This window comes from Oryx dammah, unplaced genomic scaffold (assembly GCF_014754425.2).
Source record: "Oryx dammah isolate SB20612 unplaced genomic scaffold, SCBI_Odam_1.1 HiC_scaffold_27, whole genome shotgun sequence".
NCBI classification, from domain to species: domain Eukaryota; kingdom Metazoa; phylum Chordata; class Mammalia; order Artiodactyla; family Bovidae; genus Oryx; species Oryx dammah.
Genome location: NW_024070211.1, coordinates 20928378 through 21216735, shown reverse-complemented (window position 1 = coordinate 21216735; position 288358 = coordinate 20928378).

Here is a 288358-nt window from a genome sequence, read left to right as displayed (position 1 = left end):
AACAGAGATGGAAGAATCAATATAAAATCACTAATAAATAAATACTCAGTGTGCCTGTTTGATTCATGGTTTTATAACAACTGTAAGTGTAAGCACAAATGTGAATTTACATAACATCCTTATCCTCCAGTTGCCAGTAATAACATATAATTCCATTTATTTCAGCACAGTGAACTGAATACAAAAATTTCCACATTTTCCATATTATTTTGTTTCTTTCTAAAAGTGCTTTTTTTTTAACAATGGAAATAAATAATTGAATTCAAGTTCTTCTGGCAGAAAAAAGTATTAAGAACAAAACATTTATATTCATATGATTCGTAAACAACTGTTTTTACATATCAACATTGATATAAAGTGAAAAAATTCAAAGTACCTTTTTCATCATCTTTAAACAATAAAAGGTTAAGAGGTATACAAACTGTTTAAATTTTAAAATCTTATTTCATTTACAAATAAAAAAGATATCTGGTTCTAAGATGGCAATTTGAACTCCATTGCTCATATATTTAGCCCTCCAAAACACCACAACTATGCTCCAAAACATAAGCATATGTTCGTATTGCAATGTAAGTGTGAACTAAGATGGAATTTTTCTATTACCTTTTTAAATGTGATGCCAATGCAGACATCATAATGGAAGAGACTGGTTACCTTAAAAATAAAAGTTTTATAGTTAAAAAAATACCAGATAGAAAGTCAAAAATCAAATGACTCACTAGAAAAGCATTGGCAACATATGATAGGATGTCGATATTCTTAATATACAATTAATTCTTACATATCAGGAAGAAAGACACCTTAGAAATCACAATATAAAGATAGGATAATAAGATGAAAAGGCAATTCACCAAAGGAGAGCAAATGGTCGACACATTCTGGAAAAGATGTTTATACTCACTGATAGTAAAGAAGAAGAGCAAATTAAAGTCCAGATTAGCAAAAATGCAAAAGAATGATATTACACAATATTAGCGAACATGTGGGGAATTAGTTATTTTCACATATTCTTGGTACAAGTGTAAAGTTTCTATATTCATGAAGAGCACTTTAGAAACATGAAATAAAATCTTATCTATCCACACTGACACAAAAAATTTCACTTGAAGGAATCTATCCTAAATAATTAATATTAATTCTTGAATATTAATTCAAGAATGTTCAGTAAGGTATTGTTGAGTACATCATAAGAAACAATATAAATATCCATTGATAGTGATCTAGTTAATAATTATGACACTATATAATGATACACTGGGGTAATATGTAGCCATTTTAAATGTCATGAATATACAAGTATCAAAACAGGTCTTTCTGTCCAATCATAATGCTATTAAGACAAGTTTTGCATTGCTTTTAGATTTAGGAATTAAAACTTCTACTTACTAAAAATATCAAATATCATTTCTTTCTCCAGGGCATCTTCCTGGACTTTCATAAAGTCTCAAGGATTTTAAAGAACGTTGAGAGAAAATCGTCACAATTCAATTGATTTTTTTTTCTATTATAGTCTAACCTTGAATATATATGCATAGTTATTTGCATATGTCATTTGTATTCATTTCTAAAATATCTTATTTTAAATATATTTACTTGTCTTTGAGGCTAAGGGAAGATTTTTAAAGGATGTTTAACTTATTGCTTGTGTATAGTGAAATTTGGCTTTTATTTCTCAGGACTGCTAATGACAGTGCTGTGCTTTGCATTTGAAAGTAATACTGCTAATCTTCCCTATCAAATTTTACCCCTAGGAAAGGGGAATCACCATGGATGCTATTTCTACTTGTAGATTAATGTTGATTTACTCATATTTTCTTAAATATGTGCATACATACATAAGTAGGCAAATAGATAGAATATAATTAGGTGATGCATGTTATGTGAAATAAAAGTGAGCAAAGGGTGTAGGGACTCGATGTGTGAGAGCAATATTACAAAAGACTGGTTGGTATATTTCCTTATTTTGAAATAGAGAGCCTAAAAGCAAAAATATCCCATAGTAACAAACATGGCCAGAGCTCAGATCTTGGTTTCTTATCCAGTCTTTAATAAAAGGGACCAAGACTCCTTAGAGAAATGGCTGACTCCAAAGCTGGAGCCAGGAATAGAGGAGATAAGCCTGCAGCATACTATTGTGCCAGAAAGTAAGGAAATGTTCAACATTCTAACACACACACACACAAGTGATGGACTTGTTTCAAAGAGATATAGGAGCTAACTGAAAGCTCCCAATGGCCAAAGCTGGAACAGTTTGAGCAATAAATAAGTAATACAGTATTGGATTATAAGTCATAGTACAAAATACATAATAATGAGTCAACTCTGATGATCAAATAAATACAAACATAGACAATTTCCTGTGCAGGGTTCCAAATAATTTATGTAGATACTCTGTCCTTGGACTTCCCTGATAGCTCAGTGACAAAGAATTCACCTGCAATGCAGGAGACCCAAGAGACATGAGTTCAATCCCAGGCTTGGGAAGATCCCCTGGAGAAAGGAGTGGCAACCCACGCCAGTATTCTTGCCTGAAAAATCCCACGGACAGAGGAGCCTGGCAGGCTACCATCAATGCCATCACAAAGAGTTGGACAAATGAGCAGGCACGCACTCCTTCCTTAAGCAGATAGAGCATAACTCTTAACTTCTTCATTGTAAACTGAGCTTAGTGACATTCCTTTGAAGAACTCTCTGTGGAAAGCAAGAACAAAAGAGTAATTCTACACTGGAGAAACCTGACAAACATAACCTCAACCAAGTCATGTTGATAGTATGTATCGTGGCATAATGTGATGAAAATGAAACTTTAGCTTTGTGGTTTTCATCCCTGAAACATATTAATCCAGCCTAACTATGAGAACCACAATAGAAAATATCTTAACTGAGAGACCTTCTACAGAAAACCTAACCAGTATGCCTTGAAACTGTTAATGTCATCCGAAAGAAGGACAGTCTGAGAAACTGATAGTCCAGGAGAACCTAAAGAAACATGAAGACTAGATGTAATGTGGTGTCATGGAGAAGATTCTAGAACAGAAAAAGAACCTTGGTAAAAACTTAAAAATCTGAATAAAGTGTAGACTTCAGTGAATAATAATGTATCAATATTGGTTTGTTTGTTGTGACAAATGTACCATACTAAAGTGAAAAACAGATGAAATTGGGAATGAAGTAGGTGGGAACTTTGTACTATCTCTGCAACTTCTCCGTAAATCTGAAACTACACTAAAATAAAAGGGTTATTTTGTTTAAACAGAGTGGTCAGGATAGACCTCATTTAAGTTCAGTTCAGTTCATTTGCTCAATCGTGTCCAGCTCTTTGTGAACCCATGGACTACAGCACACCAGGCTTCCCTGTCCATCACCAATGCCCAGAGCTTACTCAAACTCATGTCCATTGAGTCAGTGATGCCATCCAACCTTCTCATCCTCTGTTGTCCCCTTCTCCTCCTGCCTTCAATCTGTCCCAGCATCAGGGTCTTTTCCAATGAGTCAATTCTTCATATCAAATGGCCAAAGTATTGGAGTTTCAGCTTCAGCATCAATCCTTCCAATGAATATTCAGGACTGATTTCCTTTAGGATTGACTGGTTGGATCTCCTTGCAGTCCAAGGGACTCTCAAGAATCTTCTCCAACACCACAGTTCAAAAGCATCGATTCTTCCATGCTCAGCTTTCTTTATGGTCCAACTCTTACATCCATATATGACTACTGGAAAAACCATAGCTTTGACTAGATCGACCTTTATTGGTAAGGTAATGTGTCTGGTATTTAATATGCTGCCTAGGTTGGTCATAGCTTTTCTTCCAAGAAGCAAGCTTCTTTTAATTTCACGGCTGCAATCACCATCTGCAGTGATTTTGGAGCCCAAGAAAATAAAGTCTGTCTCTGTTTCCATCGTTTCCCCATTTATTTGTCATGAAGTGATGAGACTGGATGCTATGATCTTAGTTTTTTGAATGTTGAGTTTTAAGCCAGCTCTTTCACTCTCCTCTTTCACTTTCATCAAGAGACTTTTTAGTTCTTCACTTTCTGACATAAGGGTGGTGTTTAGGCAATCATATTTAAGTAAAGAGAGCTTTCCAGGTCCTGCTAGTGGTAAAGAACACACCTGCCAATACAGAAGATGTAAGACAGGCAGGTTCATTCCCTAGGCTTCTCAGATAGCTCAATGATAAAGAATCCTCGTGCCAATGTGTTCACCCCCTGGGTTGGGAAGATCCCCTGAAGGAGGAAATGGCAACCCGCTCCAGTATTCTTGCCTGGGAAATCCCATGGAAAAAGGAGTCTCAGTTCAGTTCAGTTCAGTCCAGTTCAGTCCAGTTCAGTCGCTCAGTCGTGTCTGACTCTTTGCGACCCCATGAATCGCAGCACGCCAGGACTCCCTGTCCATCACCATCTCCCGGAGTTCACTCAGACTCACGTCCATCGAGTCAGTGATGCCATCCAGCCATCTCATCCTGTCGTCCCCTTCTCCTCCTGCCCCCAATCCCTCCCAGCATCAGAGTCTTTTCCAATGAGTCAACTCTTCGCATGAGGTGGCCAAAGTACTGGAGCTTCAGCTTAAGCATCATTTCTTCCAAAGAAATCCCAGGGCTGATCTCGTTCAGAATGGACTGGTTGGATCTCCTTGCAGTCCAAGGGACTCTCAAGAGTCTTCTCCAACACCACAGTTCAAAAGCATCAATTCCTTGGCGCTCAGACTTCTTCACAGTCCAACTCTCACATTCATACATGACTACTGGAAAACCATAGCCTTGACTAGATGGACTTTAGTTGGCAAATTAATGTCTCTGCTTTTTAATATGCTATCTAGGTTGGTCATAACTTTTCTTCCAAGGAGTAAGCGTCTTTTAATTTCATGGCTGCAATCACCATCTGCAGTGATTTTGGAGCCCCCCCAAAATAAATAGTCTGACACTGTTTCCACTGTTTCTCCATCTATTTCCCATGAAGTGATGGGACCGGATGCCATGATCTTCGTTTTCTGAATATTGAGCTTTAAGCCAACTTTTTCACTCTCTTCTTTTACTTTCATCAAGAGGCTTTTTAGCTCCTCTTCACTTTCTGCCATAAGGATGGTGTCATCTGCATATCTGAGGTTATTGAGATTTCTCTCGGCAATCTTGATTGCAGCTTGTGTTTCTTCCAGTCCAGTGTTTCTCATGATGTACTCTGCATATAAGTTAAATAAGCAGGGTGACAATATACAGCCTTGACGCACTCCTTTTCCTATTTGGAACCAGTCTGTTGTTCCATGTCCAGTTCTAACTGTTGCTTCCTGGCCTGCATACAGATTTCTCAAGAGGCAGGTCAGGTGGTCTGGTATTCCCATCTCTTTCATAATTTTCCACAGTTTATTATGATCCACACAGTCAAAGGCTTTAGTGTAGTCAATAAAGCAGAAATAGATGTTTTTCTGGAACTCTGTCTGGTGAGCTACAATCCACGAGGTCATTAAAGAGTCAGACATGAGGGAGCAACTGAACACACACATTGAGTAAAGACCAAAAAACGGTAAGGTGCCAGTCATGTAGGCCTCTAAGGAACAGGCTCCTAAGGGTAATACGCTTGGCAAGTTCAAGGAAGAACAAAGAGACCAATGCCTCTGTGGTGATCTGAAGTGAGAGAAGCAGGAGAAGGCGATGGAAGAAGAGGTCAGAGAAGACTGAAGGTAGGGGTGCGGCATAGCAGAAATACACAACCTACAGGATACATGGGACTGTGGGTCGTTTCAAAGTCTTTGCCTTTCTCTCTAAGATGAGTGGCCACTGGCAAGGTTTTGAGCAGAGGAACCTAACCCTTCTGAAAAACTCACTCTCCCTGATGTGACTATGGGGGCAAGTGTGGAATAATAGACTATTTCAGAAATTCAGGTGAGAGGAAATGGTGGCTTGGGCAGGTTTAACAGTGGACATGATAAGAAGCAGTTATATTCTGAGAAGTCTTTTTAAAAAAGTCAACCTGGTTTTCTATCAAATTCGACATGTGTTAACAGAAAGAGAGGGCTTCCCAGGTAGTGCTAGTAAAGAACCTGCCTACCAATGCAGGAGACTTGTGACATGCAGGTTCAATCCCTGGGTCAGGAGGATCCCCTGGCAAAGGGCATGGCAACCCACTTCAGTATTGTTGCCTGGAGAACCCCATAGACAGAGAAGTCCATGGGGTTACAATGAGTTAGACATGACTGAAGCAACTTAGCATGCACTCAGGCAACAGGAAGAGAGAAAGCAAGAATAATTCAAGGAACTGTTATGCGTTGGGTTGTGTATTTATGCTTTAACTTTTACCAAGAAGCTTTGGGGATTTGCCCCACTTCGTGACTCTGTATCATTGAAAACTGTTAATAACCTGCTGGCAAGTGCCTTCCCACCAGTATTGCACCTTGAGGTTTGAGATGGCCTGCCTTTGGTCTTAGAGCTTTCTCCCAGATGATCCTTCTGTCCAATGTTTTACCCCGAGGCTTCATTTCAGCTCACCTCTCCCCAGCATTGCCACAAGCAGGCAGAAAGTTATTTTTGCACAAATGACAAAGCTTTGGGATACAAGGAAATCTTACTATGGGAAACTGTTGAGTTCCTAGGAAGAGAAAACATCATGATGTAAAAAAAAAAAAAAAAACATGTTTTCTGCAAAACATTTCCAAATAAAACTCTAGTTAGATGTTATGCTTTAAAGTGCAGAAACTAATGGTGAGTAACAGTTTGTCCGTGAAGCACCCAATTGCGATTAATGGCATCTATCTTTGTCTCCATTACCATCATAGTAAATTCTTTCTTTTTATTATTATAAGTAGTGGAACTTTTATTTTTTCCAATTTACTGTTTTTATAAAATTAATAAAAAATAAGAAGACATTTTGAGTTATACAAATAAACACTACTATATGCAGAAAAATGAAGATGTTCCTGAAATTAAATCATAGACATATATTTGGTACCACTGTATTAGAGTTCAAAAAAATCATTGACCACTGAGAAATGAAAGTCTGAATTCAACATATGAAAAGTGCTCAGAGGCATCAGTGTAAAATGTGCAATGTAGGGATTAAAAAATGAACCAAAAATAATTTTGGCTCCTTTTTCTGGTCTATTTGCTTCATAGACACACACACACACACACACACACACACACACCCTTATTCAGCTTTGTAAGGACACAGATCAGCTCCCATCATCATAGAAACAGTAATATGAGAAAGTTGTTAAGACAGTATAAACATGGTCATTGAAAATCCCAATTCTAGGCATTCTTTTCACATTTTTCCATATAGAATACATTACTGTCTAACAGCATCTCCCAGATTGCCTCTGACACTAAATTTGCACAAAACATCTTTGAAAAATATATATATATATATATATAATATATTCAATAGAGTATAGCTCAGCCATTAAAAAGAGCGAAACAATGCCATTTGCAGCAACATGGATAGACCTGGAGATTATCATACCAAGTGAAGTAAGTCAGACAAAGACAAATATCATATGATATCACTTATACATGGAATCTTAAAAAAAAATTAAACAAATGAACTTATCTACAAAACAGAAACAGACTCACAGACTTAGAGAATGAATTTATGGTTACCAGAGGGAAAGGGTAGGGGAGAGGGATGGATTGGGAGTTTGTTGTTGACATATATGCACTGTTATATTTAAAATTAATAATCAACAAGGATCTACCATAAAAACAGATTTATTTTTTTAAAAAAGAAAGAAAATTCAAACAAAAATTTTTGACAGAACATGTGCTCCAGTTTCTAGTTGTTAAAGAATTGTTCTCCATAATATTTTATTTTGATGGTTGCACACCAAGTTGTCACTCAATATAAATGTATTTCATTTAATATCCCCTGGTCACTACAATGCAGATATGGACTCCAAGGAAGAAAGGAAATCAGCCCACATATACCAGCTTCTAGTCAAGGCAGTGAGTGCAATGCAAGCAGGAAAGAGAGCATGTTACTCACAGCCTATAGCAATCAATGCAAATATATGCTACGGTTAGAAGGTGTTTCAATGCCAATAATAGACATCCTGTGGTTGATGAATCATTCACAACTGTCTTCTCTGTAGCTGCTTAATTCAACCTCCTGGCAGAGGCGGCTGCATGATTTAGTAAGTCACCAACACCATCATATCATGCTCAACCTCTAATAGGTCAAAGTATGAGTTGGGTCATCTGAAGGTTGATGGGAAGTTGTTATACAATGTGATTGTTCAAATTTCATTAGCTTCCTAAAAAGTACCAATCAACTGGCAAACAGAGCAATACTGGTGGCTGCCTCTATGGGCATTTCTGTCCAGCCTTTGACATGATCACCTAGAAATGCTGCACCAGTGACTACAGATTAATCCCACAGGAAGTCCTTGTTAAAAACTTCAACTCACCTTGCCAAGGATAATATAACTTTGTCCCAGGGAAGTTCTGTTTTCTTCTAAATGACTACTGTTTGCATATAAATTTATTTGAAAACTGTCCTGCTCTTCAGACAGGAGAAAAAACTGATATAGCCATTTTGAAAAACAAATTTTAAAATGCGTATGTTTACCTCTTAGAAATTCTGAATCTTGTTAACTCCAAAGAAAATTACTGATGCTGTAAAACTGATGGTAACAAAACTCTGGAAACAATCTCAGTGAAGGAATAGACAGAAAAAAATGTGGTATAATTATACCATGGATAACTACACTGCAGTTAAAAGAATCAAAGTACATTTATCATATATAAACAGATGCAACAAAAACATAAAAATGAATCTGAAAAGTTCAAGTTGCTGTGTGTATAATACAATCAAATAATCCGTTTGTGTCAATTTTAAAATTATATCAGTTCAGCTCAGTTCAGTTTCTCAGTCGTCTCTGACTCTTTGCAACCCCATGGACCACAGGCTTCCCTGTACATCACCAACTCCTGGAGTTTACCCAAACTCATGTCCATTGAATTGGTGATGCTATCCAACCATCTCATCTTCTGTCATCCCCTTTTCCTCCTGCCTTCACTCTTTCCCAGCATCAAGGTCTTTTCAAATAAGTCAGCTCTTTGCATCACGTGGCCAAAGTATCGGAGCTTCAGCTTCAACATCAGTCCTTCCAGTGAATACCCAAGACTGATCTCCTTTAGGATGGACTGGTTGGATCTCCTTGCAGTCCAAGGGAGTCTCAAGAGTCTTCTCCAACACCACAGATCAAAAGCATCAATACATTGGTGCTCAGCTTTCTTTATAGTTCAACTCTCATATCCATACATGACAACTGGAAAAACCATAGCCTTGACTAGATGGATCTTTGTTAGCAAAGTAATTTCTCTGCTCTTTAATATGCTGTCTAGGCCAGTTATAACTTTCCTTCCAAGGAGCAAGGGTCTTTTAGTTTCAAGGCTGCAGTCACCATCTGCAATGATTTTTGAAGCCCCCAAAATAAAGTCAGTCACTGTTTCCCCATCTATTTGCCATGAAGTGATGGGACCATATGCCGTGATCTTCGTTTTCTGAATGTTGAGCTTTAAGCCAACTTTTTCACTCTGCTCTTTCACTTTCATCAAGAGGCTCTTTAGTTCTTCTTCACTTTCTACCATAAGGGTGGAGTCATCTGCATATCTGAGGTTATTGATATTTCTCCCAGCAATCTCGATTCCAGCTTGTGCTCCTTCCATCCCCACCTTTCTCATGATGTACTCTGCATATAAGTTAAATAAGCAGTGTGACAATATACAGCCTTGATGTACTCCTTTTCCTATTTGGAACCAGTCTGTTGTTCCATGTCCAGTTCTAACTGTTGTTTCCTGACCTGCATGTAGGTTTCTCAAGAGGTAGGTCAGGTGGTCTGGTATTCCCATCTCTTTCAGAATTTTCCACAGTTTATTGTGATCCACACAGTCAAAGGCTTGGGTATAGTTAATAAAGCAGATATAGATGTTTTCTTGGAACTCTCCTGCTTTTTCGATGATCCAACACGTTAGCAATTTGATCTCTGTTTCCTCTGCCTTTTCTAAATCCACCTTGAACATCTGGAATTTAACAGTTCACATATTGCTGAAGCCTGGCTTGGAGAATTTTGAAGATTACTTTACTAGCATGTGAGATGAGTGCAATTGTGCAGTAGTTTGAACATTCTTTGGCATTGCCTTTCTTTGGGATTAGAATGAGAATTGAAATTTTCCAGTCCTGCAGCCACTGCTGAATTTTCCAAATTTGCTCACATATTGAGTGCAACACTTTCACAGCATCATCTTTTAGGATTTGAAGTAGCTCAACTGGAATTCCATCACCTCCACTAGCTTTGTTTGTAGTGATGCTTTCTAAGGCCCACTTGACTTCACATTCCAGGATGTCTGGCTCTAGGTGAGTGATCACATTGTAGTGATTATCTGGGTTGTGGAGATCTTTTTTTGTACAGTTCTGTGTATTCTTGCCACTTCTTCTTAATATCTTCTATTTCTGTTAGGTCCATACGATTTCTGTCCTTTAATGAGCCCATCGTTCCATGAAATATTCCCTTGGTATCTCTCATTTTCTTCAAGAGATCTCTAGTCTTTCCCAGTCTATTGTTTTCCTCTATTTCTTTGCACTAATCATTGAAGAAGGCTTTCTTATCTCTTGCTATTCTTTGGAACTCTGCATTCAAATGGGTATATCTTTCTTTTTCTCCTTTGCTTTTTGCTTCTCTTCTTTTCACAGCTATTTATAAAGTCTCCTCAGACAGCCATTTTGCCTTTTTGCATTTCTTTTCCATGGGGATGGTCTTGATCCTTGTCTCCTGTACAATGTCACTAACCTCTGTCCATAGTTCACTGAGCACTCTATCTATCAGATCTAGTCCCTTAAATCTATTTCTCACTTCCACTGTATAATCACAAGGGATTTGATTTAGGTCATATCTGAATGGTCTAAAATTATATGTTGAACAGGATTTATATGTTGATGGGCATTTACGTGTTTTATGTCTCTGGTAGAAGATGAATGGAAAAGACAATGCACAAGAGAGGATGGAACGGAGAAAATGACCAAGAGAATAATATTAGTCATGGAGCTATGATCTGAATAATAATTTAATACTATTCCTGGAGAGGTTTGACAGAAAACAACAAAGTCTGTCAAGCAATTTTCCTTCAATTAAAAAATAAATTAATTAAAAAAAATATTCCTGGAGGAGGGTATGGCAACCCACTCCAGTATTCTTGCCTGGAGAATCCCATGGGCAGAGGAGCCTGGTGGGCTACAGTTTATAAGGTCACAAAGAGTTGGGCACAACTGAAGCAACTGTGTGTGTGCACACACACACATTAATAATATTGTGCTAATAATAGGGCACATAACTGATTGACTCAATTCAACTTGGCACCTAAAGTCCAGCATGGCCATAGAAAGTTAATGAGTGTCTTGTGAAGAGTGTGGCCTTAAGGACAAAAGCAGTGCAAGAAACTCAAGCTCTGTCTAGGTCATTCCAACCATCTTCTCTCCTGTGTCTCCTGCAGTCTGACCTCTGAAAAGGATGCTGGTAGCTTAGCCTTTATATTCTGCTCAAGCTTCATCCTCTCTGTAGACACTGCCAATGAGGACTCCATGTTCCAGGACAGCTGGGGACTGAGAACACATCAAAACAATCTACTTTACAACCTAGCCTATCAACACCAAAGACATCTCCATGACTATTACCCTAGACTTGGCACTCATACTAATCCATCACACCATCCTGTCCTCTATAATCCCCTCCCCTCTCTCTCCTTAAAAAAAAAAAAAAAAGAATGAATGAATGTGAGAAAACAAAGATGCTTCAATGTGCTTTGATATAGCTCTTTTAAAGATGACCCCCGTGGTCAGCAGCAGGTTTTATTCACCTTTTCAGTGATATAGGCTAAATGCAATTGATGTTCATGCTGAGATCACTGGAATGTGAATTATTTTCAAATACATCTTAAAATAGAGAAAGGTCTGTCCTTCATATTGGAAAATGACACCAATTATGGTTACCCTCAAGGCTGTGTGGTAAAATGATTTTATAACACTTGCCACAGTTTTGTTTAAATAGCCTTTAACAGTTATGTTCTTGTAGGAAGTAAAATGTGTTTAGTATAGGCCTTTTCATGGAAATTTGTTTGCCTCCAACCAAATTTGTAAAATGTACCAGTAAGAGTGCTGACTGAAAACACTCACTCAAGGAGTCCCCATAGAAAGGAAAGGAAGTTCAGAGAATTAACCACTGATCTGTAGCTTTTGTGTGTGTGTGTGTGTTTTATTTTGTGTTGTTTTGTTTTTGGTGACTCCCTTAGTTACTTCATGCATTAGGCAAGTCACACTTCAGATGTGATTGGTTAACACCACGTGGCCTTATGCAAAGACACTTCCTCATAGCTAGCTTCTGAAAGCTTGCCTACCCTCAGTCGAGCTTCTCTGGTACCTCAGATAGTAAACAATCTGTCTGCAATGTGGGAGACCCGGGTTTGATCCCTGGGTCGGGAAGATCCCTTGGAGGAGGGAATGGCTACTCCCTCAAGTATTCTTGTCTGGAGAATTCCATGGACAGAGGAGTCTTGCAGGCTATATAGTCCAGGGTCACAAAGAGTTGGACACAACTGGGCCACTAACAATGACCTTCAGTAACTGACTCTTAGCTCGCTTTTCTCTCTTGTAATCACTCTATGACTAGTAACTTATTGAACTATTTCTTAAAATGAACCAAGAAGATCTCCATGTTAACTAGCCTGGTAGGAATACTTATGCAATAGTGGCTACCCTTGCTTCATCCCCTCAGCCCCTTCTCATTCTGATAAAGTATATGTGACTTCATAGATCAACTTCTATTATACTCACACTGTCAGTCTTTTTCTTTACCAGAAAGGACTGAGCTCTTTTTCATTCTTCAAGATTAATACTAAGTATTAATAAACTCAAATCTTCACGGTCTCAAATGATCTCAAAAGAGGAGTAGAATCAGGCAGGCAGAGCAAGAAGGGAAAGGCATGACTGGCCATAAGACAGGCTCATCTGTGGCTTCTTATGGGAAGACAAATAGTCTGTTGGAAACCAGAGCAGAGCATCTGGAGCAAAGCACTTGAAAAATAGTGAAAGGAGCTCTACTCATTAAAAATAATGAAGACAGTGGTAATAATATCAATGTAATCACTAGTTGTGAATAATGTTTAAATCATTAGCTTTGAATGAATATTAAAATAACAAGGCATTGTAGGGACTTCCCTGGTGGTACAGTGGTTAAGACTCCACATTCCACTGCAGAGGGCAAAGGTTCAGTCCTTGGTTAGGGAAATAAGATACCACAGGATGCATTGCACAATAAAATAAATAAATGTATAAAATAATAAGGCATTACACAGATGAATACTAATTTAATTGTCTTTCAGAGTCATCAAATACATTTCAGCAAAAAGAATAGGAGTGGGATCATTTTATAATTAAACTGTGTTAAAAGGAAAGCTTGGGAGTACTGAAAACAACAATGATACCTCCTTCCATATTGTGTTCCATGAACACTTAGCTTCATGGAATTCACAATATTCTTTGTTTTCGTTAAGCAATGTCCGGGTAATTTATTCCCATTGGCCATGAGCAAGCATGTAATGGTGTACTGGATGATAGGACAGTTTTACACAGAATCAAGAACTCCTTGGTCATTTCCAATTAGACCCACAAAACTGAAAGATTACTAAATGGGTCATAACTTGCACTTTCGTAGGGCTCATTTCTTTTTATTTTCTCCAAACAAATGAATTCTTTGTATGTTATACAACTACGATTCTTTGTATATTATAGAACTTTTCCATCTGCCACATTGAGGACAGGTATATTATCAGATAATGCTAATTTTTGTTAATGCATTAATTATTAACAACATTTAATCATTTTACTAAAGTCCTTTTGAATTATTGAATGCATATAATCCCTCAATACCTTTTAAGGTAGTTGGACAATGCTAACCATAGGGCATTTTGCTGAGCACTATAATAAGTCAGGAGAGACAATTTCCACATGTAATAGAGGGACATGGACTTGGAGATATAGAGAAATACTTGAGAGCAAGAGATTGTATTTACGGGGACTCAGGTACTTTATGGATGGAAAGATGAAAAGGGACCAAGGAACCTGGGAGAAGAAGACAAGTAAAAGACAAGCCGTGAACTTTTCTAAGTTCCAAACAGTTGATGCTATACCTACTCCTTGTCTTTCCCTGGCACATCTGCAGTAGATTCTCACTGATAAATGCCTGATTTTCTCTTATTGGAGTGGGGGAGGCCATGAACAGAGAGTTTCAGGTAGAGGATGACGGGACAACTGACACCTGGGTCGCCTACGATATATCTCAGTAGTTTCAGCCATATCCCAAGTATGGTATTAAGCCTATTTATGTTAAAGCATCCGCCTGCAATGCGAGAGACCCAGGTTTGATCCCTGGGTTGGGAAGATCCCCTGGAGAAGGAAATGGCAACCCACTCCAGTACTCTTGCCTGGAGAATCCCATGGAGGGAGGAGCCTGGTAGGCTACAGTCCACTGGATAGCAAATAGTCGGACACGACTGAGCTACTTCACTTTCAAAAAAGTATTCAAAACCCATTAATAGACAGATATCTTTTTCTTATCCATTGCCTTTGTATTGGCCAGCTCAGAATGCTTACATATTCATTCAAAAATGTACATTGAAAACCAGCTCTTTAAAAAACAGTCAGATCTTTGAAGGATTGATTGGGTGTTGAATCCGATGTTCACGTTGCCTTTAAATGAACTCAGTTTAGGGACTTCCCTGGTGGTCCAGTGGTTAAGACTTTGTGCTTCCAATGCAGGGGGCATGGGTTTGATATCTAGTCAGGGAACTAAGATCCTACATGCAGAACAGTGCAGCAAAAAAGGAAAAAAAAAGGAACTCAGTTCAACAATGACAGTGAGAAGAGAGCACAGTTAGTGATAATCCAGGGTAAAGAGCAAGAAACACTATAAAAATGGAAGATTAAAAGATCTACTCCAGGAGAAAAAAATTAAAAAGGAATATATGCAGTGGTAAACACTTCAGTTGAATCTGAGAAGAAATTTAAAATCACCCACAATAAATTACTCAGATGTTTTTAAAAATGTAATTTACAACTCAATTTTGTGCTAATGGTTTCCATGGTAAGGGGTTTCACCTCTTTGTAAGGATCACAGTTCAAAGAATAAGATTTAGGTGATATAACAAATCCATTATGAAATCCACATTACATCCTATAGGAAACACAAGTGACATGAAGAATCACAAGAAGAAAACCCTTGTACCTGAGAGATGTTAAGTGTAATGTGTAATCCAGAATTCTGAGACATTTTATCCTTCCCAAGGATATTCCCAGAGGGACAATTGAATCGTTGCTGAACCACCCATGAGTTAGTTTAATCTCTACCTTTATAAAGAGAAATACTGCATGTAAGATCAGCTCATATCTTCTTAAAGACATAGAGTCTCTGTGATTCAACTCACTCTCATTGATATTATTCACTCTCTAAGGTCAGCTGAAATACGATGTCTCTTCCTGCCAAAATTATGACTTGCTTTTTTGAAGAAAATAAAAAAACTGAGTCAATAAAATTTAAGTCGCTTGTTCCTCTGAATGGGATTTAGGACTAAATAACTTAGTACAGGATAAGCCTGGACCATGGGAATAGCCTTACTTGAGGCCTCGTATGAGGTCACCACTTTCATTGAATTACATTTAAGTATCATTCCGTAAGGGGCTTCCCTGGTGACTCAGTGGTAAAGAATCTATCTGCAATGCAAGAGCCACAGAATATGTGGGTTCGATCCTTGGGTTGGGAAGATCCTATGGAGGAAGGCATGGCAACCCACTCCAGCATTCTTGCCTGGAGAATCCCATGGACAGAGGAGCCTGTGGGCCTACCGTCCATAGAGTCGCAAAAAGTCAGATACAACTGAAATGATTTAGCACTTCTGGAGTTAGTGGGAAACAGACGAAATTGGCATGCTGCAGTCCACGGGGTTATAAAACATCAGACATGACTTATGGACTGTACAACAACAACAAATCATGCCCTGGGCCTCTTCCTGTGGTACTCTGTTTTGGAGGACATTTTTCATAATATTACATCAAGATATTTCTGTTAGCAATCATTGGATTGTTTTTCTTATTTCAAGTTCCAATAATTGTTTCTCATAATTTACTAGCTTTGTGCCATTGATCATGTTTCCCTTTTTTTGTATTTACTGCTCTAAAACCCAGTCTAGATAAGTCCATGATCTATATCTTCTGAAAATACCCTCAGGATCAATGGCTAGGGTGAGGCCAGTGAGATGCCTAGAACACAAGAATCCAGGAATTGCCCAGGATGCCTCACATGACCCCTGACCTCAGTCTGGCAGTGTGCAGCATCGTGGTAAGTTTATAAGGTTAACTCTTAGTTTACCTTCTTTTCCTCCATTCATAATTTCCTCACATGGATTATTTCAGCCTTTATGTATTCCTTTACTGATTTGGCTGAGCTGGGTCCTAGTTGCTGCAGCATGTGGTTCTTTTAGTTGGGGCCTGAGATTCTAGTTCCCTGACCAGGGATCAAACCCAGAATCCTTGCATTGGGAGTGTGGAGTCTTAGCCACTGGAACACCCAGAAATTCCCTTCACATGTGTATTTTTAATCTATCTTTAATCTAAAGAGTGTAAGTAGATAAGTAGTCTAATGCTACAGAAGACCTGAAAGTGAAAGTGAAGTCGCTCAGTCGTGTCCGACTCTTTGTGACCCCATGGACTGTAGCCCACCAGGCTCCTCCGTCCATGGAATTCTCCAGGCAAGAATACTGGAGTGGATTGCCATTGCCTTCTACAGGGGATCTTCCCAACCCAGGGATGGAACCCAGGTATCCTGCATTGCAGGCAGACACTTTAACCTCTGAGCCACCAGATCTAGTGCTAATCAAATTTCCCAATAAAGTGTATCTGCTAGACTATCAGGACTTTTAGAGAGGTCATAAGTCTGACACTGCTATTTATACAATGATTGCAGGTTTGTGCACCTTTGTAAGTGTTTTGCTAATGGAGGAGAGATTGCACACAGCAGTTAAACACAGTTTAAACAAGCAGATTCTAGAGGCAGTCGAATGGGATTCAACTTCCAGCTCTGCCACCTATGAGTCTCAGCTGTGAGACTGGAAGCAAGTGACTTAACCTCTCTGAACTTCGGTTTCTTCATCTGTAAAATGAGAATCAAAGTAGAAAGAAGCAAGATGAATACAGAAAAAAAAAAAAAATCACGTGGACTTCCGTACTCCACCCCAACATCATAAAGACCTTGGAAGTTGTCACTACTATCCTTTTTTGTTGTTCAGTCACAGAGTCGAACACAACTCTGTAACTCCATGGACTGCAGAATTCAGTCCTTTGGCCTTTGGGCTTTGGCCTTCACTGTCTCCCAGAGTTTGCTCAAATTCATTTCCATTGAGTTGGTGATGCTATCTAACCATCTCATTTTCTGCTGCCCTCTTCTCTTTATGCCTTCCATCTTTCCCAGCATCAAGGTCCTTTCCAATGAGTGGGCTCTCCACATCAGGTGGCCAAAGTATTGGAGCTTCAGCTTCAGCATCAATCCTTCCAATGAATATTCAGGGTTGATTTCTTTTAGGATTGACTGGTTTGATTTTACAGTCCAAGGGACTCTCAAGAATCTTCTCCAGCACCACAATTCAAAAGTATCAGTTCTTTGGAGCTCAGCCTTCTTTACGGTCCAACTCTCATATCTGTACTTAACTACTGGAAAAGCCATAGCTTTGACTATATGGTCCTTTGTTGGCAAAGTTATGTCTCTGCTTTTTAACACACTGTCTAGGTTTGTCGTAGCTTTCCTTCCAAGGAGCATGAACAAATTAAAATCAGCACTTTTTTTCAGACCCATCAGAAAACTGAAGCTGCACACCAAATCATCACCCCAAAACTGGAGAGACAGATGAATCCGGAGTCAGAGTTGCTTCTCTGGAGCTGATAGCTGGGACCACTGATAATTGTGATAAGTTGCTGGAGGCTGAATGTGGACTAGAGTGAGGAAGAGAAACTCCTGGGTGATGCAGACTTAAGTGGATCCCCACACTATGGTGTGTTTTACCTCCAGGGACCATACAAAGTACTCATTTTGAAGATCCAGAAAGATTCTTTCCTGACTCTGGCAAAGGAAGGGAAAGAGTAATCATTGTGATGTTTACCCAGAGCATTCTCCACAATACAGGTCTACTACCCAGGGGAAACAAAAAATTACCAGAACCTTATTCCAGTTGGCAAGCACATTCGTCTCACTCTAATCCTCTATAACTTTCCTGTCTCACCTAATGGTGGCAACCACTCGAACAACATCTGGGAAGGTCTCAGCCCAGAGAAAAAGTCCACTAAAAGACTGAAATTTACCATAAGAGTACAGAAAGTTGTTGCCATCACCATACTAACCACCAAACTAATGTGTCTCTAGTGTAATAGCTATGCAAAGGGCATACTCTCCCTGAGGAGGAATGCCTAGGGAAGCTCAAAATACAAACACCAGTGCAGGGAAAGAGAACTAAGATGTCTGGCACCAAAGACACAAAACACAGCCCAATTCTTAACCATATCAACATAAGTTCTCAGGATAAAGGCCTATTTACCTCAGGGCCTATTAACAAAAGCAACAAATCCAACTCTCAGGAAAAGAGTATAAAGCATGCCAAATAAAAAGGAAGGAAGGAAGGAAAGAGGGAAAACAGCCGGAGGAGACATAGCAAGCCTCAGAACCAGATTCAAGTATGATAAAGATGTTGCAATTATCAGGTCTTTAAAATAATTACAATGAGTATATCAAGGGTTCATTGGAAAAAGTAGAAAAGATTCAAAAACAGATGAGTATTGTAAACAGAAAAGAAAACTTTAAAATATCAAAAAGTATTCTTTCTTAGGTTCATCAATACATCAACTGCTGCTGCTGCTGCTGCTAAGTGGCGTCAGTCGTGTCCAACTCTGTGCATCCCCATAGATGGCAGCCCACTAGGCTCCGTCGCCCCTGGGATTCTCCAAGCAAGAATACTGGAGTGGGTTGCCATTTTCTTCTCCAATGCATCAACTATCAGGAGACAAAAATGTTGTTCAGTCGCAAAGTTGTGTCTGATTCTTTGCAACCCCATGGACTGCAGCATGCCAGGCTTCCCTATCCTTCACTGTCTCCTGGAGTCTGCTCAAACTCATGCCCATTGAATTGGTGATGCCATACAACCATCTCAGATGCTGGGAAAGATTGAGGGCAGGAGGAGAAGGGGACAACAGAGGAGACAAAAATGCTGACATCATACTCAACAGGGACAAGCTGAAAGCTTTTCCTCTCATATCAAGAATAAGATAAGGGTGCCTACTCTCACCACTTTTATTCAGCATAGTATTGGAAGTCTTAGAAAGAGCACTTAGGCAAGAAAAAAGGCATACAAATTGTAAAAAAAGAAGTAAAATTGTCTCTATTTGCAGATAGTATCATATTATACATATAAAATCCTAACGACTCTATCCAAAACCTGTTAGAACTTATAAACAAATTCATTAAAGGTGGTCTTAGCAATGATTTTTTGGATTTGACACAAAAAGTGAAGGCAATGGAAAGCAAAAATAAACAAGTGGGACTACATCAGATAAAATCTTCTGCACATCAAAGAAACTATCAGCAAAATGAAAGGACAACCTATGGAATAGGAGAAAATACTTGCAAACCACATATCCAATAAGAGGTTAATGTCAAAAATATACAAGGCGCTCATAAAACTCAATTGCAAAAAAAAAAAGAATAAGAATAACCCGATTAAAAAATGGACAAAGGATCTAAATAGATTTTTTTTAAGGAAACATGATCAAGAGGTATATGAAAATGTGCTCAATATTACTAATTACCAGAGAAATGTGTAAGTCAAAAACATAATGAGATATCATCTCTCACAAATTCTAGGCTGTCTCTTATATAAAAAGATAAGAGATCACAAATGCTGGGACTTCCCTGGTGGCTCAGTGGTAAAAAATTCACCTGCTAATGTAGGAGACATGGGTTCAATCCCTGAGTTGGGAAGATCTCCTGGAGAAGGAAATGGCAACTCACTCCTATATTATTGCCTGGGAAATCCCATGGACACAGAAGCCTGGTGGGCTACATACAGTCCATGGGATTGCAGAGTCAGACAAACTGAGCAGCTAAACAACAAATGCTGGTGAGGATTTCAATTGGTATAGCTACTTTTGGAAACAGATGTAAGGTCCTCAAGAAATTAGATATTATCCAGCAATTACACTCTTGGGTATATATCCAAAGGAAACACAATCATTATCTTGAAGAGACATCTGCACTGCTATGATCACTGCAGCATTACTAGTGTAACCAAAGTATGGAAACAGCTTAAGTAACTGTCAGTGGATGAATGGATAAGGAAAATGCGATGTTGCATTGTCTCCATATATTATATCACATTTTCTTTATAATAATTTCCACATTTCCATATACATATGCATGTAATATTATTCAGTTTTAAAAAGAAAAGAAATTCTATAATTTGTGATAACCTGGATGAAACTGGAGGGCCTTATGTTAAATGAAATAAGCCAAGCAGAAAAAGACAAATACTTCACAGTATCACTTATGTGTGAAACTTAACAAAAAAGTCAAACTGGTAGAAACCAAAAGTAGAAAACTCATTGCCAGGGGCTGAAGTGTGGGGGTAATAGGGAGAGGTTGGCAAAAGTGTACAAACATTCAACTGTAAGGTGAATGAGATCTGAGACTTTAAGGCATAACTAATGATAATAGCAGATGACATTATTATTGTATAATTGAAATTTGGTAAGACAGTAGAACTTAAATGTCCTCACAATAACAGGAAATACGTGAGATAATGGATGTGTTAATCAACTTTAAGGAGGGAATTCTTTCATAATGAATATGTATGATGTATATCAAATTTTCATATTGTATATTTTAAATATGAAAAGGAGTATGTCAAGGCTGTATATTGTCACCCTGCTTATTTAACTTATATGCAGAGTACATCATGAGAAATGCTGGGCTGGAGGAAGCACAAAATGGAATCAAGATTGCCAGGAGAAATCTCAATAACCTCTGATATGCAGATGATACCACCCCTATGGCAGAAAGTGAAGAAGAACTAAAAAGCCTCTTGACGAAAGTGAAAGAGGAGAGTGAAAAAGTTGGCTTAAAGCTCAACATTCAGAAAACGAAGATCATGGCATCCAGACCCATCACTTCATGGCAAATAGATGGAGAAACAGTGGAAACAGTTGCTGACTTTGTTTTTCTGGGCTCCAAAATCACTGCAGATGGTGACTGCAGCCATGAAATTAAAAGACGCTTACTCCTTGGAAGGAAAGTTATGACCAACCTAGACAGCATATTAAAAGGCAGAGACATTACTTTGCCAACTAAGGTCTATCTAGTCAAGGCTATGATTTTTCCAGTGGTCATGTATGGATGTGAGAGTTGGACTGTGAAGAAAGCTGAGTGCCAAAGAATTGATGCTTTTGAACTGTGGTGTTGGAGACGACTCTTGAGAGTTCCTTGGACTGCAAGGAGATCCAATCAGTCCATCCTAACGGAGATCAGTCCTGGGTGTTCATTGGAAGGACTGATGCTGAAGCTGAAACTCCAATACTTTGCCTACCTGGTGCAAACAGCTGACTCACTGGAAAAGATCCTGATGCTGGGAGGGATTTGGGGCAGGAGGAGAAGGGGACAACAGAGGATGAGATGGCTGGATGGCCACACCGACTCGATGGACATGGGTTTGGGTGGACTCCGGGAGTTGGTGATGGACAGGGAGGCCTGGCGTGCTGCGGTTCATGGGTCGCAAAGAGTCGGACACGACTGAGCGACTGAACTGAACTGAACTGACAGTGTTATTTATCAATTATACTTTAATAAAGTTAAAAAAATAAAAATAAACTAAGCCTCTTTGGCAGAGTGCAAAGTGTCCCACCTTCAGCTTGCACTACCTCTCTATCATTCTTAATACATATCACTATGTGGTGAATACAATTGCTATAAATATAACAGTGTTCCTTTGAATAAAGAGATTTTAATTCAAAAGAAATGAGCCAATCCAAGATATCAACCAAATACTCCTCCACTTCAACAGTCAGTGCAATCAAAGGAGAAAGACTGGGGAAAGTTAAAAAGAATATTATATTTATGAATTTGTACTAGCCAAGCATTAAGTTAAGCCTTCTGAGATCTGGAAGAAATGCCTATTTCCAAATTTAAAATTGCAGCAATGTAGGCAGTAAAACCTTCATTAGAATCATCTGAAACCTTGGTCTGCTACAGCAGAAGATGTGCTTCAGAGATCATTCAACAACTGAAAGTTAGGAATAAAGGTATGAAAATGATGAGAGAAAAGATGAGAGATAGAAAGGGTACCTAGGAACCATGACACACATGTAACAACAGTTTCAGGAGAAAACAGGAGAGAAGGATGAGAGGCAATACCCAAAATAACATATAAAACTTTTCTTGAACTGAAGACAGGTTTGAGGTTTTGGTTCAAAGAGCCCCTTGATTGACAGACAAAACAAATGAAAAAGGCCATATATTTTATGACATGTTTCTATTTCAAAACTAAAGGAAACATATTCACGATGGCTGCTGCTGCTGCTAAGTCACTTCAGTCGTGTCCGACTCTTAGTGACCCCATGGACTGCAGCCCACCAGGCTCCTCCGTCCATGGGATTTTCCAGGCAAGAGTGCTGGAGTGGGTTGCCATTGCCTTCTCCATATTCATGACTAGAGGCACAATAAGAATAAAGAGGTTGCCTATCAAAAAATCATATATTAATACTATATTAAACTTCCTTACATAACATGAAATGACAGAAGGCAGTGAAGCAATGTCCACAGAGCTTTGATGAAAAATAGCTATGAATCAAGAAAGTTATAGTTCAGTTCAGTTCAGTTCAGTTCAGTCGCTCAGTCGTGTCTGACTCTTTGCGACCCCATGAATCGCAGCACGCCAGGCCTCCTTGTCCATCACCATCTCCCGGAGTTCACTCAGACGCACGTCCATCGAGTCCATGATGCCATCCAGCCATCTCATTCTTGGTCGTCCCCTTCTCCTCCTGCCCCCAATCCCTCCCAGCATCAGAGTCTTTTCCAATGAGTCAACTCTTCTTATGAGGTGGCCAAAGTACTGGAGTTTCAGCTTTAGCATCATTCCTTCCAAAGAAATCCCAGGGTTGATCTCCCTCAGAATGGACTGGTTGGAGCTCCTTGCAGTCCAAGGGACTCTCAACACCACAGTTCAAAAGCATCAATGCTTCGGCACTCAGCCTTCTCCACAGTCCAACTCTCACATCCATACATGACCACAGGAAAAACCATACCCTTGACTAGATGGACCTTAGTCGGCAAAGTAATGTCCCGGCTTTTGAATATACTATCTAGGTTGGTCATAATTTTTCTTCCAAGGAGTAAGCGTCTTTTAATTTCATGGCTGCAGTCACCATCTGCAGTGATTTTGGAGCCCAAAAAAATAAAGTCTGACACTGTTTCCACTGTTTCCCCATCTATTTCCCATGAAGTGATGGGACCAGATGCCATGATCTTCGTTTTCTGAATGTTGAGCTTTAAGCCAACTTTTTCACTCTCCTCTTTCACTTTCATCAAGAGGCTTTTTAGCTCCTCTTCACTTTCTGCCATAAGGGTGGTGTCATCTGCATATCTGAGGTTCTTGATATTTCTCCCAGCAATCTTGATTCCAGCTTGTGCTTCTTCCAGCCCAGCATTTCTCATGATGTACTCTGCATAGAAGTTAAATAAGCACGGTGACAATAGACAGCCTTGACATCCTCCTTTTCCTATTTGGAACCAGTCTGTTGTTCCATGTCCAGTTCTAACTGTTGCTTCCTGACCTGCATACAGATTTCTCAAGAGACAGGTTAGGTGGTCTGGTATTCCCATCTCTCTCAGAATTTTCCACAGTTTATTATGATCCACACAGTCAAAGGCTTTGGCATTGTCAATAAAGCAGAAATAGATGTTTTTCTGGAACTCTCTTGCTTTTTCCATGATCCAGCTGATGTTGGCAATTTGATCTCTGATTCCTCTGCTTTTTCTAAAATGAGCTTGAACATCAGGGAGTTCATGGTTCACGTATTGCTGAAGCCTGGCTTGGAGAATTTTGAGCATTACTTTCCTAGCATGTGAGATGAGTGCAATTGTGCAGTAGTTTGAGCATTCTTTGGCATTGCCTTTCTTTGGGATTGGAATGAAAACTGACCTTTTCCAGTCCTGTGACCACTGCTGAGTTTTCCATATTTGCTGGCATATTGAGTGCAGCACTTTCACAGCATCATCTTTCAGGATTTGAAACAGCTCAACTGGAATTCCATCACCTCCACTAGCTTTGTTCGTATTGATGCTTTCTAAAGCCCACTTGACTTCACTTTCCAAGATGTCTGGCTCTAGATGAGTGATCACATCATCATGATTATCTGGGTCATGAAGATCGTTTTTGTATAGTTCTTCTGTGTATTCTTGCCACCTCTTCTTAATATCTTCTGCTTCTGTTAGGTCATGCAAGGATGGGCTCGATAAAGGACAGAAATGGTATGGACCTAACAGAAGCAGAAGTTCTAGTTACATGAAAGAAGAGAAAGAGAGAAAGATATTATCAAACATGAGAAGTCTCAGAAAGATATTTCAACAAAACATATTTTCTGAAAAAAAAAAAAAAAAAACTATGAGTCTATGGAATCCAAAAAGAAATGATATAAATGAACTTACAAAAACAGAAAGAGACTCACAGACTTATATGATTACCATGGGGTAAGGTTGAAGGGAAGGGATTAAGGAGTCTGGGATCAACAGGTACACATTGCTATATTTAAAATGGGTAACCAACAAGGACCTATCGTATAACACAGGGGACTCTGCTTAATGTAATGTAGCAGGCTGGCTGGGAGATGAATTTGGGTGAGAATGGATACATGTACATATATGGCTGAGTCCCTTCTCTGTTAATCAGCTATCAGTTCAGTTCAGTTGCTCAGTCATATCCAACTCTTTGCGACCCCATGAACGGTAGCACGCCAGGCCTCCCTGTCCATCACCAACTCCTGGAGTCCACCCAAACCCATGTCCATCGAGTCAGTGATGCTATCCAACCATCTTATCCTCTGTCATCCCCTTCTCCTCCTGCCCTCAATCTTACCCAGCATCAGGGTCTTTTCAAATAAGTCAGCTCTTCGGATCAGATGGCCAAAGTATTGGAGTTTCAGCTTTAGCATCAGTCCTTCCAATGAACACCCGGGACTGATCTCCTTTAGGATGGACTGGTTGGATCTCCTTGCAGTCCAAGAGACTCTCAAGAGTCTTCTCCAACACCAAAGTTCAAAAGCATTGATTCTTCGGCTCTCAGTTTCCTTTATACTCCAACTCTCACATCCATACATGACCACTGGAAAAACCATAGCCTTGACTAGACAGACCTTTGTTGGCAAAGTAATGTCTCTGCCTTTTAATATGCTGTCTAGGTTGGTCATAACTTTCCTTCCAAGGAGTAAGCATCTTTTAATTTCATGGCTGCAATCACCATACCCCAATACAAAATAAAAAGGATAAAATAAAACAAGCAAACAAAAATCTATGAGTCTAATAACCATGAATAAGAAAATAAAATGCAACATAAAACCTTCAACCTGACATTAGTTAGGACTCCCATAACAAAGGACCACAGACTGGCTGGCTTAAACAACAGATATTTCTTTTCTCATAATTCTGGAGAATAGAAGCCCAAGACCAAGGTGTTGGTAGGCCTGGTTTCTCCTGAGGCACCTCTATTCTGTCTTAGGAATGGCTGTCTTCTCTGTATCCTGACATGGTCTTTTCTCTCTGCATGTTCATGTCTGTGACTTAATCACCTCTTAAAAGTGAACCAGTCACGCTGAATTAAGGCTCACCTTCATGACCTTACTTTCACTTAACTGTTTCTTTAAATCCGGTCACATTCTGGATTTAAGTCTCCAAAATCTAGACTCTGTCTCCAAATCCATTCACATTCTGAGGTATTGGGGATTAGGACTGCAACATCTGAGCTTTAAAGGAACACAGTTCAGCCCATAAGTGGCATAAGCAGCTACACCTAGAAGAACATTTTAAAACTGCCATTTCGGTAATGAACATAGTTTTAAAGAAAATGTAAATCTTAACATTTGACTCAAAAATAGAAAACCGTGAGATTAATAATGATTCAAAAATGCAGCAGGTGGACAAAAATATTTTAAAATGGAAAAGAAAGGACTTTATCAGTGCTTTTTGTTTTTTAGACTCTCAGATTGCAGATAATCTTTAAAGAACATAAACCATTCCAGAACACAGAATTAATAGGAAACATGCAAACTCTTTTCTATCAAACAAGTGTGAAACTTCCCTGGTGGTCCAGTGGTTAAGAATCCATTCTTCCAACACAGGAGGCCCAGGTTTGATTCCTGGTCAGGGAACTAGGATCCCACAAAACAGCCAAAAAACAAAACAAACAAAAAGTGTAAGTCTGGTCCCAATTTCTGACTAGAATACTCTCGTGAACCAAACACTGTCTTGCCCGTTCCTTCTCAGTGGCAGGTGATGTGAATAAAAGCACAGGCCTAGCCTGGCCAAAGTGCAGGGCTTTATGGCCAGAGTGATTTGTTAGAAATGGTTAGGTGATCCAGTCAAGGTCATTCAAGGCTCCATGGGAGACTTCTGCTGTAATTATAGGAGAAAAAGGCACTTTCTCCCGATCCAAGGTTCTAAGTGCTTAAAGGCCAAAATTAGCTTTCCAAAGCCAGGACTGGCTACATAATTTGTGGAGTCCAGCACAAAATAAAAATTATTAGAAGTTTCAAGGTAATGAATGTTATGGGTTGAATTGCATCCCCCCCACCCCCGCCACCTCTAAAATTCATATATTGAAGTCCTAACCCCTTCACCAGTGTCTCAGACTGTAGTTTTATTTGGAAGTAGGGTCATTACAGATATAATTAGTTAAGGTGAGATCATTAGGGTGGACCCTAATTCAATATGACCAGTGTCCTTATAAAGGGGAAACTTGGACACAGAGACATAGAACAGCATGTGAACATGAAGGCAGAGATCACAGCAATGTGCCTAGAAGCCAAGAAACATCATGGATTGCCAGCAAGTCAGCAAAACCTAGCCGGGAGGCACAGAACAGACTCCCCCTCACAGTCTCAGAAGAAACCAACTCTGCCAATATCTTGATCTTGGATGAGAGATGCGTTCTAGCCTCCAGGACTGTGGGAGAATGCACTTCTGTTATTTAAGCCACCCAGCTTGTGGTACTTTGTTAAGGCAGCCCTAGCAAACGAATCTAGTGACCCTAGAACACTAAGGGGCCTTCTAAGCAGCGATCCCTATGCCATGGCAGTTTGTCTGCCCATGCCACCAGACATGCCCACAGGTGGATGCTGTCCATGCCATCAGGTGGAGAGAGCCAATCAGTGGATGAGTCTTGCAGAAGGAAAGCAGACCTGGGGGGAGGGAGTAGGAGAGCTAGAGAAAGCCCTGAAGCCAGGGTTCGAGCCTTAAATTTAGTGTGTTAACCTAAGCATCTGCAGAGAGGATGTTCAATGTGATTGGATGTGAGCTGACATCTTAGGGAAATGTCTGTGCAGGTTCAGTATGGGAGAAAGCAGGAGAGGGCAGGAAGCGCCTTTAGCCTGCACTGCTGCTCTGACACTTGAAAGCAGGGAGGAAAGCAATGAGAAGTAGGTAGGAAGAGGCCCAAATTGCAGAGCAGCTCAGAGAAAGTCCTGGCCAGGCTGATGAAGCACCTCAGAGCAAAGACATCAAAGGAACCCCACACAGGGCAGGAAGGGTTCAGCTCCTGTACATCCCCTAGGTTCAGCCATTGGAAGGGAAGAGAGCACAGCCACAGCCTGAACACTGTGCAGGATCCCAAAGGGCAGCAGCTGGAGACTGTCTGCCAACTACATGAGATGCACTGGAGTATAATAGAGCTGAGGTCCCCAACCCCTGGGCCAGAGACTGTTATGGGTCCATGACCCATTAGGAACTTGGGCATACAGCAGGAGGTGAGCAACAAGCAAACAAGTGAGGATTCATCTGTGTTTACAGCCACTCCCCATCACGCTCTCATCACTCTCAAATGCGACCAACTCCTTGCAGGAAAACAAACTCATGGCTTCCACTGACTCTGCATTATGGTGAGTTGCATAATCAGTTCATTATGTATCACAATGTAATAATAGAAGTCAAGTGCAATAGATGTAATACACTTGAATCATCCTGGAACCATCCCTCATTCCCCAATCTGTGGAAAAAATTGTCTCCCATAAAACCAGTCTCTGGCTCCATCAAGACTGGGGAACACTGTCTTAGGGTGAGATTCAAGTGATACAACTTGATGGCCACTAGCACACACCCCTCACATCTCATACACGCACATCACACGTTTTAGGAACAGTATCCCCATGGTTTCTACTGCCTCTCTTTCTGAAGACAAACTTAGACCAAAGAAGTCAGTGGGATAAACTGCAGCTCCCATCTCTGCATTTGGACTTGGGGCCCCACCTGGTTCTTACTCTTTCCCTTTTCCACTATTAAGGTTCACTCACCTTCAGCTATTAACTCAGCAGGGCTTGATGGCTTTCATGATGGGGTGATCTAAAGCTTTATTTCTCTGCGGTCCAAACACTTGATTATGATGCTATTCTCAGTCAGGTGTTGCTGAACAAATCTGTAAATGGTTACAATGGAACAAAAGAGTGTGGAATGCCTACACGGCTTACCTGGATTTCATATATGTGTCTTTTTTGTGTAAAAGCAGCCTTCCCTTCTTATTCTCCACAGTTACTCCTGGAATGAAGGAATAACAGCACCTCCTTACTTATCAGTCCCTGGACATACAATATCAGATGCTCTGGGGGAAGGGAAACCTGATACCTAAATGGAAATTTAGTTGTGTCTCCTAGCAAAAGTGAATGCCCTTTGGAGATCAGAACCTCTAAACATGAAGAAGTCAGAGTTGTGAGGATGAGAGTAAAAAATTAGCCCACGTAATGTCAATATGTTATAAATACTCTTAATTTCAGTAAATACTATTAATTATTATTCTGTCATATTATATACCTTAATTTGACTTTTCTCTTGTTTTCAACTATTTGCTATACAAATTATTCTGCAGTTGAGTTATTGGGAACAATGGCAAAAGGTATGACTCCTGCTTCCACTCTTTGGTTTTTGGACTCATGTATTTTTGATGTCCATGGGGTTCTCAAGGCAAAAATACTAAAGTGTTCCCTCCTGTTGCTTGACCTGAGGCCAATCTATGGTGGTGGTAAAGAAGATAATGGCAACCTCCTTCAAAAGGTCCCATGTACTCACTGCTGCACTCAGTGCCTCGACCCTGGACAGGCCACCACCTCTTCTCTTGTATTTTCAGAAGAGGGTGTTTGCTATGACCAGCGTGTTCTCTTGGCAAAACTCTGTTAGCCTTTGACCTCCTTCATTCTGGACTCCAAGGCCAAATTTGCCTATTACTCCAGGTAGCTCTTGAATTCATACTTGCATTCCAGTCCCCATTAATGAAAAAGACATCTTTTTTGAGTGTTAATTCTACAAGGTCCTGTAGGTCTTCATGGAACAGTTCAGCTTCAGCTTCTTCAGCATTACTGATCAGGGCATAGACTTGGATTACTGTGAGATTGAATGGTTTGCCTTGGAAACAAACAGAGATCATTCTGTCATTTTTGAGACTGCATCCAAATACTGCATTTTGGACTCTTGTTGACTATGATGGCTACTCCATTTCTTCTGAATCTTGCCCATAATAGTAGATATAATGGTCATCTGAGTTAAATTCACCCAATCCAGTCCATTTTAGTTCACTGATTCCTAAAATGTCGATGTTCACTCTTGCCATCTCATATTTGACCACTTGCAATTTGCCTTGATTCACGGACCTTACATTCCAGGATCCTGTGCAATACTGCTGTTTACAGCATCAGTCTTTACTTCCATCACCAGTCACATCCACAACTGGGTGTTCTTTTTGCTTTGGCTCCATCTCTTCATTCTTTTTGGAGTTATTTCTCCACCGATCTCCAGTAGCATATTGGGCACCTATCGACCTGGGGAGTTCATCTTTCAGTGTCCTATCTTTTTTCCTTCTCATACTGTTCATGGGGTTCTCAAGGCAAGAATACTGAAGTGTTCCCTTACTGTTGCTTGACCTGAGGCCAAACTATGCTGGAGGTAATGAAGATAATGCTGACCTCCTTCAAAAGGCCCCATGCGTGTACTGCTGCACTCAGTGCTCTTGACCCTGGAGCAGGCCACCACCAACCCACATCTCCACTGGAGACCCCTGGACACTCATGGGCATGTCTGGGTCAGTCTCTTGTAGGGTCACTGCCCGTTTCTCCTAGGTCCTGGTGCACACAATATTTTGTTTGTGCCCTCCAAGAGTCTATTGCCCAAGTCCTGTATAAGTTCTGGTGCTTCTATGGTGGGGTTAATGGCGACCTCCTCTAAGAGGGCTTATGCCATACCCAGGGCTGCTGCACCCAGAGTCCCTGCCCCTGTGGCAGGCCACTTCTGACCCATACCTCCACAGGAGACACTCAGACACAGTTCTGGCTCAGTCTCTGTGGATTGGGCATGCATTTTGTGCCCTTGCCAGGTCTGAGCAGCTCAGGCGACCAGGTGCTTGGTGAGTACACTCACCCAGGTGGGCCATGTATCTTAATCACCTCCCTGGTCCTGGCCACTTTGTTTCCTGGGGACACTGCAAGAAAACCATCTCAGGTGTGCCATATGTCTCCTCTGGAGAGCTGATCTCAGGCTGCGACCCTCCTGGAAGATGTCAACCATCCAGAATCTCAGGAATACGTGGGTAGCAGCTGGGAGCCTGCTCACAGTTTGTTGGAAGATGCCATCTCTGAAGCTGAGATTGCAGCAGCCCCTTGCCTTCTGGCTCTGGCTGTCACAAGCCTGCCTTTCTGCCTCTGGGCAGGGAGGGGCTGGTACACAGCTAGCTCTCCTTTGGTATTCGCTCAATCCTTTATTCTGTGTGGATCACAACAAACTGTGGAAAATTCTTAAAGAGATGGGAATAGCAGACCATCTGACCTGCATCCTGAGAAATCTCTATGCAGGTCAAGAAGCAACAGTTAGAACTGGACATGGAACAACAGACTGGTTCCAAATCGGGAAAGGAGTACGTCAAGGCTGTATATTGTCACTCTGCTTATTTAACTTATATGCAGAGTACATCATTAGAAATGCCTGGTTGGTTGAAGCACAAGATGAAATCAAGATTGCCAGAAGAAATAAAGGAAATCAGTCCTGAATATTCATTGGAAGGACTGATTGCTGAAGCTGAAACTCCAATATCTTGGCCACCTGATGCGAAGAACCAACTCCTTGGAAAAGACCCTGATGCTGGGAAACACTGAAGGCTGGAGGAGAACAGGGCGATAGATGATGAGATGGTTGGATGGCATCACCGACGTGATGGACATGACTTTAAGCAGGCTCAGGAGTTGGTGACGAACAGGGAAGCCTGGTGTGCTGCAGTCCATTGGTGGCAAAGAGTGGATACGACTGAGTGACTGAACTGTACTAATTCTTCTTGATAAGGACACAGCTTTATATAGAAGGATCTTACTTAGTGCATATACTGTCTCCTGAAAAACAGCACTTTGTTTTGCAAAGGACTATAACCAGGCTAGCATTTCAGCCCTGCTTTCATGTGGGGCTTCCCTGGTGACTCAGATAGTAAAGAATCTGTCTGCAATACAAGAGATCCAGGCTTGATCCCTGGCTCAGGAAGATCTCCTAGAGAAGAGAATGACTACCCACTCCAGTACTCTTGCCTGGAGAATTCCATGGACTGAGAAGCCTGGCAGGCTACCATCCATGGGGCAGCAAAGACTCAGACACAACTGAGCAAGTAACACTTCATGATGTAGGCTGTTCTAATGTGCTATCAGACTGCCTCTTTCAGAATGGTATGCAATTCAAACAAAGGATCCACAGTCACAGACCCATTCCTACATCCTCTTAGCTGAAATGTGGGTGCACTGGCTTGGTTCTGTGCTATGTGGTATCCCATGTCTGTGGACTAGGCAGCATTCATAGGACCTCACCAGAGGTTCTGGCTAAGTCTCTGTGGGTGAGAAAGACAAACTTGTACCAGAATAGGTCTCTGTCGCTGTCACCAATAGTTCTTCAGAATGGAAGGCACTCAGTATAGTCAACTTGGAGCCAAATGTCATGCTGGGTATAAATATTAGTCTCTATTGTTAATAGGATGAACATTCAACATAAAGAGGTAGATTGACTATGGGAAGGAGTCAACATGTAGCCTTCATCTCAGCCACTCAGTTCATATTTCTTCCCTACTAGTTTCTCTGGCCAGTGTTGGAAGTCGGCTAACACAAACTGGCTAAATTATCTGTCTCCTTAGTTTCCCAGTGCCTTTCTAGAGGTGAGCGTTTTGTAGTGGGATATACAAGTCTTCACATACCTTGCCCCCTCCCAAATATCCACCCACCTCTTGTTTCCAATTTCCCAACTCTTTTCTTCCTCACAGACCCTTAATATTTCCAGCTACTCTTTCCCTATAGCTACTTTTTCTTTAACATGCAATCACGGCTCACAGCTCCATCTTTGAAAAATATTATTTTTCACTGACTCTCAAGATGACCCTGGACTGTAGCTGCTTCTTTTTATTTTTAGCTTATACCACCCTACCAAGCTCATCCATCTGTAAACCCAACTGGCACCCATTTGTAAGTCTTCCTTCAACTGGCCATATAGGAATGTCCCTCTGCAATATAGCCATGGGGACAAGCTTGAGGAGAGGTACTGGTGCAATTCTGGTGGGCAATATGGAGATCTGAGCCAACTGTTCATGCTGCTGACACATCCTATTTGGTCCAGCTACCTTTCCACCTTGAAATATGATCTCCATCTTACAGTGGATTACTGCTGTGCTCATCGGACTGAGTGATTTGGTGATCCTGTTGCTCATAACTGGTCATTCTAGATGCATGATCATTAGGCATCCCATAATGTAATATTTTGCCTCTACCAGAGCCCAATAAACATTGAATTGTTTTTCAAAGGCATATAATTCTCATTCAAATGGCATGCCCTTGCTCTAGAACTTCATGGACTTTCAGTGTAATTCTCTCAGTTAGATTTGCCTTTTTTTTTTTTTTTTCTATACTTTAACTTTTTCTATCACTGACATTTCCAGCATAGAGATGGCTGGACTCTATGGACCAAACAGCAGGTCTGCTTACACAATAACCTGACTTATGACAGAGTGCTTTCCTACTCTAAGTGAAAGTGAATCACTCAGTCGTTGCCAGCTCTTTGCAACCCCATGGGTATAGTCCACGGAATTCTCTAGGCCAGAATACTGGAGTGGGTAGCCTTTCCCTTTTCCAAGGGATCTTCCCAACCCAGGGATCAAATCCAGGTCTTCACCACTGCAGGCAAATTATTTACTAGCTGAGCCACAAGGGAAGCCTACTCTACTTCCTACTCTACTTCCTACTCTAAGCCTCATGCAAAGATGGAAAGCTTTGATGTCACCCAGCAAATGGAACAAAGCTATATACCTAGGACCTGGGCGTAGAATGTGATGCCTCCAGAACCTGCAGAAGTTTACAAGGAAGTGTACTCCCTGCCTTCTTAGTAGAAAGGAGCACAAGCTGTAGCCAACTAACTTACAATTTGGAGGATATATGCTGGAAATCTCGGAGAAGGCAATGGCACCCCACTCCAGTACTCTTGCCTGGAAAATCCCATGGATGGAGGAGCCTGGAAGGCTGCAGTCCATGGGGTCGCTGAGGATCAGACACGACTGAGCGACTTCACTTTCACTTTTCACTTTCATGCATTGGAGAAGGGAATGGCAACCCACTTCAGTGTTCTTGCCTGGAGAATCCCAGGGACAGTGGAGCCTGGTGGGCTGCCGTCTATGGGGTCGCACAGAGTTGGACACGACTGAAGCGACTTAGCAGCAGCATGCTGGAAATCTCCTGACAACTGGATTCCTAGATGTTTACCAAAGAGATGGGTCCCTGATATATCACTGAATTTACCTCCCTCCTTCCAGATTGCTTGTGTCTCACCAAGATCTCTAGCACACTAAGCACTTCTTGCTCAGCTTGACACACCAGTATGGCACCATTGATATATGATAGAAATGTAATGTTCTTTAGGAGATATAGATGGATTTGCATCTTTAGATTTTATCATGAAAGAAAAAGAAAGTTAACATAGTCATTGGGAAAAACTGAAATTATTGTTGCATAGTCCTCCTGAATGTGAACTGTTTCGGTCCTCTTCCAGCTGGAATAGAAAAGAATGCACTAATCAAATCAATGGCCACATGCAATGTACTTGAGGCCATAAATTTACTCTTAACAATGATACCACATTGCTATCCAGCACAGCAGCTGCGATCAGGGCTACTTGATTGTTTGTTGTAGTCTATAGTCATCCTCAGAAACCGTCCAGTTTCTGCAGGGACCAGGCTAATGAATTACATGAAGATGTGATGAAGAACACCCTCTTTAAGGTCTTCAGTGGTGGTATTAAGTTCTGCCATTCCCCTGGACTGTAACATTGTTTTGATTTATCTTCTTGGTGGAGGATGGGAAGGAGCAGGAATGTCCCAGCTCTAATTTCCCTGCTGTGCCCAGTCATTGGCTGAGAATAGACAAGGAAGAGGACGGCCAACGTGATGGTAAGGTAGATGCTAAGTGGCAGCAGCTGAGGCTGTCTGCCAATGACCCTTTGCAGCAGGTTCTCTCAAAGGGAGAATTGAACTACAATGCTACTGCAACTGCATCTCAGCTGGATCAGTCTACATTTATACATCTGCCCTGACATCTCTGTGTGTGCATGCTAAGTCGCTTCAGTGCCATCTGACTCTTTGAGACCCTGAGGACTGTAGCTGGCCAGGATCCTCTTTCCATGAGATTCTCCAGGCAAGAATACTGGAGTTTTGGGTTGCCATTCCCTCCTCCAGGGCATCTTACCAACAGAGGGATTGAACCTGTGACTCTTATGTCATCTGCATTGCCAGGTGGACTCTTTACCACTAGCCCATATCTCCATCTCCATCTAAATATGTCACACTTCACCATATACATAGGTGAAGGTGAATCCTTGGGACTAAATCCTTATCTAAAGGAATTATCTAAAGCATTTGTCCCCCAGAATTTGCCATATTTATTCACACTAGAAGGTATTTTAGTAGAATTCATCAAATTGCCAAGTTGCAGGTAAAGGATCATAGAAGCAAATCAAAAGATGGCAATAGTTTTAACATGCTTTGGTGTTTTTCTGCATATTCAAAAATTTCAACATGCAAACCTTTTGCAATTGCAGTCATTTTGAAAGAGAATTAAGACACTTCTCGGCCAGCTCTCAGCACCTAGAAATAACGCTTTCAGAACCTACTAATGATCATAATCTGGATCATGTTAAGAGCTTTGGCCATTCAGATGAATCAAGTCTCCTAGTTCTATATCCCTTCAGGGGCACCATAAAATGCCTGCCACTGGGCTACTTACATTTGTATCACCTTTGTAGTATACCACTAGTCAAAGATAATGTGGAAGATTTCCAAAGACCCCAGTATGATTTCTTTCTCTCTGAGCAAGAATGGAAAGAAACATCATAGCATCAAGGAGTAGTCACACACTTTGAATAGTCAGAAGTTTTAGAGTCTGGAACAATATTGCCTTCACAGGACAATGAAACTACATTACAGATTTAATTTAGTGTTCTGGAGTGCAGCAGACAATTTCCCTTTGGATAAGCTTTCTCCAAACGTGGCAACTTGGCAACTTTCACATATACAGATCAAGAGGACCTGGAGCATTCAAGAAGCTGGGTCTAAGCTCAGCCACAAAAGCAAGCTAAGCACATTTAAAAATAACAGTAAGGATAATAAAGCTAACAATGATAATCTCTCTGGTGAAATAAAAGGTCATTGTGACCTCCAGATTGCAATGACAAATATTCTGCCTGGAATATCGCTTTCTTCATCCTTGTGCATTTGGAAGTCCAGAGCCAGGCTGCAGGCAGGCACCAGCCCCAGCTTTCACTTGCTTACCCTCCAGTGGCTGCCAATGGCTCAGGTTGCAAATTTGTTTATATTTAGAAGAACAGGTGTGTGGCTGAGTTCTAAATCAAGTCAGTGCCCTGCTGGTGTCATCTTGATGCATTTCATATAGCTGGAATAACTTAATATGGAAAAGGGCAACATGCCTACCCTGCCTTCATAAGAGCTGCACCAAGCATATAGAATCTTTATGTCATGACTTCTATTCTCTTCAGATTCAGTTCACTGTCCCCTCTTTGAAAAAACCTGCAAGTGTGTGTGTGTGTGTGTTAGTGGTTTCCTGTGAGAAAAGGAATTATAAGCCCTTTATTCAAATGAAGTCTCATTAGAAGTCTGAGTTATCTCTTACCTATGTGACCTGGGGATGACATATAATCATTGTTCTTCTCTGGGTCCCTTTTTTTAATATACCAAGATTGCTGTGAAGCTCAAATTCCACCATGTAGGTGAATGTGCCTTCACAGTGCTAAAGTTCTTCACAGATGTAAAATAGCATGATGCATGTAAAAGATCTTTATGATGCTAAATATACACTATAAATGCAAACTAGTAGAATGGGTGGGAGTGCGCAGTGAGCAATGTTATAAATGTCAGATCGATGACAGTAATCCAAGGCCAGGTGTTCTTGAAGACAGCAGGTTGGCAGTCATCTCCTTTAATCGCTCTTTCTATTATGAGTTCTGATATAAACAAAATATATGAAGAAGCAGAGACACTCAGTTATAATGTAAAGTTGTCCTGCTAGGAACTTAAGCTCCGATACTTGTCTAGGCTTCCAACTTAATTCTGTTCAGTTTACCATGGGACACTGAGAGACCTTGCATCATTTTGTAGCATCCCTAAATGAAGTAGGTACCAAGTAGGAGGTTTTTCACTGGAAAAGGAAAAGGGAATTTTTGTTTCCATCTCATTTCATTTATATTAGGGTGGATTGTGTGTCATTAAAAGCTATATTGAAAAACTAATAAAATAGTGTATAGAAAATAACATACTTTTCATAAAGCAGCTTTATCATTTAGTACTTCTTAATGAAAAGCTTTCTGTCTACCACGTGCTTCTTTTCCCCCATATTATACTGGACCATGCCAAAACAAGTAAATACACATACATTCTTTCCCCAAATACAAGTGACAGTAGGAGCACCTAAAATGGACTTGAACTTCTCCTGAATCATCTTTAAGGTCTACTTAGTTGTTCTGAGATACAGGCAGGAAGAGAGAAAAGTGTCATTCCAAATACGTTGACCTAAAAGATGCAACAATCCCACCATCATAATATTCCAGAAGGAAAGTCATGGGAGGTTCTCTGGTTCTCTTCCTCCCAGGGCTGGGATTCCCCTTGCCACATGCCTAGCCCAGGCTTCGGTCCAACCTCCACTTTGCCAGCCCTACTCAGTGATTGGAGCTGCTTGGGGGGTATGGCCCCAGACTCTTGTGTGGCCCAGCTTCTTGATTGCGTGTTTCAGTGACGTTCAACCTGCAGGTGCTAATAACCTTGATTTATCTCTCTCTTTCAAATTCTCTCTCATTCTTTCTCTGCTGTATGGTTTCTGGGTTACAAATCAATTGATGTTTTACTATAGTGGAATGGAAGACAGATTTGCTTGTTACTGCTCCATGTAAAATTATCCCACCAAGGCAATGACATGTATAAAATAATTTGTTAGTTTCAAGCACTTCTTTTTCAAGATGGAAAAAACATTTTGTTGCTTTTTTTTTAAGTAGAGATATAAAAATGTAGGTTAATTAAAAGTAGTAAATAAAAACATATTTTTTAAAAAAAAGTGGAGGAAAGACACTAATGAAGTTGATGAGAATGGGAAGGTTTGGAAAAACAGAAATTGAAAAAAAAAATGAGGAGGGCAGAATAATAGAGAGAGAGGTGAAAGCAAACAAAAAAAGCAGAATCACACTCAAAGAGAGAAGAAGGAAGAGAGAGGGTGGGAGAAAAGGATGGAAGGGAGAGAGGAAGGAAGAAAAAAGAAGCAAGGGAGGAAAGAAAAAAGGGGGAAGGAAAGGAAGGCAGGATCGAAGAAGAAAAATATCAAGGAAGGAAGAAAGAGATTTAGGTGAGTGTATTGACTGCAAGAAGATCCAACCAATCCATTCCGAAGGAGATCAGCCCTGGGATTTCTTTGGAAGGAATGATGCTAAAGCTGAAACTCCAGTACTTTGGCCACCTCATGCGAAGAGTTGACTCATTGGAAAAGATTCTGATGCTGGGAGGGATTGGGGGCAGGAGGAGAAGGGGATGACAGAGGATGAGATGGTTGGATGGCATCACTGACTCGATGGACGTGAGTCTAACTCTGGGAGATGGTGATGGACAGGGAGGCCTGGCATGCTGCGATTCATGGGGTCACAAAGAGTCAGACACGACTGAGTGACTGAACTGAACTGAACTGAACTGATCAGGGGTGCATTACAGGTGCATGCACCCTGTGACCATACCAGCCATAATAATAATTAACAGTAACACTTACTGAATGTTTACTACCGCCCAGACACTATTCTAAGTACTTTATATATGATCCTCACCATAACCGTATGAGTTCATTTCTATTATTATAGTCATGGTCGTCACCCTCAGATTGGAGAAGTCTGCACTCAGCAACTCGCTGGGGTTGATGGCAGGGCCAGGATTCTGACTTGGGTAGGCTTCACATGGTGGACCACTGGCCTCTCAACTCCTGAGGCTTCTCTTATTCTCCAAATTGACTATTAGCCAGTTTCCTTTTTTTGCTGAGATTTCTATGAGCCTTACAGAAGCTAAAAGTAATATGTTCTGCATCTAGAAACACTGTTTAGTACTATTAGTAAAGCACAAAGACCATTTTGAAATTTGAAGTGTATTTTCTTCGATGACATAAGCTTTAAAAGTTTACAGATACTTGCTAAATTTCCAGCTGCTTCAAGCTCCTTTGACAATTCCAAAATTTATAATGCTTTATTGCTTTGCGTACAGTGATCAGAGTTGCTTTAATCCCTGTTAACAAAGGGTTTTAATTAAAACTAATATTTAGTTCTGCTTCCAATTAAATTCTTGTTTTGTAACTTGGTTAGAATCTGCTTGCTCTGCAGGAGACCCAGGTTCAATCTCTGAATCGTGATGATCCCCTGGAGAAGGGAATGGCTACCCACTCTAGTATTCTTGCCTGGGGAATTCCATGGACAGAAGAGCATAGCTGGCTACGGTCCATGGGATCACAAAGAGTTGGACAGGACTGAACAACTAACACTTTCACTAAGACTAAGTAAGAAATAATAATAAAAGCACATCGTGTAAAAGTTAGTGATAAATTTTACATGTATGTAATAAATGCACTGGAGGCATGTCAATAAATAATTAATGAACAAACAAAATGGATTAATTATTGCTTAATAACAGCTTTTAAATTGCTTTTAGCACACCTCTAGAAGCCCTTCTAAAAATACTTACCAGTGGAAGAATGGTTTCTCAAGTGATAGCATTGAAACTAAAGATGTATCCCTTTATTTTCTATGAGTTTGCTGAAATTAAGCTCAGTAACCATTCAGAAAAATGGAATTATTTTAAGTACTTTGCACAGAAGCATTAAGACCAGAAATTAATTGTTTAAAGAGGTGTTGAACAAATATGAGATGGAGAAGCAAAAAGGAAGCAGGGCTGATAGCCAGAGAAGAGAAGCACAGTGTTGCCCTCAGGCTAGATTTCACAGCTTCCACATAATGCTAACATGTTGGAGATCCTCCAGTTTCCAGAGAGCTAGTATAAAAGGAAGTGCATTTCTAAAATCCCTTTAAATCTAATCTGAATAGACAGCGCCTAAATAAGGGTATTACGACAGCAGAAGAATATACCAGTCTTGTGGCATTTATCTGAAATCTCTTGGTTTGACCTCATAAGCACTTATACAAACCAGCTGTTCTACCAAAAAAAATAAATAAATAAAGGAAACAGGAATTTGGTTAGAGGCATTCTGCTATTATTTAAGTATTTTAAAATAAAAATAGGAAGTATTGTCCATTGTCTGTAGGAGTTTTTAAACATCTCTTTGTTCTATTGTCTCTTCTATGTTTGATATTTAACTATCTTTATCATTATTATTTTGCCTTAACTCTTACCAACCGCTTTTCAAATTTAGTGATTTTTTTTTTTACTATAAAGTTAATAATACTTGTCTGCCCCTTAAATGGATTGCAAAGTGACTTACTGAGTGAGGAGTGATAAGTTGTGAGGAAAGAGTAGATTAAAGAACAATTCTGGCCTTCCCTGGTGGTCCAGTGGTAAGGAATTCACCTGCCAATTCAGGGGACACGGTTCAATCCCTGGACTAGGAAGATTCCACATGCCTCGGGGCAAATAAACCCATGTGCCACAACTACCAAGTCCATCCTCTAGAGGCCACGCTCAGCAATAAAAGAAGTCACCACAATGAGAAGCCCAACACTGCAATGAGCAGCCTCTGCTTACTGCAACTAGGAGAAAGCCTATGCAGCAACAAAGACTCAGCACAACCCAAAGTAAATAAATAAATAATAAAAAGGAGTTAAAAAAGGAACAGCTCCAACTGTAAAGTGCTGCCACAACTCTAAGAATATCCCACAAAGTCATTTACAGATGCTGGAGATGATGTTCACGAGTTTTATTATACTTCTTAGAGAGAGCAGTGATTTCAAGGAGATTGCTTTATCCTGATCCTCTCAGTCAATTTTGAGGTTGATGGCATTTAATTTTATGTATGCATTTAGAAAGAAATGAGATGGCTTGATAGTGACAAACATTTCAGGACTTTTCTTTCATTAGATTAAAAAGCAGGTATTTTGACACACAGTGCTTGTTTGCAGCAAAAGAAAAAAAATTGTGATCAGCCGATGCTTCATGTTAGGTAAAACAGACTCATTTTGAAAATTAGCGAATGTTATCTGGAACTGCAGCTGCAATACATTAATTTTGATCAAATGCTGACTGTCATGTACAGCCAAGTTAATTTCACTGAGGGCCAAGACGATGCTGTTACATTTAGGCGGAGCTAGTCAAGTGAATCTTGTTCACCAGTGCAGTGGGAAATCTGCTGGGTTCGTGGATTTAAAAGCCTCAAGCAACTTATCTCCTTAGAGATTTCCTGAGCCTTGTGAGGAACAGATTCATGCTGAAATTGTTCCTCCATGAGGACCAAGAGAGAGAGGACCTTCATTCTCTGGAGATTCTCAAACTGTGTGTTCAAATACATTCAAGTCCATAAGATGTGAAGGATTCCATTAACTCTGAAGGCATTAAGAAGACTCACCCTTGAAAGATTAAGTTCAGGACTCACTTTTCATTTGGGGTAAATATTGGCTATCAGTCAAGAAGTGGGCAACATTAGAAAGATTATATTTAAAGCAAGCAACAAAAAAGCTCAACATAAAATGGTGATTTCACAGAATTTTCAAAAATTCTTTCAAAGCAGCATAGCATCATATAAACATGAAATCTACAGACAGGTAGCTTGAGTTTATATTCTGACTCTACCATTTAGTAAATGCAAGATTTGGGGCAAATGACTTCATCACTGTTTCCTCACCCCATTAAATGAAAATAATAACAGTGCCAATTTCATAGGGTTAGCTCAAGGATTAAGTGAATTAAAATTTGTAGAGCTCAGAATGGTGCTTGGCACATATTAACCACTCCATATGTGTTTGTTAAAGAAATAAATTCCTTTCTTGAACTAGGAACGTCACTCCCAGCTGTCTACGCACAACACACGCAAGCCCCAATACTGAAGCAATAAATCCTTCTGAGAGAGAAAATCACAGGCTCCCAGAGCCTTATTTTCAGAATCTCTCATGTTGCTTCCAGACACTGGCTATTTAATCCTTCCAGAACAACCAAGAGAGAATTTACGCAAATAAACTTCTCCTTTTACAGAAGAGAATGTGGCTGTCCAGGAAGATCAAGTGTTTTCCTTGAGACAACCCAAAGAACTCTACCCATGCCCCATGTCTGTGGCTCTTATAAACCATCATGAGTGTGCTTAGTCACTCAGTCCAACTCTTTGCAACCCTATGGACTGTAGCCCACCAGGCTCCTCTGTCCATGGGATTCTCCAGGCAAGAATACTGGAGTGGACTGCCATTTCCTTCTCCAGGGGATCTTCCCCACCCAAGGGATAAAAACCATGTTTCCTGCATCCCCTGCATTGTGGGCAGATTCTTTACCTCCAGGGCCACCTGGGAAGGTTCCTTATAAAGCATAGGCAATACAAAATTGGTAGGAAATCAAAAACTTATAAGTGTGAAGTGCAAGGCAATTTAAAAATAAGTACCTGTAAAGAATGAAACCACTGTACGAAGTTTATGAAACTTTTTAGAAACTGGGTCTTTTTTGATGGCTTCAGAAAACAAATGAAGTACAAATTGCTGAATGTATATAAGGTTCCACTTAAATTTCCTAATTGAGAAGGGAACTAGAATATGCAGATAGGTTTAAAAAATAACCAGTTATGCATATAAGTTTTATTCAAATACATATGAATATAATTTGACTCTACCTTGCCAGGAAGGAAAGAACATTATCAAGGTGATATAAGAACCTTCACTGCAACAGGATGTTTCACCTGGTAAGGGTATAACAAGGGAAGAAATGAATAAGAGAAGAGGTTTGGGTAAAAATGATGAATATTTTCATTGCCCTCTCCCATAGTCACTTGATGAGCTTTGAAAAGCACTAGTTTTGTCCATAAACATTTCTTCATACCAAGTCTTGTTTGTATAAGAATCTTTGGCTTTTTCCCAGTTTAATAAAGTATCTCATAGAGGGGAGAGAAGGAGAAAGAGGCAGGAAGGGAAGGAGGGAAAAAGAGACATTTTCAGTTATTCCTGGTGTTAAGGCATACCTTGAAAAAATGGTAACATCCAATTTTTTTTTTTTTGATAGCAAAGTAATAGATGCTCATTGCACAAAATGAGTGTTTTTAAAATACACAGAAGAAAATCAAACTATCTGACTCCAGTGTGTCTGGGTATCACATACCCCCATCCCCTAAGACTATAAATTCTTATGAATAAAAAAAAAATCAAATTAGTATCTAAGTGTATAGTTTTTTGACTTGGTTTTACACTTTATTATGAGTCTTTTTCGATTTTGATTTCAACTGCTTGGCTCCAATGGCAACCCACTCCAGTATCCTCCCCTGGAAAATTCCACTGACAGAGGAACCTGGCGGGCTACAGTCCATGGGGTCGCAAAGAGTCAGCCACGACTGAGCACATCAGCACATCAGCACATGCACTTCTGTAATTATTTCCTCATGAGAATTTTCTGGAAGTGGAAATCTTGGATCAAAATGCAGGAGTGTTTTAAAGCATTTAATATAATACCCTGTTTTGTATTTTCTCTAGTTTTTGCTAATCTTAAAAAATTATCTTTTTCCAATATAAAAATGTCTTGAGTTTATCAGTTCAACTTCTTTTCTGTTCAATTTTTAGTTTTTTGCTTTTATCTCCCTTATACCATTTCCCATGCTTTCCTTATGGTTATTTTCCACTATTATTTCATTTTATTTGAGGATTAAGTGGTTCATTTTCATTCTTTTTCTAGCAAGAGTGATAAGCAATTTAAATGTAATTTCTCATTTAACCCTAGCAAGAACTCATGGAGACCTTTATTAGCTCCATCTTACAGGTGAGGAATAAGAATTCAAATGAAGTAAACAATGTCCAGAGATTGCAGAGCCAGTAGATGGTGAAATGGGTCTGATTTCTCTATATCTTATAAGGATTGAAAAACAATGAGCTTCCTTTTGTGTGAGCACAGCTCCATGGCCACATCTTCAGAGACGGACATAAAACCCTTCAGATGTTACACCTGAACAGTAACAATGTCCTCTTTACATAGGACAGTATTTTTTCTTTAAAGCCATTAAGTGACAGCAAACTTTTGTTGAAAATATACCAATTCTTATATTATTATAGGAGAAAATTTACCAAGGAGTTTTCTGTTGCATCTGGTGTTCCTATGAATAATTCTTATAAAGGTTAAGGAATGTTTGGAAAGACTGCATTTATTTTTGGTGTTCCTCTTGCCTATAATGCTCTCACTGTATTTTTTTTGGCGGGGGGGTGGGAGGGGGGAGGTGGGGAGAGCTTTTTAGTGTGTATTGCCTTTCCACAAATCATCCTCCTCTAGAAGCTTTCTCTGAAATATCCTCTGAACCTTCTAATGGATTCTCACAGTACCCTGCATGCTCTTCCTGGGAGTTCTATCAGAATACCTTTTCCAAATATAAGTTTATAAATTCTAAATAAGTGAATGTTGGGGAGACGTCTGCTTATAATTGCAGTATTTCCCCATAAAAGATTTAGCAACTCGCTAATAGAAACGTACAGCTCTCTTTTAAATAAATGAAGAACAGCTGCTGTCATTGGGTTTCCAAACAACATGGTTCTATCAATTCAGACAAAGGACTTGATCATAATAAAAACCATGAAGATGGCACGACAGTGATAAACACTCACTTCTGTGGATGTATGATGAACAGCATCCCACATACATGAGAATGGACTTGCAAGGCCACCTGTCCATTGAAACAATATATTGAAGTCCATAAAAGCAATGTTCAAAATTGCTCTCAAAGAGCTTCACTCCACTTCATCACCAATCATTCTAACAGTCATTCGGCCGTTGTGTCAGAGGTGGGCAGCAAGAAATTATATCCATTGCAATACCTTGGCTCTGGGATAAACGAGGAAGCCATGAGAAACCCTCTTGTAACTTTTCCTTTCTTAGCTTGGCCAGGCTCAGATCATGGCCTCAGCTTGGCAAATAACATTGCTCAAAGCGGAGGCTAAGAGTTAGTAGCAAAAGTGATGGATAATGCTGGGTCCTCGTGCAGGTAGTCCCTGTGATCCAGGCTGCTTCAGGCAGGTGCTGTCTGCACACACAGCAGGCACACATGCCTTAATGCACTTGACTCCTTTCCAGCAAAAGTAAAAGAGACCTTCACAAAGCCCCTCACCCCAAGGAAAACAATTTGTAGGGTCTCGCCAGCTTGGCAAGCCCATCTCACAATGCTGCTCTGCTGACAGATAACACCTCTCTTTGCACGATTCCCACTTCTCAGAGCAACAGTGAGAAACATTTGCAACTTTTGAGAGAGCGAGAGAAACTGTCAAAGCAGGCACAAGAAGAGAGGAAGACGGTTCAGGGGCCCAAAAGAGAGGACACCAGGGACTGAACACCATCAATCTGAGTCGGGGAGAGGGAGTAAGAATACAATACCAGATACACTATGTGGCCACGGAGATGGAGACAGGAAACAGAAGTCACTATGCACACCATAGCAGAATGCACACTTGCAGAGACCAGTCAGATTCTCTACTGCCCTCACTATCCAGGAGTGGAATTCTCTCTCTCTTCAACTTACTCAGAATTCTTTCGGTTGTAAGTGACAGAAACTAAAACTCACACTTGCTCGAGCCAAAAATAAAAAGGAAAATGACAAATGAGGAAGAGGCAAGAGAAGCGGAGAGGAAGGGGAAAGGTTGGGAGGAAAGGAGAAGGAAGGAGGCTCATGCAACTGAAAAGCTTAGCATTGGGGTCAGATCTGGGATGCGGGTGACATCATTAAGGCCCAGTCTCACTCTCCTCCCTCCTCAGTTCTGATCTCGTGTTGGCTCCACTCCTAGCCGAGCTCATTCTTCTATGTCAAAATTTGATTTTCAAGAGTTATATCCTACATTCTTAGCAACCTCAAAAAGACTTTTTTAAAAAGATATTTTTGCTCTAATACATCAAAAAAAAAAAAAAACAACTTGAAAATTCTTTGTGTTCAATTAATCTGGCTGAGTTCTCCTATGCACACCTAGAGCTCTACTCACACCAAATAGATGCAGAGAGGGTTAATTAGATGATGATTCAATTATTGAGCATCTACTCTAGGCCAGGCATTGGGAAAGGGACTGAGGGCACCATGCTGGGCAAAAATAGACACATTCTGAAACTCAAGGGGTGTGACAGAAAATCCAAAAATTAAAAATATCATAGACTTCATAATGGCTTCCTAATGTTACCAGAAATATCAATAACCTCAGATATGCAGATGACACTACCGTTATGGCAGAAAGTGAAGAGGAACTAAAAAGCCTCTTGATGAAAGTAAAAGAGGAGAGTCAAAAAGTTGGCTTACAGATCAACATTCAGAAAACGAAGATCATGGCAACTGGGCCCAACACTTCATGGCAAATGGATGGGGAAACAGTGGAAACAGTGTCAGACTTTATTTTTTGGGGCTCCAAAATCACTGCAGATGGTGATTGCAGCCATGAAATTAAAAGATGCTTACTCCTTTGAAGGAAAGTTATGACCAACCTAGATAGCGTATTGAAAAACAGAGACATTACTTTGCCGACTAAGGTCTGTCTAGTCAAGGCTATGGTTTTTCCAGTGGTCATGTATCGATGTGAGAGTTGGACTGTGAAGAAAGCTGAGCACCGAAGAATTGATGTTTTTGAACTGTGATGTTGGAGAAGACTCCTGGAGTCCCTTGGACTGCAAGGAGATCCAACCAGTCCATTCTAAAGGAGATCAGTCCTGGGTGTTCCTTGGAAGGAATGATGCTAAAGCTGAAACTCTAGTACTTTGGCCACCTCATGTGAAGTGTTGACTCATTGGAAAAAACTCTGATGCTGGGAGGGATTGGGGGCAGGAGGAGAAGGGGACGGCAGAGGATGAGATGGCTGGATGGCATCATCGACTCGATGGATGTGAGTTTGAGTGAACTCCGAGAATTGGTGATGCACAGGGAGGCCTGGCATGCTGCGACTCATGCGGTCGCAGAGTCGGGCACAACTGAGCGACTGAACTGAACTGAACTGATCTGAATGTTACCATAAGAAAGTATCACCAACTGAGTGACTTAAAACCACAGAAATGTATTCTTTCACAGTTCTGGAGGACAGAAGTCTGAAATCAAGATGTTGACAGGGCCAAGCTCCCTCTGAAGATTCTAGGAGACAACACTTCTTTGCTTTTTCCAACTTCTGGCATTCCTTGGCTTGTAAGACATTTCACCCAATCTCTGTTTCTATCTTCACATCTTTTTCTCTGTGTGTCTCCGTGCCCTCTTTTCTTTTAAGGACAGCAGATACTGTATTTAGAGCCCATCCCAAATGATGATTTCATCTCAAGATCCTTAATTAATTACATCTGTAAAGGCCCTATTTCCAAATAAGGTCACATTCTGAGGTTCTCAGTAGATATGAATTTTTGGGAGACACTATTCAACCTTCCACACAACCTAATATGTAATTAGAAATCAAATGTGGCCAGTGAAAGGGAGGAATATACTCTTATGGGTGGATAAGAAAGGATTGTGAACTAGATTTTGGATGTAGTAGTTTTCCTTTTGCTAGATAACAAACTTCACAAACACAACAGCTTAAAACAATAAGCACTTAATGTCTCAAACTTCTGTAGGTCAGAACTCAGGCACGGTGTGGCTGGATTCTCTGCCCAGGATCTCAGAAACTGAAATCAAGCTGTTGTCCAGACTGAGTTCTAGTGTAGAGATTGCGGAACAACCCACTAATAAGCTCCATTCAGATGGCTGGAAGAAATCAGTTCCTTGTAGTTGTAGGACTGAGGTCACATTTTCTTTGCTCCTGGGGACTGTGTTCAACCTCTGGAGATTAGCTACATTCCTTGTCACAGTCTCTTCTCCCTCTTCAAAGCCAGCAATAGAAAACCATCTTTGCATTGAATCTCTCACAATTCAAAGCCCTCTCTTCAAGAAGAACACAGTGCCTTTTTAGGGTTTACTGAGAGAAAGCAATGGCACCCCACTCCAGTACTCTTGCCTGGAAAATCCCATGGACAGAGGAGCCTGGTAGGCTGCAGTCCATGGGGTCACCAAAAGTCAGACATGACTGAGCAAATTCACTTTCACTTTTCACATTCATGCATTGGAGAAGGAAATGGCAACCCACTGCAGTGTTTTTGCCTGGAGAATCCCAGGGATGGGGGTGCCTGGTGGGTGGCCATCTATGGGGTCGATCAGAGTCAGACACAACTGAAGTGACTTAGCAGCAGCAGCAGAACTGGGTTAGGCTCACCAAGGTTAAGTTCCCCATCTTAAGCTCAACTTAATTGGGGACTTAAATTATATTTACAAACTGCCTTCTTAGTACCTAGATTAATATTTCATTGAATAACTGGGGAAAGTTGTATATATACCTTGGACAAGTGTCTCGGGGACCATCTTTGAATTCTGCTACCACAGTACATCAAGAAAAGCTTGCCTAGGAAAGTCTTCATGGACCTAAACGGCATCTCAGCTAGATAAGGAGAGAGGAAGAGTGTTGTGGTCAGAATAAAAGTGAGGAGGAAAGAGTAGCTCTCACAAAACTTAGAGGAGATCTACATGGCAAGAGGACAGAGAGTAAGGGTGAGGATTGAGAGCAGTGTGGAGGCTGGGCTCCATCATCCAGGGCCACACAGGCCACAAGAGGACTGGAGTCTTCCCCTCTGTGCTGGGCAGGTATAGTCAGTCACACACTGCACACTCAACCATCTGAATGTGAAACTGTTAACTGCTCAGTTGTGTCTGACTCTGTGCAACCCCATGGACTGTAGCCTGCAAGGCTCCTCTGTCCATGTGATTCTCCGGGCAAGAATACTGGAGTGGTTTGCCATCCCGGGTCTCCTGTATTGCAGGCAGATTCTTTACCATCTGAGCCACCAGGGAAGCCCCTCAACTATTTAATCGGTTTGAAAATCTGGAAAAGGCCAAACCTGCAAGGGTAAAAGTCAAAGTATATATTAAATGACTAAGCAAGTACACCAGCTTAAGTGCTGAGTCACGCTTCCTTCGGCAGACTCTGGTTGCATGGCCTTTAGCCCACAGTTGCTGGTTTATAGGGAGGTCCAAGGGGTTCTAGGGAGGGAACAGTGGAGGATCCTTGATAGGGTGACCATATAATTTATCACCCAAACTGGAACAGTTTTAGGAGTGACAGAGGGCACTGTATTAATTACACTATATAACAAGTGTAAATCAGAACTGTCCAGACAAAGCAGAAATTATGATCACCTGTCTTTTGGAACTCAAGGCAGTGACATTTTACCAACCAAAAAGTAACTTTTAAAATATATCTTTAAAAAATCTTCTTCATGAATATTGACTACACATCAGCCCTGCACACTTAAAGTTAATAGGCTGGAATTCAGTCACTAATCTGGCACTTATTGTCACTCTGGGAAATTGTTCTCACACCTCAATTTCCTACTTTGAAAGTAAGTTTATTGCTGTTTCTCCTTAATCCATTCCATGTGAATTCCATTTAAATGGATTGATGTGTAAGTATGTCTTTTTTTCTCAATGTGTAAATTGCAAAATATTTCCTGTGGCTTTCCATTGTGATAGCACCGGGGGAGAAATTTGATAAGACAAATAAAAATTCCTGAATAAACAATAGCGAGCATTGTGCTGATAGATGCCCTATCTCTAAGGTCTGAGGAAGTTTAATCCTAGAGCCTAAAGCCTGGACTGTGTCTTCCATTCCTGCATACAAAGACCTTTCTCTGCAGGAAGTCAGCCAGCTGTCACTCTGCTCTAGGCAAAGAGAAAACCTCCACTCATTCCACAGGGAAGCCTTCCTTGTCCTTCTCCATTTATCAGTGTTTTACCCGTTCCTCAGAGCCGACATCAAATTCCCACTGTCCTTGGGAATTCTTGACTTATGACGCCAGCGGGTGACTTTCTTTCTCAAGTTACACATTTTATGTCTTTTGTGTGCATCACGTGATGGGAATTTTATCACATAGCGCCCTGTTGAATAAGTGCCTATTGTTCACAAGGTCCCAATTTTGCAACTTCTCACAACCAAATCCTGGAGTATAACAAATTGAGCTAATCAGCTTGAGCCCCTCACTTTGGGGGGCCCTCACAGCTCCTGACACCAGGTGGCTAAAGCTTCACATGACAGGGATGAATGTAAGAGCTGCCAACTGGTTGGAAAACAGATCCAAGGCGGGTGTGCACTCAGTGGGAGAATCATAATGACCCTGAAGGCTACAGCCCCTTCCACTTGCACCATTAAGACACATGGGTTTTTCTTCTTTTTGCCTTCAAACCTCTCCTTGAAGTTCAGCTTCACTTTAACATTTACTAAAAACCATGAGAAGAGCTACTCATTACAGTCTACACTATGCCTGTAGGTCTCTAGGAATGCCTCTACATGTTGCTTTAGCCACTGTCTAAAGCAAGTGTTGGCAAACTTTTTCTATAAATGGACAGATAGTAAACATTTTAGACTTGCAGGCCATATGGTTTTGCAGCAATTACTCAACTCTGCCATTATAGTAGGAATGCTCCCCAGACAGACAATATGTAAACCAATGAACATGGCTTTCTCTGGTAAAATGTTATTAACAAAAACAGATGATAGACTGGATTTGGCCCATGGGCCAGAGTTTGTTGACCCCTGGTCTAAAGCCCAGTCTAAAATAGTATCCTAATGTGAGCATGGGAAGTACAAACTGCCTGCATCATAAAATCCGTTAATTTTATATTTTTTCAACCTCTCTTCTTTCCTCCTCTACACTCAGTCTTTAGTTTCTCAATAACAGTAGCTATAAATTTTACAGGGTATCCGGTAAGTCCAGCCTCACAGGAGAGAAATGTGTACTTTTCCATCCACAAGTCACACTTCCTTATTTCTATAAACGTTCATGTCTCTTATAAAGGAAGAAGAAAAGCAAATTACTTTTATCATTGGAGCCATTTGAAAATACAAACATATGTAGAGAAAATGAGCATTTGTTGCAGCACATTAGTGAAGGATATAACTTCATTACTGCTGACCTGATTAACGATGTGTTTTGTTGACTAACTGCATCAGAATTTGTATGAACGAAAGACTTATTTTGCTGTCTTTTTAACAGTAATTTTCCTCTGTGTTGGGCTTATAGGAAGACATGAATTTATTTTTTATCAAAGTGGTTTATCGATTGGATTAAGTTCTTTTTGCTAGATTATAGCAAAAAAAAAAAAATCAACAAATTGGAACTCTGCTGGATCTTCATATAGTCAGAGAACTTTCATGTTCTTCCTCCCCTAATAGAAGTCTGAGAAATGATATTAGTGAATTGCTGATTTTCCATCAAAGTCTTTGATAACTTGGTCTTTTTCTCCATCAGCCTGAATAACCCAAGTCTCAACTTTGGAGAGATTCATTGACATGGAAGTGAAAAATTCATGATAGCTTTCCTGTAAATATAACAAATATGTCCTCATCAAAAGATATCCCTTTATTTACTTTTTCCCACTCTTGCTGATCCATATATTTTGTTCTTTTCCTGCACATAGCATCTCTTTCAGTTCCCTGTTTCTAGACATTTTTTCTCCATATTTCCCAATGCCCATGAGGTGCCTTTTTCCCTCTCCAAAAGGAGTCTCCCTACACTTTAAGACCTTTCCTTAAAATCCTGGCTATGCTTCAACTTTTCCAAAGTTATGCATAGGATAAAATTCTCTATAATGATTAACAGTTAAGATTGGAATGGGATTCATGAGGAAAGACCATGACCACATGTGGATGTAACAGCTGCAGGACTACACAGAATCTGTTAGTCACTATATGACTCTAAAATGGTCCTCACTGTGGAGACTGCTTGGTTCCTGGGTCACAGTTAAGACATCCAAGTCACCCCTGCCTTTGGCAATCCATGCCTGAGTCTCCCAGCTAGTGAGCAGATCAAGTCCAGAGACTAAACTCAACACAGCAGCACCTTCAGACTTAAAGCATAAAGGTCAGAGCACTTTGAACTCCCTATGGGAAAAAGTGTCCCTGGGGTCAAACGGGTTTCCTTTTGAACCATAGCAACGTATGTTTTCTTGAAAGACACAGAAGAAGTTGTAATATGAAAAGAATTCCATAAATAAAGGTTATTAAAATGCCAGAAAATCGTCAAAGAATAGTCATACAAAACAGAGCCCTTGTTTAAATTTTAAAACAAGCCGACTTCACTATAATAGAAAAAACATGTGTTTGTTAAGCCCATGGGCCCAATTCTGCTTTCAATGAAAACTCGGAATTCCTGCTTAAGTCAATAAAGTGTGTGTCTGGGGAGGGGGAGCTGTTTTCAGAGTAATGGAAAAGACAGGGATGGACAGGGGAGCTCCAGGATTAGAACCTGAAATAAGGACCAGCCTGTAATCAGCAAGTACCCACCACACCAGTATGACCATATGGCCATTTTTGAAGGCCAGTATACATTCTGATTGGCCAGTGTCGTGCACTTTATTCATTACCTATTTTTAATGTCACACCTAAACAAGAGTCCCCTAAAATGTCCCAGCACCATAAACTCTAATTTGTCTACCAATTTAATTTTCTTGAGAGGGTCACAAAAGAGACTTGGTATTTAAAGAGGGTTCATAACACCATTTTTAGAAGCTATCCCCTTACTCTGTTTCTGAATCATATATTCATTATTCTTATTTTATGTTGTCACTTGTTATGGGTCAAGGGAAAAAAAAACATTGAGTGTTGAATGGCTAAACACAAAAAACATACTATATAATAACATACTATAAGCATAACATAAATATAAAAATATTTATTCATATGCCATCAAAGAAAGAAGACGAATCAATGGACATGAGATTGAGCAAGCTCTGGGGGACAGTGAAAGATAATAGGGAAGCCATGAGTTTGCAAAGAGTCAGACATGACTGAATGACTGAACAACAGTAAAGTAGTATTATGGGCTTCCCTGGTGGCTCAGATGGTAAAAAAATCTGCCTTCAGTGAGGAAGAGCTGGGTTCAATCCCTGAGTTGGGAAGATCCCCTGGAGGAGGGCATGGCAACCCACTCCAGTATTATTGCCTAGAGAACCCTATGGATAGAGGAGCCCGGTGGACTACAGTCCATGGGGTCACAAAGAGTCGGACACGACTGAGTGACTAAGAACAGACCAGCACAATAATATTATACCAATTTAAGCAATGAAAATCTACACTTTAAGAACTGAACTATTTTAAGAATGAGAAATGCATGCTTTCATATATTGAATTGGTGTTACAAAAAATTGAACTCCCTAAGTAGTTTAGTCAAAAAGGGAGGATTTCATGGTTTGACATAGTCAGACATCAGAAAAGTAAACAGTCCTCTAAACTAAAGCATGACAAAGAATCAGATCTGGAACACAGTCAGTGCCTTCTCTCTCCAGACCTCCAATCTCCATCTGTCTACAGGCTGGGTCCCTGCTCTCACACATCTCCACTTGGTTGGGACAAGGCCACTGACAGCTCTGAGGTCACATTCTTATAGCCTTTGGCCAGAAAACAAAGATGGCTCTTCCCCAGTTTCAGTTTTCTTTTCTTTTTTTTTTTTTTTGTAATGTTTTCTGTTGTGTCAAAAGTCACGGAACATAAAGCATTTTATTTTCATCATATTTAACTGTATAGGGGCACTAAGTGCATTCACGTCATCGTGCAACCCTCACCATCATCATCTCCCAAATCTTTCACTTTTCTACACTGAAACTCTGTCCTGGTTAAACACTAACTCCCCATTCCCTCTCCTCATCCCTGCCACCTCACCCCACCCCCAGTCCCCTGCATCTACCAATGTACTTTCTAAAAGAATGAATTTGACTATTCTAGGTAGCTCACATAAGTGGAATCAAACAGTACTTGTGTGCAGCTACTGTATACTGGAATGCATTTTTAAAGTTGTTGTTGGTGCTGGTTTAGTCGCTAAGTCATGTCTGACTCTTGAGACCCCATGGACTGTAGCCTGCCAGGCTTCTCTGTCCATGGGATTCTCCAGGCAAGAATACTGGAGTGGGTTGCCATTCCCTTCTCCAGGGAATCTTCCCAACCCAGGAATCGAACCCAGATCTCCTGCATTGCAAGCAGATTCTTTACCAACTGAGCTACAAGGGAAGTCATTTTTAAGGTTAGTTTAATATATGTCCTACAAACAGATTGTATCTTCTTTTTTTTGATGAGCACTGGCCTGAACATTCTCTCATTTAAGGTGTTACTTTTGAAGAGCACTCAAAAGACAGCTTTCTCTCTTAACACATGACTTTTAATCATCATATCTCTTAAGACTTTGAACTTTGAAAGATCTTAATTCTTTGGAAATTCAGTGATGTATCACTAAAAAGCACAGTCTACTATATTAGCTAAGGATGCAATGGAATAGAAGACCTGTCTGGAGAGGCAGAACATCAGAGGTTAGAGAGTAGCTCCTGGAACCAGATATCCTGGATTTGCACCTGATTTAACTTCAGATCAGTATGTGACACCTAGTAAGATATACTTCACCATGTCACATTGAATCTTCCTCCTTTATTACCCAGCATAGTGTTAAATCAATGGTCTAAAGTAGCTGCTGCTAAGTCGCTTCAGTTGTGTCCAACTCTGTGCGACCTCATAGACGGCAGCCCACCAGGCTCTGCCATCCCTGGGATTTACCAGGCAAGAGTACTGGAGTGGGTTGCCATTGCCTTCTCCGCTAAAGGAGCTAGTCAAAGGCAATAATGATAATCCCCTCCAGGATAAAATTTAGCAATCCTCAGCAAGTGTATAAAACCCATTGCGTTCTGACAGCACACCCACCTCACATGACCACACTGATTACTGGCCCTTATCTGAATTAGACCTATGTTGACTCCAAGCCTTTTGTACATAAAGTGTCTGCCTGAATTATCCTCCTGTGTGCATTTTCCCAAGAACATCTCAATGAAACTTTCTTTTTTATTGTATCAGAACATATTTTAATCAGAAATCCTAATACAAGTAGTTATTATCTCATCAGCTCAATAAAATCTTTTCTAGGTCCATTTACTCAAAATGGTCTTACCAGTAGTCATGTATGGATGTGAGAGTTGGACCATAAAGGACGCTAAAGAACCAGTGCTTTCAAATTGTGGTGCTGGAGAAGACTCTTGAGACTCCCCTGGACAGTAAGAAGATCAAACCAGTCACTTTTAAAGAAAATCAACCCTGAAGACTCATTGGAAGGACTGATGCTGAAGCTGAAGATCCAATGCTTTGGCCACCTGATATAAAGAGCTGACTCATTTGGAAAAGACCCGGACGCTGGAAAAGATTGAGGGCAGAAGGAGCAGGGTGTGACAGAGGATGAAATGATTGGATGGCATCACTGACTCAATAGACATGAGTTTGAGCAAACTCTAGGAGACAGTGCAGGACAGAGAAGCCTGATGTGCTGCAGTCCATGGGATTGCAAAGAATAGGACACAATTTAGCAATTGAACGACAGACAACAACAAAATCACCATTTAAACTCATTACCCTTGCCAACCTGTCAACTCACAATTTAACATATCTTTTAAACAATTTGTTTTACAATAAACAGGCCGAGTAAAATGACCTCTTAGAATATAATCTCTGGGGGAAATTACAAAGATCTTATCTAGGGGCAAAGTATTCCTTCCTTAAAGGGATTTTCCAAAAGTTGTTTTGTTGTTGTTGTTTTGTTTTTAATTGGAGTGTAGTTATTTTCCAACGTTGTGTTAGTTTCAGGTATACAGCAAAGTGATCTAGATATATTCACTCTTTTTCAGATTCTTTTCTCATAGGTTATCACTGACTATTGAATGGTGTTCTCTATGCTATACAGTTGGTCTTTGCTGATTATCTATCTTATACATAGTAGTGTGCATTTGTTAATCCTAGGCTCCTAATTTATCCCTGCCCTCCATATTTCCCCTTTGATAACCATAAGTTTGTTTTTGATGTCTATAAGTCTGTTTCCATTTTGTAAATAAGTTCATTTGTATCTTTTTTTAAAAAATTAGATTCCACATATGAGTGATATTATATGATATTTGTCTTGCTCTGACTTACTTCATTCAATATGACAATCTCTGGCTCCATCCATCAGAGAAGGCAATGGCACTCTGCTCCAGTACTCTTGCCTGGAAAATCCCATGGATGGAGGAGCCTGGTAGGCTACAGACCATGGGGTCGCAAAGAGTCGGAAACAACTGAGTGACTTCACTTTCCCTTTTCACTTTCATGCATTGGAGAAGGAAATGGCAACCCACTCCAGTGTTCTTGCCTGGAGAATCCCAGGGATGGGGGAGACTGGTGGGCTACCATCTATGGGGTCACACAGAGTCAGACACAACTGAAGTGACTTAGCAGCAGCAGCAGCAGCTCCATCCATGTTGCTGAAGATAGCATTATTTCATTTGGTTTTATGGCTGAATAGTATTCCATTGTATACCTGTACCACATCTTCTTTATACATTCCTCTGTCAATGGGCATTTAGGTTGCTTCCATAATTCGTTTTTGTACTTAGTAATGCAATGAACATTGAGGTGAATGCAACATTTCAAATTATGGTTTTCTCCAAATTTATGCCCAGGAGTGGGATTGCTAGATCAAACAGCAGCTCTATTTTTAAAGAACCTCCATACTGTTCTCCATAGTCTATGTAACTTTCAAATCCTAGTTCCTGTTATTTCCTCTGGCTTCCCAAAGGAAAAAAAGAAAGTGAAGTTGCTCAGTCGTGTCCAACTCTTTGTGACCCCATGGACTGTAGCCTAACAGGCTCCTCTGTCCATGGGATTTTCCAGGCAAGAATAATGGAGTGGGTTACCATTTCCTTTTCCAGGAGATCTTCCTGACCCAGGGTTTAAACCTGGGTCTCCCACTTTGTAGCCAGACGCTTTACTGTCTGAGCCATCAGAGAAGTCTCCCAAAGGAAGTGTGGATTTATTTCCCCTCTTTATCTGACTCAATTATAAAATCATCATCTTGTATTATAATCGTTAAGAAATTTGTTTCATTCTCCAAGAATGCAAAAGGAGGAAGTTTTTTATTTAATTTGTATTTTATTCCTAGAGCCAACAATGACCAGAATTCAGTTAAGTTCAATAAATGCTCTTGAATAAAGGGGAAGTTTCATTTTCTTTTATCTCGAAATTTGCTGCACTGAAGCATGAAGAGTGATGGCATTTTTCCCAGACACGAAAAATATCACAAGATTGCTGGACCCAACTCCATTTTTGTGCTCAAAAATTTGAGCATAATGGTGTTGTTGGGCAATAGACATCAACATGCAGTTACCCTCTCAAAGTCATGACTTTTTCTAGAAGTTCACATCTAAGGGTTTAGGACATAATCACCAGTCCCACCATGTTTTCATCTGAGAGGATTTCCCCTCTGTTTTAACAAGTGTGATGAGTCCCCTGGAAACATTTGCAAATCGCAATTAAAAAGGAAAAAATGGGAGCTTGTTATAGCACACAGCAAACTGCCTCACACATGATATCACAGAGAATACAAAGGAAATATTATCAGTCGGACTAACTCATATATCTCTGCCCTAATATCTCCAACAAATATGATGAGTCTTTCCTCTTTTCATAATGTGGTTTAGACAAATGTGTTATAATATTCCTTAGAATAGAAAGATGTTTTAAATTTTAAAGGTATATATATATATATATATATAAGCCCTTTGTATTATGGAAAATATAAATATATGTATATGCCTATCTTGCATACAATGATTTTTCAGTTCAGTTCAGTTCAGTCATTCAGTTGTGTCCGACTCTTTGCAACCCCATGGACTGCAGCACGCCAGGCCTCCCTGTCCATCACTAACTCCTGAAGTTTACTCAAGATCATGTCCATTGAGTCAGTGATGCCATCCCACCACCTCATCCTCTGTCAACCCCTTCTCCTCCCGCCATCCATCTTCCCAAACATCAGGGTCTTTTCCAAGAAGTCAGTTCTTCGCATCAGGTGGCCAAAGTATTGGAGTTTCAGCTTCAGTGTCAGTCTTTCCATTCAATATTCAGGACTGATTTCCTTTAGGATTGATTGGTTGGATCTCCTTGCAGTTCAAGGGACTCTCAAGAGTCTTCTCCAATACCACAGTTCAAAAGCATCGATTCTTTGGCATTCAGCTTTCTTTATAGTCCAACTCTCACATCCATACAAGGCTACTGGAAGAACTATGGCTTTGACTAGATATGCTTTTGTTGGCAAAGTGAGGTCTCTGCTTTTTAATATGCTGTACAGGTTGGTCATAAATTTCCTTCCAAGGAGTAAGCATCTTTTAATTTCATGGCTGCAGTCACCAGCTGCAGTGATTTTGGGGCCCCAAAAAATAAAGTCTGACACTGTTTCCACTGTTTCCCCATCTATTTGCCATGAAGTGACAGGACCAGATGCTGTGATCTTAGTTGTCTGAATGTTGATCTTTAAGCCAACATTTTCACTCTCCTCTTTCACTTTCATCAAGAGGCTTTTTAGTTCTTCTTCACTTTCTGCCATAAAGGTGGTGTCATCTGAGGTTATTCATATTTCTCCCAGCAATCTTGTTTCCAGCTTGTGCTTCATCCAGCCCAGCGTTTTTCATGATGTGCTCTGCATATAACTTAAATAAGCAGGGTGACAATACATAGCCTTGATGTACTCATTTACTGATTTGGAACCAGTCTGTTGTTCCAGGTCCAGGTCTAACTGTTGCTTCTTGACAACGCTTTTTACTAAACAGTAAGATGACCTGTTATTTTGACAATCTTAGAGCTCCTTGCTTTGTTATTTGTCTGTCTGTCCATACTCATAACCTAGGATTAAATGTGAGAACTTTTGAATAATTGCTGTGAGAATACTTTAAAATTTTCATTTTCTCTAGGCAATTTGAGAACATAATGTCAGTTAGAAAATAAAAAACAGAGAATAAAATTTCCTCTACCCAATAAGCCTTAGGAAAGATTGAGGCCAGGAGGAAAAGGGGACAACAGAGGATGAGATGGTTGGATGGCATCACTGACTCAATGGACATGAGTTTGGGTAGGCTCTGGGAGTTGGTGATGGACAGGGAGGCCTTCTATGCTGCAGTACGTGAGGTTGCAAAGAGTCGGACATGACTGAGCAAATGAACTGAACTGAACTGAACTGAATAAAAGTAATATAAGGCCATTTCTATGATTAATGAAGTAAAACATTAATGAAATCAAATAGCATTAGTGAAATAAAACATTACTGAATTAAAATAAATATATATATAACTTTATTCTTACATATGTACAAGAAAAATTTTAACCAAGTGCTTTGAGTTTCAACATTATTAACCACTGAACTTTGTTTAAGAGTTACATATAAGATCCCATGAAAGATAGTGCCATTATGGCTAAAATGTACAGTCTACAATATACAGTCATGAATATAAAAATTTACAGATAAAGATCAAATATAAGACATATCCAAGAATAAGGATAAGACATAGGATTTTGTAAGAATCAAAGAACAGGCACAGCAAAAAGTGCTACAGGTACTCAGAGGAAGATGACAGAGCAAGGAGGAGTCCATGGTGGCCTTTGCACAGAATGCTGAACTATCAGGAACATTTCTGATAGGAAGAGATAGCAACTGAGTATAAACAAGTGTGAATAAAGGTACATGGCTGTAGTAACATGGATCATATTCAGGAGTCCACATGAACTCTGAGAAAAAGAAGTCTCAAAATGGCAGCTCATAGAGCAGGGTCAGCCCACAGATGTGTTTTCCTTATTATCCAACATGTTATTTTTAAATCAGTTTGCAATACTTAACAACTGGTAAATTTAACATACAGTCCAAATTACTAGTTTTTGTTTAAAATGGAAAGATCCAGCAATAGTCAGCAGATATTTCTCTATGTACACGATTGGCTGAACCTCAATAGAAGTATTTAGACACTCACCTATTTACCATAATACCCACTTCTCCCTGTAGCCTCACAATAGCCAGAGTACTAATTTCTATTACCCAAATGGCTCTATAGATGAATAGATGACCTCATATATAAACCCATTTAACATAAGAGATGTTGAGGGAAGTTGTGATAGATAATATCTGGACATCAGAAAGAATACAAGTTATGGAAAATAATACCATGCTAAAGAGTTTGGATTTAATTAACAGAAATCAGAAAGACAACTTCAGAGTAAAATTATCAAAGTAGTGTCTTAAGGAATTGCATCTGGGATCAAGGGAGGATACCTTAAAACACACGGAGGAGAAGCCAGTAATAATAACCAAGATTGTCATTTATTGAGACCTACTAATGTTTTGGAAACTATTACAACAATATATTCAGATATAAATCCAAATTCTACATAGATCCTAAATAAAGCAGCTTTCTTAACATGTATGCAGTATTACAATGTTTTTTATAAAAAAGGCATACTTTTTGACCAATTTTAATGGAGCTCAAGTTTCTTATATACATGAAGCACGTTTTGACATACAAGCTAGCCAGCTGCCAAGTTTATCTTACCAAAATAGAACCTGGCTCTGAAGTCTAACATGGCAGCACTTAACTCAAGCTGCACATCTGATAACTTTGCCTGGTCCTAAATAAATCTTTGTCATTTGTTTTAAAAAGCGACAACTGATAGCTAATAAAACTGGATATGCACCTAGCTGTAAACACTAGTTGTTTATCATGCTAACATTAGCCATCTCATCTTCAGCTACATCATCCAGGACTCCTAGTCTCTTAATTGAACACATTTTCAGCTATCTTCAAAGGCCACAGACTCATTTTATATCCCCAAATTATCTTCATACCTCTGATTTATTTAAAATGAAGGATACAAGAGACATTTTTCTCATATCATTCTGACAATGGTGATCCACTCCTTAAAATGCATGGTCCCCTGCTACTTCCCTCTTAGGCTTCCCCTGCCTAGCTCAATGTATTCTCTGAGACTCATCATTCTTCCATCAAGCACATGCAGTAACATGGAATGGCCCACTGGACTGCAGTCTGTGAACTTTAAGAATTGCCATGCATTGAATATTCTTATGAGAGGATCCAAGAAGTTCTACAATCAAGTGGACTTACTTGGTTTGACACAATATTTTTCAGGAATATTTAATCATAGATTGCTCTCTTTCTTGATTATTTATTTGTAATTAACTAATTATAACCAAGGCTTCCCCGATAGCTCCTTTGATGAAGAATTCACCTGCAATGCAGGAGACCCTGGTTACATTTCTCCATTGGGAAGATTCCTTGGAGAAGGGAATGGCTACCCACTCCAGTATTCTGGCCTGGAGAATTCCATGGACTGTATAGTCCATGGGCTCACAAAGAGTTGGACACAACTGAGCAATTATAACCAATTATTTTTTCTCTTTCTTTTCCTTCCTGCTTTTCTTCATTCCTTCCTTCTTGCCTTTCTTCTTTCCTCCCTTCTTCTCTCCCTCTCTTCGTTCCCTACTTCCCTCCTTCCCTCTTTCTCTCTTTTCTTTCTTGATAGCATCTATTAATGTCCTGGCAAAATTTGTGTTTCTCAGGTCATATGCTAGGAAACACTTTCCTTCGTTGGACATCAGCTCTTCGGCATTGTATGTCAGCCTCCTCTCTGTCTTCTCTGATTCCTCCACTCTCCAAATAAAGTACAATCAATTACATTGTCCAAACAATTCCAGCAAGACTCCCATTCCCCCAGACTTTAGGAATTCAACAGACTTGACTTTCACTGTTTAACTTTCCTGTATTCAATTTTCTTTGATCCACCCTCCTAGAGTAATGAAAATAAAAATAAACAAATGGGACCTAATGAACTGTAAAAGCTTCTACACAGCAAAGGAAACCATAAACAAAACAAAAAGGCAATCCACAAAATGGAAAAAATATTTGCATACAAAGAGACTGACAAGGGATTAATCTTCAAAATATACAAGCATTTTATGCAGCTTTCTTTCAAGAAAAACAAACAATTCAATCAAAAAATGAGCAGATGATCTAAATAGACATTTCTCCAAAGAAGATATATAGCTGGCTAAAAACCACAGGAAAAAATGCTCAACATCGCTAATTATCAGAAAAAATGCAATTCAAAACTACAGTGAGACTGATAAGGAAGTTGTGGTATATATATGCAACTGGAATATTACTTAGACATAACAAGGAATGAATTTGAGTCCGTTCTACTGAGGTGGATGAACCTAGAACCTGTTATAAAGAATGAAGCAAGTCAGAAAAACAAATGTCATATGTTAATGCATATATATTCCCTTCTCTAGTGGATCAGACTTTGTCAGAACTCTCCAGCATGACCAATCTGTCTTGTGTGGCCCTACACAGCATGGCTCATAGTTTCATTGAATTAGACAAGCCTATGATCCATGTGATCAATTTGGTTAATTTCCTGCCATTGTGGTTTTCACTCTGTCTGCCCTCTGATGTATGAGAATAAGAGGCTGTGGAAGCTTCCTGATGGGAGCAACTGTTTGTGGGGAAAACTGGGCTTTGCTCTGGTGAGCAAGGCCATGCTCAGTAAATCTTTAATCCAATTTTCTGCTGATGGGTGGGGCTTTGCTCCATCCCTGTAGTTTGGCCTGAGGCCAAACTATGGTAGGTGTAAAGGAGGTAGTGGTGACCTTCAAAAGGACCTATGCCAGCACACCACAGCTCCCAGGACTGTTGTAGTAAGTGACCCTGCCTCCAAGGGGGGCAACTGTCAACCCATGCCACCACTGTAGACTCCTGGAGACTCACAGGCCAGTCTGGTTCAGTGTCTTGTGGAGTCACTGCTCCTTTTTCTTGAGTCCTGGTGTGCACAAGGTTTTGTCTGTGTCCTCCAAGTCTGTTTTCCCAGTCCTGTGGAAGTTCTGTAATCAGATCTCACTGGCCTCCATAGTCAAATTCCCAGAAGGATCTCAGTCCCTTTGCTGGATCCCGAGGTTGGGAAATCTGTTGTGGGCCTTAGAACTTTTACAACAGTACAAGAACTTCTTTTGTATAATTGTTCTCCAGTTTGTGGGTCGTCTGCTCAGTGACCCTATAGTGGAGTTAATGGCAACCTCCTCCAAGAGGACTTATACCACATGCTGAGCCTCCCAGGTCTGCTGCACCCAGACCCCCTATCTCTGCAGCAGGTAACTACTGCCTCCACAGGAGACACTCAAACACTCAAAGGCAGGTCTGGTCAGTCTCTTTAATTCAGGTAACCATTATATTTACTACTGGGGGCAAAAATCTCTTAGAAGAAATGGAGTAGCCCTCATAGTCAACAAAAGAGCCTGAAATGCAGTATTTGGGTGCAATCTCAAAAATGAAAGAATGATCTCTGTTCATTTCCAAGGAAAACCATTCAATATCACAGAGATCCAAGTCTATGCCCCAAACAAAATGCCAAAGAAGCTGAAGTTGAATGGTTCTATAAAAACCTACAAGACCTTCTAGAACTAACACCCAAAAAAGATGTCCTTTTCATCAAGGGGAAAGAAAATGAAAGTCACTCAGTCATGTCCAACTCCTTGTGAACACACAGACTATACAGTCCAGGGAATTCTCCAGGCCAGAATACTGGAGTGGGTAGCCTTTCCCTTCTCTAGGGGATCTTCCCAACCCAGGGATGGAACCCAGGTGTCCCACATTATAGGCGGATTCTTTACCAGCTGAGCCACAAAGGAAGCCTGAAAACACTGGAGTGGGTAGCCTGTCCCTTCTCCAGTGTATATTCCTGACCCAGGAATCAAACAGGGGTCTCCTTCACTGCAAGTGGATTCTTTACTAACTGAGCTATCTGGAAAGCCCCTCATCATAGGAGACGGGAATGCAAAAGTAGGAAGTTAAGAGTTACCTGGAGTAACAGGCAAATTTGGCCTTGGTGTACAAAATGAAGCAAGGCAAGGGCTAACAGAGTGTTGCCAAGAGAACACACTGGTCATAGCAAACACCCTCTTCCAACAATACAAGAGAAGACTCTACATATGGACATCATCATATGGTCAATACCGAAATCAGATTGACTATGTTCTTTGCAGTCAAAGATGGAGAAGCTCTATACAGTCACCAAAAACAAGACCAGGAGCTTACTGTGCCTCAGATCATGAATTCCTTATTGACAAATTCAGACTTAAGCTGAAAAAAGTAGGGGAAACTATTAGGTCATTCAGGTATGACCTAAATCAAATCTCTCATGGTTACACAGTAGAAGTGACAAATAGATTCAAGGGATTAGATCTGATAGACATGATAGACAGAGTGCCTGAAGAACTATGAATGGAGGTTCGTGACATTGTACAGGAGGTGGTGATCAAGACCATCCCCAAGAAAAAGAAATGCAAAAAAGCAAAATGGTTTTCTGAGGAGGCCTTACCAATAGCTGAGAAAAGAAGAGAAAAGGAAAGATATATCCATTTGAATGCAGAGTTCCAAAGAATAGCAAGAAGAGATAAGAAGCCTTCCTAAGAGAACAATGCAAAGAAATAGAGGGAAAAAATAGAATGGGAAAGACTAGAGATCACTTCAAGAAAATTAGAGATACCAAGAGAACATTCCATCCAAAGATGGGCACAATAAAGAACATAAACTGTATGGACTTAAGAGAAGCAGAAGATATTAAGAAGAGGTGGCAATAGTACACAGAAGAACTGTACAAAAAATACTTTAATGACATAGATAACCATGATGGTGTGATCACTCACCTAGAGCCACACATTCTGGAGTGCAAACTCAAGTGGACCTTAGGAAGCATCACTATGAACAAAGCTAGTGGAGGTTAATGAATTCCAGTTGAGCTATTTCAAATCCTAAAAGATGATGCTATGAAACTGCTGTACTCAATATGCCAGCAAACTTGGAAAATTCAGTAGTGGCCACAGGACTGGAAAAGGTCAGTTTTTTTTCCAATCCCAAAGACAGGCAATGCTGAAGAATGTTTGCACTACCACACAATTGCACTCATCTCACACACTAGCAAAGTAATGCTCAAAATTCTAGAAGCCACGGTTCAACAGTACATGAACCAAGAATTCCCAGAGGCCTAAGCTGGATTTAGAAAAGGCAGAAGAACCAAAGATCAACTTGCCAACACCCATTGGATCATAGGAAAAGCAAGAGAATTCCAGAGAAACATCTACTTCTGCCTCATTGACTAAGCTAAAGCCTTTGACTATGTGGATCACAACAAACTGTGGAAAATTCTTAAAGAGATGGGAATACCAGATCTTACGTGCCTCCTTGGAAATCTATATGCAAGTCAAGAAGCAACAGTTAGAACCAGACATGGAACAGAATGGCTCAAAATTAGTAAAGGAGTACATCAAGGCTGTATGTTATCAGCCTGTTTATTTAACTTATATGCAGAGTATATCATGTGAAATGTTGGGCTGGATGAAACACAAACTGGAATCAAGATTGTTGGGAGAAATATCTGTAGCCTCAGATATGCAAATGATACCACCCTTATGGCAGAAAGAGAAGAAGAACTAAAGAGCTTTTTGATGAAGGTGAAAGAGGAGATTGAAAAAGCTGGCTTAAAACTCAACATTTAATAAACAAAAATCATGGCATCCAGTCCCACCACTTTGTACAACACAGCATTGTGAATCAACTATACTTCAACAAAACTTTTAAAATATTTCTCACCAAGGTTTATTTTTCCCTTATAAAAATGATTCATATATGTATATATTAATTTTATATTTCTCCAGGCAAGAATACTGGAGTGGGTAGCCATTCCTTTCTCCAGGGCATCTCCCTGACCCAGGGATTGAACTGAGATCTCCTGCAATTGCAGGCAGATTCCTTACCATCTGTGCCACCAGGGAAGTCCTTTATATTGCATATTAATGACATTTTTTATGTTTATATTTTCCCTTTTAAAAGAGAATTCCTTGAACTCTCCTTTGTCTTCACCTTCCTATGAGCACTCATTCTCTCATCAAATTCTGATAGATAAAGTGACAATCTCATAGCAGCTATTTGCCCTATTCACCAGCAGTTTCATCTGGAGGCTCAATTACTCCATGTGTCTTCCTGATACTCCCACCAAGAGGAATCCCACCAAAAGGTAATTGAGGTAAACCTAAATTACTATACAGATGTTTGGTACCTCATAAGCTTGCCTCTCATCATTCTCTGAAATTTTGGAGGGCTGAATTTGACATCTCAGCAAGATTACAAATTCCTGGTGTCCCAGGTCTTCTATTTTCCATAAATTCAGATTGGATGCTGAAGATAGCTTCCCCTAAAGGCATCCAGACTAGGAAACTTCTGGGATCCAGTTTCTTTAGAGGTGATGAGCAGAACTTGAAGCAGGTAATAAGGATATATCTAGAGCCAGAAGCAGGAATTGTCAGGAATCACACTAGTGGGATACATCGTGATCCACAGAAAATTAATAGATTTCAGAAACATTTCTTGGAAGGTGGCACTAGAATTACCCTGACGGCCTGTCAAAGTGGTACTTGTTCTTCTTAGACAGCCCCAAGGTCCCTATTGTCCCCAGGTTCTCAGTGCCTGTGTCAGACATCAATACTTTTCTTTTAAGCTATAGTTGTATCAGCATAGATTAATCACATCAAATCTCCAAAAGCCTCTGTCTCATAATTTTTCTTTCAGACATCTTGGAATGGGAAGTCAAGTGGGCCTTAGAAAACATCACTATGAACAAAGCTAGTGGAGGTGATGGAATTCCAGTTGAGCTGTTTCAAATACTGAAAGATGATACTGTGAAAGTGCTGCACTCAATATGCCATCAAGTTTCGAAAACTCAGCAGTGGCCACAGGACTGGAAAAGGTCAGTTTTCATTCCATTTCCAAAGAAAGGCAATGCCAAAGAATGCTCAAACTACCGCACAATTGCACTCATCTCACATGCTAGTAAAGTAATGCTCAAAATTCTCCAAGCCAGACTTCACCAATACGTGAACCGTGAACTCCCTGATGTTCAAACAGGTTTTAGAAAAGGCAGAGGAACCAGAGATCAAATTGCCAACATCCGCTGGATCATGGAAAAAGCAAGAGTTCCAGAAAAACATCTATTTCTGCTTTCTTGACAATGCCAAAGCCTTTGACTGTGTGGATCATAATAAACTGTGGAAAATTCTGAAAGAGATGGGAATACCAGATGACCTAACCTGCCTCTTGAGAAATCTGTATGCAGGTCAGGAAGAAACAGTTAGAAGTGGACATGTTAGAAGTGGAACAACAGTTAGAAGTGGAACAACAGACTGGTTCCAAATAGGAAAAGGACTACGTCAAGGCTGTATATTGTCACCCTGCTTATTTAACTTCTATGCAGAGTACATCATGAGAAACGCTGGACTGGAAGAAATACAAGCTGGAATCAAGATTGCCAGGAGAAATCTCTATATCCTCAGATATGCAGATGACACCACCCTTATGGAAGAAAGTGAAGAGGAGCTAAAAAGCTTCTTGATGAAAGTGAAAGAGGAGAGTGAAAAAGTTGGCTTAAAGCTCAACATTCAGAAAACGAAGATCATGGCATCCGGTCCCATCACTTCATGGGAAATAGATGGGGAAACAGTAGAAACAGTGTCAGACTTTATTTTGGGGGGGCTCCAAAATCACCGCAGATGGTGACTGCAGCCATGAAATTAAAAGACGCTTACTCCTTGGAAGAAAAGTTATGACCAACTTAGATAGTATATTCAAAAGCAGAGACATTACTTTGCTGACTAAGGTCCGTCTAGTCAAGGCTATGGTTTTTCCAGTAGTCATGTATGGATGTGAGAGTTGGACTGTGAAGAAGGCTGAGTGCCAAAGAATTCATGCATTTGAACTGTGGTGTTGGAGAAGACTCTTGAGGGTCCCTTGGACTGCAAGGAGATCCAACCAGTCCATTCTGAAGGAGATCAACCCTGGGATTTCTTTGGAAGGAATGATGCTAAAGCTGAAACTCCAGTACTTTGACCACCTCATGCAAAGAGTGGACTCATTGGAAAAGACTCTGATGCTGGGAGGGATTGGGGGCAGGAGGAGAAGGGGATGACCAAGAATGAGATGGCTGGATGGCATCACGGACTCAATGGACGTGAGTCTGAGTGAACTCTGGGAGATGGTGATGGACAGGGAGGCCTGGCGTGCTGCGATTCATGGGGTCGCAAAGAGTTGGACATGACTGAGCGACTGAACTGAACTGAACTGAAGCTCTACTAACTGGTCCTATGAACCAAGTTCTGACAATAGCTGTATAAGAAAAAGTCAAGTCGATAGAGCCCATATTGAAATACTTTGGCTCTCTTTGATTCAGAGATTCTACTTTACTTAAAACCAACAAGAGTCTGTAAATACTTGGAGCAAGGACTTTATAATTAAAAGTGAACATTTCCAATTCAAGTTAACCATGTTCTCACAATTTGCTCTGTTTTGTTGTTCCTCCTATGAAGTTCATTCACCTATTTTATGCCAGGAATTATCCTCAAGGATAGAAGCACAAAATTGAATACAAAAAAGTTCCTTCCTTTAACTCAATCAAAGTGTCAAGAAATTTCAACAAAATATAAATTAAACCACAGAAAAGTACAATGTTCAACTATTACTGAAACAGCCATTTCTGTGGATTGGCCTCCTATGATTATTTGTTTTAAATCTCTAATAAAGATGTCTTACAAGTCTTGGGTTGGTTTAAGAAATGGAGTGATCACTTGCTTTTGTTCCCCAATTTGGCTAGAAAACAGGGAGTGAGCAGAAAGGCAATAAGAGTTGTTACCAAGGAAACAGGTAACAGAGAGACCTGAGTGCCATAAAAAGAAGTTTGCACTTTATTCCAACAGGAAGTAGGTCATAAAAAGAAGTTTTCACTTTATTCCAACAGGAAGTAGGAAGTCAGTGAAAGGTTGCAAACAAAGGAGAAGCATTAACAAGTACATTTCTAAGAGATCCTTCTGAAAAATGTTCAGGAGAAATTATAGGAAGATGAGACAGAAAACAGAGACAAGAGATCCCATAATAATCAAGGAAAAGCATGATGAGGACCTCCAGTACAGCAGAGAAAGTTGATATGAAGAAGATGGGAGAGGTTCAAGTAGGATTTTAAAAGAGAAAATAAAGGACTTCCCCGGTGGTACAGTGGTTAAGATGCCACACTTCCAATGTAGGGGGTGCAGGTTCAAACCCTGGTCATAGAACTAAGATCTCATACACTGGGAGGCCCAAAAGAATTTTTTTAAATAAAAGGAAGAATCAGCAAGATTTATTCACAAATAAGATGGAAGAAGGAGTGAGAGGAATGTATGAAAGGAAGGAGTTAAAGATGACCTCTTCCCAACCCAAGGCAAGACTGGCTATGTAATTTATGGAGCCCAATACAAAATGAAATTGCTCAAAAATAATTGGAAATGTCAAGACAGCAACAGCTGAGCATTAAGCAAAGCATGAGGCACTTTGGGAGAAGCACTCACTCCATGGCACATGTCACACATCTGAAAACTCGCCCTGGTCCTAGATTCTGACTAGGAACAGTCAGAACATCCATTTGAGTGGACAGTGGGGCCATGAAGTAGGATCAAGAACATGGGAGAATGAGGAGATATGAGAAGAATAAAGTGAGATGTGCTTAGCTCTGTTGATTTTGAAGTTCCAACGGCACATCTGAGTAGAATGTTAGTATAAGGTGGAGATTAAAGCAAGCATGTTGGGATCAGAAAGATTTGGGCTTAGGTGACAGCTGTTCCTCTTGTAAGCTATAAGAGCATGGACAAATACCTAGATTTCATGTGCTTTGGTTTCCTCACCTATAAACTTCATGGAGTTAAGAGATCAAATGGAATTCTATTTTAAATTCATAGTCTAGTTCCTGATATATGGTCATTTGTAAGTGACACCTCGTATTGCCATAAGTATCATCATTATTATTATTTAGTTTAATTCAGGTCAGTCCTCAGTTCTATCCAACTCTTTGTGACCTCATGGACTAAAACAACCAAGGCGTCCCTGGCCATCACCAACTCCCAGAGCTTGCTCAAACTCATGTCCATTGAGTCGGTGATGCCATCCAACCATCTCACCCTCTCTCGTCTCCTCCTCCTGCCTTCCATCTTTCCTAGCATCAGGGTCTTTTCAAATGAATCAGTTCTTCACATCAGATGGCCAAAGTATTGGAGTTTCACCTTCAGTGTCAGTCTTTCCATTCAATATTCAGGACTGATTTCCTTTAGGATTGACTGGTTGGATCTCCTTACAGTCCAAGGGACTCTCGAGAGTCTTCTCCAATACCACAGTTTAAATCAATTCTTTGGTGCTCAGTGTTCTTTATAGTCCATCTCACACACCCATACATGATTACTGGAAAAACCATAGCTTTGACTAGATGGACCTTTGTTGGCAAAGTAATGGCTCTGCTGTTTAATCTGCTGTCTAGGCTGGTCATAGCTTTTATTCCAAGGAGCAAACATCTTTTAATTTCACCTTCTGCAGTGATTTTGGAGCCCTCAGAATTAAACTCTCTCACTGTTTCCATTATTTCCCCATCTGTTTGCCATGAAGCAATGGGACTGGATGCCATAATCTTAGTTTTCTGAATGTTGAGCTTTAAGCCAACTTTTTCACTCCCCTCTTTCACTTTCATCAAGAGGCTCTTTAGTTCTTTGCTTTCTGCCATAAGGGTGGTGGCATCTGCATATCTGAGGTTATTGATATTTCTCCCAGCAATCTTGATTCCAGCTTGTGCTTCATCCACCCCAGAATTTCACATGATGTACTCTGCATATAAGTTAAATAAACAGGTGACAATATACAGCCTTGATGTACTCCTTTACTGATTTGGAACCAGTCTGTTATTCCATGTGTGGATCTAACTGCTGCTTCTTCAGTGAGTGAGTGAAGTCACTCAGTCATGTCCAACTCTTTGCGACCCCATGGACTGTAGTCTACCAGGGTCCTCTGTCCATGGGATTTTCCAGGCAATAGTACTGGAATGGATTGCCATTTTCTTCTCCAGGGGATCTTCCCGACCCAGGGATCGAACCCGGGTCTCCTGCATTGTAGACAGACGCTTTACTGTCTGAGCCACCAGGGAAGAAGGCAGATCAAGTGGTCTGGTATTCCAGTCTCTTTCAGAATTTTCCACAGTTTGCTGTGATCCACACAATCAAAGGCTTTGGTGTAGTCACTAAACCAGAAGTACATGCTTTTCTGGAACTTTCTTGCTTTTTGGATGATCCAATAGATGTTGGCAATTTGATCTCTGGTTCCTATGCCTTTTCTAAATCCAGCTTGAACATCTGGAAGTTCTCAGTTCACATACTGTTGAAGCCTGGCTTACAGAATTTTGAGCATTACTTTGCTAGCATGTGAGATGAGTGCAATTATGTGTTAGTTCAAACATTCTTTGGCATTGCCCTTCTTTGGGATTGGAATGAAAACTGATCTTTTCCAGTCCTGTGACCACTGCTGAGTTTTCCAAATTTGCTGGCATATTGAGTGCAGCAGTTTCATAGCATCATCTTTTAAGATTTGAAATAGCTCAATGGGACTTTCATCACCTCCACTAGCTTTGTTCTTAGTGATGCTTCCTAAGGCCCACTTGACGTGACATTCCAGGATATCTGGCTCTAAGTGGGTGATCACACCATTATGGTTATCTGGATCATGAAGATCTCTTTTGTATAGTTCTTCTGTGTGTACTTGCCACCTCTTCTTAATATCTTCTGCTTCTGTTAGGTCCATACAGTTTCTGTCCTTTATTTCGCCCATCTTTGCATGAAATGTTCCCTTGGTATCTCTAATTTTCTTGAAGAGAACTCTAGTTTTTCCCATTCTGTTGTTTTCCTCTATTTCTTTGCACTGATCACTGAGGAAAGCTTTCTTATCTCTCCTTGCTGTTCTTTGGACCTCTGCATTCAAATGGGTATATATTTCCTTTTCTCCTTTGCCTTTAGTTTCTCTTCTTTTTTTAACTATTTTTAAGGCCTCCTCAGAAAACCATTTTGCCTTTTTGCATTTCTTTTTCTTGGGGATGGTCTTGTTCATTACCTCCTGTACAATGTCACAAACCTCCGTCCATAGTTCTTCAGGCACTCTATCAGATCTAATCCCTTGAATCTATTTGTCACTTCCTTATAAGGTCTGGAAAATCACTGATGCACAGTTGGCTCAAAATGGCAGCAGTGAAAGCCGTGAAATACAAAGAGAAGATCACAGAGTTAATGCTGACGAAGACTGACATTTGATTGGGAAAGGAGGAGTGGGAGATAGAACCAATTCTGAACCCTACAGAAGCACAAAGTTTAAACAAAGAAATGAATTGCTAATAGTGGGATTTCCCAATAAAAACAGGCCTGTGGGGAAATACTTGGGGACAGAATCTCCCAAGCAGGCAGTCATTTATTTCACCAACAGATGTCTCGGGTCCTGCTCTCCAGACATGTGCTACAAAGGTTCCAGATGTTTCTTTTCCCCTCAAGTCATTTCTGTGAAAATATCCAGCATGTTTACTCAATTGTAAAAATCTGACTGATTCTAAGGGAAAATGGGATCTGATTAGTTTTACAGCACTCCACAATTCCAACTGTTTGGGGAAAGTGGTCAACCTTTCATTTCATCAAGAGTATCAAGTGATGAATGCTTCATATTATATTAAACAAGTATTATTATTTAAAGGTTGGCTCCTTTTATTGACAATTTGACTTCTAATTTTTAAACTAAAAAATACATTTTTAATTTGTTTTTCTGAATCAGTGGCTTATGAATATATTCATTTTTCCTAACTAAGGGAAAATGGAACAAAAATTTTGAAATGCTCTGCTAACTTCCCTAAATTTAGTTAAGAACATAGCTTGGGACTCTATTCTATAACTGAAATACCGTTTCTGCTTCAGTTCTTCAATTATGCAAGTTCCTAGTCTTCTGGGTTCTTTAGCAATTTAGCGTCTGGTTTTCAAGTTATGTGATTTTTTTTTCCATGAATAAAAACATTAAAATTAGGTATCAGTTCACAAAATCCATAAACTTAACTGTCAAACTTCGATAGGATTTTAGTAATATTTTCCATTTAATGGCTACAACAGACAGTGGCTGAGTGAAGTATGACCAAAAATAATATGCAAATGGAAAGAACATTGCTGGATCAGGATAGAAACATATTTTAATTGATTTTGTTGATAGCAATATTTCCATTCTCTACAGTGGGTTATCTCTCCTTTAATCCCATAATTCAACCCCACTGCCATACTCCTTATCCTTAGCACATGATTATCTCAAGGCAACAGATATAATATGCAGAATTAAGTCCTTACTTTCTCTCCCATCACCCCCACAGTTATCTGATAGCCATTCATCCCTACTACTATCCTCCTTCAATTTCATCTTCACCCTGTGCCACTGACAGTTCTGCCCTCCTCCCCTGCATTCTTACTCTCCCTGTTGTTGTCGTTGTTCAGTCACTCAATTGTGTCTGACTCTTTGCAACCCCATGGACTGCAGCACACCAGGCTTCCCCGTCCTTCATTGTCTCCTGGAGTTTGTTCAAACTCATGTCCGTTGAGATGCCTTCCAACTGTCTCATCCTCTGTCACCCTCTTCTCCTCCTGCCCTCAAACTTTTCCAGTATCAGCATCCTTTCCAGGAGTCAGCTCCTCAGATCAGGTGGCCAAAGCATTGTAGTTTCAACTTCAGCATCAGTTCTTCCAATGGATATTCAGGGTTTGATCTCCTTGCTGTCCAAGAGACTCTCAAGGGTCTTCTCCAGCAACACATTTTCTCCCTAGCATGTATCATTTTGTAAGATGCTATACAGTTTACTTATTGTCTGCTTCTACTACCAGAATGTGCTTAGTAACTCAGTCGTGTCCAACTCTTTGCAACCCCATTTACTATAGCCCGCCAGGCTCCTCTGTCCATGGGGATTCTCCAGGCAAGAAAACTGGAGTTGGTTGCGATGCTCTCCTCCAGGGTATCTTCCCAACCCAGGAATCAAACTGGGGTCTTCTGCATTGCAGGGATAGGTACTACCAGAATACAAAATATAAGCTTCTAAAGACCAATTATTCTATTTGTTCTATTCATCATTGAATTCTTAACACCCAAAACAGATCTGGGAACCAAGCAGGACCTCAGTAAATATGGGTTGAATAGATGAATGTCTGACCTCCACCTGCAAATTTTTTCCTTTGCATCATTCAACTGATGCTCACAGTGTAGCTTAAACTTAACTTTAATGAGGCCTCCCGATCTATTATAGGCCTCCCCTAAACCATCAGTCTCTATCTTATTAACTCGCTTATTTCTTTCCCAATTCTGTTTGCTAAAATTTCTTCTTTCCTCTGTTCACTTATTCAACAAATATTGATCAATGCCTACAGAATCCTGTAGCAAGTTCCTAGTCTTGCTAGGAAGACTATCATTCCAGGCCACATGACAAGCACATTCGATATAAGATAGAAACCAACCAAAATTTCCTGTCCACATGTAACATCAACACTAAGGGGAAACAGGTAATAAATAAGTAAATTATACAGTATTCTAAAAGTTTGCAGGCTTCTCTGGTGGCTCAAAGAGTAAAGAATCTGCCTGCAATGCAGGAGACCCAGATTCAATCCCTGGGTCAGGAAGACCCCCTGGAGAAGGGAATGGCTACCCATTCCAGTATTCTTGCCTGGAGATCCATGGACAGAGAAGCCTGGTGGGCTACAGTCCACAGAGTCACAGAGTCGGACATGACTGAATGAATAACACTAACACATTTCTCTAAAAGTTTATGGGCTTCCCTGGAGGCGCTCAGACAGTAAAGCGTCTGCCTGCAATGCAGGAGACCCGGGTTCAATCCCTGGGTCGGGAAGATCCCCTGGAGAAGGGAATGGCAATCCATTCCAGTATTCTTGCCTAGAGAATTCCATGAACAGAAGAGACTGGTGGGCTACAGTCCATGGGATAGCAAAGAGTTGGACATGACTGAGTGACTGAGGCTATGCTAAAAGTTTATAAGTGCAATGGACAAAACAAAAGCAGGTAAGATGAGGTCAGGAGTATCAAGGAAAAGAGATGAAAGAATTGCATTTAAGTAAGGTGGTTCAGGTTACCTTAGGAAGATGAAGTTTAAGTAAGACTTGAAAGATTAGCTAGAAAATCCAAGGAAGTGTACCCTGGGCAGGAGGAACAGCCAGCTTAAAAGCACTAAAGTTGAGCACAGCTTCTGTGTCCAAAGAAGCCAACGGTGGACTTCCTTGGCTGTCCAATAGGTAAGAATCTGCCTGCCAGTGCAGGGGACATGGGTCCGGTCTCTGGTCTGGAAAGATTCTGTATGCAGCCCATGTGCCACAACTACAGAGTCCACATGCCAGAATTACTGAAGCCTTTATACCCTAGAGCCCATGCTCTGCCACAGAAGAAGATACCACAATGGGAAGCCTGTGCCCTGCAACTGGAAAAGGCTGTGCACAGAAATGAAAACCCAGTACAGCCAAAAATAAATTTTAAAAATTAATTAATTAATTTCCCAAAAAGAAGAACCCAAGGATGCCACCATAGCCGGTACGAAAAGCAAGAATGGGAGACTAGTGAAAAAGGAGTTCTGAGAGTAAAGAGGTCTGTGTAAATATACTTCACAGAACTCTTTTATTTTTAGTGAAGAAAATTCCTGGTCAGAGGGAACCTCAGCAAGCTAGCAGAAGAAAGGAATAAACACACCACAAAGCAATCAAGTCTTTCATCTCACAGATCTGGTGCAGATGTTTAATAGAACTTCATTCCTTTTGTAACATTGTCTTGAAAAAATATGTTATTTCTATGGGGAAAACTTCTGGCATGAAATGATTGGAATGACTACAGGATTTTATGCCATCTTGAAAAAATAACTGAAACCAAGAGTATTTGGAAGTTAGCAATAATACCCAGTCGCCCTGAGGATATCTGTTTCCTTAATCTTCTACCTTCAAAAACGTGACCTTTGATGGTCTGCATTTTATATATGGGTGTGTGTTCCTTTGATATGAGTGTTTAATCAGATTCAGGGATGTATTTCAGTCAGAAATCTGGAATTTTGCTCTCTTGATGCTTTTAGGAATTTTACTAAAAACTTTTCCAGAAGGTTTAGGCCTAGCAAAATAGCATTACAATAATTTGGCAGTAAAATTTAAGTATTTCATAAGGGGAACTAATCTTTATTTTGTTAATGAGCAGAAATGTATGTACCGCTTTTTTCTTAATAAATGAATTTGGAGACTCCTGAAGATTTCACTGGCTATAAATTATCTTTTTTGTTCTCAAAATGTTAGCCCCAGGTCGAAGGTTAGTTGTTTTTTTTTTAAATTTCATTGGTTTTTGTTGTGTGTGTGTGTGTGTGCATGCATGTGTAGAAAAAGTAAAGAATGAGAAAAGAAAAAGAAAGTTAAAAAAGAAATGTTAGCTGCCAATAAGGCTTCCCTGGTAGCTCAGCTGGTAAAGAATCCTCCTGCAATACAGGAAACCCTGGTTCAATTCCTGGGTCAGGAAGATCCCCTGGATAAAGAATAGGCTATCAACTCCAGTATTCTTAGGCTTACTTGGTGGCTCGGATGGTAAAGAATCCACCTACAATGTGGGAGACTTAAGTTTGATTCCTGGGTTGGGAAGATCCCCCAAAGGAGGGCATGGCAACACACTCCAGTACTCTTGCCTGGAGAATTCCCACAGACAGGGGAACCTGGTGGGCTATTGTCCATGGGGTCACAAAGAGTCAGACACAAGTGAGTGACTAAACACGGCATAGCACAGCAGCAAGCTGCCAATCAGAGTAGAATAATCATTCTCCTAAAAGTGGTACAGCAGGTTCTGAGCAAGGTTTCTATTCCTCTTTCAGCTGGATCCTGATGTCCACAGACCTTCTTTGTTCCATCATTTTCCCTATTTCCTGCCTCTTCTTCCTCACAGGATCACTGACCTTGCCCTACCAGCTTCCTATTCTTTCTCTTTGCCATGACTTATGAATTAAATCAGTACCCAAACACTTGCATTTGGCCTAGAGACCCACATTCTCTTTAACAACTTTCCAAGAGGGACAGCTGTTTATTCATTCTTTGTTCAACAAAAAGTTTTTCAACCTCCAACTATGTGCCAGGCATTGCACTGAGTATTCTGTATCTGATGGTGAACAAAGCAGGCATGGTCCTCATTTTCATAGGATTTACAATGGAATAAAGAAGAAAACTTTTCAGTAAAACAATTGCTTATGTATCAGTAGTTTCTATGAAGGAAAATAACAGGGTAAAGGAACAGAGGAAGGAAAGGTGACATAACAAAGAAAGCTTAATTTATGTTGAAGATGAATGAGGGCCTATCAGTTCAGTTCAGTTCAGTAGCTCAGTCATGTCTGACTCTTTGCGACCCCATGAATCTCATCACGCCAGTCCTCCCTGTCCATCACCAACTCCCGGAGTTCACTCAGACTCATGTCCATCGACTTGGTGATACCATGCAGCCATCTCATCCTCTGTCGTCCCCTTCTCCTCCTGCCCCAAATCCCTCCCAGCATCAGAGTCTTTTCCAATGAGTCAACTTTTCGCATCAGGTGGTCAAAGTACTGGATCTTCAGCTTTAGCATCATTCCCTCCAAAGAAATCCCAAGGCTGATCTCCTTCAGAATGGACTGGTTGGATCTCCTTGCAGTCCAAGGGACTCTCAGGAGTCTTCTCCAATACCACAGTTCAAAAGCATCAATTCTTCGGCATTCAGCTTTCTTCACAGTCCAACTCTCACATCCATACATGACCACTGGAAAAACCATAGCCTTGACTAGATGGACCTTTGTTGGCAAAGTAATGTCTCTGCTTTTCAATATGCTATCTAGGTTGGTCATAACTTTCCTTCCAAGGAGTAAGCGTCTTTTAATTTCATGGCTGCAATCACCATTTGCAGTGATTTTGGAGCCCCAAAAATTAAAGTCTGACACTGTTTCCCCATCTATTTCCCATGAAGTGATGGGACCAGATGCCATGATCTTCGTTTTCTGAATGTTGAGCTTTAAGCCAACTTTTTTACTTTCCTCTTTCACTTTCATCAAGAGGCTTTTGAGTTCCTCTTCACTTTCTGCCATAAAGGTGGTGTCATCTGCATATCTGAGGTTATTGAGATTTCTCCTGGTAATCTTGATTCCAGCTGTGCTTCTTCCAGCCCAGCATTTCTCATGATATACTCTGTATATAAGTTAAATAAGCAGGGTGACAATATACAGCCTTGACGTACTTCTTTTCCTATTCAGAAACAGTCTGTTGTTCCATGTCCAGTTCTAACTGTTGCTTCCTGACCTGCATACAAATTTCTCAAGAGGCAGGTGAGGTGGTCTGATATTCCCATCTCTTGAAGAATTTTCCACAGTTTATTGTGATCCACACAGTCAAAGGCTTTGGCATAGTCAATGAAGCAGAAATAGATGTTTTTCTGGAACTCTCTTGCTTTTTCCATGATCCAGCAGATATTTGCAATTTTATCTCTGGTTCTTCTGCCTTTTCTAAAACCAGCTTGAACATCTGGAAGCTCACTGTTCACATACTGCTGAAGCCTGGCTTGGAGAATTTTGAGCATTACTTTCCTAGCATGTGAGATGAGTGCAATTGTGCGGTAATTTGAGCATTCTTTGACATTGCCTTTCTTTGGGATTGGAATGAAAACTGACTTTTTCCCTATCAGAGGAGGTCAAACCTAAACTAAAATCTAAAAGATGAGGAAGAGCCAGCCACGTTAAAAGTTAGCAGAGGTGAAGCCTGTACAAAGCCAAGAATTAGATGCTTGGGAATTAAAATAAAGTGAGTGGTTGGAGCAGCCAAAGAAAGAGTAGTCTAAGCTGAAGCTCTAGAACAAAGCTAGGAGTATAAAATAATCCAAAGAATAATAAGCTACAGAAGGATTTTGAGCTTGCAAGTGCTATTTTCTAATTAATGTTTAAAGACTACTTATAATGTGGAGACTATTGTAAGAAGAGCTGGTTTATCTATGAACTCAAAATTTAGTAAAGTGGGGAGGATTTCTCTCCCTTCACTGTCTGTTCCTCATAGCCCAGTTAGTAAAGAATCCGCTTGCAATGCAGGAGACCCCTGTTCGATTCCTGGGTCAGGAAGATCCACTAGAGAAGGGATAGACTACCCACTCCAGTATTCTTGGGCTTCCCTTGTGGTTCATCTGGTAAAGAATCTGCCCACAATGTGGAAGACCTTGTTCAATCCCTGGGTTGGAAAGATCCCCTGGAGAAAGGAAAAGTTACCCACTCCCATATTCTGGCCTGGAGAATTCCATTAACTGTACAGTCCATGGAGTCGCAAAGAGTCAGACATGACTGAGTGACTTTCACTTTCACAATCCCTCAGGGACTACCCATGCAACAGGTGCCAGTATATCTTGTACAGTCATCATTAGCTAGACTCTTTTTCTCTCTACTATCATTTGGTCATAAGACACTGCTCCTGAGATTGTAGCAATACTTTGAGAGAGAAATAGCAGTGTGAAATAAGCAGGTATTTTAAGGATGTTAGTCACCTGTACCATCAGGACATGCTTCCATTAGAAGAGGAAGTGCCCAAAGGGACACTTGACTCCATGACTCAGTCCATCAGATGACTGTGAATTGATGATGGACAGCACCACAACCCTGTTTTTCATCTCTATGAGGTCCCAGTAACAAGCTAGGATCTCCTTTTTTAAATTTAAAAAAAAAATTAAAATTAAAAAAAAAACATTACTTGCCAAGACATTTTGTCTTTGCTCCAAAACTCAATGGAGTTTGTCACAGGCTCAGTGCAACAAAGATACCCTGCACAGATATTGCATCACAGAGGCAAGGTCATTCTTATAAATAATCTCCAGTTCTCATTTTATGACTCAGCTGGTAAAGAATCTGCCTGCAATACAGGAGACCTGGGTTGGGAAGATCTCCTGGAGAAGAGAAAGTCTACCCACTCCAGAATTCTGACCTGGAGAGTTCCATGGATTATATAGTACATGGGGTCACAGAGTCAGACACGATAGAGTGACTTTCACTCACTGGGCTTCCCTGTTGGCTCAGATGGTAAAGAATCCACCTGCAATGCAGAAGACCTGAGTTCCATCCCTGGGTTGGGAAGATCCCCTCGAGGAGGACATGGCAACCCACTCCAGTATTCTTGCCTGGAGAATCCCCAGGGACAGAGGAGCCTGGCAGGCTACAGTCCATGGGGTCTCAAAGAGTCGGACACAACTGAGCAACTAAGCACACAAACACACTCTCACTTTTGTGTCTCATTTCAGTGCTGGTCATTTGGGAGCAGTGAGGGAAGCAGCGTTTACTCTAAGCTCCTCCCATCTTGTGATTCCCCAAGTCCTCAGAAATCTCCCCATTCATCAGACATTAGGGAAAGAAGCGTTTTAGAGGATTTTGTCAGATATGCCCATAAGTGATATATACCATTTCCATTGATGCCATTTGGTAGAACTCGGTTACATGAGTTTGCTGTGAATCAAGCCACAGGGAAGATTGAAAAATATGACCTAGATGTGAGACCAGGAGGAAGAGAACATGAACATGGATGAGTATTTAGTAGCTATTTGACAAATATGTGGGCCCTTTAGATCCCATGGATCATAGGGGTAAAGCTAAACTTCCAACCCTCCTTCTCTATAGGATATTATCTCAGGTGGCTCAAGTGGTAAAGAATCCACCTGCCAATGCAAGAGATGCAAGCAAGAGATTCAGGTCTGGTTTCTGGGTGGGAAAGATCTCCTGGAAGAGGAAATGGCAACCCACTCCAGTATTCTTGCCTGGGAAATCCCATGGATAGAGAGCCTGGTGGGTTACAGGCCATGGGGTTGCAAAGAGTCGGACATGACTTAGAGACTGGGCACAAATAATTTTATATATAGGCAAAGGTTTACAAGCAAACAGTTGCACAATCTTTAAGATGTGCCAGGGTCTATTCTGAGTGCTTTATGTATATCAGCTCCTTTATCCCTCACAAGAAGACTGTGAGAAAGTGTAACTACTCTCCTTATTCTACAGATGAAGAAACTAAGGCACAGGATCGCTAAATGATGAGTCCAAAATCACTCATCCAACAGAGTTAGCATTGGAAATTTCTTCTATGTTTAAAAAAAAAATTGACCCTTAATTCACATTTCCTTCTATTGCTTCTCTCTCTTCTTTCTTTTACAAAATAATAAATGTTTTCAAAATAAAAATCTATATTCATACTATCCACTACCATAGCTCTTATTTATTAACATACTACTATTCACTTTTACCCTCCCACTCCAATAAAACCAGCCCTGCTAAGGTCACTAATAACAGCCATAGCATCAGATAATTGAAAAGACTGTCCTCTTCCTTGCTTTTTCTTTGGTAATTGGCACTGCTGACTGTGCCTTCCTTCTGAATTCTTTCTTGTCTAATGGTCTCTGTGTCACTTCTCCCAATTACTCCTATCATTTTATTAATATTTACTCTTCTTGGTTGCCCTTGTGAATTCCTCTTTCTCCACTTGCATTTATGCTCGTTATCCCCAGGGACAAGCTATCATCTTTCATTCCCTTCATTCAATAGTCTATCTTTCAGAAACTTCGACAGTTGCCACCTTCAAGAATTTGTCTGACCATTTGCTTAAAATATTCTCAAAACTATATCTGTAGCTGTATCTTGCACCTCTGGCATTGGCAAGTGGATTCTTTACCACTGAAGCACCAGGGAAGCCCAGGTCAGTCTTATAGAATTACTAAATTGCTGTCTTGATTGTCAGCTTCCTTGATTTCATCCTCAAGGAATAATATAGCTGATATTAAACGCTCTAGAGAGATCAGAAATGTGATTCAAGGCAAATGTCTGCTGGAGGTTAACTGTTAAGAGACATATCTAGTGTTTCAGGGGACCTCTTCTTCTTGTCTAGCTGAAGGTTAATCAAACATGCCAGAAAATGCTCTCAAACTACTGTATCTAAATCCCAAAATACAACCTTGAATTCTAAACATAGACATCATCCAAATCTTCCTGAAGATGTCCACTTTTCACCTTGTGTGTCCCCTACCCTAATTAACGATCCCACCATCCATTTCCAGCTATCTAGACTAGAAACAAAGGAAAATGAACCAGTCCAGACTATACCCTTTCAAAATCCTCCCCATCTTTAATCAAGCAGTCACCAAATCTAAAGGATTTCCTCTTTCATCTCTTTCCATCTTCCTCTCAAACCCTTATCATAATTCATTTGGATTAGCATAGAAGAGTTCCCTCTATTCCTATCTCCAGAATGCCTGCTTTTCATTTATTGGACCATCAGGGTGATATTCCCAAATTGAAAATGTGGTGCCAAAACTGTTATAACTCCTTCTACTACCAATGAGAACAAAACCAACAAAGACAAGCACATTTTATGTGCAGCAGAAGCAGGATGAAAATGCCTCGTGTTTGTGGTCATTTTTGTTTTCACAAAAGTTTCTTTGCAGACTTAACCTTAAGTTAGTTTACTTAACCTTATAAGTTAGTTTACAGAATCTTAAAAATCACCTGGCTAAAAGTATATCATTATTCCTATTTTATAGATGAAGAAACAAAAGATATCAGACCCACACAAAGTGACATGACAGTCAAGTGTTTTATGTGTTACTCTTCATGCCTTTCGCCTTCATTTTTTTATTGATCATGATTCTATCATAATTTCCTGACATGCATTAACTGTTCCTCAAATAAGCAGCTAACTTTAGCACAAACTGCAGAGAGCTGAGGCTGGAAGTTCCTCTCTAGGTATGTATCCTGGACCTTAACCACTGTGTGACCCAGTTTTCTTAGCTACTGAACAGGGAGGAGCCTTAGTACCTTCCCCAAAGGACAGTTTGGATTACCAAATAAATAGATAAACATAAAACACTTAGAATGGCACCTACACAAAGTAACTGTTAACTATCATCATATGATATCAAAAATTAGTGATTCTGTGGAATAACAACCCTTGAGATCAAGTTGCACCCCACAAAAATTGTGTTTACAGGATAATTTAAAATTTTTCTGACTAAACAATACCTGTTAATGTCAATGTCACTGTGTATCCTAAACAGTCAGACTCTCACTTAATCATGTTTAAATACAGATACAAATAGGGATTACACAAATCCCTCACCTAAATTTTATTGATATCCATTAGTTTTAGAAGCATAAAGACTTTTTAAAAACCTTTGTTTATGTTTTGAGAAAGTTGTGTCATTCCTTTTTCATTTAAATGGGTAATTAATATGCTTGATGCACTCTGTGTCATATATTTTCATATATTTTAGGCATGTGTAAGAAAATATAAATGTCTCATTTATGGAAATTAATGCTTATGGATTAACTATATCTTATGGATTATATATTAATTAATACTTATGGATTAGTTATTATATGACAATAATTATCATAATTTATGTTTAGATGTGACAAATATCATCAACTGAAAAATAAAATATTCTCTGCAATAGTGTTTTTATTCTTCTCATCACCTATGGATATGGATACACTTATGAGATATATGTAAAAACTAATATTCTATTTTATTACATATTTTTCACATAGTATAGCAATTTATAAAGACTAATCAATTCAAATTTAATATTATCATAACATAATAGAACATATTTTATCATCAAATATTTTTCCACACAAAAAAATATTGGGTTGGCCAATCCAATACTTCTATTACAACCTTAAAACTCAAATAATTATACTTTTACTTAAAGTATAAGCAAGAATAGTCCAATTTGGAATTGTTATTTAATTTTATAGCATCTACAATATTGAGTAAATGATAAGGACTAAGAAAAATGAATAGGAAGAGAGCTTGGGCATGTCTTAACTCATTGTGAGGAGACCAAAAGAAGGTGATGGGAAAAAGGTGAAGGCAGCAAAGAAAGGAGGCAAGAGGTCAAAAGGAGTCAAGGGAGCAAACAAACATCTGTTTCAAAAGAAAGTATGGCTGTCCTAACTGTACGAATATTTCTACCAAGCAACCGTTGAATTCCCATGAAGTCATAGCCAAAACACCCAGGAGGTAGAATGAAGAAAAGTGAGAGATATTAATCAAGACATTCCATCACCAGCAATGGGGAAACAGCAGCCCTTTACCCACAAGAGGACCAATCATTATGAATAGCTATCCTGGAAATGCTTGCAGAACATTAGGCTATTTAACTGACCAGTCAGTGAACACATTTCTTCCCCACAGTGATTTAAACAAATGATTCCCATTAAAAATACATCTCCCTGACACTCTGGTTTTAGTCATCTAAATTTGGTCATTGGAGACTTTGTTGGGCTAGACATGAAAAGCAGGTATATAATTGTTAAAAATAAAGTAATATTAGCATTCAGGAAAATGACTTAACAAGCCTTCTTGTGAAACAGACTTAGACAATTTTTATTTGCTCTCTTTCATACTGACTGCTTTGAAAAAGCCATTTCCTTTTGTTCAATATGTTCCTTCCATGTTGTCTTGATGGAAAAATCCTCCTTATGCTTTAAAACGTGGTTTAAACGTCACTCTCTGACAAAAGCTTTGTCTAAATGCTGCAGGGAGAGTTAACTAAATCCTTCTCTGTGCATTGTTCACATTTTTATTAGGACATTTGTCATACCACTGTAATTATTTCCAGGTTGCTCTGTCTAGAAGACAATGGGCCTCTGGAATGAATGAATGAAGGAGAAATTGAACAGATAAGATGCATTTCAGAAGGGAAAATGATCTTTTCCCTTTTGGTTCATTTAACTCCAAAAAATATCTTTCTGTAATCTGGAATTTCTCACACTTTGAGTTTACATTTTGAAAACTAAAATAATTGGTAACAACAGGTGGTTTCAGTTTAACTAACCTAAAATTCACTCTTCCAAGTCCATGTATTCATTTTTCTTTCTTGTTCTTGTCAATAGCATGCTTTGGATCAGTGACCCTTTCCTCTAAGAAGGAAAGGTCATTCAGATTTTTATTAAGTCCTGGCAATTTGCTATTTAGTTCTCTTTGTTGTTCGGCTTGCTAGTCTTATGAATAGCGGATGCCTGCTCTTCTGGGAAAAAAACACTTCACAGAGCTCCCCCACCCTGTTTGAAATGTTGAACAGCCCTTAATTTGATTTACTGGAAGAAAAAAATATTCTGCTCAACAATTTTTCCCTCCTGAAATTAATCTAGTTAAGTATGAGAAAGGGAAGGGGTGCATGGCACTCAGAAAGGTCAAATTATCTTGAAAAACATGAAATTTATTGAAAATTTTACTCATGTAAAAAAAAAAATCTTTTCCTCCTACTTCATTGTCTAGCAACAAAGAATACAGAAAATCTCTCTCTTCCTCCTTAATAAAGGTTTAAAAAATAGGAAGCATTTTGTATGAGCTCACGAAACTATACACCCATGGAAGCTTAAAAAAAAAAAATACTGCTTTCTTCCTATTCATCAGAATCTCATAAGGTTGACTTTTTGCATGTAAATTAATTTGGATATCTTCTTACGGATTTTTTTCTCAATTCCCATTCCAAAGGAGAAATTGTAGTATTTAACACGTACAGTATGCACTGAACAATGATAAAATTAAATTCCAAAATAGTGACTGATTTTTTTAATGAAAAATCATAAGTAAATATTGGTCCTGCTTCTCTGGTAATGAATGAAGTAAAAGGAAAAAAAAAAACTGTCTAGAAATTATACATGTAAGTATTCGCCTAATCATTCAACAAATATTTATTGTATTTCTACTATGTGACACACTATAAACACACAGGGAGCAAAATAGGCAGAAACAGAAAAATTTTCTCATGGGGAGCTTTCAATCTACTGAATTAAACAAAATGAAGATAAATAAATAAAATGTATGTTTGTCTTGATGTTAGATGGTGATAAATTTATAAGTACCATGGAGAAAATTAACACGAAAAAGGATTAAAAAGGATCAGATTCTTATCCTATTTTAAATAGGGTTATTAAAACATATTGTAAGAATATATGGTTTGATCAAAATATAGGAGGTGAAAAAAGACCAGTTGTCATCTATTTGTCTTAGTTGCTTGAAATCTGGGCTTTGACTTATAGAAAAAAAATGAAGATAGATATTAACAAGTCCTTTCAAAAACCACTGACCACTCAGAGTGAAATGGTGATTCAATACCATCTCTCAAGTCAACTCCTGACGAAGTCCAGCCAGAGATATGTGTCCTTTTAAATAGTGGCTTTTTTTCTTCCATACCATGATGTCAAGTCAATATTAAAACAGAAAGAAAGTATCAGAAAACAGAAGTATTAAAACAGAAAGGCAGAATTTTTCCCTTCCTTTATAAATCATAAAAATAATATATAATTGACAAAAATATAAATTTAAAAATTTATATTTTAAATATAAATCATAAAATATAATTTTATAAATATAAAAATATATTTATAAATATATTTTAATGTTTATAAATTATAAATATAAATTGAGAAAATTTTAAATTTAAATTTTAATTGGGAAAATTAAAAATTTTCTCAATTAAAAAAATATAAATTGAGAAAATTTCCTCTCAAAATCCAAGGAAAACCACAACTTTACTAAAACATAATTACAAATATCTGCTAATAGAGTAACTCAGTACAATAGGCCTTCTTGACATTAAACAATACCAATTAAGTGGAATTTTCAAAGTTAAAGCTATTGTACTTTTCAACTTTAAAGCAACCATTCAAATTATTTTATAAAGAAAGAAATAAGATGAATGGGGTTAAATAATGTACTCAAGATTATACACATAGTAAGCTGTAGGGGGAAAAAGCTCTTGCTAACTCTACTTGATTTGTTGATTGAATTTATTCAATTGTTTATTGAGTATGGTGAGTCCCAAACTAAGGATACAGCCGAAAACAAAAAGGGCAAGATGTCGGTCCTCACAGAGTTTTCCTCCTGCTAAAAGGATACAGACAATAAAAAAGGAAACAGATAGGTAAGATGATTTCAGATATTGACATAAAATAAGGTAATGTGATAGAGAGTAATTGCAGGGGACCACTTAAGAAAGCATTAGAGCTTTAGAAATCATTTCCTACTTGAGGAAAGACATTTGATGTGAACTTTGAATGACAGGAAGGAACCTAGCAAGTAAAGATTTAAGGGCAAAGCATTCTGAGGGAAATTTATAAAAGAAGAGTGACAGTAACCTGTAACTTAAAGCAATACTTAGTATGCTAATTTTTTAACTACCCAGAATATGAGATAATGAACTACTTATTGTCAGGATTTCAAGAAATAGCAATTTTTGAGTAGGTGACTCCAATTCAAAATGACACCAAAAAGAGTTTGGAAAAAAAAAAAGAGATGTCAAATGCCATAAATTTGAAGCTCACCTGTCTTCCAGTAACCCTTATATTAAACAAGATTTCTGGGCTATATTACTTTTAAGAAAAATAATATGCGTTAGAGCATAACATTAAGATTTCCTAATAAGGAAACAGAAAGAATACAAAAAAATTCAAAAAACGTAAAGGTTAGCAGGTCTGTAGTCTTTGGTATTCACACATGATTTATGTTACAAACAAAAGCAGTAAGTCTGGGGCACAATACAGAAGTGAAACCCTGATGAACTCAGAGCATTGTAACTTGCCCCTATAAATCACAATTACCAAACACCAATGATAAATAGCTTGAATCTCAGAGTATTTACTAGCTCTCACCATTTGTTGGTTTGTTAACTGTTTGACTCTCCTCCAGAAATTGGTGTTCGGTAGCTCAACTTCAATGCATTAATATTTAATTGTGAACACTTGGAAACATTAGTTATGAAATGTCTAAAGAGCTTACTATTGCAAACAAGACAAGAGTACTGGAGAAAATTCTTCTCCATGAATCTACCTTACATTCAAGAAGAAATAAAAGGCTCAATAAAAGCTTTAGATTCAAAAGAGAAGTTTAAAAATGGAAAGAATGTTTATGTACATAAACAAAGAAATGGTTCAATTTTTCAGCAGAATATCTCCAAAAAGAGCTCCCAAGTAAACTACTAATGTATTAAAGGAACATAACCCAAAAGAAAAGGTAAAAATATGAGTTATCAATAAGCCCAATGAATAATATATTTTCATTAATACAAATAATTTTTCTAAAATTTTAATATTTCATTCTTGAAGAATGACTGCTATGACATTTCTTTTTTTCTTCATCTTATTGAGATATAATTGGCAGACAGGTCTGTATAACTTTAAAGTATACAGCATTATTATTTGACTTACATACGTCATGAAATGATTACTGCAATAAGTTTATTGAACACTTATCATCTCATATAGATACAAAATAAAAGAAGAAAATATATACTTTACTTATAAGAAGAACTCAGGATTATTCTTTGAACAACTTTAACACAACTGAGTTAATTATATTACTCAGGTTGTCCATTAAATCTGTATTCCTTATTTATCTTATCAATATAAGTTAGTTCCTTTTGAACACTTTCATCCAATTCCCCCTCTCCCCATCCCTGCCTCTGGCAATCACAAATCTGATCTCCTTTACTATTCTTTGTTTCTTTTGAAATATAATTGACCTACAACACTATGTTAGCAACACAAAGCAAGCCGATATTTCTATATATTTCAAAATAATCACCAGGATAAATCTAGTTACCCTTGATCACCATACAAAGATACTACATTATTATTGACTATATTCTCCACACTTTATATTTCATATCTGTTACTCATTTGTTTCTGAAAATGGTACTTCTTAATCTTTCACACCTATTTCTTAAGTTTTTTGTCTAGTATCCTCCTGAAGTAGCATCGATCTCCTCGTTTCTGAGGTGATAAGAACTGAGGCACTCAGATTGCAAAGGAGGAAAAGAAAATGAGGAAATTCCAGAAACAGGATTAAACCTAAGAATTTTTGTTTTTAACATTTCCTTTATAATTACTTAACTAAATTATCTCTTTGCACACTGTTAAAACATTTTGGTTGACCATAACTTAAAAGGATGTCCTTGACATGGTAACACCTGAATATAAATCTATTATCCCAGAAGATTTCTAGATTCTCCAGAAGTTGAATCTAGAGTCAATGTTGCGCCCATAACTTGAAAAAAACAAGTCTTCAGTCATCCTGAATGGGATTTCCCTCACAGTAAGAACCTTCACACCATCACTCTAACATTGCTTTCCATTTTTGTCCCCACTGACCCCAGTGGAAGTTCCAAGCAGGAGAAAGGCTTTTAATAAACCATGGATTGGTATTGTAAGCTTCTGTGTGACTTAACAGAAAAATGTTTCAGGCAAAAGTAGTCCTGAGCACAACTTTGAAATGCAAGTGTTTCACTTCATCACCATTATCTCTGTCTCTTTTCTGGTTTGTTTTACTGGGTTTGGTGCAGTTAGTGAGTTAATTGTTGGTGTTTTAAAAAACAAAGTGTTGCTGACATCAATTAGAAAAGACAAACAAACAAACAAATGCTTGCAAATAGGAAGAATTCTGTTGTTCAGTTGCTCAGTCATCTCCTACTCTTTGCGATCCTGTGGACTGCAGCAGGCCAGGCTTCCCTGTCCTTCACCATCTCCTGAAGCTTGCTCAAAGTTGTGTCCCTTAAATCACTGAAGCCATCCAACTATCTTGTCCTCTGTCACCTCCTTCTCCTCCTGCCTTCAATCTTTCCCAGCATCAGGGTCTTTTCCAATCAGTCAATTCTTTGCATCAGGTAGCCAAAGTATTGGAGTTTCAGCTTCAGCATCAGTCCTTCCAATGAATATTCAGGACTGGTTTCCTTTAGGATTGACTGGTTTGATCTCCTTGCAGTACAGGGGACTCTCAAGACACCACAGTTCAAAAGCATCAATTCTTTGGCACTCAACTTTCTTTATACTCCAAATCTCACATCCATACATAACTACTGGAAAAACCATGGCTTTAACTAGGTGGATCTTTGCTGGCAAAGTAATGTCTCTGCTTTTTAATATGCTGTCTAGGTTGGCTATAGCTTTTCTTCCAAGGAGCAAGCATCTTTTAATTTCATGGCTGCAGTCACCATCTGCAGTGTTTTTGGAGTCCAAGAAAATAAAGTCTGTTACTCTTTCCATTGTTTCCCCATCTATTTGCCATGAAGTGATGGGACCAGATGTCATGTTCTTAGTTCTTAGTTCTTAGTTGAGTCTTAAGCCAACTTTTTCACTCTCCTCTTTCACTTTCATCAAGAGGCTCTTTAGTTCTTCTTCACTTTCTGTCAGAAGTGTGGTGTCATCTGCATATCTGAGTTTATTGATATTTCTCCCAGAAATCTTGATTCCAGCTTGTGCTTCATCCAGTCCAGCATTTTGCATGATGTACTCTGCATATTACTGTCTTTCCCATACATGTTTTCCTAACATGTACGTGCTATCTCTGGAAGCCATTTTCCATAGCCTGTTGTAGGCACTTTACTTGTATTACACACATTCTGATTAGGTTGAGAGTAGCTGGACTAGTGATGTTTGTCATATAATCCACAGAAGCTATGGTGTTGTAAAAGATAAATAAGGGTCATGGATGAATTCATGGAAGATGGAGTTTCCAAGTTGGGAAAGCTGAGGAGAAAGGGAAATGAGAAGAATCTCGAATCTTCCGAGGCTGAGTCTCCAAGATGGCAGAGTAAAAGGATATGAGCTCATCTCCTCCTGTGAGAACTCCAAAATAACAACTCACTGCTGAACAAGCATTGACAGGAGAATGTTGGATGCCACCAAAAAAAGATACTCCACATCCAAGGGCAAAGGAAAACCCACAGCAAGATGATAGGAGGGGCGAAACCCCATACCCACCAGACACACTCAGAGGGCTCAAACAAACCCTGTGCACACCAGGACTCAGAGACCCCACAGAGGCTGAGCCAGAACTGTGTATGAGTGTCTCCTGTGGAAGTACGAATCAGCAGTGGCCTGCCAGAGGGGCAGGGGCTCTGGGTGCCGCAGACCTGGGTATCGCATAAGCCCTCTTGGAGGAAGTTGCCATTAGCCCCACCACAGAGACACCAGAACTCACACAGGACTGGGGAAACAGAATCTTGGAGGGCACAAACAAAACCTTGTGTGCACCAGGACACAGGAAAAAGGAGCAGTGACCCCACAAGAGACTGACCCAGCTTGCCCATGAGTGTCCAGGAGTCTCTGGCATGGGTCGGTGGTGACCAGCTACAGGGGGAACTGGTGCAGCAGTGAGTGCACTTTTGAAAGAGGTTGCCATTATCTTCATTATCTCCACCATAGTTTGGCCTCAGGTCAAACAACAGGGAGGGAACATAGCCCCTCCCTTGAACAGAAAGTTGGACCAAAGATTTACTGAGCATTCCCTGCCCATTCAGAAGAAGACCCAGTTTCCACCTCAGGTCTCCTATCAGAAAGCTTCCATAAGTCTCTTATCCTTATCCATCAGGGGGCAGACAGAATGAAAACCACAATCACAGAAAACTAAGCAAACTGATCACATGGACCACAGCCTTGTTTAACTCAATGAAACTATGAGCCATGCTGTATAGGCCCACCTAAGATGGATGGGTCATGGGGGAGAGTGCTGCCAAAACATGGTCCACTGGAGAAGGGAATAGCAAACCACTTCAGTATTCTTGCCTTGAGAACCCCATGAAGAATATGAAAAAGCAAAAAGATAGGATACTGAAAGATGAACTCCCCAGGTCGATAGGTGCCCAACATGCTACTGGAGAAAAATAGAGAAGTAACTCCAGAATGAAGAGACAAAGCCAAGCAAAAATAAAACACCCAGATGTGAATATGACTGGTGACGGAAGAAAAGTCCGAGTCTCTAAAGAGCAATATTACATAAGAACCTGGACTGTTAGATCCATGAATCAAAGCAAACTGGATGTGGCCAAACAGGAGATGGCAAGAGTGAACATCAACATTTTAGGAATCAGTGAACTAAAATGGACTGCAATGGGTGAATTTAACTCAGATGACCCTTATATCTACTATTGTGGGCAAGACTCAAGAAATGGAGTAATCATCATAGTCAACAAAAAAAGTCTGAAATGTAGTTTACTTCAGTTCAGTCACTCAGTCGTGTCTGATTCTTTGCGACCCCATGAATCGCAGCATGCCAGGCCTCCCTGTCCATCACCAACTCCTGGAGTTCACTCAGATTCACGTTCATCGAGTCAGTGATGCCATCCAGCCATCTCATCCTCTGTCGTCCCCTTCTCCTCCTGCCTCCAATTCCTCCCAGCATCAAAGTCTTTTCCAATGAGTCACCTCTTCCCATGAGGTGGCCAAAGTACTGCAGTTGCAGCTTTAGCATCATTGCTTCCAAAGTAATCCCAGGGCTGATCTCCTTCAGAGTGGACTGGTTGAATCTCCTTGCAGTCCAAGGGAATCTCAAGAGTCTTCTCCAACACCACAGTTCAAAAGCATCAATTCTTTGGCAATCAGCTTTCTTCACAGTCCAACTCTCACATCCATACATGACTACTGGAAAAACCATAGCCTTGACTAGACGGACCTAGGTCGGCAAAGTCCCTGCTTTTGAATATGCATTCTAGGTTGGACATAACTTTTCTTCCAAGGAGTAAGCATCTTTTAAATTCATGGCTGCAGTCAACATCTGCAGTGATTTTGGAGCCCCCCAAAATAAAGTCTGACACTGTTTCCACTGTTTCCCCATCTATTTCCCATGGAGTGATGGAACCAGATGCCATGATCTTCGTTTTCTGAATGTTGAGCTTTAAGCCAACTTTTTCACTCTCCTCTTTCACTTTCATCAAGAGGCTTTTTAGTTCCTCTTCACTTTCTGCCGTAAGAGTGGTGTCATCTGCATATATGAGGTTACTGATATTTCTCCCGGCAATCTTGATTCCACCTTGTGTTTCTTCCAGTCCAGCGTTTCTCATGATGTACTCTGTATAGAAGTTAAATAAGCAGGGTGGCAATATACAGCCTTGACGTAGTCCTTTTCCTATTCGGAACCATCTGTTGTTCCATGTCCAGTTCTAACTGCTGCTTCCTGACCTGCATACAGATTTCTCAAGAGGCAGGTTAGGTGGTCTGGTATTCCCATCTCTTTCAGAATTTTCCACAGTTTCTTGTGATCCACACAGTCAAAGGCTTTGGAATAGTCAATAAAGCAGAAATAGATGTTTTTCTAGAACTCTTGCTTTTTCCATGATCCAGCGGATGTTGGCAATTTGATCTCTGGTTCCTCTGCGTTTTCTAAAACCAGTTTGAACATCAGGGAGTTCACGGTTCACATATTGCTGAAGCCTGGCTTGGAGAATTTTGAGCATTACTTTACTAGCATGTGAGATGAGTGCAATTGTGCGGTAGTTTGAGCATTCTTTGGCATTGCCTTTCTTTGGGATTGGGATGAAAATTGACCTTTCCCAGTCCTGTGGCCACTGCTGAGTTTTCCAAATTTGCTGGTATATTGAGTGCAGCACTTTCACAGCATCATCTTTCAGGATTTCAAATAGCTCAACTGGAATTTCATCACCTCCACTAGCTTTGTTCATAGTGATGATTTCTAAGGCCCACTTGACTTCACATTTCAGGATGTCTGCTCTAGACGAGTGATCACACCATCGTGATTATCCAGGTCGTGAAGATCTTTTTTGTACAGTTCTTCTGTGCATTCTTGCCACCTCTTCTTAATATCTTCTGCTTCTGTCAGGTGCATACCATTTCTGTCCTTTATCGAGCCCATCTTTGTGTGAAATATTCCCTCGGTATCTCTAACTTTCTTGAAAAGATCTCTAGTCTTTCACATTCTGTTCTTTCCCTCTGTTTCTTTGCATTGATCGCTGAAGAAGGCTTTCTTGTCTCTTCTTGCTATTCTTTGGAACTCTGCATTCAGATGCTTGTATCCTTCCTTTTCTCCTTTGTTTTTCACTTCTCCTCTTTTCACAGCCCTTTGTAAGGCCTCCCCAGACAGCCATTTTGCTTTTTTGCATTTCTTTTCCATGGGGATGGTCTTGATCCCTGTCTCCTGTACAATGTCACGAACCTCATTCCATAGTTCGTCAGGCACTCTATCTATCAGATCTAGTCCCTTAAATCTATTTCTCACTTCCACTGTATAATCATAAGGGATTTGATTTAGGTCATACCTGAATGGTCTAATGGTTTTACCTACTTTCTTCAATTTAAGTCTGAATTTGGCAATAAGGAGTTCATGATCTGAGCCACAGTCAGCTCCTGGTCTTGTTTTTGCTGACTATAGCACTTCTCCATCTTTGGCTGCAAAGAATATAATCAATCTGATTTCGGTGTTGACCATCTGGTGATGTCCATGTGTAGAGTCTTCTCTTGTGTTGTTGGAAGAGGGTGTTTGCTATGACCAGTGCATTTTCTTGGCAAAATTTTATTAGCCTTTGCCCTGCTTCATTCCATATTCCAAGGCCAAATTTGCCTGTTACTCCAGGTGTTTCTTGACTTCCTACTTTTGCATTCCAGTTCCCTATAATGAAAAGGACATCGTTTTTGGGTGTTAGTTCTAAAAGGTCTTGGAGGTCTTCATAAAACCATTCAACTTCAGCTTCTTCAGTGTTACTGGTTGGGACATAGACTTGGATCACTGTGATATCAAATGGTTTGCCTTGGAGACCAACAGAGATCATTCTGTCATTTTTGAGATTGCATCCAAGTACTGCATTTCCGACTCTTTTGTTGATCATGATGGCTACTCCATTTCTTCTGAGGGATTCCTGCCCACAGTAGTAGATATAATGGTCATCTGAGTAAAATTAACCCATTCCAGTCCATTTTAGTTCGCTGATTCCTAGAATGTCGACATTCACCTTTTCCATCTCTTGTTTGACCACTTGCAATTTGCCTTGATTCATGGACCTGACATTCCAGGTTCCTATGCAATATTGCTCTTTATAGCATTGGACCTTGCTTCTATCACCAGTCACATCCACAGCTGGGTATTGTTTTTGCTTTGGCTCCATCCCTTCATTCTTTCTGGAGTTATTTCTCCACTGATATCCAGTAGCATATTGGGCACCTAATGACCTGGGGAGTTCCTCATTCAGTATCCTATTATTTTGCCTTTTCCTACTGTTCATGGGGTTCTCAAGGCAAGAATACTAAAGTGGTTTGTCATTCCCTTCTCCAGTGGACCACATTCTGTCAGACCTCTCCACCATGACCCACCCATCTTGGGTTGCCCCTTGGGCATGGCTTAGTTTCATTGAGTTAGACAAGGCTGTGGTCCTAGTGTGATTGGATTGACTTGGATGCAATCTCAAAAACAACAGAATGATCTCTGTTTGTTTCCAAGGTAAACCATTCAATATCACAGTAATCCAAGACTATGCCCTGACAAGAAATGTTGAAGAAGCTGAAGTTGAATGGTTTTAAGAAGACTTCCAAGACCTTCTAGAGCTCACATTCATAAAAGATGTCTTTTTCATTATAGGGGACTGGAATGCAAAAGTAGGAAGTCAAGAGATACCTGGTGTAACAGGAAATTTTGCCCTTGGAGTACAAAACGAAGCAGGGCAAAGGCTAACAGAGTTTTGTCAAGAGAATGCACTGGTTATAGCAAATACCCTCTTCCAATAGCACAAGAGAAGACTCTACACATGGATATCATCAGATAGCCAATACCAAAATCAAATTGATTATATTCTTTGCAGCCGAAGATGGTGAAGCTCTATACCGTCAGCAAAAACAAGACCAGGACCTGGCTATGGTTACAATCATGAACACCTTACTGCCAAATTCAAACTTAAATTGAAGAAAGTAGGGAAAACCATTAAACCATTCTGGTAGGACCTAAATCATATCCCTTATGATTATACAGTGAAAGCGACTAATAGAGTCAAGGGTTTAGATCTGATAGAGTGCCTGAAGAACTATGGGTGGAGGTTCATGACATAGTATAGGAGGCAGCAATCAAGACCATCTCCAAGAAAAAGAAATGCAAATATGCAAAATGGTTGTCTGAGGAGGCCTTACCAATAGCTGAGGAAAGAAGAGAGGCAAAAGGCAAAGGAGAAAAGGAAAGATATACCTATTTGAATGCAGAGTTTCAAAGGATAGCAAGGAGAAATAAGAAAGCCTTCCTCAGTGATTAGTGCAAAGAAATAAAGGAAAACAATAGAATGGTAAAGACTAGAGATCTCTTTAAGAAAATGAGAGATACCAAGGGAACATTTCATGCAAAGATGGGCAAAATAAAGGGCAGAAATGGTATGGACCTAACAGAAGCAGAAGATATTAAGAAGTGGCAAGTATACACAGAAGAATTATACAAAAAAGAACTTCATGACCCAGATAAACACGATGGTGTGATCATTCACCTAGAGCTAGACATCCTGGAATGCCTAGTCAAGTGTGCCTTAGAAAGCATCACTATGAATAAAGCTAGTGGAGGTAATGGAATTCCAATTGAGCTATTTCAAATCCTAAAAGATGGTGCCATTAAAGTGTTGCACTCAATATGCCAGCAAATATGGAAAACTCAGCAGTGACCATAGGACTGGAAAGATCAGTTTTCATTCGAATCCCAAAGAAAGGCAATGCCAAGGAATGTTCATACTCCCTCACAATTGTACTCATCTCACACAATAGCAAAATAATGCTCAAAATTCTCGAAGCTGTGAAATTCCAGATGTTCAAGCTGGATTTAGAAAAGGCAGCGGAACCAGAGATCAAATTGCCAACATCTGCTGGATCACCAAAGAAGCAAGAGCGTTCCAGAAAAATATCTACTTCTGCTTTATTGATTATGCCAAAGCCTTTGATTGTGTGGATCACTACAAACTGGAAAATTCTTAAAGAAATGGGAATACCCGACTACCTGACCTGCCTCCTGAGAAATCTGTATGCAAGTCAAGAAGCAAAAGAACTGAACGTGGAACAACAGACTAATTCCAAATTGAGAAAGAAGTATGTCAAGGCTATATACTGTCAGCCTGCTTATTTAACTTAAATGCAGCATACATCATAGTAAATGCAGGGCTGGATGAAGCACAAATGGAATCAAGATTACTGAGAAAGATATCAATAACCACAGATATGCAGATGTAATCACACTTATGGCAGAAATCAAAGAAGAAATAAAGAGTATCTTGATGAAAGTGAAAGAGGAGAATGAAAAAGTTGGCTTAAGACTCAACATTCAGAAAACTAAGATCATGGCATCTGGTCCCATCACTTCATGGCAAATAGATGGGGAAAACAATGGAAGGAGTAACAGACTTTATTTTCTTGGACTCCAAAAACACTGCAGATGGTGACTGCAGCCATGAAATTAGAAGATGCTTGCTCCTTGGAAGAAAAGTTATGATCAACCTAGTTCAGTTCAGTTCAGTCGCTCAGTCATGTCCAATTTTTGCGACCCCATGAATCGCCACACACCAGGCCTCCCTGTCCATCACCAACTCCTGGATGTCACTCAGACTCACGTCCATCGAGTCCATGATGCCATCCAGCCATCTCATCCTCTGTTGTCCCCTTCTCCTCCTGCCCCCAACCCCTCCCAGCATCAAAGTTTTTTCCAATGAGTCAACTCTTCGCATGAGGTGGCTAAAGTACCGGAGTTTCAACTTCAGCATCATTCCTTCCAAAGATATCCCAGGGCTGATCTCCTTCAGAATGGACTGGTTGGATCTCCTTGCAGTCCAAGGGACTCTCAAGAGTCTTCTCCAATACCACAGTTGAAAAGCATCAATTCTTCACTGCTCAGCTTTCTTCACAGTCCAACTCTCACATCCATACATGACCATTGTAAAAACTATAGAAAAACTATAACCTTGATGGATCAACCTAGACAGCATATTAAAAAAAAGATAGATTACTTTGCCAGCAAAGGTCCATCTAGTCAAGGCTATGGTTTTTCCAGTAGTCACATATGGATGTGAGAGTTGGATGATAAAGCAAGCTGAGCACCGAAGAATTGATGCTTTTGAACTGTGGTTTGGAGAAGACTCTTGAGAATCCCTTGGACTGCAAAGGGATCCAACCAATGTATCTTAAAGGAAATCAGTCCTGAATATTCATTGAAAGGACTGATGCTGAAGCTGAAACTCCTATACTTTGGCCACCTGATGCGAAGAGCTGACTCATTGAAAAGACCCTGGTGCTGGGAAAGATTGAAGAAGGGGTGAAAACTGGATGAGAGATAATGAGATGGTTGGATAGCATCACTGACTCTATGGACATGAGTTTGAGTAAGCTCTGGGAGTTGGTGATGGAAAGGGAAGCCTGGTGTCCTGCAGTCGGTGGGATCAGAAAGAGTCGGACACAACTGAGAGACTGAACTGAACTGAACTCTGCATATAAGGTAAATAAGCAGAGTTGACAATATATGGCTTGGCATACTCCCTTCCCAAGTTGGAACCAGTCTATTGTTCCATGTCCAGTTCTAAATGTTGCTTCTTGACCTGCATACAGATTTTGCAGGAGGGAGGTAAGGTGGTCTGGTAATCCTATATCGTGAAGAATTTTCCACATTTTGTTGTGATCCACACAGCTAAAGGCTTTAGAAGAGCTGACTGAAGCAGAAGTAGATGCTTTTCTGGAATTCTCTTGCTTTTTCAATGATCCACTGGATGTTGGCAATTTGATCTCTGGTTGCCCTGCCTTTTCTAAATCCAGCTTGAACATCTGGAAGTTCTCAGTTCATGTACTGTTGAAGCCTCATTTGGAGAATTTTAACATTACTTTGCTAACGTGTGAGATGAGTGCAATTGTGAGGTAGTTTGAACATTCTTTGACATTGCTTTTCTTTGGGATTGGAATGAAAAACTGACCTTTTCCAGCCCTTTGGCCACTGCTGAGTTACCCAAATTTGCTGGCATATTTAGTGCAGCATTTTAATAGCATGATCTTTTAGGATTTGAAGTAGCTCATCTGGAATTCCATCACCTCTACTAGCTTTGTTTGTAGTGATGCTTCTTAAGACTTCCTAAGTAGTGCTTCTTAAGTGATGTTTCTTGGCTTCACACTGCAAGATGTCTGGCTCTAGCTGAGTGTCACAGCATCGTGGTTATCTGGGTCACTAGAGGCTGATACAGAATTGCCTGTGAGCATCCAGGAGTCTCCTGCAGATGTGTGGGTCAACAGTCAAGAGCACTCAGTACAACAGTTCTGGGAGCCCTGATGTGCTGGCATAATTCCTTTCAAAGGTAGTCACTTATAGCCATTACCCCTACCACAGTTAAACCTCAGGCCAAATTATAGGGAGGGAACACAGCTCCACCCATCAACAGTAAATTGGATTAAAGATTACTGAACCTGGCTCAGCCCACCCAAGCAAGATCCAGTTTACCCCACTGACAGTCCTTCCCTTCAGGAAGCTTCCACAGGCCTCTTATCCTCATACATCAGAGGGCAGACAGAATTAAAACCACAATCACAGAAAACTAACCAAACTGATCGTCTGGACCACCGCCTTATCTAACTCAGTGAAACCATGAACCATGCCATGTAGGGCCACCCAAGATGGATGGGTCATGGTGGAGAGCTCTGACCAAACGTCTTCCACTGGAGAAGAGAATGCAAACCACTTCAGTATTCTTGTCTTGAGAACGCCATGAACAGTATAAAAAGACAAAAAGTTAGGACACTGACAGATGAATTCCCCAGGTCAATAGGTGACAACTATGCTCCTGGAGAAGAGTGGGGAAATCTTTCCAGAAGGAATGAAGAGGCTGAGCCAAACTGGAAACAATGCCCAAGTGTGGATATGCCTGGTGGTGAAATTAAAGCGCGATGCTAAAAAGAAGAATATTGCATAGGAATCTGGAATGTTAGGTCCATGAATCAAAGTAAATCAGAAGTTGTCAAACAGGAGATGGCAAGAGTGAACATCAGCATTTTAGGAATCAGTCAGTCAGTTCATCAGTTCAGTCGTTCAGTCGTGTCCAACTCTTTGCGACCCCATGAATCACAGCACGCCAGGCCTCCCTGTCCATCACCACCTCCCGGAGTTCACTCAGACTCATGTCCATCGAGTCAGTGATGCCATCCAGTCATCTCATCCTCTGTCGTCCCCTTCTCCTCCTGCCCCCAATCCCTCCCAGCATTAGAGTCTTTTCCAATGAGTTAACTCTTTGCATGAGGTGGCCAAAGTACTGGAGTTTCAACTTCAGCATCATTCCTTCCAAAGAAATCCCAGGGCTGATCTCCTTCAGAATGGACTGGTTGGATCTCCTTGCAGACCCAGGGGCTCTCAAGAGGCTTCTCCAAAACCACAGTTCAAAAGAATCAATTCTTCAGTGCTCAGCTTTCTTCACAGTCCAACTCTCACATCCATACATGACCACTGGAAAAACCATAGCCTTGACTAGACAGACCTTTGTTGACCAAGCAATGTCTCTGCTTTTCAATATGCTAAATGAACTAAAATATATCAAAGTGGTGAATTTAATTCAGATGACCATTATAACTACTGCTGTGGGCAAGAATCCCTTTGAAGAAATGGAGTAGCCTTTATAGTCAACAAAAGAGTCTAAAATTCAGTACTTGGGTCCAGGAAAAGTTCTATCAGCTATTGCCACATGGAATTTACTTCACAATTTCACATATGAATCATTTGTTCATCCCTTAGGTTTGCCCCTGATTTCTAACTATACTGCTGATAATATCAAGAAAGACTTAGAGATCCAAGAAGCCCTGAACATAAGTGATTTTGATTGACTTCTATTCTCCAAGGAAATTTGTCTTTAATCTGGACTCACATTTTTGTGAGTTAAAGTCTTTATCTCATACATTAAACACATAAAATTATGGATGATAAAGTTTTTTATGATTTTATTTATTTATTCATTTATTTTAGCTGTGCCGGGTCTTTGCTGCTTGGTGGTCTTTTCTCTAGTTGCAGCAAGCTGGGGCTACTCTCTAGTTGTAGTACTTGGGCTTCTCATTGAGGTGGCTTCTCTTGTTGTGGACCACAGGCTTCAGGAGTTTCAGCTCCCAGGCTCTAGGGCACAGGCTTAATAGTTATGGTGCATGGGCTTAGTTGCTCCTCAGCATGGAGGATCTTCCCAGGTCAGGAATCAAACCTGTATCTCCTGCATTGGCAGGCGGATTCTTTACCACTGAGCCAGGTAAAGCCCAATGATAAATATTTACAACAACTTATTAAAACAGAAAATTTCTCTCCATGATGTATGCCACCTCATCTTCTACCCTTCCCCACACATATAACCCCAAGCAGCACTTAGTATGAGTTAAAGTCTTCTTTCCATTCCCTTTTTTTCTTTTTCTCAGTTCTCCATTACCTCTTACCAAGAAATAATTATTACATTCTTGTGGATCCTTCCAGAAGTTCTGAGATAAATTAGCTATATATAGCCATGCACCTTCTATTTTACTCAACTGTGAGCATACTATACCAAACACTCTGTATTTCTTTTGTTTTATTCTGTGGGATCATGCCATACAGGTATGTGACGGGCGTACTCATTCTCTTATAAGGACTCAAGACAACCCATCTTGAGAAGTGACTCTTGTACTAGTAAGAACCCAAATGAAAACTCATTTATCAAAGCTTTTCTTCCTACTTCTACACTGGGTTCTTACAATTTTCTTCAGCCACCAACCAAAGTTTCAGCGCTACTATTACCCTTGCCTCTGTGGCTCAAATTGCCAGCTTGGACATTGTTCATTCTTGCCTCTGATGAATGCATGTCTGCAGCTCTTGGGCCTTCCAATCTGTGTCTAGCATTGGTCCTCATTAACTATGTGCCTTTTGTGCTCCATCACTCAGTTGTGTCCAAGTCTTTATGATCCCATTGACTGTAGTCTGCCAGGCTCCCCTGTCCATTAGATTCTCCAGGCAAGAGTACTGCTGTGGGTTGCCATTTTCTTCTTCACTGATTAATTATAGTATTCTCTTAAATTACATGACTTTTTAGCAAGTCACTGAATCTGAGTCCCTTTTCTGCCGTAAGTTTTTCTCTTGTCTTACCAAATATTAGCCTTGAGTATCAATTATATTTCAGCACATCTTGTCTCAGTTGTCTATCCTCACCCATCATCAGTTCCCTTTAGTAAATCTAAGGCAAGTGCTCAGATACATACACATATCTTTCTTTATGAGCCCAGAATCATCATCTTGCTCCGGCCCTTCTTTTTAAAATACCATTGTTGGCTTTAAAAAGGAGTTTCTTTTTTTCTTTCATATACCTAAACAATTCCAAAAGCAAAGACTCTGTTCAACTATGAAAACATTGCCTAAAGAATAACTTCTTTGACTGCCCTCTTTCATATATATATATTTTTTTTTTACATAATCCTTCCAAAAGCTTTCAGCACCTCTTAGATGTTTTCTGAGATCCTCTGAGACACAAAAAGCATGTCAAACAAGCAGCCATTTTTTCCAGGACCCTGAGCTTACTTGCCTCTTGAAGAAACCTACCTTCCTATTTCTTATTCTCTAGAAAAAGAGTAAAAGGTAGTTTCATCCTTCCCTTTCTCTTAATATTGTAATATTAACTGTTAATTAACTTGTAGCCCTTCTTAGACTTCAGGGTACAGCATTTATGTTTTAAGACTACAGTAAAATTGCAAAATAAGAGACATATCATGACCTCTTCATTGCTTATTTCATTTAATGTAGTAACACCATCCTCTCAGTCACAAGAGATGGGAAAATGATAATAATCTTCAATGTATCTCTCATCCCAACATATGATCAGGTTCTTCAATGTCTTTGAAATCAAACTCTTTTCTCATAGCATTGACCTCACTCAAACTTTCTCTCTCTAACAGCTCTCTATAAGCCATCTTTCAGGTAGGACTCTGAAAATATAAACATTTGCTTTCCCCTGAACCTTTTATTTTTTTTTTTTTTTCCCTCTAGGAGGAAGGACACTCATTTAATGAGTCAGACTCTAGGCATATGCCTAGGCTGCATTTACTAATGAGTAGCTCACTGTGGATTAATGATCACACCCATTGCCATGGCACGTTCTTACACTTTCTCCTTTTATGGACCAGGAGAGGCAAAATAACCCAGGACTTCTCCCACATAGAGGAGACTGAATCATCCAGTTGCCTTGATCATCAGTTCTCTTTCATATAAATTTCAGTCCACTAATCCAAAAAGTTTCTGTCCTTCCCTGAGACTGGCAAGAACACAGTTCCCAAGTTAGAGTCTAGGCTTAGGGAAAGCAAAGATGCTTCTTAGGATTCTGTTTTATATGCCATTTTCCAAGCCCATCTTACTGGACTTCTTGAGAGTTGAGGACAAAAAGTCCAACTAATAATTTTTGGCCAATAACATGGGCAAACTTATGAGAGGAGTGGCTGTGGTCTTGTTAATATTGGATATATAATCACTATCCTAACATTCCTAAAAATCATAAAAGACATGGTCTTATAGTTCATATCCAATTACCAGATCCTTCTTGGAACTATCTGAGGTTCTACTTGTCTCCATTGGTATCAAATAAAATTTTAAACTGTAGAATGTCATTCAAGATGATCTAATATCTCAGACTAAATCTGCCTTGATAATTGCTTTATCATTGACTGCCAAAACACGAATCCACTAGCATAGACTTCCTCAGTTCAGTTCAGTCACTAGGTCATGTCTGACTTTTTGTAACCCCATGGACTGCAGCAGGCCAGGCTTCCCTGTCCATTACCAACTCCCGGAGCTTACTCAAACTCATCTCCATAGAGCCGGTGATGCCATCCAAACATCTCATCCTCTGTTGTCCCCTTCTCCTCCTGCCTTCAATCTTTCCCAGCATCAGAGTCTTTTCCATTGAGTCAGTTCTTTGCATCATGTGGCCAAAGCATTGGAGTTTCAGCTTCAGCATCATTCCTTCCAATGATTATTTAGGACTGATTTCCTTTAAGATGGACTGGTTGGATCTCCTTGCAGTCCAAAGGATTCTCAAGAGTCTTCTCCAAAACCACAGTTCAAAAGCATCAATTATTCAATGCTCAGCTTGCTTTATAGCCCAACTCTGACATCCATATATGACTACTGGAAAAACCATAGCCTTGACCAGATGGACCTTGGCTGACAAAGTAATGTCTCTGCTTTTTAGTATGCTCTCTAGTGCTGGGAGCCAGTGTGAGGAATCCCACCCGTGACAAGGTCATGAGGGAGGAAGCTGACATACGCAAGGCCGTGATCAGACTTCAGGAGTTCCCCTTGGCATTTCCTGAGCATCCACCCCCGTCAAAATAAAAATCTGCCGGCTTTTGTACTCTGCTTTTCCACTTTTCTGATATTCTCTGGAAAAAAGTCAACTCAGGGCTTTAGCCTTCTGCATTTGAAAGGGATGTTTCAGTTAACCCCCTCTGATAGCTCTCTAGCTTGCCTAACAGGTTCCCTGGTCCTCTTACAGCTTGTGAATTGCTTGCAGCCCCCAACCACGAGAGGCACAAAGCTTAAAAGCCTCTTAAAGATACAGAGCCTTTTCTAAAGAGTTAAAAATTATATTGGTGATGGGATTTCACTGTTGACTCAATGATTGCCACCAGGCCTCCATATTCTTTATCTTTTAGGCACCTGGGAGGATGTTAATCAATGTAAACGGGATATGGAAAAAGATATATAGTAGTTCTGATGTTAGCAACACTAGATTATTGAGTTAATTACTTCTCTTTGCACTCCTCTTGTGTCCTTGCTATGTAAGAATGTAACTTTATTTAGTACTTTCTGAGAGTGGCACCAAACTTTGGGAAGATCACACAAATAAGTCTTCTGGTTGACAAACCCTTATCAGAAAAAAGGCTGTAAAATGTTAATTGGCCCCTTTTGGCCAGAAGATGATGTAAATCACCTAAGACTTGTGTATACAATTAGATATGCAGAGAGAAAAGCCTGGTTTTGATAAGAGTCTGGGCTGCTAACACTACTTAATTTTGTATTACCCATTGATCTCTATGTACAATCTAAAAGGTATATAAGGCCTTCTAAACAATAGGAGCCGGAGCCAGTATGCTGGACTGGTTTCCCCCCTCTCTTTACTTTAATTTCAGGCTGAATTTCCATCTGGGGCGCGGAGGCTTGCCAAGTCTACTTACTTGCCATGGCTGTTAAGACCCGCGCGAAAGGGAGCCTAAGGCGAGGCACCCTTAGATATTCAAGTGAGCGCAGGTGGCCCAACGTAGATGGTGCAAATTCCTTGTCTGGAATTTTATTGGTCTTCCGCGTAATCCAAGCTATTCAGCCCTCTTTCTCCACTTAATCTTCCTACTACACTGTTGTTTCTTAATCTAATCTTATATCAATCAATAAATAAGTCTTTCCTCACCGACTCCATCCACACTTCGAATTCCCTGGATCCACCGGGGCTGGACCCCGGCACTCTAGGTTGGTCATAGCTATTCTTCCAAGGAGAAATTTTTAATCTTTTAATTTCATGGCTGCAGTCACCATCTGCAATAATTTTGGAGCCCATAAAAATGAAGTCTGTTACTGTTTCCATTCTTTCCCCATCTATTTGCCGTGAAGTGATGGGACTGATGCCATGATCTTAGTTTTCTGAAAGTTGAGCTTTAAGCCAACTTTGCACTCTCCTCTTTCACTTTCACCAAGAGGCTCTTTAGTTCTTCTTCACTTTCTGCCATAAAGATGATGTCATCTGCATATCTGAGGTTATTGATATTTCTCCCAGCAATCTTGATTCCAGCTTGTGTTTCATCCAGTCCAGCATTTCACATGATGTACTCTGCATATAAGTTAAATAATCAGAGTGACAATATACGGCCTTGATAAGCTCCTTTCCCAATTTACAACCCATCTGTTGTTCCATGTCCAGTTCTAACAGTTGCTTCTTGACCTGCATACACATTTCTCAGGAGGCAGGTCAGGTGGTCTGGTATTCCCATCTCTTGAAGAATTTTCCACAGTCTGCTGAGATCCACAGAGTCAAAGCCTTTGGTGTGGTCAATAAAGCAGAAGTAGATGTTTTTATGGAACTCTCTTGCTTTTTCCATGATCCAGTGGATGTTGGCAATTTGATCTCTGGTTCCTCTGCCTTTTCTAAAACCAGCTTGAACATCTGGAAGTTCTCATTTCACGTACTGTTGAAGCCTGGCTTGGAGAATTTTGAGCATTACATTGCTAACATGTGAGATAAGTGCAATTGTGAGGTAGTTTGAACATTCTTTGGCATTGCCTTTCTTTGGGATTGGAATGAAAACTGACCTTTTCCAGTCCTGTGGCAACTACTGAGTGTTCCAAATTTGTTGCTATATTGAGTACAGCAGTTTCACAGCAACATCTTTTAAGATTTGAAATAGCTCAACTGGAATTCCATCACTTCCACTAGCTTTGTTCATAGTGATGCTTCCTAAGGCCCACTTGACTTCACATTCCAGGATGTCTGGCTCTAGGTGAGTGATCACATCATCATGGTTATCTGGATCATGAAGTTCCTTTTTGTATAGTTCTTCTGTGTATACTTGCCACCTCTTCTTAATATCTTCTGCTTCTATTAGGTACATACTGTTTCTGTCCTTTATGAAGCCCATCTTTGCATGAAATATCCCCTTGATATCTCTAAATTTTTTGAAAAGATCTCGTCTTTCCCAGTCTGTTGTTTTCCTCTATTTCTTTGTATTGATTGCTGAGGAAGGCTTTCTTATCTTTGCTTGCTATTCTTTGGAACTCTGCATTCAAATGGGTATATATTTCCCTTTCTCCTTTGCCTTTAACTTCTCTTCTTTTCTCAGCTCTTTGTAAGGCCTCCTCAGACAGCCATTTTGCATGTTTGCTTTTCCTTTGCTTGGGGATGGTCTTTATCACTGCCTCCTGTACAATGTCACAAACCTCCATCCATAGTTCTTCAGACATTCTGTCAGATCTAATCCCTTGAATCTATTTGTCACTTTCCCTGTATAATCATACGAGATTTGATTTAGGTCATACTGAATGGTCTGGTTTTTTTGTACTTCTTAAATTTAAGTTTGAATTTGGCAATAAGGAGTTCATAATCTGAGCCACAGTCATCTCCCAGTCTTGTTTTTGCCGACTGTATAGAGCTTCTCTATCCCTGGCAGCGAAGAATATAATCAATCTGATTTTGGCATTGACCATCTGGTGATGTCCATATGTGGAGTCTTCTCTTGTGTTGTTGGAAGAGGGTGCTTACTATGACCAGCATGTTCTCTTGGCAAAACTCTGTTAGCCTTTGACTGCCTTCATTTTGTACTCCAAGGCCAAATTTGCCTGTTACTCCAGGTATCTCTTGACTTGCTACTTTTGCATTCCAGTCACCTATAATGAAAAGGACATCTTTTTTGGCTGTTAGCTCTAGAACTTCCTAAATGGATCCTTTTTATATTCTGTGGTTGGTTGATACTCTTTCCCCTCTAAAGAAGCTTTCCCCAAATCCTTGACTTCCACCTCCCATACTTAGTCACTCAACATATAGCCACTGATCACCTTCTATGTTGCAGCCACTGAGCCAAATCCTGTGGAGATTCAAGGTAAATATAATATTCAAACCTTGCCACACTTAGAGATATTATCAGATCCTTCCAGTTGTTAAGAATGTCTATTCCCTTTTTGCTCTAGTCTTACATTACTTATTGTGCCTTGGACTATAGAAATGTGTATATATTCCACATCCCCACCACTGTATGACAAACCTCTTGCAGGTAAATACTACTTTTTATTCATTCTTTCATTTTCCAGAAACTTAAAAAGAGGCATATTTATAGAAAATTTTTATAAAATTATTTAATTATCTTGCCACATGTTTGGAAGCCAACTTTGGCATCACACATTGATAGCAAATTTGTGGTATTAACCAACATTTTCACTCCACATATTCCAAACACAGTTTTATCCAAACACCTTGCAGGTGTTAACTTCAGTTCAGTTCAGATGCTCAGTCATGTCCGACTCTTTGTGACCCCATGAACCGCAGACACCAGGGCTCCCTGTCCATCACCAACTCCCGGAGTTCATTCAGACACATCCATCGAGTCCGTGATGCTATCCAGCCATCTCATCCTCTGTGTCCCCTTCTCCTCCTGCCCCCAATCCCTCCCAGCATCAGAGTCTTTTTCGATGAGTAAACTCTCCCCATGAGGTGGCCAAAGTACTGGAGTTTCAGCTTTAGCATCATTCCTTCCAAAGAAATCCCAGGGCTGATCTTCAAACGGACTGGTTGGATCTCCTTGCAGACCAAGGAACTCTCAAGAGACTTCTCCAACACCACAGTTCAAAAGCGTCAATTCTTCAGTGCTCAGCCTTCTTCACAGTCCAACTCTCACATCCATACATGACTACTGGAAAAACCATAGCCTTGACTAGATGGACCTTAGTCAGCAAAGTAATGTCTCTGCTTTTGAATATGCTATCTAGGTTGGGCATAACTTGTCTTCCAAGGAGGAAGCATCTTTTAATCTCATGGCTGCAGTCACCATCTGCAGTGATTTTGGAGCACCAAAAAATAAAGTCTGACACTGTTTCCACTGTTTCCCCATCTATTTCCCATGGAGTGACGGAACCAGATGCCATGATCTTCGTTTTCTGAATGTTGAGCTTGAAGCCAACTTTTTCACTCTCCTCTTTCACTTTCATCAAGAGACTTTTTAGTTCCTCTTCACTTTCTGCCATAAGAGTGGTGTCATCTGCATATCTGAGGTTATTGATATTTCTCCCAGCAATCTTGATTCCAGCTTGTGCTTCTTCTAGTCCAGCATTTCTCATGATGTACTCTGCATATAAGTTAAACAAGCAGGGTGACAATATACAGCCTTGACATACTCCTTTTCCTATTTGCAACCAGTCTGTTGTTCCATGTCCAGTTCTAACTGTTGCTTCCTGACCTGTATACAGATTTCTCAAGAGACAGGTCAGGTGGTCTGATATTGCCATCTCTCTCAGAATTGTCCACAGTTTATTGTGATCCACACAGTCAAAGGCTTTGGCATAGTCAATAAAGCAGAAATAGATGTTTTTCTGGAACTCTCTTGCTTTTACTATGATTCAGCGGATGTTGGCAATTTGATCTCTGGTTCCTCTGCCTTTTCTAAAACCAGCTTGAACATCTGGAAGTTCACGGTTCACATATTGCTGAAGCCTTACGTTCACGTATTGCTGAAGACTTGGAGAATTTTGAGCATTACTTTACTAGCATGTGAGATAAGTGCAATTGTGAGGTAGTTTGAGCATTCTTTGACATTGCCTTTATTTGGGATTGGGATGAACACGGACCTTTCCCAGTCCTGTGGCCACTGCTGAGTTTTCCAAATTTGCTGGCATATTGAGTGCAGCACTTTCACAGCATCATCCTTCAGGATTTGAAACAGCTCCACTGGAATTCCATCACCTCCACTAGCTTTGTTCATAGTGATGCTTTCTAAGGCCCACTTGACTTCACATTCCAGGATGTCTGGCTCTAGATGAGTGATCACACCATCATGATTATCTGGGTCGTGAAGATCTTTTTTGTACAGTTCTTCTGTGTATTCTTGCCACCTCTTCTTAATATCTTCTGCTTCTGTTAGATCCATACTATTTCTGTCCTTTATCGAGCCCATCTTTGCATGAAATGTTCCCTTGGTATCTCCAATTTTCTTGAAAAGATTTCTAGTCTTTCCCATTCTGTTGTTTTCCTCTATTTCTTGCATTGATCGCTGAAGAAGGCTTTCTTATCTCTTATTGCTATTCTTTGGAACTCTGCATTCAGATGCTTATATCTTTCCTTTTCTCCTTTGCTTTTTGCCTTTCTTCTTTTCACAGCTATTTGTAAGGCCTCCTCAGACAGCCATTTTGTTTTTTTGCATTTCTTTTCCATGGGGATGGTCTTGATCCTTGTCTCCTGTACAATGTCATGAACCTCATTCCATAGTTCATCAGACACTCTATCTATCAGATCTAGGCCCTTAAATCTATTTCTCACTTCCACTGTATAATCATAAGGGATTTGATTTAGCTCATAGCTGAATGGTCTAGCGGTTTTCCCTACTTTCTTCAATTTGAGTCTGAATTTGGTAATAAGGAGTTCATGATCTGAGCTACAGTCAGCTCCTGGTCTTGTTTTTGTTAACTGTATAGAGCTTCTCCATCTTTGGCTGCAAAGAATATAATCAATCTGATTTCGGTGTTGACCATCTGGTGATGTCCATTTAGAGTCTTCTCTTGTGTTGTTGGAAGAGGGTGTTTGCTATGACCAGTGCATTTTCTTGGCAAAACTCTATTAGTCTTTGCCCTGCTTCATTCTGCATTCCAAGGCCAAATTTGCCTGTTACTCCAGGTGTTTTTTGACTTCCTACTTTTGCATTCCAGTTCCCTATAATGAAAAGGACATCTTTTTTGGGTGTTAGTTACTTAGTTTCCTTCAAAACAGACCTTTGAAGTAGATGCTATTATTGTTATTTCCATTTATACAAGTGAGAAAACTGAGACATATATATATATATATTAAATAACTTGCCACACAAGCAATGAGTGGAAAAATGAGGCTGTCAATGCTTATAGTAAAAGGATAAATAGGAATATTCTGCATCAGGGATGCTTTCTGGAAAGCTCCAATCTGAGAACTTTCCTTACAGTTTCTTATAAGGGTGAATATGCTGTGTGATTCCAAACAAATCAGCCACATTGTCACAAGGTGGAACACCCTTTGAGAAAATGATGAGTGCGTCAAAACTGATGAAATATAATACCACAGCCCTTAACTAGGATTGAAACTTAATTTTACCCTTGGCTTTGCTACTTACAAATAGATAATTTTGCATTGGTCATCCCATGATTCTCACTTTTCTTATCAGGGAATGGAGAAGATTATGCCTGCTTTGTAGGGTTGTTTGGAAAGATTAAATGAGACACTAAACAAGAAAGCATTCAATATCAGAAGGCTACTGTACGAATTGAAGGAACCACTGTTACTTCAGGCTTACTGCAGTCTTATTCACTCTGATGTCAAAGTAACAGACAGAGAGTTTATTGAGAAGTTCAGTGAGAAAGTTGCGATGGTAGAGGCTTGGTACAAAGCCTGAAGTGGGGATTCACTTTTTGCTACATTGAGACAGAGACAGAGAGGGTGAACAGGTTCTATTTTAACACCAGAAATTTTAAGTGGAAATTTTCCTCCTTACTTTCAGTATTGCTTGAGAACTTGTTTCAGTAAATACAACAATTTTCATCTAAGTTTAAAATCCAAGCTGATATTTTTGTTCTTTTTTTAACTTGCACAACTTGGAAATCAAGGCCAGCATTGACAACATTCCACATTCTGAATAAGAATCTTCATAGGGCATTCAAAAATCTCCCCAGAAACTTCTTTCACTTTCTTATATTGAACTTGAATCCCCTAGTTACAATGCCTGTTCCTCTGGCTTGTTTTAACAGGGAACATCTGGCCTGCAACCTCCATATAATATCCATTCATGGATTTATTAAATTGTAATGCATATTAGCTGGGTTACATACTCTGAAAGTAGCAGGCTCTTAGCTTTATCAGCAGTCATATTTCAGTTCTGTGCAAAATATACCCCTGGGAGCTCTTAGCAGATGTTTGCTAAAATTACTGAAAGAAACAAGAACTAAGAATTTCCCTAGTTTTGAATCCACAGTGAGTAAACCATTTTAAAACAGCCACAAGGCAATTCCAAGTCTGAAAAATTAGAATGGCACTCTTTTTATGAATATCCTTATCCAAGTGAAGATTATGCCATCTTACATAAGAAAACATGTTCCTATCACAGCTGTTATGGCTTATGCATGTTTAAATAATGTTTTTTAAAAGATTTCATATAGTCTTACTTCAAAAGTGACAAGCGGGATCAGATTTGACATATCAACCTAAATGAGGAAGCATAAAAAGAAAGAGCAAGAGGATAAGAGAGTGAGAACAGGAGTGAGAATGAGAGCAAGAGAGAAGGGAGGGATGGATGCACAAAGGGAAAGCTGAAAGGAAAAAATACTCTTTCCTCTATTCCTAGAAAACATATGGTGATTTTATAGCATTTTATTTGTTTCCTTTGTTTTCTATATAATACTTTGTAAAACCAGTGCTGGGAGAAATTTTGGCAGGAGTAAATCCAAATTAAAGGGTGATATACCTAAATATAAAAAGCAGATATTAACAGACATAAAGGGAGAAACTACAATAATATAATGATAGTAGGGAATTTTAACACACCCTTACATTAAAGGACAGATCCTCTAGACAGAAAATCAACAAGGCAACAGTGGTCTAAAATGACACCATAAACAGGTTTGACTCAGTAGATATCTCCAGAACATTCCATCCAAAAACAGGAGAATACACATTCTTTTCAGGTGTGTATGGAGTTTTCTCAAGGATAGATCACATGCTAAGAAACAAAACAAACCTCAACAAATTTAAGAGGATAGAAACTATATCAACCTGTTTTTCGGACCTCAAGGACATGAGTTATAACTCAATCAGAAACAAAAATGGGAAAAAGACAAACTCATGAGGGTTAAACATGCTGCTAGAAAACCAAAATACCAATTAAGAAATCAAAGAGAAAATCAGAAAATACCTCAAGACAAAATGGAAACATAACTTAGCAAAACCTATGGAATGCAGTAAAAGCAAAGGGAAGCTTATAGTAATATAGTTCTTCCTCAAGAGATTAGAAAAATCTCAAATAAAGGAACCATCTAAAGGAATTGGAGAAAGAAGAACAAAGAAACCCCCAAGTCAGCAGAAGAAAGGAAATAATATAGTTTAGAGAAAAAATAAATAAAGTAAGCCAAAACCAAAAAAAAAAAAAAAAAAGGAGAAAAGAAAAATAATAAAAACAAGATCTGGGTTTTTTTTAAAAGGTAAACCTTTAACCAGGCTTATCAAGAAGAAAAGAGAGAGGAACAAATAACAAAATAAAAGATTAAAAAGGAGAAAAAATTTTAAATACCACAGAGACATAAAATATAAGAGAATACTACAAATAATTACATGACAACAAATAGGTTAACCTAGAACAAATGGAAAATTTTCTAGAAACATAAAACCTGGCAAGTCCAAATTAGACAGAAGCAGATAATCTGATCCGATTGATCACCAGTACTGAAATTGAAATTGAAATTTTTATTGAAAAAACTTCCAACAAACAAAAATCCAGGACCAGACAGCATCACAGGGGAATTCTACTAAATATGTAAAGAATACCATTATGTAATCTTCTAAGTTCAGTTCAGTTCAGTTCAGTCACTTAGTCATGTCTGACTCTTTGTGACCCCGTGGGCTGCAGCATGCCAGGCCTCCCTGTCCATCACCAACTCCTAGACCTTACTCACTCATGTCCATTAAGTCAGTGATGCCATCCAACCATCTCATCCTCTGTCATCCCCTTCTTCTCCTGCCTTCAATCTTCAGCATCAGGGTCTTTGCAAATGAGTCAGCTCTTTGCATCAGGTGGCCAAAGTATTGGAGTTTCAGCTTCAACATCAGTCCTTCCAATGAACACTCAAGACTGATCTTCCTTAGGATGGACTGGTTGGATATCCTTGCAGTCCAAGGGACTCTCAAGAGTAGTCTTCTCCAACACCACAGTTCAAAAGCATCAATTCTTCGGTGCTCAGCTTGCTTTATAGTCCAACCCTCACATCCATACATGACCACTGGGAAAACCATAGCTTTGACTAGATGGACCTTTGTTGGCAAAATAATGTTTCTGCTTTTTAATATGCTGTCTAGGTTGGTCATAACTTTCCTTCCAAGGAGTAAGTGTCTTTTAATTTCATGGCTGCAGTCACCATCTACAGTGATTTTGGAGCCCAAAATGTAAAGTCTGCCACTGTTTCCACTGTTTCCCCATCTATTTGCCATGAAATGATGGGACCAGATGCCATGATCTTCATTTTCTGACTGTTGAGCTTTAAGCCAACTTTTTCACTCTCCACTTTCACTTTCATCAAGAGGCTTTTTAGTTCTTCACTTTCTGCCATAAAGGTGGTGTCATCTGCATATCTGAGCTTACTGATATTTATCCTGGCAATCCTGATTCCAACATGTACTTCTTCCAGCCCAGCATTTCTCATGATGTACTCTGCATATAAGTTAAATAAGCAGGGTGACAATATACAGCCTTGACATACACCTTTTCCTATTTGGAACCAGTCTGTTCCATGTCCAGTTCTAACTGTTGCTTCCTGACCTGCATACAGATTTCTCAAGAGGCAGGTTAGGTGGTCTGGTATTGCCATCTCTCTCAGAATCTTCCACAGTTTATTGTGATCCAAACAGTCAAAGGCTTTGGCATTTTCAATAAAGCAGAAATAGATGTTTTTCTAGAACTCTCTTGCCTTTTCAATGATCCAACGGATAGTGACAATTTGATCTCTACTCTGACTTTTTAAAAACCAGCTTGAACATCTGGAAGTTCATGGTGTACTGTTGAAGCCTGGCTTGGATAATTTTGAGCATTACTTTACTAGCATGTGAGATGAGTGCAATTGTGTGGTAGTTTGAGCATTCTTTGAGTAACCTTCTAAAACTATCCCCAAAAGTTAAAAGGAAAGAACACTCCTAAATTCATTCTTCAAGTCCAACATTACCCTGAAACCAAAACAAGACAAAGACACTACAATGAAAAAAAATTATAGGCCAATATCTTTGATGAATATAGGCAGAAAAATCCTCAACAAAATAGCAGCAAATCTAATCCAGTGATACATGAAAGAAATCATACACTATAATCAAGTGGAATATATTCCAGGGAAACAAGGATGGTTCAATATTCACAAATCAATCAATGTGATACATCACACTAACAAAAGGAAAATTAGAAATTACATGATCATCTCAATAGATGCAAAGAAAGCATTTGAAAAAATTCAACACCTATTCATAATAAAAATTCTCATCAAAGTTGGTATAGAAGGAAGATATCTCAACACAATAAAGCCCATTTATGACAATCCCACAATTAATAGTATACTAAATGGTGAAAAGTTGTAATCTTTTCCTCTAAATTCAGGAAGCAAAGGAGGAATGCCCATTCTTACCACTTCTATTCAATAAAGTATTGGGAGTCCTAATCACAGAATACAAAGAAAAGAAATAAAAGGCATCCAAATTCAAAGAGAAGAAAAACTGTGACTATTTGTAGATGACATGATATTATACATGGAAAAAAAATTTCTCCACCGAAAAGCTTTAGAACTAATAAATAAATTTAGTAAAGTTGCAAGATACAAAATTAAATTTGTTGCTTGTCTATGTACTAAAAATAAACCACCAGGGAGCAAAAACAATCCCATTTAAAACTATATCCAAAAAATGTATATCTAGGAATAAACTTAGCCAAGGGGGTAAAATACTTTGGCCACCTGATGTAAAGAGTCAACTCTTTGGAAAATATCCTGATTCTAGGAAAGCCTGAGGGCAAGAGGAGAGGAGGGTGACAAAGGATGAGGTGGTTGGATGGCATCACAGACTCAATGGACATGAGTTTGAGCAAACTCTGGGAGACAGTGAAGGACAGGGAAGCCTGACATGCTGCAGTTCATGGGATCGCAAAGAGTGGGATACAACTTAGCAACTGAATACAACAGCAAGGAGATAAAAGATCTATATTCTCTGAAAAACCATGAAAAACACTGATGAAAGAAGTTAAAGATGATATTAAAACAAAGAAAGTGAAAAATATCCCATGTTCTTTGATTGGAAGAATTAACATTGTTAAATTATCCATATTACCCAAAGTTATCCACAGATTTAATGCAATCCTTATCAAAAGACCTATGACATCTTTTACAGAACTAGAATAAATAATCCTAAATTTTTTATAGAACAACAAAAGACCCATAATTGTCAAAGCAATCTTGAGAAGAAAAAAATAATAAAGCTGGAGATATCATGCTCCCGGACTGTAGACTATGAAGCTACAGTAATCAAAAAATGGAACAGAAATAAATCCATGGTCAGTTAATCCACAACAACAAAGGTAAAAATACAAATGGAAAAAAGACCATCTCGTCAATAAGTATTGCTAGGAAAACTACTGGTAAAAGAATTAAGATTAAAACATTTCCTTACACCATATACAAAATAAACTCCAAATGGATTAAAGACCTAAATGTAAGACCTGAAGCCATAAAACTTCTAGAGTAGAATTCAGGCAAAACACCTTGACATATAGTCTACCAATATTTTTCTGCATTAGTCTCTAGAGGCCAAAGAAACAAAAATAAACAAATGAGACCTAACTGAACTTAAAAGCTTTTGCACAGCCAAGGAAACCATCAATGAAAATGAAAAGGCAACCTACTGAATGGGAGAAAATATTTGTAAATGATGTGACCTATAAGGGATTAAAATCCAAAATATACAAACAACTCATATAATTCAATATTAAACAAACATGATTACAACAAATGAAGGAATATAACAAAACAGAAACAGACTCACACATATGGAAACCAATATTTATTGGTTACCAGTGGGGAGAGAGAAAGTGGACCAGGTGAGTCAGGGGTAAAGGTTTAAAAGGTACAAAATAATATGTATAAAAGAAATAAGCACCAAGCACATATTGTACAGCACAGGGAAATATTTTTTGTAATAACTTTAAATGACATAATCCATAAAAATATTGAATCACTGTACTGTACATCTGAAGCTAATATAATATCATAAATCAACTATACTTCAAATAAAAAATTAAAAGGTATATAAACCAGATAAAGAAAATAATTTCCTTGGAGGAAATATTAAACATTGCAACCTTGCATTTCATTCATATCTGCATGAATTTCCATTTACAGTAAGTGATTCATGGGGTCGCAAAAAGTCGGACACAACTGAGCGACTGAACTGAACTGAACTGAACTGAATTATTTTTCTAATTCAGCAGACACAGAAGTCAAGAACTTTGTATTATTTTTTCTGTGGAAGTGGTCATTTTCTCTCTCTACTCCATGAGGTTCAAATTCCTTTTTCATAAATATCCCCAGGAGTGTAAGTCAAAATCCATGCCACAGCAGTTGAGAAAGGCCATAGTCCACAAAATTCTATGCTCTGCTTATAGATTAACATATTTGCTGTTTCTTAGAAGAGTAGGAAGTTTCCAAATCATGCATAGTTATGAATGAAGCATTTTAGCAAGTAATCATCAAGGAATAACAAAAGATCAACTCCCATTGTCACCTAACAAAGAGAGATTGAGTTTTAAAGGCTATATTCACAGTATGTACACATCAAATAAACCCAGGACTGAGACTTTGAAAGCAGGACAGAGACTTGTGGGGCACTTTGTGAAAATGATCCTCAGATATGTCCACCATCAAGTGTGCATTTGGAGTGCTTTCTTTCTTACCACATTAAGGCACCAACATCATCACCAGACAAATATCGCTTATATAAAAATATTTATATTGTTCCTTCATAACTGTAAGTAATAATTAGCCAATCCATAAATTTTTGCAAGTATAGAAATTACAAGGAAAAAATTAAAACTCCCCTTAATTCTACTATCTTATTATTCATAGTTTGGTTCATTTTCCTCTTGGAAATTTATTTCCTTGAACCACAGAAATTTATTGTCTCCTAGTTCTAAAAGCTAGAAATTCAAGAATAAAGTGTAGAGTTCATTTCTTCTGGAAATTTTTTTTTATACCAAGAAAGGTTATTCCTTGCTTACAAAATCTGGATTATTCTGTAAATTCAGTACTTTTCATTTAATATAATGTCATAAGCATCTTCTATGTCATTAAATATTGCTCAAAAATTAACTTGGTATATATTATACCATAGCATAATCATGACAGTATTTGTTTGACCCTCTCTCTATTGCTAGACATTGTGTTTGTTCTAATTTTTCAGTGTTGTAAATATTTAATGAGCATCAGTTCAGTTCAGTCGCTCAGTCGTGTCCGACTCTGCGACCCCATGAATCGCAGCCCGCCAGGCCTCCCTGTCCATCACCAATTCCCGGAGTTCACTCAGATTCACATCCATCGAGTTAGTGATGCCATCCAGCCATCTCATCCTCAGTCGTCCCCTTCTCCTCCTGCCCCCAATCCCTCCCAGCATCAAAGTCTTTTCCAGTGAGTCAACTCTTCTCATGAGGTGACCAAAGTATTCAATGAGCATACTTGTATATAAATTTTTGCTTTCTTAGGATAAGTTCCTGATTGTGAAATTGCTAAATCAAGGGAAAACAAGTATTTTGAAGCTCTTGTCCCAAATTATCAAAGTACTCTACTGAAGTGGAGTGTTAGTCACTCAGTCGTGTCCAGCTCTTTGTGACCCCATGGACTGTAGCTTGCCAGGCTTCTCTGTCTATGGAATCCTCCAGGCAAGAATACTGGAGTGGGTTGCCATTTCCTTCTCCAGGGGATCTTCTGGACCCAGGTATTGAATTGGGTCTCCTGCATTGCAGGCAGATTCTTTGCTGTCTAAGCCACCTGGGAAAGAGTAGACCAATTTACAGTCCCAGCAGCTGAGTAAAAAGAGTCTATTTCCTGAACACATAGAAATGACCATTGTATTTATCTTTGACAATTTAAAAGTCATGAGGTTGTGCATTGCTGTTAGTTTTATATGCATTTCCTTAACAATCACAGTTGAACACATTGCTGTCTATTAAGTGTTTCCTTCTAGTGATAAAGCCAAAAGGTTTTTACCTCAAATCCCCTGGACATTTTCCTTACTCATCTCAAGAACGTATGAAAGGAAAGAATAGAGTACTTGAATCCTGGAATTGGTTTACTTCCTCTCCTTGGTAACCCTTTCATTCATAATACCAGTTTCATTCATGATATCTCCTTAGCTAACCAGGAAGTGAGATATTTACTTACAAGTGCTGACTAGAGTGAATCATTGAAGTGTGTGAACATTATAAATAGATTCTTGTGGGTACTAAGAAAGATGTTTATAAATTTCAAAATATAAGAGAAACCTAAGTCAGGCAGCTGTGAAAAGAGGCCTGCATATTCCTATCAGTGTGACTGGTATGATCAACAATGCATTTCAGAATCTAATGTCAACTTTATAATTCAAATTATGCATTTTATTATTTTGTGTTTGGCTATTGGCAACAATTTAAATAAGGAGAAGAACAACAGCACATATTTAATACCACATGCACAGAACACTAATTTAGATTCTAGATTTTTAAAAAAGAAGACATTGATGTGCTTTAACAGATTTATGAAGGGCAAGTAGATTTCAACTACAATGAAGTGCTAGAAGTAGCGAGATTATATTTTTGAAAATTATATGAGTCATTGTGAGGCCTTGAGAAGTGAACTCTTCAACCAACTAAGTTGCAATCTTCTCCTTGGACAGGGAGAGAAGGGAGCAGAAGAGACCTGCTCAGAAGAGAGTAGTGGGTTGATCTTCATCATAGGAACTGACTGGCCTCCTGACTAAAATGAAAGCCTTTTTATTCTTTTTAGGTTATGGTCTTTCAACACAGAGGAAGGTGGGTGGTCTTCATCACTTTTGCTTCTGGTCTGACTGCAATGAATGAAGAAGATGTAGATGGTTGGAATAGAGAAAGGGTAAGTGGTGACTGCATCCATGAAATTAAAAGACGCTTACTTCTTGGAAGGAAAGTTATGACCAACCTAGATAGCATATTGAAAAGCAGAGACAGTACTTTGCCAACAAAGGTCCGTCTAGTCAAGGCTATGGTTTTTCCAGTGGTCATGTATGGATGTGAGAGTTGGACTATAAAGCAAGCTGAGCACCAAAGAATTGATGCTTTTGAACTCTGGTGTTGGCGAAGACTCTTGAGAGTCCCTTGGACTGCAAGGATATCCAACCAGTCCATTCTAAAGGAGATCAGTCCTGGGTGTTCTTTGGAAGGACTGATGCTAAAGCTGAAACTCCAATACTTTGGCTACCTCATGAGAAGAGTTGACTCATTGGAAAAGACTCTGATGCTGGGAGGGATTGGGGGCAGGAGGAGAAGGGGACGATAGAGGATGAGATGGCTGGATGGCATCACTGACTCGATGGACATGAGTTTGGGTGAACTCTGGGAGTTGGTGATGGACAGGGAGGCCTAGCATGCTGTGATTCATGGGGTTGCAAAGAGTCGGACATGACTGAGCGACTGAAATGAACTGAACTGAACTGAAAAGATGGGGGACTGATGTTGAAGCTGAAACTCCAATAGTTTGGCCACCTGATACGAAGAGCTGACTCATTTGAGAAGACTCTAATGCTGGGAAAGATAGAGTGGGAGGAGAAGGGGCCGACAGAGGATGAGATGGTTGGATGGCATCACCAACTCAATGGACATGACTTCAGGAAACTCTGGGAGTTGGTGATGGACAGAGAGGCCTGGCATGCTGTAGTTCATGGCATTGCAAAGAGTCAGACATGACTGAGCGACTGAACTGAACTGAAAAGATGGAGGACAGAAATAATACTCATGAATATCTATAAAATATCTGTTAATATGACTGAAAGGGTGTCCCCAAGATAAAAGCCACGGGCAAGTTCCACAGTGGAATCCAGCTGAGAGTTGTCAAGAGACAACACTCTCGGCAGCTGGGAGAATGGATGCTTCAGTCCTGAAAGGAGATCCTGAGCATTGACCCCAGTTCCGTGTTAGCTGGTTAGGGCCTTCATCTCAAGTATAACTGCAATGAATGAGAAAGGCACAGAAAAAAACTAAATTGAGATTGTTATCCTGCTACTGTGGCAGGATGAAGACTCTAGAGAGAAAAATATTGATAACCATTTTATTGATAATAAATATTGAATAATATTGATAACCACCTTAACACCCTTAAATGTGGCAAAATACAAAAACAAAAGTACAAAATTCATTGACATTTTACAATTTTCTTTTTTAAATTGGGATATAGTTGCTTTACCATGTTGTTAGTTTCTGCTGTACAGCAAAGTAAATCAGCTCTCTATATACATATATCCCCTCCCTCTTGGGTCTCCCTCCCACTCCCCACCTCACCCTTCTAGGTTATCACGGAGCACTGAGCTGAGCTTCCTGCACTATAAATCAGGTTTCCACTATCTACTTGTTTTACACATAGCAGTGTGTATATGTCAATCCCACTCTTCCAATCCACTCCAACTCTCTCCCCACCTCCCCTATGTCCACAAGACCACCATCACAAAAATATGCAAACAATAAATGCTGGAGAGGGCGTGGAGAAAACGGAACCCTCTTGCACTGTTTGTGGAAAAGTACACTGATATAGCCACTATGGAGAAGTATTGAGGTTCTTCACAAAATTAATAGAACTACCATATGACTACATATGATAATCCCACTACTGGGCATATACCCATAAAAACCATAACTCAAAATGATATGCACCCCAGTGTTCAGTGCAGCTATTTACAATAGTCAGAACACGGAAACAACCTAAAGGTCCAAAATTCATTTACATTTATCAAGACCCTACTCACTGATTCAACAAAGCTACTGAATACCTGCCTCCAAGATAACTATAGCCCAAAATACAGAGATGAGTAACATACAAAGCCTGACCTCATAGATATTATTCTTACAAGGGTGAATTGGCAATGAGGAAAGATTGGATTACCTGATTCTCTAGAATGGAATATCTGGTTGGGACCGTCTCATTGGACTATCCAGTCTGAATGATAGCAAGCCTGAGGTCGACCTATAAGACACCTATGTTGGATCACTTTTTTCACCATCAAAGAGTTGAAATGTAGTTTCTTTTATTAAAATTCAACATGCACAGTTTTCTACTGTATAAAGCATACAAAGTGAGGTGCATCTGACATACCCTTAGACTGAGGTGCAATCATGCAGAAATATGAGACAAGGTTAGTTTGGATATCATCAGGTCTGCCATTTGTGAAAAATTATTACTGTGATTTATAAATCAAATCCTAAATTAATAAGATAGAATATTTGCTCTGTTACCCACTGATCTAAATTTCATGCCATTGTTTCACTTTTCACTTTCATGCATTGGAGAAGGAAATGGCAACCCACTCCAGTGTTCTTGCCTGGAGAATCCCAGGAACAGAGGAGCCTGGTGGGCTGCCTTCTATGGGGTCGCACAGAGTCAGACACGACTGAAGTGACTTAGCAGCAGCAGCAGTAGTAGTTGGACAATCCAGAAGTCAATAATCATGGCTATGGGATGACTCCTTCAATATTTGTTTTTGCCTTTAGAATAAGGACTAACTGCTAACTCATTCCATTATATTGTATCTGCATGGGCTAGCAAGATTCTCCAACTAGAATGACTACTCTCAGTATGTTTTCCCAACTGTGCCAGAAATTCTAGTTATATTGAAAATGAAATCTTAATAAAGAAAAGGGTACTTGCCTTCATTCATCACATAAGAGAAAAACTCGCTGCTATATTCTCCAAGATCTCTTGGCCAGAGAGTAACAATGTACCACCTAGGCTGAGTTTCCTGCTTCTTTTGATATCACTGTGATAAGCTTATCAGGGGGAAAAAAAAAGCAAAGCAGAAGCAGAGCATCAGCATTTCACATTAGTGTGATATTCTTGCTACCTGCAAGACCAAGTGGGGATGTGAGAGTTATAGTCACCCTCCCAGTTCCCTGGAGGATGACAGAATGCCAATAGGATAACACACACATCTTGCAAAGGCACTAGCTCACTGCGGCAGATGCTTAGCACCTGGCTGCACCGAGCTGGCGGGAGGACTCACCATAGTCTGCGCTGCAAAATCACAGGAAGAGCTGTTTATAAACCTGTGAAAGGAGGAAGCTTCATTCAAAGGAAAAGGCTTTAGAGGAAATCCAGCTGCCTAGCACCTAATCTGTTTCCCCTGCCTTCATCCTCCTGGGTACTTTGCAGTAAGTAATGAAAAATTGACCATTACATAGGGTGAAAACAGTGGAGAGAGAGAAAGAAAGAGAGGAGAAAGAGAAGAAAAGAGAAGAGGGGAGGGAGAGGTCTAAGAAGGCAAGGTAAGACAGCCAGTTTACCAGCAGCTTCATTTGGGGGCTGGTAGGTACACTTTTTTCTAACCTGCTAAATATCTAGACATGATGTGAAAGTGATTGGATGAATATCTTTAACCCTATTTCCTTTACAGTTCTTAGGCACTCTGCAGGTAATTTCAGTGCTTAATAAAACATGCCAATAAGACAACAGAAAGATCTGTGTTAGATTTTCTAAGAAGCTTTAAGTCAAACATGTATTGCAAATTCAGACACATAATACAACCACTGTTCCAATCTACAGTCATCACATACCTTGTTCATTTCATGCAATTTACCAAGATGACTAAGATCTGACATATTACAGTGCAACTCTTCAGCACACAGAAAATCTAGTGAAACCACTGGGGAAATGATTCTTAATAGTAGTGCTTAACTATAAATCTTTCCATGGCTGGTCACAAATTTAACCTTCGGCTAAACTCCAGTCTCAGTCTTTCTGTTGCCTTGCATTACAAGGCTTAGGATGCTTCTGAATTATAACCAAAATAATCATGGTTTTAAATTAAACTATATTCACACATGCATATCCACACATACACATAATTCATTTGACACAAGCATCAGCAATTAGATTTTATTCCTAGAAACCTGATGCCTGATAGAGTGAAATATGAGATTAAAAGAAAAAAAGAGAGAGAGAGAGAGATGAGAGAGAAAGCACAAAGAAGCACTCCTAGCATTTGGTGTCTAAATGTTTTCTCCCCATCCCTCTTTTCTAAATTGTTAAGGATATTTTTTTAAATGCTTTGGCAGAACTCCAAAGATTATTGACACCATATTTCAATCATACATAGAATTATAATCTCCATTCCAAGCTGAGTGCCAGTCTGAACCTTAAGAAATACCTTATCCTTGCGCCATCGCCCTGTTACAGAAACTCCTAATGTGGATGTAGTTGCAGGTTTGAAAGAACCAAACGCAATGCTGCACTGCTTTTCTCCTTTTAAATTCCACCCTAAGAGTCACCTCTAAGCCCACTGGTTTTTACCCACCTCAGCCTCCTTCAAATAGGTTAATCTCAACCTACAATAATGAACATTCCTGACTCCTACATTCCACTCACACCCTAATCCTTTAAATCTCTTCCCCACAGTCCTTTGACACATTCCTAGGATTTATAGATCTCTTGTAATTCAGGATTAGTTTGCATATTTACCTTGGGTCACTCTGGGATACACAAAACTATCCTATTACTAAGCAAGTTTGCACACCCTGAAGAAGTCAGAGGTAAGTGACATATACACTCAGATACTGACACTATTATATACTCTAAATGCTGAATATAAGGAGCTAGACTTAGCAAATAAAAGTGGGGATATCCAATTAAATTTGCATTTCAGATAGCCAATATATTTTGTATAAGTATGTCCTTTGTAATATCTGGGACATACTTATATAATAATGTATTTATTATTTATATGACATTCAGATTTATCTGAACATCTTATCTTTTATCTGCCACCCTTTGCTGAATCTGGACACGGTGAGGAGGAAGTCAAAGTTTAACGAATAATATTCCAGAAGCAGACCTCAAAAAAAAGTCAGAGGACCCATGTCCAGCCTCAGAGTTTAGGATAGGAGAGCCTGTAGCCGGACAGACATGAGAAGGCATACAGCTGCTGTTCCACTATTTGATGTCATGTCCAACATCCTTAACCAATCAAGACACCCCTTCTGGCTTCAACACAACCCCTCAGACATCCATTACAAATCAGTCAAATTTCTCTCATGAGATGAAACCTTTTAGCAATCCCTGGCCTAGACAAGGCTAAGTGTGCAATATGTGGAATTACTCAGGTTTAGTTCCCAAGCACATCTCAATGGGTTTTCCTTACTCTATGAAAAACAGACAATAAAATAAAAAGAACAACAAAAATGACCTTAAAAAAACAGGAAATTCCTTGCTAATGAATGATTACCAAGTGGTAGTTCAGAAAATATGGATTACAATCCACATTTTACCTCATTGATAATGCACATTCTTTCTTTGGTTCTTACAAGTTAAAAGATACGTAATTCATATACTGTAACTACATACATTCAAAGATTACACATTGGCCACCTACTAAATGAATTAAAGTTATAAAAGTGATGTATTTACAAGATTAAAGTCTAGCTTTAGTAAGGTTTCTTCTACTAAACTCAAAATTAGATGACTCTAAGAGGTCCTATGCTGCCACGTAATGCAGACAAGGTTGTGTAACTAATTGAGCACAACTTGCAGAGTGCCTGCAGTTTTCAGGAAGCATGCTTGGTTATCAATGTGGTCTTAACTTGGTAATGGTTTCCAAGTGCCTTGTACTTATGAATTACTCTTGGCTTAGCTTTTTCATTTACATTGGACTTTGTTGTGGCTCGTTTGGTTAACCCCAGAGTGTATAGCGATATATGCTTCCATCAACAGTTTTTGAGAACCATAATTTTGCAATCACCAGACTTTAAGTCATGTATACATTGTGATTCAAAGACGAGTCATCTCCACCACTCTGCTAAGGCAAACCACAAGAATTTGCTTATACAGTGACACGTTCCCTCTTATTACTGTGTTCCTTTCCCTGTCTAGAGTGGGAATGGATAGAATAAGTGGGCTGTGGGGTCTTTTCCTCTGCCAATCCGCACTACCATCAAAAATAGTTTGAGAAATACTCTTCTAGAACAAGGACTCTCAACTGTAATCAGGTGGTATTAAATATCAGAACATGGAATGATATCATGTGGTCAGATCTTTTTCATATCAAGAAAAATATCCCAGCAAGAAACAATAACTTTAGGATACATAAAATCTCAACCAGAAACATATCACTAATGTTTTAGGTTATTAAACTAAACATGACTCTAACTTTTTTCCTACAAATATTTGTCTCCTCTTCCTTTATTCAGAGCACAAAACAAATGTATCACAAACTATTAGTGAATTATGAAATCAATGGAGTAGATGTTGAGTAGGTTTAGTGGGAGAGGATTTTTTTGTTTGTTTGTTTTCTTGTTTGTTTGTTTGTTTTTTGGATAGCACAGCAGAATATAGACCAGAATTTACCTCCTGAAAATTGTTTCTTTGGCTGCATGTGCGCACGGCTGCACATTTTCTAGGCCACAATGTAAAATGAATTTCTGGCTGTGTGAGACGGTCTTGGTTTAAAACTTTGAAAAACATTGCTCTAAACTAGTGTTTCTCAAATTTCATGGCATAAAAATTATCTGGAAATCTTGTTAAAATGCAATTTCTGATTTGGTAGTTTCTGGTCAGGGCATTACATTTTGCGTTTCCATAAATCCAAAATTATTTTCATACTGCAGGTCTACAGGATCAGTTTGGGTCATGGCAGCCTAGAGAGCAACAATACACGTGCAGAGGAAGACCAGTCCTCCGCAGGAATGGTGAGTGAAGTTTACATCCCTGTGCATCCTACTCAGCTTGCCCAAGTACCCTGAGGAGCCTGCAGCTGCAAACCCTGGCTAAATATAGTCTGTCCTCCATGTCTGAGGGTTCTACGACCCACATTCAGTGGAACCATCAGATTTGGTTGAATTCCCAGATGCAGAACACACAGATAGGAAGGGTCAGTTTACTGAGGCATTTTACATAAGGGGCTTGAGCATTCCTAGATTTTCATATCTATTGCAGGAAAGAACAGGGCTGGCAAGTCTTATAACCAAACCCCTGCCAGTACCAGGGATGACTGTAGTTCTTTCTACCAGAGGTTGAGCCTTCTCTGCTATCTGCTTTTCTTCCCTCTCCCTCCTCACATGTGTTATCAAAAAGTTGGGAAAGATTACTGGTCACAAGTCACTGCCATGAAACAGGTCAGATTAGGTATAGGATTCAGAGATGCACTATTGGTGAGAACTTGAGTAAAGTCACTCTAATAGCTATTTCAACCCTGCTATTCACAAAATTTGTTTATAACATAAATCTGTGTCTTGTTCCTCCTGGAGAGTCTTCAGTTCCTTCTCCAGTTTTGTAGACTTAGGACATGCTCTGCTCCCCTCCAGTCCTGTTCTCCTCTGCTGCAGTTCCAGAACCCAATTTGTCTGTTCAGTACATCTATTTGTTCACCCACTTTCCAGTGTGAAGTCTTTCTCCATCTGGTTAACTACTATTCATCTTCTAAGATGCCCATCTTAGAACTTCATTCTATTGATATAATTCCAAGGGAGCTATCACCACCTTCTGGGTGCCATCTTGGAAACTCTAAACCTAGGATTATATACCTTTCCTGGGTGCTCTTATAATATCTCTACCTCTTATTATGCCCTGTAAGTAATTGTCTATCTCCCTTCTCCAGATTGGGTACAGATGACAGGAAGGGCTTGCTTTAATGTCCCACAACCTTAGCACAGGTCCTGGTGTTCAAAAACAGGATGGAATATTGAGTAGGGAACTTAACAAAAGAGTCAGCACTCTAAAATCCTTCAGGGAATCAAAAACCTATTGACCACCATGGAACTCCCATAAAGCATAATGCGAAAATTCAGAACCCTAGCTTTCCTTTTTGCCTTGTTCTATTGGAGCTAACATTGCTAGAAATATCCTTTGGATAACCTTCTTCCCTAAATAAATGACTCTAGATAATGGAAACTTTCATTTTGTTGTTAGCCTTTCAAAAACACAGGGTGAGGTTTACAGGTTTCTTTCCTTTCCTGTGTATACCTTGATATTTTTAAGGTGGGGTGTTCTGATTCATGGAGAGGTGTGAATAGAAATGACCTCACCATGGGTGGGGTCAGTCTTAACTCTAAGACAGCCCATAGAGCCTGCTTTGAACCATTCCCTGATTCTCCTGCCAGGCAAAAAAAAAAAAAATGTCTTTCTCTCTTCCTCTCCTCTCTAAAAGTAAAGGAAGAGAAAAACACCAAAAAGCTCCCTTTTATCAAAAACTGCAATAACTGTGGGGCACTGGGCTGATTATGATGATGTTTATGAGACTTTCTCAATCTACACCTTCCACAGATGTAGAAGATTATTTCACATTCATCTGAAAACAATGAAAGGCATCCAGATAAGTTTCTTAGCAGGACAGACAAGTCACTCATAAAATGAATTTTTGTGTCTTGCTTTTAGGCAGAGATGATTTTTCTGGAAATTAATAGTTTAAATATTTGTATTGCTCTTTCCTCAAAGTGCTTAGAGATCACTAAATGCTAAGTAAATATTGTGAAGTGACACCTAACTCAAGTTAACTGATTTATTTTATGACATACCGCCTGAAATCTACCTTCCAATAAAAGATGGGAGATGAGTACACTTTCTCTTTGCCTACTAGCAAGCCTCCATTTTTTCCCTTGAATTCTTCTGAGTTTACCAACTCTAAAATATTTTGCCTTAGGATAAGATTAGTTGCCAAGTAGATGCTCATTGTTTTTAAGTCAAAGCTATATTTAGTTAAGTGATGAAAATCCTATCCATCAGTTACCCTTCTTATTCTATAAATACATATGAGAGAAAGTTTGACTTTGTCAAATTCTCAGTAATCATAGAATAGGATTTGTCCTAAATGCCAAAAATGGCTTCAGAAAGATTCGTCAAACACCCACTAAATCCCTGTTGAGTGCTACTGAGTTCTTAATTTCACAACAAAAAGAGTTAGGAGAAATAAAAAATTGAATAGAAAGAAAAAAGCTTACAAAAAAAATTAGAAACTTGTCAAGTTGTACAATTAAGACATAGAAGGAATAGTGCACATTGGAAGGACAGAGTTTTGTGTAGTTGGTTTTGCAGAATAAAACTCTAAGAACAGGTTTATTTATTATCAGGTTTGTGGCTTTTGCCATCCTTTCTAAAGTAATGTTTCCATGTATACGGAAACAAGTACCTTCCTGTATGAAAACTGCAGTTTTTCCCACAGCCCAGAAGTTTCATTGCTTATATATGAATGTGAATTAATATAGCCCAGAATTGTTATTAATGCTTGATTTACGTATCTACTCTGCCAAACTATGTAGCCCTATTCTTTCTAAACTCAGTTGCATGTTTGTCCTTATGTCACTTGGGAGAAATTCAAAAGGAACTTGGGACTTTTGCCAAATTCTCTAAATTCTTAAATTCAAACATTTTAAGCAAGATAAAGCAGGAAATCCAGAGAGCATCCTCTGAGCAGGAAAACATCTCATAGTCAAAGGCAGGTAATAAGGCAAGCCCTCGTTTCAGAGCACTTTGACTAGGCTGTGAGCAAGGTGGCATGCAGGATTGTTACAGAAAATTCCTTCACAAAGCAATCTGAGAGGACTTTGAATATCAGTTTCCATCACATGGCTCGGTAGGGACGTTAGCTGGTCCAGAGAGTAGAACTAAGATGACCTTCTACCAAGGGACCTAGGTCAGTGCTATTCAAAGTTTGTTCAGGCACTAATGCTGGCCTTTCAATTGCTATTACCTGTCTATAGTGACAGAAGTATAGAAATTGAAAGAAAGTATTTTAAAACTCTCTAGCTGTGTTTCCTCCATTTTATAAATCCCAACATTATCTTATTCGATCTGTCTCCCAGAGTAATGGAAATCAAAACAAAAATAAACAAATGGGATTTAATTAAACTCAAAAGCTTTTCTACAGCAAAGGAAGCCATAAACAAAATGACAGCTCACAGAATGGCAGAAAATATTTGCAGATGATGCAACCAACAAGGGATTAGTCTCTACAGTTTACAAACAGCTCATGCAGCTTAATATCATCAAAACAACTAACCCAATCAAAAAATGGGCAGAAGGCCTAAGTAGAGACCTCTGCAAAGAAGACATACAGATAGCCTAGAGGCACATGAAAAGATATTCAACATCTAATTATTAGAGAAATACAAGTCAAAACTACAATGAGATATCACCTCACACCAATCAGAATAGGTCTCATCAAAAAAAGTCCACAAACAATAAATGGTAGAGAGAGTGTAGAGAGAAGGGAACCCGTTTACATTGTTGATGGGAATGTAAACTGGGGAAGCCACTATGGAGAACAGTATGGAGGTTCCTTAAGAAACAAAAAGTGGAGCTACCATATGATCCCACAACCCCACTCCTGGACGTATATCCAGCGAAAAACATAATCGCAAAGGACACATGCTCCCCAATGTCCACTGCAGTGCTGTTTACAATAGCCAAGACATGGAGACAGTCTAAATACTCCTCACAGAAGAGTGGATAAAGAGGATGTGGTGTATCTATATATACACAATGGACTAGTACTCAACCATTAAGAAGAAAGGGATAATACCATTTGCAGCATCAAGGCTGGACCTAGAGATTGTCATCCTGAGTGAAGAAAGTCAGGCAGAGAAGGAGAAGTATCATATGATATCGCTTATATACGGAACCTAAAAAAAAAAGTGATGCAAATGAACTGATTTACAAAGCAGAGAATGAGCTTATGGTCACTACAGGAAGAGGTGGGCGGTGGGGGGAGGACAGTTAAGGAGGGCTTCCCTGGTGGCTCACACAGTAAAGAACCCTCCTACAATGGAAGAGACCAGGGTTTGATCCCTGGGTGGGGAAGGTCCCCTGGAAGAGGAAATGGCAACGCACTTCAGTATTCTTACCTGGAGAATCCCCAGGGACAGAGGAGCCTGGCAGGCTATAGACCATGGGGTCAGAAAGAGTCGGACATGACTAAGTGACTAACGCTTGCTTACTTTGGGATTGACATGTTACACACTGCTATATTTAAAATGGATAACCAAAAGGGACCTACTATATAGCACAGGCATCTCTGCTCAATATTCTGTAACAACCTAATCGAACAAAGTGTTTGAGAAATAATAGATACATGTGTATGTACAGCTGAATCACTTTGCCGTATACCTGAAGTTAACACAATACGGTTAATCAACTGTGCTGTGCTGTTCCGTGCACAGTTGCTTCAGTCATGCCTGAGTTTTTGTGACACTATGGACTGTAACCTGCCAGGCTCCTCAGTCCACAGGATTCTCCAGTCAAGAATAAAGGAGTGGCTTTATACTCCCTCCTGCAGGGGATCTTCCCGAGCCAGGATGGAACCGGCGTCTCCTGCCTTACAGGCAGATTCTCTACCACTGAGCTACCAGGAAAGCCCTAGTCAACTGTAGTCCAATATAAAATAAAAAGGTTAAAAAATAAAAAATTTTTGACTGAACATGAATAAATAAATAAAAACTTTTTAGTGAATCGCTTTTCCTGATCAGACTTGTGTTTGTGCATCTTTTCTTTCTTTGGAAATAAAGACTAAAACCTGGTCTTTCACATTAGATGCAGTTCGAGAAATGTCCCCTGAGGCACTTGTAGATTGCAGCCATCCAGGGTGTCACTGGGGATGGGCATGTCTCTGGAAAAAAGCTACTCAGACACAGAATAGATAGTTGTTGCATAGGGCGTCCTCACTGTTTGAAGTCTTCCTAAAGCAAGTCACCCATCAGGAAGGATGGTACCACCACTGCTGCCTGGTAAGCATCAAAATAATGTCAGAGACTTTTTACATTTCATCTTCATTTAAGACAGAGAGAGAGAAAATAATCATTCTTACTAGGAAGTGATATTAGACTGCCCCTCCCTGCCGACCACTGCAAATTAGACAGGGGCTCAAGATAATTTGAAGAACAAAAAGCTCTAAACTGGTATCTGGCCCTCAAAGTTTCTGCTGGAGAGAGTGGCTTGGTAAAAGATGCTTCATTTTGCAGAATTATAAATAAGATCAAGAACATAGTGGGTGGAAGTATGTGTTATTTCAGCAAAAATTTAGGTAAACTTAGACTATTTAAAGAATTTTCACAGATAATCATCTTAGGTAGTGGATCTGGAGACTACTATTAATACTGCTTAAAGATGTTTCTTCAAAGTCCTGTTCCCCTCTTAGAATAAGGAGAAAGTCACAAAATAGAATATGTATGAGCTGGAAGAATTTAAACCCTCGAAAACCATGTCAGCAGGGTCTAGACTGGCAACGTTGAGTCTGCTTGCTGAAAGCCAAGCCATTTTCAATGCTATAAGACATTGTCAAAGAAAGCTATGAAAGATTTCCATTTGGCCTCATAGAACATTTTTTTCCATTTAGAATGACTCTCCAGATGACTTTAAGTACATCTTAAATTTCATCTTATATCCATTAAAATACATCTTATACCAATTTATTTTGATTTTCAGAAATAATCAGTGCAGCTCAAAGAGGAGGATTAAGCTTGAGGTTCTCCATGATATCTTTGAGAATCTGAAAAGGAAAAGGATGCTGAATGTCATGTCTGCACAGATTTATTAGTTCTAATTGCCTGGAGATATCAAAACTAACCAAAAAAGGAAATATCTAGAAGTCTACTGGGCACTGACTCTCTAGTTCTCAAAGTGGAATATCCAGACAGGGACTGCAGTCTAATGATTTTATTAAATGGACACTTGAGACTTCTATGAGCATGTTGCTAGAGTCACTGAAGGAAGTATTGTGTATTCTGCAACTTCACACCCAGGTGGGACTCCGAAGATACCGTGAAACACCCTGGATTCACCATTCCCATTGGATCCTTAGTAAGTCATGATACGAAATTTGCCAGAAATGTGACTGAAAGCTTAGACTGTACAGTAATATATGTTCGAGCATTAGCTGTGAATTGGGGGTTGGTGGAGCTCCTCCATGAACCAGGAAGTGAAGGACATAAACTCCTACTTTGCTTTGTCTGTAAATCTAACCAATACTGAATAGAAACAGCCAAATAATGAAATGAGGGCACATTATCCAGAATGTTAAAAAAAAAGGCATTTGTTAGCTTCATAAACTGGCCTCATTCATAAAAACTAAAATAGCAAAGAAATGGAAATCTACTTCCCACTAAGTAATTGGAGAGAAACTCGAAGCCCATGATAAACAATGTGCAATAAATTTTATCAACTGAGAAACTGTTAAGACAAGTAAACAAGAGATGTCTAGCTTTAATGATGGGTCAATAATTTGAGAATTAGTAAAAAAAAAAAAAAAGAAGAAGAAGAAAAAAAAATTCACCAGCAATAGGACAATTCCTTTTGTGTCAAATTCAAAAGCTCAGTGAAACACTGTAGTTCAGGGACATTGATGAAAAAGACCCCTTTTGATTAGACTACACCACCAGTACTGGAGATATCCAGGTCAAAGCAAGCCACCCTCATTATCATGTTTATCTGTCATTCAAATGCATAGATTAAAGCTGTATTCAAATTGCTAATATGTTTTCTTATCCTAGGAAAAAAATGATGATGGAAAGAATAAACATTGTGATTTTCAGTTTTGACAGGAGATGTGTTTTTCTTCAACAAGTATTTAGGGGAAAATTATATTTTTTCTTCCTCTTCTTATCCCTCTCCTCCTCCTTCTTGTCTTCCTTTTCCATCTTAGAAAGATGTCAGCCCTAGAAGCTTCCTGGGTTTGGGAAGAGAGAGTCTGTTGAAAACATTACTTTATTTATTTATTTTTTTTTGAAAACATTACTTTAAAAAATAAAAATGAATATTCAACATCAGTTGTGAACTCATCCCCCTCCAAAACCAAGCATGCAAAGTCTCTCTCTTGGACCAGTGTTGACTAGTTACCAAAGAAATTTTTGCACCTCCCTTCATTTCCATAACTTTATAGACAAACCTGGACAAGATTTTTCCCTTCTTTGCCTCTTGGTGCACTCTGTCCAGTAAACAAAATCACCCATCAAAAAGAGGAAGAATATAGACAAATATTGTACTTAAATGATGTTTCCTTCTAGATATATCAGTAGATGATTTATAAATGTCAGAGAATGTCTTTGATTCCAGAGAAGGCCAAGAGAGAGGGGGATGACAGAAAAAGAGTGAAGAATTAAGTTCTAACTATGAATATCAGTTTCACAAAGTGCTCTGTTTCTGAACTTGAATAAGTTCATTTAAACTCCCTGCTTGCATTTTACTACCCAGACTGGAGGAACTAATTCAAAACAGAAATAATCTGAGAACCCTACTGAGGTTAGTGTTTCTAAAATGATTCACACTGTAAAAAAGGGGAGTCGAGGTGACAAATGCTATCACTGTCCACTCCTGCCATGTTTCAAATTGACCTCTAACCTTTGATACAACGGAGTGTGAAGCCAGCTTTAAGATGTAGCTAATGCCAAACTGGCTTCAGGGGAAAATAGAGAAAGTAAGGCTGAATGAGTTAAACTCTAGCATATCACAATTTCACAGTTGAACCAAAAGTAGTACAAACTCAAATTGTAGGGTATAGAGAGCCTCAGCTTTGAAGTCAGTCTCCTGGCTAGTGGAAAGAGGAGCTTGTTTACATCTGCAAGTTAACTCTTAGGTAAGGCTTCCCTGGTAGCTCAGGGGCAAAAGAATCCACCTGCAATGCAGGAGATGCTGGAGCCCCAGTTTCAACCCTTGAGTCAGGAAGTTCCCCTGGGTTGGATAGATCTCCTGGAGGAAGAAATGGCAACCCACTCCAGTATTCTTTCCTGGGAGATCTCATGGACAGAAGAGCCGGGAGGGCTATGGTCCATAGGGTTGCAAAGAGTCAGACACGGCTGAGCACACACACAGGACAAGATCAGGCAACAGTACTCCAGCTACTGATGTTGTTGTTTAGTTGCTCAGTCATGTCTGACTCTTTGGCAACCCCACAGACTGTAGCCTGCCAGGGCTCCTGTGTCCATGAAATTCTCCAGGCAAGAATACTGGAGTGGGTTGCCATTTCCTTTTCCAGGGAATATTCCCTACCCAGTTATCGAACTCTCGCCTCTTGCATTGCAGGTGGATTCTTTTCCACTGAGCCACCAGGGAAGAACTCCAGCTACTGCTAAAGGTGTGCCTCTTGAGTTAACGAGTTCAACTAACCATAAAAATAATAATATGATAGAATTGCAGCTCACAACGATCCCAACGACGTGTCCTGAGATGCGCTAAGTGTTTGGTATGCACCGCCTCACATTCCTCTCCACACTGCACAGTAAGAGAGGGTGTGTTTTTATTCCTATTTTACATAGAAGATATATAGATGCTAAGTACAGTGCTTGGGGTCACTTGGAAGGTAATTAGGGAATGCAGGGACCAAACTCATGCCACCCGACCCCATGGAACAAAAACCAAGACAAAATATCTATTCTGGGGCAAAAAAGGCTTGGTTGGCAACCAGCAGATGATCAGTTCAGATACAGTGCTTCTTTTAAAATTTGTCTGGCTCTCTGAAATCATTGACCTTTCAACATTCTATGACTCCCAAAGCTGTAGCTTAAAGAGCTGGTTTTTTGGTTTTGTTTTTATAGAAGCATACAGGTTGCAGATGAATATGTAGCGCTCATTGCATCTTCTCTGCAAAGTTCTCACTTAAGTCTACCATACTCTCAGCCATACTTTCATACTGTTAAGGATTTCTTTAAGAATGTTATTACCTCTGATGCCCCCCAGGCTGTATTTCCACTCTCCTCCTTCATTTTTATTCTTGTCTTTCAGATTAAAGAAGAAGGAGCATTTTTTTTTTTTTTTCCTGGAGAAGAAAGATTGGCTTCCAAACAACTTTGGCCAGTGAGACACAGCATCTCTCATTCTGCCCTGGTAGACACAGGGCTTAGTAGCCTCCCTCTGTGTTCCCAAACTGCCCCAAATACTGTTGACAGCTTTAAAAAGATTCCAAACAAACATGACATTCCCCCTCAGCTTCTTTTTTTCATTTTTGGCTGCTTTTTTCTGCCTCTCCATATCCTTCATTTCAGTTCCAAAAGATCCTGGAGAAAACTACTTCTAGGTAATTAGAAATTTGAGGAACATTTTCATCTAGAAGCCAAAAGATTTTTTTTATTAAAAAATAATAATAACCTGTCAGCTTAAAGGGGGGGCTTTTTCAAAACTAACTTAATTTTTATTTAATTTTTGGCTGTGCTCGGTCTTTGCTGCTGCACAGGTTTTTCTCTAGTTGTGGCGAGTGAGGGCTACTTTCTAGCTGCAGTGCAAGGCTTTCTCATTGTGGGGCTCCTCATATGGGCGAGCACAGGCTTTAGGAAAGTAGGTTTCAGCAGTTGCAGCTCCCAGGTCTAGAACACAGGCTTGATAGTTGTGGTGCTTGGGTTAAGTTACCCCTGGGTATGTGGGATCTTCCCGGACCAGGAAACAAACCCCTGTCTCCTGCACTGACAGAAGGATTCTTTACCACTAAGCCGCCAGGGAAGCCCAAGGGAGAGTTTTTTTAATACAATGACTCACATTTCTGTGGACAAAATCTTCTTTCCTGATCATGACAATCTCCATATTCAGGGAATGGTATTTGAGATTTTATTCTTTATCGCAACTCTGTTTTAGCTGCTGCAGACATAAAAACATGAGAAAGTGACTCCTTGTACTCCCAATTCCCTATGAAGTATTGATGAGAAATTACTCATCATGTGCTCTGTAAGAAGTTGTCTTGTTTCTCCTATTAAAGCACCCTCTTCTGCATTAACGACTCTTATTTACCACTGTCTGGTCAATGTTAAGGGAAATCAGCAAGGGAAAGACCAGAATAATGGCCCCCACCAATTAAGTGCATAACCTGAAGTGAAAGTGAAAGTCGCTCAGTTGTGTCTGAATCTTTGCAACCCCATGGACTATACAGTCCATGGAATTCTCCAAGCCAGAATACTGGAGTGGGTAGCCTTTCCCTTCTCCAGGGGATCTTCCCAACCCAGAAATCAAACCCAGGTCTACTGCATTGCAGGCAGATTCTTTACTAGCTGAGCCAACCAAATCCTCAGTATTTATGAATATGTCATGTTAGGTGACAAGGAAAAAAATGAAAGTTGCCGATGGAATTAGGTTTGCTAATCAGCTAACCTTGGGATTATCCTGGATTATCTGGAAGAACTAGAAGTAAAAGTGCTGTTTGCTTATCATGTCTGATTCTTTATGATCCCATGGACTGTAGCCGCCAGGATTCTCTGTCCATGTAATTCTCCAGGTGAGAATACTGGAGTGGATAACCATTCCCTTCTCCAGGGAATCCTCCTGACCCAAGGATCAAACTTGGGTTTCCTCCACTGGAGGCAGAATCTTTATACTCTGAGCCAGGTCCAGTGTAATCACGAGGGATTTTTAGAAGTGGAAGAAGGCAGAAGAAAAGTCAAAGTCAGAGAAAGAAATGCAATGATGGAAGCTGAGGTGGCGGTGATAAAATGTGAAAAGGAACCAACACTATTACTTTGAAAATGGAAGACAGCCATGAAGCAAAAAATGTCAACAGCCTGATAAAGCAAGGAAACAGATTTTGCCCTACAACCTCCAAAAAGAAACCCAGGCCTGCCTGCCAACACCTTCATTTTCATCTAGTAAGACCCACATCAGACTTCCGGTCTACAAAATTAAAACAAATTTATGTTGTCTTAAGCTACAAAACTGTGAGAATTCATTAAGCTTCCATAGAAAACTAATAATCAGGAACTTCTAAAAGATACCAAATGGTGAGTAATATTCCATTTTACAAAAGTATATGTACCACATCTTCCTTATACATTCATCTGTTAATGGTCACTGGAGATGTTTCCAAACCCTAGCTATTGTAAATAGTACTAGAATGAATACTGGGGTTCAAGCGTCTTTTTGAATTATGGTTTTCTCAGGGTATATGTCCAGTAGTGGGATTCCACCAACCAAGCATATGCAGGGCAGAAGGGGTCTTCCATGCAAAGGGAATATCCCATATTGAAAAGAGGGGCTGCAATGGTGTTTTCCCGCGTGTGTAGTGTGACTAGGCCATAAACTCCCCTTTGGGTATAAGGAATGCTTTGCCATATACATATATATACATATCTATTGCCATATTGTTGTTTTAGTTGCTAAATCATGTCTAAATCTTTTTGGACCCCATGGACTATGGCCTGTGGCTCATCAGGCTCCTCTGTCCATGGGATTTCACAGACCAGAATACTGGAGTGGGTTGCCATATATATATATATATATATATAATGGTGAAAAGCCTAGGTTTAGAAGTCAGACCAAACTAGTTAACAAACACTGCTAACATGTAATTATCCTCTTTATTCTAGGGTGTGGATTGCTTGAGAAATAAAATTTTTCTAATCCCTTCTTCTTGTTCTCCACCTCTCAGGCATAAGAAAGGGGAGATGGAGGATTTATGTTTCAATTCAGATTCTCACTCCTAAGCCTGGCAAGAAACAAAGAGTTCTAGATGGAAGATGTCATTGTTTACTGCTCCTGAAATTCACTCATTGCTTTGATCAAAGGGTCAGAAATCCAAACTCTTTAAACAGAGGAAAAAACTCCTAATTTCCAGTCCTTATAGAAAAACATACATTAAATGCCACTTTTAGTATTAGTGAGTACTATTTCTCAAGCCCTGTGTAAAGAAAACAGATTTTCAAATATGGCATCCTCTCATTTGCCAGTTTTGCTAATGGAAAAGAAAGAGGAGGTGGGAAAAGTCATTCAAATTAGCTATGATGGAGCCCACTACTCTCTATATGCTTTCTCCCTATGAGACAAAATCATTTAGAAGATATTTTTCTAAGGGAATATCAATCAGTTCCCCGAAACAAAAGTTCTCTTTACTTCATATTGTTAAAATCTTTTCTTCCTTAGATACACAGCAAAAGAGATAGGAATATATTTCGTAAGAAAGTTAAGAAAGTAGTCGAAGGATATTCATAGAAAAGGAGGATCCAGGTGCCACGCAAGCTGCATAAGGCCCTTTTGTATCCTAGCGGTGTCTGGGAAAGCTACACGTGTATGTTGCAATGTCATTGCGTCATTGCTTCTCTGAATCTGAGGAGAGGGATTTTGCTCTACATAAATTGTGGTCACAGAGACTAACTGAGCTCACTTCTGTTACATTTGTGGCCAGGAAAAGAATTACACATAATTATGCATCTTTGTTGGCCATGCACGGAAACAAATCCTGGAAATAAAACCAACTTCTCTATCAAGTTCTCCAAGACACATCCATCAAATTTACGAGACCTCAAAAGTGTGAATGTGGAAATTCAGGCACGGCGCTTCCTCTGAAACGATTCCCCAAGGTGTGTGGGTCAACAGAGAATGGAATCCTTCGCTGCGTGACTCAGAGCCAGGAGAAAGAATCTGGGTAGAACATCGGGAATGAAGGACTGCCTCAGTCACTCTGAGCATCTGCAACAACTGCTCTGGCACTCGGCTATATGGTCCACAAAGACCTAATTTAATGGTGTGAATACACAACATGGTGTGTGTATCTGTGTATGCTTTTAATGACCTCCACACAGGCTACTATTTTATCGTGGCTTCCAGCAGAGAGAGAGGGAAAAACAAGATTCAACTATAGAAGCTGACTATATTTAATATTTCTGTTAGTTTTCTGTCTGCCAGTCTGGCAGATTGGCCCAATTGGAAAAACAACATCTATGATTGCTGAAACAGTTCCTGGCTACATTTGGCCTCTTAATCACTGAATGACACAGAAATCCCTGTCTGCAAATCTAAGGCAAAAGAGGCCAGCCTTTGTATATCACCAAGACTTATCTGTTTGTCTTTATTTCAAAGTCCAGATTCTAAGGTCATTACTCAATTCAATAGCATAGCCGTTCACAGCATTTCACAAACACAATGCAAACTCTATGCAAATCCTTGGGTTAACTGGATGTCATCAGTACCATGCCACTATAAAAAATGAATCTGTCTCCTGTTCTCTGTTTTGTTTTGTTTTTCTAGGTCAAGAAAAAAAAAATCTCTTTCATTCAATCCACTCAAACTCTACTTTTAACATTAAAATAACTTTTCTATATGTTGATACACAGCAAATAAGAAAAATGGAATTAACATCATGTGCTTTTGATTACTATTTGGCCAACAAAATTTCTAAATGTGGTGAAGAAAAAAAAATGTTTCAAAGTTCTGAACTTGAAATTGGAAGTGCCAAGTATGAAACTTAGTAGCTGGGTGGGATTTGACAGCTCACTCAGCCTTCTGAGTCACTCGGTCTTACATTATTGGAAAATCAAGGTGGGATTCCATGTGAGGGAGCTGTTGGTAAATCACAGCTTGCTATTCAAATGTAACATATTATACTATAAACTGAAGAGTGGACACTTAATCTGTAGGAACTACTAAATCAAAGTTGAACATTTGAACAAATCTGTAATTCTTAACAACAACAACAAAAAAAAAAACCTTTATCAGTGTCTATATAAGCTCTTGTTGAGTGAAGAAACTGTAATATTTGGTCCCACATCAAATTATGTCCTGAAAAATTCAGCAGGATGTGAGTGAAAGTTTTGTTTCTATGCAAGAAATCCTGGCAATTAGGACCTTTTTTTCTCAGCACATCAACATTCCATACCACAAATTACTAACATGGACTGCCTGCAGAATCAGCTACCTCACCCTTAACACTTTGGCTCCCAGTAATGGAGAATGGACCTCCCCTGGTGGCTCAGTGGTAAAGACCCACCTGCCAAAGCAGAAGATGCCAGAGATATGGGTTCAATCCCTGGGTAGGGAACATCCCCTGGCCACTCTCTCCAGTACTCTTGCCTGGGAAATCCCACAGACAGTGGAGCCTGGTAGGCTACAGTTCATGGGGTCCCAAAGACTTAAGCAACAACAACTTTCCAATGGGGGATACACATTATCAGCAGAGATGGAGCACCCCAGGGGACAGCACTGGTAGAAACTGATACCATATTGAATGAGGCCTTGAATTGGTTTTAAGAAGAAAGCATGACCTTTGAAGTCAGACCATAGTCATTCCAGTTTTGGTTACACTGGTTTCTTTTTTCCATCTATATAGTGGCATAATAATTACATACAGGATAGTAGTATTATTGACAAGCATCATAAGATGAATTAAGAAGAGTGTGCCAATGTCCAGCACATAGAAGTGTATGTGTTAGTCCCTAAGTCCAGCCAGACTCTTTTCAACTCCATGGACTGTAACTCGACAGGCTCCTCTGTCCATGGGATTCTGCAAGAACACTGGAACGGGTTGCCAGTACCTTCTCCAGGGAATCTTCCCAACCCAAGGACTGAACCCAGGTCTCCCATATTGGAGGCAGATTCTTCACCATTTGAGCCACTGATAAGGCAAAAGGATTGACATCAATATTATCAACTGTGAGTTCATTTTTTGGAATGTCCTTATGTCTTTTCATCATAGGGAACTGGAAGGCAAAAGTAGGAAGTCAAAAGATACCTGTAGTAACAGGCAAGTTTGGCCTTGAAATAAAAACTGAAGCAGGGAAAAGGTTAACACAGTTTTGCCAAGAGAATGCACTGGTCATAACAAACACACTCTTCTAACACAAGGGATGGCTCTACACATGGACATCACCAGATGGTCAATACTGAAACCAGATTGATTATATTCTTTGCAGCTAAAGATGGAGAAGCCATATACAGTCAGCAAAAACAAGAGTGGGAGATGACTTTGGTTCAGATTATTAACTCCTTATTGTGAAATTTGTACAGGAGACAGGGAGTGAGACCATCCTCAAGAAAAAGAAATGCAAAAAAGCAATATGGTTGTCTGAGGGGGCCTTACAAATAGCTGAGGAAAGAAGAGAAGCTATAGGCAAAGGAGAAAAGGAAAGATATACCTATTTGAATGCAGAGTTCCAAAAAAGAGCAAGGAGAGATAAGAAAGCCTTCCTCAGTGATCAGTGCAAAGAAATAGAGGAAAACAATAGAATGGGAAAGACTAGATATCTCTTCAAGAAAATTAGAGATACCAAGGGAACATTTCATGCAAAGAGGGGCACAATAAAGGACAGAAATGGTATGGACCTAACAGAAGCAGAAGATATTAAGAAGAGGTGGCAAGAATACGCAGAAGAACTGTACAAAAATGATCTTCAGATAATCATGATGGATCACTCACCTAAAGCCAGACATCCTGGATTGTGAAGTCAAGTGGGACTTAGAAAGCATTACTATGAACAAAGCTAGTGGAGGTGATGGAATTCCAGTTGAGCTATTTCAAATCCTGAAAGATGATGCTGTGAAAGTGCTGCACTCAATATGCAAGCAAATTTGGAAAACTCAGTAGTGGCCACAGGACTGGAAAAGGTCAGTTTTCACTCCAATCCCAAAGAAAGGCAATGCCAAAGAATGCTCAAACTACTGCTCAATTTCACTCATCTCACACACTAGTAAAGTAATGCTCAAAATTCTCCAAGCCATGCTTCAGTGGTATGTGAACTGAGAACTTTCAGATGATCAAGCTGGATTTAGAAAAGGCAGAGGAACCAGAGATCATATTGCCAACATTCGTTGGGTCATCAAAAGAACAAGAGAGTTCCAGAAAAATGTCTACTTCTGCTTTATTGACTACAACAAAGCCTTTGACTGTGTGATCCAAACAAACTGTGGAAAATTCTTAAAGAGATGGGAATGCCAGACCACCTGACCTGCCTCCTGAGAAATCTGTATGCAGCTCAAGAAGCAACAATTAGAACTGGACATGGAACAATGGACTGGTTCCAAATCAGGAAAGAAGTAGGTCAAGGCTGTATATTGTCACCCTGTTTATTTAACTTATATGTAGAGTACATTATGAGAAACGCTGGGCTGGATGAAGCACAGGCTGGAATCAAGATTGCCAGGAGAAACATCAACAACCTCAGATACGCAGATGAGACCACCTTTATGGCAGAAAGCAAAGAAGTACTAAAGAGTCTTTTGATGAAAGTGAAAGAGGAGAGTGAAAGAACTGGCTTAAAATTTAACATTCAGAAAACTAAGATCACGGCATTTGGTTCCATCATTTCATGGCAAATAGATGAGGAAACAATGGAAACAGTAACAGGCTTTATTTTCTTGTACTCCAAAATCAATGCATATGGTGACTGCAGCTGTGAAATTAAAAGATGCTTGCTTCTTGGAAGAAAAGCTATGACCAACCTAAATAGCATATTACAAAACAGAGATATTACTTTGCCCACAAAGGTCCATCCAGTCAAAGCTATGGTTTTTCCAGTAGTCATGTATGTATGTGAGATTTGGAATATAAAAAAAAAGCTGAGTAGCAAAGAATTGATGCTTTGAACTTTGGTGTCTTGAGAGTCCCTTGAACTGCAAGGAGATCGAGCCAGTAAATCCTAAAGGAAATCAGTCCTAAATATTGATTGGAAGGACTGATGCTGAAGCTGAAACTCCAATACTTTGGCTACCTGATGTGAAAACTGACTCATTGGAAAAGTCCCTGATGCTGAGAAAGAGTGAGGGCAGGAAGAGAAGGGGATGGCAGAGGATGAGATTGTTGGATGTCATCATCAACTTGATAGACATGAGTTTGAGCAAGCTCTGGCAGTAGGGGATGGACAGGGAAGACTGGTGTGCTACAGTCCATGGGGTTGCAAAGAGTTGGACATGACTGAGTGACTGAACTGACTAACTGACTGACTTGTATCTAATCAGTCTTCTAAGGAGTCATCCCACGTTGAAGGTCAGGAAGGGCAGCGGTGAGGAGATACCCCTCATCCAAGGTAAGGAGCAGCAGCTGCGCTTTGCTGGAGCAGCCGTGAAGACATACCCAACGCCCAAGGTAAGAGAAACCCAAGTAAGATGGTAGGTGTTGCAAGAGGGCATCAGAGGGCAGACACACTGAAACCATACTCACAGAAAACTAGTCAATCTAATCACACTAGGACAACAGCCTTGTCTAACTCAATGAAACCAAGCCATGCCTGAGGGGCAACCCAAGACGGGCGGGTCATGGTGGAGAGGCCTGACAGAATGTGGTCCACTGGAGAAGAGAATGGCAAACCACTTCAATATTCCTGCCTGGAGAACCCCATGAATAGTATGAAAAGGCAAAATGATAGGACACTGAAAGAGGAACTCCCCAGGTCAGTAGGTGCCCAATATGCTACTGGAGATCAGTGGAGAAATAACTCCAGAAAGAATGAAGGGATGGAGCTAAAGCAAAAACAATACCCAGCTGTGGATGTGACTGGTGATAGAAGCAAGGTCTGATGCTGTAAAGAGCAATATTGCATAGGAACCTGGAATGTCAGGTCCATGAATCAAGGCAAATTGGAAGTGGTCAAACAAGAGATGGCAAGAGTGAAGGTCAACATTCTAGGAATCAGCGAACTAAAATGGACTGGAATGGGTGAATTTAACTCAGAAGACAATTATACCGACTATTGCAGGCAGGAATCCCTCAGAAGAAATGGAGGGTCATGGTCAACCAAAGAGTCCGAAATGCAGTACTTGGATGCAATCTCAAAAATGACAGAATGATCTCTGTTCGTCTCCAAGGCAAACCATTCAATATTATGGTAATCCAAGTCTATGCCCCAACCAGTAACGCTGGAGAAACTGAAGTTGAATGGTTTTATGAGGACCTCCAAGACCTTTTAGAACTAACACCCAAAAAAGATGTCCTTTTCATTATAGGGAACTGGAATGCAAAAGTAGGAAGTCAAGAAACACCTGGAGTAACAGGCAAATTTAGCCTTGGAATGTGGAATGAAGCAGGGCAAAGAGTAATAGAGTTTTGCCAAGAAAATGCACTGGTCATAGCAAACACCCTCTTCCAACAACACAAGAGAAGACTCTACACATGGACATCACCAGACGGTCAACACCAAAATCAGATTGATTATATTCTTTGCAGCCAAAGATGGAGAAGCTCTCTACTGTCAACAAAAACAAGACCAGGAGCTGATTGTGGCTCAGATCATGAGCTCCTTATTGCCAAATTCAGGCTTAAATTGAAGAAAGTAGGGAAAACCGCTGGACCATTCAGGTATGACCTAAATCAAATCCCTTATGATTATACAGTAGAAGAGAGAAATAGAATTAAGGGCCTAGATCTGATAGATGGAGTGCCTGATGAACTATGGAATGAGATTCGTGACATTGTACAAGAGACAAGGATCAAGACCATCCCCATGGAAGAGAAATGCAAAAAAGCAAAATGGGGAAATGCAAAAAAAGCTGTCTGGGGAGGCCTTACAAATAGCTGTGAAAAGAAGAGGAGCGAAAAAGTAGACAAAGGAGAAAAGGAAAGATATAAGCATCTGAATGCAGAGTTCCAAAGAATAGCAAGAAGAGATAAGAAAACCTTCTTCAGCGATCAATGCAAAGAAATAGAGGAAAACAACAGAATGGGAAAGACTAGAGCTCTCTTCAAGAAAATTAGAGATACCAAGGGAACATTTCATGCAAACATGGGCTTGATAAAGGACAGAAATGGTATGGACCTAACAGAAGCAGAAGATATTAAGAAGACGTGGCAAAAATACACAGAAGAACTGTACAAAAAGATCTTCACGACCCAGATACATGATGGTGTGATCACTCATCTAGAGCCAGACATCCTGGAATGTGAAGTCAAGTGGGCCTTAGAAAGCATCACTACGATCAAAGCTAGTGGAGGTGATGGAATTCCAGTAGAGCTATTTCAAATCATGAAAGATGATGTGCGAAAGTGCTGCACTCAATATGACAGCAAATTTGGAAAACTCAGCAGTGGCCACAGGACTAGAAAAGGTCAGTTTTCATTCCAATCCCAAAGAAAGGCAATGCCAATGAATGCTCAAACTACCGCACAATTGCATTCATCTCACATGCTAGTAAAGTAATGCTCAAAATTCTCCAAGCCAGGCTTCAGCAATACGTGAACCGTGAACTTCCAGATGTTCAAGCTGGTCTTAGAAAAGGCAGAGGAATCAGAGATCAAATTGCCAACATCCGCTGGATCATGGAAAAAGCAAGAGAGTTCCAGAAAAACATCTATTTCTGCTTTATTGACTATGCCAAAGACTTTGACTCTGTGGATCACAAGAAACTGTGGAAAATTCTGAAAGAGATGGGAATACCAGACCACCTAACCTGCCTCTTGAGAAATCTGTATGCAGGTCAGGAAGCAACAGTTAGAACTGGACATGGTACAACAGACTGGTTCCAACTAGGAAAAGGAGTACGTCAAGGCTGTATATTGTCACCCTGCTTATTTAACTTATATGCAGAGTACATCTTGAGAAACGCTGGACTGGAAAAAACACAAGCTGGAATCAAGATTGCTGGGAAAAATATCAATAACCTCAGATATGCATATGACACCACCCTTATGGCAGAAAGTGAAGAGGAGCTAAAAAGCCTCTTGATGAAAGTGAAAGAGGAGAGTGAAAAAGTTGGCTTAAAGCTCAACATTTTGAAAACGAAGATCATGGTCTCTGGTCCCATCACTTCATGGGAAATAGATGGTGAAACAGCGGAAACAGTGTCACACTTTATTTTGGGGGGGCTCCAAAATCACTGACTCGATGCTGGGATGGATTGGGGGCAGGAGGAGAAGGGGAGGACAGAGGACAAGATGGCTGGATGGCATCACTGACTCGATGGACGTGAGTCTGAGTGAACTCCAGGAGTTGGTGATGGACAGGGAGGCCTGGCGTGCTGCGATTCATGGGGTTGCAAAGAGTCGGACACGACTGAGCGACTGAACTGAACTGAACTAAAAATCACTGCAGATGGTGACTGCAGCCATGAAATTAAAAGACGCTTACTCCTTGGAAGAAAAGCTATGACCAACCCAGATAGCATATTCAAAAGCAGAGACATTACTTTGCCAACTAAGGTCCGTCTAGTCAAGGCTATGGTTTTTCCAGTAGTCATGTATGGATGTGAAGAAGGCTGAGCACTGAAGAATTTATGCTTTTGAACTGTGGTGTTGGAGAAGACTCTTGAGAGTCCCTTGGACTACAAGGAGATTCAACCAGTCCATTCTGAAGGAGATCAGCCCTGGTATTTCTTTGGAAGGAATGATGCTAAAGCTGAAACTCCAGTACTCTGGGCACCTCATGTGAAGAGTTGACTTATTGGAAAAGACTTTGATGCTGGGAGGGATTGGGGGCAGGAGGAGAAAGGGACGACTGAGGATGAGATGGCGGGATGGCATCACTGACTCGATGGACATGAATCTGAGTGAACTCTGGGAGTTGGTGATGGACAGGGAGGCCTGGCGTGCTGCTATTCATGGGCTCGCAAAGAGTAGGACATGACTGAGCGACTGAACTGAACTCATCTGAATCCTGTCAGTGTAATCTCCAAAGTCCTCCCTCAGAGTCTGGTTCCTTCTCTTGTCCTTCCTCTGCTCTGCTGGGACCTCATCATTGCTCTTCTCCACAGCTTCCTGATCTCTACTTCCATCCCCACATGTGCTATACTCTCACTCCTTACCCAAGTGAGAGCAGTGACCCAGTCCGTGGGTGCCATGACCAAAGTATCTCATTAACCTAAAAGTGCAAATATCTTACTGTTAAATACTGTTCACTTGGCAGACTGACTCAGGTAACCTTTCAGTCTCACAGTCAGTGTCTCCCTCTGAATGGCCATTTTGCACCTAAGACTTCACTTTCACTTTTCCTTTCATGCACTGGAGAAGGAAATGGCAACCCACTCCAGTGTTCTTGCCTGGAGAATCCCAGGGACAGGGGAGCCTGGTGGGCTGCTGTCTATGGGGTTGCATAGAGTCGGACACAACTGAAGTTACTTAGCAGCAGCAGCATACTCATTCATGCATGCTAAGTCACTTCAGTTGTGTCTGACTCTTTGCAACTCTATGGACCATAGCCTCCCAGGCTCCTCTGTCTATGGGACTCTGCAGGCAAGAATACTGGAGTGGGTTGCCATGCCCTCTTCCAGGGGATCTTTCAATCCAGGGATGAACCCACAGCTCTTATATCTCCTGCCTTGGCAGGCAGATTCTTTACCACTAGCGCCACCTGGAAAGCCCTAAGTATACACAGAAGTATACACAGAAGTTCAATGGAAACCTCATCCCTTCCACAGACACTAGATGACAGAGAGGGTGTGTGGCTAATCCAGGCAAGCAGACAGAAGCAAAGGAAATAGCCAACCATACATACACACACACACACAAAAAAAAACTGAGTCACTTTGCTGTACAACTGAAACAAACACAACATTGTAAATCAACTATATCACAAAATAAATTTTTAATTAAAAAAAAAAAACTACCCTGAGCTTCTTAAAACACTTCCCTCACACTGAGTAGATAAAAATGGGCCCAAGTGTGGAGAAAGGGGATTTTGTAGGATGTCTATACTGGAGAGGGTTGCTGTCATGTAGAGTCTTACCCCTACCTTTTGAGAGAGGGGTTTAAGGATCCTACCTTCTAAACTACCCCATCAGGGAAGGACTTGTCACAGGTTCAGGGGGAGGCTCATGGCACACTGCTCTCAGATTTCAACCCTGTAGGGAATCCCTCAGGTGCAGAGAATAACCTTTCTCAAGATCACTGCCCTGTCAAGATGGCCCACATCCAGTGAAGGATCCAATGACAGATAAGGCCAAGCTATTTCAGCCTATCCAGTCAACTCCAATGGATCTTTCAGTGCCAGAGCTTATTGTGCAATCAGCTGAGATTCTCCCTCTTAGCTCAACAACTCCTTCTGCTCAAGCCTACATAATCTCCTTCTCTTCAACAGGTGTTGATTCCAGGGACCTTTCCCAATAAACATTTTACATATTAAACTTCACTTCAAAACCAGCTTTGAAGGAATCAATAGTGTGTTCTAGTGGTTTATTTTCAGATATAACCGCCTTCCAGGCTGCAGGTCACTTGAGGGCAGAAGTGGATCTTTTTTGCTTTTTTGAAGTATAGTTGATTTACAATGTCATGTTAGTTTCAAGTGTACAGCATAGTGATTCTTTTCCTTATAGGTTATTGCAGAATATTGAGCAGAGTTCCCTGTGCTATGCAGCATGTCCTTGTTGATTATCTATTTTACATATACGACTTCACTTTCACTTTTCACTTTCATGCATTGGAGAAGGAAATGGCAACCCACTCCAGCGTTCTTGCCTGGAGAATCCCAGGGACGGGGGAGCCTGGTGGGCTGCCGTCTCTGGGGTCGCACAGAGTCAGACACGACTGAAGCGACTTAGCAGCAGCAGCAGCAGTGTTTATATGTTAATTCCATCCTCCTCATTTATCACTTCACCATCTCCCCCTTTGCTAACCATATGCTTGTTTTCTATGTTCATGAGTCTATTTCTGTCTTGCAAATATGTTCATTTATAAGTTTTTCCTCACATTCTACATATAAGTGATATCATATGATATCTTTCTTTTTCTGTCTTATTTCACTTAGTATGGTAATCTCTAGTTGGATCCATGTTGCAGCTAATGGAATCATTCATTCTTTTTGATGGCTGAGTTATACAGTGTGTGTGTGTGTGTATATGTAGTGAAGGTAAAAATGTTAATCTCTCAGTCATGTCCAACTCTTTATGACCCCATGGACTATAGCCTGCTAGGCTCCTCTGTCCATGAAATTCTCCAGGCAAGAATACTATAGTGGATAGCCATTCCCTTCTCCAGGGAATCTTCCAGACCCAGAGGTCAAATCTGGGTCTCCTGCATTGCAGGTGGATTCTTTACTGTCTGAGCTACCAGGGAAGCCCATATATATGCATATGTGTATGTGTATGTGTATATATATATATACACACACATATATATCACACATCTTAAGAGATAGATCATAAAGTATCTTTCCATTACTGAGACCTGACTCCTGGAGAAACAGTGGAAACAGTATCAGACTTTATTTTGGGGGGCTCCAAAATCACTGTAGATGGTGACTGCAGCCATGACATTAAAAGATGCTTACTCCTTGGAAGAAAAGTTATGACCAACCTAGATAGCATATTCAAAAGCAGAGACATTACTTTGCCAACTAAGGTCCGTCTAGTCAAGGCTATGGTTTTTCCAGTGGTCATGTATGGATGTGAGAGTTGGACTGTGAAGAAAGCTGAGCGCCAAAGAATTTATGCTTTTGAACTGTGGTGTTGGAGAAGACTCTTGAGAGTCCCTTGGACTGCAAGGAGATCCAACCAGTCCATCCTAAAGAAGATCAGTCCTGGTTGTCCTTTGGAAGGAATGATGTTAAAGCTGAAACTCCAGTATTTTGGCCACCTCATGCAAAGAATTGACTCATTGGAAAATACTCTGATGCTGGGAGGGATTGGGGGCAGGAGGAGAAGGGGATGACAGAGGATGAGATGGCTGGATGGCATCACCGACTCAATGGACATGAGACTGAGTGAACTCCGGGAGTTGGTGATGGACAGGGAGGCCTGTTGTGTTGTGATTCATGGAGTCGCAAAGAGTCGGACTCAAATGAGCGACCGAACTGAACTGAACTGAACTGAAGTTTGGTAAAAGGAGAGGTAATCCTCTCTCTTCCTCAGTTGATTTGGAATCTGCCTGCCTAACAAAACTATAGTGTCTTCTCTGTTTCTACAAGCTATAGAAGAAGAGGTATATAGTTACTCAGTCCCTCCAGAAAGTAAGTAGGTATATCTGCGTACTTTAGGGGCAGAGTATTAGCAAGGTCACTTGGCAAACAAAGGTGTATTAGTTATCTATTGCTTAGGGGAAAAATTACCCAAAACTTAGCAGTTTAAAACAATTTACTATCTCACAGTTTCTGTGTGTCAGGAATCTTGACATGGTTTACCTGGACCCTCTGCTGCAGTGTCTTCCTAAGGCTGTTGTCAAGGTGTCAGCTATAGCTGAGGCTTCATTTGATGTCTTAATTGGAGAAATATTTGCTTCCAAGCTCACATGATTTTTGACAAAATCAGTTTCTTGCAATATATTGGAGTGAGGGATTTATTGACTCCCGTCCAGAGGCTGCCCCCAATTTCTTGTCATTGAGTGTCTCCAATGTGCTATATCAATGCCAGTAAGGGCAATAAGGGAGAGGATCAATAAACAGCACCTGCTGTCCAGACAGTAACTATGATCATATGCCTATAATCATCACTATTGCCATATTCTATTCATTAGAGCCAGTTACTAGGTATTGCCCACTCAAAGGGAATGGATTACCCATGGACTTGAATACCAGGAGATGGGTATCATTGGCAGTCATATCAGAAGCTGCCTTCAACAACTCATAAGGCTCACTGTCCAGCAGCCTTATCAAAAATCCTAAATGTGATATTCTTATCACCATCAGTCTGACTCCAGTGCCCATTTCTCCATTGGTCCCAATCTCAGGAGGAGGAGAGGGATGCTCTTTATTGCCCCCACCCAAGTCACCAACATACATCCTTAGGATTGTTCAGCCGTGAGCTGAACAGCGGAGAAAGCACAGGTTGATTTCTAACTGCCCTCTCAACTGCACCTTTATCCCAGCATGGGGCAGAATCTCACTGAGGATCTTAACCTTACCCTGTAAGCAAAAGGCACTGCACTTATCCTTACAGGAACTTGAGAGAACTGACCCCATGTGCTCATGTGGGCCAGTGATCTCACATAACCATGCGCTGAGGCCAAATGTATACTTGTCATGCCAGCTCTCGGGAGACACAAATACTAAAGACTCATGTGACTCTGGAGGAACGGAACCAGAGATGGTGTGACGCAAAAATCCACACTGCATCTCCGTCAGAGAGAAGCGTTGAGAAGTGTGCCCCTTACTTATCACCACAAAGGTCCTGTCCATGTTGTAGCTAATCCAAAGAACAGGATTGGCTGAGTGACACAAGTCCTCCTGTGCTCAGGAGGCGTCCCCGAGTGCCACACATGAGACACTGGCATTTACTTGCTGCAAAAGGGCTCCAGAGCCAATGAGAAGCAGCTAAGCATCACCTGAGACATGTATATCCCTGCTCCTCTAAGACATTAAAATGAATAAGCTCTGACAACACAAGTGCCGACTCTGTGTAGACTCAAAGCCGCATAAGCCCACCTTGCCGACAGAGACTGGGTCATTTCCTTACCACTGAGATCTACGTATTGCCATATGCATCAGGTGTTTTACAGACATGTGTTCAGTTGTTTCATTGCTAGGTTTTTGTTTGCTGTTGTTGTTTGGTTACTAACAGCCTTTTTCAATTCTTAGTTTTACCTGTGCTACAATGTATATGATTGCTGCATAAGAATTCTAGATGCATAAGGAGCTACTCTGCAGTTTTTAAATTATTTAATCAGAATATATATCAAGAGTACCAAGATAAGATATTGGTATCTTATCTGAAAGATAAGCACTGCAACCTAGTGCTAAACTGGAGGCACCTGTTTGCTGGGATGTGGCGATGGATGCTGGGCATTTGCGAACGAGCAGGAAAAGATCTCGAGAGAAATCTCATAGCTTAGATTACACCAGATCTGAAGAAGTGCTATACCTTTGGTTCTGGACCTTCTGAAAGCATAGACCCCTTTTTCTGGGAAATGGTGCTACCTTGAAATTTCAAGAAACCACATCCTATTTAGAGCATTTCACTCAACCTAGAATTGGACTGTCCCTCTTCCAGTACAAAGTTGTCCAGTAGATATTCCTGAGATGATGGAAGTGTTCTATTTCTGCGCAGCCCGAAACTGCAGCCCAGCCAAGGGTGATTATTGACTATTTAAATTTGGCTAGTGAGACATAGGACTATATTATTTAATTTTATTTAACTTAAATAACCACATGTGGTTTCTGACTACTCTATCAGCACAGTTGCTCGAGAGTTGCTGTTCAAACCAGCAGCTTTGGTATCACCTCCTGCATTTCTATTAGAAATACAGAATCACGGATCGATCAACAAACAGAATCTGCATTTTAACAAGATTTTCAGGTGACTTGCATACACGTTTGCTGTTTTAAAATATTTCTTTATAAAACTGATTAGTTTCTGACTCTCTAAGGGAATAAAACTTCAAGGCTTACTTTTTTGCAACAAAAGCCTAGAGAACACAGTATTATTTTAGCACTCTTCCTAGAGAGATATCAGTGTAGAAGGATGACTCCAAAGTTAAATCTTCCAGAATCTTCTAAAATATAATCTGTATTCTTTCTCCAGGGGATTGTCCCCACCCAGGGATCAAAGCAGGGTCTCCTGCATTGCGGCAGATTCTTTACTATCTAAGCCACTAGGGAATATCCCCCAAAACTTTCATCCAACCACATTTAACCAAGACTCTTTTTCTTTCCCATTAGGGCAGCTTTCCATGTGAGCTTCATACATGTACTTGCTAAAAGATTTCCACTGACCCTAGAAAGAGGCCTCTTCATTCACTACTCTTCTTGCCATTGAAATCAGTTTGCCGATTCTTTCCCTAAAAAAGGTCAGGCTTCAGAAGCGTATATCCTGAAAACATTTAAAATTTGCACTGGACTAGTAAAAACCACAATATAAGTTATCTGAGGATGAAAGGTGATAAGGAAGGAACAAGAAAAGACGTGCCTTAAGGAGACGTGGAAGAGAAATAGCAGCGGTGAAGGAATAGGGAAGAGAGGGAGGCTGACTTTCCCTGTAGCACGTTATTCAGGCTATGATTCCAGACGGAGAAAACCACTGGGATCCAGAACCATATTTCTCAGAGTGACTGCAGTCACTCTGGTAAACTAAATTCTAGGAATATTAGTTGCATGCATTAGAAAGCTCTGAGTACCTCCAAAAGCACCTACACTAACTCATTCTTCCTAAATTGTCGCTGGCAGGAACTTCCAAGAACCCTTCTGTGGTGGTCATTTTTGCGTTTGTTATTTTCTGGTTCTGCATACACTACACTTTTTTCCAATATTAACTCCAGAATATTATTTGAGCGTTTACCTTCCGGTCACCCTTAGCCAAGTGTATTATTGTTGTTGTTGTTCAGTCTCTCAGTCGTGTGCGACCCTTTGCAACCCCATGGCCTATACAGTCCATGGAATTCTCCAGGCCAGGATACTGGAGTGAGTAGCTGTTCCCTTCTCCAGGGGATCTTCCCAACCGAGGGACTGAACCCAGGTCTCCTGCACTGCAAGCAGATTCTTTACCAGCTGAGCCACCAGGGAAGCCCAAAATTCTGTAAACAACATTAAAAAATTTACTTATGATCATAAAATTCTCAGTTGTGTCCATTCATTTATGACCAGCATAACATTATCCACCACTTGGGTGAAAAGTCACATTTTCAAATGTACAGTTTAAGTACTTGCTACAGATTCAGCCAAATTAAATTTTCTTATACAAAGAGAAATAGAAGTTAAGATGCACATTTCCAGGTATCTTGTCTTATTAAAATATGACTTCTAAGGGAAAGCTATGGGAACAGAAAAAATAAAGGAAAATTTTAAGCGGGATTCCCTAAAATGTCAGAAACAATTTAAGTATGTTGAATACAATTACTTTACATTAATATGTCTGAGTTGTTTCTTATTAGTGAAACAATGTTTGGAACTGTGAGTCTATTTCATGTAAGACATTAGATGGTGTAAAACATATCAGTAACAATAATAAATCAGTGTCAGTGTTTCTGACGGTGCATAATGTAATACCAGGCATAGAGTGGCATTCTATCTTGAGCCGCTTGAGCCACTTACACCCCTAAAGGAAACGGCAGTCACGTGTCCTAAATCACAAGTTTCCACAACACCAGAGACTTCCAGCATGCCATTGCTTTTTTGGAGGCTATATGCAAAAATGCATCTGTATATAGATTCATTTTAACAGAGATTTTTGTGAGAGGAAGCTAAGTGTTCTGTATCAAATTAGGAATGAGAGTTGCAGCCAATGAAGATGGGGGGAAAAAAAAGACAGCTTATCCCTTACTGCTGGCAAAGCCAATTAGGCGTATCTTTGTTTCATGACAGCTATATAAAGAATTGGGGAGTGGAGAGTGTGGGCATTTGATATGGATTGCAAACTAATTCATTCTGTTGGCTCACATAAACAACAGTTAGTAGAATATCCGGTAGATGGTTTTGGGCCTCACCTCCCTAAAACATGTAAGGCAATGCAATTTAATACACGCAGTGGTTTTCTGTTTTATATCCAAAAATATGAGTTTCTTCAAATAGAGCATTTAAGATATGTCGAGATCAATCCTGATTCATTAGATTATTCAATTCAAAACTAAAATCAAACTCACATTTGTGTAAAGGGAGATGACTTTGACTATCTGTTTATCCGCCACATACTAGCAATACAGTAAGCGTTCGATATGCATATTCAGCACCAAAATGAATTTTGTTATTGTAATTTATTTCATCGTTTAAACCTTTGCAATTTATGTATTCCTCCATCACTTCTACTGTATTGTGACTCTTGAGAATCCCTTAGACAAAAAAGAGATCAAACCAGCCAATTGTAAAGGAAATCAATCCTGAATATTCATGGGGAGGACTGATACTGAAGCTGAAACTCCAATACTTTGATACCAAGAGCTGACTCATTGGAAAAGACCCAGATGCTGGGAAAGATTAAGGGCAAGAGGAGAAGGGGGCAACAGGTGATGAGATGGTTGGATGGCATCATTGACAAAATAGACATGAGTCTGAACAAACTATGGAAGATAGTGAAAGACAGGGAAGCCTGGCATGCTGCAGTCCATGAACAGCAACAACAACAACAAAAACAAAAGGCTTTTACTTGCGTCTACTTTGTCCGCACTACACAAAGACACTGGGAACTCAACAGTTTGTGAAATAAATTCAGTATCGGTTTCTATACAAAAATATGTTGAGCATTTTGATTAATAGTTTATTAAGGAAGTCCTACAAGTATATAGTGGGATTCTCCTGACCAGCACTCATTCTTATTTCACAAACACATATTTAAAAGATAAAAAATTATTTTAAGCATAAGGCTGTAGCAATTAGATAGCAATTCTGACTGCTTACTGTCAGCCAGGTAAAATGCCATGCACTCTCAATCCGTTATTTCTTCTCTTTTTAGAAATGTTCTATATGGTAATGATATTTCTATCCAAATATCACAAGTAAAGAAACTAATGCTTCCTTATAGAGGACTTAATTGTATACCCAAGATCATACAATCTGACACTGAGTCTTCATTCATAGCCATGCTATGCCGCTACCCAATAGGTTCTTTATTTTGATGACCCTGAGAAGTCGTAGGTGAAGGCTAAGCCTGTGGGAACAGGTAGGTAGGTAATTGACTTTACCATAAACTCTAATCTCTCCTGTTTGTTTCCTAGCTTCAGAAATGAGATCAGCCACATAAATTCCTTCAATCCACAGGGTAAACATGGAAAGAGATTATATGAGATTTTAAATAAGGAAATTGTTTGGTTTGAGGAGGTTGGCACAGACCAATTAGCACTGAAAAGCACAGTTGGCTGTGTGCTCAGAGAAAACAGGTCTACAGAGAGGGAAATGAATTGTGAACCTGCCTGGGATCACTGGTCCAGGAAAGGTAGTTGGCTTGGAATATCATCATCCCCTGTTGTATCAGCAACTCCTCCAGTAAAAGATGTAAAAATGACCAAGGGGAAAAATATGAGCATTTTGTAAGACAATTGGAGATGTTTGGTTGGACAGCTATCATCCAAACTGACAAATAATTAATAATAACTAATATTCCCTAAAGGCTCAGCAGGTAGAGAATTCTCCTGCCAAGCAGGAGATGCAGGTTGGATCCCTGGGTCAGAAAGTTCCCCTGGAGTAGGAAATGGCAACCCACTCCAGTATTCTTGCCTGGGAAATCCCATGGGCAGAGAAGCCTGGTGGGCTACTGTCCATAGAATCACAAAGAGTCAGACATGACTTAGCAACTAAACCACAACAATATGTATATTTAAGCATTCATTCCCTTATTTCCTGGTTTTACTTTTTACTTTCTTGCCTGTGAAATCTATACAGAAAAAAAAAAAATGACTTACTTGATTCAGAAAAGATTCCTGTCATTTTATATAAACTTTACATTCAGCTATAGTGATCCCAACCGTAATCAATCCACAAGTTCTATTAGAATTTAAAATGACAATTTAAATTCTATCATAAAAAGAGGTTTAAGGATTAAGAAAATATTTCCAAAACAGCCTAAGGAATGTTTTTTCTCCTCTTTTATTTTTAGAATGTGAAATTAATACAGTTTTCACTCTGAATTTTCCCATTATAGAAAAGGAAAACAACTAAGATTCTATACCCAGTAAAAATAGTCTTTTAAAATTGCTGTTATTTAATCTTTCATATTTAATATATCAAGGATTTTAATTTTCTATTAGATGATTAATATCTAGAGAAGCTACACATCAATTGGAATAGCTAAAATTTAAAAGATTTAAGAGATTAATCACGTCAAGTGTTGGCAGGGATGAGAAGGAGCTGAAATTCTGGAACACTGCTGGTAAGAATGTAAAATGGTTTGGCCACTTTGGAAAGCAGTCTGGCAGTTTCTTAAAAGATTAAATATACAACTAAAATTTCATCAGACTCTCTGAAATTCTAAATCTAAGTAAAGACCTGTGTCTATGCAAAGATTCGCTCATGAAAATTAATAGCCGTTTTGTTCGTAATAGCCCAAATATGAAAGCAACCAAAATGCCCAAACTGTGATCTATCCATACTGTAGAATTACTTAGTAATAAAAAGAAATGAATTATTAATACAGGCCACAGCATGAATGAACCTCAAGATAATTATGCATGGATAAAACCTAAATAGTATGTTGAGAGAAAAAAGCCACACATACTCAAACACACAAAAAAAAGACATATCTATGACCCCCCCCCATTTGACTTCCAAGAATAAGCAAAATAAGCAATACTATGTAAAACTCAGGATATTCATCGTGCTGTAGACAAGGAGGGTGGGTATTGACTAGAAAGGGGCATAACTGGCCTTTCTGTGGTGATGGAAACCTTATTTTCAGTTTAGGTTATTCAGCTGCATACAGTTGTCAAAATTCCTCAGCATGAACACTTAATATCCATGCATTATATTGTATATAATTATATATCAATCATATTTTAAAAGAAGGGCCATGAAAAGTAAATTACTCTTTATACTATCCCTCACATATAATTTCCTCAATATTTTACACATTGCTATTGCAGATGGAGTTTATTTTCCATACTCATAAAAACAAGCTCAAAACATAATTAAGAAAATATTAAATGTATATTTTCCATAAAGGACCTCAAATGCAAGAGCAGAAAAAAGCAAATGGCCAAACAAACAAGAAAACAGACAAACAAATACAAAGGGATATTCTAAAACAAGAGCCTTCTCCAAACTTAGCTTAAACCCAGTGTTTTCTTCATGATCAGATCCTTTTGTTAACTTCAGCTCATCTACGGATGGAGATTCATGACATTGTACAGGAAACAGGTATCAAGACCATCCCCATGGAAAAGAAATGCAAAAAAGCAAAATGGCTGTCTGGGGAGGGCTTACAAATAGCTGTGAAAAGAAGAGAAGCAAAAAGCAAAGGAGAAAAGGAAAAATATAAGCATCTGAATGGAGAGTTCCAAAGAATAGCAAGGAGAGATAAGAAAGCCTTCCTCAGTGATCAATGCAAAGAAATACAGGAAAACAACAGAATGGGAAAGACTAGCGATCTCTTCAAGAAAATTAGAGATATCAAGGGAACATTTCATGCAAAGATGGGCTTGATAAAGGACAGAAATGGTATGGACCTAACAGAAGCAGAAGATATTAAGAAGAGGAGGCAAGAATACACAGAAGAACTGACAAAAAAAGATCTTCATAACCCAGATAATCATGATGGTGTGATCACTCACCTAGAGCCAGACATCCTGGATTGTGAAGTCAAGTGGGCCTTAGAAAGCATCACTACGAACAAAGCTAGTGGAAGTGGTGGAATTCCAGTTGAGCTATTTCAGATCCTGAAAGATGATGCTGTGAAAGTGCTGCACTCAATATGCCAGCAAATTTGGAAAACTCAGCAGTGGCCACATGACTGGAAAAGGTCAGTTTCATTCCAATCCCAAAGAAAGGCAATGCCAAAGAATGCTAAAACTACCGCACAATTGCACTCATCTCACACACTAGTAAAGTAATGCTCAAAATTCTCCAAGCCAGGCTTCAGCAATACATGAACCGTGAACTTCCAGATGTTCAAGCTGGTTTTAGAAAAGGCAGAAGAACCAGAGATCGAATTGCCAATATCCGCTGGATCATGGAAAAACCAAGAGAGTTCCAGAAAAACATCTATTTCTGCTTTATTGACTATGCCAAAGACTTTGACTGTGTGGATCACAATAAACTGTGGACAATTCTGAAAGAGATGGGAATACCAGACCACCTAACCTGCCTCTTGAGAAATCTGTATGTAGGTCAGGAAGCAACAGTTAGAACTGGACATGGAACAACAGACTGGTTCCAACTAGGAAAAGGAGTACATCAAGGCTATATATTGTCACCCTGCTTATTTAACTTATATGCAGAGTACATCATGAGAAATGCTGGGCTGGAAGAAGCACAAGCTGGAATCAAGATTGCTGGGAGAAATATCAATAACCTCAAATATGCAGATGACACTGCCTTTATGGCAGAAAGTGAAGAAGAACTAAAAAGCCTCTTGATGAAAGTGAAAGTGGAGAGTCAAAAAGTTGGCTTAAAGCTCAACATTCAGAACAAAGATCATGGCATCTGGTCCCATCACTCCATGGGAAATAGATGGGGAACAGTAGAAACAGTGTCAGACTTTATTTTGGGGGGTTCCAAAATCACTGCAGATGGTGATTACAGCCATGAAATTAAAAGACACTTATTCTTTGGAAGGAAAGTTATGACCAACCTAGATAGCATATTCAAAAGCAGAGACAGTACTTTGCCAACAAAAGTCTGTCTAGTCAAGGCTATGGTTTTTCCTGTGGTCATGTATGGATGTGAGATTTGGACTGTGAAGAAACCTGAGTGCTGACAAATTGATGCTTTTGAACTGTGGTGTTGGAGAAGACTCTTGAGAGTCCCTTGGACCGCAAGGAGATCCAATCAGTCCATTCTAAAGGAGATCAGTCCTAGGTGTTCATTGGAAGGACTGATGCTAAAGCTGAAACTCCAATACTTTGGCCACCTCATGTGACGAGTTGACTCATTGGAAAAGACCCTGTTGCTGGGAGGGATTGGAGGCAGGAGGAGAAAGGGACGACAGAGGATGAGATGGCTGGATGGCATCACCGACTCAATGGACATGGGTTTGGGTGAACTCTGGGAGTTGGTGATGGACAGGGAGGCCTGGCGTGCTGCAGTTCACGAGGTTGCAAAGAGTCAGACACAACTGAGAGACTGAACTGAACTGAATTGAAGATAATTAAACATTAATATGGGTTTTCATGGCCATTTGAAAATAAATGTCCTGCACTACTATTCTGGGAATGCTTTGGTCCCATTCAGCCAATTTAAACTCATGTTGTGAAGTGTCTTTGTTTTGTTGCCAAAAGATATATATATATACACAATAAAAAAGGAGAGAAAAAAGAAGATTATCAGTAAAAAGAAAAAAGGCAATGAAGAAGTAGATTTAAATGAGATGACCCTGCTGCCTCAGTCATTACGCAGACTTTTAAAATTACATAGCAATTATCCAAAAGTGTCCTGTAGGAGGGCATGGCAACCCACTCCAATATTCTTGTCTGGAGAATCCCATGGACAGAGGAACCTGGCGGGCTGCAATCCATAGGGTCACACAGAGTTGACACAACTGAAGCGACTTAGCACAGCACAGCACACCCAACTTTAGACATCAGAAGAACTAATACCAATTTGGGTACAGGAGCATCTGTGTGGGGGTCTGGTTGTAATTATTTATGGATTTTTCTCCTTCATTACTTACCTCAGAGGAGAGCTAAATACCCCATGATTTTAATGCTTTTAAGCCAAAGCATTTTCCTTTTAGGGCAGAGATAATTAGAGTCCCTTGAACTGCAAAGAGATCAAACCAGTCAATCCTAAAGGAAATCAACCCTGACTATTCATTGAAAGAACTGATGCTGAAGATTAAGCTCCAATACTTTGTTCACTTGATGTAAAGAGTCAACTCATTAGGAAAGACTGTTGCTGAGAAAGACTGAAGGCAGGAGGAGAAAGAGATGGTTGGATGGCATCACCAACTCAATGGACTTGAGTTTGAGCAAACTCCTGGAGACAGTGAAGAGCAGGTGAGCTTGGCATACTGCAGTCCACTGGTCTGCAAAGAATTTTACATGACTTAGTGAGTAAACAACAACAATTTAGAATGTGTGTACACTTGTGTATCTAGAAGTTAGAATTAAGGAAGTAACTGTATTGCTAAGTCTCAATGAAATTTTGCTGACTATTCTCTTTCCCAGGAACCATGATGTGAACGGCACCCCCTCAAGATGTGCAGGGTACATAACCATCTATGGAGTCCTGCAGTCCCCCTTCCTCCATTTAAACATCCAAATTTGAATCTCACATTGTCAAATTTCCACTCAGCCCCTCTTCCCATGATAGCCACCCCTCGCATTTCTCAAAGACATTAGCTCCTGGACCTACTGTTCCTCTCTCTTTGACATTTCCTGTCTCCAAATAGATGATTCTTCCAACATTCTGGTTTCTTACAGTTTTGAACCCTGTTTATTCTGATGGTCATATTCTTCCACCTGTCTCAGTCATTAACTTACCATTCTCACACACCAGTGGCTCTCAAAGTTCAGTCTCAATATCACCTGGGTATTTGCTAAAAATGAGCATTCTCAGACCTCACTTCAGATCTACATTGAAACAGTAAATGTGGGATAGGGCCCAGAAATTTCTGTTTAACAAACCCAGCATGTGATTCTGGTGCTTGTTCAATTTTAACATCATTATTATCAAAAACTATAGCACCTCTATAACCAAGTTCCAAGAATCCCACACTCTGACCTCAGTTTAACTATACTGCCCTGGCTCTTACCAGAATCTCATCTCTCCCTAGAGTATAACTTGGACACTGTATTTCATATCAATCATATTCATATTATTTTACTCACTTGGCAAAAAAGCTCAACTCTAATTAAGACCAAACTTCAACCCTTTTCTGTCTGACCTCAGAAGAGCTAAACATGGCTAAAGAAAATCTAGTATCAACTTAAATTTGCAGTCACTATCCTCGTGGTGCAGGACAATCATTCTAGATAGATCATCTCTATTCTTCCTCCCTCCCCACTGAGGGACTATTAGGAAATTCCACACTTCTGTTCCAGTCTTCACTCCCATCTGATAACTCTGCTTCCTGTGTAAACAAAAGGTAGTAACAATCAGAATAGAACTTCTCCCATCACTTCTATCCACCTACCAGCATCTGACTCTAACACTCTGCCTGCCCACCACTTTCTCCAACTTGAGTGAACTTCTAAGATCAACCTTTTCTACTTTTGCACCAGTTTTCATCCTCTCTTGCCTACTCAAGGATGTTATTCTAGTACCTGTCCACTCTTTTCTGCTTCATAAGCTTTTCCCTCTTACTGGATCATTTCATCTACGTAAAGCATCTTTTTTTACATTTAAAAAAAAATAACAAAACCCTCTTGATATTAATATAACTTTCCCCTCCAACTACTGCCCCATCCTTCCTATTAATAGCAGAACTTCCTCCACAGAGTCATCTATACTTGTTTTATACAATTCCTCAGGCCTCATTTTCTCCTAAACCCATTCATTAGGTTTCACTCCCATCACTCCACCCAAGTGTTTCTATTAAGGTCTCCTCTGATGTACTTCACTGGCTCAACCTGCCAACCATATTTGACTCATTCTATCTTCCCTACCAGCTCTTCCTCCCTTTAGCTTTCACCATGTTTCTACTGCATGAACAACCCCTCCATCTGTGTCTCCATTCTCACTTCTCAGCTACTGTACACTGGAATTCCCCAGTTCTTGACCTTCTTCTTATTTTCTTCTTATCCTTCACTGACACCCTTAATGATGTCATTAGTCTCAAGATTTTAAATACCTTCTACCCTGATCATTTCTAATTTTATATCACAGGCCAAGGCTGCTTGGCAAACTTTATACTTGTATATTTAACTGCCTTAATTCAGCATTTCCACTGGCTTCCCAGGGGACAGTGGTAAAGAATCTGCCTGCCAATGCAGGAGATGTAAGAGACATGGGTTTGATCCCTGAGTCAGGAATATTCCCTGGAATAGAAAAGTTAATCCACTGTAGTATTCTTGCCTGGATAATTCCATGGACAGAAGAGCCTGGGCTACAGCCCATGGGGTCACTAAGAGTCAGACGCACTGATCACACACACAGGCAACAGACATTGAAAACTCAATATGATCAAAATTAAACTTCTCTTCTTCCTCTGCAAACCAGTTCTAACTAGTCTTCCCATCTCTGGAAAGCATAACCACAAGCTTCTAACTGCTAAGGGTCAAAACTTTCAAATCTCCCTTGACTTCTTTTTTTCTCTTACATCCAATTCACCAGTAGTCCTATTGACTTTTTCATCAAAATATACCTCAAATCTCACTTTTCAGATACCACATAGCCACATTACCTCTCACTTGGATTATTGAAATAGCTTCTCAACATCTTCACTTCACCTTTCAGTCAGGCAGTCAGAGTAATCCTTTAAAAACATGCATCAGAATATTGCATTCCTCTGCTCAGAATGGTGCAGCATCTTCCCAGGTCTTCTAGTTGGAAATTCAGAATCCTTACAGTCCTACATAATCTGACCCACTCCCCTTTATTTCAACAATTCACTGACAACTGGTTTTCCCTCCGATAGTTCTGCCAGTCAGTCCAATGCAATTGTTTCAAAAAACAACTTTTTTGTTGATGGTGAAATAAGAAGAAAAGAGAAAACAGGCTGAGTAATTGAGGGATGATGACAATAATAGATAACACTTATTCAGCACTTACTATGCCCAGGCAATATCCTAAGTGTGTTACATATCTATTAATTCACTTAGTTCTTCAACAACTCTATGAGGCGAGTATTACCATTATGGCCCAGATTTCCAGATGAAAACAATTGAAGAGCAGATGTGGGAAGTAATCTGCCCAATGTATCCAGCTGCTAAGTAGACGAGCTGGAATTTGGACCTACACAATATAATTCTACAGCTCATGCTTTTATCCACTTGACTAAGCATGTGTGCCAAGTCACTTCAGTCGTGTCTAACTCTTTGTGACACTATGGACCCACCAGGCTCCTCTCTCCATGGGGATTCTCCAGGTAAGAATACTGGAGTGGGTTGCCATGCCCTCCTCCAGGGATCTTCCCTGACCCAGGGATCAAAATGGCATCTCTGGTGTCTCCTGCATTGGCAGCCAGTTCTTTACCACTAGCCCCACCTGGAAAGCTCCCACTTGACTATATTGCCTCTAAACAGTAACAGATTATAAGGATTTTATTTATTTTTAAAAATGTGAACCCACTAATAACCAAAACAGAAAAGCTAGTAGAGAAAGTTGAGAGAAGAAAGTAGATAAAGCAAAATCTAAAGGTGAGAAAGAAACTCAGGTGTAATTTTAATTTCAGAAGAAAAAAAGACATATTTTATTTTCTTTACTTTCTTCCAGTTTTCCCAGTATGTCAATATTAACTGACGTACAGCCCTCTATAAGTTTAATGAAAAGAGAAGAATGATTTGCCTTACATACGTTATGAAATGATTACCACAATAAGTTTAGTGAACACCCATCATCTGATATAAACACAAAATTAAAGAATAGAGAAAAATGTTTTACTTGTGATGAAAACTCTTAGGATTTACTTAACAACTTTCATATATAATGTACAGAGTTACACTGTACTGTTATGCTATTCAGTTATACTGTATACCAATTAGAGGTAGAGCTCAGGACCCAGCTGGGCCAGGTGGCCCAGATTTATAATGGGCCCAAAGAATGGTCCTATTCTTACTCCTGTAATATATGCCAATCATGTCAATGATCTGTTTATTAAGGCAACTAGTCTAGTGACCGATTAATCTATTTCAGTCATCATCATTTGAAAGTCACAAGCTAAATCCCTTCTTAAAAGTTTCTACACGTATGTTCAGTTCAGTTCAGTTCAGTCGCTCAGTCGTGTCTGACTCTTTTTGACCCCATGAACTGGAGCACGCCAGGCCTCCCTGTCTGTCACCAAGCCCCAGAGTCCACCCAAATCCACCTCCATTGAGTCAATGATGCCATCCAACCATCTCATCCTCTGTCATCCCCTTCTCGTCCTGCCCTCAATCTTTCCCAGCATCAGGGTCTTTTCCAATGAGTCAGCTCTTCGCGTCAGGTGGCCAAAGTATTGGAGTTTCAGCTTCAGCATCAGTCCTTCCAATGAACACCCAGGACGGATCTCCTTTAGGATGGACTGGTTGGATCTCCTTGCAGTCCAAGGGACTCCCAGGAGTCTTCTCCAACTCCACAGTTCAAAAGCATCAATTCTTCCACACTCAGCTTTCTTTATAGTCCAACTCACATCCATACATGACCACTGGAAAAACCATAGCCTTGACTAGATGGACCTTTGTTGGCAAAGTAATGTCTCTGCTTTTGAATATTCTATCTAGGTTGGTCATAACTTTCCTTCCAAGCAGTAAGTGTCTTTTAATTTCATGGCTGCAGTCACCATCTGCAGTGATTTTGGAGCCCCCCAAAATAAAGTCTGACACTGTTTCCACTTTTTCCCCATCTATGTGCCATGAAGTGATGGGACCAGATGCCATGATCTTAGTTTTCTGAATGTTGAGCTTTAAGCCAACTTTTTCACTCTCTTGTTTCACTTTCATCAAGAAGCTCTTTAGTTTTTCTTCACTCTCTGCCATAAGGATGGTGTCATCTGCATGTCTGAGGTTATTGATATTTCTCCCGGCATTCTTGATTCCAGCTTTTGCTTCCTCCAGCACAGCATTTCTCATGATGTACTCTGCATATAAGTTAAATAAGCAGGGTGACAACATGCAGCCTTGACGTACTCCTTTTCCTATTTGGAACCAGTCTGTTGTTCCATGTCCAATTCTAACTACCGTTCAACAGGTATGAGTTATCACTAATTCAGACTGACCCTCTTCCTAATTGGTCCAGATATTTCTTATTTTCTGTACTTCTTTCATCCATTCTAAGACACAATCATTTCATATTTTATTATCTCAGAAATCAAGTTATGTCTTACACTTGATTTCTGAAATTGGGAGCATTTCCCGCTGAAAGTGAAAGTTTGTTGCTAAGTTGTTTCCAACTCTTTGTGACTCCATGGACTGCAGCCTGCCAGGATCCTCTGTCCATGGGATTTCTCAGCCCAAAATACAGGCATGGGTTGCCATTTCCTCCTCCAGGGCATCTTCCCCACCCAAGGACTGAATCCACGTCTCCTATTTGGCAGGCAGATTCTTTACCACTGAATCATACGGGAAGCCTAAGTATTCTACAATCTATGGCATCTTAAATGAGATGAACCACAATATTTACTTTGTTTTCAGTTGACTTGAATGCTTCCAAGCCAAAGAAAGGTTAGAAACTTAACCTCATTGCTCAAGATTTCTATAGTTTGTTTTCCTACAACACAAACCCTCATGTTACTTATATACATGTTATTTTATACTCCTGTCAGTTCTATGAGGCAAATGTCTGTTATCACTTCCTTTCACAGCTGAAGAGCAAGGGATTGGAGAAGGTAATCCCCCTACAAGAGGTCTCTAGGCCATGGAGCCAGGAGCTGAATGCGTGTCCTGAGGCACCGATTCTGGTCCTTTGTCTGCTCCACCATAATTACTCCTAGACTTCTGGCCTGAATAAAATTCCTTTTACCTTACACTTTAAGGTGTAAAGACTACCTGCACAACCTTGGTTATAATTGACAACTTCTCCTCACCTATATAAAGTATATAAGAATTGTACACAACATCTCTCTGTACTCATGAAAAAATAACATATAGGAGCCGGCTTCTTATCCTTTTCTGAGTTCTTTTCACTTCATAAATCACAGTCAATGAAATTTTAGGGTCTTCGTACTAAAATACAGAAGGCTTTTTGGAGGAAAGAAAAAGAAATTTCTAAAAAATTCAAACATTGCTCTGTAGAATTGGGACAATACTTTGAGCTGATAAAGGGAATAAAGATAGCCAATGTTGTTAAGCAGTCAGTGAATAAATAATCCTCAACTCCACATTTATTTGAAGGCTACCAGAAAGACAATAAAACTGCATGAAATTAACATAGACATCTGTTCCTTACAGACAACAAAATATGCCAATTTGCCAATGAAATTATTACAGTCAACCTTTCTTTTCAGGTATCACAAGATATTTACCTTAAATTACCCACAAAATGGGTTGCTCACAGATGATGGCAAGCCACCCTCAGATTCCTGGGCAACCAAGCCAATTTGGATGTTTATGCAACCAAAGCAGTCAAATTTCCAAATTACTAATCTTGCTGAAGAACCAGATTTATTTTGGAAGTTTGGTGAAATAAATAAATAGATTGAAGCCTGGGGTTGAGCAAGATCTACTTGTAATGAAGGCTGGACTGCTGTCAAAGAGAAGGAAAAGACAAAAGCAGGGGTCCCTAGAAAAAGGGTGGTGGTGGTGGTGATGAAGTCGCTCAGTCGTGTCCAACTCTTTGTGACCCCATGGACTGTAGCCTACCAGGCTCCTCCGTCCATGGGATTCTCCAGGCAAGAATACTGGAGTGGGTTGCCATTTCCTTCTCCAGGGGATATTCCTGACCCAGGGATCGAACCCAGGTCTCTTGCATTGGAGGCAGATGCTTTAACCTCTGAGCCACCAGGGAAGCCCAAGGGAAAAAAAAAAAAGGGTAGTAAATGAATTTCTGAATCAACTCTGCCACATGAAGACTAAGCTAAATGCTAGTATAGTCTCAGATACTAAAATGTATTTCTAACAAGTAGTAAATAAGACAGCATGGCACTAAGGCAGGAATAGACCAGCAAAGGAGACAGTATGGTAATTTAACCAAATCAATAGGGAAAAGATGGATTAGTGAATAACTGATACTGGAACAACTGACCAGTAACTTGGAAAGCCAGGTAAAACTGGACCACTACACCTTTCTTTAAAACAAAGCAAATTCAAAATGAATTAAAAATTAGAATGTAAAAAATAAAACCTTAAAAATAGTAGGAAAATATCTTTATAATCTCAGCAGGGAAAGCCTTCCAATAATCTCAAAAAACAAAGTAAGCACCCATAAAAGAAAAGATCTGTACCTTTATTCCATAAAATCACATAGTTCCTACATACCAAAGTATCTCTATGAGCTAGATTGAAAGATAAATGACAACCTGAAGAAACAATATTTTCAAGCCCATGTCCAGAAAATTTTAATACCTTTTTTTAAAGTTCTCAAAAATAAATATTTTTTTTAAAGAAAGCAATAGACAAAAGAAAAGCAAAAAAACAAATGACTCTGCATGAGTGATCTTCAGTTCATTTCAGTTCAGTCACTCAGTCATGTCTGACTCTTTGTGATCCCATGAACAGGCATGCCAGGCCTCCCTATCCATCACCAACCCCCGCAGTCCACCCAAACCCATGTCCATCGAGTCGATGATGTCATCCAACCATCATATCCTCTGTTGTCCCCTTCTCCTCCTGCCCTCAATCCTTCCCAAAGATCTTTCAGGATCTTTTCCAATGAGTCAGCCCTTCGCATCAGGTGGCCAAAGTATTGGAGTTTCAGCTTCAGCATCAGTCCTTCCAATGAACACTCAGGACTGATCACCTTTAGGATGGACTGGTTGGATCCCCTTGTGGTTCAAGGGACTCTCAAGAGTCTTCTCCAACACCACAGTTCAAAAGCATCAGTTCTTCAGCGCTCAGCTTTCTTTATAGTCCAACTCTCATATCCATACATGATCACTGGAAAAACCATAGCCTTGACTAGATGGACATTTGTTGGCAAAGTAATGTCTCTGCTTTTTAATATGCTATCTAGTTTGGTCATAAATTTCCTTCCAAGCAGTAAGCATCTTTTAATTTCATTGCTGCCATCACCATCTGCAGTGATTTTGGAGCCCAGAAAAATAAAGTCAGCCACTGTTTCCACTGTTTCCCCATCTATTTCCCATGAAGTGGTGGGACTGGATGACATGATCTTAGTTTTCTGAATGTTGAGCTTTAAGCCAACTTTTTCACTCTCCTCTTTCACTTTCATCAAGAGGCTCTTTAGTTCTTCACTTTCTGCCATAAGGATGGTGTCATCTGCATATCTGAGGTTATTGATATTTCTCCTGGCAATCTGATTCCAGCTTGTGTTTCTTCCAGCCCAGCATTTCTCATGATGTACTCTGCATAGAAGTTAAATAAGCAGGGTGACAATATATAGCCTTGACGTACTCCTTTTCCTATTAGGAACCAGTCTGTTGTTCCATGTCCAGTTCTAACTGTTGCTTCCTGGCCTGCATACAAGTTTCTCAAGAGTCAGATCAGGTGATCTGGTAATCCCATCTCTTTCAGAATTTTCCACAGTTTATTGTGATCCACACAGTCAAAGGCTTTGGCATAGTCAATAAAGCAGAAATAGATGTTTTTCTGGAACTCTCTTGCTTTTTCCATGATCCAGCAGATGTTGGCAATTTGATCTCTGGTTCCTCTGCCTTCTCTAAAACCAGCTTGAACATCTGGAAGTTCACAGTTCATGTATTGCTGAAGCCTGGCTTGGAGAATTTTAAGCATTACTTTACTAGAATGTGAGATGAGTGCAATTGTGTGGTAGTTTGAGCATTCTTTGGCATTGCCTTTCTTTGGGACTGGAATGAAAACTGACCTTTTCCAGTCCTGTGGCCACTGCTGAGTATTCCAAATTTGCTGGCATATTGAGTGTAGCACTTTCACAGCATCATCTTTCAGGATTTGAAACAGCTCAACTGGAAATCCATCACCTCCACTAGCTTTGTTTGTAGTGATGCTTTCTAAGGCCCACTTGACTTCACATTCCAGGATGTCTGGCTCTAGGTGAGTGATCACACCATCGTGATTATCTGGGTTATGAAGATCTTTTTTTGTACAGTTCTTCTGTGTATTCTTGCCACCTCTTCTTAATATCTTCTGCTTCTGTTAGGTCCATACCATTTCTGTCCTTTAGCCTATCTTTGCATGAAATGTTCCCTTGGTATCTCTAATTTTCTTGAAGAGATCTCCAGTCTTTCCCATTCTATTGTTTTCCTCTATTTCTTCGCACTGATATCTGAGGAAGGCTTTCTTTTCTCTCCTTGCTATACTTTGGAACTCTGCATTCAGATGCTTATATCTTTCCTTTTCTCCTTTGCTTTTCTCTTCTCTTCTTTTCACAGCTATTTGTAAGGCCTCCTCAGACAGCCATTTTGCTTTTTTGCATTTCTTTTTCTTGGGGATGGTCTTGATTCCTTCTCCTGTACAATATCATGAACCTCCATCGATGGTTCATCAGGCACTCTGTCTATCAGATCTAGTCCCTTAAATCTATTTCTCATTTCCACTGTATAGTCATAAAGGATTTGATTTAGGGCATACCTGAATGGTCTACCAGTTTTCTCCACTTTCTTCAGTTTCAGTCTGAATTTGCCAATAAGGAGTTCATGATCCAAGCCACAGTCAGCTCCCAGTCTTGTTTTTACTGACTATATAGAGCTTCTCCATCTTTGGCTGCAAAGACTATAATCAATCTGATTTCGGTGTTGACCATCTGGTGATGTTCATGTGTAGAGTCTTCTCTTGGAAGAGAATGTTTCCTATGACCAGTGCGTTCTCTTGGCAGAACTCTGTTAGCTTTTGCCCTGCTTCATTCTGTACTCCAAGGCCAAATTTGCCTGTTACTTCAGGTGTTTCTTGACTTCCTACTTTTGCATTCCAATCCATATAATGAGTGATCTTATTTGGGCAATAAAATGTTCTCAAACAGATTTATGGTGATGGTCATACAACTTGGTAAATTTACTAAAAATAATAAAATAAACATAATAATCAAATTGTACACTTGAAAAATTATGTGATATGTTGAATGTCTCAACAAAAGTGTTAATAAATGAACAGTAAACATTATACTAGATGTTCTTCCTCATTAATATCAAAAGAAATGCAAATAGTGCCCACCTTCCTAAGCTTCCACAACAGCACATTGCCTGGTTTTCTTCCTTCCTCTCACATGGTACCTCAGCCTCATTTGTTCATTCCTCCACATCTAGAGTTGGCTATTACCCAGGGTTCTCTACTGAACCTCCCTCCCATTTTGCCACATTCCTTTGCTAGGAATTAGCACTGCAACTGGCTATCGGTACTGGCTTTTGTTACAATAACAACAAAGGCAGCAGTATAAAGCAACATTGCAGACCTCCTTTCCAAGCTCCAGAATCATACATACAACTTTCTGCTTGATGTTTCCACTTAGTTGAATCATCAGCATATCAAATTTGTGCAGAGGAAAACTCTAATTCCATCGCTGCCCACCCAATCCTATTATTCTCTTCCTTGAACACTCCCCTCCTTTGAACATGGTATTTCTCTTCCCACTTGTTTGTGCCAGAACTCTGAGATTCATCCTTGTTGTCTTTTTCTCCCTTACCTCCTCATCCAATCCATCCTGTTCCTATAGGATCTATGCCAAAAGTGTTTTTTGATTCCATTCTCTTCCTTGCAACTCAATGGCCCACTAATAGTTCCAACTATCATCATCTTCCATTGAACAATTCAAACAGCACCTAAGTGGTTTCCCAATCCACTCTTTTCAGTGGACATTGAGACAGAGTACACAAATTCTGCTTCAGTGAAGGACTTTTTATCCAGAAGTTGGGTTTGATATCAGCCTCTTTAGGGTTACCTTGGCTTTAGAGAACTGCCTTACCCCAGATCACACTCCATCCTGGACAAGCCCATATCCAATGACATTAGAGTGTGGAGGTATGAGTGTCCAAATATCTCAGTATCAGTGGACTACTCTGGAGGATCACTTCTCCCTGTGAGGTCAGCCAAACCCCAAATCACCTTTTTTCTCTACCCCATCCTTCTTCCTTCCCAAATGTTTCCATGTGTTAAGCCCTGGGTCACTTTTTTAGAAGCATCTTTCCTACTCAACTCTCTCAGACTACTTTCTTGGGAACTTAATTCAAACTAGTCTTTTTTGCTTCTCTGCTTGAAACCCTGCAATGGCATTTTTGGGGTCTTCCTGATCCAGATGGATCCCTCCCTTGCCACTCTCACACTCCAGCCATGCCCAGTCTCTGTCTCCAAAATACTGATCTCCAGGCCTCATAATTCTTGTATATGGTGGATACAAAATAATGCTTCACCACATTAATGGGATGCAAACTCCTATAGATATAGACTATGAGATAGAGATTGCTCATAGATAATATACTTTATCATTTTATAAGCTTCTTCCAGTAATGGCTCTGTCTTAGAAAACTTGACATTCTCTTTAGTGGATGGCACAGAACTTTGTTCACAGAAAATGCCCAATAAATAAAACATGTATGAACCTGAACTATGACTGGGCAACAAATATTAAATTGTAGTACCAAATTACTATCAACAAGGGCACCCTCAAAAAAACTCTTCTACAAGAACCAAAGCCAAATCCTAGTGGAGAAAGGGGGCAGAAAGACAGGCAACATTTGATATATTGAACATATAGCTGAGATCAGAAATTCTTTCAAGGCAAAGTACATGCAATCTCAGGGATGACTCACAGCTAAGGTATTTAAGGCAGTAGCAAGAAGTACATGGGGCAATCTTTTTTCAACTCTTGTTTATCACAACTCAGAAACTCCCTTTCTGGAAAGATTTCCTCTTGAATAATTTCATACTAAGTCCTTCCTCTTCTCCCATTTATTCTTTGTGTGAGGAGATGCAAAGCAAAGAACCACTTTATTCCAACTGTTCACAGTATATCCCTTCTGTCTAATTCAAAAGTCCTTTTCAATGACATTTTTCTTTCAGTTCAGAATTCCTATCAACAAACTCCTGTCATTTTGGTTTATTTCTAAGTTCATCTCATTAAGATGAGCTATACGTTTCTGAGGGGCTTCCACGGTGGCTCAGTGGTAGAAGAATCCACCTGCCAATGCAGGATACATGGGTTTGATCCCAGGGAGAGGAAGGTCCCCTGGAGAAGGAAATAGCAACTCACTCCAGTATTCTTGGCTGGGAAATCCCACAGACAGAGGAGCTGGTGGGCTATAGTCCATGGGGTCACAAAAGAGTAGGGTGTGAGTTAGTGACTAAACAACAACATACATTTCTGAAACCAACAAGTGTGGTCTCTTTGAAAAGAACCTTCTTCTTAGAAGGCATCAAAAAATAAGTATGGTGATTTAAATAACTAAAAAGCTTCATAAGAATAAATAATCCATTTGCATTAAAAAGATTTTCGATACAGGACAACGATGACTATGCTGGCAGGATAATTTCTTCTTAGTCATGATAATATGGTTTTGGATTTTTGAACTGATAGATAAACAGATAGCTTACATTTTTAAAAATCATTATGAAACAGCTTTTTAAAGACATGAGTAACTTGGACAAAAAAACAGGTAGTAGAAGTTAGTGGAAGGAAAGGAATAACAGATTGCTCCTAAAGAAGCCAGAAACTTAATTATCACCTTAACTGAAATCCAAACACCCGGGTTCTTGTTTCAAGGAGACCTACTCACAGAATATTTTCATGACTAACCCTATGTTTGCAGCTGAAGATTAAAAACTAAATATTATTTGACAAGTTTTTATATGACGACATAAAGAGTGGCTGGAGCCTGGCTGTTGACTCAAACATTTCTGCCAGCCTCTTTTGCCTGCCAAAATATAGCTTCAATAAGCACACATAAATTTTATTTTTAATAAATAACCACAAAACGGTTTCATAAACAGACTAAACTGTGGATAATTGTAGCTTACAATGAATATGTGTTACAGTTTCAGTAAATAGAAGTTACACAGTCTGAAACTGGCACGCCCTATCTCCATCTTATGGATTGATGGCAAACCAGCCAGTGTTGGAACAGCCCACTGATTTTCTTGGTAAGAGGCCTACATCCTAACTACTTAGGCTTCTGCCTTCTTGCAGTAGCCCTCCTGTTTGTCTCTGCAGACATTAAGTTTTAGAGTCCTGAGAGTTTAAAAGGAGAGCTGAGGTCTCCACGTGGTGTCCCAAAAGGGTCTTTGTGGTAAGAAAAGTTCTTTATGTCCTGACCAACATGTAGACACCTATGATGGTTTAAAAATGAATAAATAAAGGGTATCTGGGGGGAATAAATACTGATGTGATGAGAAGGCACAAGGGAGAATAAACTGTTCTTTCTAACTAACTTTTCTTGGAATTTACGTGTTCCTTTTACTCAAAAGATCCTTTTGGAAAAGTGCATTGCGTTTTCCTCTGTTGGCAGCTTTTTTTTTTTTTTTTTTTGGGTAAGTGAATCAACTGATTTCTTAAGAAAAAGAAAAGCAGCTTATTGAAAGCTTAATGAATTTTTTTTTCACCTTTAGAAATCAGCTTTATTTTTAAGCTTCCTTGACCACACGTGTGCTTTGATGAACCTCCCTCCCACTCAAGGGAAGAGTTCCACGTTCCTCACACACCCAGTCCTGAGCCTTCACATTCACTTCACACTGATCCCAGGAAACACAGAGAGAGAAAAGTCAAAAAGGGGAAAATTTTTTTAAAAAAACATCTTGAGCTTCTTTTTGAAGATGAGGAAAGGGAGTTTTATCTCTAGTAAAAACAGGCCCTTTTGTGAAAAAAAAAAAAAAGAAGAAGTGATGATTGATCAAACAGCATTCAGAATTCCAGGCATGCCAAGATATGGCTGTGTTAAACGGGAAAGATGACCCAAAGACCCCAGGCTGTTTGAAAATAAATAAAAGAACTCTGGCATCATGTTCTGCATTCCTATTTGTAGTCATGTTTTACACTCTACCTGTGGTGACCTTTCTCACTCATTTCATAGCTCACAGTTGGATTTATTCAGCCACAATTTGCTGAGAACCTCCTTGTGGAATGTATGAAACAAGGACCTAGGATGAATGGAGCAGAGCATGCACTGAGGAGGGGAATCAGAGTAAGATGGCAGCACTGATGCCAAGAAGTGCCCAATCTGAGGACACAGAATAGAGCAGAGCTATGGATTAAGTGCCACATGAGCTCAGGGAGAGAGTGACTCATGCTGCCTGAGCTTGATCTCCATCATGAGGAATGCCTTGTGGTGTTGTGTGAAACATTGGCAGCCTGCAGTGCCGCCTCACAATTCTGTTATGCTCTTGAGCATGGCCAAGGTTAGATTTCTCGTGGTGAGTTCAGCCCTCCTCCCGTCTGCGTCCTTCACAGCTTTACCCAACCCTCAGCAATATTTCTTTAAACAAACTCTCACCCGACTTCAGTTAACCAGTTGTTTTATTCCTCACTCCAAATTTAACTCTCTCTGCACATACCTTGTTAAGCAGTTATGTGCAGAAAGCTGTGGGCAATACGGGTATGCCGAGTCTCTTTTTCTTCAAAAAGCTTATAATCCAGTGGGAGAGTTAGGCATGTAAAACTTTAATTGGGGGGGGGGAATGTTGTAATAGAGGTGCAAGTAAAATGCTGTGAGTGCTTAAAAACCTAAGTTTGAATTTGATTCAGTTTTGATTTGATTCAGGGATCACAGTTTTCACAAAGGTTCTGGCACATGAATTGAACTAAGGACTTCCCTGGTGGTGCAGTGGAGAAGAATCTGCCTGCCAATGTAGGGGACAAGGGTTCGATTCCTGGTTTGGGAAGATTCCACATGATGCGGAGCAACTAAGTTGTGTACCACAACTACTGAGCCCAGGTGCTGCAACTACAGAAGCCCCTGAGCCTAGAGCCTGTGCTCTCCAACAAGAGAAGCCACTGCAAGGAGAAGCCTGTGCACCACAGTGAAGAGTAACCCCTGCTCACCAACTAGAGAAAGCTCGTGCAAAGCAATGAAGAGCCAGTGCAACCAAAAACAAAATATTTTTTTTAAGAAATAAACAACTAAGAGGCATGGACAGTTTGCATGGAGCTCCATGGAACAGTGTGAGTCAAGGACTAGAGATTCATGGGTAGGTGGCTAAGAGTATCACCAGAACATAAACCACACAGAAGAACAGATTAAGAGCTACTGATTTCTGCCCGGATAAATCCAAAGCAAGAATAGAAGTTACTCTGAACATTTTGAAGTTTTCTTGAAAAAAAGAATTACACTGATCTGTGATTTAGAACGGTAACTCTGGAAGCAGTGAGGAAGGTTGATTAGAGAGAGAGAGACTCAAAATCAGGAGCTTGAATGGACCCATGTTAACGATCCATTTATAGTGGGTATAGAGCACTGTAAGACAAGAGGCCCTTAGAGCCAAAATAAATGTTTTTCTGTGTAGACAAGTCTCCACTGTCACATCTCAATGCTCCTGCCACCTTTCCTTTTCAACAATCAGACAAGCAACCGAAGAAACCAGAATTTAATCAAATAAAATATCCTCTCTTGAGAACTGTGCCTGTGCACTCAGTCATGTCCTCCTCTTTTGTGACCCCACGGACTGTAGCCCACCAGGCTCCTCTGTCCATGGATTTTTTCAGGCAAGAATACTGGAGTGAGTTGTCATTGCCTACTCCAGGGGAGCTTCCTCACCCTGGGATTGAACTCATATCTTTTGACTCTCCTGCATTGACAGGTGGGTTCTTTACCACTGGGACATCTGGGAAGCCACTGAGAACTGTTGTTCCTAATAGAACTTCCTGCAATAATAGATATTGAGCACTTTAAATGTGGCCACTGTGACTCAGTAATTTTATTTTAATTGAGTTTCCATAGTCCCATGTGGCCTATGCCATCATAGTAGACAGTGCAGCTCTAGAGAATAACACTTTACTGAACTAGGAGAAACAAAGCATTTTTTAAAAAATTCTACTACCAATCATCCAACCCCAGTGGCTTTGCTGGCTTTTAAAGAGGATATTTACCTACCTCTCTGATCTTCTCAACACAGGGCTCGAACTTGGGTCTCCTGCACTGGTGGGCAGATTCACTGCCACTGTACCACCTGGGAAGCCCCCACAAGAACCCCACATTAAAAATAATGAGATGCAGTGCTTATATTTAGCTCGGGCATGAGAAAACATCAAAAACACTGTTACTTTCAAAAAGGATCCCTTTGAGTTATTCGGAAAGACCATCTTTTCTTGATGGATAAGAGAAAGAGATAATCAGGAGCTGGAATGGACCCATGTTATGCTGGGTCCATCTATCTATGGTGGATAAAATCATAGAAATCAGCAAGAGGTTGACTAGTTCTCTCTGTTTCATAAAGAGAAGCATTTACCTCCTAACTATGCATTTTCCAATGAAGACTTCCCAGCGAGTCATCATCTCATTGTAACTGAAGAACAGCTAGATGATTGTGGTGTGTAGTTAAATGTTTCTGTAAGTTGGTTTGTGGTGCCAGCTTCCTGGATCATAGAAATTATTTTGTTCGATATTTTTTTTTCTCTGTGGTTTTGGAGTCAAGAATTGCAATACATTTCTAAGTCTCTGACTTTGAGTGCTCTTGTGTAGTTATTTCAAGAAAGCTCTTTTGCAATTTTCTTGGTAACTGATTCCTTGTTACATGAATTCAGATACGCATGTGTCATGGCTGCCAGTCAACTATTAGGACACATGACCTTTTTAATTCTGCATTCCTTAGCACCTCTTAAGGGACGCTGTAATACACCATGTAAAACCAGAAATAGATCATTTTTGCTAATCATGCTAACAAAATATACTAGAGAAGCATTGGGGAAAATTTACTAATAGGAAGATTTTGAAATAACATTTTATTCATATTGGTTATTTCCAGTGGAATGAGTGTTTAGAAAATTGCTATAATAATCTGAATCTCTGATAACCTTTAATAACAGGACAGATTACCTTGAAATCATAATTTTAAAAATAGATGTGCCAAAAGTCACAAATATGAAATAATGTTTTTCAAATTGTGGGTTACCTAGTAGTTCAGGAAATCAATGTAATGGATTAGAGTCAAATTTCAAATTCAAAATAGTATAGAATAGGATTGGATGAAATGGAATGGAATAGACTACAACAGAAAAAAATGGTGTGTGACACACCTATTGAGGGAGAGAAAATGCTGTATCACAAAACTCTTTGCCAGTTGTGCCCCTGTGAGTGTGTTCTGAGTTGTGATGAAAAGAAATACTTTAACAGCATTACTATACAGAAAGTTTGAAAGCCACTGACTACCAGATAATAAGAGTTGAAATTTCCTGCTGAATGTATTGTTCCATGTAAGAAATATTTACCATATAGCTATTCTATGCCTGATATTGGATTCAGTTTCAAGACCATATAGCTGAATGCATGCTTGCATGCATGTGTGCATGCTAAGTTGCTTCAGTCATCCTGTCCAACTCTTGCAACCCTATGGACCATAGCCTGCCAGGCATCATGATCCATAGGATTCTTCAGGCAAGAATACTGGATTGGCTTGTCATGCCCTTCTCCAAGGGATCATCCTGACCCAGGGATGAAACCTGGGTCTCTTACATCTCTTGCATTGGCAGGCATGTTCTTTACCACTGGCACCACCTGGAAAGCCCTGAATACATGCTTACTTCTCTCAAATAACTTACCATCTGATAGTATACACATGTGAATAATTATGATAAGATGATATATGAACAGTTATGTTGAGAACACGGCAGAGAGGGCCCTACTTCTGCATGTGAGGGAAATCAGACAGGAAGTGAGAGGAAAACTTCCCAGAGGAGCATCTGATGTGTCCTGAATAGTAGGTGACTGGGAAGGACAGAGAGAGGGATATTATATTGCTGTATCTTAAGGCTGACTTGTGAAATCTATTTTACCTGCAGTCTGGAATGGTCCTCAGATTTCATTGCACACCTTGGTCATCTAATACAGACTGCCAGCAAACCTAGAGGCATACATAAATTTGAAATATTTTTATTACTCTTGAATTGTTAGTAATATGAGAGTGTTTGCTTTACATCATAAAGACTATCACTTTTTTTGGCCGGGGACAGCGGGCAAGGGTGGTGGTGCTGCACTCAGTTGCAGCAGGCAGAACCTTCAGTTATGGGATTCCGGGCATGTGCCATATGAACTCTTAGTTGCAGCATATAGGATCTAGTTCCCCCACCAGGGATTGAACCCAGGCCCCCTATACTAGAAGCATGGAGTCCCAGCCACTGGACCGTCTGGGAAGTCCCCAAACTATCACTTTTAAGAGCAAAATTTTTCAAATGGAAAGGTTAGTCTCAAATGGGTCAAAAGTTATACTTCCTAGGAAAGAAAGCAAATTATTTGCATAACAGGGTGTAGAAAAATCATATGTTGTGCAAACTCCTATCTTTCAGCGGTTTGAGCAAAACAAATGTTTATTAGAAAATAAAATAATGCATGATAAGAAAATCAAGAAAATTGAGTCATGCTTTGCATACTTATAAGGGTTATAGGACATCCATCATTTAACCTAATTTCACACTTAAAATTTACATTATACTGGGAGTTGGGTAGAAATTGAGGTCTAGAACCGGTAAGATGTGTCATGAACAATCACAGAAGGCTTTTGGAGCCAATTTAGGCAGCATATGTGTGTTTTATAAGCATGAAATTACAGAGACCCAAAGGCCTCACTTCAAAATAAGACTTTTTATCAATTTCTTTTTTCTTGGCACCATTTACATTTGAGTGTGAATATTTTGGTATTTATTTTAAAAATATCTCCTCTCTCTTTTTTTATATGATATCCAACAGTATTTCAAATAGTGATTCAACTCTCCGGTCCCTAAATGATGTAGCAGAATCTAATAGAACTTTATTAATCAGGGCAATAGCAAAAGGAGATCACTGATAAATTTTACTAGGTAAATCACGTTTAGTCCTCCTAAACGTAGTATATGTGCATGTGTACATTTGTGTGTGTATTCTTTCTTTAAGATGAAAAAAGAATCAATCACTTTTGAAATACTCTCAAAGAATGAAAATAACCCTTGTATTTTTTATTTAATCCATTCCATGGCACGTGCCATTGTAAAAATTTTGATACAGCCTTGAGGTATATGATCTAACTCTCCAAAAAATGACCTTTTTTTTTTTTTTAATAATGACTTTGATTTGAAATGAGAAAATAAAGAATAACATTTCCAGGTTTTACCACAGCACTGTTTTTAAACAAAACTAAACTTTTCTCCTCAGGTACCCATTAAATTTTTCAGATCTTGAAAGGGAGAAGCACAGTAATTACAATTGCAACCTTTACCTAAGACTTAAAGAAAACTGAAAGAACTGTAACTTTTTAAAGCAGTTCTTCAGAGTTTTCCAGAATACAAAAAGTGATTATGAGTTAGCTTGTGTTTGGGTTTGATTTTCATCCTGCAGGAGTGAACATTATACCAAAAATATAGGGATCTTGTAGTAAAAGCTGCAGCTCCTTTCCCCAGCTGCCTGAATGTTGTAATGTCAGATTTTTCAAATTCTTCTCTACTTTAGAGGAATCAGATCATTTCCAAGAGTGTGCAGATGGGTGCTTTTCTTTCCAGCAGAACTTCAATTGTCTACCTGTTTACACAGCAGATGCTCTGTAATTTAATCCCCACCACAAAAGACCATCATTATGATTAAATCAGGCACTAGTTTAACAAGGTACACCTAATAAGCACTTCTGGTCCTCAGATCTTGCACAAACAACATTCTTTCATTGGGCAACTTGTAAAATAACTTTTGCATCCTGTGGTAGACTCCTCAGACACAAAGCACAAAGTTCTGTCTCTTGACTGACTTTTCACCTATAAAGCAGAATCTGTGACCACTCCATCTCAGAATCTGTGACTTTGGTTCATGTAACCTATACGAAAGCAGGAAAGGGAAACCTTTTTTTCCACTGTTGTACTCACTGCGGGTTTTTGGTATACCACACTACTGAGCAGGATATGTGTCTCAAAGTACATGGCAAAAAAACGTGCCTCAGAAAACATAACTTTCTCCAAACTCAGTTGGTTTCTCTAAGTTTAAAATTTCCTCCCCTTTAGACACATACACACGTGTGCACACACACACACACCCCACATGAACACATACACATGCATTCATACGGTTTACAGAAAGCAAGGGAAAACCAGAAGGGTCTTGTGGAAGGCAAACAAAAGGAAGACACAGCTTCAAAAAGAGAAGGAGAAATACATGTTAAAAGGGAATCCCACCAAGGATTAAAAAAATAAATCTAGAGCATGGAAAACAAAGTCGTTTGCACCTCTGTAAAAACGGAAATATCCCAAAGGAGAAAAACATCCCACAGGATTGCAGTTCATGAGTATCATTTCCTTTCAATCCCAAAGGTGCAATTTGCAGATTAGCTTCTCCTATCTCTGTCCAGTGTTTTGGCTATTTCTGTGTTTTTGTCACCATTTCTCACCTTTTCCTTCTTTTTTTGTTAATCGCCCTCCTTCTCAGGAGGTAAATAGAAGATGGTCCCTCTATTTATAAAAGACTGTAATGCCTTTTGGGTTGAAGAATGTGGAAGACCAAGTCAGGAATTCCAAACAGTCAAGCAGCATTATGCTTCGGCAGAACTGTAGTCAGAAGGAGGGAAAGTGAGTGACCCTGGACACTGGACAATGGAGCTGATGTCCTCAGAAATCGCTGCAGTTTATACTTTGCATTTAAAGGCAACTCATGGCTCAAATACAAACCGATGGAGTAAAAAAGGCACAATAAGGGTTTCTAGTTTGTTGTTTATTTAGAGAACTTGTCTTGATGTGTTCCTTCCATCCATCATCCAAGGAGGAGCAGCCCTCTCTGAGTTGTTTCAAATCCATTTCCTGCAGTGGACCTCACAGCTGCACCTGCTGCAGGAAGAGGGACCCCTTCCAGGGCCCAAAACTGGGCTCATTCAGAAATGAATTGTCCAAGGAGACACATGTGCTAACAAAGCAAGAGATTTTATTGGGAAAGGGCACCCGGGTGGAGAGCAGCAGGGTAAGGGAACCCAGGAGAACTGCTCTGCTGCGTGGCTCACAGTCTCGGGTTTTATGGTGATGGGGTTAGTTTCCAGGTGGTCTTTGGCCAATCATTCTAATTCAGAGTCTTTCCTGGTGGCGCACGCATCGCTCAGCCAAGATGGATGCTAGCGAGTGGGATTCTGGGAAGTGGGCGGACACGCGGTGTCTCCTTTAGACCTTTCCCAAACTCTTCCGGTTGGTGGTGGCTTATTAGTTCCGTATTCCTTATCAGGATCTCCTGTCATAAACAACTCATGCAAATGGTTACTATGGTGCCTGGCCAGGGTGGGCGGGTTCAGTCAGTGTGCTTCCCCTAACACACCCACCACATATGGTATGATACACTTATGCAGTAGCTCACATAGAAACACATTTCTGGAGTAGAAAGAAATTAATGATTTGGTGGTATGACAGAGATTCCCAAAATTTATATGAGAAAAGAGAAACCAGAAGCCAGGAAAAGCTGCTTTTATATGTAAAGATCAGGGCTAGGTAGGTAGATAAATTAGATGTATGGATGGATGGCTGAATAGATTGACAGACAGATAGATGACAGAGGGAGATCTTGCTTCTCCATCTAGGTTTATTTAAAGGCTTGTGACTGAACGAATAAGAAAGCTGGGGTCCATATACACAATGGAGTATTACTCAGCCATTAAAAGGAATACATTTGAATCAGTTCTAATGAGATGGATGAAGCTGGAGCCGATTATACAGAGTGAAGTAAGCCAGAAAGAAAAACACCAATACAGTATACTAACACATATATATGGAATTTAGAAAGATGGTAATGATGACCCTGTATGCGAGACAGCAAAAGAGACACAGATGTGTAGAGCGGACTTTTGGACTCAGGGAGAGGGAGAGGGTGGGATGATTTGGGAGAATGGCACTGAAACATGTATACTATCATGTAAGAAATGAATTGCCAGTCTATGTTCGATGCAGGATACAGGATGCTTGGGGCTGGTGCACAGGGATTAATCCAGAGAGATGATATGGGGTGGGAGGTGGGAGGGGGGTTCATGTTTGGGAACTCATGTACACCCGTGGCAGATTCATGTCAATGTATGGCAAAACAAATACAGTATTGTAAAGTAAAATAAAGTAAAAATAAAAATTTAAAATTATAAAATAAATAAATAAAGGCTTGTGACTATTATTTTTTTCTTTTTTTTCAATTGGAATATAATTACTTTACAATGTTGTGTTAGTTTCTGCTGTACAGTGAAGTGAATCAGATGTATGTATACATATAGGTCCTTCTTCTTGGACCTCCCTCCCTCCCACGCCACTCCCATCCCACCCCTCGAGGTCATCACAGAGCCTTGAAATGAACTTCCTGTGCTTTATAGCAGAGTCCCGCTAGCCATCTACTTTATTATTTTGTGTGTGTGTGTGTCTTTTCACACAAAAGTAATATTTACAACTCGCCAACAAAAAATTACTCACAATGAATGACCTAAGGATTATTATGAATTTTCAGTGAACAAATCATGACCAGCTTTGGTTCACTGGGTAGCAGCTGATCAAGGAGAAGCAGCAAACGCATCCGCAAGAGCTTAGACCTAATCCTAGCCTGATTTGCACATGGTCCCCAACTTCTAGAGATCATCTGCCCTGACATGAAATCTCATATCCCCTCCCTCAAATTTCAACAGTCCTTCCTCTGGTCTAGTTATCAAGAATATCTGTCCTTATGGATGATGCTAATGAAGATGATGCTGGTGATGGTGATGACAATAAGGATCAGAGTCAACAACTCCCAAGAGTTACTCTTTGGCAGGCCTTAAGCTAAGCAATTTTCATGGATTCTCTTATTCAATTTTTACAACACCATAAGACCTATCCCCATTTTACAGGTGAGGAAGCTGAAGCCCAGACAAAATTAAGCAAATATACTCGAGTCTACATGCTAGTAAGTGACAGAGTCTGAGCTTGACCTCAGACAGTGCAACTCCAGAACTTGTGCCATTAACCCTTACTCTCTCTTGCCTCCCATGATGTCCACACAGGTCCTGAGCCACTGGATTTGTCTACAAGATGCTCAGGCCAAACACAGTGGGGGTGGCCTTGCAAGTTCCTAAGTGTACATATGTATTCAACTGACTCCATTTGGGCATATTTAGAGCCAATTGCTACACAATTGATTGGGTTATGGAATGATCCAAAAATGTAAGGGGCCAAAACAAGCAAACTGTTTCACAGTCTGGCTATTCCTTTCACACAGACAAAGCCAGAATCTCTGTGAAGGAGGCCAGCTCTGTGGCAACGTGGAGAATACAGACACCTCCTGTATTCTTCACCACCCACCCAACCAGTGCACCCCAAACAGACACTATTGAAGCCATCCATCTGTGCTCTGATACCCAAGCTGAGATCTGAAATAAGATGTAAATGCAACATACACACAGGGAACTGAGGAAAGAGGCAGAAATGTTTTTATATTAAAGAGTTAGAGAAAGATCCAAAGTTCACAGTACCCCAAATGCCCCCGACTGCTGCCATACACACTCAAAAATGTGAAAACACACACAGACCCCACAGTGAGCCACTCAAATGGCAGGAAGAAACAGAGAGCAGTAGGAAAAAATAAAAGGAAATGCTTCAAATGACCAATGAAAATAGCAGGGAGAACTCTTTCATTTATTCTATATTGTATTCATTCACTCAATAAATTGAGTAGCAACCCTTCTGGATATAAGTTAAGAAGCTGACAATCCAGTGCAAGAGATATACACAGAAACAAATGACAAAGCAGAGAAAATTCACCCTCGTTTTACAACAACATTTCTTGTAAATGACTATGTGTAACTACATGTGTTTGAATGGTTTTGAAACAAAGCCTATATTATACAAGGATTAGCTGTTATTCGGGAGTTCTGCGTGTGTCTCTTCCCCTTCGTTAGTGGGTGGTCAGCTATTAAATATGCCTAATTTCAAGTATCAATAAATCTTGGCTCCACATTTAATTTCTTTACCTAATTTTTTTGGCTCAATTCCTGAGTTTAAAACATCCATTACCTGACTTCACACACTCTTTCAAGTAACTTCAACCAATGTACAGAGTTTTAGTATGAGAGGAATGTGTCATAATATGTACAAGACTTGTTCTTTCTTGAAAGGATCTTAAAATTGTTCATGGTAATGAGACAGGTATACAAATAACTTTACTGCAAAAGCGGTGCAAATTTCTGTGAAAGAAAGATAAAACAGGCTACATGTAGTGGAAGGAATTAAAAATAATAGTTTTTCTTATTGAAATCTTTAATGAGTGATTTAAAAATAGGAGGTAATAAAAATTAAATTCATTACAGGTCACAAATCTTTTAAAAAGACAAGGCTCAATATCTTTTATGTCTGAAGACTTCAGCATTTGCTTATGTTTACATTGAAACAGTCGATAGACTTAACCAGAACCTTTTTGGTGGTTATTAGTTTGTCACTGGTAATGCCCACACTTGAGCTCTAGAAAGACAGTAGAGCCCAAATTTCTCCATCTCTTGACTCTCCCTCCTCCTGTGTATATTTTCAGACTCCACGTGGTGACTCCTAACAACTCCAGGGTTATACTCTTCCAAGTTCAATCCAACAGAGAAGGGAATCTTCCCAAGAATGTATGCACATCCCCTGGATTCACTCATTTCCGCCCCTGTGATAATCTCTGTGGTTCAGGGGCTGTGAGGCACTGAATGGCCAAGCTTGAGTCATAAATTCCACCCCAGGCATCAGATATGACAGCCCAACTGAATCAAACAGAGAGAGTAGAAGATGGTCAGCATAAGAGCAGGAAAGGGCACATGAGGCTGATAGCTCAAGCAAACATCCTCTACACACATTACATCCTTCCCAATGTAGATAAATCTTCCATCTCAACCATACGTGAAGCAACACTGATGAGGAAGACAGGAAAATAAAGATGTAATTGTGGATTTTGAGCTAAAGCCTCTCTCTAAATAATTCGTTCCTTTTTTAAAGTTTTGTCTATTTATTTTTGGCTGTGCTGTTTCTTCATTGTTTTGTGAGGGTCTTTCTCTAGTTGCAGCAAGCAGGGGTTACTCTTCACTGTGGTGCTCGGGCTTCTTGCTGTGGTGGCTTTTCTTGTTGCAGAGCGCAGGCTGTGGGTGTGCAGGCTTCAGTGCTCGTGGCACCCAATCCCTAGAGTGGGTGGGCTCAGTAGTTGTGGCACACAAGCTGAGTTGCTCTACCACATGTGGGATCGTCCCAGACCAGGCCTCGAACTTGTGCCTCCTGTATTGGCAGGCATGTTCCTATCCAGTGTGCCACAAGGGGAGTCCCTATATAATTGGTTCTTAAATCGATGTATGTCTTTCAGCCAGTGGTTCTACAGTCCCTTGAATCTGTGTTCTTCTCGGATGTACACTATGAATCCTTAATCCCTCCTCCTGAACGCGTTTGTGCATTTTCCTCATTCATAGGAGTTCCCTTGGTGTGGGAGGGCTTCCCTTGGTGTGGGAGGGCTTCTGAAGAGAAACTAGGTGTTGACTCTCCAACCAAATGCATGTTAAAAAAGAGTAGAGAAAAACAGCATCCTTTAAACCTATCAACATGTTGAAGCTAAACAGGAAAAACATGGGCAAAGGCAGGAAAAAAACAGACCATACACTGGGTGCTGTTCCATCTCAATACTTTCTACTCAGCTATGGAAAGTATGTCATGACTCTGAGAGCACTGTTTAGCACCAAGGGTGGGGAGAAGGAGGAAGGACCATAAATGCATATTAACGAATTTATCCCATGCAGATCATGCTTTTAGCTAATGAAGTAGCAAACTACCACCAACACTCTGTAGTCACATCTATTAAATGCACTCAAACACTCTGTGAAGAGAAACACATTTATCATCTGTCTTTTCAGATAATTATTGTTACACTTTTAGAACAAGTTTGTTTATATAGGCTTTCTACTTTAGGTTGATTCAGATTCTCTTTGGAATTAAATAGAATTTTATGTGAACCAGAGCTTATTATCAGGAAAATATCAGATTCATAATAAATGTTTTATTTGTCAAATTAACAGTAATGATTAATGAGGTATCTGTTGCCCCACTTGAGTGGGTTGTTCAGTTGCTAACTTGTGTCTGATTCTTTGTGATCCCGTGGACTGCAGCACGACAGACTCTTCTGTCCTCACTATCTCCCAGAGTTTGCTCAAATTCCTTCCACTGAGTCGGTGGTGTTATCTAACCATCTCATCCTATGCCATCCCCTTCTCCTTTTCTCAATCTTTCCCAGCATCAGGGTCTTCTCTGATGAGTCGGGTCTTCTCTGATGAGTCGGCTCTTCACATCAGGTGGCCAAAATATTGGAGTTTCAACTAGAGCATCATTCCTTCCAATGAACATTCAGGGTTGATTTCCTTTAGGATTGACTGGTTTGATCTCCTTTCTGTCCAAGGAGTTGGGCACATCATTTTAACAAGGCCCTATAGGAGTCCTTCTCAAGACAACAGCATGACTCAAAGGAATGAGTAATATTAGGAATTCCAGACATCACAGTAGATGCCAAGACCAGAATTGTGTCTTAGCTTGTGTTCTATTTGGGAACTTCCTGGTTTCACTATTTATCTTGCCAACAAGTAGAATGGGTTTTACCTACATTAATCTACTTAAAACAAATTAACAGCCTCTGAAATAAGTCTTGTCAAATCCAGCAGCCCCATCCAAATTAGACTGATTTTCTAAATATAGTTTTCCAGCAAAATGATTTCACTTATTTAAAAAAAGACAGCAAAGATTAATACATGATTAAGAAGTTTCAAAAGAACCTTGAAACACACCCAATGAAATTACAGCATCACCAACGCAAAGGCCATGAGTTTGAGTAGGCTCTGGGAGTTGGTGATGGACAGGGACGCCTGGTATGCTGCAGTCCATGGGGTCACAGAGTCAGACACAACTGAGCAACTGAACTGACTGAATGAAATTACACATTTATGTGACAACAACTCTAAAATATTTAAACATAACGTCCAGCACTTCAGATTGTACAGTTTTGGGGGTGGAGTGGGGGTTCCTATTTTCATTGTACTTCATATGAATGGCGGCTTCTGGGGATGTTCAGTGCAATGGAACAATGCCATGTACCATGCTAAGTCACTTCAGTCACGTCTGACTCTTTGCGACCTCATGGACTGTGGCCTGTCAGGCTCCTCTGTCCATGGGATTCTACAGGCAAGAATACTAGAGTGGGTTGCCGTATCTTCCTCCAGGGGACCTTCCCAACCCAGGGATTGAACCCACGTCACTTAAGTCTCCTGCACTGGCAGGCAGTTTCTTTACCACTAGCACCACCTGGGAGGTGGAACGGCATATGTGTCACATGTCATTCCTTTAAAATGCAATGTATGTATGTGTATGTCTGTTCATGTACATACATATACTTATCTGTAGGTATATCTACATCTTTCTATGGCTATATAGATAGCTATACTATCTATCTCAAACTAGATTCAATCTTTCTGAAATTTCGCCTCTACTCAACAGATAGTAATTGGTTTGGAATTTCCCAATGCATTTGTGATATGGAAGCCACCTCAAGCCATTCATATCCCCCTACTAGCACTGACTTTTGATTAGTTGTATTTTTGAGTTGAATTTTCCAGACCTATGCCTTGTCTATAATTACAAGTAATCCATTAGGTTTCTTTCTGCCTGTAAAATACAAACTAAAAGTTGACTGTGTGTGGGAGAAACAGAGAAAAAGTGACAGAAAGATTCAAGTATGAATTTATCTCAAAGTCATGGCAACCATGAAAATTCTCCTCCATAAATCAAGAGATTTGTCCTGCCTATCTCAGGAAACAACTATGTGAGCCTATGCAAGTGATTCTCACTTCTGAATCTTTCTATAATTTTAAGCTGCACATTTCACTTAAAGAGGATAAATTTGTTTGGAGATGATTTACTTAGTAAATTCAGAAATACACAAAATCTATCCTCAGAGGATTCAACAGCAAGAACAAGCCGTATACTTCTGTCAAGACTTAGAAAAGTCACTAGCCTAAGAGAAAATTGGGAATTCTGACAGGTGGTGCAATTTTTCTCTTAGCCAAAGTTAATGTGAATTAATTGTAATAAAACTACCCAATTTCAAAAACAAAAACCAAGGTGGATTATAACTGGAATAACACTTAGCTAATCTATCCAAACTGGATGTCAACCAAGTTTCCAGAGTAGAAAAGACTTATGACTGGTCAGTGGTTACCAGTACAAGTTTCAGTTTTCAAAATATTTCCTTAGGGGAAAAAAAAAAAAAGGGCAGAATACCAATTTTGAACTTTAAAGTAGAAACCTTTGCCACATATATTCCTGGAATCCTGCTTGCTGCTGTCTCACTTTTTCCCCTTACCTGAACATTTCTGTAAAAGGGGACTTTGTCCAATTAATATGATCCTTTCTTTGTTATAAGGCTGCACTCATCTCCCATCATACAGCAATGAGTAGTGAGCCTCTATGACAATGTAAGCTTTCATAAACTTAATCCCTCCCCCTAAAGAAATTCATTTATTCTTTTCTTATTTCCTCCTATATAGATTTTCTGATAAAATGTATATTCACATTCTCTGCTTATTTATATCTATGAGAAATCAATGTCTTCCTTGATGCTCCAGAGACTTAAACAACCCGTTCTCAGTAGCAACCAATTATGTTCATAGAGACAATTTACCTATGAAATATTACCCAGCAGTCTTTCAAACTTGTTACCTACACCATTTCTCTGTGGCACACTGTGTATCTTCTAATTAGATGGTGTTTGTAAATAAAATATTTCCACTCCTAAACCAGATAAGGAAGCCAGTGGGCCTCTTGCTAACACAGTGACAACTAGCGATATTCCAGGCATGTGTGTCAAATTTGACTCCTCTCTACTGTTTCAAGAAATCATTGTGGAGAGGGGCAATGTGATGTTTAATACCTCGTCAACCAAGAGCCTTCTTCCTCTTCTGAATATCTCAGAGCTCATTACACAGGGGACATTGAGTCTGGAAGAATCCAGCTGATATAACCGCCTTGTTACAAAAATAACAGCACTGCCATCCAAAGTACCTAAGAGACATATCCAGACTTAGTCAGCACCCCACGGATAGTTAGTACCAGCATCAGAATGATCGTCTGTCTCCGGAGTCCCAGGCCAGCCTTCTGGCTTTCGTGTAATCTAGCAACATGTGCGGGATTGTGTGCTAAGTTGCTTCAGTCGTGTCAGACTCTGTGCGACCCTATGGACTGCAGCCTTCTGGGTTCCTCTGTCCATGGAGATTCTCCAGGCAAGAACACTGGAGAGGGTTGCCGTGCCCTCCTCCAGGGGATCTTCCCAACCCAGCAACTGAACCCACGACTCTTACATCTCCTGCATTAGCAAGTGGATTCTTGACCACTAGTGCCGTCAGTGAAGCCCCTAATCCGGTAACATAATGCCACGTAAATAATTTCATAATGAATGTGCTGTTCACACAGGACAAAATTTCTCTCAGGGGATTGTCAGGCAAAATCATCAATAGCTTACCAAAAAAGTGAAAAGAAAGAGAGAGTTTTCCCCTCTGCCCTGTGAACATCATCTCCAGCGAATACACCCACGGAGTGGGAGAATCGCTGACGCAGAGCAGCGAGAAGGTTCACTCAATGTCCATAAACGACATTTTACTTCAAAAGTCTTTCTCAGTAGAGGGGTAGTGCAGAGTGGCAGTCACTCTACGAGGCTCCTTCACGCACAGGGCAGGGAAGCTTCAGAGATGCTCTGAGAAGGGCTCATCTAAGACCATCTTGGGCTTCTCTGGTGGCTCAGACGGTAAAGCATCTCTCTGCAGTGCAGGAGACCAGGGTTCAATCCTTGGGTTGGGACGATCCCCTGGAGAAGGAAATGGCAGCCCACTCCAGTATTCTTGCCTGGAAAATCCCATGGACGGAGCAGCCTGGTGGGCTACAGTCCATGGGGTTGCAAAAATTGGGGCACGACTGAGCAACTTCACTTTTCACTTTCAAGGCCATCCTGAGACCCTTTCCATCCCTAGAAACCAAGTCATCTATAGTCCTTCTGTGGTCCATAAAACTGGCTCTTCTACCACCCCTCCACCCTCCCAAGGAAGGACCCAGGAAGAAGCCTCTGCTTCTCTCTCCCTCAACCATCCTGCCATCCCAAATGAGGAAGATGGCATGGACTTGTGGATACAGTCGGGGAGGGAGGGTGGGATGAATTGGGAGATTAGGACTGACATATATACACTATCTAGTGGGAAGCTACTGTATAACACAGGGAGCCCAGCCCTGCACTCTGTGCCCACCTAGAGGGTGGGATGTGGGGGCAGAGGTGGGAGGGATGCTCAAGAGAGTGGCGAGATTCATGTTGGCTGATTCATGATGTCATACGGCAGAAACCAACAGAACATAGTCAAGATATTGTCCTACAGTTAAAAGTTCCAGGGGTCAGGTACTGATGCGACAAAGCAGGTTACTCAGGGATCTCTTTCTGCAAACAACCGCCTTCAGAAAACGACTTTCTTCCTCCCCTAGGTCCACCAGGCTCGTCGGAGTCTTCGTCCCCTAGCTCCGCAGCCCGGGAGGGGCAAGTAGATAATCAGAATGGCATTTTGGTTTTGGATGCCTGCCACATCCTATTTATATCCATAAATAAAAATTCCTCTCTCCTGTTCCCCAGAGATGATTTCTGAATCGATTCAGCCTGATGGGAGGAAACATGGAGATGGGATCAATTGGCCCCTTTAGAGGCTTCCTTCTCCAGACAGGGAAGCCTGGCGTGCTGCAGTCCATGGGGTCGCAAAGAGTTGGACCTGACTGAGAGACTGAACTGAACTGAACTGAGAGGCTTCCTTGAGGAAGGGAGGGGAGAAGTGTCAGATCCCATGGAAACAGCATTCAATGGGAATGTTAACAAAAGGAATGAAGCCCGGGCCCTTGCGTTGGGCCAAAGCTAAGTGGATATTTCATCAAATTTCAGCATAGAAGAAACTGAGTCCTACTGCCTATCTGATGAAACAGGGAATAGATTCATGGAAGAGTTAAAAATAGGTACAGTTACCTGGAACTTAGCCAGGAGAGATGGTTATGGAGTCAGCTAGGGGATGCTGGGCCTAAGGCAATGTTGCTCAGAGGACAGAGATGGAACCAGGGGTCTGATCGTTTTTTTTTTTTTTTTTAATTGGAAGATAATTGCTTTATAATATTGTGTTAGTTTCTGCCATATATCAACATGAATCAGCCATAAGTATGCATATGTCCCCTCTCTCTTGAACCTACCTCCCATCCCCCGCTCCATCCCACCCTCTAGGTCATCACCTAGCACCAGCTTTGGGTTTCTTGTGTCATTCAGCAAATTTCCACTGGCTATCTATTTTGCATATGGTAATGTGTATGTTTCCTTGCTACTCTCTCAATTTGTTCCACCCTCTCCTTCCCTCACTATGTCCACAAGTCTGTTCTGTCTGTGTCTCCACTGCTGCTCCGTAAATAGGTTCATCAGTACCATATTTCTAGATATCATGTAGCCTTGGTAAAATTTTTTTTTAATTGAAATCATTTCAAGAATCTTTTCTGACCACAGTGCTGTAAGATTAGATATCAACTACAGGAAAAAAAAAAAAACATAAAAAACACAAATACATGGAGGCTAAACAATACACTTCTGGATAACCAAGAGGTCACTGAAGAAATCAAAGAGGAAATAAAAAATACCCAGAAGCAGATGACAATGAAAACTCGACAGCTAGGGCTTCCTTGATGGCTCAGATGGGAAAGAATTCCCCTGCAATGCAAGAGACCCAGGTTCAATCCCCGGGGGAAGGTCTCCTGGAGAATGGAATGGCTACCCTCTAGAGTATTCTTGCCTGGAGAATTCCATGGACAGAGGAGTCTGGTGGGCTACAGTTCTTGGGGTTGCAAAGAGTCAGAGATGACTGAGTGACTAACACTTTCAAAATCTAAGTCATGCACAACTCTTGCAACCCCAAGGACTATAGCCTGCCAGGCTCCTCTGTCCCTGTGATCCTCTAGGGAAGGATACTGGAGTGGGTTGACATTTCCTTCTCCAGGGGATCTTCCCAAACCAGGAAGAGAACTCAAGTCTCCTGAATTACAGGCAGATTCTTTACTGACTGAGCTCTGAGGGAAGTCCTTCAGAATCTATGAAATGAGTTTATAGCAATCTGCTTCTAATCCAGGCTTTGCTTCCAGTGCTGGGGCCTTGAGAAATTCTCCCTGAGGTATTTCTCTGTGAAGTGAAGTAAGAATTTCTGCATAGGTTGTTTTTCAGACAATCAAAGTTCTTTGAAACAGTGAAGAACAATCAAAAATGAAAAAGATTATTAGATGCAAAAAAACTGAGAAACAATGAAAAGACCTAGATAACGGAACACTGCAGTATTTTCAGGCTGTTGAGTCAGAAATGAAGGGAGAACCCTGAATAGGATAAGAGAGAGAAAGGATGAGAACTGTCTTGGACAAGACTGAATCAGAGAGGGAGGCCAAGAGACACAGGGCCAGCTCAGGTACACCCCTGGCCTTTAACTCTTTCCTCTGCAAACTAGGAAAGGATGCCCCTACTTCCAGGTAGAAAAGCTTGTACCAAGCTGCACAGTGTGGTGAAGAGAACAGGGTTTGTGTCTCAGCCCCCATTCACCCTCTTAATCAGAAGTCTTGTACACTGCACAACCTGCCCAGCTGCACGTGGCAGCCCTGGATCTGTGTGAACTTGGCTAGCCAGGTTTCTCTGTTTTCCTGCTGTGGCCCAAGAAGGCTGGCGTTGTAATGATGTTCACTACTCTCACCTTGTTTTGAGGATTATGTGACATACACGAAAGCGTTTAGGAAGCATAAACAGTGACAAGGATTATTACAAGGCAGCCTAACCCAGGTCTCTTCAACCAGACAGAAGAGAGACCAAAAAGCTCAGTTCCTCACAATTAAGCTTGAGGATACACAGGCTACCTCGGATTCAAAAAGAAATTGTGAGGAAACATATGCTTGTAGCTCCTTTGGGGGAAAGCAATGGTTTTCCTCTTGTTACTCTTCTAGCAGTGGGAGGTCACCATTTGTATTCACGTTTTCTGCAATTACCCAGAGGCTATGTGGCATTTTTGCATATTTAATCAATCTAATGACCAAACCCTGAGACTGAGCACACCACCTGTATTAACTCTCTTTTCTCACCGTCTATTCACTTCTCCTCCCCTTCACAAGTGTCTCCTGACTTCATTTCTTTTTTTCACACATTCTTGTAATTTATTCATCTCAAGATGCACTTCTGTCTCATTTAATCATTTAAACAGACCCTTGGTGCCTATTTAATTGATTCTTCCCAGGTTTTAATTTGCATCTTTGACTCTACCATCCTGATTTCTTTGACTATCCCTCTCTCTGCATGACATATGTTTATGCTTTAACAGGTTTCCAATATTCTGGAAGACTTCAGAGGCCAAGGTTGGGTGGAAAAAATGCTATTTTTAATAGAATCCTATTTGGCCAGGCAGCTGAGCAAAAACAAGAATAAACCCTCCAGCTTTGGGAACCAGACAACCAGGGTCATCTTTTAATGCCCAGCTTCCCAGAGCCAACCAGGCTGGCCAAGGACTGTGGGAAAGGACAGGGAGGCCCATTGATCAGAAAAGGTTAGGGTTTCCTGGGAGAGGTCTCAATTTGATTTTGTCCCTATTTGATTTACAGTCCTATAGCTAATTTTTGGTTTTGCTTTTTGTTGAGGGTGGGGGTGTTGAAATGGAAAAAACATACTAAGGAACTGATAAATTAGAATGTTTGGAAAGCAGGGGACAGACAAGTGGTTCATCAATAGTGACCTCTACATTGCCTTTGGGGACAGGATTTGTGTTTTTAATTCTGTGTGGGTTAAGTGTAATAGGAATTGCATAAAGATTCTTATAAATTAACATTACCCACTGCTGCTGCTGCTGCTAAGTCGATTCAGTCGTGTTTGACTCTGTGTGACCTCATAGACCGCAGCCCGCCAGGCTCTCCCGTCCCTGGGATTCTCCAGGCAAGAATACTGGAGTGGGTTGCCATTTCCTTCTCCAATGCATGAAAGTGAAAAGTGAAAGTGAAGTCGCTCAGTCGTGTCCGACTCTTAGCGACCCCATGGACTGCAGCCCACCAGGCTCCTCCATCCATGGGATTTTCCAGGCAAGAGTACTGGAGTGGGGTGCCATTGCCTTCTCTGAATATTACCCACAGAATGCCCATATGACAGGAAGCAGGGGATAGGTGAGGTGTTATGATTCTGACTTCATGAGCCAGTATGGCAGTTAATCCAATAAGGTCTTCCAATTCCCCACAGGAGGCCCTAACCCTAGGCTTGGGTTATGTGTGCGATTGAATTTGTATTGGGATCCTGCCACCAACCTGACATAATCCTTTTATTTTTATTTTCTCATTGATATAATGAGAGCCATAAGATAAAAATTATCCCTGAGTGTTATTATGCAAAGGAGTTAATATTTTTCAGCACCCAGAAATTCTACCATATGACAGAGAAGTGCTGAATATTATGGATGCCACATGCATTTATTATTTTCTTCAAAGGAAAAAAATTATTACTCAAGTTTTAATCACAAACATAGAGTCATTAAATTTGCAATGTGGATGTGTAATTTCTGCCAAAAAAAAAAAAAGAAAACATTCCAAGTCTTTCATTTGCTTTAATGAGCTTCAGAACCAGCTATTGGCACCCAATTTTTTTAATATGCATCCATTTGCTTATTGTTATATTGAAACACTCCTTCATGAGAAGTGGTTGATTTACTTCAAATGGACAATGGATTTTTAACAAACCAAGACCTTGTTTTAATGGATAGGATAGGCTGCCTTAATCTTTGCCCTTGAATCAATGAAAAGACCTAGATTCTGAATGTACTTATGTAATGTTATGAGTAATTTCAATTATGGTTTATGAAATCTCAGTCACTTGTGTATATTGAAATAAGAAATACCAACTAGGCCAAATCTTTCAATAGATACATTTATCTTTGCTTTTTTGGCCTTAGGCATCAAATTTCCCACCTGTGAGCCTGGGCACTCTGATTGGCCCCCCAACATCACTAAGTGGCTATTTCTGATGCTCTATGTTTATTCCATTGTAATTAAGTTAGTAGCAGAGTAGGCCAGAGCTAAGAGGCTTGGATGTGGATATTTAGGAGATAAGCAACTTAGCACACAACACAGCACAGGGGGAAAAAAGCAATTAAAGGAAGCCAAGATTCATACAGGAGGAAAAGAGAAGAGATCAATGCACACGCCTATCCCATTCTGAAGTTTGTTCATTGCATAAAGATACCAGAGAGAGCAGCTGAGTCTGGGGGATCCCTCTCCACTTTCCATGGAGTCTGTCCAGAAGCATGGTTACAAGCACCTGGAAGAGGTGGCTTTCTCAATCATATGAATGCTTCTAAATCCACACTTAAAAGTAGATAGGTCTCAGCCTTGAACCCTGAGTCTCACACAGAGGACTTTAGTCTAGAATTATTAACTCCAGGTGAGGGAAGAGTCCAAAGGCACAGTAAAATCAGTGCTTCAAAGAGTGTTAATCACTGCTGTGCCCAGAGTTTCAGTGATGAAATCAGAGGGAAAAGAGAAAATGGAGAACAGAGAGAGAAGTATACCTTGGTTGGACAGAACTAAAGAGAACAATAGAGTGCACAGATGTTAAAAACTTTTTTGCACAACATAAGAGTTGCAACTTGTTTTATGGGGAGCAATATGAGGACGGCAAGGAGATTCAACCAGTTGATCCTGAAGGAAATCAGTCCTGAATATTCATTGGAAGGACGGATGCTGAAGCTGAAACTTCAATACTTTGGCCACCTGATGTGAAGAACTCACTCATTGGAAAAGACCCTGATGCTGGGAAAGATTGAAGGTGGGAGGAGAAGAGGATGACAGAGGATGAGATAGTTGCATGTCATCACCGTCTCGATGGACATGGGTTTGAGTAAGTTCCAGGAGCTGGTGATGGACAGGGAGGCCTGGTGTGCTGCAGTCCATGGGGTAGCACAGAGTTGGACACGACTGAGTGACTGAACTGACTGAAGTGAGGACTACAGCGTGGTAGCAAGCATTTCAGATAGCTCAGAGAAACTGCTCCAAGGAGGTAAGGGGAGGAGCTATAACATATAGGAGTTTTGCAGCAAAAGGCAGGTCGTCAGGAACAATGAAAGATTACTGTTAATTAAAGAAACCAGATATCTCAAGTTAAGGAATTTAGCACTCTTCTATGTATGGAAAGATGTAAGAGTTTGATGGTGGTGTTGTTGAGTCACTTAGTCGTGTACAACTCTTTGCGACCCCAAGGACCGCAGCACACCAGGATTCCCTCTCCTTCACCATCTCGCAGAGTTTGTGGATGACACCATCTACACTGTCCTCTGTTACCCCCTCTCCTCCTGCCCCTCAATCTTTCCTAGCATTAGGGTCTTTTCCAATGAGTCAGCTCTTTGCATTAGGTGGCCAAAGTATTGCTGCTTCAGTTTCAGCATCAGCCCTTCCAATGAAAATTCAGGGTTGATTTCCTGTAGGATTGACTGGCTTGATCTCCTTGCTGTCCAAGCAACTCTCAAGAATCTTCTCTCGCACCACAATTCTAAAGCATCAATTCTTCGGCTCTCAGCCTTTTTTATGGTCCAACTGCCACATCCACACATGGCTACTGGAAAAACCATGACTTTGGCTGTACGGATGTTTGTCCACAAAGCCTTGTTGTTTTTTAGTCACTCAGTCATGTCTTACTCTTTGCAACCCCAAGGACTGCGGCACAAAATCTAGGCTCACTGAAATCACACTTTGATATTCACCTGAGCTATCTGGGGCTAGTATCTTGTTTTTTCACATTCTGAGTTCCTCAGGGCTCACTATAGGGAGTGCCTGCATTCTGATGGCTACTAGATGGCAGATATTCTTTCCTTCCTGAGTTCCTTTCAGGGCTCACAAGCTCACCGTCCATGATAGCTGCAATTGCTGATGACTCTGACATCCTTGTTTACTGATATGAGGAAATATTCCATTTCTCACAGGCATACTCTGAGAACAAGGCCAGGGTAGCTGAATGAGGCTTTCTTACAAAGGAGATGTCAAAAGAGATTTGACAGAAGAGTACATGTGCAAGAACATCTTAGTAGTCTACCCCTAGAAGGCAAATATCTGTTATTTCTAAGCCTTGCCATCTGGTTGAGTTGCCTAGAGAGCTCTAGATTAAATGAAAGATCTAGGCTCTGGACATGTGAAAGGAAGGTATGTTTTCACAAAGGCATGTAAGAGCCACAGAACAAGATCATAATGGAACCTGCCACCACAAGCTGCTGGCCTAAGGCCCTTTCAAATTTTCCTTCCTCTGGGCAAGATTAATTCTATAATCTAGTGGCTGGATAGAAACTACAGAAGTATGGAAGGGGCAGGAGCTTCTGGTGGGGAGAATGTTCTCAGTGGTTCAAGCACACAGGGTTAGGAAGTCAACTGCGCGTTGTTGGGAAGAAGCGGATCGTGACATGGAAGTGAAGATGGATGCAGCTATTAACCAGCTGCAGATGAGAAAACCCTCTGTGAAAAATAATAGTGAGGTTCTCAGTGCCATGCTTACTTAACAGGAGGTCATTCTCTGTGTTAAAGTGATTCTTCCGATATTTTAAAATGTTTTCCTTTGAGTTTGACTCGAAAATCTGGAATTGTGTGTTATGGATTCAATTTAATTTCTCTCTTAAATTGCTAGTCAGTTTTCCCAACACTATTTATTGAACAGTTATTCATTTTCCACTAATTTGAAATACTGCTTTAAAAATATACACTAGGGACTTCCCTGGTGGTCTAGTGGTTAAGACTTTTCTTTCCAATGAAGGGAGTACAGATTTGATTTTTGATTGGGGAGCTAAGATCCCACATGTCTCACACCCAAAAATCCAAAACATGAAAACAATAGATTGCAACAAATTCAATAAAGACTTTTAAAAAATGATCTGGATTAAAAAAAAAAAAACTTTACAAAGTATATATGTAAAATACACAAAATTAATTCACAGAAATTTTTTTGGAAGAAAATAGTAATAGTGAAATTCAAAACATCTTTGAACAGAATCTAGCATACAAATAATTGTCAGCAATTCTAGAAGGTATAAAGAAAGGAATCAAGATAGAAATTATCACTCAGTAGAAAATAGACATTCACTAGATATTTTTACACCTAATGTTCAACTTTTGTATGTACATAGAGGCACACATAACAGTGAAATAGACAAGATATGATATGATAAAATATCATATAAAAATAGTAAAATATCTGATTCCCCACATATTCCCACTTGAAATACTAAACCCTCTGGATGACAATGCGCTCTGATAGAACCCCACACTCTGTGTTGAATTGTGTCTCCCAAAAAGATGATAACTAGGAGAGAGACATGGAATGCATTGTCCTCACAGACCTCAGAAGGAAATAACCCTGTTAGCTCCTTGAGTGATATCTTACATATGACACACACACAAAAATAAAATCCTGACTATATGAGACTGATGTTCTACTATATTAAAATTAAGAATTAAATTCTTGATTTATTAAAACTGAATCAACCTCAATTCATCAATTAATTAAGAGATTACAAAAGCAGCACATTTTTTTATAATGTGTTATAAGGTTCTTATAACATTTTGTGTCCAAAATATTTTTTAATGTCTACATATTAATAAGAAAATTTAACAATCCAATAGGAAAGTGGGCAAATATTGAAGGAGCACTTCACACGTGGATATCCAAATGATCAATAAACAAAAAGGAAAGGATGGTAAAGACCATTACTATGCTGGAAGTGCAAATTGAATGAGATATCATGACACACTAACTACAAAGGGCAAAATTAAGAAGAATGACTACGACACATTATTAAAATGTGTGGCAACTTGAACATTTAAATACTAGTGGTGAGATACTATAAATACTATAATTGGTACAATACTATAAATTGGTACAACTGGTTTGGAAAATAGTATCTACTAAACCTGAACATATGTCCTAAAACCTTCCAGTTCAATCTCTAGGAAAACTTGTAACAAATGTGTGCTTTGGAGCAACAAAAGACTGACACAAGAATGCTTATAGCATCTCTATCCTAAATAGTCCAAATCAGAAACAACACCAATGTCCACCAACAGTAGAATATATAAATAAAAATTAACAACAGAATGGGAAAGACTAGAGATCTCTTCAAGAAAATTAGAGACACCAAGGGAACATTTCATGCAAAGATGGGCTTGATAAAGGACAGAAATGGTATGGACCTAACAGAAGCAGAATATTAAGAAGAGGTGGCAAGAATACACAGAAGAACTGTACAAAAAAGATCTTCATGACCCAGATAATCATGATGATGTAATCACTCATCTAGAGCCAGACATCTTGGAATGTGAAGTCAAGTGGGCCTTAGAAATCATCACTATGAACAAAGCTAGTGGAGATGATGGAATTCCAGTTGAGCTGTTTCAAATCCTGAAAAATGATGCTGTGAAAGTGCTGCACTCAATATGACAGCAAATTTGGAAAACTCAGCAGTGGCCACAGGACTGGGAAAGGTCAGTTTTCATTCCAATCCCAAAGAAAGGCAATGCCAAAGAATGCTCAAACTACCGCACGATTGCACCCATCTCACATGCTAGTAAAGTAATGCTCAAAATTCTCCAAGCCAGGCTTCAGCAATACGTGAACCGTGAACTCCCTGATGTTCAAGCTGGTTTTAGAAAAGGCAGGGGAACCAGAGATCAAACTGCCAACATCTGCTGGATCATGGAAAAAGCAAGAGAGTTCCAGAAAAACATCTATTTCTGCTTTATTGACTATGCCAAAGCCTTTGACTGTGTGGATCACAATAAACTGTGGAAAATTCTTCAAGAGATGGGAATACCAGACCACCTGACCTGCCTCTTGAGAAATATGTATGCAGGTCTGGAAGCAACAGTTAGAACTGGACATGGAACAACAGACTGGTTCCAAATAGGAAAAGGAGTCCGTCAAGGCTGTATATTGTCACCCTGCTTATTTAACTTCTATGCAGAGTACATCATGAGAAACACTGGGCTAGAGGAAGCACAAGCTGGAATCAAGATTGCTGGGAGAAATATCAATAACCTCAGATATGCAGATGACACCACCCTTATGGCAGAAAGTGAAGAAGAACTAAAAAGCCTCTTGATGAAAGTAAAAGAGGAGAGTGAAAAAGTTGGCTTAAAGGTCAACATTCAGAAAACGAAAATCATGGCATCCAGTCCCATCACTTCATGGGAAATAGATGGGGAAACAGGGGAAACAGTGTCAGACTTTATTTTTTGGGACTCCAAAATCACTGCAGATGGTGACTGCAGCCATGAAATTAAAAGATGCTTACTCCTTGGAAGAAAAGTTATGACCAACTTAGATAGTATATTCAAAAGCAGAGACATTACTTTGCCTACTAAGGTCCGTCTAGTCAAGGCTATGGTTTTTCCAGTAGTCATGTATGGATGTGAGAGTTGGACTGTGAAGAAGGCTGAGCGCTGAAGAATTGATGCTTTTGAACTGTGGTGTTGGAGAAGACTCTTGAGAGTCCCTTGGACTGCAAGGAGATCCAACCAGTCCATTCTGAAGGAGATCAGCCCTGGGATTTCTTTGGAAGGAATAATGCTAAAGTTGAAGCTCCAGTACTTTGGACACCTCATGCGAAGAGTTGACTCATTGGAAAAGACTCTGATTTGGGGAGGGATTGGGGGCAGGAGGAGAAGGGGACGACAGAGGATGAGATGGCTGGATGGCATCACTGACTCGATGGACGTGAGTCTGAGTGAACTCCAGGAGATGGTGATGGACAGGGAGGCCTGGTGTGCTGCAATTCATGGGGTCGCAAAGAGTCGGACACAACTGAGCGACTGAACTGAACTGATGTTCATACTATGCAATGCTGAATAACAATGGAAATAAGCTATTGCTACTTAAACAGTATGCATGAATCTCACAAGTATAATGTTGAGCAAAAGAAACCAAATATAAAGAAATTTGTCACTGCATGATTCCACTTAGATGAAGTTCAGAAAGTAAAAGGAATCCATGGTGGTAGAACTCAAGGTATTTTTCATTTTTAAGAAAGATAGCTACTGAATAAGCAGAGTCCAAGGGGATATTTCTTGGACCCTGCTCTTGTTCAGTCACTAAGTCATGTCTGACTCTTTGCGACCCCATGGACTGCAGCATGCCAGACTTCCCTGTCCTTCACCATCTCCAGGTGTTTACTCAAACTCATGTTTATTGAGTCAGTGATGCCATCCAACCATCTCATCCTCTGTGATCCCCTTCTCCTCCTGCCTTCAATCTTTCCCAACATCAGGGTCCTTTCCAATGAGTAGGCTCTTCACATCAAGTGGCTGAAGTATTGGAGCTTCAGCTTCAGCATCAGTCCTTTCAATGAAAATTCAGAGTTGATATCCTTTAGGATTGACTGGTTTGGTCTCCTTGCTGTATAGCAAAGTTCTATTTCTTCACCCAAGTAGTACTTACATGGTTGTATTCACTTTGGAAATTCATTGAGCCATCTACTTATGATCTGTGGGTTTTTCTAAATGTATAATATAGTAAATTTTTTTAAGTTTTCTTAAAAAGAAATTTATAACTGCTATAAACTTCAGTGATTGCACTTTGCTTAGAAGTTCTTATTCAGCACTTGGAAACATTGCCACATATGTTTCATAATTGATGTGTTTATTAACTATGTTTAACTTATGTTTATTTAGCATTTTACAGTTTTTCAAAACACTGTATATCATTGTATCTCAGCACTGTGACTGAGAAGTATTGAGAAGCATTCATTGAAAATGACACCCTCAGAAACAGACATGCATAGATAGACATGAGAAAGCCATTAACATAGCCTTGCACAGAAAAACATATTTGTAGATATTCATGACACATTCTAAACCATGTGTCCTTCTAAATAACACATTCTAAACCAGTCCTTCCTCTGAAGATTAAGAGAAAGAAAAGACTACTATGTTCCATTCACTGGAAAATTTAACATAATTACATCAGTGTAGATGATTGGATGGCATCACCGACTCAATGGACATGAAATTGAGCAAACTCAGGGAGATAGTGGAGGACAGGGAAGCCTGGCCTGCTGCAGTCCATGGGATTGCAAAGAGTTGGACAGGACTTAGTGACTGAACAACAACCTCTCAATAACACTGAATTAGGCACTGTCATTGCAGATGAGGAAACTGACAAATGATTCTCACTATCTTGCCCCAAATAATGGGGCAGTAATAAGAGTGTCAGTAACCACCAACACACAGATTCAGAATAGTGCTGTGTATTGACTGGAAGGGGGCCAAAGAGTCCATTTCTGCTTTTCTACTTTCTTTACCTATACACTTTAAAGAGTCTGTCAAGAAAACTACCCTGCCCATCTGGTCTCCTCCACGGGACTCAAAGTAGGCAGATGGGAATCTATCTGCCTGAAAGTTGATCCTAAAGAAAAGGGCACATGAACTGGTTTCACCCCAGGAGTGACATTCTTGCTTTTTCTACTTCATAGATTCCCAAAGGGAACCATGGGTCCTTCAGCATTCTTCTAGATTCTGTGAACAACCGCAAATCTTTCCAGTAAATCGCTTTTCTTAAGTAGGCAAAAATGGATTCCTATGGCTCCAGACCAAGTACTCATAGAGGAATAATCAAGAAACATCTTAGAGTGATAAGAAGGAGACCCAGGGCAGACCAGTGACTTCCACATGTGAGTTCCACCGGTGACTTCTTTATGCAGAGTGGACACATGTATCAATATCAGATCACCACTAATGTTCAAGCCTTCAGTCTGTGCTCCTCTCCAAGTGACAACTTTTGTCAATGAGTTGCTGAAACATTAACTGTGGTTGTATAAAGGGTTCCTTTACAACTCTTCCATTTTTTCAGGCTTCTCTTCAGCTGTAGCAGACTTTGTCACGTACCATGATCCATTGGCCAGCACGCTCCAAGTGCAATTTCCACATTTGGGTAGTTAATCACTGATGGCTTTGCATTTTTGGTTCACGTATCATCTCTTCCATTTATTTGTTTGTTTCTTATTCTTTATACTCCTCATTCTGTTCAGCTTAATTTTAGCACTTTGAGGTTGATCTGAAACCACAAGTATAGGATGATTACCTCCTATATTCAGTATTTAAATTTCAGTAGTCACTGAGCTAAAGAGGAAGGACCCTTTGTTGATAATTAATATGGTCCTAAAGTGTTCATCAAACTTTTCTGCATCTGCTTCATGAATAGCCCCATTTAGTCAGGACGTAGAGCAAAGGCATTCTGTCTGACTTTCAGAAATGTATATCTCTATTAGCTCCATTTGACATTCCAAAGCCACCCTAAAAGGTCCCTCTTCAAAACACTATTAGACACAATCAACTCTATCAGATCTTTATTCCCAATGTTATCTCTTAGGTTGAATATTCTGGAAGATGAAATTAGGCTAAAGTCTGATTACAATTGGGAAAAAAATCCATTTATATTTGCAGTTTTGAAATTTATACCAGAACTTAGATCACTGGATAGAACCCAAGTAGCATTCTAACACTCTGTGTTATGTGCTTGGAATCTCTCAAATTCTATCAGACACTCAAGAACTAGCATACAGCCACTAAAGGGTTTGAATAACAAAGTTGGAAAAGGACAGCCAAAAACAATAAATTGGCCTCCATGGTCCGAGCCAGACTCAGTCATGTATAACTACTGAGCTGGAATAAATAAGACCTCTGTTGAAAATGGTAATAAGGATATCAAAAAAACTAAAAGAATAAAGTCAAGAAAAATCACAAAAGTTTGTTCTACAATTTCTAAAACATCAAAGCATCAACTTAATAAATGATATCATGGCCTACAAGGAACAAAATTAAACCCTGATGTAAATAAGGAAAAGTCACTGTGATTCAGCCTGAGAGTTCCTGATATTGAGAGAGAATATCTCAAACAAAACTATTTTCAAAAATTTCCCCCAAAGTACCATAAAAACAAAGAGATTTGGAACACAAGCTGGGTAGGCTGGGTAACACATCAAAAAGTAGCCCATCTCAAGTATTATCTTTTAAGTTTTGTGTTTATCCTAAAATATCATGGTAGTTTTTGCACTATTCTTTCATAGACATCTATATAAATGTTGAAATGAGTTAGTTTAATTATCCTTGGGACAGTTTTAAAATTTGTTTTATTAAACTTTGAGTAAAGTCAGTACTTGGAGAAGATATGTCATACTGATCTTAAGGGTCACTGAACTCTGGCATGCCACCACCTACCCCATGGAGGCACAAAAAGTCCAGGTGAATAAGCATAGTTTCAGAAGAATTCACATATTTTCCAACCGATTGGCCAGCAAACATTAATTGATTACATGAAAATAACATCAGGAAGTATCCTAAGAAGTGTGTATTCCTAGAATATTAGAGAATTGATTTGGATGCTGTAATGGAAAGACCCAAAATAATAATGGCTTAAATAAGATACGTGGGGTTTTTTTGTTTTTTGTTTCCTTTCTCATGTAAAAGTCTTGACTGATGCAGTAACCTCTTTTGAAAGCCAGGATTCATTGCCTTGTTGTTCTGCCATCCTCAATACAGTCCAGGGTAACTCCTCTAGTTCCTGCCACTGTGTTCACAACCATCAGCAGGCAGCTCTCCTGCTTTGTAAGCTGTGTATGAAGAACAGATTCAATAATTTTATCCATATGAAACTGAAGACACTTACTACCTTGTCTTTTTCAAAGCATATTTGGCAATACATAAATTAAATGTAGGACTGGCATATGCGACTTTATTGTATAAATAGTTCAATTTCTCTCACTCCTGAATTTCCATTCTTGCCAGCAAATTCTTGCCCTTACTTTCTTGCAAAAAAACAAGGTCACCAGCCTTTAACTCCCTTATCCATCCTGTTCCCATTTTTTTTTTTTAAGGGTATCCCTTTCTAAGGTAAAGAGCTCTTCACCCATCTCCTGAATTCCCATTTCTGTCCAGCTCAGGATACTCATTCTATTATTCCCAGTCATCTTCTAAAGCTCTATTTCCTCTGAGGAATCTCTACACATTGTATATCTCATACGCTGACTCATTTTGAAAATGTCTTTCTTAACTCTTCTGTTTTCCTTAATTACAGTTATGCTTCGATCCATTCAATCATGTATTCGTTTTTGCACCCCTAGTTCACTCTCCAATGCCCTGAAATCCACTCTCTGTTTATGCTCTTACACTCATACGTGGCAGTCCCTCCCCCACAAAAATAAAAATAAAAAATAAAAACTGATTACTCTCTTTTTGGCAAATAAAAGATTTTTTTCACAATGTTTAGACTTGACTTTTAAGCACAATGGGACAGTGAACACCCATCTTTTTCAAGGACTCTATTTGACTAGCACTTCTTTTTCCTGCGTCCTACTGCTCATCTCTGGAGTTTCTCTGGTGGCCTGCCAATGCAGAAGACACAGGTTCGATCCCTGGGCTGGGAGGACTCCATGGAGGAAGAAATGGCAACCCACTCCAGTATTCTTGCCTGGAAAATCCCATGGACAGAGGAGCCTGGCGGTCACAGTCCATAAGATTGCCAAGAGTCGGACACAACTGAGCAACTGAGCATGCACACACTGCTGGTTTCTACTTTTTGTCCTTCCTCCAGCCACTACTGAGAAATTTTCCAAAGCTGTTTTTGGCCCTTTATCTAAAGCATCAGGTGTTATCATTATAGTTTCTCATTATTTTAAGCATTTCTTCTATGCTAATGGCTCAGATCTCTGCCTCCATTCTGCTTTCTTGGGTAATTCTGGCCTGAATCTCCAGCTACCTAAGGACATGCCTATTTGCACAATATCAAAATCAACCTGAACAAAACCAAATTCATCTTCATAAAAAAAGAAGCCTTCCACCCATCCTTCCTAGCAGTTTCATTTTCTTAGGTGCTCCAAGCAAAGAGTTTAAAGGCATATAAGTTACGAAGAAAAAGAAAATAAAAAAGGGCAACCTCCATCCACTGCCGTAACATCTCCCACGCATTTATTTTATTTAAATCTACTTTTCTGGATGCATATTAGGCTTAAAATATAAAGCATTCTCAATCTCTTCTAACCCACTGGGATGAGTTTGTATGTGCTTAGTAGCTCAGTCCTGTCTGATTCTTTGTGACCCTTTGGACTGTAGCCTGCCAGGCTCCTCTGTCCAGGGGATTTTTCAGGCAAGAACACTGGAGTGAGTTGCCATTTCCTCTTCCAGGAGATCTTCCTGGCCAAGGGATCAAGTCCCTATCTCCTGCCTCTTCTGTATCAGAGGTGCATTCTTTACCTGCTGATCCGTTGGGGAAGCCCCACCCCTTGGGATAATCCTTACATTTTGGTAGCAACAGTCCATTCTAGTCCACTCTAGTCCTTCATCACAGGCTGTTTTTATGTGGGACATATGATTGTTGCAAGCAGATAGGTCTTGTCTTTTGTCATTTATGTGGTAAGGTCTTTAGAATGTTTCAGCAACATATAAACACAAGAAAATTTCAACACATATTTTCTGAAATAAGATTATTTTTCAGCCCAGGTACCGATATATTAGTATTGTAAGAATCATGTTATGGAAATGGAAAATTTCTAGTCCAAAATTTCAAAAAAGACCAAAGTGGAAACAAATCCAAGCTATGTATTATGAAATGGTGAGAGCAAAAGTGATAAGGCATTATAAATTAAAGTACTCACAAAAATTAAAATTATTTCCCTTTAATTGAGAGATTTTTCACTTCCTCTAAGGAAATGAGGTGAATGTAATTAAATAGCTAAGAGAGAGGATGATAAAAATAAATGTTTTCTTACTTTTTCTCACTTAGAACTCACCCATCTTTCATGGAGTATACTTAATACCAAGTAAACTGCTTATATAGATATATATTTTTCCTTTGAACAACTCCTACTTAGTTTTTTAACATAATTTTTATTAAACAAGACCACACAAATGGGTAGGAAAGAAAACATTTTGTCAGCTTTATGCTCGGACACTTACGCTAAAATATTTTTGCCAAGAAGAAATAGACTAAACATACATCAAGCCAAATGGAGACGTTGACTTTAGAGACTAGAGGTACTTATGATTTAAGACATTAGACCATGATTTGAGAATGTTTGGAAAGATCATGCAATCACTTTATATTTCTGACAATCACTGTCCAAAAATCTGTGTGTAGAAAAGATGTGTAAACATATATGGGAGGTTAATACTATTGTTTTTTAGCTATATTTAATTTTTTAAACCAACTTTACAAACATTTTTGAGGGTAGATTCATTTTTTACTCCTGTTTGTGGAGGAGTTGGGTTTTTACTTTTTTTAAAGAAACATAAAATTTATTGTGAGTATTCCCCTTGGTCACCTCTGTCTTAAGCTTAGCACTTTTCATCCCAGGGTTCAAGCTCCAAAATGCATTTCTTTGCAGTATTACAGAATTGTCAGCCATGACTCATTCACCTGGTTTAGAATTTGTCAAAAGGATTAGTTTCTACTAAACATTATTGCTTCTTCTGAGGCAGGAATGCCTTTCGGGTGGGGCACAGGAGTGAATAGGGATAGTGGTAACCCTATTCGTTCATCTGGTATTTGTTTTTGAGCATTTACCGTGTGCCAAGCCCTATGCTTGGTTCTGATGATGCAGCAGTGAAAGTGACAATTCTCATCAAATTTGCATTAAAAGGAGCAGGAGGATATTCAACAATTAATTACACAATAATTTAAACACAATAGTGATAAGCATTATAAAGGAGAAAAATAGCTTGGTAACTGGGAGACCTTTGTGAACTAGCTCCTTATTCTGTAACCATGATTGCTTTATCCTCTGTACCCACCTTTTATTCCAATGAGAAATTTTATTTAAACTATTTGTAATTAACTAACTCCCAGAATGTCCCTTGTAAATGACTCAGCATGACTCTGCAAACTTTTCATAGAGATCAGAGTGCAAGATTTTGAAATACAACCAACTTGTTTTGACCAAACTTAACTTATGAAATTCGACCAGTGTAAGTTAAATATAAACAAGTATCTTTAGGAGTAATCATACATCAGACAAGTTCAAAATGATGAATGGCAAGAAGTTCCCAGCATAGCCACCCCCAGCTTCTCATTAAGGACACACTGACAACTCACTGAAAAACTCTGATTGATAGCCTAAAACCAGAATGTAGAAGGAATTGGCATTAATTATAGAGGAGACGGATCTGGATTGTGAAGCATCTATGGAGGCTTAAACCCGGCACTTAGGAAATGAAGAAAGACTGCTTGACAAAGAGGTTTTGCACCTTTCACACCATTGCTGGCCAGATTCAGAGTTGTAGAGCCCCTACTTAGCAGAGTGATAATAAGCAGATGGCAGTAGGACCCCTGGGAATTGCTCTAAGAGGCCAAGTTGTGCTGACACTGGGCAAGATTTGCTGTAGATGAGGCAGGAATACAAAAGACTTTGGACCAGTACTGAGTGAGTATAGTAATTTTTTGTTTTATATTTAATATTATAATCAAAAATAGCAGGATAGAGAAGATACTACCACAGTAGAGTAATTAATAATAATTTTGTGTGTTCAGTCATGTCCAACTCTTTGCAACCCCACGGACTATAAATTTCCAGGTTCCTCTGTCCATGGGATTGTCCAGGCAAGAATACTGGAGTGGGGTGCCATTTCCTCCTCCAGGGGATCTTCCTGCCCCAGGGAATGAACCTGCGTCTCCAAGTCCCTTGCATTGCAGTCAGATTCTTTACCACTGGGCCACCTGGGAAAGGGACACAAAAGCTGTCAATGAAAACCTTCGAGAAATGAGGTCCTGCTTAAAAGAGCCTGCCCTACATCTGAAAATCTGAGAAAGCTACTAGGTCATCACATAGCAAGGTACAAAGCAAGTACAAGGACAAATAGCCCACTCTTTCTACAGCAAATGATCCTGCATTGTAAAAGTATCAGATAAAAGAAAAATATAAAACCACTATAACAGAATAACATCTGAAACTCAAAGAGGGAGTGTTTTAAGAGTTGGGTATAAGGGAGTATCTAACACTGAAACATTGGATGTATCTGTTCTATTATTAAACTGTTTATGGAAGAGCAAGCTGATACAATTAGCCTTGTAATGAAATAAGGTGTATAATATGAAAGGGAGAAACAAAATTATGACTTTTGCAATAGGATGAATACAAAACAAGTAAAACAAAATTAATATTTCCTAATAATAGATATTCTTTTAATTATAAATGTTTTTAATATTTTAAAATAAAATCATACATAAATCATAAAGACTCATACCTAAAACAAATTTTTTTAGAACTTTACTCACAGACTCAAAATACTTTGTGTGATGAATGGGTCTTCCTGTTTAGGAAGTTCCAATATTCTAAGGATGTTAACTCTTTTCTGATTAAACTATATAACTTTTATTAGGAATTTTTGATTCTTGGAATGGGGATGAAGGATGGGAACTTAACAACATTATTTGAAATTCACCTGGAAGCATAAGCACAGATATACACACAATTTTTTTTCACTTTTTTGCTATGTTTTAATACAATTTGGAGGTAAACATGGCATTACCTGAAAAAAAAACTTGACACTGATAAGAAGATGAATGGATAAATGAATGAATATATGAATACATTGGAGCCTTCAGCATATTAATTGTACTTATTCTTTTAATTTAACTTTAAAGTTAATGTTTATTGGAGTATAGTTGATTTACAATGTTGTGTTAGTTCCTGATGTACAGCAAACTGAGTCAGTTATACATATAAATTCATCTACACTTTTTTAGATTATTTTCCCATATAGATAATTACAGAGTATTGAGTAGAGTCCCTTCTGGTATACAGTTCAGTTCAGTTCAGTTGCTCAGTCGTGTCTGACTCTTTGCGACACCATGAATTGCAGCACACCAGGCTTCCCTGTCCATCACCAACTCCCGGAGTTCACTCAGACTCACATCTATCAAGTCGGTGATGCCATCCAGCCATCTCATCCTCTGTTGTCCCCTTCTCCTCCTGCCCCCAATCCCTCCCAGCATCAGAGTCTTTTCCAATGAGTCAACTCTTCGCATGAGATGGCCAAAGTACTGGAGTTTCAGCTTTAGCATCATTCCTTCCAAAGAACACCCAGGACTAATCTCCTTTAGAATGGACTGGTTGGATATCCTTGCAGTCCCCAAAAAAGATGTCGTTTTCATTATAGGGGACTGGATTGCAAAAGTAAGAAGTCAAGAAACACCTGGAGTAACAGGCAAATTTGGCCTTGGAATGCAGAATGAAGCAGGGCAAAGACTAATAGAGTTTTGCCAAGAAAATGCACTGGTCATAGCAAACACCCTCTTCCAACAACACAAGAGAAGACTCTACACATGGACATCACCAGATGGTCAACAGTGAAATCAGACTGATTATATTCTTTGCAGCCAAAGATGGAGAAGCTCTATACAGTCAACAAAAACAAGACCAGGAGCTGACTATGGCTCAGATCATGAACTCCTTATTGCCAAATTCAGACTTAAATTGAAGAAAGTGGGGGAAACCATCAGACTGTTCAGGTATGACCTAAATCAAATCCCTTATGATTATACAGTGGAAGTGAGAAATAGATTTAAGGGACTAGATCTGATAAATAGAGTGCCTGTTGAACTATGGACGGAGGTTCATGACATTGTATAGGAGACAGGGATCAAGACCATCCTCATGGAAAAGAAATGCAAAAAAAAAGTAGCATACAGTAGGTCCTTTTATTTATCTGTTTTATATATAGTAGCATGTGTATGTCAGTCTCAATCTCCAAATTTATCCCTCCCCGTCTTTCTCCCTTGGTAACCGTAAGCTTGTTTTCCACATCTGTGACTCAGTTTCTGTTTTGTAAATAGGTTCATCTGTGCAATTTTTCTAGATTGCACACCTAAGCAATATCATGTGTTATTTGTCTTTCTCCATCTGACTTCCTTCATTCAGCATGATGTCTGTAGTCCCGTCCGTGTCGCAGCAAGTGACATGATTTCTTTCCTTTTTATGGCTGAGTCATATTCCATTGCATTTATACACTATGTCTTCTTTATGTATTCATGTGTTGATGGGAACTTAGGTAGCTTCCATATCTTGGCTCTGGGAAATAATGCTGCTATGAACGTTGGGTGCATGTATCTTTTTGATTTAGTGTTTTTGCTTTCTTCAGATATACATACTTAAGAGTGGAATTGCTGGATGACATAGTAGGGCTTCCCAGGTGACTTAGTGGTAAAGAATCTGCCTATAAATTCAGGAGAGGCAGGAGACTCAGTTCAGTCCTTGGCTCAGAAAGATTCCCTGGAGAAGGAAATGGCAACCCACTCCAGTATGCTTGACTGGAGAATCCCATGGACTGAGGAGCTTAATGGGCTATAGTCTATAGGGTCACAAAGAGCTGAACACGACTGAGTGAGCACACACACATCATAGTTCTGCTTTTAGTTTTTTGAGGAGCCTCTTTACTGTTTTCCATAGTGGCTGTCCTAATTTACATTCCAACACTCTATGGAGGTGAGATGATATCTCCTTGAGGTTTGGATTTGTATTTCTCTGATAATTAGAAATGGTGAACATCTTTTCTTGTGCCTGTTGGCCATTTGTGTATCTTTGGAAAAATATGTATTCAGATCCTCTTCCAATTTTTCAGTTAAGTTGCTTATTTTTTGGCATTGAATTATATGAGCTGTTTACATATTTTGGATATTACCTCTTTATCAGTCATATCATTTGCAAATATTTTCTCCCATTCAGTTGGTTGTCTTTTCATTCTGTCAATGACTTCTTTTGCTGTGCAAACCTTTTAAGCTTAATTAGGCCCAATTTGCTTATTTTTGCTTTTGTTATTTTACCAGAGAAGATTGATTTTTAAAATTGCTATAATTTATGTCAAGGAGTGTTCTGACTATATTTTTTTTCCCCAGGAGTTTTATAGTCTCAGGTCTTACATTCCATTCAGTCCGTTTTGTGTATGGCATGAGAAAATGTTGATTTTACTCTTTTATATGTAGTTGTCCAGAAAAACAGTACATTTTTGAGAGTCAAATAGATCATTACTATTAAACACACTGGACCAGACATACATGAAGATTTTCACAGACACAGAGGAATACTGTCAATGAAGAGCTAAATAAACAATGACATTTGTAATTATTAGGCCTTAGTTAGTCTTGCCATTGTGTGTGTGCTCTGTCACTAAGTTGTGTCCAACTCTTTTGCAACCCCATGGATTATAGCCCACCAGGCTCCACTTTCCGTGGGATTTGCCAGGCAAGAATACTGGAGTGGGTTGTTGTTTCCTTCCCCAGGGGATCTTCTCAACCTAGAGATCAAATCCATGTCTCCTGTATTGACAGGTAGGTTCTTTACCACTGAGCCATAGCAAGTACATTAATAGGTTTTTTTTTTTAATTAAGGGAGTAATATATTTGAATGAAACAATTATTAGTCAGATACAAAATATTTACCTCTGTAAACAATGTGTGACTGCTCTTGCACTCAAAATATGAATACCTTGATGAAGAGGGCACCACTAGACTTTAGCACAAATTGAGATGCCAATTTTTGTCCTTGCTCTGTAGACTATATTGGAAAACTGCATTCAGATGACCAGAAATCAAAGCTCCCTCATTTCTTCTAGAGAACATAATCTGTGCCATTACCACATTTCTTCATAGTATGTAGCTTCATAATTAATTTTATTTTTTTATTTATAATGAAAGCCCAGTAGTCCCAGTAGCAGAGTTTTTTACAAGCATATTGTTACAAATTCCACTGCATATTACAGAGAAATGCCTGGAATCTCATTAGCTGTGCTTCAACACATTTAACACAAATTTTCATGTTTACGCCTAACTGCAGTTTCATCCTTCCCTTGCTGACACCAAGATCCCCTGGGTGGGCCTCCAAAGTCACAGAGACTGGGTGGCCAAGTATGGAAAATAGCAAATGACTGGAAAATAAGACAAAGGCAAGTTTGGGTTCCACATGCTGTGCTCATTTCCTGCATGAATATTGAATATACTCGAGCTTCATTTCCCTGATGTGTAGGAACGTGATTTTTCCTTAGTTTTGAAAGAGAACATCACCAACCAGTAACAGAAAAATCCTTATTTTTCAAATGCAACAAAAGTTTCTGTGATTCCATGCCACTCTTTCCTCAATTTACTCTTATTGATATAAAGTAGCTCTTTAAGAAACTCTCCCATTAAGTCAGCTGTTTGCTATCTGGTTGCTCAGCGGTGTCCGACTTGTTGTGACCCCATGGACTATATAGCCTGCCAGGCTTCCCTCCATGGGATTCCCCAGGCAGGAATACTGCAGTGGGTTGACATTTCCTTCTCTAGGGGATCTTCCCGAGCCAGGGACTGAACCTGTGTTTCCTGCCTGGCAAGTGGATTCTTTACCACTGAACCACCAGGGAAGATACAGAGATAACTGGTTAAGGTCATGGTTGTTGGTGTTCTTTCTCTGATCCTTATGATATCTGCTCACTAAACATGTTCAGAACACGCCAGTCTCCTGTAGCATCAACTCAGATGCATCATTTTGCTTTCCTTATTTTGCCAAGCTCTATTCTCCCAGGTTCAACTTCTATAGCAGATTTGGTGTGGAAAAGTATCAGTTTGGTTCACCACCCTTCTCCACCTTTCTTGCTGCTTGTTACCTCCTAGACTATAAGCTCCAGGAGGGCAAAATGTGTTACAATGTCTCTTTGCCAATTGTAATGTCAGTGCTTAGCCTGGCCAGGACATATTTACTGAAAGAAGGAATAAATGGACAAGGAATCAACAGCCTCAGTCTGATTTCCGGCTGGTCATGAGTTAGGTCCGTGAACCTACAGCAGAGGTCCCCAACATTTTTGACACCAAGAACTGGTTTCATGGAAGACAGATTTTTCACAGACGGTGGGAGGGGTGGTTTTAGGATGATTCAAACACATTGAGTTTTTTATGTAGCAGCTGATTTGAAAGGAGGAGGAGCTCGGGTGGTAATGTGAGCAATGAGGAGTGGCTATAAATACAGGTGAAGCTTCACTTGTTTGCCTGTAACTCACCTCTTGCTGTGCGGTCCATGTACTGGTCCGTGGCCCGGGTGTTGGGAACCCCTGGTCTACAGCACATTACTGAGTCCGTCTCATCCCTGGGCCTCATTAAAAAGCTTTCCAAGGCTGGACAAAAGGATGACTTGGTGGAGATGATAGCCTAACAGTATGTCCCTGGCACCTTGTCTTTCCTGTTTTTTTCTGGAATGTACCAATAAGCAAGGAGCATTCTGGAAGACCCCAGGTGTGAAAGGTGGCCATGAAGAGGTTCTGGTGTTAGGATACAGCATAGGACCCATCAGGCAAGCAGAAGGCTCACTTCTTACTGCTGCTGCTGCTGCTGCTAAGTCGCTTCAGTCATGTCCGACTCTGTGCAACCCCATAGACGGCAGCCCACCAGGCTCCTCCGTCCATGAGATTTTCCAGGCAAGAGTACTGGAGTGGGGTGCCATCACCTTCTCCACACTTCTTACTAGAGACTGTTAAAAATAGCATACACCTGAGAGCCAGTTTTTGCATAATAAAATTTCTGTACACTACGGAGGGCTTCCCAGGTGGTCCTCATAGTAAAGAACCCTCCTGCCAATGCAGGAGACATAAGAGATGCAGGTTCAATCCCTGGGTTGGGAAGATCCCCTGGAGGAGGACATAGCAATCCACTCCAGTATTCTTGCCTGGAGAAGTCCATGGACAGAGGAGCCTGGTGGGCCACAGTCCATAGTGTCTACTGAAGTGACTTAGCTTTCATGTACAGTAGGGGACTCAATTATCTTACACAGTGCCCAAATGTTCAAGAAGAGAATGTGCTCTATTTTTCTCTGAGAAATATAATCTGATTTATAATCCAATCATTTATAACATTCTATTCGATGGGTTGTTGCTGTTCAATCACTAAGTTATGTTCGATTCTTTGCGACCCCATGGACTGCAGCACACCAGGCTTCCCTATCCTCTACTATCTCCCAGAGTTTGCTCAAGTTCATATTCATTGAGTCAGTGATGCTATCCAACTATCTCATCCTCTGTCGTTCCCTTCTCCTTCCCTCAATCTTTCCCAACATCAGGGACTTCTCCAATGAGTTGGCTCTTCACATCAAGTGGCCAAAGTATTGGGGCTTCTATTTCAGTATCAGTCCTTCCAGTGAATATTCAGGGTTGATTTCCTTTAGGAAATCTGATGGGTAGCAAGGGAAAGAAACTGTATATCAGTCCAGTTGATTTACCTAGTTTGTGTGTGCTTAGTCGCTCAGTTGTATCCAACTCTTGTGACCCCATAGACTAGCCCGTGAGGCTTCTCTGTCCATGGGATTCTCCAGGCAAGAATACTGGAGTGGGTTGTCATTTCCTTCTCCTAACCTAGTTTAAAGTAATATAAATGAGATAAATGCTTGGTTTCCCAGACCCAGTCCCTCTTCTGGATACACGTGATGGAGGCACAGAACCTTGTGTCAGAACGGAAGGGGTGGAGTCCTTGAATCCACACGGTGGCCTCTGTGAGCCTCTGGGCCTTGCAGCAGAGTGGCTGGTCCCAACAGCCTCCACGCCGAGCCTGTTGCTCATTCTTGCCCTCAACCTTGGGCATCTGTCTGTTGCTGGAGCCTGTGACAGTAGAAGTCAGGGCCTGCCCTCTTCCATCTTAGAATACAGATGCAGCTTCATTCACTTTGCTGTCACTCACCTCGTGCAGTGCGGCCCGGTTCCTAACAGGCCATGGACCAGCACTTGGTGTGCTGGTCTGACCTCACCTCTCTGTCATGCTGAAGGCCCCTCTGTGTCTCTTCCGTGTCCTCCTCACCACCTTCAACCTCATCACTGAGTCCTCTGGTCCCACCTTTATAAACAGTTAGGTCCGCACTTACCTCCTTTTTACTGATCATTAAGATTCTAATGTTTCTAATAACAAAATCTCTCACCTGCCCTCTGAAATCCGTATGCCCTCCTTAACTTCTTCTCTCCTTCTGCTCACGTTTTGACAGTAAGATGAAAGCATGTTTGAGACTTCCCTGGTCCAGAGGTTAAGACTCTGTGCTTCCAATGCAGGGGGTGTGGATTTGATCCCTGGCTGGGGAACTAAGATTTCACACGCCATGTAGTGCAGCTAAAAGAAAATAAATCAAAATTAAGATGAACTCATGTTACATACATCAGTCTCATTCACCCAACTTTCCTGGTTCAGTTTTTCTAAAATTTGTATTCCAGGGAAAAGCCTTTCAAATTGCCTTCCAACCTTCAAGTTTCTAACAATAAACACTGAGGTGTTTTTTTTTTTTTTTTTTCCCCCTCTGCCCAAGAAAATGATGTATCTGGTGTGTAATAAGGACTTTCGTTCTTCTTGATGCTCTCGTGAATGCACGAGATTCACCCTTCCACATCTTCCTCATTCCTCAAAGTAATTCAAAGTAGGACAGGAAGGAATAGATTTGGGGCAGCCCACTAAGTGCTACCATCTCATGATAATACTAAAAAGGAGGTTCAACCCTCGTGTATTCATTCTCTGAGGCCCATGGGAAACTTACCTGCCTTTGCCATTTAAAATCTTAGCTGGAAAAATATAAGATAAAGGGAAACAAATCATTCTCTCCACCAGTGCCCCCAAAAGCTTGTACAAAATGTTAACTAGAAGACTTAACTAGAATAGATTTTTAATGACCCCTTTCAATGGTCAAATACCTGTGATATCAGATATGACCACAACACGCCTTCTTGGATCAACAGCAGTGAGAGAGCCCTGAAGTCAAGCCTGCTGAAACCTAAGCTATATTGTACCTGCCTATTCGGACACTGGCCACCACAGCCAAAGCAAGGTGTTGGGCATATTCAGGTTATATGTTGGTCACCAAAACACCAGTTACCACTTATCTTTCTTTAGACTTCCGGGTGTATGTACTACCTGTGCAGATTGCCAGAGGAACAGGTATAGGAGATCAAAATATCAGCTTTAATGATGGCATAGCTAGACTGGAATCCCTGGTAGCTCAGACAATAAAGAATCCACCTGCAATGCAGGAGACCTGGGTTCAATCCCTGGGTTGGGAAGATCCCCTGGAGAAAGGAATGGCAACCCACTCCAATATTCTTGCCTGGAGAATTCCATGGACAGAGGAGCCTGGAGGGCTATAGTCCATGGGCTCTCAAAGAGTTGGACATGATTGAGCAACTAACACCTGGCTAGATTGGAGATAAAGGTCTGCACCCAAGGGTGTTTTTCCTTGAAATAAACAACCAATCAGTCACAGGCAGATCAACCATCAAGGAAAAAGAGTTTGCTCCACTTGAAGGAGAAAAGAGTGGGCAGAACCCCTGAACAGTCTTGCTCCAAAAGAACTGGCCACTATTCATGCCTGTATCCATTTTCTAACACTACCATAACAAAGCAGTACAAACGTGGTGGCTTAACACAAAGATAAGGTGTTCTCTCACAGCTCTGGAGGCAAGAAGTCTGAAATCAAGTTGTTGTCAGGGCTGTGCTCCCTCCTAAGCTTATTAGGGAGGATTCTTCCTTGTCTCTTCCACCTTCTAGTAGCTCTGGTGTTCCTTAGCTTGTGGCTGTGTAACTCAATCTCTGCCACCATCTTCACGTGGCCATTTTCCCTCTGTCTCGATAGAGACAGCTTCTTATAAGAACACTCATCATATTGGATTAGAGTCCAAACTAATAACCTCATCTTAACTTCATTATATCTGCAAAGACCTTATTTCCAAATAAGGTCAAATTTACAGGTGCTGGGGGTTAGGACTTAGACATCCTTTTTTTTGTGGGAGACCTTGAGCACATTTATTACACCACAGAATAAAGCCAGGGTAAAAGAACTGGACATGGAACAACAGACTGTTTCCAAATAGGAAAAGGAGTACATCAAGGCTGTATATTGTCACCCTGCTTATTTAACTTATATGCAGAGTACATCATGAGAGACGCTGGGCTGGAAGCACAAGCTGGAATCAAGATTGTGGGGAGAAATATCAATAACCTCAGATATGCAGATGACACCACCCGTATGGCAGAAAGTGAAGAGGAACTAAAAAGCCTCTTGATGAAAGTGAAAGAGGCGAGTGAAAACATTGGCTTAAAGCTCAACATTCAGAAAACGAAGATCATGGTCTCTGGTCCCATCAGTTCATGGGAAATAGATGGGGAAACAGGGGAAACAGTGTCAGACTTTATATTTTTGGGGCTCCAAAATCACTGCAGATGGTGACTGCAGCCATAAAATTAAAAGACACTTACTCCTTGGAAGGAAAGTTATGAGCAACCTAGATAGCATATTGAAAAGCAGAGACATTACTTTGCAAACAAAGGTCCGTCTAGTCAGGGCTATGGTTTTTCCTGTGGTCATGTATGGATGTGAGAGTTGGACTGTGAAGAAGGCTGAGCGCCGAAGTATTGATGCTTTTGAACTGTGGTGTTGGAGAAGACTCTTGAGAGTCCCTTGGACTGCAAGGAGATCCAACCAGTCCATTCTAAAGGATATTGGTCCTGGGTGTTCTTTGGAAGGAATGATGCTAAAGCTGAAGCTCCAGTACTTTGGCCATCTCATGCGAAGAGTTGACTCATTGGAAAAGACGCTAATGCTGGGAGGGATTGGGGGCAGGAGGAGAAGGGGATGACAGAGGATGAGATGGCTGGATGGCATCACCGACTCAATGGACGTGAGTTTGAGTGAACTCCGGGAGTTGGTGATGGACAGGGAGGCCTGGCATGCTGCGATTCATGGGGTCACAAAGAATCGGACACAACTGAGTGACTGAACTGAAATGAACTGAACTGAACTGAAAAGGATGCCAGAACTGTGCCTTCCACTAAGTCAGATAAAGTGTGCTTTCCATCGGGAGAGCCCAGGGAGAGGGAAAAAAGAAGGCAGAAAAATATAATTGTATTTATGGCAAAAGTCAAAGGAAGCAAGATTAGAAAAGAAACACAGTTGATTTTATAATTACAGTAGAGAAACAAGGACTTATAGGGACTGTTTCAATAGTGCTTATGTATTAATCCAACACTTGATATGTTAATCTTAACTATGGATATGTCATTGAATATGCTAAAATGAAATTTGCATGTTTCCATCATTTATAAAATTAAGTTGACCTGAAGAAAATAGATTTATGACTAATCATTAAGCATGGAAGAAAAAGAAAATATAATTAACAATGTTTGATCATAAAGAAAATTCAAAAATGTGGATATCATTTTTTCTTACAAAATTGGCAAAAGTTTTTTTTTAAACCATAGTATGCTTTGTCACAAGCCTATATGAATAAAGAGACCCTCCTTTATAGCACTGGGAAGAATGGAAATTATAACCTCATAGACAATAGTTTAGTGCAACCCAAATGCAATACATATCAAGCACTTTATAGAAAGATTTTCCAAGGCACTAAGAAATTTTTCCAGTGAAGTATCTGAGGAAAACCTAGAATGTCCATACCAAGTTTTAATTATAATGATTTTCATCACAATATTATGATTATTTTGTGGCAGCTACAAAATAAATAAATACTTAAAAGTAAATAGTAATACAACTGTGTGATAGATAAACTACTATCGGTATCATTATAAAAAATTGATTCTGTAGAATGAGAATCAGCAAACTATGATCTACAAGCCAAATCTGATGCACTGCTTGTTTCTGTAGGTAAAGTTTTATTGGAACACGTTGTACTTATGCATTTGTACATTGTGTGTGACTGGTTTCTCAGAGTTAAGTGCTTGGGACAAAGACATTATTGCCTGTAAATCACAAAATACTTACCATCTAGCCCTTTACAGAAAGAGTATATTGATCTCTGCTATAGAAAAATTTACATGATATGGGATAAGTTGCCAGTTATGCTTATAAACAGAAAAATTACAAAATGGTGTGCTTAGTAGGAATCTATGGTTTTCAATGTGGAGGCATTTGTTTAAATATTTTTGTATACATAGGTACTTATAAGCCCATGAAAAAATTAATAGTCATTATCCAAGAGAAATGGCATTTTGAGTAATATTTTTTTCTTTTTTATTAAACTTCTTATCTTTTCCAAAATGTCTGCAATGAATATGTGTATGTGTGCATATAACCATATTTTTGTAATAAATGTTTTTAATCTAAAAATTGAATTGTTCAATTCTAAGCCAGTTGCTTTTAATCCCTCTGAGCTTCAGTTTTGGCCTCAGTTAATAATAGAACCTGAGCCACCAGAGAAGCTCATCATTAGCTAAGAGACATATGTGTAAAGTGCACATGAATGCTGGCACCTTATAATACCAACACAGCATCAGTGCGGATCCTCATAAAGCTGCTTAAAACACTAACATTAACTCCAGAAGTAGTAGAAAGAAATATCCATATCTGACAGAGTAGCATTCAGTTCAGTTTAGTTCATTTGCTCCGTCATGTCTGACTCTTTGCGACCCCGTGAACTGAAGCAGACCAGGCTTCCCTGTCCATCACCAACTCCTGGAGCTTACTCAAATTCCTGTCCATCGAGTTGTTCATCCCATCCAACCATCTCATCCTCTGTCGCCCACTTCTCCTCTCTCCTTCAATCTTGCCCAGCATCAGGGTCTTCTCCAATGAGTCAGTTCTATACATCAGGTGGCCAAAGTATTGGGGCTTCAGCTTCAGCATCAGTCCTTCCAATGACTATTCAGGATTCATTTCCTTTACAATTGACTGGTTTGAGCTCCTTGCAGTCCAAGGGACTCTCAAGAGTCTCTTCAATACCACAGTTCAAAAGCATCAATTCTTTGGCACTCAGCTCTCCTTATAGTCCAGCTCTCACATCCGTACTTGACTACTGCAAAAACAATAGCTTTGACTAGATCGACCTTTGTTGGGAAAGTAATGTCTCTACTTTTTAGTATGCTGGCTAGGTTGGGCATAGCTTTTCTTCCAGGAGCAAGCATCCTGTAATGTCATGGCTACACTCAACATCTGCAGTGATTTTGGAGCCTAAAAAAAATAAAGTCTCTCACTGTTTCCATTGTATTCCCTATCTATTTCCCATGAAGTGATGGGACCAGATGCCATGATCTTACTTTTCTGAATGTTGAGTTTTAAGCCAATGTTTTCACTCTCCTCTTTCACTTTCATCAAGAGGCTCTTGAGTTCTTCTTCACTTTCTGCCATAAGGGTGGTGTCATCTGCATATCTGAGGATATTGATATTTCTCCCGGCAATCTTGCTTCCAGATTGTGCTTCATCCAGCCTAGCATTTTGCATGATGTACTCTGCATATAAGTTAAATAAGCATGGTGACAATATACAGCCTTGATGTACTCCTTTCCTGAGTTGGAACCAGTCAATTCTTCCATATCCAGTTCTAACTGCTGCTTCTTGACCTGCTTACAGATTTCTCAGGAGGCAGGTCAGGTGATTGGGTATTCCCATTTCTTTCAGAATTTTCCACAGTTTATTGTTATCCACACAGTCAAAGGCTTTGGCATAGTCAATAAAGCAATAGATATTTTTCTGGAACTCTCTTGCTTCTTTGGTGATCTAACAGATGTTGGTAATTTGATATCTGGTTCCTCTGCCTTTTCTAAATCCAGCTTGAACATCTGGAAGTTCATGGCTCATATACTCTTGAAGCCTGGTTTGGAGAATTTTGAACATTACTTTTCTAGTGTGTGAGATGAGTCCAGTTGTGTGGTAGTTTGAGCGTTCTTTGGCATTGCCTTTCTTTGGGATTGGAATGAAAACTGACCTTTTCCAGTCCTGTGGCCACTGCTGAGTTTTCCAAATTTGCTGGCATGTTGAGTGCAGCACTTTCACAGCATCATCTTTCAGGATTTCAAAGAGCTCAACTGGAATTCCATCACCTTCACTAGCTTTGTTCATAGTAATGCTGCCTAGACCAATTTGACTTCACATTCCAGGATGTCTGGCTCTAGGTGAGTGATCATACCATCATGGTTATCTGGGTCGTGAAGTTCTTTTTTGTAAAGTTCTTTGTATTCTTGCCACCTCTTCTTAATATCTTCTGCTTCTGTTAGGTCCATACCATTCCTGTCCTTTATTATGCCCATCTTTACATGAAATGTTCCCTTGGTGTCTCTAATTTTCTTGAAGAGATCTCTTGTCTTTCCCATTCTGTTATTTTCCTCTATCTCTTTGTATTGATCACTGAGGAAGGCTTTCTTATCTCTCCTTGCTATTCTTTGGAACTCTGCATTCAAATGGGTATATTTCCTTTTCTCCTTTGCCTTTAGATTCTCTTCTTTCCTCAACAATTTGTAAGGCCTCCTCAGACAACCATTATGCCTTTTTGCATTTCTTTTTCTTGGGGATTGTCTTGATCACTGCCTCCTATATAATATCACAAACCTCTACCCATAGTTCTTCAGGAACTCTATCAGATCTAACGTTTGAATCTATCATCACTTTCACTGTATAATCATTAAGAGTTTGATTTAGGTCATACCCAAATGGTCTAATGGTTTTCCCTACTTTCTTCAATTTAAGCCTGAATTTGGCAATAAGAAGTTCATGATCTGAACCACAGTCAGCTCCAGGTCTTGTTTTTGCTGACTAGAGCTTCTCCATCTTTGGCTGCAAAGAACATAATCAATCTGATTTCAGTATTGACCATCTGATGATGTCCATGTGTAGTCTTCTCTTGTGTTGTTGGAAGAGCGTGTTTGCTATGACCAGTGTGTTCTCTTGGCAAAACCCTGTTAGCTTTTGACCTGTTTCATTTTGTACTCCAAGGCCAAATTTGCCTGTTACTCCCGGTGTTTCTTGACTTCCTACTTTTGCATCCCAGTCCCCTATAATGAAAAGGACATCTTTTTGGGGTGTTAGTTCTAGAAGATCTTGTAGGTCTTCATAGAACCATTGAACTTCAGCTTGTTCAGCATTACTGGTTGGGGCATAGACTTGGATTACTGTGAGATTGAATGGTTTGCCTTAGAAAATGAACAGAAATCATTCTGTCATTTTTGAGATTGCATCCAAGTACTGCACTCCTGAATCATTTGTTGACCATGATGGCTACTCCATTTCTTCTAAGGATTCTTGCCCACAGTAGTAGATGGTCTTCTGAGTTTAATTCACCCATTGCAGTTCATTTTAGTTCACTGATTCCTAAAATGTCGATGTTCACTCTTGCTATCTCCTGTTTGACCACTTCCAATTTGCCTTGATTCGTGGACCTAACATTCCAGGTTCCTATGCAATATTACTCTTTACAGCATCAGCCTTTACTTCCATCACTTCCAGTCACACCCACAACTGGGTATTGTTTCTGCTTTGGCTCCATCTTTTCATTCTTTCTGGAGTTATTTCTCCACTGATCTCCAGTAGCATATTGGGCACCTAATGACTTGGGGAGCTCATCTTTCAGTGTCTTATCTTTTTGCCTTTTCATAATGTTCGTGGGGTTCTCAAGGCAAGAATACTGAAGTGGTTCACGATTCCCTTCTCCAGTGGACCACGTTTTGTCAGAACTCTCCCCCATGACCCATCCATCTTGGGTGGCCCTACACGGTATGGCTCATGGTTTCATTGAGTTAGACAAGGCTGTGGTCCATGTGATCAGTTTGGACTGATTAAAGTGGACTTTAATTTTTAACAAATAACCTCACTAAGGTAGATTGGAAGACTTTCTATAGGACTGGAGCCGTGCCTAATTCTGGTGAAAACTTTCAGGGGTTGTATTTAGATGTGTCACAATATACTTATAAAATAGCTTATTTGGCTCAATGATTACAAAAAGAATCCTAAAATCATAATCCATCTGTCTCAAAATTAACTACAGTTGCATCAGGAAGGCACTTTTTCCTCTGCTGATCTTTTATTTCATTAAAAACAAAGAATAGAATCCCTTTTTGACTTTGTGTGCTAGGCAAACTCCATGAAAAACACCATAAAAGAGTGAGGTATGAAATGTTATTCCAGAATTCTTTGGTTGTTTTCTGTCATATATTTAGAGTGATAAATTTTGTTTTGTCTATTTTGAGGTTTGATTTCTCTCCTAGAATATATAATATTTCATTAAACCAGTATGTGTTCATGGTTTCTTTTCATCTGTTTTTAAAATCTCCTCCTGTCATCAGCTTGCCCAGAAGCTTTTCTAGATAAGAATGCAAAGGGTATCTGAAAATAATATAAAGCCAGACCACATTCCTATGAACTGAAAAAGCTTAGGAATGTGTAAATTATATAAATCGTGTGTTCCTGTTACACACAGTCAAAATGATTGTCAATGTCAGCTGTCTTTACATCAAAGTGGCCATTTTGATCTCTGCTAAGAACAAGCCCTATAATTATTTAGCACTGTTCAACTTTTTCAACGTCCACTCATTGAAGGTAGCATCTATAGTTCCTTTTAGAAAAAAATAAAGCAGTCAAGTCAGTTCTGTTTCTCTGACATGTTTATTAATATTTATATTAATGTGCAAATGCATAGTGCAATATTCAAAACTATTTTAAATCAATCACCAAATTACTAGGAGTTAAAGCAAAAACAACAGGATCACAAGTGTGTCAAAGTGCAAATGAGATGATGACGTGTATTATTTAAACTAAAGCTGATTTTGTAGGAAGCCAAAACCCCCTATTGATTTAATTAAAGAAAAGAAAAATACAGTCAATCCAGATGTCTGGCAACAAAAAACCAAATACGGGGATGATTGATTGAATCTTTGACGTGACTCACCAGATGTTTTTGCCTCTTGGAGACAGATTAGAAAGAAAGGATTCGGGTGGGTTTCAAGTTTCGTCATTTCTCCCTGGGTACTCGGTGTGAATCTTCTTTGCTTCAACTTTAGCTAACTTTTCTTTCTAATCTCTGCAGCCTCTGGTAACATTATCTCATATTTTCTTTCAGATTGAATCTTGGGAAATCTTGATCAAACAACAAATTGAGAACCAAGTGGTAATGTATAAACAATGTCATTTCCTTTCCCCTTAGATACATGGCTTCACGTGGTTTTATCTTCTGAAAAGATCACAGGGAATGCAGGACCCCAAGAGCAGAGTCGTGAGAAGCACTGAAGATAGTCAAAGACGTTTGAAATCTAACAAGATCTTTGACATCTTTGAAATCTAACAAGATCAGCTGAAATGATAGAAATTCTGAAAAGGTTTTATTAGCTTGATTCCTCTGCAGTGCAAACCTTCATTGTTCGGAGTGCCCTGTGTTAAGACACTCATCTTTCCTGGTGGCTCAGATGGTGAAGAATCCTCCTGCAATGCAGGAGACACTTTTTTGATCCCAGGAAGATTCCCTGGATAAGGGATTAGCTACCCATTTCAGTGTTTTTTGCCTGGAGAATTCCACAGATAGAGGAGCCAAGCGGGCTACAGTCCATGGGGTAGCAAAGAGTCTGCCATGACTGAAGAACTAACACTTTCACTTTGAAGCCACTAATGAGTTGTTGGTGAGATAAGCTCTTTCTCAAAGGAAATAAATTAGAGACTGATGATTGTGGTCAAGTGGTTAAGACCTTACCCTCCAATGCAGAGGAGGCAGGTTCAATCCCCATTCAGGGAACTAAAATCCTACATGCCTTGTGGCCAAAAAAACAAAAACATAAAACCAAAACAGTATTGTCGCAAATTCAATAAAGGCTTTAAAAAAATGAATGGGTTCCTTCATCATGAGAATCTGCAGGTTTGCTTCAGTTATGAATTATGAAAACCCAGCTGTTGTTTTAAAGCAAACTGAACTGCAGAAGTCATTCTGGGTGTAGACAAAAAAGATTCCATCTTACATGCTATGATTTAAAAGGAACAAAATAAGATGATTCCATTGTATCTTTACCTTTGGTCTGAATTTTCCACCCCTGAGACTTAAGTGATAATAAGGCTCATCTTTTACATCTGGAGTATTGACTCAATTGATTGGCTTAACAATTTTTTAAGAAATGCATTATCCTACCCATTTTTCATCAAGAAGCTGAAGAGCTTTTCTAAGGACATAGTGAACAGTGACCCAGAACCCAGGTATTCTGAGTCTTATGTAGTTCTATGGTTGCCTCTGCAAATGAGTTAGAAAAGAAATAATGTGACCATTAGGTCTAAAAACATACTTTGCAAAATGCACACCACAGAGCTATATTCATCAGATTTGTCTGCTCATACACTAAACTTCAAAGAAGGTAAGAAACAAGACAAGCCCACTTGGGGCCCAAAAACTGTTATGTAATCTCACTTGAAGACAAAATTCCTAGATCCAAACTTACTCATTACATCAAATATTCTAAAAGATGAATTTTTAAATATTTTCTTTTCCCCCCAAAAAGCTAAATTTAAGGTATCTCTTCTGTATCTGAATTTTCTAAAAGTGTTACTATCTAATTCTGCTTCCATGTTTCAGTATGACTTTGATTCTTAAGGGCCATGTCATCTGAAGATATCTTTTAGTGTCCAAAATGATATTACAAAGAGTAATAACAATGTAAAAGGCATTGATATGCAGCCTGCAAGTTCTTCCGCCTGTTGTTGCTGAGTCACTAAGTCATGTCCAACTCTGTGACCCCATGAACGGCAGCACGCCAAGCTTCTCTGTCCATCACTATCTCCCTGAGTTTGCTCAAACTCATGTCCATTGAATCACTGATATAATCCAACCATCTCATCTGTTGTCCCCCTTCCCCTCAATTTTTCCAAGCATCAGGGTTTTTCCAATAAGTCGACTCTTCACCTCAGGTGGCCAAAGTATTGGAGCTTCAGCTTCAGCATCAGTCCTTCCAATGAATATCAGGATTAACTGGTTTCATCTCCTTGCTGTTCAAGGGACTCTCAAGAGTCTTCTCTAGCACCACAGTTCGAAAGCATCAGTTCTTAGGCTCTCTGCCTTCTTCTGCCTGGTAGTGTTGGTGGTTTGGTCCCTGAGTTGTGTCTGACTCTTGCAACCCCGTGGATTGTAGTTTGTCAGGCTGCTCTGTCCATGGGATTCTCCAGGCAAGAATACTGGAGTGAGTTGCCATTTCCTTCTCCAGGGGATCTTCCCAACCCAGGAATCAAACCCAGGTCTCCTGCATTGCAGGCAGATTCTTTACCAACTGAGCTATTAGAGAAGCCCCTTCTGGCCTGAGAAGGTCCCAAATCCCATTGCTTACTGTTAATTTTAATCTGCTTTCTCCATTAACCTTTCTCTTAACCCCTATAATTTCCACTGGTGCCACACTTTTCAGATTTTTCACCCACAATCAATTTGCCTCAATAGTCATCACCAGCTCCAAAACTTTGAGAAGAAAAAATGTTGAGCCGGTGAACATCTTTAGTTACTCAGCATCTTCCTGTTTAGCAGCTAGTGCTCTTCCACTAGGCTGGGCTGTTAATGATTTTATTCAAGTCATTTCGACTCACGTCTCCTGGCATAAGGTTGAGCAGCTGGCCCAGGTCAACCAATCAGAGAGCACTGTCTCTCAAGTAAAGCAATTGCTTGTGACAAGAAATTTGATCCAACCTGGGCCAATGAGTGTCAACCCAAGGGCTTTTGCTGGCACTATCAGAGAAAGAGTGTCTCTCTCCTTTGATATTAATATCTGCAAAACCAATAAAACTCCCCATGGAAATCCTGCCCAAGGAAAAGCCAACACTGATGGAAGCAGAGCTCAAGACAGACAAGAGCGATCATCTGATCTTCCAGCCCAGCTGTCCCTGGAAGACGTCACCAGCACTTTTGACTCTTCAGTTACACAAAGCCATGAACTCTTTTTAGTTTTGTCTGTTGTGCCTGTTACTATATGAGTTGTGTTTCAGATGCTCATTACCAAGAGTTCTGTCCAACACAATCTTCAGCCTAACCTGTAAACATTCCTTGCCTTTAAAGGTTTAAATTGTAGTGTGTCTGACCTTGCTTTCTAAAATAAAGAAGTTTGGGAACCACAAGACTGTTCATTGATGTGGTAGCTATGAGTCTATGTCCCTCAGATCTACTATAAAAGGAAGATACTTAACTGATGTCCCCAGCTGCTATTTTCTGGATCCACTAGCTCTTCTCATTCACAACCATGCTTCCCATAAGCTGTTTCCAGAAGAAGACTGAGTAGTGCAGAGATGCCTAAGCAGGCCTTTCATTCGTATGAGATGTGAAATATCTCTGAAGAGTGAGATTGTCTGGAGAACTCCCCATCTGTCTTGTCAAGACTTCCTTACAACTGCATACTGTCCAAGATTCTTCCACCTAACCTTCTTTCCTTCCCTCTCTTTGAGGGTCCAGAACTATACAATGGTTTGACTGCTGTACCAGGCTATCTTGCTTTCTCCTCATTTTCCTTTACAGGCATTCTGTGAAGAATTTTGAAAGTTCTGGGATTTTTATCCCTGCTTACAAGCTAGTAAATTTGCCTGCCAACCTTTCATGGATGCTGGCAGAAGACAAGATATTCTTGGGTCAAAGACAAAGGAGAGTGTCTTGCTCATAGCTATGGCACTAGTGAGAATATCAGCATTTACCCAACTTATCCAAACCCCAAACCTGACAAAATGATATTAAGAGGGTCAAGTGACAACCCTAAATACAATAAGGAAAGAAGGGAGTTTTCATTTTTGTTTTCTGTTTTTGAATATTTTTTTATGGAAAGATTCTGCAAGCTTAGAAAACTTGAATCTTTTATAATAAGCAGAGGATGAGATGGTGGGATGGCATCATCGACTTAATGGACATGAGTTTGAGCAAACTCCAGGAGACAGTGAAGGACAGGGAACCCTGGCATGCTGCAGTCCATGGGGTCACAAAGAGTTGGACACAACTGAGCAACTGAACAACAATTGTCTGCCTGAGTTTCACCTTGAAGAGAGACATTTTCTTTACAACATTGGACAGTAAGCAACTGTCCTATGTTCTAGAAGGAAAAGCTATCTCTCATCCCCATGGTTGTCCACTATACTAACACCCTTGGAAAGATGGCCTAGAACAAGGGCAGTCAGTGTGTGTCCTCACAAGACCTGCAAAAATGCAAGAGACTCATGTGTCTCCCAAGACCTGTCATTCAGTAAATTTCTTGCACATCTAACCTCATCTTGGCCTCTACTTCTAGGAAACCCAGACTAAAACAAATGATGTTGCTTTTAGTCAGACTGCGTGCCTTTTAAGAGTAAAAATGATGCTTTGTTTCTGTTTTTAGCCTCCATAGCACATAGCAGGGTGTTTGGCAAATATATGTTGATAGACTGAGCCACGGAATTGAGATCAAGTGTCCAGCCAACGAACAGAAAACTTGGACTTTGAAAAAGGGTAAGACATTCCTAAAATAGATCTTCTGATATAAACTCTCTCCAAATTCTCTTTGTCCATATTGGCTGAACTGAGACTATTGCTGAACAATGATATGATTTAGCCATTTCTTCATCTCTGCCTGTCCCAAACGGCCATAACATCCCAAGGTGAGGGCATAGAAGTTTGGTTCGTTCAGTGGAGAGCCTCTGAAATCCTAAACACCAGAAAATATAGTCTAAGAGAAGAGCCCTTGCTCCCTACCCACTCACAACACTAATAAGGTTGTGTGTCCCAAAGTTTTCCCACAGGATTCTCATTTATGGAAGTGACTGAGTGAGAACACGGAGAGGCCAATATCACTAGAAGAATTGTATTATTTACATTTACTTAGAAGGGGGGACAGAGAAGGCAATGGCACCCCACTCCAGTACTCTTGCCTGGAAAATCCCATGGGCAGAGGAGCCTGGTAGGCTGCAGTCCATGGGGTTGCTAAGAGTCGGACACGACTGAGCGACTTCACTTTCACTTTTCACTTTCATGCATTGGAGAAGGAAATGGCAACCCACTCCAGTGTTCTTGCCTGGAGGACCCCAGGGATGGAGGAGCCTGGTGGGCTGCCGTCTATAGGATCGCACAGAGTTGGACACGACTGAAATGACTTAGCAGCAGCAGTAGCAGCAGAAGGAGGGACATGCCACCCCATGCAGGGCCGTATGGAGAGGCACCAGATTCGGTCAGGAGTTAGAAGGAGAGAGAGGAAAGTCTAGATCAGAGACTCTCTTGAACTTCCATGGGAAAGACAAGGCAAGACAAGGCAAAAAACTTAGGACTGGCTAGTTTGAATAATTCCAGCAAGCTATGGGGCTTAGGAGCTGTCCCTCATTTTGTGGCATCCAGCCCTAGCTTGATTTAGCACAGGGGAATGTTGGCTTGGTGTGTGTTTGAGAAAAGAGATGGTTGGGGTGTGGGCTCTGGATTGGTTGATTTTCGTGTGAAAGGCATCTTCTCAGGTGAGCCCTTTACTGTTTCTAAAAGCTGGGCAGCCTTGGGAGAGGTATTCTTCTCTGGTCTGCAAGGGCACAAATGCCACAGTATCGGGGACACAGAAAAGAGGAAAATATCATTAATACAATTAACTAGTCCTGTGATGAATGTATGTCAAATTATCAAATACAGAGTTTAAGAAAACACAGTTGGAACAGACTGCTTCCCTATCTGTCTAAAATACAGGTAGCTCCTGTTGTTCACTGCAGCCTCCCACTAAATAAGAAGTCCATCCTTGACCTCCAGGCAGTTGAATAAGGAAAGAGGAGTGGGGTTTTGTTTTGTTTTGTTTTTAGTTAAGTCATTCCAATTTGTCTTTCCCAAAGATGAACTTCATTTCTGTTCTTTCCTTCACCTTGACTTGGCTTTCTCGTCCCTGAGCATCAGCTCAAACAAGTACCAACACCCTTTGATAAAGCCACTAATGGTTTAAATTTTGTTGGACTTCTGGGCTCAATTCGTGGAGAATGAATCATCTCTTTGGTCATAGCCAGGCTTCTCCAACTCTGCTCCATATCTGCCTTACCTTGATTTTACTCCCTACTCATCAGCAGGCAAAAATCAGTAAGTTATATCACCCTAAGTTAAGACAGTCAGACATGGCCAACCCAATAATTGTGCTCATGAATGAAATCTAGGTTGTCCTTTGAAATCATAAAGAACAGCCAGCAAGACTGGTCTTTCATGTTGTTTTTCATTTTTATAAATATATTTACTAAACATAAACTCAAAGCATTTCTTGTCATGGATAAGACATCTATTATGAATTAGTACTGAATTTTCATTGCTGTTAAGTTGCTTCAGTCATGTCGGACTTTGTGCGACCCCATAGACAGCGGCCCACCAGGTTCCTCATTCTCTGGGATTCTCCAGGCAAGAATACTGGAGTGGGTGCCATTTCCTTCTCCAATGCTTGCAACAGGAGTCTCAGTTCAGTTCAGTTCAGTCGCTCAGTCGTGTCCGACTCTTTGTGACCCCATGAATCACAGCACGCCAGGCCTCCCTGTCCATCACAAACTCCCGCAGTTCACTCAGACTCACATCCATCGAGTCAGTGATGCCATCCAGCCATCTCATCCTCAGTTGTCCCCTTCTCCTCCTGCCCCCAATCCCTCCCAGCATCAGAGTCTTTTCCAATGAGTCAACTCTTCGCATGAGGTGGCCAAAGTACTGGAGTTTTAGCTTCAGCATCATTCCCTCCAAAGAAATCCCAAGGCTGATCTCCTTCAGAATGGACTGGTTGGATCTCCTTGCTGTCCAAGGGACTCTCAAGAGTCTTCTCCAACATCACAGTTCAAAAGCATCAACTCTTCGGCGCTCAGCCTTCTTCACAGTCCAACTTTCACATCCATACATGACCACTGGAAAAACCATAGCCTTGACATAATAAAATTTGTGGAACATGAACAAGGCAATACCTTGAAGGGATGTATAACTCCAAATACATTAAAACAAATGAGAAGCCTGTTTCTGAGCTGCGGGGCCTCTGGGGCAGCACAACTTAAATCCTCGGGTGACTGCTCCCGGGGCTTCCGGCCGCCATCGCACCCCTCCCGGCTGCTGCAGCCTCGTTGCTCACGTGGTCCACGAAGCCTGGAATTCCTTCTTCAGCGGAGCATTCTCTGACTTCCGGTGCTGGATACTGCACAGTTTAGATCTTATCTCCACACAAAGTTAAAATTCAACTACTTGGTAAGTTGTTTGTTGTTTAGTTTTATTTTGGGTTTTTTTGTTTTGTTTTGTTTTATTTTGAGGCTGTTGGGAGAAGGATGGTGGTGGGGAGGGCTCCGCACAGATTATTTACTTGTCTGTAATCTGTTTGAAAATTGAAAAAAATTGAAGTATATCAATGCCTTAAAAGCTTTAATAAGGTTTCAACCATGGACTAATAAAAAACAATAAAACCTAATTAAGAATTCAGGAATTCAAAAGGGCATCTAATTTGGTGTAAATAAAAAAAGCATCTGACAGAACCAAAGTCAGTGCTTAAGTTATGTGGGCTCTGGTTGGCTGTATGTCATTGAAAGTGCTTGTCTTTAAACACACCCCAAAAATGCACCTACATCATAAGGTACTATTAGGAATGTAGTAAAATTCACTGATAAAGTAATAGATTTTTAAAAGAGCAAAGAAGACAGGTAGCAACTATTGCATTCCTCAATAGTTTGTGAGTTCCATTGCCCTATGGATGAAACTGCTTTCGTTAATCCAAAGTCAATGAGTTCCTATTTTCATTTATGAGAGTCAATGAGTCTCAGAATGCTCTGAGAAATCTTTCATCAATTAGGTATAAAGGCTCACATTTTGATTTGTATCAGCCTTGAATGGAAACCACTTCTGCCAAGCACTATAGTTTATCAAGACATACGATTTATTTTTCTTCCAACCACACTCAATTCTAACTCCATTTCCTAAGACAAAGCACTGCTATAAGTGGAATTCAGGAAGACAAGGTGGTTCTAACTCACAGTAGATTCTACCAGGGAAAATAAATCCTGTGATCTGTGGCTGTGATAAGAATAAAGGCCATCAAGACTAGTGGAAAATAGACACTGTGTCTAATTGGAATCCATACCTGCCACTCAGGATAAGATATGACTCAAAGTAAATGTTTTTTATTTGTCTTTTGTGTATGGAATATTGGCTTTGCTGCACAGAGCCTTTTAACTTTTAGCCAATTGTCAATAAAAATACATAGAAGCACAGTAAAATCAGCGTAGTGTACAATTTCACAAAAATGAAACTATTGCCAAGCACACCAGGGTATGACATTTATGCAACATTTTGATGTAACTCCTGTTTTCTAAGCTTAATTTTCAAAAGAACAAACTGTTTCCAAAACCAGTCATTCTTTTCCCCGCTAATTATTGTTGTTATTTAGTTGATAAGTCATGTCTAACTCTTTGCAGCTCTATAGACTAGAGCCCACCAGGCTCTTCTGTCGATGGAATTCCCCAGGCAAGAATACTGGAATGAGTTGCCATTTCGCTCTCTAGGGATCTTCCAGACCTAGGATCAAACCTGCGTCTCCTGCATTGCCAGGAGAATTCTTTACCACTGAGCCACCTAGAAAACCCCCTTCCCACTAATAGGTGCCTACATTAATACACACCCCTTCCTTAGTGGAGATAATGCTACAAATTTGCCATTTTCCAGGTCTGAGTAGAGAGAGAAGGATTCCCCTGTCACTAGCAGAAATACATTCGCACAGATCTCTGCCTCATTTCCCTTCCTCCTCAAACATATAAACGTCAGTCACAACTGTAAAGAGTCAGCTGAGAACAGGGTAAACAGGCCATGGCTCTGTGCTCAGGGTCAAATTACAATCTTGACCTTGTGAAAGCCAAGTGAAGACAACATCACAGGTTATCAGATACTGAAGAAGAGAGAAAACAGCCACTTTCAGGGACACTGTCCTCTCACATAGGCAATTCAACGCACAACATTATTATTAATAGTATGTCTTACTTTCCATCAGGTTCTTTAAAAAATATAAAGGTTAGGCACCAAGAGGACAAAAGTCATTCTGATATCTTCTCAGACTTCGAAGAACTTCAATTAATCATTCAGACACTTTGCCCTTTGTTCAAGAATATTGAGGCAGCTATGACAAATCAGCGGGAAAAGAAAACACCAGGTCACTGTTATAATCAGTTTCTGTGTGCTTGCCAAGCATGTATTATCAAGATAGATAGATAGACATTGATTGATAGATAGATACATAGATATCTGATTCTAGGAAATAAATATGACAGTAGCTACTTTTGAATCATTCCTGAAACATAAAGGGAATAGGGCAAAAGGTTTCTGTAACTATTAATAACGTTATGGCAAGGCAATAAATCCATTATTAATATTAATAAAATAGGTGGTTTTATGGTAAAGAATCCACCTGCCAATGCAGGAGACTCGGGAGACATTGCTCCAATCCCTGGGTCAGGAAGATCCCCTGGAGGAGGAAATGGCAACCCACTCCAATATTCTTGCCTGGAGAATCACATGGACAGAGGAGTCTGGTGAACTACAGAGCAATGGGGTTGAACAAGAGTTGGACATAACTGAGCACAGGTGAAAAGCCAACCAATAAAACATGTCCTCAAAACAAGTACCCCTTCAATGAGAAGTTCCCAAAATATTCTTTTATATTCAGGATTTTGTATGCAATGATTTTGGGAAATGCTTTTAATTATAGAATGTATATCATACAGGGGAGAAACTCTCTAATGCTACATTAGCAGCTATTTTTACTTCTATGTATACTCTTCAAATCTTATGCATCGCATCATTGTTTAAATGTCATTTTATGATCCAGCTGTGAAGATGGACACCTTAGTTTTATTCTTTGGGGTTGGGAACTATTTCCATTTGAAAAATAAGCTAATAGACTAAATATAAAAGGTGAACTCAATCACTGAGAAGATACAAGTACTGTAAAATATGAGTTTATAGCAATAGAAATGTAAGGAAAATACTTTGAACCATTGGACAAGGCTAAATGAAGCTTCCCCAGGAAAGCATCACCTAATGAAGCATTTTTTAAATATCCTAGAAAAATCTATTTCCAATAAAATTATAAAATTTACCCCAGGGCATATCTGTTTTTTTGTGGAGCTTTTAAAAAAGAATGTAAAATATAAAATTAAGTATAAAATTGAATATTTATAATGAGAAAATAAATCACAGGAAATCACAAAATTTCAAAGCTGACAACACAAAATCTGGAAAAATGGCATTGTTTTCATTAATTAAATATATTTTTAAATTAAACATCTTTATAAGACTTTTCCCTGGCAGTTCAGATAGTAAAGAATACACCAGCAATGTGGGAGATTTGGGTTCGATTCCTGGGTTGGGAAGATGCCCTGCAGGAGGGCCTGGCAACCCACTCCAGCATTCTTGCCTGGAGAATTTCCATGGACAGAGGAGCCTGGTAGGTTACAGTCCATGGTGTGGCAAAGATCTGATACAACTGAGCAACTAAGCACTTAAGACCTTTCCCCTACATTTTTTTGCTATATTCTTTTTGATGGCCTCTTCATATGAAAACTATGTTGTAATATCATTTTCTATAGAAGCAAGAGAAAAATGCACTTTCCTCTAGTATGGCTGGATGAAACCTATTTGTTACTATTGACAGTTTATAAACTTCATTTCATCTTCATGAGTTGATATTTTTTAATATTGTGTAAATTTCTGAGTTGTCATGTTTGAGAAAGCCTCTCTCAAGCTTCTCTCCTATGTGAACTCTTAGAGACAGGCTCACTGCTCATCACACTGAAAACTGCATTGTCTCATTGTCAAGTATATGGTCATCCCTCAATATCCACGGGTATCCATGGAGTGTTGGTTCTAGGACCAACCCTACCCCAAGATACTACAATCTGTGAATGCTCAAGTCACTTGTAAAAAATGATGTCATATTTGCAAATAACCTAGGCACATCCTTTCATATACTTTAAATCTCCCACACTGCAGGTGAATTCTTTACCAGCTGAGCCACAAGGGAAGCCCAAATCATCTCTAGATCACTTATAATACTTAATACAATCTAAAAGCTATGTAAATAGTTGCCAGTGTTAATTGCTCAGTCATGTCTGACTCTTTGTGACCCTATGGACTGTAGCCCACCAGGCTCCTCTGTCCATGGAATTCTCCAGCCAAGAATACTAGAGTGGGTAGCTATTCCCTTTTCCAGGGGAACTTCCTGACCTTGGGATTGAACCTGGGTCTCCTGCTTTGCAGGCAGATTCTTTGCCATCTGAGCCACCAGGGAAGGCAAATAGTTGTCTAATGCATAGCAAATTCAAATTTTCCTTTTTGGAAATTTCTGCAATTTTTTCCCATATATTGTCAATCTGTGGTTGCTTGACCTGGAGGGCCAATGGTATTGCTGTTAGGAGGTAGGGATCCATAAAATATAACAATGACTCTTCATTCCACTTTGCCCCACACCAAAACATTTCTGTTTACCTTAATAAACACCATGACATTTTCAAGAGAAAAATCACATTTAGTAAATGTCAATATTCTTTCAAGTATTCTGAGACACTTTGCAGCTGATCATACTTATTGCATATGAATGTATTTCTAAAGAAACTGGCTCTCACTTTCCTTTCTTTGATAATTCTCCTGAATGACCTAGTGAGTACATTGTCTCATGTCTAATTTTAAACCAATAAAATGATATATTTCTGTAATAAAATCAAGTTAGCTACTTTAGAAGCTGAAACTTTTTAACCCTGTAAAATAAAAATCATAATGTATTTTAATGGAAACGCATGATAAAACTTCAAGAAAAAAAAGCATGCAGTACAACAAGTTTGAACCGGGAACAATTGAAAACTATGGAGAAAGTTAAATTTCTAACATTAAAGTTAACCTGGTTAGTTTCTCATATATTTTAAGACTATGTCCCATTTTGTGTTCTTCTGGGGCAAAGACAATCTGAAAACAAATATAATTTATTAAATATGATTATAGAAGTTATTACAGTACTTATGCTGGTTTGTAAATGACTGGACCAACTCCCATTACCTTGTAAGATACTGCAAAGGATGTCATTATTTTGTTACACTACGTAGTAAATGTCTTTTTGCCTGTGAATTCAGGTCAAATCAGACAACTATGCTTTCTCATCCAAATCTCAGAGTTCTTTAACCTGTGGGTAAAAGTCACGGGTGATAAATATTTATAAAACTCTGCAGTACAGCTTCCGTTTGTTAGAAAAATCTCCAAGAATGACATGACCTCAGAATTTCCTGGAATCATGTTCCTGTTGTGATCTACAGAGTTCACAGGTCCTTGCCTCATTTAAATATAAAGCCCTAGGGAGGACCTTTGAAAATCAAATCCATTTTTAATGTTTCACATTGGAGCCACAGTTTTTCGTTCTTTATTTTAAATCTGATAAGCTAAAATTTTAAGTGTGAGATAATATATTATGGGATATAAATATTAAACTGATAGAGATTGGCAATTTTGATGACATTGAAAATTCACTTATCTTTGAATTGCTGTCTTAGTAATCTTCCCCAAGGTGCTTACCAATCTCCTTTTCCTCACCTACAGGCATCCAGATGCACTTGTTACCAATTCCCTCTAAGTTTTGAAGGAAAATCACCTTGTACTCTTTTACAGCTAGCTTGAGACCTGCCAATCAGTGGACCCCGTGCCCTCCTGCAAGCTTGTCAAGACCTTGTTCCACATGGTAGCTCTTCTCGACTGAATTTTCAGCTTCTCTTCTCTGCAAGTTTCCTTTCCTTCATCACTAGATGCACTCAAATGCCTTCCATTTTCAAGGACCTGCCTTTTACCCAGTGTCCATTTACTTCTCACTCTCATTTCCTCCAGGACCAAGCACCTAAAAGATGTCATCCTCAGTCGTCTTCTAATTTCTCCTTCACCCTCACACGCTCCAGTGAGCCTCCAGCCCCTACCAACTCACTCTGGCAGCCCACAAGAGTATCATGAACGCCTACCACATCACAAGACTCAAAGACATCTCTGAGGCTTTATTTCTTTTTAGCTTTCCATAGCATGCCTTAATCACATCATTCTTTTTGGAATTCCTCCTTTGATTCCAAACATTACTGTTTCCTGGTTCTCCCTCTGTGACCATCCTAAATAGGCTTCTTTGCTGTCCCTTTAAGATCTGGACTCCCAATTTTCTTTCTGCAGCCCTCTCCTCGTTTCATTTGTCATCTTCTCTCCCTTGATGATCTCATTTGTCTTTGTGATGTCAACTCTAGCCTATGTACTGATGGCTTTCAAAACTGTCTCCCATCTAAGAATAGATATGTGTATTTGTATAGCGGAATCACTTTGCAGTACACTTGAAACTAACACAACATCGTAAATCAACTATACTACAATATAAAAGAAAAAATTTTTTAAACAGCACAAAACTAAAACAAACCAAAAAACTATCTCCATCCTCTATAGAGAACAAACTAGTGGTTACCAGTGGGGATAGGGAAGAGGAGAGGGACAATATAAGGGTAGGTTTAAAAAAGGGATTCTGAGCAACTTCCCTTTCACATTTCACTTTCATGCATTGAAGAAGGAAATGGCAACCCACTCCAGTGTTCTTGCCTGGAGAATCCAAGGGACAGCGGAGCCTGGTGGGCTGCCGTCTCTGGGGTCACACAGAGTCAAACATGACTGAAGTGACTTAGCAGCAGCAGTATGTGGAAATCTCTAAAAATTGTAAAACATTATAGAATTTTAAAAAACAAGAGAATCACAAAAAACTTCCTCCATCCTAGCCTTCCTCTGCCTATCCAGCTATTTCTCCTCTTTCATAACAGAAACTGTATCTGCAGCTATTGTTTGAAGGCTTCTTTTCCCACTGCAAGGATAGCGACCAAAGTTGTCTTGTTCACTGCTGAATTCTGGTACCTAGCCCAGGGCAGGCATCTAAGGGGGCTTGGTTGAATGAACTGATGTCCCAGAAATACCTCAAACTCAATGTCTAAACATTAGATCTCTAAACTTGAGACAGTAGCCACCCCTGAAATTGGCCACCTGATGGGAAGAGCCAACTCATTAAAAAAAGGCCCTAATGTTGGGAAAGATTGAAGGCATAAGGAGAAGGGGATGACAGAGGATGAGACGGCTGGATGGCATCACGGACTCGATGGACATGAGTCTGAGCAAGCTCTGGGAGATGGTGATGGACAGGGGAGCCTGGCGTGCTGCAGTCCATGGGGTCACAACGAGTTGGACACGACAGAGTGACTGAACAACAACAGCAACAATGACTATATTTCTTATTTTGATTGAATTTGCCATCATCCCTTCATTTTCTTAAGCCCGAAACAAGAACAGATTTCCAACTCCTCTGGCTCTCTGTCTTATCCCCCACTATGAGGCACTCAAGGAGTTAATGGATCCAACTTCTTAAACATCTCTTGAATCTGGGTCTGCTCTTTCTTTTACTACCATATGATCTTAATTTCATCCAGTTAACTAGATATTTCCATCTAGACTCTGTTCCTTTCCACCTTGTCCCCTAGGGCTCTTTATAAAATATAAATTACACCACATCACTTCCCTGTTAAAAGCTTTTCAGTGGTTCTCCACCAGTTTAAAGGCCTTAGTTGCTTTCGTCTTATTAATGTGTACCTACCTATTTGCCTATGCACATGTGTATTTATGCATATATGTGTACCTGCATATATACATACATGTGCGTGTGCAGGTGTATAGGCATGTCAGCCTTCTGATCCGACCCTTACCTACTTGAGCAAGTTCATTCCTTCTGCTCTTCCCATTGCTTCCAATTTTGTTCCAATAATACCAGATGGTTTACAGTTCCCCAAACAATGTCAATACACTGAAATAGATAGTCTTAATCTTTGCAATTCAGTTCAGACATCTTGCTCTTCAAAGGCCCTCCTGATTCTTCCTTCTCTATACTTAATTGTCCGCTACTTGATGGTGTTCCACTGCTTAGTATTTACTTCTTTTGCCTTGATGACTATGAACTTTACTGGGTGGGCATCAGTCCCAACCATTAGTTCCTCAGTGTCTTCCAGGGAGTATCAGTAACTTTTTTCAATAGATCTTATTTATTAGAATAGTGTTAGGTTCTCAGCAAAACTGAGTAGAAAGTACAGAATTCCCATATACCCCTCTACACACATAGCTCCCTCCACTATCAACATTTCAAACCACAATGATATATTGTTACAATCAATGAGCTTACATTGAAACATCGTTATCTTCCAAGGCCAGTAGTTTACATTAAGATTGACTCTAGGTGCTGTACATTCTGGGGGTTTCGACAAATATATAATGACATGTGTCTACATTATGGGCTTCCCAGGTGGTGCTAGTGGTAAAGATGCTGCCTGCCAATGCAGGTAGACATTAAGAGACACAAGGTCAATCCTGGGTTGGGAAGATCTCCTGTAGGAAGCCAAAGCAACCCACTCCAGTGTTCTTGCCTGGAGAATCCCATGGACAGAAGAGCCTGGCTATCTATGGTCCAAAGGGCCACAAAGAGTTGGACACAACTGAAGCAACTTCACACACACGCGAGTCTACATTATCACAGTGCCGTACAGAATAGCTCATTAAAAATTCTCTGTGCTCTGCCTGTTTATCCCATTAACATATCACAGTCATTGATATATCTGCTGTCTTGTTATCTGTTTTATAGAATGTCACATAGTGGAAATAATATAGCTCATAGTTTTCTCATATGGGCTTCTTTCACTTAGCAATATGTATGCACTTACAGTTCTTCTGCGGAGTCAGTGAATTTTTATCTTGGATTTCTTGGGATCTAAGATAGCTCCAATCACAGAACAGATACTAAATAAGTTTTAGCTGTGTTAAATCTATAACCTGTTTTAGTTGTATAATTATTTGCATTTTTCCCTCCCTGGAAACAAACATTATTCTGAAATTCTCTGACTTCTTTTATTTTAAAAGAAAAAAGAGTATCGAGCAAAAAGGACTTAAAAGTCCATTTTGTCTGTTTTAAGCGTTTTTGCATAATTTTGGAAGATGAAAAGTAGTATTTTCCATATGCATTTCTGAGATTTACAAATACACATTTACACTTTCTTTTGAATTAAAAAAGAGTATGTGTCCTTTTTAATGGTAACAAACCAAATTGACCATGCCCCTCTACTTATGTCAAAAACTAAGAGTAGTCTGACCTTCTATACACAGAAATGGTTGGTTAAGCTTACTTATTAACAATGATGATTGGTTTGTATCACTGCTGTTCATTGTCAAGTACATCCCTGCTGATTGCCTATAAGCCCCAATCCATTATTTGCTGATTTAATCATCAACATCACTAAGAGTGTTCATTGAGGTTGACATTTCCTGGCCATACTCAGTAGACCTCCATGAGAACCAGTGACATGCATCTTTAATGAGCATCTCAGGTGATTCTGGGGCAGATGGTGTTGGGTCTACTTTCAAGAACAAAAGTTTGGAACTCTATTTAAAAATGCTTGCCAGCAGGTGGCTGGCTACTATAAGAAACTTCATAGTGAAAGCAATGAGATTGATCATCTGCTAAATTTAACGCTGTATTCCAAATGAGAATTACAGAAGCAAACCTAATTGATTTCTATGTGTTAATTAACAGGAGGAAATAACCAAAATGTCTCTGGTACCACAATCTGCAGGATGGTTAGTACTTAAAGAGAAAATGACTGTTTTATTCGGATGGTTACATCCTTTGGGGGAAGAAAATTTTCAAGAGTCTGAAACTAGAGAAAATTGCTTTCTGTAAAAGTAGGTTAAAAATCTTGACAATTTGTTCAAATCTGCAGGGTTCTGATATGTCATTTTTTCTCATCAGACGAGAAATATACTTACTTTGCCAGAAAACCAGCAATTGCATTTAAATCTCCCTGTAGGTGCCTGAAAAGTTCATATAGCTGGGACTGATTAACTGGAAGCTGAATAACAGAGCTATTTTTTTTATCATCTCCTTTGTCAACCCCAGTTCCTTTTTCATCACAAACTCAGGCAAATACATGTAAGTGACTTCATTCTTACTATCTGATGTTCTTTTAATAATTATTTGAGCTGATGATGCAATTTTGACATGCTTAATCTCTACTCTTATTTAAACTGATATATAACAAAATCATGTTCTGGATTAGGAGGAAATAATTGATAATATATTAGCTCAAAATGGGAACAGTTAAAGCATAAATATTGTGACTTTTTAATGTCAGCCCATCAATATTGAGGTTCTTTATAATAAGAATCAGAGACAAGCAATTGGTCCCAGAGCTTTCCAAAAGTATGGTGAATAAAAAGTGCTGTAGAATCTTTGAAAACATGGAATCAATGAGAAGTCAAGAACTGTTTAAAAGTTCCATAATACAGTAGTTAGCCAGAGACTAACTAGGACCAACTTTGGATAAAAATACAAGAAAGTGAAGCCACTGTATTGTACATTGATCTAGAAGGCAGAAACATTTTAATTTTAATAAAAATTAAAAGTTTTAAAATAAAAATGTTTTAAATGTTTAAAATAGACTTCTGACTAAGAGGAAAGTCAGGAATACTTTTAACAACGGACTTCAGACACTTGTATGGTGGTTAGAAACACCACTATCTTTAAACACGTGTCAAGCAAGGACATCACAAGTCAGTATCAAAATTTTCCTACGTGAAGAACCTTTTTCCCATTACTAGAACTCTCTCTAAATTTCTGAATGTGAACTTCCTCAAAACAGAGGGAAATATACAAACAGAGATGAGAATGCAATGCATTCTTAATTTTACAAATGCATAGCTAGCACGGAAAATATTTTGGAAGGAGACATGGGAGAAGAAAAAATAGTCTAGAAGTCGTATTTACAAGGATATTTTACATTTTAGTAATTCATCGCCACTTCTCTTCCACCACTGGGACTAGAGTTGAATAAAAGGCTTATCCCACAGCACAGCCACAATTCTTATCAGGCTGTTGTTGTGTTGTGTCCTCAGTTGTGTCCGACTCTTTGCAAACACATGGACTGTAGCCCACCAGGTTCTTCTGTCCCATGGAATTCTCTAGGCAAGAATTCTAGAGTAGGTTGTCATTTCCTTCTCTATGGGATCTTCCTGACCCAAGGATCAAACTCGCATCTGCCGCATCTCCTGCATTTGCAGGCAGACTCTTCACCACTGCGCCACCTGAGTGTTGTTCAGTCGCTAAGTCGTGTCTGACCCTTTGCAACCCCATGGACTGCAGCATGCCAGGCCTTTGTGTCACTCACCACCTCCCAGAGTTTGCCCAAGTTCATGTCCATCAAGTCAGTGATGCCATCCAAACATCTCATTTGGTTGGTTTCCACAAAAAAACATCTTGCCACCTCTGGTCTTCACATAGTTGGGCAGCAAATAGTTAATGAACACCTAACCCGTGTAAGGAATTGTGTCAGCCCTGTTCAGATTTCAGAAATATTTAAGAATAATCCCTTCCCATAGAGAACTGAGATATTCTAGTGGAGAGGGAAGACAAAATGAGCCAGGTCCCATTACATTAATAATAAAGAGAAAGTCCTGGGGTGGCCACCAGAAGATATACCTCATATTTGTTTAGAAGAAGATAAGAGAATTGTTCTCTGAGGAGATGGCACTAAAATGAGGTTCACAGAACAGAAAGATGAGGAGGAAGATGAGGGAGAAGAAACCACCTCCTTGACGAAAGCAGATAACAGGGAAGTGTGCTAAGGGTGGTGAGCAGAGTTCCTGGAGGGCAGGGTATTCAAAAAGAGAGAAAAAAAAATGAGTATGGTAGAGGATAGTTAAACACATTGAGCATTCATCTTCAAAACCAGGCCAAGGAGTTTGAGCCTTAGGATGCATGCAGAAATAGGAAAGGATAAAACAGTACCTGAGCCCTTTTGATGTGCCAGCCCTAGAGGCTGTGCAAAAAATTACATTTCTAGACATCATCACAGGCGGGCTTCCCTGGTAGCTCATCTGGCAAAGAATCTGCCTGCAATGCAGGAGATCCGGTTCGATTCTTGGGTTGAGAAGGTCCCCTGGAGAAGGGAATGGCAACCCACTCCAGAGTTCTTGCCTGGAGAATCCCTATGAACAGAGGAGTCTGGTGGGCTAGTCCATGGGATCGCAAAGGGTCGGACTCAACTAAGCACACACAGAGACATCATCACAGAATGCGAATTAACCTTTGAAAATGTTTGCATAGCACTAGCTTTGTCATGGTGGGGGAGTTGGAGAGCTATGGAATCCATGGCAGGGACACTGAACAAAAACCCGTTTCTGAAATCAAGGAAGGTCTTGAGAATTCCCTGGAGATCCAGGGTTTCCCTTGTAGCTCAGCTGGTAACGGGAAGATATCCTAGAGAAGGAAATGGCAACCCACTCCAGTATACTTGCCTCGGAAATCCCATGGACAGAGGAGCCTGGTAGGTTACAGTCCATAGGGTGACAGAGTCAGGCACAACTTGGGAACTAAAGAATGACTTATATATATATAGTAGTTTATATATATAATAATACATATATATATATAACAGTGAAATAAAGGAAGGTCTTAATCTAAGTGATATCGGTGAGCAGAGGGAAATGGAGGAATGTTCTTTCATGCTGTTTTGACCATGCCAATTTGATACAGTAGATATTGTTACATTAATATGTTCACCTTGAGGACATACTGAATATGAGTATTATCAGAATATCTAAAACCTGAAAGATTTTAAAAGGGAAAGAAGTCTCCAGAGCATAACTCCTTAAACTGCCTGAACTCCTTGATCAATTTCATACACAGAGAAGATAAACTGCTCCTAATTTTTCCACTTTTATTCTTATTTCACTGAAATTGTCATAATTAAGACAAATTCCTTTTCCCCAGAGAGAATTCCAAACCAATTATTGATTTATCAACCACTATTTTAGGGTACTTGTTTGGTTTTAGTTTGTTTCATTTCAATAACAAATTTTGCCCTCTCGGATTTCATTAATGTGAGTTTTCTTTTGTTTTTATTTATATCTCAGTTTGTATTCCATTCATGCCAATTTCAATATTTTCTCAAGAGCAAAATGATGGACTTGGACTTTCCTTGTTGTTGTTCGGTTGCTAAGTCATGTCCAACTTTTTGCGACTTCATGTACTGCAGCATGCCAGGCTTCCCTGCCCTTCACTATCTCCCAGAGTTTGCTCAAATTCATGTCCACTGGCTCAGTGATGCCATCCTTTTCTAGCAGATATCATATCAGAAATATTTGCACACTTCAAGGTACATCTATTTGGTTACTTAAGAAGTTTCAATTGCTTTCTCTGTAATCAACCACTGGTTATTAGTGTTGTGACTAATACCTTCAGAGTGTAATACTAAGGCTATCTTGTTCAAGAATTTCTTAATATTAACTTTCCATCCTGTTAACTTTTCCATTACTTTCCATATCTTGCAGAAATACATCACAAAGCAGTTTTGAAATCTTTTCTATGTTATGTAATTTTCCTTAGGCCAAAAGAAGTTTTCACTCCTAGAATCTACAATTGCTCATTCTCTAAATCCAATGAGTTTTCTTTTGTGGCTGGTAGTTCTACCAAGTTCAACTTACCCAGGTCATATTTTTAAGGATCAAAAAATTGTATCGAGAACATTGATTTTTCCATCGATTTGTTAGGCATATCAAAACTTACCATTTGCACCTTTAGCAATGGCTTATTTTATTTTGTAGGGCTCCCATAGTGGCTGCCACCGATGCAGGAAACTCTGGTTCTATCCCTGGGTCCAGATGGTTCCCCCTGGAGAAGGAAATGGCAACCCACTCCTATATTCTTGCCTGGAAAATCCCATGGAGAGAGGAGCCCTAGGGGTTATACTCCTTGGAATCACAAGAGTCAGACACAACTTAGGGACAAAATAACACAACAATTTTATTTTCCACTGATTATGCTAATGAGAATGCTTGTAACAATTTATAAAAATAGATTGATGGTTTGTATTACTACTATAGTAATAAATTAGAAATTTGTGAGAAAAAAATCTCAGCAACCTTGCCAAACTATCAAAATCTTTTCAAGGCTCAGAAATCTATTTCAAAACTGTCCATGGGTACTCATCTCGCCAAAAGTAATGCTGTTGATCCCAATGCTCTTGATCTCTTACAGTTTAAGCAAAAACAGTGGGATCTAAATGATAGGTTTAAAATGGAAGGATCAAAATGTTCCATTTCAATGTGAGAAACACTGAAGCTGCACATTTGAGAGGACTTCTAGCTAGCTGTCTGGATAAAGTTAGGAAGGAGCAAAATGAATAAAAAGTGAACTCAGTTTTGAGTGTGAGTGACATATAGAACACTAATGGTACTTAAGAAATCAGGAATTCTTTATGATAAAATCTTGAATGGCTTGACTGCATTTTTGTATTTACCTTCTAATTGTAGCATTATCTTTGCATCTTGCTTGCCTCAATACAATCAAAGAAAATGCCTTAACTTTGCCTTTCCTTTTGTGTGTGGTCCAGGGCTTTGCATACAGTAAGTACTCCACTGATATCTAAAGATTTCATTTTAAGTCACTAACATATCTAATGGAAGTCTCTGTGTTCTCTGATTCTCAGCCTATTTCAATTATTATAACTCGATCTCAACAAACCTTCTGGTTTCCTTTTACTTGTAATCCTTAAAAATATTAATGAAATAAACACACAACTTCTAGGTACAGTGAAGACACTATGGAATTTATTCTTTCTGTCAATTATTCAGTCAGGATCACAAGCTAATTTTAATTTAATAAAAGGGCTGAAGTTTGTATCAAACAGAAGAATGGAACAAGCTACGTCATAAGCAATTATATTTCCTTTTCAGTAAATAACATAGTGACTGACATAGTAAATTAAAATTGCCCTCTCTACTTTCTTCTTGAAAAAAGCAGTTCACGCACAAAATCTCAGGGAAGGAAAGAAAAATGTATTAGTTTCCTACCGCTACTATAGTGTGTGTGTGTGTGTGTGTGCGTGTGTTAGTAGCTCAGTCATGTCCGACTTTGCGACAACATGGATGGTAGCCTGCCTGGCTCTTCTGTCCATAGGATTCTTCAGGCAAGAATACTAGAGGGGATTGCCAGTTCTTTCTCCAGGGAATCTTCCCAATCCAAGGATCAAACTCGTGTGTCACACATTGCACGCAGGCAGATTCTTTATGGTCTGAGCCACCAGGGAAACTGGCGTTACGATAAATATCACAGACTCAAAACTGCACAAAATTATTCTGATAGTTTTGAAATTCAGAAGTCTGAAATGCTTCTCACTTAAAATCAAGGCATTGACAGGGCTGTGTTCCTTTTTAAAGCTCTCAAGGAGAATCCAGTTTATTGCCCTTTTCCAGCTTCAAGAGACTGAGACTGCCCACTTTCCTTGTGTTCTGGCCCCCACCCACCTTCTCAGCCAGCAGTGGAAAACTGTGTCCTTCTCATATAAAATCACTCTGACCTCTGCTTCTCTCATCACTCCCTTCTCCTTCATATATCTCATTATCTCCCTCTCTGAATTTGATTCCTCTTCTGTCTCTCTCTTCTACTCTTCGAGGACATTGCTGTTGTCGTTGTTGTTCAATCTCCCAGTCACGTCCAACTCTTTGCGGCCCCGTGGGCTGCAGCATGCCAGGCCTCCCTGTGCTGCACCATCTCCCAAAGTTTGCCCATGTTCATGTCCATTACATCAGTGATGCCATCTAGCCATCTCATCTTCTGATGCCCTCTTCTCCTTCTGCCCTCAAGCCTTCCCGGCGTCAGGGACTTTTCCAATGAGTAGCTGTTCGCATCAGATCACCAAACTACTGGAGCTTCAGCATCAGTCCTTCCAAAGAGTATTGGTCTCCTTAAGATTGACGGTTTTGATCTCCTTGCTGTCCAAGGTACTTTCAGGAGTCTTCTCCAGCACCACAGTTCAAAGGCATCAACTCTTTGGCATTCTGCCTTCTTTACAGTCCAGCTCTCAAAACCATACATGACCACTAGGTAAGACCATAGCCTTGACTATACGGATCTTTGTCAGCAGAGTAATGTCTCTGCTTTCAACACACTGTCTAGGTTTGCTGCCACTTTCCTGCTAATAAGTAACTGTCTTCTGATTTCATGGCTGAAGTCAACATCCACAAAGATTTTAGACCCCAAGAAGAGGAATTCTGTCACTTCTTCCACCTTTTCCCCTTCTATTTGCCATGAAGTAATGGGGCCAGATGCCATGATCTTAGTTTTTTTTTAATATTTAGTTTTAAATATTAAAATTTAATTAACATTAGACCCACCTGGATAATCCAGGATAACCTTTCCTATTGTAAGGACAGCCAAATAGCAACCTTAATTTTATCTGCACCTTAATTCCCTCTTGTCTTGCTTGTAGCAAAACACATCCAAAGGTTCTGGGGATTAAGACATGGACATTGTTGCAGTCTACCAGAACAATAGAAATAAAAACAAAAATAAGCGAATATGACCTAATCAAACTTATAAGCTTTGGCACAGCAAAAGAAATCATAAAAAATGGAAAGACAACTTACAGAATGGGAGAAAATATTTGCAAATGATGAGACAGATAAACACTTAATATCCAAAATACACAGACAGCTCATACAACTCAACAACAATAAATTTTAAAAAATAGAAAAATGGGCTGCTGCTGCTGCTGCTAAGTCGCTTCAGTTGTGTCCGACTCTGTGCGAACCCGTAGACGGCAGCCCACCAGGCTCTGCCGTCCCTGGGATTCTCCGGGCAGAAAAACTTAACAGACTCTTCTTCAAAGAAGACATACAGATGGCCAGTAGGCGCATGGAAGATGCTCAGCATCGCTAATTATTAGAGAAATGCAAATCAAAGCTGCAATGAAGTACCACCTTACACTGATTAGAATGGCCATCATTTAAAAGGCTACATGTAACAAATGCTTGAGAGGATGTGGAGAAAATGGAACCCTCCAACACTGTTGGTAGGAATGTAAGTTGGTGCAGCAACTATGGAAAACAGTACGGAAGTTCCTCAGAACTCAAATGCTAGCTGCTACTGCTAAGTCACTTCAGTCGTGTCCAGCTCTGTGTGACCCCATAGACGGCAGCCCACCAGGCTCCCCTGTCGCTGGGATTCTCCAGGCAAGAACACTGGAGTGGGTTGCCATTTCCTTCTCCAATTGCTAAGGGCTTGAATATTTCAGAGGACAACGAGTTTACCTGCAGCCATTTTGCTCATGGATGATTTGATTTGGATCTGGAAATACAGGAAGAATGTCTCTAGCTGAGGTGGAAAGTCAAATGAAGTGAGGTAAGGCAAGGTAAGCACAATGATATGCTTAAAGGCATTGAATAGACCAACCACTGTCCAACAAATGGTGAAATAGTGATTGGACACATAGTAAAGCACCAACCACTGACCAGAAAGGAAGGAGGAAAAGGCAAAATGGCAAACAGGACTATAAAGGCTAGATTTCTAGGTAAATAGGGTGGAAACCTATCAAAAATAAAGTTTCAACAAGTGTTTTGGAATCTGAAAAAAAAAAAAAAAAGACCAAAATAATAGACGGACAAGACACTGTGGACAAGTGAGTGAGGCAGAGTAAGAAAGACACGCAGAGGGAGGTTTGTGAAGAGCCCAACTCCTGAGCCTAAGAAAGTACAGAGAAGATTCTATTGATCTTAAAGGCAGGCACTTGAACTGACCTGAACTGCACTAAACTTATGTGGTAACGTAAAAGAACGTGCTTGATTTAAACTCAAAATGGCATCAAATGGAAAGGTTCTGGCTACAAACAGAGATGTGGGATTAGACCAGGTCAAAGCTATTTAATCCTTCTGTGCACTGAGGTCGAATATATATCAGAACTGCAAAACCTCAGCACCACTGACAGTTGAGGTCAGAGAGTTGTTTGTTGTGAGGGGTTGTCCCCTACCACTGGCTGCCTCTGCAAACCCCATCCAGTCATGACAATCAAAAATGGGCTTGGAGACACATTTGAGAATTGGGTCTCAAACCATTGGAGAATGTATACAGAGCTTGAAAGAAAAGGAAGGAGAAACACTGAAAGACAAGGGAAGCATAGGGAGCAGTGTTTGTGGCGGGAGGCAGTTGGTAGACCAACAATTTAGAAGTCAAAAATCCAAATGACTACAGGAGCCAGGCTGTCAGTGACAGGAGAGAAGGAGGCTGAATGGATGGACTGGAGGGTGTAGGAGGCCTGTTGGAAGGGGACGCCACTGCAGGGTCTCAGCCTGAGTGTTGTCATGGGGAAATGCAAGCCCAGTACCCACAGGACCTCTAGCTCTGGAAGAGAGGTTGGAAATTGAAATATTTATGTGAAATATCAAGATCTGCTAGAGTGAATCAAGCAAATCTGGCTATAGGCCAGATCTGGCTTGGTGCTGCTAAGTTGCTCAGTCGCGTTGACTCTGTGTGACCCTGTGGACTGTAGTCCGCAAGGCTCCTCAGTCCATGGGACTCTCCAGGCAAGAATACTGGAGTGGGTTGCCATTTCCTCCTCCAGGGGCTCTTCCTGACCCAGGGATCAAACTCAGGTCTCTTGTATCTCCTGCATTGGCAGGCAGGTTCTTTACAACTGGCACCACCTAGAAAGGCCTGGCATAAGAGAGACTGTCTCCACACTGGTGGAGGGGCTTGAAAGCTATCAGAGGAGCATCAGAATGTGGCATGGGTGGACAGGACTCACACATGGCATCTCATCCACCACATGGCTGCCAGTTTGTCTGGACTTCATGGTTTTGAAGACTGGGGACAGGGTGGGCTAAAATATTCCCCTTCAAAAGCCCCCACCCCAGTGCCTCAGAATATGACTGTATTTGGAGACAGAACCTTTAAAGAAATGATGAAGTTGTATGAGGTCATAAGGATTGGCCATGACCTGATCTGACCAGTGTCCTTACAAGAAGAGAAAATCTAGACCCAGATAAGTTCAGAGGAAAGATCATGTGAGGACAGAGCAAGAAGGCAGACATCCACAAGCCAGGAAGAGAGGCTAGAGAGGAAGTCTGCCCTGCTAGCACCTTGCTCTTGAACTTCCAGGCCCCAGAACTGTGAGAAAATAAAGGTCTGTTGTTTGAGCCACCCAGTCCATGGTATCTTGTGACATCTGTAGCGCATGAATAATGTGGAATAACAACCAACTTCCCTGCTGGCTTTTAAAAAGCTGAGAGGGGATTTCCTTCACATAGGCCAGTAAGGAGGGGAGTGGGCATTAGGAAGAGTTATAAAAGCCATGGTCAATTCACTCATGAAACCGATGGCCAAAGGAACCATAGAAACAGTGTGCTCACCCGTGCGGTCACTGACCTACTCACACATGCCTCATTTCTCTCATTCATAAAGCAAACCTAAGACCTGTCTGCAGCAGCAGTCCCCTCTCCTCTTTGAATATGGCTTTGCTTCAGCTACCTGGTTCTCTTTTTTTGCCTCTGGTCCCTCCTGGATTTGATGCTTCTGTGAACTCTTTTCCTGGACTTTAGGCTTAAGCTCTGCTGCACAAATCTCCCAATACTGACCACTCCCTTCATCTTGGGTGAGTGCTTCTGTGTTAAGACTCTGGTTCTTGGTTAAGCCACTCCAGATCTCCCTCTCCCAGACAAGGCTGGAAGGTTCAGAAACCTGGACAAGGGCCATTCAAAGGAAGAATGTACATGTTGTGTCTTAGGGACCCCACGTATGTGTTGCAACTTGTCTTTGGAGGACAAGCTGAATCTGAGGGAGAAAACTGAAAGGAGATGGGCTGGGTGAGATCAAGGCACAGGGAAGAACATGGATCTTAATGAGCTGTTGTGTAGAAAGAAGATGAACAGGAGAGGCGAGAGAAAACAAGATGGGATTCTTCGCGCTTAAGTTCAGATGGATTTATTGTGAGTAAACCGAGTCATGGGATAAGGACATAACTAGAGGCTTAAGGAGTGGTTAAGAATCCACCATGCAATGCAGGGGGGTGCAGGTTTTATCCCTGGTCAGGGAACTAAGATCCCGCATGCTGTGGAACAACTAAGCATACAAGCCACAACTGCTGAGCCTGCACGCCACGCTAGAGAGCCCATGGAATGCAACTGAGACCCACACAGCTACAGAAATAAGTAAACAAAAAAATTTTTTAAGCGGGAGGCGGGGGGCACTAGAAAGATGTTACATTGATGTCTAGACGGGGCAAGGAATTAAGCTCAGCCAGAGGGAGGCTCTGACAAGCCTAGACAACATATTAAAAACCAGAGACATCACTTTGCTGGCAAAGGTCTGGCAAAAAGTCAAAAAGTCTGGCAAAAAGTCAAAAAGGTCCAGCAAAAGTCAAAGCTGTGGTTTTTCCAGGAGTCATGTACAGATGTGAGAGTTGAACCATAAAGAAAGCTGAGTGCCAAAGAATCAATGTTTTCGAAATATGATGTTGGATAAGACCCTTCAGAGTCCAGGAGATCCAACCAGTCAATCCTAAAGGAAATCAACCCTGGATATTCATTGGAAGGACTGATGTGAAAGCCGAACCTCCAATAAGTCAACTGACTGGTAAAGACCCTGATGCTGGGAAAGAGTGAAGGCCAAAGGAGAAGGGAGCAGCAGTGGATGAGATGGTTAGATAGCATCTCGAGTTGGGTGGACAGGAGTTTGAGAAAACTCTGGGAAACAGTGAAAGACAGAGGAGCCTGGAGTGCTACAGTTCATGGGGTCACAAAGAGACAGACATGACTTAGCAACTGAACAACAACAGAAGGAGGCAGCGGAAGACATCTCCTAAGTAGTGTCAAAGGTCAGCTAGTCCAAAGGTCTATGACAACTGGCAATTAACAGCTGTGCTTTAGCTTCTGTGATGAAAGGCCAAAAAACATATCCACTCCTGCCTCAGCCCCCTCTGCCTAGAACCATGGGGTCATGTTTTATCACAGCATCAAATACTAGAGCCTTTATTATGTTAGTAAAGAACCACAAGGACATTTATTAAGCAACTACAAGTGAGCCCACAATCAAGAGATATTGCAAAAGAGGGCCTTTATTAGGATCCTAACACTTCTCTTTTAAACTTAAAAGTTATCCTAAACATACCTTCCTTACTGCCTGCATCCTGAATTCCAGACTGTATGTCTTTGATCCACTTAAAAAGGGCAGTATTCTACTCTGATTCTACTTGAATCAGAATAAGTAAATTGCAGAACAAAGCATCTTAGAGGCTCCTGAATACAACCCCAGAAGAAATTTTAGAGTGTTCCTGTTTAACACCTGGAATTGGTGATGTCAAAAGTCAATTTCTGCTTCATTATTCAGCAAGCTGCAGTTTTGTAGATAAGCCAGTAACTGCCTGATCATTTGGTAATTATCACCATTTCTGTCTTGTTTATTTTAGCCTTGTGTCATACAAGGCCACCAAGTACTAATACACCTGATGCAGAGACATATTAATTGTTAAATCATTTAATTAGAAGATGCCATTTACTTTTCTTAAAGAATTCCTTTTTAAATACTTCAGATGTGATACACTTAGCAAAAATATTAAAATTGCAAAAAATCTAATAGCATGCTTCTTTCAAGGAACCACATCTTCTATAGAAAATAAGGTAATGCTGTTAAAAGATTAAAGGAGAGAGATCTCCATGACAGCTTACACTTGTCCCTGCTCTCAACTTTCCTTCCTTAAATCCGATCATCTGCTTTTGTAAAAGAAACCATAAAATAACATCCATGTCTGAGTATCAGGGAGAAGATTTATCCTTTCCTTGGGCATAATCCACTCTCCTCCAATTGAGTTAGCATCTGGCCAACTGGCTGCAAGGATATGGTGCCACGACACATCCCCAGGCAAGGTTTTTTAATTCCCCACTGCAGCGACCCCCAAATGACGCAGGGTCACCGCTCCCCTCCCCAGAGTGAGGCACGAGGTCTCACGTGATCTCATCACCAAAGCAAATGCATGTATTTTTTTTAATCCCTGCATTTCATTTATCCCCACAAAATAACTAACAAATCTCTGTTTCCTAAAGGCTCTTTGTTCTGTTCAGAGTTACGGCAACCTTTTCTAAAATGCATACAAAGATTTTTTTTTCCCCACAAATTGGACTTTTCAGAGAAGGATGCCCATTTGTTTGTTTGTGTTTCTGTCTGTCTGCTTTAATCTCAATTTTGTTTAATCAGTACAACATGTTAGGACTTCTGTTAGACCAAGTTCTAATCTAAACACAGCTATTTAGAAAAACTGCTTTCTTTTACATGGGCAGCAAAGCAAGAACAGGTTTGTCAAAGTACAGGGTGTGGAAAGGATATCTGCTCCCTGGTGGAGTTCTGAATCCAACTCCATCAGCATTTCTCTCCCACCAAACATCCCTCCTCCCACTGTTTGCAGCAAATAAGGATTTGGGTGAGTTAGGTCTGTTCCTGCAGGTAGTCAACCTGTCTGGAACCTCAAAAGCAAAATCATCTGTAATGTAAACATTTTTCAGACAAAGTAAGGCTGTCTTTTTTTTTTTAACTCAAAAGACAAACTAAGGCATCTCATTGTGTTTGATGCTTTATGACACATACCATAAAGAGCAAAGCACGTTTCTGTTTGTTTTTTTTTTTAAAAAAAAAAAAACAGCCATTGATATGCAGAAGAGGCGTGATTTCTGAACAGGAGTCAGTGACAGTTGAAATGTTTTCCTTTTTCTTTTCCATTACAATACATCTAATGCCCCCCAAAAACAAAAGGTAAGACTCATAAATCTTTGCTGGAAAAGTTCAGAGGTGTCCCAGTCCCATGAAACTCCCAATTTTTTAAATATTTCTGTATAGTTAAAAATTCTTTTAATTCTCTTTCTACCTAATTTTTAACAGACTACTAATGCAGGTCAGAAACCAGCTTCCTGGAACCTCCTGATATTTGATGATTCTAGGAAACATTTTTTTCCCTCATTTTATCACTCTTCTTGGAAACTGTAAGAAAAAACATCCTTGTGGAGTCCAAGACAAAGTCCCGTTGGTCTCTTAGATGCAGCATTTGTTTCCACTGAACCAAGCAGAAATTTATGGGAGTTGCTAATTTAGAAGCAATTTAAGGTACAAGTCAAGAGAATGGGGCTTTGGAAACAATGGGAAGGTGCTGCAACTGTTTAACTGTTTGCCAGTTGTTCTAGTTGTAAAATGGTGATTTAAAATAGTGCTTGATCCTTATTGTTATTAGGAGGCTTTGTTAAGACAATCTACATAAATAAAGCACTCAGCTCAGTGTGTGGCAACAGTAAGAGTCTCGATAATTTTAGCTCATCATTGGAAACCAGAGCTCCAAACTGTTACCATGTGGGATTGCTTCTACAGTTATCCCATATCTAAGAGGTTGACTTTTATAAAATTGATTTAAAAATGATGCTAATAACAATGACACATCTAGTAAGACACTAAATTAAAATCCTGAAACCTGAAGCAGGAGACTTAAGGAATCCACATGAATAAGAAAAAAAAAAATTAGAAAAATTTAAAACAGCTGGAGAGATTGATTTCAAAGTAAGCAGGACACATGGTATCATCAAACAAAAAATAATATTCAGGAGAAATGAGATAATATGCAAAAAAGCTTGGGTTGAAAAAAAACACATCTCAAAACATGCTTTATGAGACACTTACAAACCATGGTTACATGCCTGGTTTTCTCCAAAAGTGAAATGTTCAATTATTGACATGGCATACACGGTCTAGCAGTTGGCCACTAAAACCATAGAGGTTTTGTTAGAATGAGATGTGGCATTATAGCACAGACGTTAAGAACGGTTTTTTTGAAAGAGCTGGACCACATTCTATACCATGGAATAAAGCACAAAAGAGCAAGGGACAGGCTGAAGAGTAAAAATGAAAAATTAGAAAATCTAAACTGGGTCGGCACCATTCCCCCTTCACTTCAAAACCTTAGCCGCAGGAGCTGACTGTTTGATTTCAGAGTCATGTTCTATGTGAACACATGAGACTCTGGAGAATGGCTTCACCACAAAAGCAGTTGGAATAAAGGTATTTCTTCACTGCCAGAGATGGGGACAGATCGGCCCAGGAAAGGAGAATGACTGAAATGGGACAGAGGATTATAACTATTGGATTGGCCAAAAAGTCCATTCGTTTTCCCGTAGACTCCCATGGAAAAGCCAGAACGAACTTTTTTTCCAATCAGTATTTTGCCCGTCACCTCCTAGGCTCTTGTCTCTTCCCACTCACTTTTTTTTAGGATAAAAATCTTCTATGAAGGAAAACTCAACAGAGCACTGGAATCACCAGTGTAACCAGGATGGAGGGCTAAACAATGTCTCCTTCCACAAATTCCTAAAACAAAATATTGTTATCACTGCCCCAGATACTGAGAATCATTCAAGTCTAGGTGGTAGAAATGTAGAAGGGTTAGAATGAATGCCTTCAATAGTACAGCCCACTTTTGCTATAATAAATGTGGAATTATAAGTAGCTATAATTTACCTTTTATGTTTAATTGGAGGATAATTGTTTCATAATGTTGTGTTGGTTTCTGCCATACATTTTTTTTTTGTATTTTCTTAAAGTTTTTTAATATAATTAACATAAATTAGGTAATTTAAATTTATTTATTTTTAAATTGAAGGATAATTGCTTTACAGGATTTTGTTGTTCTTTGTCAAACATCAACTAGAATCAGCCATAAGTACACCTATGTCCCCTCCCTCCCGAACCTTCCTCCCAAATCCTTCCCCATCCCACCCCTCTAGGTTGTTACAGAGCCCCTGTTTGAGTTCCCCAGGTCATACAGCAATTTCCCATTGTCTGCCATATATTTTTAAGTGACCATTTTTATTTACACTTATACTTTGAGCAACTAGTCAGGCAAGCTCATTAAGTAAAATCTTACAAACTAGTGTGTGTGTTAGTTGCTTAGTCATGTCTGACTCTTTGCAACCCCCTAGACTGTAGCTCACCAGGCCCCTCCATCCATGGGATTCTCCAGGCAAACACTGGAGTGGGTTGCCATTTCCTCCTCCAAAAGGAACTATACAAAGAAAGAAAGTGTAGTCGCTCAGTCGTGTCCGACTCTTTGCGACCCCATGGACTGTAGCCAACCAGGTTCCTCCATCCATGGAATTTTCCAGGGAAGAGTACTGGAATGAGTTGCCATTTCCTTCTCCCTTATAAACTAGAGATACATAGAAACAAAGAAATCACCACAATGTAAAGAAAACACAAAAGTATTGGTTTGTATTTCCTGTATTGGTTTATCATTTCCTGAAATGATATATATAAATAGATATACACATATATAGTAGATAATATGTTTCCTATTGTTATCTGATAATATCTACTATATAATAGATAATATGGGTAACATGAGGTCACAAAGAGTTGGACACAACTGAGTGACTCAACAACAACAGCAATGTGTTACCCACGGTGTACATACATTCTGTCTCTTTTTAGCAGCAGATATGCCAGACACTAAGTATCTTAAATGTGTTGATTTAAGCCTTACAAATATTTCATGCAGGAAAGTCTACAATATTTCCATCTTACAGGTGGAACCAAGGCCCCTAGAGATTAAATGATTTGACCAAGAGGATGTGAGTAGTAAGTCATGGAAAACAGTGTTAGTTGCTCAGTCCTGTTCAACTCTTTGTAACCCCATGGACTATAGCCCACCAGGTTGCTCTGTCCCTGGGATTCTCCAGGCAAGAATACTGGAGTGGGTAGCCATTCCCTTCGCCAAAGAGTCTTCCTGACCCAGAGATCAAACCCGGGTAAGTGATGGAGAAAGGGGTAAAATGCAGACATCTTCCCATAGACGTCACACTCTTAATTACTCTGCCCTGCTGATTCCTTTTGTTAATACATGAGTTGTTTAACAGTGCTCATCATCGTTAATATAGAGACTTCTGAGATTGGTGGTAGATTTCATTTAAAATATTGGACAAACTTTGTCAGATGAACTTGTGGCTAGTTAAAACGCTGTTCCCTTAACAACGAGCAACAATTTAGAACGAAAGTATTTTAGGCTTTTAGGCTTCATCCAGATGACAGTGTAGAAAGAAGCAGCAATTTCTTCAAATTCTTGTGGCTTTATTAACATGGCCAGTTTAAACACATTTGCTGGAATGACAGTTTGCCTCAGGACTTGGGAAGTAAACAGGGTTTCTGCCCATCTCTTGTACCACTGGACATGGAGCAGTCACACTGTACGTTGGATTACTCTTCTTGAATTTCATGTATTCAAGTATGTCTCTGCAGGGTAAATTGTTTTCAGAAAAAATGAGATGGTTGGCATATTTTTAGCCTACCAATAAATGTCTTCTTTTACATTAGATATATTTAAAGCTTGGCAAAATACAAAATGCTCATGTAACAATTTTTTTTTTCCTTCAAAATTCTGTAGACATGGCTCCACTGTGTCCAGGGAAAAAGTGAGTTTAAGGCCAGCTTAGCTTTGTTCTTTTGTTTTTCACCTATTTTTTCTGCATGAATGCTTAGACTCTTTTTTCCATCCCTGTAATTCAAATGCTACAAAGTTCTCTTTTCATTTAATCCACTTTGAACACAGTGAGCCCTTTTGATCTGCTCGTTCATTCTTTTTTTCAACTCGGGAAACTTTTATTTAATTATATCTCTGAATAATTGCTTCTGTTCCACTTGTTATTTATTTTTCTCCTGGAACACCTATAATTCTGAGGCTAGCTCTCCATCCTCCATACATACCATGTGTTCTCATTGTTTTCAACCTTTGTTTTTTCCTCAATGTCTTGATAGAACGTTTTGTTATTGTTGTTGTAACAATTACTGCTATTGTTTATAACATGTATTTGGTTGCTTATGACATCATTTCTACTCTTTATTGCTTAATTTTTTTAGTATGCATCTTTATTTTTTATAACATATTTCTAATGTACCCAACTACAGTTGCATCTAATATGAATTCCTGTTCCTATTTTATGGTTTTTTTTTAAATCCCACAGTGATGCCAGTTTTCTGTATTTTTTTCTCATTCCTATAATAAATCTTTCTCAGAAGTCTACTCTTTCTTTGTGTCTTCTGGATGATATTCTACCTTTATTCTCTTGTTTTTATGTACGATTTTTTTTTCCTGTTTAAATAAGGGATCTGTCCAGATCCAGAGTCCAAAAGACAGGATATAGGTATTAACTTTGGCTCTCTTCTTTGTCCAGTTGGGTCCTGGTCAAATTTCTTTTTTTCAGATCTGCATGTGGATGGCAGATGGATATGCCTGCAGCTCCCAGCCTAATTCCCCTTCAGTAACATGCATAACCCTCTTAAATGAGATGAGATTTTCTCAATCCCATTGTTTGGCTCTCTGGCTTTGAACAAATGAATCATGTAAGAAAATAAATACAACCAGGATTCCTATTTCTTCCTTCATCTACCATCATCCTTTTCTCCCTACTCCCCTTTCTTTTCCCTCAGTTGCTTCCTAGAAGTTTCAGTCTGAGAGTCTAAGAAGAATTGGAATACCCTTGTGACATGAGGGAAGCATTGTGTTTCTGATTGATACTTTCGTTCTATGTTGGTAGCAGATGGTGGAAAATGGTTAAAGGGATCTCATGCCAACTTTCAGAACCACTGATGGTATTGTTCAGACTCATTCCACCAGCCAGCAAGACTTTGGGATTGCTCCAGCTTTTGGCAATAGGTACATGGTTTTGTTTTAGGTTTGGATCACAGTGTTAACTTTTTACCTATTTCTGTAGAAGAATTTGTTTTGGAGACAACTATCCAGATGTTCTTTTTAAGCTGGAAGTTCTGAAGTGGAGAGTGAGCAAGGAGTTTTTCCTCTGCCCTTATTTCATTATTATTGGGACAAAGTGGGCATGGCAATACATTGCCCAGAGCCACGAGATACTGACATTCCTTTCCTGACCGTGTCATGGGGAATGATTAGAAGCTTAAACACCTGACCTATTCTAGTAGCACATGGACTGACAATGAATGAGATGTAGCTTCTAAAACAGGAAGAGCTGGGTATAACTGTGATCAAAATGTCAGAGGGAGCCTGGGAACAGCTTTCCACTCTTCCCCAGGGTGATACAATGACTTTTCAGCAAAAAATTCAAGAGAAAAGCAGGTTTTTTCATCTCCAAGAAAGGTTTAAAAAAAGAAAACAGAAATTGATAAAAATTGTCAATCCAATGTCATAAAAAATTGATTCAGAAAGCAATACCAAGTACTTAGAAATTTGAAATGGTAAGTATCAACAGAGGATTAGATGGTTAGATGGCATCACTGACTCAATGGACATGAGTTTGGGTAAACTCCAGGAGTTGATGATGGACAGGGAGGCCTGGTGTGCTGCAGTTCATGGGGTCACAAACAGTTGGACACGACTGAGCAACTGAACTGAACTGAACTGATCAACTGATCTTGAATGCTTATTTATGTGACTGGCTATGAAAGTCTACTATTCCCTTTAGAGAAAACTCAAGAGTCTTCAGTTTTATATGTATATTAAAGTAGTTCAGTCACAAAAGATAATGGTTCCTATAATTTATAGCTTATATTTGAGTAATTTTATACAACTTCAAAGTAAAAATAATAGTATAATTCTGGATATTTCCATAAGATATTTCTAGGTAGAAAAGTTTCAACCATTTCAAATAGAAACTGATACATTGGGTGGAAAGAGCTAATTTTTGTGGAAATTGAAACTTGAGGTAAACACACATGCATACCCACACACACACAAACACACAAAGGAGCTTCCATCTCTATTTTCAAGTAACAGTTTGGTCATATGGAACCCAGCTACCCAAGCTGATTTGGACTTAACTTTCTTTCTGATTTCTAGTATCAGCAAAGCTAGGCATAAGCTGTAATTAAGAGACGAAAGCAGGAACCAGGGAGACAAAGTAGAAAAGGAAAATTAATTAAGCTTAAGTGAAATTAGTTTCACTTAATAGACACACACACTAGCCAGCAACAGTAAGCTTATTGGTGTTATTGATGTGAATTCATAAGCCCTTAAAAAGTCTCTATTACGATTCTGCCTTTGAAAATGTTTCTTATCGTCAGTCGCCACAGCTTGATGAAACATCATGAAGCAAAGTCATCCTCTTGTTGACTTACAACATCCTCTTGTTGATCTTACAACATCATGATCATCTCCTAACATGAAAGACGGAGTGAAAGTGAAAGTGAAGTCGCTCAGTCGTGTCCGACTCTTTGTGACCCCATGGACTGTAGCCCACCAGGCTCCTCCATCCATGGGATTTTCCAGGCAAGAGTACTGGAATGGGGTGCCATTGCCTTCTCCAGGAGATCTTCCCGGCCCAGGGATTGAACCCAGGTCTGCCCGGGTAGGCAGACACTTTACCCTGTGAGCCAGCCATCAAAAGGTAAACTGCATCTGCCCAAAATGCCACAGTAACCACTGTATCATTTCCCATCCCCAAGGACATCCCAGCCCATAACAGTTTTAAGTGGTTAAAGTAGAAGGCCCTTGTGAAATTTTTAAACTTTAATGACTCAAGTTTTAGATATGTTAGGAACAAGCTGTAATTTTTCTTGTAATGAATGGTCAATTTTCTTCTCAAAACTGAAATTCTGTAGGGCATTTGAATACAGTGTACATTCTCATCTAAAATAAGCATTTTTGTTCTTCACAAGATCTGGAATTAAAAAAAAATCCATTTGTGCATCTGAGTAATGTAATCTATAGTGCATCTGAGTCATCTACAGTCTATTAAACTGATGTTTGTTTAAATGTTTGCTATTTATGTTTAAAATGTGTGAAAATTCTATAAAGACTTCACATTCATTGACATGCAGAAAAGCAAGATTATTTCTTAGAAATAAACAAAAACAAACAAACAAAAATAAGCAGCATTTTTTCTCTCTTGGTTCCTTTAAAAAGAGAATCAGGTTTGTCCTTTTATATCTTAACAATGGGTAATTTTTTACATTTATATTTTAACTATAAATCACTTTTATTTATGTCTAATTGGTAACATATATCTAAAAAGTAACCCGATGAGAGTCCTTGTGTTCTGAGCACCCACCTGATTTTGAAACATATTTGGAATTAATGTTGAACAACAGATTTCAACAACATCATATTTGCATTTTGTGCTGAATAATTCTCAAGTGTGGGAAGCTGACCTTGAATTTTTAAGGATGTTCGGCAACATCCTTGGTCCCTGCTCATTACATACAGTGGAATCCCCCCACCCAGCTGTGACCACCAAAAATGTCTTCAGACATTGCCAGATGCCCCTTGTGGTGGTAGGCGGGAAGGGGTGGGAGGCTCACCCCCTGGTTAATCACCACCACCCCATGGCCCTTCTAAATTGTACTTGCTCTGGAAATGATCCAAGCTCCTTCTTCTTGCTTGAATAAAATTAAAATGTTTGAAGATGTGGTTCTCCCTTGCCCAAAGCTGTTATAGAGGCTCACAGCATACTTGTCAATATCAGCTAGTACGTGCTGCTTTATGGTAGAAAATTCCATCTTCTCAGTGATGGAGTAGAAAGCATGCCTGTTTTTCAACTGATGAGCTCTGTTCATCTACAGACAAGCATCACTTTGGGAAGAAAAACAGGTTTGATGTCAATAGAACCTTAAGTATACCTTCTGATTTGCATTCTTCCCTTGCTTTGTCAGCAATACTTATTGGGCAATGCATATGTTTCCACTGGCAATTCTTGGAAGGAACTTTCAGGTTGATTAGTCCTACCTTCAGGCCTCTTCCCAGTTGCTGTTTAGTCGCTTAATCATGTCCGACTCTGCGACCCCATGGACTGCAGCACACCAGGCCTCCCTGTCCATCACCAACTCCCATAATTTACTCAAACTCATGTCCATGGAGTCGGTGATGTCATTCAACCATCTCATCCTCTGTCGTCCCCTTCTCCTCCTGCCTTCAATCTTTCCCAGCATCAGGGTCTTTTCAAATGAGTCAGGTCCTCACATCAGGTGGCCAAAGTATTGGAGTTTCAGCTTCAGAATCAGTCCTTCCAATGAATATTCAGGACTGATTTCCTTTAGGATGGACTGGTTGGATCTCCTTGCAGTCCAAGTGACTCTCAAGAGTCTTCAACACCACAGTTCAAAAGCATCAGTTCTTTGGCACTCAGCTTTCTTTATAGTCCAATTCTCCCATCCGCACATGACTCCTGGAAAACCATAGCTTTGACTAGAGGGACCTTTATTGGCAAAGTGATGCCTCTGCCTTTTCATATGCTGTTTAGGTTTGTCATAACTTTCCTTCCAAGAGCAAGTGTCTTTTAATGTCATGACTGTGGTCACCAACCGCAGTGATGTCAACATCCAATCCCTCTCCAGCTACTAAATGCTTTCTGTTCAGGTCATTAATTCCATCATATTTCTCTTTGACATAGCACACTCCAACCTTGCTTTCCCATACAAACTCATTCATACAGGCAGCACATGGCAAATTGTAGGGTCTATTCTCTACCTACCAACCTACAACAACTCTGTAACAGAAGGCAGTAAAGAAGTAGGTCATTTAAAGAGGATCCATGGGTGGCCAAGGCAAAAAAAAAAAAACTTGATTATTATACCCTGGGTGGATAGTGCCCTTGTAAAGTGCCCAAAGAATAAATTGAAGTTTCCATCCCTAGGAGGAAATATTTGTAGATCTTTGGAGATTTGCCAAGCAAAAAAGAGATATTTGCAAAGCATAGGATGGGGAGGGTAGTTTTTATAAGAAGACACATAAAGAATAGAAAAAGATTAATTCCATCTCAAGTCATTAAGCATGTGACCTGAAACAGAATCTGGAGTGGAATCATTTAGGTGTGTGATGTTTGTTTAGGAACACTTAAGGAATGTCCTCGAGGGAACAAATAGTCCCCTGAAGACAAGTTTGGTTCCACCTGAAACTGAGATGAGCACACAGTGGGGAATGGCAGCCCTGGGGATTCCTGATGCTGGCACCCTCTGTCCTACGCATTTGTCCCTGATCCGCTTTTTCCTGGATCCAGACTCTTCTACAAAGGCCAGCATGGCTCCAAAGTCTGTCTGCAATTACATTTACCCCAGTTGCTGGCGTTTCTTGAAACCACTCTCTAAACCTTCATACAATCTATACACATCATCAGATTGAGGATTAGGCTAAATCAAATCCCTTACAACTATACAGTGGAAATGAGAAATAGATTTAAGGGCCTAGATCTGATAGATAGAGTGCCCAGTGAACTATGGAATGAGGTTCGTGACATTGTACAGGAGACAGGGATCAAGACCATCCCCATGGAAAAGAAATGCAAAAAAGCAAAATGGCTCTCTGGGGAGGCCTTACAAATAGCTGTGAAAAGAAGAGAAGTGAAAAAGTAGGCAAAGGAGAAAAGGAAAGATAGAAGCATCTGAATGCAGAGTTCCAAAGAATAGCAAGGAGAGATAAGAAAGCCTTCTTCAGCGATCAATACAAAGAAATAGAGGAAAACAACAGAGTGAGAAAGACTAGAGATCTCTTCAAGAAAATTAGAGATAGCCAGGGAAATTTTCATGCAAAGATGGGCTCGATAAAGGACAGAAATGGTATGGACCTAACAGAAGCAGAAGATATTAAGAAGAGGTGGCAAGAATACACAGAAGAACTGTACAAAAAAGATCTTCACTACCCAGATAATCACGATGGTATGATCACTCACCTAGAGCCAGACATCCTGGAATGTGAAGTCAAGTGGGCCTTATGAAGCATCACTGTGAACAAAGCTAGTGGATGTAATGGAATTCCAGTTGAGCTATTTCAAATGCTGAAAGATGATACTGTGAAAGTGCTGCATTCAATATGACAGCAAATTTGGAAAACTCAGCAAGTAGCCACAGGAGTGGAAAAGGTCAGTTTTCGTTCCAATCCCAAAGAAAGGCAATGCCAAAGAATGCTCAAACTACCGCACAATTGCACTCATCTCACATGTTAGTAAAGTAATGCTCAAAATTCTCCAAGCCAGGCTTTAGCAATACGTGAACCGTGAACTTCCAGATGTTCAAGCTGGTTTTAGAAAAGACAGAGGAAACAGAGATCAAATTGCCAACATCCGCTGGATCATGGAAAAAGCAAGAGAGTTCCAGAAAAACATCTATTTCTGCTTTATTGACTATGCCAAAGCCTTTGACTATGTGGATCACAAGAAACTGTGGAAAATTCTGAAAGAGATGAGAATACCAGACCACCTGACCTGCCTCTTGAGAAACCTGTATGCAGGTCAGGAAGCAACAGTTAGAACTGGACATGGAACAACAGACTGGTTTCAAATAGGAAAACGAGTACGTCAAGGCTGTATATTGTCACCCTGCTTATTTAACTTATATGCAGACTATATCATGAGAAACGCTGGGCTGGAAGAAGCACAAGCTGGAATCAATAAATAAATGATAAATGGGTAAAAAAAATAAATAAATAAAGTCTACTAGAAGAATAAAAATAAAAAATAATGTTTCCTCTAAGATTGCTGGGAGAAATATCAATAACCTTAGATATGCAGATGACACCACCCTTATGGCAGAAAGTGAAGAGGAACTAAAAAGCCTCTTGATGAAAGTGAAAGAGGAGAGTGAAAAAGTTGAAAAAGCTCAACATTCAGAAAACTAAGATCATGGCATCTGGTTCCATCACTTCATAGGAAATAATACATGGGGAAACAGTGTCAGACTTTATTTTTTTGGGCTCCAAAATCACTGCAGATGGTGATTGCAGCCATGAAATTACAAGACGCTTACTCCTTGGAAGAAAAATTATGACCAACCTAGATAGCATATTCAAAAGCAAAGACATTACTTTGCAGACTAAGGTCCGTCTAGTCAAGGCTATGGATTTTCCAGTGTGAGAGTTGGACTGTGAAGAAAGCTGAGCGCTGAAGAATTTATGCTTTTGAACTGTGCTGTTGGAGAAGACACTTGAGAGTCCCCTGGACTGCAAAGAGATCCAACCAGTTCATCCTACAGGAGATCAGTCCTGGGTGTTCATTGGAAGGACTGATGCTGAAGCTGAAACTCCAGTACTTTGACCACCTCATGTGAAGAGTTGACTCATTAGTAAAGACCTTGATTCTGGGAGGGATTGGGGGCAGGAGGAGAAGGGGAGGACAGAGGATGAGATGACTGGATGGCATCAATGAGTCGATGGACATGAGTTTGAGTGAATTCTGGGAGTTGGTGATGGACAGGGAGGCTTGCCATGCTGTGATTCAGGGGGTCAAAAAGAGTTGGACACGAATGAGTGACTGAACTGAACTGAACTGAAGTCTCTTTAGGTGGTAAAGAACCCACCTGTCAGTGCAGGAGAAGTGGGTTCAATCCAGGGGGTTAGGAAGATCTCCTGGAGGAAGAAAATGGCAACCAACTCCAGTATGCTTGCCTGGAGAATCCCATGGATCCCAGAGGAGCCTGGTGGGTTATAGTCCATGGAGTCACAAAGAGTCAAACACAGCTGAAGGACTCAGTACAGCACAGCACAGTCTCTTTAGGAGATTCGAAATAAGATTAAAAACAAAAAACTAGAAGCACAAGTTACCCACAAAGCCTTGATAGATGAATCCATCTTTAGAGCAAAATCCCAATATTTTACAGTTAACCAGTTACGGAGGTGAGTATTCAAGACCTGAGGGTTTAAAAAAATAAAAATAAAAGACCTGAGGGTTACCTGCGGGCCCAGCTCTCTAGTCTCAACATCTGCCTGCCAAATACATAATGCACCCACTCTACCAGGTGGGAGCTGGTTGTCCCCAGCAACCAGTTAAGCCGATGCACTGTTGTAACAGCCGTGACCCTCAGGCCCAAATCTAAATGTACAAAGAACAAATATTTTTCCATTTTCCCAGTAAACTCAGTTGGTTTTTTTTTTTTTTTGGTGGTTTTTTTTTTTTGGAGTTCTCATTTCACTGGGTAAGGAAGAGAGAAACATAATCTCACAAAATTCAGGGTCATCCCTGGAGATGAGTCTCTTCCCTTGTACCAGTATAGAAGCTGACTCAGTGCCTGGCCAGATGAAAGGCTGATCCTTAATGCCACCTTGGGGAAAAAATGGGATACAGAAGAGTCAGCTAAGGATGTGGGTGTGTCTGAAGATGATTCACAAGGCAAGCGATCTGATATGTATCCAAATCACTACCACATCCTCTTCCCACTTACCAATAACAGTTCTTTCCTCTGACAAGGAGAAGTTCCTGTTCAATTTCCCTGAACACCATTCATTTATGCATTAAAAGCTCACATTTCTCCTACACTCTTATTTGTCATGCGTCTTGTTTACCACTTTGCTCAACCTTATTTGGCCATCAGGAGCACCCTCAATTGTAGTTTACCCACTTTAAACAGCAGAGACAAACAGATGTAAAAAACTCTCTGGAAAAAAAAATCTTCTTGGGAAAAAATATTGTTGAATTCAAAATGATAGGATTCCTTGTCTGGCAGAACTGAGCACAGAGTAGAAAATCGTCTAGAAATCTAGAAAAATCGTCAGCTCTCAAAGGACTTTAAATAAATTTAAACTGAAAAAGTTATTTCTTCCTGTAATTTCACTACTTCGTTTTTTATCTGAAAGTCTTGGAATACTGCAGCTACAATGCAGTATTTTACAAAACAACGATGTAAAATAAATGCCTCCATGATGCAACTATTGCTTTAATGTTAACAAAACTACCTAAAAAGCAATATTTATCGAGGAAAGTCATCAACACAATGTGTACAATCCTCTACACTTATTCCTTTTAAGCAGTTTGTGAACTTTTGTCCCTTTTTATGGTTTCATTAACACCTAAGACGCCACACATATATATACATATACCCACAAATATAGTATGGAGATGACATTAAAGGCAAAATTGTGTAAATCTATGTTTATATAAAGAGCACATTAATTTACCACTTAATGTTCTAGCAAATTTAATATCTATCATGGGTTTTAACCCTAAGGTTAGCCAATCTCACCTTTCAAAATGAGATACTTGGAATTTATTTCCTCTGTGGATAAAGAAAAACAACAAAAAATACAGTTAAAAGGATTTGATTGTTGTTATTCAGTTGTATGTATTTCTAATGATATCTGTGGTATTATTGTTATGATTTTTAGCCTTGCAGTTTAATCAATTGAAAGGAATTACTTCTTGGCTGTAAAAAGTAATGAAATGCAGAAGAAAATGTTCTAGGTTATAAAAAAAGGAAAATACATATGCAAAAAAAAGACACTTGGAATGAATATGGGGATCATTCTGTGATATTGTTTTTAAAATACAGAGAGAAAAATAACTGACATGTAGACATTAGTCTAGAATTATTGTGCCTAAGTACAAAAGAAAAATTCTCTCACATGCCCACAAATAAAGTGACAATTTGATCACTGAAAACTCGATGTATAAATTTATTTCATTTTGTTTTGTTTTGTTTGTTTATTTATTTGGTTGCTCTGGGTCTTAGTTGTGGCATCCTACGTTAGGAGTGAAAAAGGTTTCCCAGGTGGTACTAGGAGATACAAGAAACATGGGTTCGATCCCTGGATCAGGAAGATCCCCTGGAGTAGGAAATGGAAACCCACTCTAGTATTCTTGCCTAGAAGATTCCATGGACAGAGGAACCTGGTGGTCTATAGTCCATGGGGTTGCAAAGAGTGAAAAAACGCTTTCACACACAGGAGTGAAAAAACTCTCTTCTGCATACCAATAACTTGAGATCCTCAGTCAAATTAAACATATTAATTTGTGTAAAGATAAAGAAAAATGTGACTTATTCTGAAAAAATTATACCTATGGGGAAAAGGATTTTAAATTCAAAAGTGGAAAGCAAACAAATTGTCCTAGAATTTAGTGAAAGGTTACTGTATCACAAGCTCTTGTGAAGCACCTTCCATACATTACCTTGTTTATTACCCTCTAGTACACACTGTCTGGCAGATAGGATCTTATTAGTTTTTCTATATTCAGCAGGGCAACTGAAGCTGAGAGGCTGAGAATCTGGCATGAGTGGGAAACAAAATCAGACTCACAACTTTGCCACTTCATCCATCACCATCACCAACTCCAAGACTAGTGATGGTCATTTTTTTTTTCTGAAATATCTTATTTTGATCTCTTGTTTTCTTGAGGTTAGAAATATATAAACTAAAATCCCTTTTAGAAAATAAAAAACCCTGAGTTCGAGGCCAGATCATCAATTTCTTGAAGTCAATGGCTATAGTTGAAACTCCTCTGCATCCCAAACCACATCTGAGTAGCTCACAGGCAGTGGGACTTATTGATTTATTTTGATTTGATACAAAATATAGCTTAAAGAACTGAAATGACTTAAAAGTTTCCATTTATAATTTAGCAAGATAGGCTTGCATAAGCTAATTGCTGGTGTCCCAACCAGAAACACCACTCCTCTTGGGCCCAGAATGCCATCTGCTTTAATATCCAGAAGCCTTGACATGAATCGCTGCTGCATTTGTTGTTGTTTAGTCACTCAGTTGTGTCCAACTCTTTGTGACCCATGGGCTGTAGCCCGCCAGGCTCCTCTGTCCGTTGGATTTTCCAGGTAAGGATACTGGAGTGGGTTGCCATTTTCTTCTCCAGGGGATCTTCCTGTCCAGAGATTGAATCTGCCTCTGCTGCATTGCAGGTGGGTTCTTCACCACTAAGCCACCGGGGCAGTCCTTTGACAACAGTAGATAGCCCTAAAAAAGTACAATTTCACATCATAAAGTATGAGATGCATTGATTCATGTGTGTATAGCTACACATTTTCAAGGTTTGGAGTGGAGTTCCTGGAATAAATATGCTTTGAAACCCTCCAGGAGCCTTGACAAATACTTCAGGATATTTAAAATGTCCACCCTGGCCTCCTTTAAATGCCATGAAAGTTCTTCGAGTGGGGCATGGACTAATCTGGCTGAGGAAGAGTCAGGGCACACTAAGCAGGTGAGAGGAAGCAGAGCGCTGAATTGGCATTCAGGAGAGGGAGTCATCACTTTGGTGACGGGTAACTCAGGTGAGGGCCTGGGAGGATCTCAAGTTGGACTCACCTAACCTTCAATTCGGAGAAGGTGACGGCACCCCACTCCAGTCTTCTTGCCTGGAAAATCCCATGGGCAGAGGAGCCTGGTGGGCTGCAGTCCATGGGGTCGCTAAGAGTCAGACATGACTAAGCGACTTCCCTTTCACTTTTCACTTTCATGCATTGGAGAAGGAAATGGCAACCCACTCCAGTGTTCTTGCCTGGAGAATCCCAGGGACAGGGGAGCCTGGTGGGCTGCCGTCTATGGGGTCGCAGAGTCAGACACAACTGAAGTGACTTAGCAGCAGCAGCAGCAGCAGCAGCAGCAGCAGCAGCCTTCAATTGCTTAATGGGAGATCCATTTTTCCTTTGAGTTAATTTTACCTCTTCCCTTCTTCTAAAGCTTCCTCCCTTTGCCTTTTGGCTGCAGTTATTACTCAAAGTAATCTTCAAATGTTTATGTCACACCCAGTACTTAGGAATTAAGGACCATTTTTGCAATATGTATATTTCTTTAATTGGTACATTTCACGGGGAACACCCTATAGAGTCACAGTGTTGGCAGAGACACAAGGTAGACTGTTTGCTTGCATTCTCTTTCTCGCACCACAGTGTGGGTGAGTGTGCATTTGTGTGCAAGTGTGCTGAACCATACAGGGTGGGTGAGGTATTAGTCTTCATAGGCTGTCATAACAAAATAACACAGACTTAGTGACTTGAACAACAGAAATTTATTTCTGACAGTTCTGGAAGCTACAAGTTCAAGATCAAGGTGCTGGCAGGACAGGTTCCTGCTGAGAACTCCCTTCCTGGCTCACAGATGCTTTCTCAATATGTCCTCACATGGTCTTTCCTCTGAGCAGGTGCATCCCTGTGTCTCTTCCTCTTCTTATAAATACAGCAGTCCTATTGTATTAAGGCCCCACCCTTATGACCTCATTTAACCTAAGGAGCAAGGAGCCTATGTGCTCTGCTACTGCTGCTGCTGCTAAGTCACTTCAGTCGTGTCCAACTCTGCGCGACCCCATAGAGGGCAGCCCACCAGGCTCCCCGCTCCCTGGGATTCTCCAGGCAAGAACACTAGAGTGGATTGCCATTTCCTTCTCCAATGCATGAAAGTGAAAAGGGAAAGTGAAGTTGCTCAGTCGTGTCCGACTCTTTGCAACCCCATGGACTGCAGCCCACCAGGCTCCTCCGTCCATGGGATTTTCCAGGCAAGAGTACTGGAGTGAAGTGCCATCGCCTTCTCCTGAGTATGTGCTCAGCCATGTCCAGTTCCTTCTGATCCCATGGATTGTAGCCCACCAGGCTCCTCTGGGCATGGAATTTTCCCAGAAAGAGTACTGGAGTGGGTTGCCATTTCCTCCTTCAAGGGATCTTCCCAATTCAGGGGTCGAACCCACATCTCCTGTGGCTCCTGCATTAGCAGGCAGATTCTTTACCAATGGGCCAGCTGGTAAGCCCCATTTAACCTAAATTACCTCTTTAAAGGCTCCATCTCCAAAATCATTCATATTAGGGAATCAACATTCAAATCTGGGGAGGAGACAGTTCCGTCCATAAAGGTAGGTAGAAGGAATCTGAAGAATGTCATTGAGGAAATCACACAAGCAGAGAAATATTTCCCCTATAGAAATGTGTCTGAAGCCACTAGTTCACTCCTGACATATGACTCAAATCAGAGCTAACAGCAAAGAACAGAGGTGAGGCAACACAAGATAGGGCAGGAATATGTGGGAATAGGAAAGACCCAAGATTTCAGATGACTGCGAGCTGGGTGGGTAGTAACAATGCAGCATGGCTGCTAAAAACAAGCAAATAACACCTAATCCAATGGTAGGCTTCATTATAAAAACTTAACATTTCAGGACTTCCTTGGTGGTTGAGTGGTTAAGACTCCATGCTTCCAATGCAGCAGACATGAGTTTGGTCACTGGTAGAGGAACTAAGATCTCACATGCCACCCAGCAGTTGCACTAAAAGGGGCTATACAGTATATCTGTTTATGGTACTGGCCAGACCACACAAGGAATGTTCATGTTTAATTCTGGGAGCAAGCTCTGACGAAAGAGCTACCTATCTACCACAGAAAAATGGCCAAGCTGAGATGGAGAGTAGCAAATTATGTATTATTCTTCTCAATTTTTGACTACCACTCGCTGAGAGAGGATTACACATCCCTACACTATTAACATCAGGCTTAGCAATTTCACCTGTGCTGACGAATGAACCATGAGCAGAAGTGATGTGAACCAGTTTTGAGGAAAAGTTTCCACAGTGATTGCGTGGTTTTATCATAGCTCTTTTCTTTTGGCTTCAAATCAATAATGTCCCAATAGGGACCATTCTTCAGCCTGAGTCCCAAGATGGTGAGTAAGAAATCATGATGGTGGTTTACATCATAAGATTTGGGATTGTTACTGCACATATGACCACCTCATGTGAAGAGTTGACTCATTGGAAAAGACCCTGATGTTGGGAGGGATTGGGGGCAGGAGGAGAAGGGGACGACAGAGGATGAGATGGCTGGATGGCATCACCAACTCGATGGACATGAATTTAGTTAAACTCTGGGAGTTGGTGACGGACAGGGAGGCCTGGCGTGCTGCGGTTCATGGGGTCGCAAAGAGTCAGACACAACTGAGTGAACTGAACTAAACTGCACATATAAAAAATTGGCTAGTGAGAGGGAGTGAAAAAAGTATGAAGTTAGGAAAGATTAAAGAAGTATCAATCCCTCATGTAGGTCCTGGCACATAAGTGAAGTGAAGTGAAATCGCTCAGTCGTGTCCGACTCTTTGCGACCCCATGGACTGTAGCCTACTGGGCTCCTCTGTCGAAGGGATTTTCCAGGCAAAGGTACTGGCACATAAGTAGGTATCCATTAAATATCGATCACATTAAATTTAAGTAGAACAAGCTTTTCAGTTGGGGTCCTCCAATGTATACAAAGCTCCATTAACCTGGTTGTCAAATAATCAAGAGTTTAGATGGTTCCTAAAGACCAAAAAGGTGATAAAGAACTTTCCTTCTCCATGTGAACTCAAAATGTGACATTTACTGGGTTCACGTGCACATGCTTAGTCACTCTATTGTCTGACTCTTGGCGACCCTGTGGACTGTAGCCCACCAGGCTCCTTTATCCATGGGATTCTCCAGACAAGAATACTAGAGTGGGTTGCCATTCCCTTCTCCAGGGCATCATCCCGATCCAGGGACTGAACCCAGGTCTCCTGCATTGCAGGCAGATTCTTAAAGTCTGGGCCATACTGGAGTCAGTCCTGTCAGAAACTGAAAAGATGTTATATCTAACCCTTTTCCTGAAAAACATATAGCAGTGAACATTAATTGTTAATAGGTATAAAATACTTACATGCCATCTTTCTACACTTGTAATTTTTTACAAAATTAGCCAGAAAACATGCAGTCACAGACTCCTTCATAACTGGGGACCTAGATTCTTCCTTGTGTCTTTCTGTTGTCATTGTTCAGTCACTCAGTCGTGTCTGACTCTTTGCAACCCCGTGGACTGCAGCACAACAGGCTTCCCTATCCTTCACCATCTCCCAGAGCTTCCCCAAACTCAAGTCCATTGAGTCGGTGATGCCATCCAACCAACTTGTCCTCAGTCATCACCTTCTCCTCCTACCTTCAATCTTTCCCAGCATCAGGGTGTTTTCCAGTGAGTCAGTTCTTTGCATCAGGTGGCCAATGTATTGGAGCTTCAGCTTCAGCATCAGTCCTTCCAATGAATATCCAGGGTTAATTCCCTTTAGGATTGACTGGTTTGATCTCCTTGCTGTCCAAGGGATTCTCAAGAGTCTTCTCCAATACCACAGTTCAAAAGCATTAATTCTTCGGCTCTCGACCTTCTTAACAACCCAAGTCTTACATCCATACATGACTACTATGTCTTAGATTCTCCAAACCCAAATGCTTGTTTTTTAGATTCTGCAAATTAAAAGGGCCGCATGACCTGGAACTCAGAAGTGAGCAGCATGGAGCAGGGACTTGGAGGATGGATCTATGGCAGAAGCATATGGATCCCTGAGAACAATGATTGAGGAGGAGCTTCAATCCCAACATTTATAGATGGTCAAGTGGCCATGGTATTTATAATAAAAAAAGTGTCCACTGCAAGCTACATGTGACTTTGATTCTACATAGAAACCCTCACTGTAAGAAGAATATAATTATATATGATCATTGTTGCCAATATCTTCTCTTAGCTTCCACTTGTCCACTTAAAAATCTACAATGGTATTTTAACCAATTTCCCTTGTGAGCATTCATGTCTTAGACAAACTCCATATATTCCCCTCCCTCTGCTTCATAAGAAGTGCTTTCCACTTTCATAGGTCAAACTCTTGGTTGTAACACGCACACACACACACACACACACACACACTTTGGCTCACTTCTTTTTCTCGTGTTATCCACATCCTCTGCCTCTTTTGTCCATAGTAAGAAAGCTTCCCTGTTCCTCCCAAGGTGTCCAAATTCTCCAATTAAAAGCTCAGCTAGATTTTGTACCCACAGAAGTTCTAATCACTCCAACTACTAATAATCTATTTTCTGATCCTTTTGTAATGTGGCTTTCCACTTCACTATTTTCTAGTGATTGATGCCTTTTTTTGACTGATTCCAACTAAAATGTTCTGAAAAATAAACATCTGCTTTTTCATTGATTGCTAGCAAGAATTCTCATCAGTCATGATGAGGTCTTCCCAACCAACTTAACCTTCTGTCAATTTACAATAATTTTCCATGAATAAAAATGCAAGGTGTGAAAACAATTTGGTGAACTCGAAAAGCTTTGGTGTGTTCTAGAGCATGTGAGGTAGTTGACTGAGCTCTTTATTTTTCTTTTTTCTTTTAAATAATTTTCCTGTTATCTCTACTGCTATTATCTACTTCTTGACAATATTTTCTAGAATAAAGAATTCTTAAAATAGTAGAAATTTAAAGGAAACTGTGTAAAATATGATAAAAATTTAGTAAAATATGTTAAATATGAATTTGTTGGGTTTCTAATAATCTAAAAAATATGTTATAATGTTAAGTGGAAAAAGCAAGACATGATATTATCACACCTCTAATAGCATTAACATTAGCTACTATATTAACAGTAGCTAAAGGATTATAATGTAACTTTCACACATAAGCTCACTTAATTCTTACAATAACCATAGAATATTAGAATTTTTATCTTTATTTCATGTAAGAGAAAAAAGCTTAGCAAAGCTAACTTACTTATCCAGGTTCACACAGCTGGTAGGGGAACAGGTACTTGAGATCCACTTGATTCCAATGATATTATGGTCTTAACACTATGGTCTACATACGTATGGAAAACTATAATACAAAGACTGGAAGAAGAGACACAAACATTAACAAAGGTTTTCTTTGGGTAACAGAATTATGAAAATCTTTTTTTTAACCATTTCTCTGTATGTGTCAAATTCCTCATAATGTGTATAAAGAAATAAAGCAGAATGATTTTTTAAAGTCAACAAATGATAATTCCAGTACCATTCCCAATACTGAAGTTAAGGGTAAAATAGTCTCATCAGATCTTCCTGGGAACTCTGAGACATGATCCGACTCCTACATACACAAATACAAAGAAATCCTATCCTAGGAAGACAAAAAATAAAACATAAAGTCGTTACCTAAGCTAGCTCCTTCTTTTCTCTGTCCTCTATCCCAACTCATAGCCTATCAACACTGCATCTCTACGCTTGTACCTTTTAAATTTCTTTTCTGAGAAATTTAACAGAAAAAACGTGGAAGGGATACATCACAGTACCAGTGGCTACCTTTCACTAGATAAATCCACGTCTATACCCAGCCGAATGATGGCCTTTCAATGAACTGTTTTATTTTTCCAACATTCCATTTCTCACTTCCCATATACACAATTCCTTAATATGATGCATTTCTACTGCTCAGTAAACAGACCATAAACAAATGCCTGCTCTGTGATCATAAATGTATCACTGCAGAGATGTCTGAGAGGAACTCCCAGGTACACATTTCAGAATGATGCTTCTTAAAATGGGCAAGGGGACGTGGAGCCTCAGATTCAGTTCCTGAGCCCAGCCACGTCCTGTCGGACTTCCCAAGAAAAGTTGCCTCTACTCTGTGGAGGGAGGTGAGGGAATACAGCTTCCCCTAGCTTCTCTAAAGAGACATGGACTGCCTTCACTGAAAGAGCTTTCAAGGATCAAGGAGCTCTCTTGAGGAAAGCTTCCAGGCTTCTCTCTCCCAGGACCTGCCTAGATGCTCAGAGCCAGGGACTCTTGTGGTACGCACACCCTGCTGTTTCTCAAAGTCAACAATTAAACTAACAAATCACTGACTTTAACAGTGATCAAAATACACTGAATATAAACAACAAATTTTTGGTTCAGCCAATTGGACTACTGAAAAAATATTTCGTAGAAACACGACTCCTTTCTTTTGTTTTTGTCACTTTCTATTTACTTTTCCTCTCTCTCTTTAATCCAAAGCATCGCCAATTAAATTCCCAGCATTTTCACACTGTTCTGCTGGTTTATCATATTACTTTGGAGGAGGGTAAATAATCGATTAAATCCATTACCTCTAATTCCTATCTTTCAATTAGATACAGTCTGATAAGGTTACACATAAACACTGGACAAATTGCAGTTTATACCCAGATTCCAGAGTAATCTAAGCATATCACTCTTTGAAAGAATTCAAATGATCAATAAATTGTTCCAGTGAGAATGATTTAGGGAACAATTATTGTTGTTGTTTAGTCGCTAAGTCGTGTTTGACTCTTTGCCACAGTATGGACTGCAGCACACCAGGCTTCCCTGTCCTTCACTATCTCCTGGAGTTTGCTCAAACTCATGTCTATTGAGTCAATAATGCCATCCCACCATCTCATCCTCTGTCTCCCGCTTCTTCTTTTGTCTTCATCTTTCCCAGTATCAGGGGCTTTTCCAGTGGGTCAGCTCTTCACATCAGGTGGCCAAAGTATTGAAGGTTTAGCTTCAGCATCAGTTCTTCCAACAAATCTTCAGGGTTGATTTCCTTTAGGATTGACTGGTTTGATCTCATTGTTGTCCAAATGACTCTCAAGAGTCTTCTCCAACATCACAGTTGGAAGGCTTCAATTCCTCCTCAGCACTGTCAAACTCCTACTCATCTTTCAAAAATCACAATATTAAACCATTCCATTCCTCAATGTGTAAAATAATCATCATGAGAATATGGAATGATGAGAGGACTACACATGTTGACATACATGTGAAATAGTCCTTGGCACATAGCAATCGCTTCATCAGTGTCAGCTGTTGGAATCTGAAAAGTCCTTTCCAAGTTGTCTTCCCTCTGTGGCACTGCACAACACTGTCCTAGCCTTCCCTGGGCTGCAAATATATCGGCGTTATTTTTTCCATGCCTGTCTTCTATGCTGGGGCCACATCCTGGTCAACAACTAAGTTATACTTGTTTTCCATGACCCCTGCTCCAGGCCCATCATTGGTACTCATGAATGTTCATCAAATTGAAGAGATTGATATCAAACAACATTTTATTGTATCCTGACTCAAGAAACCAAATAACAAGCATTTTTAACTCGTGGATTGGGATTAGATGGCATTTAAATTATTCTATTAATTTTATTAGGTGGGATAATGGTATAGTGATTCTAGGGTTTTTCAAGATGTGTCTCTGTTCTATGAAGTATTTAGGAGTGAAAAGTCTATGGTGCCTAGAATTTGCTCAGAAATATTTCAGCAAACAAAAATCAAAAATAAAGCAAGAGACTGGAGATAGGTGGGGTGCAATTGGTATGGGAAGTGGGGGGCAGTTAGTCATGTGCATTCCTGGGAGTTCCTTATACTGCCCTTTCTCTGCTTTAATGAATGTTTGAAAATTGTCATAGTAAAAGTTCACCAACAACACTATCAAATGAACCAAAAGAAAGGTAGTATTTTCACAAAAGAAAATCTATGTAAAATTCATTCAGTAAGCAAGTGAGTACCTTCCCAGTGTGTGGAAGGTCCTGTTCTCATAGATGAAGAGTTAAAGAGCCTACCTAACTTGGAACTGGCAACTCCAGTCATCAGAAAGTGCCTTTTGCTGGGAAATGGAAACCAAAGACCGCCCCCCCCCAACCCCCACCTTTCAGGATAACTAAACTGAATAAATAAATAAATAATTCATGGCAATGAGTTCTCTGCTAATATAAATGCAAATTACCCACTTGATTTACATGCAAATAGTCTTTTTTCCCCCAAAATCTATCAATAGTGGAAATATCAATAATGGTGATGAAGGAAAGGTGACTTCCAAAGTTTTTTTAACATTAAAAGAAAATTAAAGCTCAGTGTTAACGGATGTCCATACGCCACCTTCCCAGACCCGAACCCACGCTTAGGAGTCAGAATCACCAAGTAGCTGTTGATTCACCCTGTGACCTCAGGGACACCTTAGGTCCTTGTTTCCCTAGAAATGGAGTGAAGAATTCCCAGCAGCAGAAATATCCAGAATCATCTAGACCTAAGCAGACGGGAGTCCCTCCAGTGCCAAGGATCATCCCATCTCAGATTCCAAAGTCCCATGTGTCCTTGATTTGTTGTCATTCAACCATTAAGTCAAGTTTGACTCTTTGTCACACCATAGACTGCAGCATACCAGGCTTCCCGGTTCTTTACTGTCTTCTGGAGTTTGCTCAAACTCATATCCACTGAGTCAGTGATGCTATCTAACCACGTCATCCTCAGCCACCCCCTTCTCTTGTCCTCAATCTTTCTCAGCATCAGGGTCTTTTCCAATGAGTCAGCTCTTCTCATCAGGTGGCCAAAGTATTGGAGCTTCAACTTCAGCATCAGTTCTTCCAATGAATCTTCAGGGTTGATTTCCTTTAGGATTGACTGGTTTGATCTCCTTCTGTCTAAGGGATTCTTAAGAGTCTTCTCCAGCACCACAGTTCAAAAGCATCAATTCTTCGGCGTTCAGCTCTCAGCCTGTTTTGTTTGATTCAGAGTAATAGACAATAGTCAAGAGCTGTCTACCAACAGGACTCTTTTGTGTGGATTCGCCAGTTTATGTCCCTTAATATACACAAAAAGGGTCAGGTCAGGATACATTCTGACTGTTGGCCTTTAGATACTGAAACTAGAATTATTAAGCATTAACTGCATGGAGTGATCAGTGATAAGCAGTGCCTTTATTGCAGGATTAGTACAAAGCGGCTGTTATATAGTCTCATTTGTGTTAAGTGTTGCAAAGTGCTAGGCACCCTATAACACCAATAAAAGCCAGTACCCTCCTGTAAAGCACTCTTTACTTGAAAGGCACTTTAGAATCTCCCATGACGAAGGGGTTGAAAGTGATTTTATTGTTGAAAAAAATAATACTTCCAACAATAATTTTATTGTCAAAGAAATAAATATATTTCCCTTAATAACTTAAAAGAAACTATATATTCAATATACACATTGCATATGCAACTATAAAAACTAATAATTAAACTCTCAAATTCACTATTGGAAGTAAGCACATTTTTTTTTTAATAACATCAGTTACTGAGTACAAGAAGGTCAATCCAGATAATAAAATGAAGCTTTTGTTTGGAACCACAACATATGAAACTGATTTGAGTTTTAGCAAATAGGGAGAATGTGTTTGCTACTGACTGCTTAAAAATCAGTAAGGAGCCTCAAAGGAATAGGCAGTCAGTCGTCTCCCACAGCTGCTTAAAAATGAAGTCCAGAGTTATCTTTCAATTTGAAAGGTATATTTCAGCTGGTCTGCCTTAAAATAAAGGCTATATGGCACCCACAGCAATCCACTAAGATGGGCCCAACCAAGATGTCATGGTCAAGATGTGTCAGTAAGACCTCCAGAGCAGTCAAGATGACTTACAGGAAGGGAGAGGCCACGGGCCATTGTGGCTGTGTCAACGTGGAGTGGGCGGAGAAAAATGAACAGCGGAGTCCAGCGCTAGAGGCTCTTTGCTCAATCAATCTAAAATTAGAAAATCATGCTGAGCTGCTTGAGCAATGGGCAATTCTAGATGATTTGTGAGTTACAGCATAGGACAAGGATGAGGTGAGGCTAGAAAGGCACCAAGGATGTGAATTTTAAGAAAGCAGCTGTTCTCCAAGCTGGAGAGAAGCCTCCTCAGATTTGCCCCTCTTGCCCTTCCCTGGCCCTGACCCTAAGCCACAGGTTGTATTTACTTAACAGGGTCGATGATTCTCTCAAATGCTTCCTGGAAGACCAGCTCATGGTACATTAGCATAATTATCCTTATGAGCACTTATCCCAGGGCTCCACGGGAAAGGGACACTGCCAGACTTAGGAGGCAACCGTTCCCTCAGACATGAGAGGCAAGACAGAACCTCCCACTAAAGACCCAGCCCCATATTCCTAAACTTTACGGTCCGAGGCTGTTGGAAGAGCCTTGACTCCCCTCGCTCTCTCCAGATGGGGTCCCCAGGAGAGTCTAAGTCATACAGTGTCTTCCTCCTACCAAGGCAGGATGTTCACACAAATCCCTGGCCCCACTTGATGGGGAATAACGTTCATCACTGGTTCTCAGCTTGCATCCAGCATCCCTGGCAGTAAACTGAAGCACTTCTCAATTGTTGGCAAGTCCCTTACGGTCCTCATTTGAAGTCATCTTAGTTTTCAACCTCAACTGCACATTGAATCCATCTAGACCACATCACCACCAATAGATCAGAGTCTTAGGGAAATGAGCCCAGGCAGCAGTAATTTATAAGCTCCTCAGATGGTTTTCCAGGTGGCACTAGTGATAAAGAGCCCACCTGCCAATGCTGAAGACATAAGAGAAGTGGGTTCGATTCCTGGGTCAGGAAGATCCCCTGGAGAAGGGCGTGGTAACCCACTCCAGTATTCTTGCCTGGATAATCCCATGGACAGAGGAGCCTGGTGGGCTACAATCCATAGGGTTGCAAAGAGTCAGAGACAACTGAGGCAACTTAGCAGGCAGGCACAGATGATTCCAGAGTGGAGCCAAAATTGAGGCCCACTGGTCCGTTTGAGTGTGATTATGCCCATCATCCCTGTAGAGCAATCCCCTGCCAAGAACACCCAATGGTTTCGCTGAGCCCTTAAAGACTCAGCATTTATTATTAGACTTATTTGAATCAGATTACCTATGACCCCCATGTGAATACAAGCCAGCGGGCGCACACGCACAGACAAACTGCTTTGGGTGATGAACAGACAAAACAAACACACTGTTGTGGCTGAGAAAATGCAGACACTGTGATAGATCAGACTGGGACCCCAAGTCACCCTCTCTTTGCTCCTCCAGATCTAGGGTGATCAATCTGCCCAGCTTGCCTGGGACGGGCCTGGCTTTAGCCAGGTCCTTCTCCCAGAAAACGCCCCAGGCCCAGGGAAAGCACAGGGGTTGGTGATCCTGTGATCCACTCGCTGCCTGTGTCTGCTCTCTGCCCAAGAGGCTGGTGAATGGAAAGCATTCAGTGTGCCCTTCTCTCTGGCTTTCAGTTGGATGTAGCCAGTGGGAAACAATTACATGAAATTAGTGAAAGGGAAAAGGGTGGGTTTATGGCACTTGGGCCCCTGAATCATCACACTTCTCAACACCTCAGCTACTATCAGGAAGCCTTTCCATCACCGGCTCTCACCAGAGCCTGGTAACCACTTCCTCCTCTCACCATTTATGCTTAGAGGAAGCCATCGTATCCTGTTTCCCGGTTCCAAAGAACTGTGTTATCTCTTGTTTGTTTCTCAAATCCTGCTCCCTAACCGTGTAAACACTGCCGTTATTAAATTGTCCTCACATTACCCTATTTGAAGATGCCATCTGTTTCCTGCCAGAACCATGATGGATCCACCCTGTATTTCAGGAGGGGCAGGGCACTCTGCTTTGGAACCTCACTGGAGCATATGGGATGGAGGAGGGGCAGTTCCCAAAGGCAAAGGAGATGCCATTTCCAGGGCAAAGGTAAAGAGATGCTGAACAATAGGCCGCAAAGGGCAAAGGGTGAAATCTCGGCCAATGCTACTCAGACAGTCACTGATGGAGTGGTACTGGTACATGAACTGATGTTTCTGGTCAATGAGGAGATAAGAAGAAAAGTAAGATGAAACATTTAGAAATTCTTACAGCAATTTCATATTTTGTCAGCAAAATTTGAGGGTTTTACAAAAGAAACAGTCCAGTTAGGTACATTAGAAATTAAAATCTTTGAAAACTGTTCCTTCTCAACACACAGTTTGAGAAGCCATGATGGAAACCAAGATGTTACGTATGATGTTGTGTGTAAATTTCAAAAACTTGTTCTATTGAAAAGTTAACTTAGAAGTGCATGTTTTTAGACAGTACAAATAAAAATCAACACATATTGTGGGCTTACTACGTGCCAGCTGCTGTTTTCAATTCTTTGCATGGGTTTTCTCATTTGATCCTTGCAATCAGACTATGGAGTAGGTTTTAATACTAATATCCCCATTTTGAGACAGAGGAAACTGAATCACAGAGAATAAAGAAGTAGTCAAGGCCACGGGTGTGCACAGCAGCACCAAGAATCATGTCGGGATTCAAAGCTGGGTTTGAAAGCAGATAACCCCCAAACTCTCCAGAATACCATTCCTTCCCAAAGTTTTAATATTTCTTTTTCACGGTATCAACATAGTTAAAATAAATATGACATTTATAGGCTTCTTTCTCTTTTCCACCTTCTCTGATTCTAATTCAAGCTGGGTTAGAAGGGATTTTTGAATATCTATTTAATTTTAACCAAATCCTCTATTGTTTTTCTTCAAACCCCTCTAGAGCAGCTAGTAATATAACTCGAAACACTCCACCACCATCTAAATAGAGACAACCATATCTTGTTCTGATAATAATTGCTCAGAGTTTAATGCTATATTACCTAGACCATTCACTTGACTTCTCATATAACCCTCAGGAATTTCATCTGTAGTGTCAGAACTAAGTGTCTCGTTATGCCTCCTCTAGTTACTTGCTATAAATTGGATATTTACCAGTGAGCAATAAACATCTATTCTATTCAGGGACATGATGGCAAATGAGAGCAAAGTTGCTTCAGAAATAAAGAGACTTGGACATCAAGCAGTGCTTCAGGTTCTGTTGACACGTGTGTTCAGGTCATTTCCACCTTTTTTTATTTTGTTTAATTGATGTCGTTTTTGGTTGCACTGGGTCCTCATTGCTCCTCATGGGCTTCTCATTGGCTCCTCACTGCAGTGGCTTCTCGTGTGAGAGCACAGACTCTCGGCATGTGCGCTTCAGGAGTTGCAGCACACAGCCTTAGTCCACAACGCGTGTGGGCTCTTCCTGGCCCAAGGATGGAACCCGTGTCCCCTGCATTGGCAGGCAGACTCGTACCCACTGTTCCACCAGGGAAGTCCCACTTCTGTCTTTACCTACTGAAAGAGTAGTATGTGAGGGAAGTTTCTCTGTCAATGTTTCAGAGGAGATATAGACACACAGAAGAACAAACTGTGACTTTTCACACCAAGGTATAAACAACATCATTTCAATACCATTCCAGAGATATCCTGATATGTTAACTCAGGTAACACCACCAATATCCAACACCTGCCTACGCTAATCACAATGTATGAGTTTGGCTTTTTTTTTTTTTTTAGAACTCACTCAAAAGCACTCATCTACCCTTTCCCTGCCCACTATACTGAGGGTGGAATACATTTCCTTCGTCCTCTCAGGGTACTCTGCACTTACCTAGCATTTATTTCCAAATCATTTTATTTTTTAATTAATTTTTATTGGAGTATAATTGCTTTACAAAGTTAGTTTCTACTGTACAGCAAAGTGAATTAGCCATGTAGATACATATATACATATATCCCCTCCCTTTTAGATTTCCTACCCATTCTGGACACCACAGGGCATTAAGTAGAGTTCCCTGTGCTATAAAGTATGTTCCCATTAGTTATCTATTTTATACATGGTATCAATACTGTATATGTGAAGAAAACAAAAACACTAACTTGAAAAGATATTTTTGCTCCTATGTTCATTGCACATTATTTACAATAGTCAAGGTATGGAAATAACCTAAGTGCCCATCAACAGATGAAGTATAATAGCCAGATAGATAGGTCTCTATCTATCACAAGAACTCTCATCACAAGGAGAAAATATTTTTTCTATTTCTTTAATTTTCTGTCTACATGAGATGATGGATGTTCACTAAACTTATGAATGAACTTGTGGTAAATGTTTATTAATTTATGTAAGTCAAATCATCATGCTGTATACCATAAATTTATACCATAAACTTTTACAATGTGTATGTGTGTGGGGGGGAGTACACTCAGTTGCTCAGTCATGTCCAACTCTTTGAGACCCCATGGGCTGCAGCTCGCCAGGCTCCTGAGTCCATGGAATTTTCCAGGCAAGAATACCAGATTGGGTTGCCATTTCCTATGCCAGAGGATCTTCTTGACCCAGGGATCCAACCTGCATCTCTTGTGTCTCTTGCATTGGCAGGCAGATACTCTACCACTGTGCCACCTGGGAAGCCCAAACTTATGCAATGCTGTATATCAGTCATATCTCAACAAAACTAGAAGAAGAAAAAAAAAGCCCATGAAAAGATATTCAATATTGCTGGCCATTAAGAAAATGTAAATTAGAACCACCAACAGCTAAAACTTTAGTGAGTAGAGACAAAGTAGCTAGCTACTCATATGATTTAGTGGGGTGACCAGATGTTGCATTAAAGAAACAGTATCCTAAGAAGATGGGAGAGGCTCTATTAATACTCAGTTGAACAATAGGCTTAATCTGAGATTATCAAAGACAAGCCTATTAGAATGAATAAAATTTTAAATAATGAAAATAATAAATACCAAGTGTTGAGAAGGTAGTGGAGAAAGTGGGTCTCTCACACATTGCTCGTGGGAATGTAAAATGCTACAGCTCCTCAGGAAAATAATTTGGCAGTTTCTTTTAAAACTAAAAATAGATTTATCACACAGCCCAGCAATTGTACTCTTGGGTTTTTGTCCTAAAGAAAGAAAAACTTATCTCAGTGAAGACAATTCTTAAATAGAGGGCCACTAGAACAATGGAATAGTAATTGGTTATTAAACAGGACAATTATGATGATTGTGTAGAAATAGATCTTAAATGATTCTGGAATAAAGCTAAGTTTTAAAACGCAGAAATCGAAACACCATGCTAGAATAAAGACTAACAGGGAAAAAGCAGAAAGAAAACAACTAGTGTGTCAAGATGGTGGGAGGGATTAGGGTGTTCATTTCTGTTTTTTCAGAGGCATCTTTACTGTTATTTTTATATCTTATATTTTTAAAACATGAAACCAAAACTGGAAAATCATTAACAGAATACAACCATTCAAAGAGAGAATGGGAGGGAGGGAAGCAGGGAGGAGCTTGCCTGCAGGGCCTCCTGCAGCTCTGGTCCCTCCCTTTGAGAGCATTCACCAGAATGATCTTGATAAGATTAACTGGGGTTGGTGCCAACTGCCTGGGGATTAGGACACAGAAGAGAAGGGCACCAAGGAAGGCAGAAGAAAGCCAGAAACAACACAACTGCCTGAGCTACATGATGACGTGAGTAGATAGAGAAAGGGACCTTTAAGGAAAGGGGTGAAAAGATGCATTGAAAGAGAAGGGTAGAGTTCCAACTAGGGAGGGCAGAGTTCATCAGTGTTACCAGTCAGAGCCCCAGAAAGGCAGCATCTGAAAACGCTGAGCACAGGTAGAAGACCCAAAGGATGAAGCTCCGGAAAAAGTACAAGGAGAAGGGAGGGAGAGAGTCATGGGGGACAGGATGAGTGTGATGGTTTCTTTTTGCAGCATTACAGGGTAATCATAGCAAATCTTACGTTTGAGTTTCTCACAACATAAACAATTAGCAGAGATGATAATATCCTTTGTTAACACAATTCATTATTCCTTTAGTTATTTTTATTTCCGTGCACAGCCTATAAGCCTGCAGGGGACTTTTTAAAAACCGATTAATTACTCCTTCCAAGTGAGGGAAAGAATGAAATCACAAATTCAGAAACAAAGAGCATCGTTTAGATGAGATGATCTGTCCAAACACACCACAGGCCACTATTTCAACCATGCCCCCATTAAAGCCCCAGGTTTACTTGCTAAGTGTGGAATGACTTTGCATCTAGATGATATAACGAAGAGCTGGATTGAATTTCAGAAGGAGACTGAAATACACACACACACACTAAAACACTTGGTGTTCAGTATATATTAGGCACTCAATACATGCCAATCCCTTTACTCCTTTCCTCTCCTCTGTCTCCACCCTCCCAGTCCATCCCCAGTTGCAGCAGAACCTGCCTACTGCTCCCTGAACTCATCATGCCCATGGATGGCCGCCTATTACAAACACTTGTGACTGTAAGAGTTTTTGTCTGGGTGCTTGGCTTGTTTGTTTCTTTTGGAAATGTTCTCTGTAGGCTCAGGGCAGGTCAGAGGTATCAGGATGTCGTTGTTCAGTGGATAAGTTGTGTCCCACTCTTTGGGACCCCATGGGCTATAGCACACCAGGCTCCTCTGTCCTTCATTATCTCCTGGAGTTTGCTCAAACTCATGTCCAGTGACTCTCATCATCCTCTGCTGCCCCCTTCTCCTGTTGCCCTCAATCTTTCCCAGCATCAGGGTTTTTTTCCAGTGAGTCAGCTCTTTGCATCAGGTGGCCAAAGTAGTGGAGGTTCAGCTTCAACATCAGTCTTTCCAATGAATATTCAAGATTGATTTCCTTTAAAATTAACTGGTTTGATCTCCTTGTGTCAGAAGTTAACACTAAAAACAACCCTTAGTCAGTACAGATAGGAGTTGGAGGATAAATACATGAGCTTCCCTTTCTCCCAAAAAGAGCAAGTCCCCTGGGGCTTTGAGGCTGGTCTTCATACTCACAAGTATTCATGGGAATACTCCATGATACTGTCAATAGAAAGGTCATGCTCACATGACAGTCCTGAGTGGAATCTATAGCTGCATCTGTTTGTTTGTTTGTTTTAAATTGCTTTCTTAAGCTTTTTCTTTTTCTTTTTTTTCTTTTGGCCATGCTGCCTAGCTTGTGAGATCTTAGTTCCTCAACCAGGGATTGAACCCAGGCCACCAGAATGGAAACACAGAGCCCTAAGATGGCCAGGAAATTCTCAATGGCTGCATCTGTTCTACCAACCACATTCAAGAGCCTGTCAAGACCAGTCTACTTTCTAGGTAGCATGTTAGTATGAGAAGGCACATTCCAACTGGAAAGAATGTTGACACCATAATGTTCTCTATGTGGTTTCAGGAAGAAGTCAGCAGAGATATTCTGAAGATGTAGATTCCTTTCTGAAAAAGTCAGGTTTGAGCCACACTGTGAGAAGTGCCAGCTGCAGGGAGTGTGAAAGGCTAGTCCTCCAGTTCCAAGGGATGAATGTGGGGACAAGGAGTAAATGTTACTGAAGATGATCAACTTTGACATTGTCACATGGTGGAAAGGGCACTTGAGGTTATAAAAAGGCTTGGAAGATATAAAACCATTACCGAATATAGTGCCCACTGACTCAAAAAATATCTGAAGTCGAAGAGTTTGACCGAAAATGGAATGTCTATGTTTAGGCAAGACCAGGAGTAAAAGGAATGCTTCCATTGGGTCTGTTTTATTCTCTAACACAAAACCTAGGCTTGCTTTCTTTGAAAGCTCAGTAAACTATCCCTACAAGTCCAAACACAGTCTTGGCCTTGGTGAAGAGGGGTGGGGAGAGCCCTCTACACAATAAAATCTGGAGACTGGGAAAGCCAAGAGAATATGGTGGCACCAACAAAGCACTTTCATCTTCAAAGCTCTTTATAAGTGCTAATTAATTAATCCTTCCCACAGCCATATAAGGCAGTGAGAGCACATCAAAGAGACTCTGGACAGAACTTGGCAGGATGAGTTCTGGGAGACATATAACCCACTTATTGAAAATAAGAAAGATGACTTTTTCCCAGTAAAGTTCTTCCCCACTAAGTCCCCCTCCCTTCAAAAAATTCACATTGAACATTCCAGTTGAGAGAGATAACAGGAATAACAAAGAAACATTTATTGACTTCATGCCACTTTCTAAAAATATATTGATAATTAGAAAAGAAGATAAATGAGCTTGAATCCAAATTATCCTCGCTGTTCCTCAGTTCATGAATACCACATCTCTTAGTAGGGAAAGTGAATCTATTACAACAGAAAAACACCAGAAGATCAAGGAGGAAACAAGATGCAGCAGAAAACCAAAATCCACATTGCTGGGGACAAGCTCACTTATGACGACGAAGCTGGTTGGCTCACGGCTCTCATGACTTTGTCTATTTGTTCACGACTATGACGGTAGACCTGGCACTCAACAGAACATTCAAATATTTTTTTAAGAACATTAAAAAAATCCTAAAATTCCAAAACCAGGTGCTAACTATGAAA